This window comes from Schistocerca piceifrons, chromosome 1, assembly GCF_021461385.2.
Source record: "Schistocerca piceifrons isolate TAMUIC-IGC-003096 chromosome 1, iqSchPice1.1, whole genome shotgun sequence".
Taxonomy (NCBI): domain Eukaryota; kingdom Metazoa; phylum Arthropoda; class Insecta; order Orthoptera; family Acrididae; genus Schistocerca; species Schistocerca piceifrons.
Window position 1 is genome coordinate 1,142,135,586 of NC_060138.1, and position 272,607 is coordinate 1,142,408,192.

The 272,607-nt window shown below is 41.0% G+C and overlaps 2 protein-coding genes across 2 annotated transcripts; both read right to left on the reverse strand.

Moving 5' to 3' along the window:
- Positions 1 to 524: 524 nt before the first annotated feature.
- LOC124778548 (trypsin epsilon-like) lies at positions 525 to 7,703 on the reverse strand. The gene is made up of 2 exons (XM_047253651.1): positions 7,368 to 7,703; positions 525 to 686 (listed from the first exon to the last, which is right to left on the reverse strand). Exons 1-2 carry the CDS (start codon positions 7,701 to 7,703, stop codon positions 525 to 527), a joined length of 498 nt encoding a protein of 165 aa, XP_047109607.1.
- A 789-nt stretch (positions 7,704 to 8,492) lies between these two features.
- On the reverse strand, positions 8,493 to 189,766 carry LOC124778564 (trypsin-like). The gene is made up of 10 exons (XM_047253652.1): positions 189,749 to 189,766; positions 187,094 to 187,264; positions 171,860 to 171,976; positions 147,738 to 147,896; positions 139,523 to 139,592; positions 128,928 to 129,145; positions 42,165 to 42,253; positions 29,405 to 29,576; positions 22,624 to 22,740; positions 8,493 to 8,537 (listed from the first exon to the last, which is right to left on the reverse strand). Exons 1-10 carry the CDS (start codon positions 189,764 to 189,766, stop codon positions 8,493 to 8,495), a joined length of 1,176 nt encoding a protein of 391 aa, XP_047109608.1.
- Positions 189,767 to 272,607: the final 82,841 nt, after the last annotated feature.

A 272,607-nucleotide genomic window follows, 5' to 3' on the forward strand; every position in this document is an offset into this window, starting at 1 on the left:
AAGAAGAAGATGAAGAACAACAAGAAGAAAATGGTTAAAAGCAACCTAATGTTCCAGTAACTTGTCATTTGAACGATACTGGTCGAAATCTTTTCAGTAGGTTAAACAGGAACAAAGGAACCACTCCAGATACTGGGACCAACTTTGCAAGATAAGTACTATTTATCTGCAAATATAATGCACTGGATATTTCTGCAAATTTTAACGTTGTTTAAACTATGAAATATTATAGCTTAATATTTATTCTCGGTAATATATGGACAAATAAATGAGGTAGGGCATTATAAGAGTAAGGTGAGCACTGAACGATATATATTACAATATACGGATAAGTTTTACGAGTGTGAATGAGCGTTGACCCAGTGTCACAGACTGAATACAAGATTGCTGCAAACAAAACTTCGGATGAAATTTTATTGTCACCTGCTAACGGACTTATCTTTGATAACATATTGTGATAAAATAACCTGCAACATAATATTTATCAGTATTTAAGAACTGCAACAAGTACAAATCCTACGTCGCTAGTGATACAGCTGTGAGCCATTTGTCCTCTCAGTGATCCAGTCCACATAGCTGGAGACACGTGTGTAGACTGAGGGGTAGGGAGGCTCACCACAGTAGTATCCCCAAGACACCAGCCCCACAACCTTTCCTTCGTAGAGCAGCGGACCCCCTCCATCACCCTGCAAAGATAACCTGATAAAGTTACCTAAGCATGTTCATCACCCTGCAAAGATAACCTGATAAAGTTACCTAAGCATGTTCATCACCCTGCAAAGATAACCTGGTAAAGTTACCTAAGCATGTTTAAAAAATTATGTTTTAAAAAGGTATATTCTGACCATTCTTAACGTAATACACATTTATTTCCAGTCAATGTAAAAATTTTAGTGATTGGGATCAAACGTTATTCACATCCCTAAACATAAATCTCAGTATTTCAGTCAAGATAATGATTACAGTCGAAACATAGAATAGTCCAAAAATTATAAGTATCTAACATTAGTGACTCGAATAAAACTGGTAATCTACACATTCCTGAAAGAAATTTGAGCTTACTTCTGCATAAATTCATTTTTCAAATCAATTGATGATATTTACATCGCCTGATTGTACTTCGATTTCATATGTACTGAAATTTTCGTTTGCCACGTTTGAAAGGAAAGATGAAACTCAAAGTTCCAAGTTATTAGCCTGTTTTAGTTTTTTTATTATGTATTAGTAACGCATACTGAAACGTATTTCTCCAATGGCTATAAAGCGTAAATGTAATTAATTATACAGTTATATAAAGAGCATTCATACATTGTAATATTTCTCATATCTTTACATACACTGCCAGCAAAAATAAAATTAGTACAAACTTTTAGAGGTATACAGTTCACTCAAGATTCATTTTTCGAACAGTGTGTATGGAATAAATGAAACGATTACTTTTACAGATCAATAGCACAAGTGGTTCTGAGGTATCAGGTATTGATCCATGCTGAACCCCCCATATTAGAATATGGTGTAGTCTCCACAGGTGGAAATGCAGATGCTGACTCTAACATCCATTCGGTCATACAGATGGCCAACACTGTCCTGGGATACATCCTGTCACGCATTCTCGACATGTTCACTTTGTTCTGTAGGAGTTGTTGGTTGACGAGTCACACAAGCCACTTCTCGTGTCATCATATCCAATATGAGCTCGATTAGAGACAAATACGGAGATCGTGCTGGGGAAGTAAATTGCTGCTCACCTTGTAGGGTACACTGATTTTCACAGGGAGAGTGTGGGCGAGCATTAACCTCTTGGAAGAACCCATCACCTTCCTTTTGCACGAATCGCAAAAGAACGGGTTTAACAACATTCTGCATTACCGAGCACTGGCTGGCGTCCCCACTAGAAACACCAAAGGTGAACAAGAGGTGCAGCTTATTGCATCCCAGGCCGTAAGACCTAGGGCGGGGCCAGTGTGTCTTAGATGAATGCGCTCTACGAGACAGCTCTCACCACGTCTATGTCATACACACGAACGACCACCAATTGTTTGCAGGCAGTATTTGCTTTCATCACTGAAGATGACAGCGCGCCATATGATATTCTGAGGGTACCAGCTGAACCGAGTACATCGATGATGAGGCGATAGTGGAAGCCAGGTTAGAGGTGTGCATGCCCATAGTCTCTCTGCTAATAACCACTTCGCAACAGTTCGTGCTGACGCTATGGGCTCACAAGCCCTTTTGTCTGTTAAGTGACATCTGTCCTTACATTGCGCCGTTTCTCGTCTGTGCTGCGTGGACATCCAGAACCGCGTCTACAGGTGTGAAAATGTTCACGCGACCATTGATAACAGCATTGTTGCGCTACTGATGCAGCATGTCCAACTGGGTGGCAGTTCTCCGAAGGAACCATCCTGCCACTCGGTAGGCCACAATTTGACCTCTTTCAAACTCACTCAGATGGCTGCAGGAAGCACGAATGTGTCTCCCGAACATGGTTGCCTGCTGGTTTCACACGTTTACACTATAATGAGTCTTCTGTCTGTGAGCATTCCCTATTACAGCGTAGACATACGTGGCCTCTGGTAACTATACCACTTTGTTAGTGGACAACGATGAAACCATTATCAGTACATCTGCTACCCCCCCCCCCCCCCCCCCAGACGGTATATGCTGACATCAGATCAAAATCGTCATCGTGTTTCCAGGTGTAGTAATTTTTGTTCCACCAGTGTATTTACCCACCTAACTGAAAAGTGGAGGAGGATTAAAGATACAAAACAAAACGCGATATTTAAATACTCAATTTCCTCCTATAATGCATCGTTATTATGGAACAGGTGCTCTTTACACCAGCCAGTCATGTGGGTCGTGCCACCAACTCCAGCAATCAGAATGTCACAATGTGAGGATGATCGGACATTGATCGAAACCGATCACATTTCCTTAAAATAAAGTGTTTTATATGGCCTAGACTGTTGCTGTTACATTTTCAATTTTGAACAGTTCTCAGGTATATGGGTGGGTGCTGTCGTCCAAAGGGTGCGATATTTCAGCAAGCTAGTTTCTTGCCATCTTCAGGGGTTCCTAGTAAGTAAGTGATTTTTTTATGTGCTGTTGAATGGGACTATCGGTTTCGCCAGTGCCCCATGTCCTGGTGTCTAAGTTGGTTTTAGATGGGTTATTGGGACACTATTTGTTTTTGGGGGACATGGCTGTGATTGTCTTCGAACATGGAAGTTCGCCAGCCAGCTGTCTCTAGGTAGTGTTCTATACTTGCTTTTTTCTTTCGCTTTTGGGGTATCATGGCGTGCTGGTCAGCCTCCAGAATCGTAGAATCTGCAGATGTTATCCATCTCGCCCTGTATTACTTTTTCTTGATGCTGTGGTTCATCCCAGCCTCTCAGTGTGGTGTGACTGAGGAAGCAGGTGACTTGGATGTGGCATCCTTCACCCTCTCCTGAGGGAAGACCTGCCTGGGGCTGAACATTTATGGGACCCACCGTTTCCCTGTCATAGGCTGCGTTTGAATGGCACATTTTTTTAACACTACCCCTCTGTGTCTGGACGCACATGAGAAGAGTTGTGGCTTTGCGGCATGGGCATCACTGGAAGCGTCTCACAATGACTCTCCTGTTGACCTTTTGGCATGGACTGGTGTAGAGGCGTCCATTGGAGGCTATGTAACAGCCTCATCAGCTCGGTGCAATTTTGCAAGGCCTGACGTTGCTCGCCGCATTCTTCTCATATTTGCAACTTCTCACATCTTGTAATGGTAGCAGGGGGTGGTGAAGCCACAGTGGTGATGGGAGACATCAGATGGAGTGTTTCCTCCATGCTGCCATCAGGGCAGATTTGAGCTGCTCCAACAGCAGTCTTATTGTTTCTGCCGTCCTCTCGCTGAGGGCTGTGTGCTCCATGGTGTCACTGGCTTCGCCTGCTTATGTAGCGAGCACTCATAGTCTTCATAGTGGAGCAGAGACGGAGTTCTGGTGGTGTGGGTCTTCTTTTCACGCCTTCATCTTGGTTTCTTTTCACAGCACTAACAGGTGGGCAGCTGTGAACCATGGACGTTTGTTTGCTGCCACAGTTGACACATACCAGTGCAGCGACGTGTGGGTGGGACCAGATGCATGAGTCATGTGCTTGCGTGTACTTGACACATGCCTCAGCGTGTCGGCTGTACTTCACCAAGTGGCCTAGCTCCTGGCAGTGAAACATTCTACAATTCTTTCCTTGTCTGGGGAACTTCTAGCTTGAATCGCGTCATCCTCCAGACAAGCACTATGTCTTTGTTCTCTCTGTGCCAGATTAGGCCTACAAACAGCTAGCAGTTAGACCAGTGCTGGTTCCTGTCTGTCGCTTTGCGAAAGCCTCCCACTCCATAGAACCCGAGATTGCTCAGCAGCTCAGTAACTTCCCATGTCATCATGAGCAAGGAAAAGTCACATTTAGTCTCCATCACAGTCTCACACCATCTGGGGTCCCTGGGTGCAGTCTCAGCTACGAAGTGTACAGTCAGGAACTTCGTGACCACATCATGCGCTCCTTGGAAGTCAAAGTTCAATGCCTTTGCGCAGTAATCTCCTCATGCGATTTCTGTGACGGCACCTTCTAGTTTTTCCCACGACTTATCCCCTGGATACTTCACCAAGAGGACTGGATGCAGAGTGTTACCGCAGTTGGTGGATTTCTCTGAGGCGAGTACAGGATTGTTGGTCTCACGGGACTTTATCTACATCTCTGGAGATGACCAAGTGGGTTATGATCATATAGGACACATTTATGTGTACCAATTCTTCTTGAACTGTAGTTTGTGTCGGCATTGTCCAGGCCTCTCATTGTCTGGCATAGCGAGCTCCGTTCGTAAAAACACTACAGACTGCTTTCAGCGACAATTTTCTGGATCAGAGTAACTTAATATGCTATAGCACCCACTTCGTGTGCATGTGTCAGCTAGTGCCAAACGCAGTTGCCTATGGTACACAGGGTCGGCACACGCTGCACCGGTGACGACACTGACGGTGACTATGTTGGTGATGACACCACCACTGACAACCCTCTCCACCGGCAAGACAATAATTCCGCTTTTGTTTCTCAAAAAGAGATACAGCCTTAGGCGGCCCTTGCACCGACGATCGAGCGAAGCGAGTGCTACCATTGCCAGTGTGAGACTCTGGGTGATACAGACTTTTTTTCTGGCACATTTCATTCCTTCCTCTTATGGAGGACGCCTTACTAGTGTGTCCAAATCCGCATTTCCACGGCGAATGTCTTAAATAAGGTTGTTCTGTTTCCATCTTTATTTTGTTTGCGGTGACGCCAGTAGGAGTATTTGAGAGGCTCTACGTACATCCATAGTTGAAATGAAGGACCGTGGGACGTCAGCTGGTACAAATTTATATTAAAAATGAAGAAATTCTTCCAGCTGTATTTAAGGTGTCGATTTTATTTTGGCAACTAATTTCAACGTTGTAACAACGTCATCTTCAGGCCCATACATTTTTGACGTCAACTGCGTGCGGCTGATACTAGAAGTCAGTGGTGAGATACGGACGTGCTTCGTGTGGAAGGTTGTTACTAACTTGTTGACGTCAGAAGTTTACTATAAGTCAGTTACTAACCACCTTCCACACGGAGCATGTCCGTATCTCACCACTGACTTCTAGTATCAGCTGCACACAGCTGACGTCAACAAGTGTACGTACCTGAAGATGACGTTGTTACAACGTTGAAACTAATAAAATCTACACCTTAAACACAGCTGGAGGAATTTCTTCATTTTTAATAAATATTTGAGAGGAGGTGGGGTTATACTCACTACTGTCTCCCAATTGAGACTGTAGGAGGAGTTGCAATGGATACTTCTGTCATTCGACTTAAAGCCAAGGGGAAGCCTCCAAAAACCTTGGCTATAACTGTTGGGGTTTCCACCTGTTGGGGTGCTGTGGTGTTTTGACCATGTTTTGTTGGTTTTGTAACGCTCCAGTTTTCAAGGGTCATCAGCTTGCTTCAGCAAAGTCACCTACTTGTTGTGGATTTACGCTGCTGGGCGTTGCCCTCCTCCTTGTAGTGGCAGCCAGCTATGTTGCTATTCATAGACCAGCTCCTCTTACGCTGCCGCTTGTAACCCTGTTCCTCTTCGTTTGGGATTGAATCTTCTGCCATTCTGTGTCTATTAGACAGTTATAGCTGTTGATGAATTAAATAGTTTGCACTACTTGATCAGTTTCTCGGTTTCGGTAACTGAGGTGCTGTCTTTTCTGTTGACTTCCGGCTTTTGTGTTGCACAGTTGGTCACCATCTCTTTCATCCTACCTCATGTCTCAAGCTGATGCTTCTTCACGTCCAGCAGGGGAATCTGCATCTCTTGGTGTTGTAGTGATGGAGGGCTGCAGCGAGGCAAGTTTGTGCACCTGTCTATGCTGCTCATGTCTCCACGTGTGAGTGGCGATGGTAAGCCTCTCTCAACAGGAGGAAGACCGCTTCTATATCCTTGTTGAGCATAATCCTAAAGCCTCGTGTAGGGCGTCGTCGATGTTGTACCGTGGGTCGTCCTTCTTGCAGACTGTTGGTGCGAGGCTACAGCGACTTTGACTTCTCAGGAGTCTGGTCGACTGCCTCCACTCTATTTCGCGCAGTTACCTTCCCCCTTCGCCACTCTCAATGGTAGGAGGGGGGGGGGGGGGGGCGCATCCGACCGCATGAGAAGGGAGTACACTTCCACCTCGCCTCCAGTCTGCTCTTGGGCCGTTTTCACTTCCTATAGCACTTCTTGGTGTGGTCAGTGTCTGCCGAGCTGTCCTGGGATGTCTCCTTCCTCTATTGCATCTCACTGGCGTTGTCTCGGGCTGCACACACTCTGCAGCCGCAAAAGCCTGCGACATGTGTCCCACCGCAGTGGAGGCAAGTTGGCTGGTGTACTTCCTTATGTGGGCAAGCCTGACTGGCGTGCTTGTCTGCGCACTTGACACACATTCGCTGACTACGGCAGTATTTGACCATATCGCCCTCTTCTTGGCACTTATAGCAACGTGGCTTAGTGTCGAGTCCCACCAGGAGAGTCTCAACTTGTTCAGCTCACAGACTTGTTTGGCTCCCTTTTTTTGCTGGTTCTCGGCTAAGTCTACAGCCAAGTCCAAGAGTGGTTGCCTCTTCTTATTGGTCCTGTTATGTAGCCTTATGACCACATCTCCAAACCCAGCAGTTTAGCCGTCTGCAGATTATGTCTTCATTGTACAGCCACAGTAGCCCCCTGAAGAACGCTTTGACTGCTGTCATTCTCTTCTTTGGTCGCGTCTTCTCTGGTGCCAGAAAAATCGTTTTGACAAGAAGAGGCTTGACTGACTCATAGCTAGAGCAGAAATCGTACATACATCTGGTACAGCGTCATTGTCAAGGTATTTGGTGCTGATTTCACCCTTCACAGTGTCTCCGAGGGTGCCGAAGAAGTCCCACCAGTCTCTGTCCTGATACTGGATGAAAATAGATAGAGCCAGAACATAGATGGTATGCTGTGTTGTCATGTGATCGTTGGCCTTCTGTTCGTCCTCTTTGGAGGTGATGGGGGTGTCAATTACGAGCTCGTTGCTATTGGGGATTCCCAATTCGTCTTCCAACATTTTGCCCTTGGTTGGCTCCTCAGGTCGTGTCACCAATGTGCCTTTGCTCACACTTGTCCTCTCATGCTTTCTACGTCTTGCTTCGTTCATGGCGCATGCACACTGACACGACACTTTGCTTTCGTTCTTAAAACAGCAAACATGACAGCTATCTGCTGTTTGTCGCTTGGTATCCTCTCTCCCGCCTCCTTCCGCTGCCACCAACAGGCGCCTCAGAGTGTGGGCCTGGTGCAGTGGTTGGGAAAATGTGACCTCTGGCGTCGATCCCTTTGCAAATATCAAGTTCTGTCGTTGAAGATCTTCTTTTGTTGCAAGATATAAAATGGTTCACAACCGACAAAGTGTGACTTCACATGTTATGTAACTAGCTTTAAAAATGCAAGGAATTTTACCCAACACAGAATTCTGTAACTTAAGAATTAACAATATCCACCAAATAACTTTGATATCCATTAAAGAGCGCTCAAATGTGTGAAACACATAAAATTTACGAAACCTACACAAAACACAACGTCATGTCGCAGAAACAACAAAAATAATAGGAAGCCCCAGAAACTGCTTATGGATGTTTGTAGTACACATTTCTTCAAGTGACTCTAGAATCAGTCGCTACATTGAAACACTAACCAGGAAACATGATGTGTTTCTAGGTACACTATCCTCCAGACACAACACTCTCCCCCACACTACAAAAGTCAGTCATACAGAATAATGGCCCTTCCTCGCCCATACGTACTTTTCACCAACAGCTTGCCGTTTACTTACACTGCAGGCGTCGTAGTACTTCCTGTCCTCGAAAAGAATTGCACAGATCTGTGTAGGGTAGATGCTGTAGTTGATGTCAGCGTACACAGACTCGCACAGCCATTGCGCCCAAGTTCATACATCCACTTTGAGCAGGCCATCTGGATACGGTCCAAAGTACTGTGGAAAAAAACAGACTTCTGTTACACCAGAGACTTGGTAATATGTTCCAGTTTTCAAAACTTAGGATTTATGCACGAAAATCTATTACACGAATTTCATATAACATCCCTTCCATTAGCAAAGCTAAATTTTTAATGCAACATAGAAGTAAATAATAAAGGACATCATGACTTACAGTCCAATTTAAATTAGTTGTCATCTCACATGTTAGTTTCGAAGTTTGAACGTTGTGGCAGTTTTGCGGAGAGCCACCACGTTGCTCCACACTCCACAGCGATACAAAAAAGCTTTAAAACCTCTCAAGAAAAGAAAAGTTCAGATGTGTGTGAAATCTTATGGGACTTAATTCCTAAGGTCATCAGTCCCTAAGCTAACACACTACTTAACCTAAATTATCCTAAGGACAAACACACACACCCATGCCCGAGGGAGGACTCGAATCTCCGCCAGGACCAGCCGCACAGTCCATGACTGCAGCGCCTACACCACTCGGTTAATCCCGCACAGCTTAAAATCTCTATCACCGACAAAAACGACCTAAGATTTCTGAAATTCATGAGTGGAATACATGTTTATAACTTCTTTAAACGTCTCAAGTACCTGTTTCTAATTTTATTTGGATCGGAGTTACGTTAACGTTTTTGAAAAAGAAGGAGATTTTCGCTTCCACACACAATTTGAAACATAGCACATAATCTAGAAAACTATTGAACTCATTGAAATAGCTTTTACTTTCATTGAGTACCAAAATACCTCTCTCGGCGACTGAGTGCTCCAAAATTTCGTATCGCATTCCGTTTGGTACGCAAAACTTCAGATTTTTAAAATCAGTATTTAACGTACTTTTTTATGAAGTTTAAAGTCTTATCTCCTGCTGTAATTACGTAAAAGTTATGAAATTCACATATGGCATAAATTTCTGTGAAATCTACAAACATGTCTGAAGTCTGTCATGAACTTCAGTTACTGCCATAGACACGGGTTCACAGGTAGATGCGTGTTTCTTGACTTCCGCAAGGCGTTCGATACAGTTCCCCACAGTCGTTTAATGAACAAAGTAAGAGCATATGGACTATCAGACCAATTGTGTGATTGGATTGTGGAGTTCCTAGACAACAGAACGCAGCATGTCATTCTCAATGGAGAGAAGTCTTCCGAAGTAAGAGTGATTTCAGGTGTGCCGCAGGGGAGTGTCATAGGACCGTTGCTATTCACAATATACATAAATAACCTGGTGGATGACATCGGAAGTTCACTGAGGCTTTTTGCACTGTACTGAAATGCAGGAGTATCTGCGGCGAATTGACGCATGGTGCAGGGAATGACAATTGAATCTCAATGTAGACAAGTGTAATGTGCTGCGAATACATAGAAAGATAGATCCCTTATCATTTAGCTACAAAATAGCAGGTCAGCAACTGGAAGCAGTTAATTCCATAAATTATCTGGGAGTAGGCATTAGGAGTGATTTAAAATGGAATGATCATATAAAGTTGATCGTCGGTAAAGCAGATGCCAGACTGAGATTCATTGGAAGAATACTAAGGAAATGCAATCCGAAAACAAAGGAAGGAGGTTACAGTATGCTTGTTCGCCCACTGCTTGAATACTGCTGAGCAGTGTGGGATCCGTACCAGATAGGGTTGATAGAAGAGATAGAGAAGATCCAACGGAGAGCAGCGCGCTTCGTTACAGGATCATTTAGTAATCGCGAAAGCGTTACGGAGATGATGGATAAACTCCAGTGGAAGACTCTGCAGGAGAGACGCTCAGTAGCTCGGTACGGGCTTTTGTTAAAGTTTCGAGAACATACCTTCACCGAAGAGTCAAGCAGTATATTGCTCCCTCCTACGTATATCTCGCGAAGAGACCATGAGGATAAAATCTGAGAGATTAGAGCCCACACAGAAGCATGACGACAATCCTTATTTCCACGAACAATACGAGACTGGAATAGAAGGGAGAACCGATAAAGGTACTCAGGGTACCCTCCGCCACACACTGTCAGGTGGCTTGCGGAGTATGGATGTAGATGAAGATGTACACTCCTGGAAATGGAAAAAAGAACACATTGACACCGGTGTGTCAGACCCACCATACTTGCTCCGGACACTGCGAGAGGGCTGTACAAGCAATGATCACACGCACGGCACAGCGGACACACCAGGAACCGCGGTGTTGGCCGTCGAATGGCGCTAGCTGCGCAGCATTTGTGCACCGCCGCCGTCAGTGACAGCCAGTTTGCCGTGGCATACGGAGCTCCATCGCAGTCTTTAACACTGGTAGCATGCCGCGACAGCGTGGACGTGGACCGTATGTGCAGTTGACGGACTTTGAGCGAGGGCGTATAGTGGGCATGCGGGAGGCCGGGGGGACGTACCGCCGAATTGCTCAACACGTGGGGCGTGAGGTCTCCACAGTACATCGATGTTGTCGCCAGTGGTCGGCGGAAGGTGCACGTGCCCGTCGACCTGGGACCGGACCGCAGCGACGCACGGATGCACGCCAAGACCGTAGGATCCTACGCAGTGCCGTAGGGGACCGCACCGCCACTTCCCAGCAAATTAGGGACACTGTTGCTCCTGGGGTATCGGCGAGGACCATTCGCAACCGTCTCCATGAAGCTGGGCTACGGTCCCGCACACCGTTAGGCCGTCTTCCGCTCACGCCCCAACATCGTGCAGCTCGCCTCCAGTGGTGTCGCGACAGGCGTGAATGGAGGGACGAATGGAGACGTGTCGTCTTCAGCGATGAGAGTCGCTTCTGCCTTGGTGCCAATGATGGTCGTATGCGTGTTTGGCGCCGTGCAGGTGAGCGCCACAATCAGGACTGCATACGACCGAGGCACACACGGCCAACACCCGGCATCATGGTGTGGGGAGCGATCTCCTACACTGGCCGTACACCACTGGTGATCGTCGAGGGGACACTGAATAGTGCACGGTACATCCAAACCGTCATCGAACCCATCGTTCTACCATTCCTAGACCGACAAGGGAACTTGCTGTTCCAACAGGACAATGCACGTCCGCATGTATCCCGTGCCACCCAACGTGCTCTAGAAGGTGTAAGTCAACTACCCTGGCCAGCAAGATCTCCGGATCTGTCCCCCATTGAGCATGTTTGGGACTGGATGAAGCGTCGTCTCACGCGGTCTGCACGTCCAGCACGAACGCTGGTCCAACTGAGGCGCCAGGTGGAAATGGCATGGCAAGCCGTTCCACAGGACTACATCCAGCATCTCTACGATCGTCTCCATGGGAGAATAGCAGCCTGCATTGCTGCGAAAGGTGGATATACACCGTACTAGTGCCGACATTGTGCATGCTCTGTTGCCTGTGTCTATGTGCCTGTGGTTCTGTCAGTGTGATCATGTGATGTATCTGACCCCAGGAATGTGTCAATAAAGTTTCCCCTTCCTGGGACAATGAATTTACGGTGTTCTTATTTCAATTTCCAGGAGTGTAGATGTACTGCTCGAGTTAAGCGTTTTTCCTTGCCATAGGCGAAACTTTGCGCGTCAAGAAAGTGTTCTTCTTGAGAACTGCAATGTGCGATGCTTTGAGGAGTGGAAGTGGCAACGGAGTGTGAGCCAACGATGCCTGTAGAGCTCCCATTGGTTTATTGTTGGGATCCCCCTTCGCTGTCAAATGTCAATTAATTTAAGAGGCAATGTAAATTAGTTGACATCAAGAGAGTTGTAATAGTATCGAGGTGTTTCCCTGTGGGAGGATAGAGCGGGTTCACACTCGATACAGCGGGTTCACACTCGATACAGCGGGTTCAAACTTGATTCCGGCCATCCAAATTACATTGCCCTCGTTTTCTAATCTTTCTCAGATTCCTTTCAGAAAATTACGACAAACTAAATCCTTCTTCGGCCTACAAGAACTACATTTATAACGGTATCCGTAGCCTAGATGTCGAGTACTTTAATGGTGTCTTCAATAATAAACCACAGGTCATACGAATCTTCGACGTTGAATACAGGTGTTCCAGGAGGAAACACAGTATTCAGGGGTGTGACAGGAATGATTATTCGAAACAAAATATAACGTTTACAACTACTCTTCCGCCGTTTTGCAATAGACGGTAGTAGTGGAAAGTAGTAGTGCAAGTCGTTCGACTTAAGTGTCATACAGTAAACTTAGACATTTGATAACATAACGCCATCAAAATATCAGTCGATTTTTGATTGCATCATAAAGTTATTCATGACTGAATACGTCAACTTATGAGCCCAATTCTGGTCATCTGCGGGAGGTTTCAATTTTTTGCTTTGGTATGAAGAAATCTGCGGCTGAGGCTCATAAAAATCTGGGTAAGATCTATGATGAGATGCCTGTTAGTGACAGACCTTCGCAGAGAATAGTTTCCATGCTTCAAGAATGGTGGTTTTGACGTTGAAGACCGGCACGGTTGTGAAAGAGAGAAAGCTTTCGATGCTACTGCAAGCGACGGGAACAATCACAGGAGGTCGTTATCGAAAGCAACTGATGTGTTTGAGCCGAGCACTGAAAGACAAACGGCCGCAGTACAGCGATACACATGAAAAAATGATTTTGCAACATGACAGTGCACGATTCCAAGCTGAAGATCCAGTCAAAACATACTTTGAAACGTCGCAATGGAAAGATCTACCCCACCCACTGTATTCTCTAGATATTCCACCCTCTGACTGCCAGCTTTCTCGATCTATGACGCACGTCCAAGCTGACTAGCACTTGCGGTCATATGAACAAGTGCAAAATTGGATCGATTCATTGTTCCCCTGAAAAGATGCAGAGTTTATACACTGCTGGATTCGTATGCTGCCCTAAGGCTAGGAGAAAACAGTGGCCAACCCAGGCCAATACCTTGAATCGTAAATTTTTTGTAAGTTTTTCACAATAAAGTCTCGAACTTCGAGGAAAAAAAAGGCAGAAGCGAAGTTGTAGACCTTGTAGGTAAGTAAACACGAGATCTAAAACACATACCTTCTGAGCCATGAGCAATTCTGTATCTTCGATACCGAAAATCAAATCTCTTCTACTGTAAACTCGTTGCTTTCAGTATTTTGGGAAGCGGTAGTATGGACCAAAACAAAAAAAAAATGTCCAGTAAACATGTGCTCTAAAATATATACCTTAAAAGTTATGAGCACTTGTTCATTTTCGCTACTTTGAAACACAAGTCTTCAAAGGAACAAGTGCTCGTAACTTTTAAGGTATGCATTTTAGAGCACATGTTTACGGGAAATTTTTTCTTGTTTTGGTCCACACTACCACATCCCAAAATATGGAAAGAAAGGGCTTGCAGTAGATGAAGTTTGTTTCACAGTATCGAAGATCAAGAATTACTCGTAGCTCTCAAAGTATTCGTTTTAGAGCCCATGTTTACTACATTTTTTTTGTTTCTAATGTTCATTCCTGTCATCCGTAAACACTGAGCAGTCAATCTTGAACGCCCTGTATATCTGCACCACGTTCTTTCTACAGGACCCATGACACAAACACAAGGAATCATATGTAAGAACCATCTCAAAGGTGTAACTAGAAGCTTGACATATCTAAGCATGCAACGCAAGCTCCTGTTGTACCTGTCAAATTATTAGAATCAAAAATAGTATTTGGGTGCCGCTGAGTTCCATTTTCTGCAGTGCGCGATCACTTACTCACGATTTTACTTCGATATTAGTTGCTTGTGAGATTTCCACCTGCTTTATATTTCACAGTGAGTAAGCTTACGAAGATGAGGTTCTCGAATAAGCTACGAATGTGTAACATTTCATCGTTAGGAGTGGTTACAACGGTATCCGTCTACTTAGGGTAGATGATTTGACAGCAACATCTGAACATCAGAGGCTGGCCGCTTTTTCTGTGGCACTGGTTCCCAACCACAGGGGCATCATGATCCGGTTTTAATCAAAGTATTTTAAATCTACATCCTTTCCTAATTCCTGCACATGGAATGGACCAAATCATTTTTGTACATCTGAGTTACGACTGATACCAATTACAAAGATGCTGCCTATGTGACCTATTCACATGTATTCAAATGACTGAGGGACACTCATAATGATGTGTCTGACGGTAGTAATTACGCTGATGGAAAAATATTGCGATACCAAAAAATAATTAATGTAAAGAAATTTATGGAACATATTTATCTGTTGTTGTTGTGGTTTTCAGTCCAGAGACATATTTAAGTTATGTTACAAGATCTCAGTTTAATGTAAGCTTATCCAGGCAACATATTAAGTGATTTATGTTGCAAGATCGCCCGTTAACGTAAGCTTGAGATGTGCCAATGTGGAATGTTGGTACATCAATAACCAGTGTAACAGTCAGATTGTTGAATGCAAACGTGCGTGCATTGTGCTGTACAGGTAACGTATGCCAGTTTGTGTATTGAAGATTCGTACCTGATGCCCGTGGAGGGTCAATACAAGGACGGTTAATGCTGTTTGTGGATGACGCTCCATCAAAGACAGATCTGGTGATCGAGCAGGCCAATGCAGCATGTCGACAATCTGTAGAGAATGTTGCTTTACAACAGCCCTATGTGGGCGAGTGTTATCCTGCTGGAAAACACCCCCTGGAATGCTGTTTACAAATGGCAGCATAATAACTGGAGTCACCAGAGCGATGTACATATTTGCAGTCTGGGTGCGCGAGATAAACACGAGAGCGCTCTCGCCCCCTTACGAAATCGCACTCCAAACCACAGCTCCGGGTGTAGGCCGGTCTGTCTAGCATGCAGGCAGATTGGTTGCAGGCCCTCAATTGGCCTTCTCCCAATTAACACACGGCCATCATTGCCACCGAGGCAGAACCAGATTTCATAAGAAAATACAACAGACCACCACCACGCCCTCCAATGAGCTCTCAGTTGACACCACTGAAGTCGCAAATGCCCATGCTTTGTGGTCAGTGGAATGCATACTACAAGACGTCTGGCTCAGAGCTATTCTTTACGTAATTGATTTGCAACAGTTCGTTGTGTCACCGTGGTGCCAAATGCTGCTCAAATTATTGCTTCAGGTGCGGTATGATGCGCCAGCGTCATACGCCGAACGAAATGGTCTTCTCACTCGGTAGTACCACGTGACCGTCCGCGATGGGTGTTCTTGAGACCGTACATTCTCGTTACCACCGCTGCCACCAGTCACATACAGTGGGTACATTTCTGCCAAGTCTTTCTGCATTATCACAAAAGGAATATCTACCTTCAAATGGCTCTGAGCACTATGGGACTTAACATCTGTGGCCATCAGTCCCCTAGAAATTAGAACTACCTAAACCTAACTAATCTAAGGACATCACACACATCCATGCCCGAGGCAGGATTCCAACCTGCGACCGCGGCGGTCACGCGGTTCCAGACTGAAGCCCCTAGAACCGCATGGCCACACGGGCCGGCCATCTACCTTCTCGTAGCTCTGTTACACAACCTCGTTCAGACTCAGTGAGGTGTTGACAATGGGGCTCTTTGTCGCCTTAAAGGCATTCTTGACTATCGTCCACTCACCACGCCCAGTCCCAAACTTAACCAACATTCACGACCGTTCCAGCTCGTATGAAAAGCAAACTTCATTTGCATCTTCGTAGTGACACTACGAGCGCCACTCTTACACGACTGGCTCGTAATCTGAATAGACGTTGTCTTTCAGATGCAGAAAAACACCTACCAACTTTCCCTTATGTTGCAGAACTCCTTCTTGCTGTAGCAGCTTTTTTTTCGTCAGTGTGCTTCTTTGTTGTGAAACTTCCTGGCAGACTTTAACCGTATGCAAGACGGTGACCGTTGCGTTAATTGTACGTCATTCTCCAAACAAGCAGGCAGAGAAACAAATGAGCATAATATAACCACAACAACACGTACATACAATGGTAACAAATCTGGTATTTTTCCAATTAAGTGCATGAATTGCATGCGTAAAAGCCAAAAAAAGAAAAAAAACAATATCAAAACAAGTTAGTGTTTCAAAAGATCTAAAATAAGAGTAATAATCAGTAGTTCTACATTCAGGCTAACTGGATCGCAATGGTAAAAGTCAAAGATCGGGTAAGGAATCACTTCATTGCTCACATGATGTGTTTCGGAATTTACCGATCCTTAGATATGCAGGAGCCATTTCTGCACGTAGATACAGTGTCTCCAGTTGTGTGTGAAACAAACATTCGCAGACTACTGATAATTGTAGTAATCTTCGCCTGCCTCATGGATATCTTTATGTCAAATTTATAAAAATAAGAGTATCAAAACAACAGACTCAAAAAACCCAAAGTAAATCACTAAATAATGCAATTTAATACAACAACTTCATGTCTGAAGTAAGTGAAAAACAGAAAAGAAAAAAAAATTGGTTATTTGTAGATGACATGCTGCAGAATAGATGGGAGATATAAAACTGCCAACATGAATAACTAATGTCGTCCTGTGATTTACGTGAATAATGGTATGACAATGCTTTCTCCCAAATTAGTACTCTCGGCGTAGTTTTCAGCTTAACATAGGCGTACAAGCGGCAAACCTTGACATGTCTGTTTACCTGTATTTGTAAATTAACGGAATATATGACGCCTAATCATCTGTCCTTTGTGTATCTAAACGGCTACAAACCGAAATTCATGTAACCTCCACAAGCTGCTAACACGTACTAACAGTTCTCAGAAAAAAAAGTAAATTAAACAGTGAAATGAACACCGCGAGCGCTAAAACGTGTTTGGGTAAAATAAAAAATATTTTATTCACTTATTCCATAGCTTTTGTTGTTGCTCAAAATTTAACATATGTGGAAATACCTGAGTTTCCAATCAGATGGCTCAAATTAGCAACCACACTTTGACAGTGTACGTCTTTATCAATATATATACTTCACGAACCACTGAACCGTGATTGGCAGACAGTACTCTGTACCAATATTAGTGATTTTCTATTAAAAAATAAAACGCCTGTCTACGTGCCTGTGTACGCATCTTGCTCTCTTGCCTCATTCTCAGGGTCCCTGCGTAAGATACACGACTGCGGCAGTAAAATGGTCGCACAGTCTTACTCGAAAGCTGGTTGTCTAAATCATCGCAACACAGATTTGCGAGAACTACGTCATCTTCCTTCCAAAAGACACAGTCAAGTTCCCCGAGCACCTCTGTCACACTTCCACATGGTGTGTACCGAGCTGTTAACAATCCTAGCAGTGCATCTCCGAATTCATTCGATATCTGTTGTCATGCCTGCTTCACAAAGACGACTGACACTGCAACAGTAGCCTAGATTGGGTCTCACTGGCGTTCTCCACGCGTTTTGTTTCACAGCAGCAACGCTCTTTCTCATCATCCTTGCAACAAACCTGTCTCCTACGTGCCATTCCCGTTATTGGTTTCCCTCCTCATCTCATATTGTTTCTTAGTATTAGTCACGAATGTTTAAATGGTGAAATAAACTCCAGACACTTATCACCAATCTTGAAATCGATTATCCTCAGTTTCAGTTCGTTGGTATGTGCATTATCTTATATTTGTATGTATCTGATCAGAACTGCGATTATTTCTACGAAGTGGAGTTTCTGTTTCCATCTATGTATACTTTGTAAATTACTTTCCAAGTAATAAGGAAAGGGACTATGGACATCAGCTGTATCAGGACTTTATGCAACATAAATGGTGACGAGTGGAAAATGTGCCAAACTGGGATTTGAACCCGGGATCGTCTGCTTACGAGGCAGTTACTTTAACCGCTGCGCCACCAAGACTCAAGGTTTATCGCAGCTGCGCGGAGTATATCGACACACCACTCGGCCGACCCACATTCCCTCCTATCACCACCTATCCACAGTCGCCGTCCATGTCATCCATACTCGCTACTGTAAGATTCCCACAGGAGGTTGGACATAATTGTGTATTCACACTGAGTCTGGCGAATCAATTATGAATGCATGTGTTCGTTCTTTTCGACATATCGGAAAGGACAGACACCATTCATTAGTATAATCCAGGTAAATGTTTCATTCATTATTTATGTCCATTTACTCCATGGATGTAATTTCAAAAGTAATGTTCTACAAAAAGATAAATTTTACAACTTTACTTGTAGTATTGGTTCATGCATAGGACATTAAGGCTTGTAATGTGTAAAACTTCGAGGAAGTCCCTGTGCAGTGAAACCGGCTTAGCTGTAATTGGAAAGTGGCAAGAATCAGGTGGTGGTTAGCTGGCAAAGTGTTCCCATCTTGTGAACTGAACGAAGCAATTAGAGCAACAAGATTATATAATATAGCCGTCACTATGGAATTAATTTGGCTTACTATTGAAGAGATACTTTGATTAGCTCTCAACAACGAAAATCAGATTTAAGAAGAGAATTTTCAGAGTTTGTTACACAGTGAGAGGCACGGATACCTTCGCAGCCATTTTTTGGAATAGCCAGCGGAGATGTGCACTGCCGCTAATTTCATTTCAAAGGATCAGTTCAGTACTATACAACTGCATGAACCAGTTAGGCGGTTTTTTTATTCATTAATAAGTTTGTGTACTTTAAACTTCGTGTTGTGCACACGTATTTTAACCTGAGTCATTTATGTAGACTGTGGCCCAATCCAAGTGCTGTGATTTTATTGAACTGAGAAACAACTGTCTTTCACTACGGAATGAAATTTTCACTCTGCACTGTACTCACTCATAAGAAATTTCCCGGCAGATTGAAACTGTGCGCCAGACTGGGACTCAGACTCGGGACCTTTGTCATTCACGGGCAAGTGCTCTACTGATGAGCTGCCCAGCATCATTGACGATCCGTCCCCACAACTTTACTTCAACCAGTATAGCACTTGTCTGGGAAAGATAAAATTTCCGAGTTCGAATCTCAATCTGGCACACAGTTTTAAGCTGCCAGGAAATTTCTTCCACTACAATTAATAAACATTGTGGAATGCCACAGTTCATAATTATGTCTGACGTACCCCAAGTGATGTTCTTGGAAGGATAGTTAAAGTTTCACCAAAGCACCACCAAAAAGAGATTATTTAAAGTATTCTTCCTACTAGAATCTCATTTCAGTATTGCAATAACCTGAAAACACTGTGATGGTTCATAATAGTTACTGGGTAACAGACTTGAAGGCCCAGCAGAAGGATTGAATGTTGTGTTGGTTTAGAAGTAACAGTGTTTATAATTTTATATGTGTATGGTTAATGGTTTTTCTCATAGTGTGTTGTCACTACAACATTCAGCCATGATCTGAGCCTAGTGACTGATTACGTCCTGGTTCCCCAGGCTAATTATTGAAAGTCAAAATGGTTCAAATGGCTCTGAGCACTATGGGACTTAATATCTGAGGTCATCAGTCCCATAGAACTTAGAACTACTGAAACCTAACTAACCTATGGACATCACACAAATCCATGCCCGAGGCAGGATTCGAACCTGCGACCGTAGCGGTAGCGCGGTTCCAGACTGAAGCGCCTGGAACCGCTCGGCCACATCGACCGGCAGCTAACTATTGAGCCTGATTTAAATTTCACATTACAACTACAGTATTAATGAAGTGAACTTGTCAGTCTCTATCATTTTTCTGCTATAAAGAGCAACTGGATTTAAATATTCAAACTGTACTAGATCCCAGTACCAATCTTTCCATTTCAGCTAAAGAGTATGAAGAAGTGAATGATCCTTGGGAATACAAATAAAAATTGGTAAAAATAACGTAATCGTCTGAAAACTATTTAAGTGACAAGGAATACTGATATCAGCTGCATTCGGGCTTTATTTAGAATCAACGAGTGAATATGTCCAAAAGAAACAGACACCACACATTCACGTAATCGACTCGCCTCGATGGACAATGATCCACCACGTCCAGTGCGAATACCCTGAAATTTGGACGTATATAGGCGGATTGGACATTTATCTGCCAACACCTTCACAATGAGTGGAAATTTCATGCTATGAGAGCGAAGCAGTTGCCTGTAACATCTGTGGAATAATCGACTTACGGCAGTGACAGCATTATCTCTGAAATTGTGTGTCTTTGGTTCTGTTGTAGTGCAGAGAGCAGTTCATTGTTGGACATGGAATAAACTGGCAGAAGTTTTGAGTGTAGTGCATATTGGAGGAGGATTTTGCTGAAGAAAATTGTTAGGAATTATTAATCTGATGGAAGAACTTACAACGCATCATTTATGGAACAGAGAAAATTGATTTGCGTTATGGATATGTTCTTAAGGTAATAATTTTTTCTGGCGCTTACTGATGTTGTTAGCGATTCTTGCAACATAAAACTCCACCTCCGCACCTCAATTTAGGTTATTTCAGTTTAATTCATTTCAAATGGTATAATGTTAAAAGCATTGCCTTGCAAGACTTTTGTAAAGAAAGTAAAGTTTCAATGGCTTGTGTGAGTTTAATGTTCTTGTGACATAAGAGATTTAAATACAGAATTGTCATTGTCATGAACGGATTAGTATTTTCGTTTCAAGTATGAGATAATCATCCGAAACTTTCTCCTGATAATTTAGATTTACTTTAGCATATTTTAGCTGGCGCGATTTTTTCATGCTGTGCTGTTGCTCCTGAATATGCCGTAATTTTTAAGGTAAGATTCTTTTCGTATTTTTGCTGGTTCTTTCGTTTCTCATCTCAAGTTTCCATTGCGCTAATTCTAAGCATTTTCTATGTAATTTAGATTTTTAATGGGGCAGTCAACAGTGGGCGTTTCACAGTATTGCTACGTAATTCCAGTGTTTCAATTTTTTTGAGCAGTGCACAGTTTGATTTTGGTAGTTGTCTTTGAGTAACAGTTTTGATTTTATTTCTTGTACAGTGGACGCTAGTTAGTTTTGTCCTTACGTAAATGTGTGCACTGAGACATACTGTTTGTAATAGTAATTTTAGTTCAACCTTTTCATGACATAAGAGGACAGTAAACTCGGTTTTGAGTAAAAGGCGGCCAAAGATTTTAATGCTCATGAACGAACGAGTCAGAGCAAATAACTTTCAGCACAATAACGTCTGACCTCCTGTGGGAATCTCAAAGCAGAGCACGGGGAACACGGACAGGGACTATGAACAGGTGGCGTTAGGTGAGTATGTGGGTCGGCCAGGAGGCGTACCTAGATACTCTGCGCAACTGCGATGTCCACTGTCTATGGGTGAAGCAGTGATTAGCGTAATTGCCTAGTAAGAAGGGAATCCTGGATCCGACTTCCAATGTGGCACCCATTTTCAATCGTCGCCACTGATCCTGCTGCAGCTGATATATCAATGTCAAAAAAAAAAAAAAAAAATAGTAATGAACACTTATTTGCTGCTTTGTTATACAGAGTGTAAGTGTCAATCAGAGGCAGTTGTTGGAAAAACGATTAATGTTCCTGTACTGTTGTTCATGCCCAACTGCTATTGCATTGCTTCCTAAAGTATACTACTGTCTTCTACTTTATTTTCAAAACAGAGTTTCTGTACAAGGTAAAGTCAATCCCAATAGTTAACTTTCTTCGTGAACAGTGTTAGTACTTTGCATAATTAGGCTGGCGAAGGTTCTCTTTTATGTAACTGCAGTTTATTTATAACTAATAGAATCTGGGTTCGAATCATGGGTCAATTTAAAAACCTCTCACAGGAGTACGGTCTGCTGCTAATCTAACTGTAGCCGAAGTGTTATACCTTCTATCTGCATTTTCGTGCTATCGGCCAATGACAACATTTTTCTGTAGACAACGCCACTGTCAGTGAACAGTCTGATATCATTGCTGACCTTGTTTAATAAATAGTTTCCGAATGCTGAGAGCATAACGGTCCTATTACGCCTCCTTGTATCACACCCGTTTCCGTTGAACATTCGGCGCCCAGTACATAGTGCTGGGTTTTATTAGTCAAACGTTTCTAGATCCGAAAACGTATCTAAGAAGACCTCAGACTGATTGAATCTTGGTCATTATTCGGAAATGTGGTACAATGTCGAACGACTTCCTTAAATCTATCTGCTTGTATGCAGATAGAGAATACAGGAGAATACAGCTCAAGCTCGAAGTGCCAGTTTAAGTGTGGAAGGTGTTGGTCTTTATGTGAAACTGATTGCAGAAATTAGAAATTAGGTGGAGGGTTCTTACCCACAGTTTTCCCCACCCGACGACCGTGGCGGTGGCGCTGTCTGGAACCTCCTCTCCCTGCTCCGGGAGCTGAATTGGCGCCACCGTGACGCCATCAATTGGAAAAGCTGGAGATACCTGCGGAGGCATGAACATTACTTAGTTCATAAGGGTTTTTTTTTTAACAAAGGTAACTGAATTTAGTCGAACTAAATTAAACTAGGTAATTTTAAAGGCACATTTACATGCTGAGCTTTTCTTAGCAGAAAACATAATTAAAAGTAATAAAAAAAGAATTAATTTGAGCCATAGATATAGTCGACGGCTGTATAAATATTGTATGCAGCCGCTGGAAACATTTGAAGATTTTTGATCGTCAGATGGTTAAGAGGCACCTTTTGTTTTCTAGGCCTTATCCAGGTCGGGCGTATGTGACACACCGCCATTAATTCTACATTATTTTATTTATATATTCACGAGTTGCAACCAAACGGCACACGTAATTCAAGTCACAATGTAAGTGCAGTAATTTAATTGTGTTTTTATTTCAGGATGTATTAATATTATTATTAACCTATGTAAGTTTTATTTTGTGCCTTTAGTCATTGTAAGATTGTTGGGTGACTTGGCATGGCAAAAGGTTCTGTACTTTTAAACAAAAAGTCGTCCAGCTCGATCCACCGTCATCTTCGGATGCTATTTGATAACGAAGTCCGATTTTAGTGAAAACACAGACAGAAGAAACGCGGTTAAAAATACATGAACGGACCTTTAACGAAAATGTCGTGCTCAAGCGCCGAGAGTCTGTATAAAATATACTTTACCGATCCGTAAACTTAATTGATATATATTCGATATTCATTACTATAATTCATTGTATGGTCTCGATCAAGTTACGAATGAGCCAGAAAAAATTAATCAAATAATGAGATGATGAGGTCACATGCTCCGAGGAGCGTAGGGGACGATGCGACCCCGGGAATCGAACCCGGGCGCGAGAAGCGAGAACGCTACCGCAAGACCATGAGCTGCGAAGTTAAATAATGAGACACTAAAAGTATTAGTTGAGGTTTGCTGTCTTGGCAGCAAAATAACTGAAGTTTGCGAAAGTAAATTGGGTGTAAGATGTAGACTGCCAATGGCAAGAAAAGCGTTTTGAGCAAGAAAAATTTCCTTCCCGAGTGAGGTGGCGCAGTGGTTAGCACACTAGACTCACACTCTGGAGGACGACGGTTCAGACCGGCTTCTGGCCATCATGTTTTAGGTTTTCCATGTTTCCCTACATCGCTTTAGGCAAATGCCGGGCTTGTTCCTTCGAAAGGGCACGGCCGACTTCCTTCCCTATTTTTTCGTAATCCGATGGGACCGATGACCTCGCTGTTTGGTCCCCTCCCCCAAATCAACCAACTAACCAGTTTCCTTACATGTAACATAAATATGTTGTGAAGATAATATGAAACCCAATATCTATATGTTATATTTGGGTATATTCTAATGCATCGCAGTTTGCATATTTTCTGCATCTGTCAGAAACTGAATCGGTTTCCTTTTGCAGTATTTACAGTTTCTCTTTAAAAAATTTTAGTATTGTTTGCTTATTTTGAAATACATTTTCATATGTTTAAAGTGTAAAATGTTTAATAAGATTTAAATGTAACTATATTCTGCGATCTTGGAATGTGTATCGATAAATAGCGACTTTCAACATGACTTCATGTAGGTTGGTTGTCGACTGGTACGTGGGCATGCATAGCGACGTTTATAATAGCAGACACATAGTCTGTTTACCGTTGTATTATTGAGTGCGTAAACAGTGAACAAAGCATATGTAAATGTTACGTGTCTTGGATTAATCTTCCACGCAAAGGTATAAAGAGTGCTACATCGGAATAGTGGGGAGACATGTTCACCATAAGGACAGTTTACGAAGCACAATGCGAACTGCTGAGTTAAAATTCCAATGTGTCGATGAAGCTTTTATCGTGACTGAGGTATCGTGGACAAATATGAAAGCAGTGACTATAGAAAGACTGTTTTACAGAATGAATTAATATCAAAATAGAGCATGTGGCAGCGTAACATCTCTGACTCTGTAGATGACGATCACTGCCCCGCGAGGCAGTGAGAGTTAATATGCTGGGTACACTCGTAACGCTTACACGTGTGCGAGGTGTAAGCTACAGCATCGACTCAGAAATTCCGCAACATCATCATTGTCTAGTGGTTGTGCAATTGTGATGTGAAAGACATGTGATTGCTGGTTCGCGCCTTGCAATTTATGTTTGTATTTTTTTCTCTTTTTCGGAAGATCCTGTGACGTCCTTGTTAACTTAATAGAAGTATGTTCTGTAATATTCGATGTTATGTACAAATATGAGCGCTCACTCAGGAGTGAAAAAAAATGGCTCTGAGCACTATGCGACTTAACATCTGAAGTCATCAGTCCGCTAGAACTTAGAACTACTTAAACCTAACTAACCTAAGGACAGCACACACATCCATGCCCAAGGCAGGATTCGAACCTGTGACCGTAGCAGTCGCGTGGTTCCGGACTGAAGCGCCCAGAACCGCTCGGCCACAGCGACCGGCCTCAGGAGTAAGTTCTCATTGTCAATAATTTGCAAATTAAACATGAAACATGTAAAATGGGAGAAAATATTCAAACCACGTTGGTCATCTTGTAAAACAAGGCATAGAAAATACCCACATATTTGCAACAAATTTAAATAGTAACTTAGTCTCAGCCATTTATATAGCATAAAAGAAAATTAACGAGATAGTTCTCTTAGGACACTTCTCTGTCAGACAAGAATGTCTTCAAAGAAAGAATATCTTTAACCACGAAGATTAGGTTCTTTCTCATTTTATTGCATCGATTTTGTACAAATACCGACGCGTTTGCGAAATATCCTCAGCGTGCTCGTGTTATTGAAACAGTATTCATCCCCCGTAACGATCCGTGACAGAAAGGCCTGTCCGTCGGCCTCTAAACGCTCCAAAAGTTCAGATTAAATGGCCTCTCTTTAAATCTTGTGGTCCACTGTGACCATTCGTCGAACCCATCGTGAGCGCTTCTTTGAATATCCGAGAGTCTCGATCATTTCAGACGAACTTCCAATGCTGACCAATGACTGTAGAGCCAATTGTAGAGTTGTGATGCGCCGGTCGGCACGAATAATGGCATCTGCACGATTTAGCATGTCTGGAGCAGTGCCTGTGACAGGAACTCCCGAGCATGGCTGATCATGGAGCTTTGTTTCTGCATTTCCTGGGTTATCAAGTGCAGCATCGCCATTCACTGCACTCAAACGTTTATGGATGTTCACCACGGTTTCTTTTTCTGCATACAAGAATTCAACAACAGCGCGCTGCTTGTCACGTGAGTCGTGTGTAGACGCCATTTTGACGCTGTACTACGGCTGTGCCATCTGCCAGAACGGTTCGAAACTTCACCGGTGTTGAGTTAATGTTGCGCACTAGAAGCGGAAGCTAAAACTAATAAAGAGACAACCTAACAGGATAACGCACGTCCACCAATCATGGACAAATCAGCCTTCATAATACGCACTATTGGTCCGCTGAAAAACCCCTGCTGGCCGAGAGAATAGTAATAACAAGACTTTTGTCTGGCAACGTGTGGTGCGGGTTTTCAAGAAGCGTATCATTGGTTCGTATTTTGTTGATGGGACTCCAAATAGCCACAAGTCTCTATAATTCCTTCAGTCCATTTTGTTCCTATCTTCATAGTTTAATTCTCTGGACACACTTTCTGTTTGTCAGTTTTTTGTGCATACATGAGTTTCTGACTAAAATATCCAAGAAATTTATCTGTGCTCTTCCTAATTCTTCTGAGTCCAGAACTAAATTTCAGTCGTTCAGTTTATGTTAAAGCTTTAAGTCCTGGCGATGAGAATCATTGGATGTGGCCACCAATTTTAATCTCATTTTTCGAAAATGTTCCATGAGGTTAGACCATTTTTCTGTTGTTCCATTAAGTTTCGGGTGTGCAGCCGCAAGAAATCTCCTTCTTCTTCTTCTAATATTTCGGCTGTATAACGTTCAGCCATCTTCAGAGTGAGCCGCAAGACTGCCGCTCCCTTTATACTGTTGTACCGCGCGACTGCGCATGCGGCCACAGATGCAAATGCGCCAGAGACGTTGGTCTGCAGCAGAAACGTGCATAATGCGCGAGTTGTATCTATGACTCCGCAGTTGATCTTTGTTGGCATATCGATATATCATTGTGAGCTGCACTGTGACGATGTCTTTGCGAGTTTATTACAGCAAGTGCCGGATTCCATGATTTATCAAGATTGAAACCACTATCTCTATTAATTAAGTTCGTCGTCAAGCGAATTTCAATTGCCTCCTTTACTATCGAGTCCCAAAAGGATGATGTAGTTGCCAAAATTTCGACGTTGTCATACAACATACTGTGACCATTATCATTACAGTGCTCTGCCACTGCAGACTTGTTAGGTTGTAAAAGTCGTATGTACCTCTGGTGTTCTGTACATCTTTCTTGGGCTGTACGAGTTGTTTGTCCGATGTAAGAAAGGCCAAATTCACATGGAATTTTGTAAACTCCAGATTTTCGGAGCAGCAAATCATCTTTGACGGAGCCCACGAGTGCAGCTGTCTTAGGTGGAGGACGAAAAATCACTTTTACTTTGTGTCTGCCGAGAATGCGTCCTATTTTTGATGAGAGGCTACCCACATATGCCAGGAAGGCCATCGATTTAAAGGTTTCATCTTCTTCTGCTTTCTTTGTGGCCTCTTTCGGTTTCATTTTCAGTGCCCTCTGTATTTGTTGTGGAGAGTACCCATTGTCTTCAAACACTCTTTGTAAGTGGTAAAGTTCATCTTGCAGACTGCTTTCGTCAGAAATAATACGCGCTCTGTGAGTCAAAGTTCGGAGAACACTCATTGTCTGGGCAGGATGGTGGAGCTATTTGCACGTAAATACAGGTCGGTGTGCGTCGGCTTCCTATACACTTCATGTCCCAAAGTGCCATCCTCTCTGCGCCGAACCAAAACACCCAAGAATGGAAGGCATCCCTCCTTTTCAATTTCCATTGTGAACTTTATTTGATCGTGGAGGGAGTTCAGATGTCTCTGGCGCATTGGCATCTGTGGCCGCATGCGCAGTCGCGCGGTGCAACTGTATAAAGGGACGAAGCGAGCACTGGAGCGGCAGTCTTGCGGCTCACTCTGAAGATGGCTGAACGTTATACAGCCGAAATATTAGAAGAAGAAGGAGATTTCTTGCGGCTGCACACCCGAAACTTAATGGAACAGTCTTTGCGCCGCCAAAACCTGAAGATTCACATTTTTCTGTTGTTTGGGCCGAAAATCTTTCTCGTAATTCTGTGTTCCTTTCTTTAGGATATTTTCGGTGTCGCTTTTTGTCTGAAGCATGGGATTTTTGTTCGCATAGAGATTTTCTTTCGCTTTGAGATCTTCGTTCGCATACAGGTCTCCTCGTCTGATGACAGTATTGCAATACTTGATATCTGTGTGGGTCGAAAGATATTTTTTGTCACAGATACAGTGTGTTCTTCCGTAGCCTCTCTTGAGTTTCTATAGGTGAATTTTCCCTATCAGTAGAGTTGATGATTTCACCTAGGTACTTGCAATACGGAGTCTCTCGATGTGACATTATTTTGTGGATAGTTTTTGGTAAGTTATAGCATAAGACGGGGATGATTCAAATTCTATGTGTAACCAATTAGCAATGGAATACAGAAACTGGGGATTAATTACCAGGAAACAGAATACCTCACTAACGATCCAGATGACTTACGCATAGACGGAAAGAAAATTAAGAAGGACAGTACTTTCTGCTATTTGGGATCAGTTTTAGAGTTGCAGGGAAAATCTCAGGTAGAAATTAGTAAAAGAATCAGCAGTGGAAGAAAGATAATTGGGGTGCGCAACTCAATTTTATGGACCAGGAATATAGTAAACCGAACCAAAAAAATCATATATAAATCGATACTAGAGAGCGTAGTTATTTATGGAGCAGAGACTTGGACTACATATCTGAAACACGTAAAAAAAAACTGCAAGCAGTAGAAGTGGACTTCCGAAAAGATCAGCAAGATTTCTAGAAAAGAGAAAGTAAGAAAAGACGAAATAATAAAGAGAATGGAAGTAAGAGAAAGAATATATGACGTGATGGATTGATGGAATGGTACAGGCATGTAAGAAGGATGGAGGAAGTCAGAATTCAGAAAATGATTCTGGAATGGGAACCAGAGGGAAATAAGAGGATACCCTATGACCACCTGGCTCCAAAATGTACGCTTGACAGTGAGAAGACTTGGCGCAAGAGAAGAAGATATACAAGATCAAAACACCTGGAAGGACATCCTGAGGAGATACATTAAGGTCCTATGTAAAATATGAAATTATTTCCGGGTATTTATGTTGCAGACAAATCTTTGTATAGAGGAAAATTTCAATAAATAAAAACAATAAATTTTGGATATCGATCTCTGAAGACATGAACTCACGTATTTGGAAGCCAAGTTGTAACGATTTTATTATTGTCAGTAACATTACTTTGGTGTGCTTCCAACTCTGTCCGCTGCTGTCTCTCATGTCCTCTTCTCATTAGTTACACCGTCCTTCTGTTGGTTGTCTCTACTGCAAGGCCGCAGTCGCCTTTTAGTTTCCACCCTCCTCCGTCTCATTTGTGCACTGAATGTTTATATCATTGTAGCTTAGCCTTTGTCGAACATTAACGAGCTATGAGCTCCCTCGGCATGAATCCACATTACAAAATACTCGAAATACTAACCTTCAATACGGCAATGTCGTTGACCCAGGAATCACTGGCGTTGTATCCCTCGTGAGAACTGATGTCTGTCACGGTGTGTCTGGTACCCCCTTCGGTGACGCTGTTGGTACCAGCTAGCACCTCGTACGTGTCCTCGTGCGTCACATCTTTGCAGAAGAGAACTAGGTGTAACCTGGTACAGTTAAACAGAGCTATTTTCAGTTGGACAGCGCTTAGTGAGGTACACTACGTGATCAAAAGTATCCCGACAACCCCAAAAACATATCTTTTCATATTTGGTGCATTGTGCTGCCACCTACTGCCAGGTACTCCATATCAGCGACCTCAGTAGTCATTAGATATCGTGAGAAAGCAGAATAGGGCGGACTTCGAACGTGGTCAGGTCATTCGGTGTCACTTGTGTCATACGTTTGTACGCGAGATTTCCACACTCCTAAACATTCCTAGGTCCACTGTTTCCGATGTGATAGGAAGTGGAAACGTGAAGGTACACGTAATGTGATAGGAAGTGGAAACGTGAAGGTACACGTACAGAACAAAAGCGTAAAGGCCGACCTCGCCTGTTGACTGACAGAGACCGCCGACAGTTGAAGAGGGTCGTAATGTGCAATAGGCACACATCTATCCAGACCATCACACAGGAATTCCAAACAACATCAGGATCCACTGCAAGTACTATGACTGTTATGCGCGAGGTGAGAAAACTTGGATTTCATGGTCGAGCGGCTGCTCATAAGCCACACATCACACTGGTAAATGCCAAACGACAACTCGCTTGGTGTAAGGATCGTAAACATTGGACGACTGAACAGTGGAAGAACGTTGTGTGGAGTGACGACTCACAGTACACAACGTGGCAATCCGATGGCAGGGTGTGGGTTTGGCGAATGCCCAGTGAACGTCATCTGCCAGTGAGTGCAGTGCTACCAGTAAAATTCGGAGGCAGTGGTGTTATGGTGTAGACGTGCTTTTCATGGAGAGGCTTTGCACCTCTTATTGCTTTGCGTGGCACTATCACAGCACAGGCCTACATTGATGTTTGAAGCACCTTCTTGCTTCCCACTGTTGAAGAGCAACTCAGGGATGGCGACTGCATCTTTCAACACGATCGAGCACCAGACTGTGGCCGAGTGGTTACACGACAATAACATCTCTGTAGTGGAGTGGCCTGCACAGTCCTGACCTGAATCCTATAGAACACCTTTAGGATGTTTTGGAACGCCGACTTCGTGCCAGGCCTCACCGATCGACGCCAATACCTCTACGCAGTGCAGCACTCCGTGAAGAATGGGGTGCCACTCCCCAAGAATCCTTCCATCATCTGATTGAACATATGCCTGTGAGAGTGGAATCTGTCATCAAGGCAGGTTAATGGTGGGCCAACACCATATTGAATTCCAACATTACCGATGGAGGGTGCCACGAACGTTTTCAGCTAGGTATTCAGGTACCTTTAATCACACAGTGTGTGTTGTATGATTATGTTATGCACAGGATTGCAGGGAAATGTGTTATACAAAAATTACGCAAGACTTTAACTCGATAGTTCGTTAGAACACCACAGACATTTACTAGGCAAGGCCATATTGGAGGTGCTATGCTCTTACCATATAAATTTTCGTTGCCAATTATGAGGGGACCAACAGCTCAACTTGGAAGCAGACCACAAGCAAGATGGCATTTTTCTTTAGTGCAGTTGTGGTTATAAACTGTTAAATCCGAAACAGATCCCTGCGTCCTTCGAACGAAATGTATCTATTTTGTACTGGAACAGTTTCAGACGTGAGATTACGAATAAGTCGCTAGTAAAAATTACAGGGTGTTCCATTTATCTGATAACCGCCTGCACGGGGTATTGCCACTGAAGCCGCGCCTGCCGGTCGAATGGGTCCCAGGGGACCACACTATCCCCCCTCCCTTTTTTGTGGGTTTTTAGCCTGAAGGTCGTACAAAGATACGCGCCATGTCGGTCAGTGTCATTCGAGCAATGAAACAGGCGTGACAATTGAAATAGTCAAGCTTGCGAACGCAACCATGGAAAAAGCGAATTATTCAATTCCACAAGTGTTTATTTACGATTTGTATGTGCGCACAGTCCGCTCGTATTGTTCGAATATTGTTTGAACAGAAGTTTCCAGGTATTCGAGTTCCGAGTCATGATGCAGCTCACAAATTAGTGAATAAATTTCGTGAAACAGGAAGCGTTCAAGAGAAGAAGCATAAATGACGACGTACAGTGCTCACAGAAGCTAGTCTCGATAACATTGCATACCGCCTGGAAAATTCCCCTAAATGTCTCTTACAAGGGGAAGGCCTCAGACACGGCCAACCGATTCGGCTCAAAGTTGGCAGGTCGCTTGTGCACAACCTAAAACGAAGGAATCTAAGATATTTTGGGTCAACACCCCCGCGTTTTTGAGAAAATCACCCCTAAAGGTTATGACGAGCAATCGACTGAAATTGGCGGGATTGATAGATAATTGTAAATAGAGCATTTTTCATCATCAAGTATGGGGTCCGCAAACGCATACTTTTCCAGAAGTCGAGGTAAAAACTTTTACAACTGCCGCTTCTGTAATCACAAGGTCAACGCTATTCGCCGACAACGGATCAACGACGAACCTGAACGGGTGTCATAAGACGTCCGCCCCGAACACATACAACGAACAAAATAGAGCAAAAATGAGATCAACAAAGAATTAAAAAAAAAATAGCGCAACGGCCAAGGTAACTGGCTGGGAATCGGAGATCCCGGGTTCGAATCTGGAAGAAACGTAACGGACGTTATTCTTTTCATTTGTATTTTCCCATATCTCAATTAATAGGGAAAGGAGGGTTAATAATGTAAGTAAATCAATAAGGAATGATAATAAAAAGATAGGCAAATAAATTTCTCAAACCTCTTAGGATAGTAAACAATTAAAATCTTGCCCAATGTCACTTTACAATGGCTCTTCCAGTCACTCTTACGTGTCCTCACTTTTCTTCGAACAACTAGATGGATGGTACTTGGCATATAAACATTCGAAACAAATATACTCACGGCACCAAGAACATCTAATGAATGCAATCTTTCCACAGCTACACTATTCCTTCCGAAGAGTTGGCGGAAAACAAACTTGGCTTACATTTAAAAATATATCTTTTTCGGGAATTAATTTTGATGCGTACCACGCATACGATATCATTGCCTGAAAAATCGGTGCTGAAAGTTGATTATGAATTATGCTGTGAATAGTTATTGTATCCGTGCGGTTGTTCAATTCCCGCTGGGTTTCCAGAAGCACACTGCAATTCTTGAAGCCTGGAAATAAAGTTTTTAACATAGCGATAGAAATAAACATCACACGGCTGGCACTGTATTCATTCACGAAACGTATTTCATTTGACGCATTAACGATGTAAAAATCACTACATGTATTCTCGAGGTTCGCACAGCCTAATGACGGAAAACAACTCTTTCCGATTGACTTCTATAAGGGTCGTGCTGGACACCTTCACTCTTCCAGTTTCACAACTATGACATGACGAAGAGGCAAGCGGGGCAACATAACTCTCCCCTTCGTGCATTCTGTCCCCTGCCTCGCTCTAAACAAGTTGTCGCGCGGTTGGCTATCTGTGACCCCTCGTGAGGAATTCGCAGCACTCTTACTCGGAGCTGTTTTCATGTGACAAGGCTTAAAAGTTTAATACTTTACTAACTCACGGCGTTTCGGAAATTAGTTTGCCTACCTTATTGTTATCATTCCTTATTGATTTACTTACCTTATTAACCCTCATTTTCCTATAAACAGAGATATGGAAAAATACAAACGAAAAGAATAACATCCGCTAGGTTTCGTCCATATTCCAACCCGGGTTTTTCTATTCCCAGCCAGTTACCTTGCCCGTTGCGCTATCGATGCTGTCGGCTGAAAGCGTTCACCTTGTGGATACAGAAGCGGCAATTGTAAAAGTTTCTTTTCTCGATTTCTGGAAAAGTATGCGTTTGCGGACCCCATACTTCATGACGAAAAATGTTCTATATACACTTATCTATCGATTCCTCCAATTATGAGTTGATTGGTCGTCATAACATTTAGGGGTGATTTTCTCAAAATTGCAGGGGTGTTGACCCAAAATATCTTAGATTCTTTCGTTTTAAGTTGTACAAAAGCGACCTGCCAAATTTGAGCCGAATCGGTTGGCCGTGTCTGAGGCCTTCCCCTTGTTAGACTTCTTCAACAGCTAACAGAAATATCGTGCACATCTGTACAAAGAGGTGCTGAGTTGCTTGGGCTAAGGTCCCTAATAAGTGTCAGCAGCACAAGAACTTCGATCTGGTGATTCTATGCAAAGCGCTAAGTTTTGCGAACGGGTTTAAAACCAAGTGCATGTCGGTGAAATGGATCCTTATCTCATTCTTTTTTTTAGGTGAAGCTTGGTTCCATTTTCAAGGGTATGTTAATTCCCAAAACTGTCGACTATGGAGCGCAGAAAGATCTGTTGTGCATCATGAAGAACCCCTCCGTTATCAGAAAATAGGGGTGTGATGCCCAGTTAGTGGTGACTGTATAGTAAGTCCAGTTTTGTTTTTTTAATGATACAGTTATTTAAATAAACTGAGTGAAAGAGAACGAAGTTTCGCATTTTTTCGACAGGATTTGGCAGGGGCTCATATGGCAAATGTTTCTTTGCTCGCCATTCATGATATGTTCTATGAAAGAGTGATTAGTAACAATACCTTGCCCGCTAGAAGTCTTTGTGGGGTGCACAGAAGGGCAAAGTGCACACAACAAATCCTCACACGATACAGGAACTCAAGAATAACATCTGTGAGTCAAATGGTTCAAATGGCTCTGAGAACTGTAGGACTTAACTTCTGAGGTCATCAGTCTCCTAGAACTTAGAACTACTTAAACCTAACTAACCTAAGGACATTACACACATCCATGCCCGAGGCAGGATTCGTACCTGCGACCGTATCGGTTTCGCGGTTCCACAATGTAGCCCCTAGAACCGCTCGGCCATTCCGGCTGGCCGCCTGTGAGTCAATTAATTCAAAATCTCAGTGAGAATTGCATCATGTGATCAATAATTTCTTGGGTAGATGTCAGAAATGCGTGGAAAATAATGGCAGGCAGTTGCAGCATCTCCTTGCGTGACATGGGTAAGTACAAAATTTATTTGCTTATATTTGAAATGTTATCGTGTCGTACCGTAGCAGTAGACGGGCGCCACGGGCTCTGATGGTTCAAAAATGGTTCAAATGGCTCTGAGCTCTATGGGACTTAACAGCTAAGGTCATCAGTCCCCTAGAACTTAGAACTACTTAAACCTAACTAACCTAAGTACATCACACACATCCATGCCCGAGGCAGGATTCGAACCTGCGACCGCAGCGGTCTCGCGGTTCCAGACTGACGCGCCTAGAACCGCACGGCCACACCGGCCAGCCGGGCTCTGATCTCACGGTCAACTTTGCGCTCGCTGCCCGGCATCTACTGCGCCGCAAAGGCGGTGATCAGATAAATGGAACAATCTGTAAAACGATGTTTTGTTCAACTAGAGCCGTGAAACGGTAGTACTACAATATTCGTCTCTTCTTGGCGAGTCTGTTTATCTGCAACAATGTTGTACGGACTGGCAAAGTCCACCTCAGGTAGCTAACAAACGATTCCATGTCTCAGACAGCCTCAGGCAACTCCAGGAATTTACACTTTGCATTCCCTTGACTATCTAAAAGGATCGTAATATTTTTGATACCTTAAGTTCAGAATTGCAAAGGGTTTCGGTTGCTGCATAAGGCTTTTTCGCAAAGTGATTCTAACGAGACAGAAAATTATACAAAACGTGTACATTAAAAAATATTATGAAGGAAACTTGACAATTAAGGTACTCCAAAGATTATAATGAATTATCTTAATCTTCTGCACTAAGAAGAATGTCTCTGTTTGTAACTTTTTTTTTCCTTTTGGCTACTGCCTGAGAGTACTTTCTGCGCGGCATCCAGCAGTAGCCATATGTCATTGCGCCATCCCATCGGCCCTGGAAGATCAGTTCCATTTCTTTAGTATTTTGATGGAACCATTTCCCTGTCTGTCACTCACAGCACACAGACTGTACGGGAAAAGCTTCGGGAGATTCCAGGAATCGCGGTTTCCAGCTCAATGAGGCACCCAATGGTTTGTAATTATCCAGCACGGTTCTTTCTGTTTTCTCACCGAGTGAGGAGGCGCATGGTTACCTCCCTGGACTTGCATTCGGGAGGACGACGGTTCAGACCTGCGTCCGGCCATCTGATAATGGTTTTTAGTTATTTCCCTAAATGCCAGGATGGTTCCTCTGACTGGGTGCAGCCGATTTCGTTGCCCACTCTTGACTCATTCCGAGCTTTTGGTTCGTCTGTAAAGACCTAGATATCGACGATACGTTAAGCCATAACTTTCCCTCCTTTTCTTGCCATATTCTCGTAACTAGAGCCTTTGTACTTGCTGAAACACGTGTTCACAACTTCTTTAAAGGCTATCCAAGCAGACCTTCCCGTGAATTTAATTTTGTCTTCGAATGTTGCGTCTTTCGTTGGTTTCCGAATGTCAGGACCGACGAAAATTCCTATTCGATTAGCTTCTGACAGCTGCGTAAACTTAACTTGTCACAAACTTGACATCATCTTTTGGTAAGGCTTTCATAAATTGTTCCATAATGCCAAGTATTATGTGAAACGAAAGGAAACTACATTGTCAACCAGTGGTATCTAACACCAACTCCCGTACCAGTCTCACAGTAGCGCTCGTACCAAACTGCCTCGGGCATCTGATCTGTAAATTTCAGTCTCGAACCAACGTGCACGGAAGTTAACTGTGACCTTGCTGCAGTATGTATACAATTTGGGCATCCTCCCTTTTACCAAGGAATTCTTTCAGGACTGGGATCGCAGTGACCGAACCCCTTTCGCAGGTGCTACTTTCGATGGAACTCTGCTAGGACTATTAAGAAGGTTGTAAATAGGGTGGAAAGGTTTCCCAAGTTTTCGCAGTAAGAGCAAGCATAGGAAAGCCTAGAAAAAATGTAACTGGTATAGGCCGCGACCAAATATTGTCACATGAATAGGTAGATGGTGACGATAGGGCAGCCATGCATGGGCATATTCTGGCCCTCCACCGCAGGGGCTCTGGTAGGCGTCTTCTGTGTGCCATACTGTAGTGTATGTGACTGTGCACACAGCGACTGTGGCTGTGGGACTACCTATCAAACACTACCTCGATTGACAGGTGCCCTGACATCATCGTTGGCGTGGTTTTCCGTTGACCGTGTTCGTGCAGAATACGATAGTGCGGACATCTGTTGTCAGTTTGTATGATTATAACGTGAATTAGACACAGGATTGCGAAGTAGCGGTTTGTTGCTTTAATTTTGGAAACCAGCGTACACAAACATGTTACGATGTATTGTGAGCTACAGCTTATGAGCCATCGGCATCATCTGCCGATGTAAAACTAGCTGTGCTGTGGAAACGTTGTCGTTATAATCCAGAAGATTTAACGGGAACCTGATTACGACGTTACTTTAGCTGAAATATATGACGGCTCTCTTCCAACAACTGCCCAACTGTAAAAGGAGAAAAAGTAACACGGCATGGTTTGGTGACACTGCATACCAGTTCCATTACCGCATTCAGCTTCAAGAACGGCGACTGAAAATTATTTGGAAGGTAAAACTGACATATATCCCACTAAGTGACAGATTGTATATGCAGTGCATCACAACGTAAACCAACCAACCACACGTTTCGTTCCACTATTACATCTTGTGTATATTATTTATCTGTCTAGCAATTGGATAAGTGTTACTTGATACGACCAAAACTGTGCAGTGTAAGTTAAGTTAGGGAAAATTCGAAATGCACCATCACTACGGGGTGAAAAAACTTCTTTGAGAATACGATTTTGTGGTTACTTTAAAAAATTTAAGCTTACATATGAAGTCTGTGTTTGTGCATTAGTTTCCAAGACTATATCGATTTTAAAAGCAATGGATGCAGAGTGAGTTGAGCAGGGACATGTTTTTCCCCAAATTACATTCATTTCCGACCACATCATCACAAAAATTCTTAAGTTGAAGTACAGAATACCTTCTAGATCATGCCCTAGATTTATGCTTTGTCAATTTTGCAGTTGTTTGATGCAAACCGCATCTATATCCGATGGGTAGTTCAAGAGTCGCTTGAATTTAAAATGAATAGCGCATCAGAATTCATGAGGGAATTGGTAGCCGTGTTGGACCATTGTCACGCAAGGGTTGTGAGGAAGAAGGCATGAGTCGGCTGCATGACTCCCGTAGAAGGGATAAACCGAGGCGTCTGAAACGTTCTGGATACTTGGCATAGGGATACTTCCGTTAAAACTGAAAAGTAAGCCGCAATTTTAGTGAGAAGACACCCTTCTGCTGCAGCTGTAGGGACTTCGCTCTGGGCCTGAAGCAAACTCGTAGAAAAAATATTCCCCGGTGAGTTTAAGTTTTAGTTACTGATGCGGCTTGTTACAGCAGTTAAATTATGGTTATAAGGAAGAGTGATGTTTCTGACGTCACAATCCCCCAAAAAGTTATAAATAGAGGTAGCGTCTCATTATTCTCGGCAGTTCACGAAGCGTGTTGACTGAAGACAGAACTTCAGCTAATAGCAGCTCAGGCTCCGCGACACATTACCCTATTTTGTTAGATCACCAGACGTCTGCAGTGAATAAGTATGAACAGTCTCGTGGGAAATGACTTTAATTGCTGATTTAAAACGATACTTCTCCCTGTGTCAGTCACTACAGTTTTACACCTGGATAGATCAGACGAACATAGTTTATGCCAGGCCATACTTAGCATCTCACATTAGTACTGGTAAGGAGGACTCTGCTAATTATGTCACTGTGCATGTACTCAGTGTTGTAGTAGATAATTCGGTAGTAGTGTTGATGGTAAGCCGTACTAGAACTATCATGGTGCTTCTGCTACAAAGTCCTTCATGAAGCACATTTTATTTGGTATCGGCCCGGGGTCGCTAGATCGTAAAAGCTACGGTGTGAAGCATCGGTAAATTCCCTGGCAAGATGTTTTTCTCTTTGATTTGGAACTGTTACCGATGTACACCTACCGAATTGGAAGAGGCATGACCTTGACAATATAGTTTTGTTTTTACCAGATCCGTTAGATATTTGCTTGCTGGTCAGCCATCCTATTCAGAGGTGCATAATTTCATTCAAAGGCTGTGTATTTAGCACCAGCGGGAGCGCAACGTCAGAGAGAGTGCCGACCAGGCAATGCAGGTAGCTAACTATCCTCATCCGGACCGAACTGTAAAAGCATCAAGTAGGTCCACTTTAGAGTTAGATCCTGTGGGCCTGTTATTCCTGCCAGTTATGGCTGCAGTGACATTGCGTGTTTTCTGTACTTTTCTCCTATCAGTTAAAAATCGATGCATAATCATTAACGGACAAGGTGAAGTAGACTACAAACTGTGTTCCATTATTATGAAATACCTCGAAAAACACCGTCTGTACACCCATGAACAGGACGGATTCAGAAAATATCGTTCTTGTGGAACACAACTGGCTCTTTATTCACTCTTGGTTATGAGTGCTACTGACAATGGATCACAAGTGGGTAACAAATTTCTAGATTTTCAGGAAGAATTTGACACCATTTCTTACAAGCGGCTTCTGTTCAGCTGCACACGTACTGAGTACCGCCTCAGCTGTGTGAATGGAGATGTGATTCTGTCAGCAAGATCACAGATCATAGTAACTGATGGGGAGTCATCTAATTATAACGAAATCATAGCTGTGGCTCTCCAAGGAACATTTTACGCCCTCTGATTTTGTTAATGCATATAAAAAATTTAGAGGCGATGTGAACATCCCTTTTAGATTGTCTATAGAAGATGTCATCGTTTATGATCTAGTGAAGTCATTAGAAGATCAAAACGAGTTACAAATTAGTTCAGATAAGCTAAGTGGATGGTGTGAAAACTGACAGTTAATTCTGACCAATAAAATTTAATAGGTGCTCAATATGTGTACATATGAAAGTCTGTTAAATTTCGGTTACATGATAAATCACGGTTGTCGATTCACTAAATAAATCCCTGGAAATTACAATTACGAACAACTTTAATTGAAATATCATGGTTTATTGGTTGGCTGTCAGGAGGTGCAATAAACCTACTAGACTCCTTACACTACATTTGTCCATTCTCTTTTATAGTACGTACTTCTTCGCAGTATGGGATCCTTACCAGATAAGACAATCGGAGGCATCGAAAAAGTTCAAAGAATGGCAGCTCGTGTCCTATTATTAAGAAATTGGGGAGATACTGTCCCAAATATGATAATTACGATCACCAACTTTCTCCTTCGAATGCTGGAATATTTTGTTTACTCCCACTAAGACGAGTACAAGGTGATAAAATAAGAAAAGCCATAGCTCGCAAAAAATATTTAAGTGCACAATTTTGCATGTTCTTTTCTAGAGTGGAACAGCAGAGATATAATTTGAAATTAGTTTTAGGTACCCTCAGCTAAAACCCAACTGTGAATTGCAGAGTAATTATATATATGTCAATCATTTAGTTATGCTACATAAAACAGTCTTGTAGAATCTACACAATGACCAGTCTGTGGTACTGCAACAGAACGGTGAAGTATTTCTCTGTTATGTAGGTGGAAACACTGATCTGTTTCAGCAATTTGGTAAAATAATAATAATGTTGAGAAATAGACAGTATGGTCTCACATCATCCTGTCTCCAGTGTGCGAAAGTGGTAACATAGCGCATATGCTGGCAGGCTATCAGCCAAGTAAATGTTATCAATTCGTGGTACTTTGCGTGTTGGTTCGGTTGCTGAGACCAATGTGAAGGGATGCCAAGTGGTCTGTGACAGAAAGCCAAGCAACTGCCGGCAGAATGTGACTACTCTGAAATATTTCGAAATTCAGTAATAATTCACAGTTTCATTGTAACACAAAAATAATCACATCAGGATATACATGGGACTGCAATGCATGTATTCATATATAGATATTATGAACATGACAAAAACTATACAAGTACCTGCAGTAAACGAATAATATTAAATTAGAAAATTGCAATTAAAGCAGTTGAACGCTTCATGAGATCTTATGAAACCAGGTATTTGATGATAGCTTAGGACACTAGCTCTCATTACTGAGACACACACATTTTTACGTATTTCATCTATCAGGTTACTAAGGTTTTTATATCCTTTTAATTATATAAATATGTCACATCAACGTATTCTTCAAAGTTACATATCAAATGAATGTAGCATCGCAACCTGTATGCCTCTATCTAGTTAGCCATGTAATAAATGTGTAGAGTTTTACTTAAATTCTAATTTATTTAACTGAATGTTCATTCGGCCTGTATTAAAAACACTCGCATTTTGAAAGTGGTAGTTTGCATATATGATTTGATATCATCACTGACTAGAGCATGAGAAGATATAGCTATTGAGAAGGCCAACTTTATTGTTTTCCATGTTTCAACGACTTCATCTGTTATTTGTCGTAAGCGTGTCTGTGTAAAAATAAGTTTTAACTAATTACGCTTAAACTTTTATGTATATACCTACGTGTGTGGTCTGCAGGGGACTGTCAAAGTAAGACCTTTCGTTTCAACATGTACGACGTATTTCTAACTTATGTCTGTTTTAAATTGTGGTCCATTTTCTATGTTTTAAGCTCGTCGTGAATTTTGGAGGGGGAACCGAAGGTTTGAAAATGCCAGCGAATGGTCACTCGTGGTCATTCTGAGTCGAGTGATCATTCTGGGCAGCATGCGTCTGGCGATCCGTCTGTATTGATCGGTCTTGAGCTAACGTGTTGCGGAGCTGATAGAGTGGTTTGAGACGTGTATAAGCGACAGATTTTAGGCGGAAAGCAACCCCACAGGCACTTTAATATTCGTTCGTATTTGGAAAAAGTCTGAGCCAAGTGGGACTTCATTACCAAGAGCTGAGTCTGACTTTAACATTTCGCGAGCGTTACATGATGTGCAGTACCGACCTTTAACTTATTTCGGTTGTATTTTACAATAATTACTGGATGGAGTGTGGGAATCGACGAATAATTCAGAGAATTTTAGCATGCTGAACAGCATAGAGGATTTTATGTATTTAAGAGGTGGAGAAAGTTTTTTGCGTTTAGTGTAACAGAAGGTGGCTCTGTTTTAGCATACCAGTGATGTTTAGACAGCATTTGGAGAATCTGTTATCGTTATAATTTAGCATTCAAGTAAACGTTACAACATTTGATTATTCTTATAATTTTATTTTCATGTTCAAGTAAATTTTTGTAGGACTACCGTTTTTAAGACTTCATTGCTCTGACTGACTGTGTAAATTCACCGTAATCCATTTAGTGCCTTGTAAAGTACATCAGTTGTTCTGCGAAATACAACACCTGTTTCATCATTGTTATTTCGTTACAACCCGTTTTAATTTACAAAATTCGCATTACATGCGAATGTTTGGATTACCAGACTGAAGGAGCACAGGTTACACAACTATTTCTTGCAGCAATTGCAGCTTCTGCGAGTGAAAGCAGAAGTGTACAGCTCAGTTCCAGTATGACTGTATCGAGCCACAATTTTAAATAGTGCTGTGCATCGCCCAACTGTGTTCAGTGCTGAATCTCGTCTCAGGGAGCGTTAGTACACATTAAGGCGCAAAATTTTCCACTATTTCGTATATTTCACATAGAAAGATACTCACACTTCGACACAGTGAGCTGCAGTGAGTGCCCAGTCTTGGTTCAAGATGGTGGCGCCGCACCAGTGTGTTGCGTTCTTCTGCAGCGACACCTGAAACACAAAGAGCTGTAGTGGCTCCGAACATCGGAAACAGCGTCGAACTGTACAGGCCGTACCGTCACCGTTACCTTCAGCATCTACAGCTACACTCCGCAAGCCACTTTACGGTATGTGGAGGGGGGAAACTTCTTGTATCACTATTGTTGGAGCCATGAACGATAGTGGCGAGTTTAGGCTAGTTCTGCGCATCCGTGATGACGTCATCCTCTGACAACCAATGAACGTTGACTAGTTTTCCCAGTGCTCTGCTGTGAATGTCTTGGCCAGTGCGAGTGCTGTGTTTGTGGCAGTTATTTGGTGATGATTTCTTTTTTTTTTTTTTTTTTTTTTGATCTGGATGCAAGTGAAGAGGTTGATGAATTAGCGTCCAGCATTTATCTAAACATTTAAAAATGCATTTAATGATTTCACCTATCTTCAGTCAGTTTGGCTTCATATTCAGCCAATCTGAACTTTGGTAAAAAGATGAGTTTTAACATATTGTAGCAAAATGATGATAATCTCCTTTTTCTTCTCGTGCCACTCCAGGATCAGGCCTAGGGCTTGTTCCAGTCTCACCATCTCATCCTCACTCTTCCCACTCTTGCCACATGGTTTATAATCCATATCGTTTCGCAATTTCTTTTGATCTTCTGATGACTTTATTAGTCGATTAACGTCAGCGTCATCTGCAAACAGCCCACGACGGCTGCTCAGATTGTCTCCCAAATCGTTAATATACATAAGGGTCAGCAAAGGGCCTACAACACAACCTTGGGGAACGCCAGAAATCACTTCAGTTTTACTCGATGACCTTCCGTCAGTTACTACGTACTGTGACCTCTCTGACAGGAAATCACAAATCCAGTCACGTAACTAAGACGATATTCCATCAGCACGCAATTTCACTACAAGCCACTTGTGTGTTACAGTGTCAAAAGCCTTCCCGAAATCCAGAAATTCGGAATCGATCTGAAATCCCTTTCCAATAGCACTTAACACTTCATGCGAATAAAGAGCTAGTTGTGTTTAACAAGAACGATGTTTTCTAAATCCATGTTGAGTCTGAGTCAACAGACAGTTTTCTTCGAGATAATTCATAGTGTTCTAACACAGTATATGTTCCAAGATCCTGCTGCATATCGACGTTAATGATATGGGCCTGTAATTAAGTGGATTACTCCTACCTTTCTTGAATATTGGTGTGACCTGTGCAACTTCCCAGTTTTTGTGCACGGATCTTTCGTCGAGCGAACGGTTGTATATGATTGTTAAGTATGGAGCTAATGCATCAGCATACTCCGAAAGGAACCTGATTGGTATACAGTCTGGACCAGAAGACTTGCTTTTATTAAGTGATTTAAGTTGCTTCACTACTCTGGGGATATTTAATCCTACGTTACCCATGTTGGCAGCTGTTCTTGGTTTGAATTCTGGAATATTACCTTCGGCTTCTTTTGTGAAGGCATTTCGGAAGGCTGTGTTAAGAAACTGTGCTTTGGCAGCACTGTCTTCGATAGTATCTCCATTGCTATCGTACAGAGAAGGCATTGATTGTTTTTTGCCGCTAACATATTTCACATAAGACCGGAATCTCTTTAGATTTTCTTCCAGGTTTCAAGAAAAAAGTTTCATTGTGGAAACTATTATAATCATCTCGCATTGAAGTCCGCGCTAAATTTCGAGCTTCTGTAAAAGATCGCCAATCTTGGGGATTTTGCGTGTGTTTAAATTTGGCATGTTTGTTTCGTGGTTTCTGCAACACTGTTCTGACCCATTTTGTGTACCAAGGAAGATCAGCTCCGTCCTTTGTTAATTTATTTGGTAGAAATCTCTCAATTGCTGTCGATACTGTTTCTTTGAATTAAAGCCACATCTGGTCTACACTTATATTATTAATTTGTAAGGAGTGGAGATTGTCTCTCAGGAAGGCGTCAAGTGAATTTTTATCTGATTTTTTGAATAGGTATATTTCTTTATTTTTGGAGCATTTGGTGCTTACAATTTTCAATCTCGCTACGACAACCCTGTGTTCACTAATCCCTGTATCCGTTTTGATGCTCCTTGTTAACTCAGGATTGTTTGTAGCTAAGAGGCCAAGTGTGTTTTCACATGCGTTTACTATTCGCGTGGGCTCATGAACTAATCACTGGAAATAATTTTCAGAGAATGCATGTAGCACAATATCGAATGATTTTTTATGCGTACCTCCGGAATTAAACATGAATTTTCGCCAACATATCGAGGGTAAATTAAAGTCACCACCAACTATAATCATATGAGTCGGGTATGTGTTTGAAATCAAACTCTCAAGTTTTCTTTGAACCTTTTAGCAACTGTGTTATCTGAACTGGGAGGCCGGTAAAAGTATCCAATTATTATTTTATTACGGTTGCCAACATTGACATCTGCCCATACTAACTGACAGAAACTATCTACTGTAATTTTGCGACAAGATAAACTGCTTCTAACAGCAACAAATACGCCACCGGCAACCGTGTTTAGCCTATCCTTTCGCAACACCGTTAGGTTCTTCGCAAAAATTTCGGCTGATCTTATATCCGGCTTTAGCCAGCTTTCAGTGCCTATAACGATTTGAGCATCAGTGCTTTATATTAGCGTTTGGAGCTCTGGAACTTTCCCAACACAGCTACGACAATTTACAACTGTTATACCGATGTTTCCTGTATCTACGTTCTTCCTGTTTTTGGCCTGCACCCTTGGTGGCTGAAGCCCTTCTGCGGTTTTCCCGAGACCCTCTAACCTATAAAAACCGCCCAGTCCATGCCACGCAGCCATACAGTGGATACCCGACCTATTCAGCGGAACCGGAAACCCAACCACCCTTTTGTCGCAAGTCGAGAAATCTGCAGCCTTCACGCTCGCAGAACCGCCTGAGCTTCTGATTTAGGCCGTTCAGTCGGCTCTGTACCAGAGGTGCGCAATCGGTCCTTTCCACTATGCTGCAAATGGTCAGCTGTGCTTTCATCTTGGAAGCACGACTGGCAGCCTTTACCACTTCCGTTAGCTGCACCTTCAAAATAGTTGTGGAGAAAAGATTTATAGTGTACAATTTTCTAAAGTGAGGTATATGGAGATAAAGTTTTAATGGAATTCTTACAGTATTTAGAATGTAAAATTGATCAGCAGAGTTGTAGATCTGGTCATCTGAAAACTGATTGAAGACAGATTTAGATCGTAAATTTGAGCAACAAAACAGTAAGTTAAAAAAGTTGTTAATAGGCTGTTGGATATTTAGGCAGACAATCAAAAATTGAGAGACAAATCGAGGAATCACAGGGAAAAAAACTCAGGTCAGAGACGAACATAAAGCTGAAATAGTAGAAATGGTGACCTTGTTTTGAACGAACATGACAATTCAATTGAAAAAATTGAAACTCACAGAGTACCAAGCACTAAAATTTAATTTTGCGTACAAAATGAAAGACCTGAGATGTGAATCTGAAATGTTAAAATGCAAGGTAAGTGTGGATCTTAAAAACTGTAAACTGAATTCCTAGTTAATGACTTAACTGGCATCAGTGTGGACATACCGAAATGGAAACGCAGTGCGAACACCAACATGAAAATAAGTTTAATGCTCTGAGAGATGACTTGGAAGTAATTACTAAGGACAAAACAAAGTGTGTGCATTGCTAAGGGACCAAACTGCTGAGGTCATCGGTCCCTAGACTTACACACTACTTAAACCAACTTAACGCTAAGTACAACACTCACACCCATGCCCGAGGGAGGACTCGAACCTCCGGCGGGAGGGGCCGCACGATTTAGTGACAAGGTGCCTCTAGCCGCGCTGACACTCCGCGCGGCACTCAGGACATTAAAGGTATTTATAGTAATGACAGTAATGCAGATTTGTAAGATTGGTGTCTAGAGGAGGAAAGGTGAAATTAAACTTTAGAACCTCTTACGATAGCAAAGGTAATGGCTGGCAGAATGAAGTGTTTAACAGTGAGATATCAGCCTCCGACTCAACACTTGAATGGTGGATGGGATTCCAAGGTGGTGAGTTTGTAATGGTGCGTGGATAAAATTCCAAGAATAATAAACATTTAAAGAAATACTTTCACAAGTTTAATGAATCAGGAGATCTCGTAGAGTAACCACAAAAAAAAGGTCTGTAGGGTAATTATCAATGAACAGTAGAGATGAAAGGAGTTCATAATGTTGATGAGCTATGAATATATAATGTATATCATGCGAGGAAGAAATCAAAGGAGGCATAACGTGTGTTCCGTGTCTGGAAAAAGAGTACTACTGAATACCTTTTTAATATGTTTCTAAGTACTTTACAGATTCCACGTTTAAAGGAATAAGTTTTGTTTGAAATTTGCGAATGTAACAAGCCGCTTCCGACCTCGCGGCTACCCCACGTGGCTAAGTTTTCTTAGCAGTATTGTTAACCATGTACTAGTTGGGAATGTAATCATTAGTGTATAGTCCAGATGTGATGCATTAATAAGTACAAATTAACTACCTTTGCAGTTGGACTTAGAAAAGCAGTCAGTTACAAGCTGGACGTGGTGTAGTAGAGAAATGTAAGGGCTGGATAAAGAAGTGTTGTGAATTATGGGACTACTTACAGTAATGCCTAGTCCATGTAGTGTGCGTGGTAATTATTATGTGAAGGAAAGCTTATTTTTGCTGCTGTGATTTTTTGAAATGGATATAGAAATTGAACACCGATTTAATGAAAGCTATTGATGACAGACATATTCCAATTTTATAACAGTCACTATCCTTACTCTATGTGTCCTATTATATTTCCCTCCTCATACTGCAGAATACCGAATTTACTAATGAATAGATGGTAGTGTTATTGAGCAATGATGAAGTAACACCACATAAAGTGATCCATAACTATTCTAAAATCTCTTGTGATATTGTTTATGTAGACACAGCAAATGTAATGTTTCAAACTAATGATCACTGTTAATACTCACCTTTCCTTGGGAAAAGTAGCACAAAAACTGTTGGATGACTCTGACGCACTTTCAAGATATGTCAAAAGTTAAAGAGTGTTCAGATTACCTTCACAGCGTTTCCAAAGTGGTGGTTCTATAGAATGCATTATTAAGATCTTTCTTCTTTTTTTCATTAAATTTTACGAATTGCCTGACAAAATGATTCTCAAATTAGAGGAAAATAACTTAACAATTAGTGAGTATTTTAAGGAACAGAATTCTTACTGGTTTTATAATTCTGCAGGCAGCGAAAGAAAACAGAGGAAAAGTATGGGTAATGTTATAAGTTTATGTGAAACTTGTTTGAAATGTACGGAAATATCATTTGATTTTAGTGATGGTAATATTTTCAAGCATTTGATAATAGTGAAACTTAAAATGTTTCATATGATGACTCATTTTTCTCCCAGTTTTTATTCTCTGAACTGCTAATGTAATGTAATAATGCATAATTAGAAAACCAGTTCTTGTTTCTACAGAAGACACGATTGTGATTAATGGAAGATTGCATTTAACATGTCGAAACTTAGAGAAGATGTAAGTGGTCAATGCAAGTCCATTGATAATAAGTTAAGGAGCGCTGCTCTTTTACCTCTTGCTTTTGTTATCGCATTTTGCCGCTTTGAGCTCGAGCTGAGGAGACATAAGTTTCTTAGTTGTCGTCATATTTGATCAGTAAACATTTTGTCGTGTCGGCTCTGTCACTGATTCAGGCCACTATCTTTTGTCTAAATCGTTTATGTTGTAATTTCCACATGTTACAGAATAGCGGAAGCGAGGTTGGCAGCGTAGTGTTCGGACACAAACGATCGGACATAATTTATATCCATTAGTTAATTACTTTTGATTTAAGTGTTCGAAGCCCCCCCCCCCCTGAATATTTGTTACGATCATTTCTAGGCTGTAGACAATGTTTTGCAATTCAATCTGATAGGATCTGATTGGTTTCCGTTTCCGAACATAGACGTCTGGCAGCCTACTCAGTAGGATAATACCACGGCGATCTGCAAGTAAACCACACGATGGTGGGTTTCTTTAAGGTGAACTGTATAACAGCAAGGAGCTTTCCAGTGACGCACCACAATGTGCTCTTCTTTGTAAAATTATCCATCATCAATAGGGGCTGACTCCATTTCGCTGCTGTTCATTGTTTTATATTGTACCATTAGCTAATTGTTGAATTCATTCCACTCCTTTGAGAAACCATTAACTTTAATTAACTCTAATTGTGAGACAAGTAGTACTGCGTCATCTGACGTCCAAAACTTGAAGCTCGAAAAAAAGTCTATAAATTTCTATTATTGTTTGTGACTACATCACATGTCTTTTCTGTTTCATCTTAGAAAATATACGTTGGAGCAATAATTGACAATATCTGAAAGAAGAAACCTGTGTTAGAAAAATAAGAAAAGTACTTAAACAAGTAATTTTGTTCACTACTCTTAGTATCAGGAAGCTGTAATACATCACGAAAGAAAAGAGAAAAATTAGAAGGTAAAGGATACCCTTGCCTACTGCTTGCATTTCGCGCATTGCAATCTTTTCTTTCACTAAATATCTCATTGAGCATTTCATAACCGAAATTCAATGATTCTATGTTCAGTGCAGAAAGACATTAAATTCTATGACTTTAGTGTTGTGGAAGATTGTGACCGAGATGGCAGCCTATTAGCAGCATGCAGACAAAATGGCCCATAGATGACTTTCTGCTGTTTAAAACTGGTATCCATCTTGTTCAACTGCTTTCTTCTTTCTTTCTGTCACTTGTGCCATGTGCTGCAGTTCGCAGGGTCGGCATGGTTACAATCGGATTTGGCAAGCTTAATTTGAAAGGGTGGCCAGATGCCCTTCCTGCCGCCACCCTGTACCCCCCCGGGATAGAATCAGTGTACCCCAGCTGTCTCCGTTTAGTGTAAATCACGAAATAGTGCGAATGTGATTCAAATGTCTGCGAGTCGTGTAACTGAGGCGGGACGTGGGGACCATCCCGGTATTCACCTAATGGGGTGTGGGAAACCGCCTAAAAACCACATCCAGGCTGGCTGGCACACCGGCCCTCCTCGGTAATCCGCCGGGCGGATTCTATCCGGGGCCGGCGCGCCTACGCGAGTCCTGGAAGCAACGCGTTAGCGCTTCTCGGCTAACCTGGCGGGTCCATCTTGTTCAACAGCAATTAGGTATAATTACTGCTGCGTATAATTGCAACATTTGTAATTAGATCAAAACATAATGCAGTTGCAAGCAAATTTGACATTTAATGACCAAAATAGGGAAAGAAGTACCAATGGATCCAGAAAATCAAATGAATATTGAATCTGATGCCCATGCTGGCAGTACTGGCAATCCGGCAGCAATAAGCGAACGCAGGTATTTCCTAAATAGAATCAAACCCACAAGGACTATATAGTGAGGAAATTTCTTAAATAAGTGAAAATGCAGCTCCATTCACAGTGTTATTTAAGAAAATTGTGATAACGATCAATAAGCGTGATTAAGAGTGGGCACGTGAACAGTTTTCTGCGCAAATTCATAGCACTCTTGTCGAACGTGACGAAGAGAGGACTACGCGAATGTCAGCCCAAATGGACAGTTATCCCGGCAGAACTTGACAAAATTTTTTGCGCAAATTAATACGACCTTTGTCGAACACGGTCGGGAGATGGCCACGCGGATTTCCGAGTAAATTAATACTACTATTTCTGAGCGTGACAAGGACAAGTCTTTCGCATTGATATCGGTTTGTCAAGTATTTCTGTCGAAATTTTGGAACTGAGGAAAACTTACGAAGGCATGCCGGAGGCAGTACAGACATTAACAAGCGATATACAGTCACTGCAGATAGCGTAGTGTATCCCAGATGTTTCTGAGAGTTGAGAGTTTAGTACTTGACCGTTAGACCCTCAAGGCGAAGTATTATCCCAGGAATTTACCAAATGGTTGGAAGAAAAATACGAAGACAGTAACGAGAAGTTAACTGCCTAGTTGAGAGATATTGTACAGAGAAAACACTCGAGTGAGACGGGGTCGTAGCCTATCTCCGATGTTATTCAATCTGTATATTGACCAAGCAATAAAGGAAACAAAAGAAAAGTTCGGAGTAGGGATTAAAATCCATGGAGAAGAAATAAAAACTTTGAGGTTCGCCGATGACATTGTAATTCTGTCAGAGACAGCAAAGGATTTGGAAGAGCAGTTGAACGGAATGGATAGTGTCTTGAAAGGAGGATATAAGATGAACATCAACAAAAGCAAAACGAGGATAATGGAATGTAGCCGAATTAAGTCGGGTGATGCTGAGGGTATTAGATTAGGAAATGAGACGCTTAAAGTAGTAAAGGAGTTTAGCTATTTGGGGAGCAAAATAACTGATGTTCGTCGAAGTAGAGAGGATATAAAATGTAGACTGGCAATGGCAGGGAAAGAGTTTCTGAAGAAGAAAAATTTGTTAACATCGAGTATAGATTTAGATGTCAGGAAGTCATTTCTGAAAGTTTTTGTATCGAGCGTAGCCATGTATGGAAGTGAAACGTGGACAGTAAATAGTTTAGACAAGAAGAGAATAGAAGCTTTCGAAATGTGGTGCTACAGAAGAATGCTGAAGATTAAATGGGTAGATCACATAACTAATGAGGAGGTATTGAATAGAATTGGGGAGAAGAGGAGCTTGTGGCACAACTTGACTAGAAGAAGAGATCGGTTGGTAGGACATGTTCTGAGACATCGAGGGATCACCAATTTAGTATTGGAGGGCAGCGTGGAGGGTAAAAATCGTAGAGGGAGACCAAGAGATGAATATACTAAGCAGATTCAGGAGGATGTAAGGTGCTGTAGGTACTGGGAGATGAAGAAGCTTGCACAGGATAGAGTAGGATGGAGAGCTGCATCAAACCAGTCTTAGGACTGAAGACCACAACAACAACAACAACAACAACACTCGAAAGCCATTCCATATGAGCTTGCAGACATAAATCATGTAGTGACATTACATTTCTGAGTGGCGTGATCATGTGTCAGCTCAGGTCACGGACTTGCACCGTGAGGTTATGGTGAATAAGAAACCGCCACATCGCGACGCGCCTGCAGCAGCTTGTATGTGTCGGGTGTTCATTATCCCCGAACATTCTGAAATGATGTAGGGCCCGTAAGTTCCCATCCGGAGTGCAGGGAACACCCACCATAGTGGCGATACTTCTAGAAGAAAGCTTGTTGAAGTATCCCAGTTTCGGGTATACTCGCCTGAAAAGAAATCCACACACCCCATCGTCTTTTTAAAGACACTCAGAGATATCCTGCCTAGACCATGGGACGAAAGGCAGAAAATTTCCGATGGAATGCAGCGCGTTGCAGATGTACCACCACCTGAGAATGTCGAAGATTCGTGCCAACGAAATATTCTGAAATGTATTGTAACAGATGCATTGGGAAAGCCTGAAAATTCACAACAGAAGCTCTGTCTGTATCACTAATAGTGACAAACATCTATAAGCAAGGAAAAATTCCTATCCCCTTGGATTCTATTTTATCATTGTTAGAATGTATTAAACCTTAGTCTCTGCCAATTGTTTCCAGTTATTTTCCTACATACATTAGTTTGTCATCTTCAGAGGATATCTAAAAAAGACTTTGTGTCCTGCCTTACGGCAGGTCTTGTCATGGGGGAAGCCTCGACAGAGTGGTCCACTGCATGAGCGTCTAGGGAAATGATTCAAGCGGTGGTTTCCCGTTGCCTTCCACCGGTGATGATGAAATGATAACGGGGACAACAACACCCAGTTCCTGAACGGAGGAAAATCTCCAACCCAGCCGGGAATCGAACCCGGGCCCCTTGGGGGGACAGATCACCGCGCAGACCACTCAGTTATCGGGTCGGACAGAACATATCGACATAGCGGCCGATATTGAAGTTCCAAACAGATTTTGCTGCGAAAGATGTACAGATGCAGGTACTTCAAATATTTATTACTCCTTTCTGAGTAAAAGAGAGATTCATTATTGGATAGTAGTGTTACTAGGGAGTTGTATTGCAGCAAAGTAATTACCAATAGCAACAATTATCTTCTGCAATCGAAACATGATCGAAATATCCTCGTTTCAGCACTTGCAGTTTACACTGTAAAGCATTTTATGGCTATTTAGGTATCAGTACTCACTTGATAAGGAAACTCCCCAGGTTCCGCTTCGACACCGTTAACTATGCGTCCCTGTAGTACCGACGCCTTCCGCAGTAGTGCGCCACCTGCAACGGATTGTACTTTTACCGTGTGTGCTTCACACAATGAAGATACAGGCATTATTGGCAATCACAGGTGCCAGTGTTCATTACTAATACTGGACGTTTATTCTGTATTCTACTTGTGCATCGATAACTATGCCTTGTTAATGAAACTGCGTTTTAAAAACATTTCTCCGACACTGCTCCACACTATGAGATATATACTACCAATTTACGATCATAATTATACAACTTTTTGCCGATCCTCCTTCCGTACCTATGGTGCAGTCACTAAACCGACAAAAATCACGAGATATGCACATATATAGATGATGGTAGTATATTGCGCACAAGGTGTAAAAGGGCAGTCGTTTGTACTCAGGTCATTCACGTGAAAAGGTTTCCGACGTGATTATGAACTCACGGCGATTATTAACACACTCTGAAAGCGGAATGGTAGTTGGATCTAGATGCATGGGACATTCCAGTCCGGAAACCGTTAAGGAATTCAGCATTCAGTAATCCACGATGTCAAGAGTGTACCAGTTGTCGGTGTTAACAGAGAAGCAACACTGCGTGAAATAACAGCAGAAATCAATATTGGAGGTACGATGAACCTGCAGCGAAATTTGGCTTTAATGGGTTATGGGACCAGCCGACCGAAACGAGTTCCTTTGCCAACAGCGCATTATCGCCTGCAGCGCCCCCCTTGGGTCCGTGACCGTCTGGGTTGGATCCTAGACGACTGCAAAACCGTTGCCTGGTCAGAAGAGTCCCGATTTCCCGATTTAGTAGGACCGGATGGTAGGGTTCAAGCGTGGTGCAGACACCAAGAAGCCATGGACTCAAGTTGCCAACAAGGCATTCTGCAAGCTAGTGGTGGCTCAGTAATGGTGTGGGCTGCGTTCACTTGGAATTAAGTGGGTCCTGTTGAGTGAACCAATCATTGACTGTTACCGGGCCACAGTTGTTAATGATGGTTTTGAAGAACATTCTGGACGGTTTGAGCGGGTGATTAGGCCATCCAGACGGCCCGACAAGAGTCCCATTGAACATTTATGGAACATAATCTAGAGGTCAATTCATTCACAAAATCCTACAAGCGCAACACTTTCGCAGTTGTGGATAGCTGTAGAGGCAACATGGCTCACTATTTCTGCAGGGCGCTTCTGACGAATTGCTGAGTTCATGTCTTGTGGAGTTGCTGTACTCTGCCGGAGAAAAGGAAGTCCGGCATGATACTACGAAGTATCTCATGGATTTTGTCTCCCCTGTGTATATAGTGTGGAAAATGTAGGCCAAACAACTTCGACCATAATGGTTTAGGTGCTATGTAATCCTCGAAGGCATTTAAATGGAATATCTCTCTGTCTTTCCCAGCAAAGATCCATTATTTTTCAAATTCACCTCCTTAAATAAAGTCTGTTTCTAATAAACACGATGAGACTAATGTTTCATGGCATCTGGTAACGTTCGCAATTATTTATGAAATTATAAACGTTATTAATATTATAATGACGTGTCTTCAGCGGTTTATATAAAGCACAGGATTACTTTTAATAACGTCTTCAGTGGTTTATATAAAGCACAGGATTGCTTTTGATAACATCAGATTTAAAGCAGTCTCTTCCATCTGCAGTAAGTTGTTAACTTTCCAATGACTCTTTTGTTTCCATTTTGTATCGTATGTAGTGTATTTTCTTCATTAGAGTAATATGGAAATCTAAATACCTGACTTCATTGCCGACACATTTAAGTTCTTTTGTCTTTCCTTCAGAAATTTATCTCCAGAAATTATTACATTTACCTTCTAAATTTTTCTTCTATTTTGACATAATGTACATCAGTTGGTCACGTTTCTAATGTAAGATTTGTTCTAATTTAAGATATCATTCTGATACTAAAGCAACGCTATAGAAATAAACTATGCCACGTTCACCTTAAGATGTTGGTTTTGTAGCTTTTGATGTTATACTGCATTTTAAAGTTTATAACACGAAATTAATTGTTGGAAGTTAGGGATGGGGGATGCAATATACCCATAATTAAGGACCTAAACTGGTATTTAAGAAAACCGAAGGTTTTCTAATCAAGAAGTCGGCACTAGCATTTAAATTCTTCTTGGTAAGATAAACTGATGAAGTTGTTAGAGGAAAATGTAATTGAACGAGAATTGTGTAGTTTACCGAGGTTAAAAAAACACACACACAAAGATGATTTGCCCCATTCTCCATAGTGGAAATTTTGATTATTTAAGTGACAAGATTGCAAATGTTAATAGGAATCCAACTTCATCCAGAATTACTGATCAAACTACAAAGTAGAGTGGTTTCAGGAGAAGTAGAAGTCTAGCGTCTGTCTGGTTATCATGACTAATCCTTGGCAATTTTTGTTATTCGAATGCCTAACGTTTCTCTTTCGCAATACTGCAGACATCTTCGGAGTGTATAAAGACGCAGACAGTATCATCAAACGTAAACATGCTCAGCGAGCATCTGACCACTGTCGTAGGTTGGTGTCTTGCGCCGACATGTTTTACAGAGCTTGGGTTGCGGAAGCTTTAGTGTCGTTTGCTGTATTTAGCACTACGGCCTAAAACTTGTGTAATTTCAACTCTTCTTCTGTTCCGTTAAAGTAATTTTTGTGTTTCTGAATTTTTTTGGAAGAAATGGGAAGTGCAGGAAGTCAGCTACACGAAAAATGTGAAGAAATTGAAAAAGAAATGTTCGTCGGAAGGGTGGACTCAGCATATAAAAAAGTCACCACAACATTAAAAATGCAGCGGGAATTCCACTATTTAATGCAGAGGAGAGAGTGGATAGGTGGCAATAGTACGTAGGAGTCCTCTATGAGGAGAAACACTTCTCTGCTAACGTGATAGAAGACGAAACAGGAGAGTCAGGAGATCCAGAGTTAGAAGAATAATTTAAAAGAGCTTTGGATGACTTAAGGTCGGTTACGGCAGAAGGGATAAATAACATCCCATCTGAATTTCTGAAATAATTGGGGGACGTGGCAACAAAACGACTATTTTCGTTGCTATGTAGAATGTATGAGACTGGCGTTATACTATCAGGTTTTCGGATAAACATCATCCACCCAATTCCGGATATTTCAGGAGCCGACAAGTGTGAAAATTATTGCACAATAAGCTGAACGGCTCGTGCTTACAAGTTGCTGACATGATTAATATACAGAAGAATGGAAAAGAAGATCGAGGATGTGTTAGATGACGATCAGTTTGGCTTTAAGAAGGGTAAAGGGGATCAGAGAGGCAGTTCTGACTTAGGGATTGATAACGGAAGCAAGACTAAAGAAAAATCAAGACATATTCAAAGGATATGTCGACCTGGAAAGAACGTTCTGCTACATCAAGTGGTATAACGTGTTCGAAATTCTGAGAAAAATTGGGGTAAGCTATAGGTAAAGATGGGTATTATACAATATATAGATGAGCCAACAGGATATAATTAGAGTGGCAGACCCAGAACGAGATGCTCAGATTAAAAATGGCATAAGAAGGGATATAGTCTTTGTACATCGAAGAAGCAATGATGGATAAAAAAGAAAGTTCAGGAGCGGCGTTAAAATACAAGGTAAAAGGATATCAGAGCTAAGATTCGCTGATGACATCGCTGTCCACAGTGACAGTGAAGAAGAGTTACAGAAACTGCTTACTGTAATGAAGATTCTAATGAGTACAAAATGTGGACTGAGAGTGACTCGAAGAAAGACGGAAGTAATGAGCAGTAGCACAAATGAGAACAGCGAGAAACTTATCAGAATTGGGGATCACGAAGTAGACCAATTTAAAGAATTCTGCCACCTAGGCAGCAAAATAACTGACGACGGTCAGCGGAAGGAGAACATTAAAAGCAGACTAACACCGGAAAAAAGGTCATTCCTGGCCGAGAGAAGTCCACTAGTTTCAAATATAGGCCTTAACTGAGGAACAAATTGGAGCGCAGTATTGTAAAAATGGTTAAAATGGCTTTGAACCCTATGGGACTTAACATCTGAGATCATCAGTCCCCTAGACGTAGAACTATTTAAACCTAACTAACCTAAGGACATCACACACATCCATGCCTGAGGCAGGATTCGAACCTGCGACCGTAGAGGTCGCGCGGTTCCAGACTGAAGCGCCTCGAACCGCTCGGCCACAACGACCGGCTGCAGTACTGTATGGTAGTGAGACACGGACTGTGGGAAAACGGAAACAGATGAGAATCAAAGCTTTTGGGGTGTGGTGCTACAGAAGAATTTTAAAAATTAGATGGCCTGCTAAGGCAAGGAATGAGGAGGTTCTACCTAGAATCGGCAAGGGATGGGACATGTGGAAGACAATGAGGATGATAGGACATCTGTTAAGACCTCAGGTAATAACCTCCATGGTACTAGAAGGAACTGTAGAGGGTAAAAACTGTAGAGGAAGACAGAGACAGGAATACAGCCATCAAGTAATTGAGGACGTATTTGCAAGCGCTACTCTGAGATTAAGACACGGGAAAGAGGCGGCCACTGTGGCCCAGCGGTTCTAGGCGCTTCAGTCCGGAACCGCGCTGCTGAACGGTCGCAGGTTCGAATCCTTCACAGACGCAAGTCCGGTGCCAGTTTCTGGCGAGGGTGGAGTGAGGGAGGGGAGGGCGGGGGCCGTGGGTTTCAGATTTTGCTAGGCGTCTGATTTTAATAACAATAACAGTAGAATATATACATTGTTTTGATGTAACAATAATAATAAAAGTCCAGATTTACCGATTCTCTTTGACGTCCTAGGAGAGGAGGGCTTAGACCCAAAGACAGTAAGCCTCATAAACCAAGTACTCGCAGACATAAAGTCGATTATCGGAGCTCTTTGGAATTAAAACCGATTGTCGCCTAGTAGATGCACAGTCACCAATCCTCTTCGATCTCATCCTATATAACGTAGTTAGGGAATCGGAAAAAGAATCAAAAACAAAATCTCTGAAAGCCTACTCAAGTCGGTCGGACTGAAGCTGACATCAAATTCACTTGCTTAACTCTCGCAGGCGATTTAGTAATACTAGGGGACAGTACATTTGCGGCGAAATCACTGTCCTGCAATTTGGTCTGTAGAAACTGAATTCATCTACGTTAAATTTAGCTTTCGGAAGTACTGGCAGGTCAAGAGGGTCAGGTTCTTCAATTGCGTCGGTGAGATCATAGAAGTAACGGGGCTAGAGAAGGAAGTACTGAGACATCTACTGCAGAAACTCACGTGACGTGAGTGAATGGTTATACGTACAAAGGTTAGACACTACAACACGGTGACCAAACCTGAAGTCCTGTATGCAAGCGAAACTTCAATTATTAACAGAAGCAGCGATCTGGAAAACAGCCTAAAGGAATATCGAAGGATTATGAAGCCAATTCCTGGCTCAGGAGGAAATGGAGGCTGGATACAAAGTGCAAACCTGCGAAGTAACAGGCAAGTCAATAAATCTGACAACAGACCTGAAGTTTGTGGCCGTTTTTAAAAACTCACTTCAACAAGGTTTACACAGAATATTTTATCGTATAGAGGAAAATTAAAGAATGTACCATAGATTCAACAAGTTAAAAACTACTTCACAGAGCCGAGATGGATGCAATGCAAGAAGTTGGTGAGAGTAAACTGATCGTTCAGAAGGGCAGTACAGCCAGAGAATAAGGTTGCAAATAAATAAATAAATAAATAAAATAAGGTTGCTAATAAATAAATAAAAAATGAAGAAAGGAGAAACCAAGGGGACAGAAGAAAGGAAACAGTCGACGCACAGAGAATGACAGCCATATACGAGATCTGGGAAACTAATCTAAAAGCACATGTGATTCAACAAGATCCATTTAGATTGGTACTTAGTAATTTACTTTAAATTAAGTACAATTCAGAGAAATGCGTAATATGAAGAAAGGGTTCGTACGAAACATACAATTTCCATGTGTCATGCAGTTAATTTAAGAACTATAATAGCAACAAACCGTCACAACTGCGACAACTTAATTAGCATTCCACTAATCTCTACCATAGTAAACATAGATCTGTAATCTGCAATTAAGCGAGTCGTAAAGGAAGGGAATGCCACTACTTTCAGTATTTTTGGTCTACGTTTGACAAAATCACTGTTTGTTATTTTTTTCACCTCGAAATAAAATGTGTGTGAAATCTTATGGGACTTAACTGCTAAGGTCATCAGTCCCTAAGCTTACACACTACTTAACCTAAATTATCCTAAGGACAAACACACACACCCATGCCCGAGGGAGGACTCGAACCTCCGCCGGGACCAGCCGCACAGTCTATGACGGCAGCGCCCAGACCGCTCGGCTAATCCGGCGCAGCTTTTTTTTTCTCCTCGGAGTCGGATCTCTCCCTTTGTGCCTAGCCTTGCTCAGGTTGCTGAGAGTTGCCGGTTCTGACGGTGGAATCAGGAAGCGTATAGGTTTGGTCGCTGCGAGAAGGCGTGGCCAGGGCAGAATCTGCACCCGTTTGGGATGTTTTCCGCAGTCGTTTTGGCCACCAGCTTACCCGCGTGAGCAGGCTCTCAGGCAGGCGGCTGGACAGTATTCTCTGCTAAATAAAGCCTGCAGCTTCCTTGTATCCTTGCCATTTCTTAGAGACTGAAACACGGAGCCCTAAGAAGCGACTGTATGAAAAGCCGTTTCTTTAACTTTCGTGCTCCCTTGATTTGTCAGAAAGTGTCCTCCCTATCAATTGCTTGGCGAAACTGTGCCACAAATATGTTTTCTTCCCTGTTATATTCAGTGCCTCCACATTAGTTACGTGTCCTACCTTCTAATCTTCAGCGGTCTTCTATTGCATCACATTTCAAAAGCTTCCGTCTTCTTCTTGTTTCTTACCGCCACGTTTCACTCACACGCAATATATATATATATATATATATATATATATATATATATATATATATATATATATATATATATAATGTCCAGAACAAATTTTAAACTTGAAATTGATTACAAGGATGAGACAAATGCGAAGGAAGCCTACAGTATACGTCTTTGTCGACTTTAAAAAGGCATATGATTCAATTCACAGACCCACACTATTTAAAATTCTTGAAGAACAAGGACTGGATAAGAAGACACGGAACATCATAGAGCAGACATTAACAAATACAAAATGCAAAGTGAAATTCATGGGAAAACTTTCAAAATCATTTGTGATAAAAACTGGGGTTAGACAAAGTGATGGATTATCACCTCTGTTATTTAACTTAGTTCTGGATAGAGTCACGGCAGAATGGGAAAAAGAACTCAAAAAAGAAAAGTACTGGAAACCAATATCACTGGGAACCAAAAAAGATGACCTACAAATCCCCTACTTAGCCTACGCAGACGATCTTGCAATAATGGCAGATTCTAGTGAAATGGCAGTCAAACAGATAGAAACCTTAAAAGAGTGTGCAGGAAAAGTTGGCCTACAAATATCTTTTGAGAAAACGGTGTTTACGACAACAAATCTAGAAATTTCTAAGTTACAAACCAAATATGGAGAAATTAAGAGGGTACCATACTTTAAATATTTAGGAGAGATAATTTCTGAAAAATACTCACAACAAGAAAGAATATTAAAAGCTCGTAGGGGTCTAGGGCTGGTCCAAAACATTTACAATAAAAAATGTCTATCTATAAATACAAAAATTAAACATTATAAGTCGGTAATTAAACCAATAATGCTATATGCCAGCGAAACCTTGACACTTAAAAGGAAAACAGATATGGAAAACCTGAAGAAAGAGGAAAGGAAAATCATTAGGAAAATTCTGGGACCAAGATGGACCAAAGAAGGGTATAGATTACAGAAAAATTCTAAAACTGAAGAATATTCTAACATAGAGATAGAGATGAGGAAGAGGCGTCTAAAATTCTATGGCCACATAATGAGACTTCCCGATCACAGACTTACAAAAAAAATAGTAAGATACGTAGCATCCATTGTTAATGGAGGAGAATGGATCAAAAATGTAAAGAAAGATCTGGAATTAGCCAACATTACTACTGAAGACATGAACAAAAGAAACAATTTCAAACTTAAAGTTGACAAATGGGAGGTCAAACCAGAGACAAAAGCGCCGAGAACTGGAACAAAATGGAGCGAAGAAAGAAAAGCTGAATTCTCGCAAAGAATGAAGACCTGGTGGGCAAACAAGAAGAATAAGAAGCCCCAGAAGTGAACCATCTTTACTTAGCGTCTTCCATGTTGGGAGCTTTACGACTAATTCCTGGGGTCAGATACATCACATGATCACACTGACAGAACCACAGGCACATAGACACAGGCGACAGAGCATGCACAATGTCGGCACTAGTACAGTGTATATCCACCTTTCGCAGCAATGCAGGCTGCTATTCTCCCATGGAGACGATCGTAGAGATGCTGGATGTAGTCCTGTGGAACGGCTTGCCATGCCATTTCCACCTGGCGCCTCAGTTGGACCAGCGTTCGTGCTGGACGTGCAGACCGCGTGAGACGACGCTTCATCCAATCCCAAACATACTCAATGGGGGACAGATCCGGAGATCTTGCTGGCCAGGGTAGTTGACTTACACCTTCTAGAGCACGTTGGGTGGCACGGGATACATGCGGACGTGCATTGTCCTGTTGGAACAGCAAGTTCCCTTGCCGGTCTAGGAATGGTAGAACGATGGGTTCGATGACGGTTTGGATGTACCGTGCACTATTCAGTGTCCCCTCGACGATCACCAGTGGTGTACGGCCAGTGTAGGAGATCGCTCCCCACACCATGATGCCGGGTGTTGGCCCTGTGTGCCTCGGTCGTATGCAGTCCTGATTGTGGCGCTCACCTGCACGGCGCCAAACACGCATACGACCATCTTTGGCACCAAGGCAGAAGCGACTCTCATCGCTGAAGACGACACGTCTCCATTCGTCCCTCCATTCACGCCTGTCGCGACACCACTGGAGGCGGGCTGCACGATGTTGGGGCGTGAGCGGAAGACGGCCTAACGGTGTGCGGGACCGTAGCCCAGCTTCATGGAGACGGTTGCGAATGGTCCTCGCCGATACCCCAGGAGCAACAGTGTCCCTAATTTGCTGGGAAGTGGCGGTGCGGTCCCCTACGGCACTGCGTAGGATCCTACGGTCTTGGCGTGCATCCGTGCGTCGCTGCGGTCCGGTCCCAGGTAGACGGGCACGTGCACCTTCCGCCGACCACTGGCGACAACATCGATGTACTGTGGAGACCTCACGCCCCACGTGTTGAGCAATTCGGTGGTACGTCCACCCGGCCTCCCGCATGCCCACTATACGCCCTCGCTCAAAGTCCGTCAACTACACATACGGTTCACGTCCACGCTGTCGCGGCATGCTACCAGTGTTAAAGACTGCGATGGAGCTCCGTATGCCACGGCAAACTGGCTGACACTGACGGCGGCGGTGCACAAATGCTGCGCAGCTAGCGCCATTCGACGGCCAACACCGCGGTTCCTGGTGTGTCCGCTGTGCCGTGCGTGTGATCATTGCTTGTACAGCCCTCTCGCAGTGTCCGGAGCAAGTATGGTGGGTCTGACACACCGGTGTCAGTGTGTTCTTTTTTCCATTTCCAGGAGTGTATATATATAGGGTGATTCAAGAAGAATACCACAATTTTAGGAATTTAAAACTCTGCAACGACAAAAGGCAGAGCTAAGCACTATCTGTCGGCGAATTAAGGGAGCTATAAAGTTTCATTTAGTTGTACATTTGTTCGCCATTTCAGCCAATAAAGTTTTTGGTCCCTTTTTCTTCGAAGGTGCTACTGTAACTGGACTACAGTATCTGGAGATGTTAGAGAATTGGCTGTTCCCTCAGCTCGAACAAGAAGCACAACAATTCATATTTCAGCAGGATGGACCGCCACCACATTGGCACTTATCCGTCCGTAACTACCTGAACGTCAACTACCCGAGGCGATGGATCGGCCGCCAGGCAGCCCGTGACAGAGCACTTCATCACTGGCCTCCAAGAAGCCCTGATCTTACCCCCTGCGATTTTTTCTTATGGGGGTATGTTAAAGATATGGTGTTTCGGCCACCTCTCCCAGCCACCATTGGTGATTTGAAACGAGAAATAACAGCAGCTATCCAAACTGTTACGCCTGATATGCTACAGAGAGTGTGGAACGAGTAGGAGTATCGGGTTGATATTGCTCGTGTGTCTGGAGGGGGCCATATTGAACATCTCTGAACTTGTTTTTGAGTGAAAAAAAACCTTTTTAAATACTCTTTGTAATGATGTATAACAGAAGGTTATATTATGTTTCTTTCATTAAATACACATTTTTAAAGTTGTGGTATTCTTTTTGAATCACCCTGTATATTGCCAAATAGCAAACTCATCTACTGTTTGTTTCCTAATCTAATTCCCCTAGCATTGCCTGCCTTAATCCGACTACATTCCATTACGCTTGTTTTACTTTTATTGATGTTCTTGTTATATGCTGCTTTCGAGACACTGTCCATTCCGTCCAACTGCTCTTCCAAGTCCTTTACTGTCTCTGACAGAACTTCAATGTCATCGCCAAACATCTAAGATTTTATTTCTTCTCCCTGAAGTTTAATTCCATTTCCAAAATTTTCTTTTGTTTTCTTTACTGTTTCCTCAACGTACTTACTGAATAATACCGGGGGTAGGCCACAGTCTTGTCTCTGCCCATTCTCAAGAATAGCTTCCTCTTCATAGCCCGTACCATTGTTAGTGTCATTTCGTTTCTGTACAAACTGTAAATAGCCTTTGGCTTCCTGTATTTTACACCTGCTACCTTCAGAAATTTAAAGAGGGTATTCCAATCTACACTGTCAACAGCTTTCTCTCAGTCTAAAAACGCTACAAACGTGGGTTTGCCTGTCCTAAAAATACTTTCCAAAAGAAGTCGTACGATCAGTATTGCTTCCCATGTTTCTACATTTCTCTGGAATCCAAAAGAGTACCCTGTGTTTAACACAGGCTGTTAGCGTTCGTGTTGTTTCACTCTCCGAAACTTCGTTGAGAAATCTGGAAACTGGCATATATAAAAGAATGAACGCCTTTAGTAAAATTTGTTTTTGGAGGGGGGGTTGGGGGGTTTGAAGGTGAGGGACCTTGTTCTCCATTACACACCCACACACCTCTTGGAACCGATCCTTTCATACCCTATATGTAAATTAAAGAAATCTTAATGTACAGAACAATAAAGAATGAATTCTCTTAAACTCGCATTAAGAGCGAATCGGAGTGTGTGTGTGCATGTAAAAAATGGTTCAAATGGCTCTAAGCACTATGGGACTTAACATCTGAGGTCATCAGTCCCGTAGACTTACAACTACTTAAACCTAACTAACCTAAGGGCATCACACACATCCATGCCCGAGGCAGGATTCGAACCTGCGACCGCAGCAGCAGCGCGGTTCCGGGATGAAGCGCCTAGAACCGCTCGGCCACAGCAGCCGGCTTGTGTGCATTTAAACAGGTACAGATCTCACCTGGGGCACACCGCACGGACGCTGCTAGGAGCAACAGAAGCAACGCTGTCTGCGTCATGGTGTCCTTAATCAGGCCTACAAGACATTCACAGCCTCTTTTATACTGAAAATTCACAGCGTCTTTAATAACGACAGTCGTCGCAGCCAGATATCAGCCGACGACGATGGAGGCCCAGAATTGATCTTATCACTGTTAAGTTATCCTTACAAGAGAGTGAAAAAATTACCGTCGATCAAGTTAAGGTGTACTTATATACTCTAATTATGAATTTTCCCATATATCAGTTACACGTGAGAGTAAAAGTGCGTTTAGTGATTTGTGCTGTTATCAAATCTATCCATCAGTTACGCGTAGGTAGTTTCCATCTTTGGCCAAGACACGTCTTACCATGGCCGCAACGCTCCTCTGAGTTTAAACTGATAGCGACAGACGACGCAGCCCGCGGCTAGTAACAGAGGGTAACGATTTGAGGACGCCGTCCACTGGTGCTGGAGAAATGTCGGATTGCCAAACTGCCATCTGCCGAAGAGCGCGAAACACATGTTCCCACGCAATATGTCAAGAAGCGGGCGCAGAACTCTGAATGTTTATTTAATATGACGCAGTGTCCGTTGAAGGACGAAACTGAAACAGGTAATAAACACACACACACACGTTTTTTCGAACATTCAGTGCTGTTGCAGCTCAAAACACATATATCATTCTGAAACCTCTGAATTGACACACACACAATTACCGCAGTCAGGTTAGAGAGCTTCTTGTTACGCTAACCTCTTCTTCCCACAGAGTAACTTCACGTGGAGATAGCCAGTAGCCAAGACCTGTTTCAAGGATTCAGTTGTTTCTTTCAGTACAGTTTAGTCGTAGAAGACCTTCCATTAAGTGGTAGACTAACAAAGAGAAAATATCTTATACACTGAAGAGCCAAAGAAATTGGTACACCTGCCTAATATCGTGTACGGTCCCATCGAGCACACAGAAGTGCCGGAGCATGGACTCGACTAATGTCTGAAGTAGTGTTGGAGGGAACTGACATCATGAATCCTGCAGGTCTGTCCATATATCAGAAAGCGGGTGGAGACATGGTCAATAATGTTCGTGTCTGGGGAGTTCGGTGGCCACCGGAACTGTTTAAACTCAGAAGAGTGTTCCTGGAGCCACTCTGCAGCAATTCTGGAGGTGTGGGATGTCGCATTGTCCTGCTGGAATTGCCCACGTCCGTCGGAATGCACAATGGACATGAATGGAGGCAGGTGATAAGACAGAATGCTAATGTACGTATCAACTGTGAGAGTAGTATCTAGACGTATCAGGGGTTCTATATCACTCCAACTGCACACGTCCTGCATCATTACAGAGCCTTCACCAGCTTCAACAGTCCCCTGCTGACATGCTGGGTCGATGGATTGATGAAGTTGTCTCCATAACCGCAGACGTCCAACCACTCGATACAATTTGAAACTAGACTCATCCGATGAGGCAATATGTTTCCAGTCGTCAACAGTTCAATGTCGGTGTTGACTGCTCCAGGCGAGGCGTAAAGCTTTATGTCGTGTAGTCATCAAGGGTACACGAGTGGGCCTTCGGCTCCGAAAGCCCGTATCTGTTCCGAAGTATCGAGAAGCGCCGGCGCGAAGATGAAGAACGCCAGAAAGACTGTGAGACGACGCCAGCCGGTAGTATGCTGACGAAGACCGCACCACGGCAGGCGCGGCCTCTATATGAAGAGAATATGAGCGCCGCTCCTGCCTGCCTCGGCCGGACAGTAGGAGGCGGACAATAGCAGACCCGAACTAGAAACCACATTGTGTATAGCGAAAGAACATTTGTTGATTGCATGTCGCCCATCGCTTGCGACACGATCGTAAACCCAAAGTTAAGTATTGTAAATCTACTTTATTGTAATAAAAACCATTAATGTGATTTGCTTGAATTGTATAGCTATCCGAGAAAGCAGCATCGCTTAGGCACCCTATAAGAGATGAGTAGGAGGACTCCATAATATCGATGATGTTTCGCTGAATGGTTCGCGCGCTGACACCTGTTGATGGCCCAGCATTCAAATCTGCAGCAATTTGCGGAGAGGTTGCAGCTCTGTCATGTTGAATTATTCTCTTCAGTCGTCGTTGGTCCCGTTCTTGCAGGATCTTTTTCCAGCGGCAGCGATGTCTGAGATTTGATGTTTTATGGATTTCCTGATATTCACGGTACCCTCGTGAAATGGCCATACGGGAGAACCCGCACTTCATCGCTACCTCGGAGATGCTGTGATTCATCGCTCGTGCACCGTCTATAACGCCACGTTCAAACTCACTTAAATCTTGATAACCTGCCATTGTAGCAACAGTAACTGATCTAACAACTGTACCAGACACGTGTTGTCTTATGTAGGCGTTGCTGACTGCAGCGCCCTATTCTGCCTGTTTACATATCCTTGTATTTGAATCCGCATGCCTATACCAGTTCTTTTGACGCTTTAGTGTGTATAAGCTGAAAGCGCCAATGAAGTTTCCGTGTTTTCTCTAGTTTCTTTTTTTCCAGAGTTGTGTCTTGTGTGTGAAGTTCCCCGTAGCATGTGGTTTCACTGTGATGAACATAGAGAGAAAGATTTAGGGGGAATCTAGCGAGGCCCTCTCTTGCAACTACAGGACATGTAACAGGAATAGACTGACGGTGGAGATGCAGGTTAAGTTAGTGGTTTCTAGACAAGAACTACAGAGGCTATGGAGAAAGACGCTAACAAAATACAAACTCGCAATTCACTGTAAAGCCCTTAGGAAGAGAATGCGTTCCGTTAGTTTCACTTTGACTGTTACGAATAGCTTTAGCGAGCAGCCAGAGTCATGTGCGAAGGTGCATCCAGCATTTGTAGGAGCAGCTAAGATGCAACAGACACCTCACATTATTAGGAAGCCTATGTCAGATAGTAAGGTTAGGAAGAGAGAATGTGGCTACTAGGTAGCAGTCATGGGTGCGGTGTAGGCACACAGTTACAGGACACATAAGCTACGAAGTACCAAGTAGCCAGTATTTTTAAACCAACCGCTAGGCTCAGTAAGATGAGAGAGGACCTTGGGGCTTTGCGTAAGGGTTGTACTGAAGAGTCGGGTAGCCATAGTGTTAGCGGCCGGGAATAGTCTTAGTAGGGACTGGGCTTGCATTACAGGTGGTGACACCGACAGGGTTGCTACTCATACCACTAACGATCGCGTTGTGGAGCTGGTCCGGCGTTACAATCAACTTCATCATGACAGTGCTGTAAGACGACTTGACAGCGGACTTGACAATGCGCTGATGACTACTGAAATTGCACACATTCCGGAGGTGCCACCTGCACTAAACATAGCCGATACATGCGTAGGTTTGGGATGGTTGGTGAAGCTTAGAACTGACGGTAATGTCGGTGGATCTGGGCTCACTCAAGGCCAAGTTCCGGTGACAGTGTGCAGAAGGATTGGCGTTTTTTCAGGCTGAAATCGAGGGGGGAGGTATCGCTGCTAGAGGCGGTTCCTTTAATGTTGGAAGTTAGTTCAATAAATGGAGAACGCAGATCAGAAGACGTAGTATATTTCATCAAAATAATAGGAAAATTAGAGATAAAGCAGACGAATTGTTAACAGGTCCTGATACAGACGTTATTTTTATCTCAGAGCACCACTTACATAGAAAAGAAATACCAAGGCTATCTGCGTATGAATGCAGTTTACCTTACTTCACTGTAAGGAGTTCGTCCTTGGAGGGAGGAGTGGCCATTTGTGTCAGTTATATACCAGAAGGTTGTGAAGGACAGTTAGAATTTTCAAGGAAATTCTTTTCATTTGGAACACTACATAACCTCATGTTTAGACTAAATTATTTTGCTCTGCAGATTTGATGCTGTGCTAGGCTCGGTTCTTAAAAAACACACGAAGCTCATGTGTGGGGATTTCATTGTAAACTACCGCACTGATCCTTTAGAAAAAAAGAATGTTGATGGGTTTACTTGAATCTTACGACATGGTACAGACAGTGCTCTTTCCGACTAGGGTTTAGGGAAACTGCCACATTATCATACAAAATATCTCCACAGATTGTTCACGAGGTCATTGGTACAATGTGAGAGAAATTGGTAATGGAGTGTCATATCACAAGACACAGGTCACAGACAATAATACGGGAAGTCGTACACCAAAGTAGATGTATAGATATAAGTCCACTTGCACTGCAAACATTTAAACCCAGTTTCGATGGGTGGACTTGAAAAGATATCTACACTCATGCTCATAAATTAAGGATAATTGCAGAATGTGGTGCCACAGAACGTGGCACTACACAAAACTGGTGCTAATAGCATAAGCATGTAGGGAATACACACGACTAAGTCCACGGTATTGGTGATAAGTTGCGAAAACCGTCCCGAAACACATGTGCTACAAAACGCCACTGTTTCCTGCGCATGTACCCCGACATCAATATGGGATATGATCAGCATGCACACTTACACAGGCCGCACAACGGGTTGGCATACTCTGGACCACGTTGTCGAGCAGCTGCTGGGGTATAGCCTCCCATTCTTGCACCAGTGCCTGTCGGAGCTCCTGAAGTGTCCTAGTGGTTTGAAGACGTGCAGCTATACGTCGACCGAGAGCATCCTCGACGCGCTCGATGGGGTTTAGGTCTGGAGAACAGGCAGGCCACTACATTCACCTGATATCTTCTGATTCAAGGTACTCCTCCACGATGGCAGCTCGGTAGGACCGTGCGTTATCATCCATCAGGAAGAAGGTGGGACCCACTGAACCCCTGAAAAGGCGGACATACTGGTGGAAATGACGTCCCGATACACCTGACCTGTTACAGTTCCTCTGTCAAAGACATGCAGGAGTGTACGTGCACCAATCACAATTCCACCCGACACCATCAAACCACGACCTCCAGACAGGTCCTTTTCAAGGACGTTAAGGGGTTGGTATCTATTTCCTGGTTCACGCCAGATGAAAACCCGGCGGGAATCACTGTTCAGACTATACCTGGACTCGACGGTGAACATAACCTGGGACCACTGTTCTAATGACCATGCACTGTGTTCTTGACACCAGGCTTTACGGGCCCTCCTGTGACCAGGGGTCAGTGGAACGCACCTTGCAGGTCTCCGGACGAATAAACCAAGTCTGTTCAGTCGTCTGTAGACTGTGTGTCTGAAGACAACTGTTCCACTGGCTGCGGTAAGGTCCCGAGCAAGGCTACCTGCAGTACTCCGTGGTCGTCTGCGGGTACTGATGGTGAGATATCCGTCTCCTTGTGGTGTTGTACACTATGGACGTCCCATACTGCAGCACCTAGACACGTTTCCTGCTTGCTGGAATCGTTGCCATAATCTTGAGATCACACTTTGTGGCACACGGAGGGCTCGTGCTACGACCTGCTTTGTTTAACCAGCCTCCAGTCGCCCTAGTATTCTACCCCTCATAACACCATCAATCTTTGTTGTTCGAGCCATTTTCAACACAGTCACCACTAGCACGTCTGAAAACGACTGCACACTTACTCGCTGCACTGTACTCTGTCATGCACCAACCCACCTCTGCGTGTGTGTACTGCTCCCAGCGCCACCGTGCGACGACCGCATGTTAGATGCACCGCACGGTCACACCCCGAGGTGATTTAAACCCGCAAACCGCCCACCAGAGCGTTGTTTCACCATGTATCAGCATTATCCTTAATTTATGAGAATGTGTGTACATTAGAGATAAGATGAACGACGAATATAACACATTTCTTCAAAGCTTTATCAGTTTGTTTGACAGCTCTTTCTAATTAAAGTAACTGCATGAAGCCGATCTGAGTAACCACTGGAATTAGAGTGTCATGTAAGAAGAAAGGAAGGTGAGCTGCATCATAATACGAAGAACAATCAGAGCACAGTAACAGAATATCACCTTAGACAATGCCGCAAATGAATGAAGAATGTAGTCAGATGGGATAAAACAATGCATTTCCTCATGAGAACAGAAACCTCAAAGAGCAAAATTAAATCGCTGTGGCCAAGTTGTAAAAGATACTTAGTAATCGCCTCTCGACTTCAAGATTAGAGTTCCAAGACAACTGTTTCACTTGCAACTACAAGTTAACGAGCAAAGATGAAACTGAAACAAATATTATGGCATTCAAGAAAAAGACTGCCTTGGATATGATGAAATTTCAAGTAAGACTATGAAGATCAGTTCACCACATGTTATTGTTAGTGTATGACTATTCAGGCCATATCATGATCACGTCATGAATACTGTTTGTTGAAAATTTGATATACTGGCCGATCAAAAAGTCAGTATAAATTTGAAAACTGAATAAATCACGGAATAATGTAGATGGAGAGGTACAAATTGACACACATACTTGGAATGACATGGGGTTTTATTAAAACCAAAAAAATACAAAAGTTCAAAAAATGTCCGACAGATGGCGCTTCATCTGATCAGAATAGCAATAATTAGCATAACAAAGTAAGACAAAGCAAAGATGATGTTCTTTACAGGAAATGCTCAATATGTCCACCATCATTCCTCAACAATAGCGGTTGTTGTTGTTGTTGTGGTCTTCAGTCCTGAGACTGGTTTGATGCAGTTCTCCATTCTACTCTATCCTGTGCAAGCTTCTTCATCTCCCAGTACCTACTGCAACCTACATCCTTCTTAATCTGCTTAGTGTATTCATCTCTTGGTCTCCCTCTACGATTTTTACCCTCCACGCTGCCCTCCAATGCTAAATTTGTGATCCCTTGATGCCTCAAAACATGTCCTACCAACCGATCCCTTCTTCTAGTCAAGTTGTGCCACAAACTTCTCTTCTCCCCAATCCTATTCAATACCTCCTCATTAGTTACGTGATCTACCCACCTTATCTTCAGCATTCTTCTGTAGCACCACATTTCGAAAGCTTCTAGTCTCTTCTTGTCAAAACTAGTTATCGTCCATGTTTTACTTCCATACATGGCTACACTCCATACAAATACTTTCAGAAACGACTTCCTGACACTTAAATCTATACTCGACGTTAACAAATTTCTCTTCTTCAGAAACGATTTCCTTGTCATTGCCAGTCTACATTTTATATCCTCTCTACTTCGACCATCATCAGTTATTTTACTCCCTAAATAGCAAAACTCCTTTACTACTTTAAGTGTCTCATTTCGTAATCTAATTCCCTCAGCATCACCCGATTTAATTTGACTACATTCCATTATCCTCGTTTTGCTTTTGTTGATGTTCATCTTATATCCTCCTTTCAAGACACTGTCCATTCCGTTCAACTGCTCTTCCAAGTCCTTTGCTGTCTCTGACAGAATTACAATGTCATCGGCGAACCTCAAAGTTTTTACTTCTTGTCTATGAATTTTAATACCTACTCCGAATTTTTCTTTTGTTTCCTTTACTGCTTGCTCAACATACAGATTGAATAACATCGGGGAGAGGCTACAACCCTGTCTCACTCCTTTCCCAACCACTGCTTCCCTTTCATGCCCCTCGACTCTTATAACTGCCTTCTGGTTTCTGTACAAATTGTAAATAGCCTTTCGCTCTCTATATTTTACCCCTGCCACCTTCAGAATTTGAAAGAGAGTATGCCAGTTAACATTGTCATAAGCTTTTTCTAAGTCTACAAATGCTAGAAACGTAGGTTTGCCTTTTCTTAATCTTTCTTCTAAGATAAGTCGTAATGTTAGTATTGCCTCACGTGTTCCAACATTTCTACGGAATCCAAACTGATCTTCCCCGAGGTCCGCTTCTACCAGTTTTTCCATTCGTCTGTAAATAATTCGCGTCAGTATTTTGCAGCTGTGACTTATTAAACTGATAGTTCGGTAATTTTCACACCTGTCAACACCTGCTTTCTTTGGGATTGGAATTATTATATTCTTCTTGAAGTTTGAGGGTATTTCGCCTGTCTCATACATCTTGTTCACCAGATGGTAGAGTTTTGTCATGACTGGCTCTCCTGAGGCCGCCAGTAGTTCTAATGGAATGTTGTCTACTCCCGGGGCCTTGTTTCGACTCAGGTCTTTCAGTGCTCTGTCAAACTCTTCACGCAGTATCTTATCTCCCATTTCATCTTCATCTACATCCTCTTCCATTTCCATAATATTGTCCTCAACCACGTCGCCCTTGTATAAACCCTCTATATACTCCTTCCACCTTTCTGCCTTCCCTTCTTTGCTTAGAACTGGGTTGCCATATGAGTTCTTGATATTCATACAAGTGGTTCTCTTCTCTCCAAAGGTCTCTTTAATTTTCCTGTAGGCAGTATCTATCTTACCCCTAGTGAGACAAGCCTCTACATCCTTACATTTGTCCTCTAGCCATCCCTGCTTAGCCATTTTGCACTTCCTGTCGATCTCATTTTTGAGAAGTTTGTATTCCTTTTTGCCTGCTTCATTTACTGCATTTTTATATTTTCTCCTTTCATCAATGGAATTCAATATTTCTTCTGTTACCCAAGGATTTCTATTAGCCCTCGTCTTTTTACCTACTTGATCATCTGCTGCCTTCACTACTTCATCCCTCAGAGCTTCTTCTACTGTATTTCTTTCCCCCATTCCTGTCAATTGTTCCCTTATGCTCTCCCTGAAACTCTTTACAACCTCTGGTTCTTTCAGTTTATCCAGGTCCCATCTCCTTAAATTCCCACCTTTTGCAGTTTCTTCAGTTTCAATCTGCAGTTCATAACCAATAGATTGTGGTCAGAATCCACAATGATGATGCGACTCTGTAACATATCGGCGTACCTCTCTCTCGTCACGGTAGCAGTTTTGCTGTCCAGCGCCAACTGTCAGACATTTTGTGACCTTTTCTTTGCTAATAAAACCCCATGTCATTCCAAGCATGTGTGTCAATTTTTACCTCTCAATCTACATTATTTCGTGGTTTATTAAGTTTTCAAATTTATACTGACTTTTTGATCACCTGGTATTTACCTTAACTTTTTCCATCTGATGATTTTTGGACAGCTTCTATGTTAACATATAACCATTCAGCCTATATCACGGTCATATTTTGGCTACTAATAATTTTTATTTGTTGATAGCGGTAGTCGAGGAATAATGTTGTGAACAGCACTGTAAAGCATGTCTGGAGTTATGGTGAGGCATTGGCGTCTAATGTTGTGCATCCCTAGAGATGTCGGTCGATCACGGTACACTTGCGACCTCAGGTAACCCCAAAGCCAATAATCACACGGACTGAGGTCTGTGGACATGGGAGGCCAAGCATGACGAAAGTGGCAGCTGAGCGCACGATCATCACCAAACGCGCAAGAGATCTTTCACGCGTCTAGCAATATGGGGTGGAGCGCCATCCTGCATAAACATCGTACGTTCCAGCAGGTGTTTATCAGCCAGGCTGGGGATGATGCGACTCTGTAACATATCGGCGTACCTCTCTCTCGTCACGGTAGCAGTTTTGCTGTCCAGCGCCATCTGTCAGACATTTTGTGACCTTTTTGTTCTAATAAAACCCCATGTCATTCCAAGCATGTGTGTCAATTTTTACCTCTCTATCTTCATTATTTCGTGGTTTATTAAGTTTTCAAATTTATACTGACTTTTTGATCACCTGGTATTTACCTTAACTTTTTCCATCTGATGATTTTTGGACAGCTTCTGTGTTAACATATAACCATTCAGCTTATATCACTGTCATATTTTGGCTACTAATAATTTTTATTTGTTGATCGGTAATTAACTTAGTTACATGCTATGACACCTGTGTGATTTTCACTGACTGATGTCAAGGGGTACAGCTATTTTAACGCAGAAAGCGGTTTGCATAAATACACTCACTTCTTACGTAAAACATATTTTGAACGCTTTAGTACTTCAGCTTCATGTGTTAGAAACAAATACACACATCAAAAAAAGTTTTGCATCACCTCGGTTCCGAGAGCTCCAGAAAGTGTACAGAAAATTGGAATAGAGATCAACATAAACATCAATTCCGCCCTTTTTATTGAACATGAAAAGCACACATTGAATGTTGTACAATCAAACAGCGAGACCTTGAGAGGTGGTGGTCCAGATTGCTGTACTCACCAGTATCTCTAATACCCAAGAGTACGTCCTCTTGCATTGATGCATGCATGTATTCGTCGTGGCATACTATCCACAAGTTCATCAAGGCGCTGTTGGTCCAGATTGTCCCACTCCTCAACGGCGATTTGGCGTATATCCCTCAGAGTGGTTGGTGGGTCACGTCGTCCATAAACAGCCCTTTTCAATCTATTCCAGGAATGGTCGATAGCGTTCATGTCTGGAGAACATACTGGCCACTCTAGTCGATCGATGTCGTTATCCTGAAGGAAGTCATTCACAATATGTACATGATGGAGTCGCGAATTGTCGTCCATGGAGACGAATGCATCGCCAATATGCTGCCGATATGGTTGAACTACCGGTCGGAGGATGGCATTCACGTATCGTTCAGCCGTTACGGCGCCTTCCATGACAACCATCGGCGTACGTTGGCCCCACATAATGCCACCCCAAAACAGCAGGGAACCTCCATCTTGCTGCACTCGCTGGTCAGTGTGTCTAAGGCGTTCGGCATGACCAGGTTGCCTCCAAACACGTCTCTGACGATTGTCTGGTTGAAGGCAAATGTGACATTCATCAGCGAAGAGAATGTAATGCCAATCCCGAGTGGTCCATTCGGCATGTTGTTGGGCCCATTTGTACCACGCTGCATGGTGTCGTGGTTGCAAATATGGACCTCGCCATGGGCGTCAGGAGTGAAGTTGCGCATCATGTAGCCTATTGCGCACAGTTTGAATCGTAACACGACGTCCTATTGCTGCACGAAAAGCATCATTCAACATGGTGGCGTTGCTGTCAGGGTGCTTCCTAGCCATAATCCGTGGGTAGCTGTCATCCACTGCAGTAGTAGCCCTTGGGCGGCCTGAGCGAGGCGTGTCATTGACAGTTCCTGTCGCTCTGTATCTCCTCTATGTCCGAACAACACGATTTGGTTCACTGCGAGACGCCTGAACACTTCCCTTGTTGAGAGCCCTTCCTGGCACGAAGTAACACTTCGCACGCGATCGAACCGCGGTATTGACCGGGGAGACGTGGTTGAATTACAGAGAAAAAGAGCCATGTACCTCCTTCCTAGTGGAATGACTGGAATTGACGGGCTGTTGGACCCCCTCCAATAGGCGCTGCTCATGCATGGTTGTTTGCATCTATGGACGGATTTAGTGACATCTTTCAACAGCCAAAGGGTCTAGTTCTGTGATACAATATCCACAGTCAACGTCTATCTTCAGGAGTTCTGGGGAACAGGGTGATGCAAAAAAAAAAAAAAAAAAAAAAAAAAAAAAAAAAAAAAAAAAAAAAAAAATTGTGTCTGTTATTGCTCCCTTTAAAAATGTCCAGGGAACTGATATACGAATACTACAACATTATTGGTTACCAGGACTACTTCTCCTCAAATACATTTCAATACTACGATCATTTATGAGCTATGTTAACTTTCACCATATTTTCGTGATTGAGGACTGCCCTTATCCTTATCAGAATGATTTGAAATGTTATTTTGGAATGTGTTCTGGTTATTACTCTACAGAAGACATTCCAGGTCTGTTGTCCAGTTCCAGAGGATTCTGACAAAAATAAAGTACTCCGTCTTCAGGCCAGAAGTGACCCACCGGGACCATCCGACCTCCGTGTCATCCTCAATGAGGATACAGATCGTCGGAGCGTGTGGTCAGCACACCTCTCTCCCGGTCGTTATGATGGTTTACTTTGACTGGAGCCGCTACTATTCGGTCGAGTAGCTCCTCAATTGGCATCACGAGTCTGAGTGCACTCCGAAAAATGGCAACAGCGCATGGTGGCCTGGATGGTCACCCATCCAAGCGCCGGCCCCGCCCGACAGCCCTTAACTTCGGTGATCTGAGGGGAACCGTTGTATCCACTGCGGCAAGGCCGTTGCCCTGATGGAAATGGTTGATTGTAATTTTTCGAAGTTCCATTAGCTATGTTTTATATGTCTACACTTACGTGCAATTTTTGCTGACGTATCTGCACTCATTGATCGATTTTCTTGTAGTCACTACCGCTTGTTTGTCTTGGCTAAGATCTTCAAGAGGTGAATGCGTTCAGAAAATGAGGACTGAGATCTGTGTTATGGCCCATTTCACCTGAAGCCTGAAATTAAATAAAGCTTTCTTTTTCGTTCGTTTTTGTTCGACTCTGTTCTAGAGTTATGGTATACTTCTGCTTCTGTGTAATATGGTGTGCTAATGAGAGTTGGTGCATTGAATTATGCTGAAAAAGGGAGAGCAATGTATGAAAGCAACATGGGCTTGTATTCATGACGTTATACTCAGAGTTGTCCGCAATGTTTCTCCAAGTGTGTACTCTGGAAGCAAGGTAACGTTTTTCCATGTTTACAAACTTGCTTATCCGTATTGGAAATGAATAGTAGAGTGGTATTCGTGGTCGTGATTAACGTGGGGCAGTTTCATTTCTGTTAACATTGTGTGTTTCATCCGTAAGCGAGTTTATCAAGTCAGGTTTTTTGCGTTTTGTACATTTCACAGCTACTTTTAAGAGACTTTTTTATGATAGTGGCGTGTGTACCACGTGATTCGTGTACTATTTAACTTGTGATTACCATTAAATATTTGTATTCTTTGGTATTTATATGTTTATATACATTTCGATCCCTCATCAATTTAATTAAATGAAATAACCATTTTTCTTGATGAAGCTAGAAGGCAATCATGAGATCTTGTATTAATCCATTGCACAGGAATAACAAAATAAACAATACTTTTGAAACGTCCCCTTAGAACAATTATAGACGACTGTCATCCTGACACACAATATTTTTAGCGCAACGCAATCTGACTTTCAAAAAATCCCTACAAAAGAATGTCCCTGACTAACATTAACCTATACGTTTCACAAATCACTTACCTCACAAAAAATCTTCGTTACTGGAACTACTGCAATACAGCGAGCGCCACTACTGCCAGCTAAATAAAAGATTCAAAGTACTGAAGGCACTAACTACTGGTAGGGATAGTTAGCAAATGAAAGATATTAATAGAGAACAAACAATGTATTTACATTGATAGTCATAATATATATAGCAGTTCATCACAAATTACAAAACTCCGCCATCTCTCTCCCCACATCCACCACTGCTGGCGGCTCACCTCCAACTGCGCAACGCTACGCGCTGTTCACATCCAGCTGCAGCTGCCCAACACTACAATGGCGAGTATTACAACAATGCAAAGCAGCCACAGACTGCACACAGCACAGTCAGTGATTTTCATACAGAGGTGGCGTTACCAATAAAAAAACATAAACAGCCTACTTACATAGCCCCCATGCTCCCCACAAAAAATTTTACTAATTGTTTTGGGCAGTGGCCAATAATGATTTGATACAATTTTTCATAAGTACAATAACAAAGGAATCAAATGCACACACTTATTGATACAATGTTGGTCAAAAGCTAAAATTTTCTAACAGTCCATAAAGACAGTCCTAATCGTTCATCACAGTAAAATAGCAGTGTTTTTCTCAAAGTCTGAGCAGTAAAAGAAAATGCACACGGAAGTAGTGGATTTCCATACAGTCTTGAAGAAGTAGTGTTGTCCTTCCAACGGAAAGACAGTGCTGACTCTTGACATGCAGACTGGTAATGGGCCACAACAGAGCAAACCCACCGCAGAGTCAGTCGAAATTTTGAAGAATATTGGTAGGTAGGTCATCACAGAGTAGACCCACTGTAGTCCTGGTAGAGATTACGGTATTGGTCGGCCACCAGAGGTGCAGACCCACTGCAGTCCTTGTAGAAATAATGGTATTGGTGAGTCAGCAAAGGTGTAGACCCACTGTAGTCCTTGTAGAAATAATGGTATTGGTGAGTCAGTAAAGGTGTAGACCCACTGTAGTCCTTGTAGAAATGATGGTATTGGTGAGTCAGCAAAGGTGTAGACCCACTGTAGTCCTTGTATAGACGGCCAGCAGCCACTTGTTGCGACTGTGCAGGTGCACAATCACCATCGAAGAGTCTTGCGGAGAATATAGCAAGTCCATAAACCACCACTTGTCCACTCACAAAAAGTTTGTTTTAAATGGCCTTAGAACCAGCAATGCTGTTATCCAGTCCCTTGCTGAATTATTAACACACGTGCAAACACTAACAGTCCCTACTTCTCACATATTGTCCATATACTATGACCAACAGAAACGTGTGCAGTGAAATGTAACTTACAAGGTACTTAATTTGATGAACTGGTGTCAATTACAATTTTATAACATGAGAATACAATTACAAAGGTACAAAATACATCTTTAAAGAACATAACAATACAGATAACATTTGTAGTAAAACAGGCTTTACAAAAGAATATAAATAACATATATATCAGTGTTACAGGAAATATGACATAAGTAAATACATAAAAGGTCTGAATAACTTTCGAAACATCAACTTCACATATGAGCAACAGAACAGAACAGATAAATAATGTCTAAACATCTTTACAAAGTAAATAACATATTATTAGAAAAATTCTACAACATAACTCTTATTAGATAAACACATAAAGACAGGAAAAACACAAATATACAGGAGTACACAAACACATAGGTGGATAACACAATGGAAAGGACAGGGTTCGTTTTCAGTGTAACATTTGGTGTTGCAGTCCAGCCCAGAACTTCATTCCGTAGATCGTCCCTCTTATTTCAACATTTGCTCCAGCCAAAAAAAGAATCCTATCCAAGCATGCTTTCTGTATTCTGTTCACATCCTCTTTCAAAAATAGTTTTTCTCCAATGTGCACTACTTTTTTTTTGGCCAAACCATTTTCTTATAGCTTCTCAATGCATATCTTCCAATTCATCATAGTTAGTTTCTTATATAGTCTACCCCCTGTAAAGCTAACTTAAATCTACTGAGCTCAAATATATATACCAAGGGACGAGGCAATGCAGCAGCACATAAAACAATTAATACACACGGCAATGAAAAAGAAATGGAAATTGTCAAAGCAAGCTGCAGTAAATCTAAATTACCACGCAATGCAACATTACAACTGATATCAGCCAATGTGCAGCAACAAGACAAATAAATCAGTAGTAAAACTAGCTTAACAGAGTAATGCAAAGTGAAATTTAGTAGCACTATGCCTGGCAAACAGCAGATATCTAAACATGACATAGCTCAAGCAGAAAATAATATTACACTAAAAATGGCCATGTCTAATACCTATGTCACATCTTAACACTAGAGTGATGCATCACGAGAACTTACACTAGCAGATAAGTTACCAAATCGTAAAGAAATTATTTATGCAATTCCTGTGAAGGGAAATGTCTATTTATGTGCCCTCGTTTTCTTGGAAGTAGATCATAAATTTCTTATTGACTGGATCTGTAGGAATAAAATAACTGTATTAGTACATATATTAAATTTTATTTTAACCAATGCTGCCGTGCAGCTAGAAACTAGATATTAAAGAAAATGAGCAAATATGTACAAAGGAAGGTATGAAACATCGTTCATTAGCCATGTGGCATTTCATAAGGTAGTAAAAAATTCTCTCAATTCTCAAGAAAGACACTTGTCATAATCAGGTGTGCAGATGTAAGTATCTTTCCAAGTAATGAGCGTGTCGTATTTGCAGTGCTTTCTACAAAGGAATGTCAATAGCGAGGATAATGGCCTCTTTTTTTTTTTACACCTAGTGGCTTTCTTTTGTCAGACGACTACCTCTCAGCTGGGCGCCCAAAACGCATTACGCCAAGGTCACTTACCTTTCTTGCTGAAATATTTACGACGGCAGTTTCCGCTACAGTGACAGTCTCATATAAAAAATTTCAGAGGTCGAGAATTTGCGTTGCAAATGTGTAGATACAAAATCTTATGAATATAACAGTGTCCAAAAAAATTTTCGCTGGCATTGTGATACATTCACGCATTTACACACATTTCATAACCCTTAAAGTACGATTCTTGGTTTCCAACATCCTTTTTCACAAACCAGAGTCCCTAACCACTACTCATTATTCCTTACCTTATTCGCCGACACTTCTTCAATATTTCATCATTACAGATATGTAGCATAATCAAATAACTCAAATAGCATCAGCTTACTGATCATAAACATACCGCAACAGCATAATACACATAGTCATCGTAATAATAACATCATAACACCTCAGTCAACTCTCAAAATCGTTGTAGCTTCCTCCAATAATTAAAAAAATTCTCTGCTCATGTCAAATGTGTCATCTGCCTCAAACGCACTTTAAAAATCATGATCCCATACCAAATACATCATTCAAAGCTCTCATAGTATCACAATGGTTCCGAAAAAATATGAACAGTTTACAAAGTACAGAAAAAATACAGTTTCATAAATGTGAAGTTATCCAACTGTGTAATTTGCGTAAACATCTGTCACTGACGTAGTAAAAAGAATGTTTGTTTCTCTGTCAAATAATCAGATAGCTGTGTAATTCTGTGTTAGAGAAATATGGTACCGATGTGTTAAGTTGTCTATGCAAATACCATATTAGCTAGGGCTCCTTGTGTTTGCCAAACACATGGTACACAAAGTAAGCGTGTACCCCCCTGAGGATTAATGAATAATACCCTCAGGTGCTACAGATTACAGCAATGGAATGAAATGTGTCACGGAAAACCTTTGTATCATTGTACTTCAAATATCTTTAAAAATAAATGTTTTAAGTATAAAATTAATCACTCAAATACGTGTCCTGTAGCGCTAAATGTGAGTCTTGTTGTAAGATAATCTCTGTGAAAGTGTCGTAGTTATTGTCCTCTGAAAGCTAAGTACTGCAAAAGCCAATGTACTTACCTCATGATACACCAAATTTCAAGTAAACCAAACTGTTGCATTAAAATCTCATTAGCAGTACTGGTAAATGTTCTAAGTATGTGAGCCTTATAGTCGTTACGTAATCGTGCAACTAACAAGCAAGAATGTACACACACAATAACACTGTGTCGTCTGTTCACAATAACAATGCATTCGTAATTTCTGTTTAAAAATGTTCCCTAGGTTCTAGGGTGGATAGTTAACTTCAAAACATTGTTGCATGTTAACAGTTTCTCAGTGTGACAAATTGTACTAGTAGCGTGAAGTGAAAAGTTTTATGGCAAAGACTAAGTAAAAAAACGGATTATCTTTCAATAAACGGTTTTACGTGTGAAATGTGGTGTAAACCTTTACTCATCCTAGAACTCACAGTTTGATTTGAATGCAATTATCATGTTGTATACGTCGGTAAGGAATGCTAAAATTTTTCTCAAGGTTAGCGTGTATGCTATTTTTCCCTGAGCCAGCCGGCGCAGATGGCTGCCTGCGGTGAGAGTCATTGTCTGTTTCTTTGTTGGCGCGCGCCGTTATTGGGATTAGGAGACTGAACTTCTACAAATTCACGTTGTCGAAAGTGCCCTGCTCTGTTTGAATCCCGCCAGTTCTGATGAAATTCAGGTCTGTCGTTATGATTATCTCGCCTGTCGTCATGTCGGTAGTTCCTGTAGTTTCTTTCTTGTCGGTTAAGTGGTGGAGAATTTCTCCCTGAATCGTAACTGCGCACTGGACCGTTGCATCTGAAGTTATTCTGTCTCCCTTGATAATAATTATATTGGTTCCCATATTGCCTGTTTCTCTGATTGTCTCTGTGATAGTCATTACCGCGGAGAGGTGATCTTTCCCTGTAATTATTACTACTCTGCCAACGGTTGTCATACGGGTGGTGTCTGTTTTGGTCACGATTTACGTTGTAAGAATAGGCTTGTCTTGTCCAGTTATTGCTTTTGTCGTCACGGAATTGTGACGGATGTGACCTGTAGTTATTGTTTTCCTGTTTTCGCATCCTGCGACTGTCAGTGTCAATTTCCAGTTCTTGTAAGAGCCCCTGAAAAGCTTCAATGTCGTCTTTGCAACGTCCTGCTAAAATAATATGCCGTAAATGTTCAGGTAATTTGAATAAGCAAATGCGGATGAGTTCTGAGGGGCTGTATGGGTTTGAAAGATACTGATTCTTATGCAACATGTCTTCAAAATATTTCATAAGACTGGAAAATTCAGATTGTTTGAAACGTTTCATCATTATGATGCTATGTTTTACTCGGTCTTGTGTAGCTTGAGACCAATATGCTGAGAGGAAGGCATGGTAAAATTTTCCTTCACTGTGGCAATCGTGAATGACCGATCGCATTCTTACAGCTGGTTCACTCTCTAAGTAGCCACACATAAATTCTAATCTGTGTTCTAATGACCAGTTGGGAGGAAAACAATGAGAGAATTGATGGAGCCATGCTTGTGGATGAATGTCGTTGGCAGAATTCTTAAACGTTTTGAATTTACGTGTAGTAATGAACAGCTTATAGTCAAAATTATCGTGTCGGCGAGTAGCATATCTGTCATTGTTACATTGTTTCGGTGGTTCCATCTCAAAATTCGGTGTTCCTTGCCAATTTCTTTCATAATTTCCGAAGTGTCCTGTGTTATTATTTTGTGGTTGTTCCGTATTTCTGTGTCCCTCTTCCCGTGTTGGGGCGCGAGTGTCCTCTGAAATACGTAATTCTTGTATTAACTGTGTCAGCTGATCTTGTACTTCCCGGATTCCTCTTTGGTGTTGCGTATTAATCTGATTCTGATTTTGTTTGAATTTCCTATTTGTTTGCACTCTTCTGTGTCATTCAGATTATCATCTACCTTCGTAGATAAATTAGTGACCTGATCCGAAAGTTCGGCTACTTTCTCCGATAGTGTACTTATTTCCTCAGTGTGTTTTTCTGAACCAAGTTCCAGAGTATCTACTGTGCCCTTTAAGTTTTCCTGAGTTTTTGCTAGTTGCGTAACTGAATCAGTAGCTGCAACTGAGTCAAATTTAGCTTGCAAGGTCTCATAATTTTCATGAACAATAGTTTGCAGTTCTTTTATGGCTGCTTCGTGATTCTGTAGTGCATTTTCATGACGCGAAAAAATAGGTTGGAAATGCTCACAAATTTGTGTTTTTACGTCATTACAGACTTTTTGACAATTCGATTCGATGTTATGTAACTCAGTAGTTAAATCTTCACGTGTGTGTTCAAGCGTGGTGTCTAACTTTTGAAGATTTTGTTCCATTGTGTCTAACTTTTTAAGATTTTGTTCTACTGTGTCTAACTTCTGAAGCTTTTGCTGTGTTTGTCTCTGATTTTGTTCCATTGTGTCTAACTGTTGCTGTGTTTGTCTCTGATTTTGTTCCATTGTGTCTAACTTGCTGTGTTTGTCTCTGATTTTGTTCCATTGTGTCTAACTTTTAAAGCCTTTGTCCCATTTGTCTCTAATTTTGTTCCATTTGTTGCATTAATTGCAATAATAATGTATTAGTGTCTGGAATCTGTTTCTCTATGCTTTTTGGCAGTGCATTTTCACCGGCAACATTCACACTTTGACAAGCAGAAAATGTGTGTTGACTCATTTGAGAAAACGGTGAGGGTCCAAAACCTAAGTCTACAGTATTTGCAATATTGTGTTCTGTCATTTCGGATTCCTGAGGCGAGCTGTTGCCGACCGATCGATCGATAATGCTTCCTTGTTCACTACCTGTTTCACTGTCTACACCATTATTTGCCGCCCGCTCCATTTCCCTATGCACAATTACCAAATTACTACTTCGAATATCTGTTAATTCACTACACAGTGGTGCTGATAAGCTACGCTCGTCGTCACTATTATTTCTCAGTTAACTTTGGAGCCTAGTGTTACGTTTTTCACACGCCATTATTGTCACAATATTTCACAAGACAACACAGAAAAACACAATTTGAAGAGCAAAAATAGGGGAACACATTAACATAGCACTGAAAATAATATCTAGATAATTGCAGCTGCGAAATACTTGGTGCAAATCTACATGCATGCCACAACTGTTTTACTGTACAACAATGAAAGACTGCAACTACAAAGAAGATTCTCTCTACAATTACGCGCTAGCAATAAACAATAGCTACACTAATTACACAAACTACAAGAAAAAAATCAGAAGATTCCGGTGAGGTATCCTCGGCTAAGGGTCGACATATGAAACGTCCCCTTAGAACAATTATAGACGACTGTCCTTATCCTGACACACAATATTTTTAGCGCAACGCAATCTGACTTTCAAAAAATCCCTACAAAAGAATGGCCCTGACTAGCATTAACCTATACCTTTCACAAATCACTTACCTCACAAAAATCTTCGTTACTGGAACTACTGGAATACAGCGAGCGCCACTACTGCCAGCTAAATAAAAGATTCAAAGCACTGAAGGCACTAACTACTGATAGGGATAGTTAGCAAATGAAAGATATTAATAGAGAACAAACAATGTATTTACCTTGATAGTCATAATATATATAGCAGTTCATCACAAATTACAAAACTCCGCCATCTCTCTCCCCACATCCACCACTGCTGGCGGCTCACCTCCAACTGCGCAACGCTACGCGCTGTTCACATCCAGCTGCCGCTGCCCAACACTACAATGGCGAGTATTACAACAATGCAAAGCAGCCACAGACTGCACACAGCACAGTCAGTGATTTTCATACAGAGGTGGCGTTACCAATAAGAAAACATAAACAGCCTACTTACACTTTATCTTCACATTCAGCTGAAAGAACTTTTCAGGTCGTACGAGTTGCATAGACAGGCAAGTTTTCTATTACTTTAATAAATTGTTTCTAGGTCTACAAGGTAAATTTGCCTTGAACATTACAGAACAGCAGTTTTTTCAACGTATTGAGACAATGTTTTGTGATAACGTTGTATTATCGGAACCTAGGGGTAAAGTGTTATATATTAAAATTCGATTCACAATTATGGCACTTGTCTTGCCTACTAGATATGATCTAGATTCTGCTTATAGGATCCAATGTTGTATTCAATGATGAGACATTTGTTCAGTTAAACACAGCAAACCAGTTCAGATGGCAAAGAGTATCCTTTGTGCTGAATATGAGTGGCTGTATCGAATCACACATGAAAGGCAGTCACAACACTCATTAACATTATCTCTTGGGTTTTTATCCACTTAGGAACAGTACACCTTTAATGAGAACAATTTTGTGTGGAATTATGACTGGTAGATTAGATTAGTTTAGATTAGATTCAGCTTTCGTTCCATAGTGCAAAAATGAGCTGATTCTCATGAGTTTGAAACATGTCAGAAAGTATAACATTAAAAAAACGTAAAACATTAGAATGTAGTACTCACTACCCACATCATTTGCCAGGACATTGTCAAAATAAGTGAATACATTAAAGTAATCTGGAACTGCTAATATTTCCAGAATTGATACAATGTCAGAATGAAACATAGATATCAACTTTTAATAAATTTATCATACACAAAATACTGAATCTTGACTGTTGTGCCCATGTGCTGTCACAATTGAAATCTAGCAGACATTTTTATTAAGCCGGTCTAAAAATCCCTGTAAAGACATTCATCTATGGAGTAGAACAAGTTGCTCGTCAAAAAGACTTTCAAACGCTCTTTAAAAAGTGCTTTATCTGAAACCAAGTTTTTAATCATTGCTGGCAATTTATTGAAAATGTGTGTTCCTGTATACTGGACCCGTTTTTGGACCAAGGTAAATGATTTTAGGTCTTTGTGTAGAGTATTCTTATTCCTAGTACTGATAGTATAAATTGAGCTATTGGTTGGAAATACATTAATTGCACAAATTTCATTAAGGAATAAATATACTGAGAAGCAGTGGTTAGAATAGAAAGTTCCTTGAAAGGGTTTCTACCTGATTTTCTTGAATTTACACCACAAAAAAGTCTTATTAGTGCTTTTGCACACTAATAACTTTTGGTCAATTTGACAACTTACCCCAGAATGTGATCCCGTATGACATAATAGAATGAAAGTTAGCAAATTTAGCAATTTTTTTATTTTTATATCTCCTTCATCAGACATGATTATTGCTGCAAATGCAGACTTGTTCAAGTGCTTCAGCAATTCTGTAGTATGCCATTCCAAACAGAATTTATAATTGGGGCCAGAAATGTAACACCTTCAACCTCTTTGATCTGCATGTCTACATTCCTAGTACTGATAGTATAAATTGAGCTGTTGGGTGGAAATACATTACTTGCAACAAATTTCATTACAGAATAAATATACTGAGAAGCAGTGGTTAATCAGACATTTTAAATGAATCAATTTCATGTTATTAGTGTATTTCGTATTTTTATACTCTGACGATAGCGTCATATTATGAACGCTGATTGGCAGTTGTGAAGTAGTGTGAGAGGCAGTAGGCGGAGCCTCTGCATATTTAAGCTCATGCTCAGCACTCATAAACATCAGTTGACTTTGTAGCAGCTGAGGAGAGCTCCGCCTACCATCCTCTAAGGAAGCCATGGGTATAATAAGTTTTATTTTATCTTGTTAAAATTTGTCATCATTATACACTTTTCATGTTATTTTAAGATTGGTTTCTAGTATTTTCTAAATTAATTCTGAAGATGGTTACATAAATATAACTGAAACCAGTCACCTATGTTATTGAGACATAAGTATTTTGATCAAGACTGAACTTTAGTTAAAATATAATATGTTATACACATGCTGGAAGAAATATCTTACATGTTCAGAACTGCATATAGTGAGTCTTTTCAAAATTTAATGACAGTGTATTAGCTTTAAACCATTTATTAATGTCAGTGAAAATGTGGTTAGCAGCCCTTACTAAATCTGTACATGACTTGCTACTCATTGCGAGATTTGTATCATCTGCATACAAAACCAGCTTACCTTTAGACGACAGGTCATTAATGTACACAAGACAAAGCAATGGACCAAAGATGGAACCTTGAGGAACACCACATATAATTAGTTCCCAATCAGGTGAGACCGACTGCTTGCTCCACAGGTATTTTGCAATGACCTATTAGTTAAATAAGACTCAAAGCATCTCGCTGCACTGCCAGTGACACCGCAGTTTGCGCAGTCAAAAGTTTTTGACAAGTCACAGCAAATGCCACTAGCCTCTAATTTGTTATCTAATGAATGAAGTGCATCCTCACTGTACATGCATTTAACTTTCTCTACGTTGGAACCTGTGGGGAACTCAACTGTGACTTAGTCAATATATTATTTGTAGTGAGGTGATTGAAGAAATGCTTGAACACAATCTTTTCAAATATTTTTGAAAAAGCCAGCCAAAGTGAAATTAACCAATAGTTTGATGGTATCCCTTTACTTCCCTTCTTTTAAAGAGGCTTAACTTCAGCATATTTTGGTGTCTGGAAATGTTCTGCTGATAAAAGATTGTTTACACAAATAACTTAAGATGGAACTCAATTTGCATGAGCTCTTTTTGATTAACTTTTTTGATAAGTTACCATAATTACTAGAATACCATAAGTATGAGTCATTTTACTGGCACAATACGCATTCGGTACACAGTCACCTTTTAACCTATACAGTCTCCCCTCTCGTATTTTACGAGAATCTGACTTGTTACCTTTTTGTGTCAAACAAAATAAAACACATCGGTATGCTATGTGATAAAATAATGACGTTTCTGACTATAAACAACAGTATACCACATGCGAACTACACATATCAGGCTGCTGTAGTCTAACAGGGTGAGTGAAGTGGATCTTGTACTTAGCACAACTACGTCTTTGTCTGCAAGTCTGAGGTCCAACCGCAGCATTCACACCAGTCGAACTTACCTGACTTGCCCACAGAATGCTAACAGCACATTGCACACAGCATATGAATTCGGAGAATTTAAGTATTACAAAAGTAATACTCTGGGAAGTTCTTACACCCATAAACAAAACATAGACAAATCTAACATAGATGCATTCATTCTTGCTTTGCTGAATGGTAGGACAACAGCCAATAAATATGAATAAAATATCAAGAACACCGTTAGCTGCTAGCTGATCTCCACTTTTTTTTGTAGGCTACCAGTTTCAGCCATATAATACGCCATCAAAAGGTTCTAAATGACAAAATTATCTGCAATATTACCAAGAAGAATTACATAAAGTAAAGGTACAAACTGTAGGTACATAACAGCATGTTTGGTTTTCAATAATGTATCTGAATGAATCTGAGCTGGTAGTGAAATATATGTTCTTAGTATACCACATAAAAGTTAATGTTCTTAGAATACCACACAAAAGCTAATGTTCTTAGTATACCGCACAATAGTTTACATACCAGTAAACAAATAGATTAACGGATATCAGAGAAACATAACCTTTCCATTAATAAACCTACCGACAAATAGGTGTAATATTAAAATAAAATCGTCATATCCCCGCCAGTATGTCATGTGAACTGTTTACTAACGAACTAAAATAGAGACAATCTAAAAAACTGAGAGAATAGAAAACCCTCATGACTGAGTTAAATGTGTTAACAGGAGTTCGGTATCAATGTAGACTGCCAAACCAATCCTACACCATAGGCGTAGGGTACAGTGTAGACAGACATCAATAGAAGATACCGTCCTTAAATACAACAGAGTGAGGTATGTTAATACTATCCCTAAATACATAGTGTACTGTGCGCAGTATTACACGAAGTAAGAGTCCAGAAATATGTACTTTGTCAACTATTCTACACCTGAAGACAAATTCAAAATATAGGATTTATGTAGTCCAAGAAACCATCAATACTCGAATGTGTTGCAAAAATGCATAGTAAGCAGGCTGACTAAGAGGGTAACATCTATAACTGGAAGTAAAACTGATACAGTCAAAGCACACTACACTAAACAACCCATCCTCACATCTGATTAAGTAACAAACTGTATGGATACGAATAAACGTAAACACTATTTTCGTACTTCTGCAGTTTGTTATTAATAGGAGAAACTTTGAAGTAAGTGCCTGAATCTTATGTGCAAGGTACCAAATGCGTAATCAGGTATAATTTTCTTCTGTATCTCCTGTAACAAATTACGAAGGAAACCTAATCTAAGTCTGTGAAACACAATATAATTGCCCCTATGTAAATCATCTAGGAACAGCGTGCATGTTAGAAAGAAAAGCGGTCCAATCACAAATTATGAACCTCGAGTGAGAATAACCATGGGTCCCAAGTTACTCAACTACGAACAACGAACTGGACCTAATATTCCCGATCAGAGACGAAACCAAAGCACTACTGTGGGCTCACAGCGCCTTGGTGTGGCGAGGACAAGAAATCCACGAAGCACTGTTGTCAGTCACGATCAACCAGAACAGACTGAGTAGACGCGTTATAGAACACGCTACTCACATATTAAGTAACCGAAACAACTGAAGAATAAATCAAATCGATGTCTACAGTAGTGTACCGTACAATGTAAAAACTCTTTAACAGACAAATATCCATCATCATACCAATCATTCTACACTAGAAGGGGTGTATAACTTGAGTTCACACTGCATCGTGTGCAGACCTTCCTATGCACCACGGAATTGACTCAAAGCCCTATTACCTAAAGTAAAACAGTATGGTGGAGTGCTACCAGATATATCTAGCACGCATTATGCTGTTTAAGATGCACATTCATAAATGCCTTAGTAGACTAATTTTGGGAACATGTAGACGATTTGCGGGAAAAGTAAGAGCGGTAATGACTTGAAATGAAAGTGCCAACCATAAAAAAAATGTGGTGCCTCATTTACAGGGTGTATCATAATTAATGGCGTAAACCCAAACAGGTGAAAGTACACGATACTAGAAGCAAAAAAGTCTCAGTAAACATAGGGTCTAAACTGTATACCTCAAGAGCAACGAGCAACTTTTCATTTTCGATAATATGAAACAGATCTCTTCTACTGCAAGTTCTTTGCTTTCCATATTTTGGGAAGTGGTAGTATGGAACAGAATAAGAAAAAATGTCCAGCAAACACGTGCTCTAAAACGCATTCCTTAAAAGTTACGAGCACTTGATGATTAGCAGAGTTGTGTTTCGAAGTAACAAAGATGAACAAGTGCTCATAGCTCTTACGGAACGCATTTTAGAGCACACGTTTACTGGACATTTTTTTTTTGTTTTGGTCCATACTACCAGTTCCAAAAATATGGCAAGCAAAGAACATGCAGTAGAAGAGATCTGTTTCACTGTATTGAAGATGAAAAATTGCTCGTAGCTCTTAAGGTATGCATAATCGACCTCATGTTTACTCAGACAGTTCTGCTTCTAGTGTAGACAGACATCAACTGTATACATTACACCATTAATTATGATACACCCTGTATATAAGAACTAATTCCAATTGTAAGCAAAGTGTTCATCATCCAAAGTTTTAAGGAAAGTATCACGACTTCATATTTGTACTACAGAAACGTGAGCAGTGCATTTACGTATTATAAGTAATACAACGAGCAAAAAAAGAGAATAAAAAACTAATACTGTACTAGAATTAACACGGTGAGGTGCACTATGTTGTACAAAACAGACATAACAGGAAACTCAGCTATGTGGTACCATGAAACGACCTATTCAAATTTTAACGATGCCGAAAACCTAACTGGCTTCGTTACAGTCAGGACGTACTGTACTATACGAATGAAGAAATTGGATATAAACAATCAAAATATGTAGTATGTAGTAACGATTGTACGACCACAGAACCACAATATCAGTAGTCGAGTAATGGCATCATGAGGAGATTTCGTTAGTGCAGGTTGTCCACATTCAGGGACAAGTATATATTCAGGGCAAACCTATAGTTGTCTTCTGACTGAAACATCCTTTACCTGTTGTTCAGTTAAGTGGTATTCCATGGCACCCTACCCCTCGCCCCCTCCCCTGCCCCTCTGGGAACTCTCCTCGGTGTTACAAGCACACCTTTCATATCAGTTAATTGACTAATTAATTAACTCGATCAATTAATTAATTCTTCCCCTCTGGCAAACCCCAGTTCTCCCCACCCCCTCTCCCAACTGGAAATTCTTCTTCTTCTTCTTCTTCTTCTGTAGTGGTCAATCCAAGTATTGATTTGCAACAGCTACAATGGCTGCTTGTCTCCATTCTGTGCGTCTTTTAGCTTTTCTCTTCATTTCTTTATAGGTGTTACATCCCACATCTTTCACGATTTGATCCATCTACCTCTGCCGTGGTCTTCCTCTTGGTCTGTTTCTCTCGACATATCCGTCTATGATTGTGTTCAGGAGTCCTTTATGTCTTAATAGATGGCCTGTAAATTGCACTCTTCTTTTAACAATGAAACTCCAGAAGATTCTCTTCTCACCTGCTCTTTCCAGAACCACTTCGTTTGTGACCTTGCCGATACATTTTATTTTGAGCATGCGTCTATAGCACCACATTTCAACAGAATTTAGCTTCTGAGCTTCTGGTCTTCCTCTGTCCCGAGAGTCCATGTTTCACACCCATATCGTGCCACACTCCACACATATGATTTCAAAAATCTTTTCCTGATTTCAAGGCTGATGCTCTTAGATGTTAAGATGTTTTTCCTTGTTAAAAGCAGCCTTTGCTTGAGCAATTCTACTTCTCACTTCTGCCTTGCTCCTTCCATCCCTGGTAATTACTGCCAAGATAAGTAAATTTATCAACTTGTTCAAGCAGTTTATTGCCTACATGAACTTGGACTTTCACTTGATCTTTTTTGTCCCATGCCATTACTTTTTTTTTTGCTTTTTTAATTCTCATATAATATTCTTCCCCCATAACTTTATCCATTCTATTCAGTAGGACTACAAGATCTTCTTCACTTTCAGCTAGGACAGCTATATCATCGGCATATCTTATATCTATTCATTGGCCATGAATTACTACACCTGTCTGTGAATTTTCCCTTATTTTTTCAGCGCCTCTTCAATGTATAAGTTAAAGATAACGGGGATAGTGGACAACCTTGTCGGACACCTTTCCGTATCTGCACCTCTTCTTGTTTTGTCCGTCCAGGGATAACTGTCTCGTTTTTGTACAGCTTCCATATCATTTATCTATCTTTATAGTCTATTCCGACTTTTTTGAGTACCTCAAACATCTTATCCCATTTAACATTATCAAAAGTTTTCTCTACATCAACGAAAGCTATGTATGTTGTCAGGTTCTTATCAAGTCTTTTGTCTATTATTAGTTTCAGAGCAAATATTGTTTCTCTGGTTCCTCTATCTTTCCGGAACCCAAACTGGTATTCGGAGAGTGTAGCTTCGACTTTTTGTTCTATGCGTTTTAGGATAATTGAGGATACTATTTTAGAGGCGTGAGTAACTAGGCTAAGCGTCCTATAATTTTCACATATTGTAGCATTTGCCTTCTTTGGAATGGGGATCATAATGTTTTTCTCAAAGCCTGTAAGAAATTTTTCCCTGCTCGTACATGTTGAAAACAAGATTATACAACTCCTGATTCAGTTTTGCTCCTCCAGATTTCAGAAGTTCAGTTGGGACATTGTCTATACCAGGCGATCTGTTGTTTTTCAATTTTTTCAGAGCTAGTTCAAACTCTTCCTTTAATATAGGTTCACCTACGTTGTGTGCGTCTACTTCTGTTTCTTCTTCCATGATGTTTTCAGACAGTTCTGGTCCGCTGTACAGTTTTCCTATGTAATGTTTCCATCTTCTTGCAATTTCATCATCGTCATCCAACATATTGCCATTTTATCCATCACAGCTCTACACTTGTTTCTTCTGTCTCCAAAGAAATGTCTCACACATTTATAGGCCTTGCCAATATTTCCCTTTCTCATGTTGTCCTCAACTGAAATACAGAGATCATCAAGGTATATTGCTATTGCTTATTTTGCCTCTCTGTTGATTCTGTTTTTCAGACTCTTGTATTTCTCTTGGTCTTCCCTCTTCACAGATTTTTTTAATTTCCTTCTTTCTTCCATCATATTTAGTAGGTCATTAGTAACGCATTCCTTCCTTTTCTCTGTCCTTTCTTTTCCTATTACTTCTTCTGCTGCTTCTAAAATACCAGTTTTTTATTTTTTCGCAGCTGCTTTGGATATCATTGCAGCCCTCTGCATTTGTTTTCTTGTCTGTTTCTAGTTGATAGTGCTTCAGTGTATTTTCATTTTTCAGGTTTGTCAAATCCAATTTACATATACTTCTTTGTTTAATGTTCTTGAATTTTAGTTCAGTCGTCATCATAATGAGTATGTGGTCACTTTACACATCACAGCCTGGATATGATCTGCTTGGGAAAATACTCAATTGGTTGGTCATTTGGTGAGAAATCAAATGCCATGTATGGAATGTTGTTTAAACAATTTAAACCACTCGTGGAATATTGTTTATTTAGCCAATTTAGGTGATACAAGGCGGTATATAGAATACAGTTTATTTATTTATAAGGAGTTTGGCAGGGAACCGATTGCAGTGAACGGAATATCGTTCAAACAATTTAGACGAAGTGTGGAACTCTCTTTATTTAAACAATTTATGGGATACAAGGCAGTGTCTGGAATACAGTTCACTCATTTATTTAAGAAAATGTTGGGTAATGGAGTTCAGTTTATGCAATACAGTTTATTTAAACAATTTATGGGATACAAGGTGGTTTATGGAATATAGTTTATTTAAAGAATTTATCAGGAAATCTGTTGCAGTGTGTGGAATACTTAAGCAATTGCGGCGCTTTTTCATTCCAGTAGCTTAAGGAAACACGTAATTACACAGTCACAGATCGCTTAAATATAACTGAAAAACGCTCTCACGTCTCGCCGTCTGTGCAGGCTGCCCAGAGTTGGGGCGCGCTGGAGGGACTCGGAAACGCCAGAGCGCTTGCTGGACGGCTGTCGGCCACTTCACACGTACGTGAAGTACCGCGTTAATTCCCGAGCAATAGCGTTAGGTGGCAGCAGGCTTTTCCTGTCGATAACTGAGAAATTCCTGGCAAAACGCATGCTCGCTCTCTGTCTCAAGAGGCCACGTCATGCTGTGTGCCACTGCTGGACCTGCACGCACCTGAACCACAAACAAAGCAGCGTATACCTGGTAAACCCCCAGCTGTGGATGTCTTGCAAATATTCCATCACTCCATCAGATTGATTGACTAGTGTATTAAATCGATACCTTTTGTGTCGGAAGTTTTTCATTGCTTTCTATTGGTGAATACTAGAATTGGAATATTTGGCAGGTTTCTATTCCGAAAACACCCAGTTTTCAAACCTCACTGGATTTGTTTTCCTCTGCCTCCTATCTGTGGATACTGACACAGTTAGGTCATTTGTTAGGAAGTTCATTACGTTGCAGTAGAACTATAAGAAACAATAAACTGATCAATCGAGAATCTGACGTCGCGGTTGGGTTTCTAAAGCACAATAGAATTGCTCAACTTGTTCTCTCCACTACATCTGGAAGGAGCAGGAAGGGTCTACCACGTGATGGGATAGTAACAACAAAATACCTCTGCAAGATAGTATCCACTGCAGTTATTGAGAAGCACTAAACACGACACGCTTAAGCCATGATATGAACTTTGTAATAAGTTGTAATGGCTAGATGTCAGAGATAGCTCTCAATCTGGAATTTGACGTCGCGATTGGGTTTTTAAAGCATTATAGAATTACTAAATCGGTTCTGTCCGATGCACTCGGATGGAAGAAGGGAATACTGCATAATGGGATAATAACAACAACAAAAAATATCTCTGTGATGTAATGGGAAGCGCCAGCTGGTGTGGCCGAGCGGTTCTAGGCGCTTCAATCTGGAACCGCGCGACCGTTACGGTCGCAGGTCCGAATCCTGCCTCAGACATAGATCTGTGTGATGTCCTTAGGTTAGCTAGGTTTAAGTAGTTCTAAGTTCTAGGCGACTGATGACCTCAGATGTTAAGCCCCATAGTGCTCAGAGCCATTTGAACCATTTTTGTAATGGGAAGCACTAAACACGACACATTTAAACCACGATCTGGACTGTAGCAGTAGTTGTCATGGCTAGATGTGGGAGATCGCTGAAACACTTGCATATCCCGTGCGTTCATGTCCCGTAGTCCACAAACAGCATCCCAGTCTCCTCATACACCGCCGACCCCAACACTCTGAGGTCGGTGGAAACTACTGTTGTAGGCGTGTGAGTGTGCCAGAGTGCACCACCCCCAGTCATGGAGGGCATTCGGGGATGAATGGAGTGGTAGGAATTAATATGTTATCAATACATTCAATGCAGACACCAGTCACACACGTCTGCTACTATCCCCGCTCACCCAGCACATTGGTTACGTTGCTAGCCCCCTCTGCCTGGCAAGTTCAGAGACACCTTGTTCCATTCTTTGTATCTAACCGCCTATCACAGGCTGAGCTAATCCACAAGTTCTAGTCACTGAAGCCTCGTGACAACTTTTGCCACAGCCGTGGTGCACAGCGAAACAAACGTCAACAGCCATAGTACACTACAAAACAAACAGCTGCGGCTCAAATGTATATGGTAGTTCTAACCAATTTCAGCCCGATGTAGACCCCCTCGATTACAAAATAAACTTTACTCAATCCACGACAGCGATATTGTTGACCACACACTTCGAATTTCTCACATTTAATGCAGATTTCTCTCTCATATACAAGTTATTTCCGAAGACAGAAGAAATCGGGGCATACAAGTGTCTTCACATCGCTATATCGTTACTTGTGAAAATCGTGCAATAGTATGGTGTAGGCTACATTTCCTCTAAGCATTCTCTCATCAGGTAGAAAAAAATCTGTTCTAATCAGTTTAACATCTGATACATCCTACATCACAGGACTAGAATACTTAACTCATTTTTGGCTCATGAAGGAGTGTTATGATATACCTGTCACAAGATGCCTTCTCACTTTCGATCTCTCTTAAATTAACCAAATGCTTCGCCACATATGAAGTCTCTTAAGGCATCAGCACAGAGAAGTCGTAAATATCAGATTTATACTACATATCAGTTTATAAATTCGCTAAATCATCTGATTTTATTACGATGTTCGTCTCTACCATTGTCGTTGAATGACTGAAATTTTCGTTAAAAGATATCGCCACGATGAAAAAATGTCTGGTTACCGCTCCCACTCCCAAATCATATCTGTAGTTCCCTAGCCGTCGCTTACACCCGCTGGACATCATGTTACTGATATCAAACTGATAGGCCAATCAATTAAATTGATCATGAGAGTCACTTTGTATGGCGGGTAATTTTTTTTTCAGCAGTCGGAGGACACTCGCCAGGGAGCTGAAAAGGAATTTCCTGGAGGGAAGACAATGTTCTTTTTGGGGAACACTACTGAGAACCTGCATCTTAAGCTGACTGCAGAAGGATTTTACCGCTGGCAACATACATTTCGCGTAAGGACCGCGATATTAAAAAAAAAAGCGATCACAACGACTATGTTGCTGTCAGCCTACATAAAAAGCTGCCGTGGTTCTACAGTCACGTGCAAAAGTCACTGATAGTGTTACACTTTCTGGTAGAAATGCTGCCGGTGATTTGGAATCAAGTATGTGCATTTACCAAATACTTGTGTTGGATCCTATGGAGAAGTCTTTTAATGATTACAGCCACTGGGGAATCATATTCATCCCACTCTGATATCTCGAAGCGAGTCACCTTTTTCGAACCTATCTGCCAAGGACCCCGCACAGTAATACTGCAGTGTGGTTTTTTAGACAGTCCCTGTCATCTTGTAACTACTCGCCAGTCTCTGCCAAACTACATGTGGGTACTCCAGTCCAAATGATTTCTGCGTCTCTCAGGGGGCTTTCGTCACCCAAACATTCTCCCTAACCTCATTAGTTTGTAATATCCAACACAGAAAAACTACCAACTACAAAAGCTCCACTAACGTCACCAGGTAGAAAATTCTATAAGATTTTACCAGATGTCTCTCTTTCGATATAATGAAAACAAATACCGTCTGTGTGTTGACATTGACCATATGCGGTGATCCCATCAAATACACAAGTACTTGTCCATTGAAGCAAGTGGACAGTGATTGGAGTCGCTTCCACAGATCAGTGAAAAGTTTCATCGCCTATACTGTAGGAGGACCATATCCCACAGACTATCAGTGAGTTGTTGTTTGATACATTGTTTTTTCTACTGTAACACATTCAAGCAGTGTAAGACCGCAGCTTAGTACACTGCCACACATTTTGTTTTTCCACTACGACTTTGAGATCTATGTCAGGTGCTAAACTGACGTTGACATGTCTCGATCCATTGCCTTTCAAAGGAAGCTACACATCGCACAATGTAAATTATGCTGTTGCTGCTGCTCTTACAACACACAGGATGACTGAAATAAAAGACAAGGGCTGTGTTTCTTATTGAGAAAATAGAAGACATCGAGACACGTGGAAACTGGGAGAGTTTTGCGCCACTGTGGAGTGTCTCCAAAAAGCTTCATGAAGGTGATTGATGACCTCTACATTTAAACCCATCTTTCACAGCGATATGGTAGCAAATGTCTGTTCCATTTTAATTGATTCCTCATTTTGCAGTCATGTAAGCGATCACTATTTTGTGCAGGCCATCCACAGAAAGTGATGCACCCACTAAGACTCTCTTAATGTAAAAGGAAGTGGCGTTAGTCAGTCATTATGTGATAATTAACAGCATACCAGTGGACGCATGGGATGGAAAAGAAACCGTCGATATGGGACAATGTATTGGAACAAGCACCTCATCTGTTAGTACGATCAGTTTTAGCAATTTTACCAGATGCTCCATAACTTCAACACCGACCAATGACATGACACCACGCTTCCCAATTTCTGTGTCATCGCTAAACCAACCCTCCACTACTTTTCGAGTAGCATATAGTAGACTGCGAATGTAGATAGAGGACTCTGCAGTACGTCCATTCATGGTTAATTCTCGAGCATATATTCCAAAGTATACCAGGTAGCGTCCTATACCGATCAACATATTTGTAGCACTTCGGTCACACTGCGTAGTATACAAAGACGATTGCCCATCTTGCCCTATATGGATGGAAGTCATAGAGCATTCTTGCATTCAAAGAAACTGATATAGCCATGAGTGTTCAAATACAGATATATGTAAACAGGCAGAATACTGAGCTGCTGTTGGCAACCCCTATATAAGGCGACAAGGGTCTGGCGTAGTTGTTAGATCAGTTACTGCTGCTACAATAGCAGCTTATCAAGATTTAAGTGAAATTGCACACAGCATCTCAGAGGTAGTGATGAAGTGGGGATTTTCCGATACAACCATTTCACGAATGTGCCGTGAATATCAGGAATCTAGTAAAACATCAAATCTATGACATCGCAGCCGCTGGAAAAAGATCCTGAAAGAATGAGACCAGCGACGACTGAAGAGAATCGTTCAACGGGACAGAAGTGGAATGCTTCCACAAATTGCTGCAGATTTCAATGCTGGGCGGTCACTGAGTGTCAGAGTGTGAACCATTCAATGACATATCATCAATGTGGGCTTTCAGAGCCGAAGGCCCACTCGTGTACCCTTGATGAATACATGACACACAGCTTTACGCCTCATCTGGGCCCGTCAACACCAACATTGGACTGTTGATGACTGGAAACGAGGTGTTTGGTCGGAAAGAGTCTCGTTTAAAATTGTATCGAGCGGATGGATGTGTTCGGGTATGGAGATAACCTTATGAATCCATGAAACCTGCATGACAGCAGGTTAGTGGAGGCTCTGTAATGGTGTGGGGCGTGTACAGTTCGAGTGATACGACACTGACAGGTGACACGTATGTAAGCACCCTGTCTGATCACCTATATCCATTCATGTTCATTCTGCATTCTGACAGACTTTGCCAAATCAAACAGGACAATGCGACACTCCACACGTCCAGAATTGCTACAGTCTCCAAGAAAACTCTTCTGAGTTTAAACATCAGAATCCCCAGACATGGACATTATTGAGCATATCTGAGATGCCTTGCAACGCGCTGTTCAGAAGAGATCTCCACTACATCGTACTCTTACAGATTTATGGACGGCCCTGCAGGATTCATGGTGTCAGTCCCCTGCAGCACTACTTCAGAGATTAGTCAAGTCCCTACCACGTTACGTTGCCTCTCTTCTGCGTGCTTATGGGCGCTCTAGACGTTATACAGTCCTATAAAATGATCGTTGCCAGCCGAAAATGCAAACAGAGAAACAGTGCCATCTGATGAGGAAATAAATACCACAATTAGTAGCCAGAGGAGATGTGACAGTCTTATCGCAGATCCCCACCGCCCCTGGTAGCTTCCTCTCCCACAAAGAAGTCATAATTGGATGTTAGGTTGCATTACTCATATGGAGGATAATATCGCCATTTTCCCTTGCCGCCAGGGGGTCATAATCCACTTAGCAGAACAATAGGTTAAGGACCTGTCAATGAAAAGAGAATAATACGTTTTCCCCTGAATATTTGCCCCTGAATGAATGCTTGCTCCTGAATGTAGACAACCTGCACTACCAAAAAGCAGAAGTGACGCCATTGCTCAATGCTTACACGACATAAAAACCAATGTACAAATGGAATCAACACACAAAATGACAAGAAAACAACCAAAAATATATTCCACGGAATCCTGTAAGAGATAACAATGTATTCTCTCTATGGTCAAAATCATGGCAATAATCAGATATAAAAAAATTATTGACAACGAAAATAGGAGATTATTGCCTGACCTATGTAAGAATGCAACAAGAGAGCCAAAAACTGTACACATGTGATAAAATCAGAATGATACACTTCTATACTAATTAGTGGCTGAATTTTCCAGTGACAAACGTATGTACATGAATATGTGTTGTGACTGTTGTTTCAGACAATTCCAAAAGACTAGACATTGTTCTTGATCCCAAAGCCATGGATGTATGTGAGTAAATGAAACAAGTCATGACATTGACCACTATTGGGAACTGTAATGATTTCAATGCCAACCAGAAGAAGTATGTGATAAACGGCCCACACCTTTTTCAAGCCCGTTTAGTTGTACCTTTATCCTGGGGCATCCATTGACATCTTATGTGGCTATTGGTTAGACTGGTTGGAGCAACTATCTAGTGCTAGACTAACAGCGAAAATATCCTCTTCACTTCGAGCAGGTATTCTACTGGGGCACACTTGTATGTGGCACCTGAATACAATAATAATAACTAATGTAATTCAACATGGAACTATGATTTTATAAACGATGTATGCCTCTGATAGGCTTTATAATGCGGATCGCGGACTGTGCACAACCCTAGATTCAAAGATATTGTGTCTGGTCTGAGATGGTAGTGTTGGATTAAAAGAGCACTGGGCACGCAGTTGTAGCTAGCTGTCTGTGAGCGAAAGACGATGGAGTAGGCTGTTTTTGTGGTGTGCTTAGTGAAGCCACCAAGTGTTAAATTAATATAGGAATTACGGGAACATGGAAGCAGAAGTCTTCATGTAGCCAAGGTAAAGCTGTTAAATAATTATGATTCTCGTTTACCCAGTGCGTTAGTGTAGATGAGTTGGCTGGTAATTTGTAATTGTTGAGTAACCCCAGAATGTACATAAACTGATTGATTTCATGGCTAGTTAGATATTTCACGTTTGTAATGTTTCTAAGATTCGTTAACAGAGCTATATGTAATTTCAAGATTTGCGTTTATACTAGTTTAATGAGGTTAGGTAATACTTGCTGTATAAATCTCATTGTTTGTGAATCAATAAGTAAATATGATATTTTTACCAATGTAGCTTCAATTGTCAAATTTTTTAAAAAGACAAACTTAACTTGCAATATAATTTTGCTAAAAAACTCAATATTAGTAATTCACCACAATCGGTACTGCCTCCCTGTCAAGGTCATATGTTTTTCAAAGAAGTTTCATTTTTCTTAAATGTTTTCATTTATGAGCTAAAAGAATTTCATATCCATTTCAAAGTATTATGGCCAGCATTGCACTCTGCTGAGTCAGTAGCTAGTATATTTTTATTTTTTCATGAGAGATCAGATTATACCACATTCCACCATTCCTGCTTTAGAGGTAAGACAATATATAAATTCATCGGCGTTCTTATGCTCCGCCTTGTTTTTCATTAATTTGATAGTTGAATATTTTCGTCTTTGACTAGTACTTTGTATGTGATTTACGATGACATGCATTGTTATTACGAATCGGGTACGCAATTTCACTGTTAACAATACTAACATGAATAATGTACCTGTTAATGGCAACAACATTGAATGTAACAGTGACAAAGATAGTGACAATTCTGCGATGCCTAATTTGCAATGCACCACAGGCACTGTGCATACCGATTCTCAAAATAATGAAAAAACTCCTCACACTATAATTTTAACCACTGATTTGAGTATTACTCAGACGGTAGATTCATATATTGCGGATGCATCTAATCAATGCGTAGCTTACTTGCACAATTCAAAGCTTGACTGTTTACCAAATGAGGTCAATGATTTACCTACTTTTCAGACAAATAATCAGAATGGCGATACTGTGTCAGAGGAAACAGCATTGAAAAGTACTCAGTCTGTTTTTAAAAACCTGCAGATTCCGTAAACGGTAATTACGCAGATAATGCAGCAAACGAGACATCCATGATTTTTAATGCTGTCTCCACATCACAAAGCACAACACAGGTGACATCCGACACATCAGTTTACAGTAATATGGAAGCGATGCTTCAAACTCTCATGCATGCAGTTGATGGTTGAACGAAATACTCTGTTCAATGGATGGTTTAATGAAATGGACGAACAGTCCGCCAGCATACTAGAAACACAAGATGCCTTCACTGCTCAGATCAATGAACGATTTAATAAAAGGGATGAACAGTTCATCAGCATACAACAACAACTACATGACGACACAGCACAGTCCAATGAACAATTTTACCGCATAGGTGACGAGCCTACATCGTACACAGAAACGACTGATAACCGTTTCAAACAAGTAGATACAGGTACCAAGGCTACTGAAAATAATTCCATAGATCGCGTTACAGACGTTGCCACGTCGCAAACGTTACATCCTATTTTAAAAAAAAACCATCGATTACAAAGAACAAAATTTTCCTGAGGAATTAACCATGACCTCTGTTAAGCAGCATTAAATTGTCAGTTTTTCCTCCGACATTACCATCAGCAACAGCAGTTTACTAATCTCGGACAACATTGATGAACCAATTGTGCCTACTAAATCTAATAACAAAGCTAAGTTTTCCACGTCAGAGACCGCAAACAGACAAAGTGTGATACCTGCAACACGTATGTACCACGCCCTCCTTGAAAATAGCAGCGGCGCTGTCAACAATACCTTCGGGGAGCAATGTAGCGCCACGCTGACCAAAATTAACTCTCCTCCATAAACATCAAGCCCACCGAAGTCAAAGTTACTTTCTTTTACTCGCAATGCCCATCTGATTTAACAGCATTGCACAGACCTATGAAATTAATCGTCAAGTCATCAGCAGCAAACCAATCCACAAAGAAATAACCAGTGTTCAATACTACCAGCACCACACTGTCAAGCATATTTATTTGAAAACATCGATTTCCTAAACTAATCACACCTGCATTCATCTCAAAAATATTATGCCAAACCAAACACAGGGATGTGTCAGGGCTGGATTGCGCTATGTAGATACAACATAGCAGATTCTACCATCACATAAATTACAGGGTGTCCCACTTCCTGATTTCAAAGACCAAGGGGAAAAAAACACAGTAGATACGACAGTGTAAAACGCATCACATTGTAGAGCATCTCAAAGAATTTATTTGTTTATCATCAATACACCTCTACATGTGAGCTATTTGTAGCAAGAAGGATATCGAGTCTATATTCAATTTCTTGCCAAGTTATTTGTAACATTTCCTCTGTTATTGTTGCAATCGCATAAGTGATACGATGTCGCAACATAAGAATATCGTCCACTTTGGTCGCATACACGCAGTCCTTCACGAATCTCCACATGATGGAATCAAGCGACGTAATGTCGGGTGAACGTGGTGGTCAGGCAATGGGTCCTCCGCGTCAGATCCAACGATTGGGAAATTTCGTATCCAGGAAGTTGCCAACAGCCGTTGACCAATGCGGTGGAGCTCCATCTTGTTGAAAACTGATGTTGGGTTGCAAGTCTCGTATATGAGGGTACACTAACTGCTCCAACATGTCCAGGTACACTGACCCATTCACTGATTGTTCCTCAAAGAAGAACGGTCCAACAATCCTGTCGCGCATTAGCCTGCACCAGACGTTTAGTTTAGGACTATCACGAACATGTTCAATAACAACGTGCGGATTTTACGAATCCCAGATCCGAACATTACGCCTATAACTCATCCTGATAGATGAAAGGTTGCCTCATCTGAGAATAAACATCTTTCCAGGAAGCTGGAATCGATATCAATACGCTGCAGCATATCCGCAGAAAATTGTTGTCGGCGTGGTTTGTCGCTCTGCGTCAGATGTAGCAGAATTTGCACTTTGTATGCACACATACTACACGATGCAATGTTGATCGAGGTACATCAAGTTGCCAAGATGCTTGACGAATTAACTAAAGCGGACTTCTGAGAAACGTTTGTCTGACATCCTCCACTGTCTTTTCTGAAACTTCGTAAAGTGCACCACCAGAATGTTTCAGGACACTTCCTGTTGCCAGAAACTTCCTATACCATTTCTTAATTGGTTTCACATCAGGTGGATCACGTTAATACACACGACGATAATTTCTTTGCAGATTAATCAACAATTTGGTTTCTGCGAACCACACTACTTATTGCGCGTGCTGCCGTGGAGTCGCCATTTTCACTTTATGCGACCATGCTGCACTCTGGCGGCGATACTTGGCACTTCTGACGTGGGAGTATAAATTCTTTGAGATGCTCTACAATGTGGTGCATTTTTCATTGGCGTATCTACTGTGATTTTTATCTCCTTGGTCCTTAAAATCAGGGAGGTTTGAGTGGGACACCCTGTATTTTAATACGACTTTACTTTCCTGGACTGCGACGATACACACGATTTTGACATTGATACACTGAATTTGCCCAATTTTTACGTCTTTTGTAGCTGTAGAACACCTGAATGATATGTACTGAATTCCAACTTCCATTGTATAGCAATAACAAGAAATTACTGAAATACAAATAAGGTAAGTCTTAGCACCAAGATTACGGCTGCCATTATGAACGAAATTATACACACACTTATTTCAGCAGCAAGAATTTCAGAAGAAAATTTTATGGCATTTAGTCTACGAAATTTCTATTTAACCAGTTACTTTATTTACACTGCTGATATGCACCAATTTTGACGACATACATTATTTCTTCAATTCAACATCTTGAATTCTGACGACATCACACTGCTGCTATACATATTTCTTTAAAACTTTTCAGCTTTGTATAAATGTTTTTTGCTACTTTTCAGGAAATATGATGCATGACATTGGTCTTGCAGATGTCGTTATTTGCATTACCAGCAAATCTCAGCTTATGTTTATTTTGGTTCTACATGCAAGTTCACATCCCTATATACACGGCAGACTTGATACAATCACATCCCTTGGGTGGTCTGACCACTGCAAACTGTAACTCAGACATTTTTTCATATTAAGAATGTGTGTCCTTTTTGTATATAACCTCTGTATGTTATGTTCATTTATATCTGATGGTATTTTGTCTTTACTGATACCATTTAATGTGCTATTGTTTTATGATGCTATACTGATATTTACACTATTGTCTAATGAGTTACTACTACATTTCTGTTAGGTTGGTTATTCTTTGTATTCTATGTCTTTGCCACATTTCCTTTATGTCCAGTCTTGTGCTGTAATTTGTTATATATCTCTTGTACTTGATGATGGCACTAGTTTACTTGCTTTCACCTGTGTATATTTAAGAAATCAATGTGCCCTGTAACTCATGTCCCTCGCATATACTTATTCTTTTTGTATATTTTACAAAACCAATGTACCGAAGTCTCATTGTATCCAAACAAGACATTACGCTGATAAATAGAAGCACATGAAACTCAGAAATGCACCACTGCAAAGGTGTGCAGGAAATGCATTACGTAGAAAGCATGACAAAGCAACTTACACGGAATACTAAACCCCATTGACACTTCTCACACTATTTCCTGCCAGGCCTCTACAAACATTTTCCTGTTAGTGCACTAGGTACATTGGGGAAATGGTCTATAAAGTTTTAGGATTAAAAATATTTTTTCTCTGCATTTTATGTTAAGTATAAGAGTATTATTAGAATATTAAATGAGTGTTCATGCCATGACCTGCACCAGTGTGAGTGTTTATGGCCTGAGCTGCACTCCAGTAATGACGATTATATTGATATATTGATGATTCTCCTACAATGATATTGTATGATGTTAATATGTATTTTGTGTATGTCCTTTTTAGAACAATCTGTCTTCCCTTGTGCCACATGACTGGAGGTGTTTGTGCGAGACTGTCACAGAAACTTTGCACCTAAAACATTTCTCACCATTCCTAATGAGATTGCATATTATACTGCCTTTTTACGTTAGTGTGCATGGCTGCCTTTTTTCCCAGGTTAATAATCACATTTCTAGTTTCCACTATTTCTGCAATTCAGTCGCATCTTTGTATATTTATCTCATGATTTACTGTGATATGTTAAATTTACATAGTGAGTAGATTATGTAGCACTTAGTACTCCTGCCTTTATTCTTGCATATACTATAATCACATTTTTTCTTTGCTTTCGCCATTGCAATTCTTGACTCAAGACAAATGACGATTGACTGTTAATCGTTTTCTTTACAGATAAAGTGCATTGCCCTTATCAGCATTCACATATCCTTCCCTGTAGGTATGCGCATTGTTAGAGATTTAGGTTACTGACTGTACTGAAATTTATGAAGCCCCGAGGATGCGACACAACTTATAAATACTGTGTCTTTGCTCATATGACGCCATACTTCAATTCTATGATTCTGTTTATCTAACATGTTCTCATACAGGCCATACAGACCCGTACTTTTATACAATACTGCTATTTATGCACTTTGCTCTTGTAAAAGCTATGTCGAGTTATGTATTCTCATTATGAATTATGCATAGGCATCTGAGTGCCATAGAAAGTTACAGGTAAATAATATTTTGTGATACTTTCTAAGCTTTGATATTTACGCTGTGTAAAACTAGGCCACCTTTAGCCACAAAGAAGATTTATGTCACATTTTTTAGCTGCTAAGATCAGCATTTATTTTACATTAAACGAGGCCACTTTGAGCCACAAAGATGTTTCCTGTCACATTTTTAGCTCTTAAGGTCAGCATTTATTTCATGTGAAACTAGGCCAATGTGAACCACAAAGGAGATTTTTGTCACTTTTTAGCTTCTAAGATCAGCATTTACTTGATGTAAAACGACGCCATTTTGAGCCACAAAGATGATTTCTGTATCATTTTATAGCTACTAAGATCAGCATTTATGTATGTCTAAAGGCCACTTGGAATCTCTGATTGATATTTTCTATTTAGTTGTTTTAATTATTAAGATTTGCATGTATTCCAAGTACAAGGCCAAATGGAACCATTTAATTCTTGAATTTACTTTTAGGTGTTCTTAAGTAATAATGTCTCAGTATTGCACATACAAGGCCACTGAGAGCCACAGTGTGATGTTATGAACCAATAACGTTCTCTGTCATGTTTAGTTATTCTATGCCTAATTGGCAGCCTGCTGCCACACTTATTGATTTTGTCTTATTCAGAGTTCATTTTCAATTTTGCCTATTTGCTGTGATGTAAAGCACTGTTTCTTCAATTCCAGTAGGATACTGAACTTCTTCTGATCAGACAGATTATTCGATGTTGACGTAGGTAGAAATGGTCATGTTCCATTACCTTACTTTTGCTACCATTTCATACGTTCCATTATTCTCTCCCACCTCTGTTCATGGTACTGGAGCAATTTATTACTAGCATTCGTACTTCAACATAAGTGACTATACGAGCGTCTTTGGATCTAACAAGAATCTACTACGAAGATGAGTGATGACAATGGTCATCACATTACTGACATTTTCGTAATCGCCAACAGTAGTTGTTGGTAATTTGTTGCCAAGTACCTATTGTATCTCTGCACATAACTGAGGCAAATAATATGGAGTTCAGATTCTTGGTACACTGAATGCAATCCACTTTGGTGACTACTAAGTTGTTGAAGCTGCTCACAACAGAAAGAAATGGACTTTATGATGCAGTCACTTCAACATGCTCATAGGCTTAAGCCATGACTCTGCCTTTCCCTTGCCCAATCCTGTAACATTATCTTGACGATTAGGATTGTATACTGATTTTGTTTTATATGCCTTGCTTGTCAAAAATCTTGTTTACGAGACAATTTACTCATAATATAACCATATTATAATTCATACTAGTGCACCTGAGCACTATCAATTATTTCAAGTTTTATGATCTTATGCAGATAGATTTTTTTTTGTACAGTCATGACATGTTACTTTATAGTAGTCCTTAGGCCTACACTGTAATCTCGCTAGACTACTGAAGATTTCTGCTTCTCAGTAATGAGATAAGTTTACCACACACTTATTGTACAAGGTACTTCCAAATATGTGCCAAATTTGTTCAACCCTGCAGGATGGTTGTGAAAGGAGTCTACTAGGGCACACGTGTATGTAGCATCCGAATATGACAATAATAATTAATGAAAACCAAAATGGAACTATGATTTCATAAATGATGTATGTATCTGATAGATTTTATAATGAGACTTGCTGACTTCGCGCGACCACAGAGCCAAAGATACTGTATCTGGTTTGAAATGTTAGTGATGTTGTAAGAGAGCGCTGAGCACACAGTTATAGGTAACTTTCTGTGAGCGAAATGGGGTGTAGTAAGCAGTTTTTGTGGTGTGCTTTGTGAAGCCACCAAGTGTTAGAATAATATAGGAATTATAGGAACATGGAAGCTGGAGTCTTCATGGAAGCAAGGTAAAGTTGTTAAATAATTATGATGTTCATTTTGCCTGCACGTTAGTATAGATGAATTAGCTGATAATTTGTAATTGTTGAGTAACCCCAGAATGTGGATTAACTGATTGATAAAGGGGCTAGTTAGACATTTCACTTTTATAATGTTTCTAAGATTTGTTAACAGAGCTATATGTAATTTTATGATTTGCATTTATGCTGGTGTAGTGAGTTTAGGTAATACCTGCTTTATAAATCTCAGTTTTGTGGATCTATTAGTAAATAAGATTTATGTACCAATGTAATTTAAATTGTCAATTTTTTTGAAAAGATAAACTTAACTTGGAATGTAATTTTGCTAAAAAAAAACTCTGTGTTAGTAATTCACCACAATCAGTACTGCCTCCCTGTCCAGGTCATATGTTTTTCAAAAGCATTCGATATTTCTTAAATGTTTTCATTTATGAGCCAAAAGAATTTCATGTCCATTTCAAAATATTACGGCGAGCATTGCACACTGCTGAGCCTGTAGCTAGAATACTTTTTTTTTCATGAGAGATCAGAATATACTGCTTTCAACCGTAGCTGCTTTAAAGGTAAGGCAATATATATATCTTCATACGCACACACATTCATCCAATGTGTTAAAAAAAAGAAGAAATTTTTAAAAGAACGTTACACCCTGTACTTCAGTGATAGCTTGCTGTCATATTAGCACCACCACCCATCCTTCCCATATAGGGCTATTGTATAGTCTCCCTGGAGCAACTCTCCAGTTCCAGACTAATAGCAAAAACATCCACTCCAGGTCCAGCGGTTATTATTGAAACTGGATGAAGCTGCTGTCTAGTGATCGATCAATGGCAACTCAAATTGTTTAAATATATATTTTCCGAACTGTATACAAAATGATAAAGACTTATGTCTGTGCTATCTAGCAGTCCAGCAGACTGAGTCCTTTAGTCTGCTAATTTCCAGTTGGAGAGTGGTAGGGGGGTGGGTGGGGGTCAGCAGTGCTCCCTGGTAGTTGTGTTGTGGAGGATCAACAGAGTCCTCTGATGGTGGTGTTGTGAACCAGGTCATTTGGTCTCCAAACCTCAAGGTGAAGACACAAAATTTGATATCCCACCAATAAATTTGAATTCCCCACCGTTTCCCCCAGGCCACCATCTTGGATTACATCAGAGGTAGGGAGGGGAGGAGGGAGTTGGGGAGACGCAACGGCATGCTCTGGTAGTGGCGTTGTCAGTTGGTCTCCAGACCTCAGTGAACACACTAGATGGAGCAACTGTCCAGTGCTCGATCAGTGGCAACTCAGATTGTTTAAATAAGCAATATACCACACTGCTTATAAAATAAGGACTAACATCCATCCTACCTGGCAGCTCAGCACAGAATGAGCCCTTTTCCAGCGAATTTCAAGATGGGGGAGGTGAGCAGATTGGAGGAGGTAGGGGAGGGAGGAGTGAGGTTGGTGTATGTAGCCCAATTGATCCATTTTCCCACCAAAATTTGAATTTCCCACTTTGACGTCAGTGCGGCGTTGCCACATCTACAGCCGCCATCTTGAAAATATCTGACAAGAATGCAGAGTGGGGCAATACGAACTTTGTCCCACTACTGATAACCAGCATGGTTCATCCCTGACTTTTGGAAGAAGTGAAATCAAAATGATTGAAATTGACCCACTAAATAATTCAGATACCTTCATCCATGGAGTGCCCACAGCTCAGTCCATACTCACCAGGCTTCAGCAGAACAGTAACAAAAGCTTAAGTGCTTCCATTCTTCTATGGTGGAGGAAACCACCAAAGATGTGACTAGTCTTTACCTGTAGGTTTAGACGTTTATCAGCTATTATACTCGTTCTAATGATCTACAGAAACCTCTCTGCCTTGCTACGTCTGCTACAGCTATTGGCAAAACTGGAGCAACAGACGAACTTACAACAGCAGAGAGACAGCTATTGGCTACTCTCATGACAAATCAATTTTCAGAGATTCTGTCATAGCAAAGCCAGTTAATTTATAGGGCAAGGATATGGGAATAATACAGGTGCTTAATTATTGGTAAGATAATAAAGAAAAGAAATAACATGTTTCGCTCTGAGTAGTTTGTGGCACAGAAAGCAACAGGTACAAGAAAAAAATACAGGCAGAATAAAATCGCAACACCAAAAAAAATTAATGTAGAGTAATGAAATTTCGCGAATACATCTGGCTATGTATCATATTCAAGTGATTTCCGTTGCAAGATCATACATTGATTAAGCCCAAAATAGGGTATTGTAAATGTGAAATGCTGGTACATTAACAACCTCTGTAACAGCCAGAATGTTGAATGTAAACATACAAACATGAGTGCATTCTGTTGTACAGGTGCCAGATGTCCGTTTGTGGGATGGAGTTCCATGCCTGTTGCATTGGGTCAGTCAATACAAGGATGGTTAATACTATTTGTGGATGACGTTGTAGTTGTCGCCTGGTGATGCCCCTTATGTTCTCGACTAGAGCCAGATCTGGTGTTCAAGCAGGCCAAGGCAATGTGTCGACACTCTGTAAAGCATGTTGGATTAACAAGGCGGTATGTGGAGAGCGCTATCTTGATGGAAAACACCTTCTGGGATACTGTTCATGAATGGCAGCACAACAGGTCGAATCATCAGACTAACATGCAGATTTGCAGACAAGGTGTGTCGGATGACAACCAGAGTGCTCCTGCTGTCATATGAAGTTGTACTTCAGACCGTAACTCCAGATGTAGGTCCAGTGTGTCTAGCATGCAGACAGGCTGGCAGCAGGCCCTCAACTAGCCTCCTCCTAACACGGGTATTATTGACACTAGGGCAGAACCAGCTTTCATCAAAAAACATAACAGACCTCCAACCTACTCTCCAATGAGCTATAACTTGATACCACTGAAGTCGCAAAAGACTGTGGTTTGGGGTCAGTGGATTACATGCCACAGGGCATCTTCTTCGGAGATATTCTTGAAGTAACCGATTTGGAACAGATTATTGTGTCACAGTGATGCCAACAGCTGCTAAAATTGCTGCTGCAGATGCAGTACGATGAGCCAGAGCCATACGGCGAAAACGATGGTCTTCCGTCTCGATACTGTACATCCCCGTGACCAGCATTGCCAGCAATCATGTACGGTGGCTACATTACTGCCACGTCTTTCTGCAATATCGCAGAAGGAACGTCCAGCTTGTCATAGCCTTGTTACACGACGTCGTTCAGATTCAGAGAGGTGTTGATAATGGCGTCTCTACCGCATCAAAGGCATTCTTGACTAACATCGACTGACCACTTCCAATTTCAAAGGTAAACTAACGCTCACGACTGTTACACAGTGTATTTAAAGGAATTTGAGTCCTCACAGTGGCGCTACTAACGTCATTCTTATTTGAATGGCGTGAAATTTGAACAGACGTCATCTTTCAGATGTAGAAACATACCAACCAACTTTCGTTAACATCGCACGATTCCTTCTTGATCCAGCGATGTTCTTTCCTTTTTCGTCGGTGTATACACGGAACGTGCCTCCTAAGAGACGTCAGCACATTTTCTCTGATGTTTCGGCAGATAGTGGCAATTTAGATTAAAACTGTGTGCCCGACTGAGATTCGAACTCGGGACCTTTGCCTTTCGCGGGCAAGTGCTCTACCATCTGAGCTACCGAAACACGACTCACGCCCGGTACTCACAGCTTTACTTCGGCCAGTATCTCGTCTCCTACCTTCCAAACTTTACAGAAGCTCTCCTGCGAACCTTGGTAGAGCACTTACCCGCGAAAGGCAAAGGTCCCGAGTTCGAATCTCGGTCGGGCACACAGTTTTAATCTGCCAGGAAGTTTCATATCAGCGCACACTCCGCTGTAGAGTGAAAATCTCATTCTAGTGGCAATTTAGTTTTCACCGTGTGTAGCTGAATCAGCCCAGACAAATATAGCTAAACACATATTTCATACGGCGCCCAGCGCCGATGGATCGAGTTATAAAAATCAGGAAGTATTTAATGAATAACCAACAGCAATGTATTTTTTAAGAAGCTGAATAAATGAAATGTTCAAATGAAACCAAATACTCGCTCAATTTCTTCCGTGTCTGTCATGGTTATCTACGAGAGAATCCCAAAAGTAAGGTCTCCTACTTTTTATAAGTACACACACCTGTTTATTTCTACAATGGTTTGCATCAGTTTACATCTTGAACATTTAGATATTTTCTGACATAATCACCATTTCTGTCGATGCATTTTTGTAGACGCTGTGGCAAGTTTTGCATGCCCATGTCATACCAGCTCGCCGCCATGCTGTTTAGAAAGCTATGAACCTCTTCTTCCACTTCGTCGTCGGAGCTGAATCGCTGGGACCACAATTAACACTGATAGGTACTGTGAGACTCTGAAAAAACTCAAACGGGCAATTCAGAACTGGAGAAGAGGAATGTTGAGCAAGGGCGTACACATTCTCCGTGACAACGCTCGCCCACACATAGACCGGCAAACCGTTGCTGTCCTGCAACAGTTTCAGTGGAACATAATCACCCACCCACCCTATAGTCCTGACTTGGCGCCCAGTGACTATCACCTGTTCCCTAGGTTAAAAGAACATTTGGCCGGAAAGCGATTCAGCTCCGACGACGTGGTGAAAGAAGAGATTCATAACTTTCTGAACACCATGGCGGCGAGCTGGTATGACATGGGCATACAAAAACTTCGCCAGCGTCTACAAAAACGCATCGACAGAAATGGTGATTATGTCGAAAAATAGCTACATGTTCAAGCTACAAACTGATGTAAACGACTGTAGAAATAAGCAGGTCTATGTACTTATAAAAAAATAGGAGATCTTACTTTTGGGATTGCCCTCGTACCAAGACGCAGGGAAAGGAACGTAGCTAACCAACATTTGAGCGAAACCTCTGATATTTTTTGCACAGTGGATTCAAATTAGTGAACTCAGTAACGATTGACTTGCATGCCAATCGTTTAGAGAGATTTAATGCGCTCTGTGAAATGCGTGATAAGAACAAACGTTTTTCCTGCTCAAGAAACATTATGCAGAATAGAGAACGCAAAAATTATTGTACCTCAAATGGCTCTGAGCACTATGGGACTTAACATCTATGGTCATCAGTCCCCTAGAACTTAGAACTACTTAAACCTAACTAACCTAAGGACAGCACACAACACCCAGCCATCACGAAGCAGAGAAAATCCCTGACCCCGCCGGGAATCGAACCCGGGAACCCGGGCGTGGTATTGTACCTCAGTTCGAACTGCAAGAAAATATTCAAATTAGAACAAGTCGCCAAAACTTTCGAGTTTATCTAAGAGCAATTCAGCCACTAAAATCACTTGCACCTGAGAGAGATCCACCAGATACATATTCGTAAACATACTGTATAGACAAGTTGTCTGTCCTAAGAGTGGTCAGGTGCATTTTCTCCAGTGTTCCGACAGATATTTTGCACTTTAGATTTTTCTGGAGTTAGCTCAAACAAAGGTAGTTCATCAAGTCTTTCATACGACGTCAGCTGCTGACGGAAAGAGTCGGTTTGTTTCCCGTTACGAACAAAATGATTTTTAAAGTGCAATCTAATTGCCCATTCGACTGAGCAGTCCCAAATTAGTCTCCTGCGATGTTTGTGTTATTGATTCGTGTTAAGAGGTGACAGTATAACACGAAGAACAAGCCCAGTGCTCCGGCAGCAACTGGGGAGCGCTGCTGCTGCATGGCGGAATCAATCAGCGCGAGTGTCAGTGGTGCTGTGGCTGCTGCAGTAGTGGTTATTCTTCGTGATACACTGTCCCTGTTAATATACAGGGTTATTACAAATGATTGAAGCGATTTCACAGCTCTACAATAACTTTATTATTTGAGATGTTTTCACAATGCTTTGCACACACATACAAAAACTCAAAAAGTTTTTTTAGGCATTCACAAATGTTCGATATGTGCCCCTTTAGTGATTCGGCAGACATCAAGCCGATAATCAAGTTCCTTCCACACTCGGCGCAGCATGTCCCCATCAATGAGTTCGAAAGCATCGTTGATGCGAGCTAGCAGTTCTGGCACGTTTCTTGGTAGAGAAGGTTTAAACACTGAATCTTTCACATAACCCCACAGAAAGAAATCGCATGTTGTTAAGTCGGGAGAGCGTGGAGGCCATGACATGAATTGCTGATCATGATCTCCACCACGACCGATCCATCGGTTTTCCAATCTCCTGTTTAAGAAATGCCGAACATCATGATGGAAGTGCGGTGGAGCACCATCCTCTTGAAAGATGAAGTCGGCGCTGTCGGTCTCCAGTTGTGGCATGAGCCAATTTTCCAGCATGTCCAGATACACGTGTCCTGTAACGTTTTTTTCGCAGAAGAAAAAGGGGCCGTAAATTTTAAACTGTGAGATTGCTCAAAACACGTTAACTTTTGGTGAATTGCGAATTTGCTGCACGAATGCGTGAGGATTCTCTACCGCCCAGATTCGCACATTGTGTCTGTTCACTTCACCATTAAGAAAAAATGTTGCTTCATCACTGAAAACAAATTTCGCACTGAACGCATCCTCTTCCATGAGCTGTTGCAACCGCGCCGAAAATTCAAAGCGTTTGACTTTGTCATCGGGTGTCAGGGCTTGTAGCAATTGTAAACGGTAAGGTTTCTGCTTTAGCCTTTTCCGTAAGATTTTCCGAACCGTCGGCTGTGGTACGTTTAGCTCCCTGCTTGCTTTAATCGTCGACTTCCGCGGGCTACGCGTGAAACTTGCCCGCACGCGTTCAACCGTTTCTTCGCTCACTGCAGGGCGACCCGTTGATTTCCCCTTACAGAGGCATCCAAAAGCTTTAAACTGCGCATACCATCACCGAATGGAGCTAGCAGTTGGTGGATCTTTGTTGAACTTCGTCTTGAAGTGTCGCTGCACTGTTATGACTGACTGATGTGAGTGCATTTCAAGCACGACATACGCTTTCTCGGCTCCTGTCGCCATTTTGTCTCACTGCGCTCTCGAGCGCTCTGGAGGCAGAAACCTGAAGTGCGGCATCAGCCGAACAAAACTTTATGAGTTTTTCTACGTGTCTGTAGTGTGTCGTGACCATATGTCAATGAATGGAGCTACAGTGAATTTATGAAATCGCTTCAATCATTTGTAATAGCCCTGTACATCCATAAAACGAATGTCACACTACATTGCTTTGGAACCGCTCTATCGAAGGAACACGTAAAATTCCACTTCAAAAATCAGTTTTTATAACAAACTGAGTGAGTATTTGGTTTCATTTGAACATTCCATTTATTCACCTCCTTAATAAACATATTACTGTTGGTTATTCATTAAATACATCCCGTTTTTAGCAATATGAGACACAAGTTGTAGGTAACTCGTTATTATCCTGCTCAGGTGAAGTCCGCAGCTCGTGGTCTCGCGGTCGCGTTCTCGCTTTCCGAGCACGGGGGTCCGGGTTCGATTCCTGGCGGGTCAGGGATTTTCACCTGCCGCGAGATGACTGGGTGTTTCTGTTGCCCTTATCATTTCATCATCATTGATGGAAATGGCGAGTTTGGAGTGAGCACAGATTGGGAATTTGTATGGGCGCTGATAACCACGCAGTTGAGCGCCCCACAGACCAGACATCATCATCATCTCAGATGAATATCTTTCGCACAAGGGGAAATGTGGGAGACATCCTTCTCGCTTTTTCTGAATATCCGATATAGTTTTATTAGAATCTTTGAAGAATCTTACAAAAGGAAGTGTCAAATTATTTCTTTCGGTGTATATGTTATCGATGGTATCGAAGTACTGGCGAACAACGTTATTTTTCATTATAATCGCCTAGTAATTACCATGAGGTGCGTGGCTGGTATAGTGTTAGCCACATCAGACTGAAGATAAGCCATTATAAAAAAATATGCTTATATGAGAGCATGGTATATGTTCTTTCAGAAATGTCCAAAAGAAGAGATACCACGCGGAATCCGCAGCTGTGACACACTTGGTGTTTATAATTTAGTTACACAAAAGTAGCCTTAAATTGTGAAAGGGATCAATAACTTACAGAAATGTTTGATACAGCACTGAATGCAAATGCGTGGACTATCTCGACATACTCCATGGCCGACTTACAATTCCACCCAGCGCAGACCCCATCCATGTCCTCCATGCTCGGTGATTTTATATTCCCACTGGAAGTCGAACGTTAATGTGCGTCCAGACTGAAGGTTGTGGATTCATCGCCCATCGAGGTGAATCAATTACATGAATGCGTTATGTCTGTTCTTTTGGACATACCCAAAACAGTAGACACCACGCATTCATATAATTGATTCGCCTCAATGGGCGATGAATCCACAACCTTCAGTCTGGACGCACATTAACGTTGGACTTCCAGTGGGAATCTAAGAAAAACTAGCAATCATAGGCGGGGACTGCGGATAGATGGCGCTGGGTGACAGCATTAATCGGCCATAGTGTGGTATGATTGCCACAGATACAACTACAACGCCGCGCCAACACAAGGTTGGCAGCCCGTCGTCTGCCGAGCACAGCGCACTCTAGAGGGCTGTGCAGCTCGACGGAACTGGAGTGTGCCTCGTTCACTTCTTAGCTAGATTTCAACCTAGGCAGACGCATTTTTATAATCGGCCCTCAGCCAGTTCTATAATGTTCGCATTGATTCTCTGAGGAGGGCCATCAGGCTTAGTCCCTGAGAATATGTTGTATTAGTTCATGGTATTCCATGTTACGAGATTGTCAGTTCATAGCAGCAGCTGCAGTCCTACAAACTACTGAAGATAAGTAATTCCATTGTACTATGTGTTTCTTGAATAATAATCATTCTCTCTAACAGTGTGCCGTACCGCATATTATTGCAACCTGGATTCCTTCAGCTCCTATCAACTCGGCTGAAACACCCACGCGTTTTGTGCCTCTGAACAGTGAGACACAATACATAGGGAGTGCCGAGATAGCCCACGCATCTGCGATAACCACTGAGTGGCGCAGTGGTTAACGCAGCTCCTTAGCAAGCAGGAGATCCTAGGTTCGAGTCGCAATCTGACATGCACTTTCGTTCGTCGCCGCTGATTCCGCATAAAGTACCAAAAATTCAAATGTTTAAATGTATGTGAATCTTATGGGACTTAACTGCTAAGGTCATCAGTCCCTAAGCTTACACACTACTTAACCTAAATTACACACTACTTAACCTAAATTATCCTAAGGACAAACACACACACCCATGCCCGAGGGAGGACTCGAACCTCCGCCGGGACCAGCCGCATAAGGTACCGATGTAGTTAATATCTTTAGTTCCTTTTCTTTCGTTTCCTTTCTCGCCCCTGCGCCTTCAATTAAATAATATGTGCTTAAATAACATGAACACTGCTACTTTTTTGAAGGCAATAAAATAAGCTGATACAGTTAATCGCTGTCATAAATTTAAATGATAGCACGTATTGCAGCGACAATCTACTTATGATATGAGAGACAGCCATAAAAATGTAATTGTCACCTCTAAAAAATAAAGGTACCTAATTAATATTTCTTGGTTTGCAGGCATAGGTCGGCAGTCACTGAAATCCCCACCTTGCTCATTGCTGCAGTACTCCAATGGAAGATGCCAAAGAAAACAACCCATTCTACTGATGAGATGGATTATAGGTCGAGGTCTCGCTTTCTACATTTTGAGGGAAGTGGCGCTGCTGCACTCCATGCTGATCTGGCACAAGTTTACGATGACAATGTACCATTACAAGACACAGTGCTTACATGGCGCAGACGATTTCAATGTGGTCGAACGAGTCGGAATAACTTATGAGGAGAACATGGCAAGTGCCATAATCTAATTTCCCAGAAACGTCGCTCAGTCGAAGAGGGATCAAAATAAGCGAACAGGTGTCTCGGCTTATCTGTAGATATTCTACCTTTTCAGTGTTTTATAGGTGGTTTGTATGCCTTTTATCAATGACTAGTTCAACAAAGAGGTGGCACAGTGGCGGGCGGTCGGCTTTTGGCGGCCGTGGTGAGCAGACGTCCCACACGTGCTGTGTACGGCAATCTCCTGTGCTCTGCTCGGCTAGTCAGAGCGCCTGTTGCAGTAGTTAGCTGCTTTCTTTCAGACTTGAATGGATTCGTATTAGAAACAAAGATGAGTCTGCCTAATAGCCGGCCGCTGTGGCCGAGCGGTACTAGGCGCTTCAGTCGGGAACCGCGCTGCTGCTACGGTCGCAGGTTCGAATCCTGCCTCGGGCATGGATGTGTGTGATGTCGTTAGTCTTAATTAGTTCTAAGTCTAGGGGACTGATGACCTCAGATGTTAAGTCCTATAGTGCTTAGAGCCATTTTTTTCTGCCTAATAGGATAGATATATTGTAGTTTACGTTTGATCAGAACGTTCAGAGACCGAATTCGTTTGAAATCGAGCCATGGCTTGAGGCAACTGTGAAAATTCCTTTTGTAGGTATTATACACTATGTGATCAAAAGTATCCGGTCACCTCCCAAAACATACGATTTTCATATTAGGTGCATTGTGCTGCCACCTGCTGGCAGGTACACCTTATCAGCGACCTCAGTAGTCATTAGACATCGTGAGAGAGCAGAATGGGGCGCTCCGCGGAAGTTACGGACCTTGCAAGTGGTCAGGTGATTGGGTGTCACATGCGTCTTACGTCTGTATGCGAGGTTTTCACACTCCTAAACATCCATAGGTCCACTGTTTCCAATGTCATAGTGAAGTTGAAACGTGAAGGGACAGGTGCAGCTCAAATGCGTACAGGCCGACCTGTTCTGTTGTCTGACAGAGACAGTTGAAGAGGGCCGTAGTGTGTGATAGGTAGACATCTATCCAGACTATTACACAGGAATTCCAAACTGCATCAGGATCCACTGCAAGTTCTATGACAGATGTTGGGAGGTGAGAAAACTTGGATTTCGTTGTCGAGTGGCTGCTCATAAGGCAAACATCATACCGGTGTACGCAAAACGACGCCTCACTTGGTGTAAGGAGCGTAAACATTAGACGATTGAGCACTGGAATATGTTGTGTGGAGTGACGAATCACGGCACAGGATGTCGCGATCCGGTGGCAGGGTGTGGGGTATGGCGAATGGCCTGTGAAAATCATCTGCCAGCGTTTGTAGTGCCAACAGTAAAATTCGGAGGCTGCGGTGTCATGGTGTGATCGTGTTTTTCATGAAGGGAGCTTGCAACCCACGTTGTTTTGCGTGGTACTATCACAGCACAGGCCTACATTGATGTTTTAACTGACTTCTTGCTTCTCACTGTTGAAAGCAGTTCAGAGTTGGCGATTGCATCTTTCATTACAATCGGGCACCTGTTCATAATGCACGGCTTGTGACGGAGTGGTTGCACAACAATAACATACCTGTAATGGACTGACCTGAATCCTACAGAACACTTTTGGGATGTTTTGGAAAGCCGACTTCGTGCCAGGCATCACCGACCGACATCGATACCTCCCCTCAGTGAAGAATGGGCTGCCATTCCCGAAGAAACCTTCCAGCGGCTGACTGAACGTATGCCTGCGAGAGTGGAAGCTGTTATCGAGGCTAAGGGTGGGCCAACACCATACTGAATTCCGGCATAACCGATGGAAGGCGCCACGAATTTGTAAGTCAGTTTCAGCCAGGTGTCTAGATACTTTTGATCACATAGTGTAGGTATTCTCCTTTCTATTGTGAGAAGTACAGTCTATGTGAAGCTTAGAAACACCGGTTTGATGAGAAAATCGTTGAGTCCAGAGGTGGAACGTTTAAATATAAAAACGGGACGGCAACGTGAATGAGGTTTCTGTCACGCAATCAGCATTTGGAATTAGCACTGGTTGTACCTTTGAGCTGCCTTTCGAGGTCACTGTAGAACAAATAAATTCCTTACGGGAGAATAATCAGTAACTCTGCTGAAAAGTGATCGCATGCTCACAAGTTCCCCATCCTCAATGGAACTAGAAATTGTTGGTAGATTTACATAAATACATATCAATGTGTGCCGTTTTCATGCCATCGTGATAAATGACGGGCTGCCAAGAACCTGCGTGTCGTGTGGTACTACAAGGCACGACCGCTCGTAATGCATACAGAGGGGTGACCGAAACCATAGCACAGTCATATGCACATATGCAAATGACGATAGTATCGCGTACACGAGGTATAAAAGGGCGATGCACTGGCAGAACTCTCATTTGTATCTAGGTGATCCATGTGAAAAGGTTTCCGACATGATCACGGCAGCAAGACTGTAATTAACAGATTTTGAACGCGAAATGGTAATTGCAGCTAGACGCATTGCGGCGGAGCGGGTTGGTCTCCCACTACCCTTTAAACAATCAGCCCGCCTACCTGGATAAGTTTCAGGTTGTCCGCCGCATCAGTCTGCGACGGTAGATACTGGTTTAGCACACAAACAAAACACGACGAAATAATAATTTTCCTATGCACTTTTAATTACATCAGAAATCTTTGGTAACGAAACTAAAGAAAATTCCAGAAAATTAGATTTTATGAACCTATCCTCTTGCTTGTAGTTTCAATTGATACTATAGACGAATACATTACAGGCCCTAACTACCTTTCACAGTGCCAGCACGGTTCTTGTGTGTTTTAGGTAAAACTTATATCTTCCATAGTGCTGAAATTATTGATTTTAAATTTTAACAGTACGGTTGTGTTGTTCACAGAATTTGGTAACCGAAGTATGAAAAACATCTATTAATATTTAATAGTACTTCTTCAGATTCATAGAGCGTATGCGTGACGTATAGCACGCAGCATTATTTTGGTACACGATTCGCTAAGCCCACTAGCCAGTGTCAGCCGTGCAAGCGTGAGAACCAAACATCATCTCTCCTCCCATTTACGCGGAAAGTTACGCTTTCGATGCAAGATGACAACTATGCAACAGCGTGGCAGATTTCATTTCGAAAATCGTTAGGTAATTTAGTATTCCGACATCACCAGTGTCAAGAATGTGTCGACAATTCCGTATTTCGGGTACTACCTCTCACCGCAGACAAAACAGTGACCGACGGATTTCACTTAACGATCGAGAGCAGCGGTGATTGGGTAGAGTTGTCAATGCTGACAGACAAACAACACTGCTCGAAATAATCGCAGAAATTGATGTGGGGCGTACGACGAACGTATCCGTTAGGACACCGAGTCAAAATTTGGCGTTAATGGGCTATGGCGGCAGACGACCAAAGCGAGTGCCTTTGCTAACAGCACTACATCGCCTGCAGCGCTTCTCCTGGGCTCGTGACTATTTCCGCTGGAGCCTATATGACTGGGAAACTGTGGCCTGGTCAGGTGAGTCCCGATTTCGGTTGGTAAAAGCTGGTGGTAGGGTTCGAGTGTGGCGCAAACCTCACTATGCCATGGACCCAAGTGGGTACTGAACAAGCAGGTGATGGCTTCTTAACGGCGTGGGCTCTGTTTACATGGAATGGACTTGGTCCTCTGGTCTAACTGAACAGATCATCAAACAGAAATGGTTATGTTCAGCTACTTGCAGACCATTTGCAGCCGTTCTTGGACGTCTTGTACCCAAACAACGATGGAATTTTTATGGATGACTATGCGCCATGTGAACGGGCCATAATTGTTAGCGATGGATTTGAAGAACATTCTGTACAACTCGAGCGAACGATTTGGCTACTCATATCGTCCGAGATGAATGCCATCGAACATCTGTGGGAGATAATCAAGAGGTCAGTTCATGCACAAAATCTTGCACCGGCAACAGTTTCGCCATTATAGTTGCCTATAGAGGCAGCATGGCTCTCTATTTCTGCAGGGGCTTCGAACGACTTCCAACGACTTCCACGCCACGTCGAGATGCTGCAGTACTCCGGGAAAAAGGAGGTCCGACACTATATGAGGAGGTGTCCCACGACTTTTCTCACCTCACTATACAACGCTGAGCGGCCCAGTTACCGCAGGCGAAGCTGTGAGACACCCGCCCATGTGAACACTGCCGTTAACCTACGCAGCGGTAGCCTCTGGACAAAGCCCTGTGCCTCGTGCTTCAGAAGTCAAAAAATGGCTCTGAGCACTATGGGACTTAACTTCTGTGGTCATCAGTCCCCTAGAACTTAGAACTACTTAAACCTAACTAACCTAAGGACATCACACACATCCATGCCCGAGGCAGGATTCGAACCTGCGACCGTAGCAGTCACGCGGTTCCGGATTGAGCGCCTTAACCGCGAGACCACCGCGGCCGGCTTTCAGAAGTCACCAAGAATGAAAATGCTCATGAAAGTGAATTACTGATGGACATTAACGACTCCCTTGTAACAAAGGAATCCGAGCGTCAAGATGAGGAATCTGCTGCAGTGCCGGAAAAGACAGCAGAGCCAACTAAAATATTTCAGACGAAAAAGAGGCCAGAAAACAACAATAATGCTCGAGGCCCCATCTGCCAGAGAATAGGACCGCGCACAAGAAACAAATGTGGCACTGGAAAACACTGATACCTCTCTAAGAAGCAGTCGTTCAAGAAAACATAAAAGAGGAGACTGGTTTGCAAGTGCGCTGAAGAATCGGTACTTGTTCTGAGAGAAAAGACAAAGAAAGTCAGTAACAAACAGAAGTTTGTGTTTGAGCATACATGTATACGATTCAGTTCAAGGCGAGAAGATTACTGCACGCCCTGTGCCACGAAATACTGCAGCTAAGCGCTACTCACGACACAAAGGAAGTGCTTCCTGAGACCAGACGTTCTAACTGCTCCTTCTATTGGAAATGTTCGTTGATGAGGTTCGTGCCCCGACCAGCTAGCGGTAGAATGTCTGTATACTGTCTGATGGGGAACGTTACAAGAGAAGTCTGTCGTGCTGCAACTATGTTCACGCCGAGTGCGTATTAATTGCACCGGGCAGCTCAAATAATCATATGCTCGCCGACGTGTACGATCACCGCTACGCGTAGACGCATACAAACTGCTACTATTGCACTAATCATGGTTACAACCTATACACAGCAATAGTTTCTCCACTAAAGTTTTCAGTTTACGTAAGCTAAATAGTCTGAATCAGTACGATTTTTTTTTTTTTTTTTTTTTTTTTTTTTTTTTTTTTTTGCAGCTGCATATATGCAGCGCTGTGTTATTAATCTGTATCGCTGCACTGATAAAATGTTTCGTAAGCACGTAATATTATTTGGTTTGAAATAAATGTCAAACACGGTGAATTCACGTAAGGCCCGTTTATTATAGTCTAAGCACATCCTATCACTGTTTTAAAGAAGCAACCTTTCCCTAATCTGGGTGGAATTAGTTACGTAAATTCCAGTCAAAGAGTTTGCGATAAGATCCAGATTTCACCAGCTGCTTTTTTTTGCGATAAGATCCAGATTTCACCAGCTGCTTTAACGAAACCTAAGTATTTTCTCACAATATGATACTAGTATTCACTTCCATTTTTGTTAAATAACTAACAGTCTATCACTTCGGGACAAAGTTCAGTCTTCCATCGACAATAATCAATTCAAGCCAATTTGGGTTCTTTTCCTATCTTGGTTTTACGTAATGATATACTCAAAGTTGCTGATCTACCTATTTCAAGCTTAATGATTTCTAGCAGATCGCAAATCTCCAAAATGTAAAAACAATCTCGCATCGCCTACGTACAAGAGAACGCGTTAAGTTACGACACGATCAAGCAAGTGCTAGAAGCACATTTACAATGTATTACTTTATCTTCTGTATTCCGCGGTGTCCTCAAAGAGTACTCACAAGGTGTATTCTTTGAGGTCACTTGTTCTGTTCCGTGATCTATAAGTACACTACTTTGCGATGTACTTTTACTTTAATGTGATACAAAATGGATTCTATTTTACCTTCTTTTGCAAAAATACTAAGTTACTTTATACTGGATTTCTTTTCTATTTCTTTTTACATTGTTTCTCTTCAGTATACTAGCTACTATTCAAGTGATGCTATCACAGTGGGACTTTGTTTTCTTTTTTTATTAAATTTGGATCTTGGATTTGGGGCTTGTATTGGGTTTTGAGTAGTATTTTTTTTATTTTTTTCTTTGCGTCCAAAGGAAGCGGCGTTACAACGTGCAGACAACGACACATCAAACATTATTCAACACAAAAACTGGGTAGATGAATCGGATGAATTGAAAGAAGACTGTTAAATGGCTGAAACTGAAGGTACGGGGTAGATCCTGCCCAACGAGATCAATCTGGAAACTATTCTGCTGGAACAAACATCTGGAATGATATGTTTCCGGGAGCACATCTTATAACAAATATTAGCAGTGATGATAAATAAAACCAGATGAACGCAATACGAGCATTCAAAATCACCTAGCTGAACACTAGTAAGACACGCTCGTCTTTGCACTACAACACTCGTAAGACTTCCTACATACAGGTGAGAAAATCGTGGGACACCAAACTGTACCATCACAGGAAACATAAAGAAATATCCATTTATCACTTAAGCACATTTGTTTGTATTTACACTTGAACATTACGTATTTATATTGTTCCAAAACAAAAAAGAACCTAGCACACCGTACGTAGAGAACAGTAATAATACAACACTGTTCAATGTGGTAGCCACCAAAGTTGTTACAGGCAAGTTCTGGTATATATTTTACAACTAACCTGGTGTCTATTCAATTTCGTGTGTAGAGGCCAGAGTTCGTACCAGCATATCTTCCTCTACAGGAGGAGGAGGAGATTAGTGTTTAACGTCCCGTCGACAACGAGGTCATTAGAGACGGAGCGCAAGCTCGGGTGAGGGAAGGATGGGGAAGGAAATCGGCCGTGCCCTTTCAAAGGAACCATCCCGGCATTTGCCTGAAGCGATTTAGGGAAATGACGGAAAACCTAAATCAGGATGGCCGGAGACGGGATTGAACCGTCATCCTCCCGAATGCGAGTCCAGTGTGCTAAGCACTGCGCCACCTCGCTCGGTCTTCCTCTACAGGAATTGCATCGAACACCCTATAGAAGAGGAACTGCGGCAACTGTTAATAGCGCTCGGATTATCATAGTTTATGTACCATTTGGCAGCAATAACAGGCACGCTTGAGTTGGATTGTTTAAAACTGAGATTGTTCCTCTTTTCAGTAATCATCTAGACCACGTAGTCTTAGCCAGCGACTTTAATTCTGTTCTCAGTCCAAAAGATGAAATACCGAACTCAAGTAAATGCTTAGAACTGGAGATTATAGTCTATCAGTTGCAGCTAACTGATTCGTGACAACATACCCATGGTGCAGCGCCTGGTTTCAGATTATGTGCCAGTCACCTAGCAAGAAAACTGGACAGAATTTATGTATCAATTTATTTAAAGAAGCGCGTCCTCCAGTCCGAAGAGTGGGCCCACTATTTTCTCTAATCATGTTGCATACGAGTACATAGTTATACGTAATTTGTAGAAGCAAAACACTTATCAATCTAGGGACTTAATGGAAAATAAATATTTCACATCTGTAAGATAAGGAATGTGGTGTGGTATTTACCAACATATGGAAAGAATGCGAAAGCAGAATTGTTTTACTCGTATATAACTCTTCCATAGCTTGGTGGATGCAGTGTGTGGAGCTAAAGAAAAGAGAAACTCTGAATACTTATGACAGAAAAGTTTTGGTACAAAAAAGAGACTGAGTTTTATTTTAACTCTCCTAGAAATTTGTACACCATTGACGCACGAATAATTGACAATTATAAAAGGATCCAGAAAATCAAAGCAAACATTTTAGCTTTGAAACGGCAGCAGGCGGAAGCTACAAAATATGGGCGAGAGTGCAGAATATTCGTGAGAATAAGAGAAGAGACAGAAAAATACTGACAGAAATTAAGTGAAATGATGAAACAACATTTATAAAAGAGAATGAAATAAAGGACGCAGTTCACAGACCTATCTCAGACCTAAAGTCCAAAATGACGAAACAACTTCTATAAAAGAGAATGAAATAAAGAATGCAGTTCACAGACATATCTCAGAGCTAAGGTCTAGCAAACATACTGACGACAACGTGTGGCAAGATCTCTTTAGGAGCTTACAAGGCAAAATTAGCACAGAAGAAACGGAAAATCTCTCGGGTAAGATAGAGGAGGACGAGCTGAAATAAGCAACAGCACAGAGTCCCCGTAATGCATATGTGCAGTCCGCTCACGTGTTTAAGCCAAGTATTAGGCATATTTATGCCATCGGGAATGCTCAGTAGGAGCTAGGCTACATGTACATTTGACAATTAAGCGTCAGCAAGGAGTATTAGTGATGAAATCATAGGAGGCAATGTTGTGCAACCTTAGTAGGGATAAGATCCGACTATTCGGGATTGGGATCTTACAATCTGAGACAGTGTTCCGAGACAAACTTCCGTCACAATGTCCACAAACGTGACGTCAAATCCGCCTAACAACAGCGATCTGAAAGCCCATTGGCTGAAAGTTTGGATATATATATATATGTAGGAAACGAGAGAAGTGTCCTTATTAGCTGAGGGAGGAAGAGGGGGGGGGGTGTCTCTCTTGTCCTTTGGGAAGACAGGGCGTGTTAAGCCGGTATTACACGACGGTCCGCCGCGAACGGTACTGGTCTGTCGCGACAGCCATCTAGCGGTAGAACGGGTGAAACTACGAAAATTAGCAGACACATTATCCGCGCGCCGGAATAGAGAGCAGTTCTAAATTCCAGTCAACCCGCGCATGCGCACTAGGCTGCGAAACTTGCGCATGCGCAGAAGCGGGTACCGCAGTGCTTTCTGCTTGTTGTTTGTTTATGGTTGGGTGTGTAGAGGTAAATTACAGTTTTTCGTGTTGGAGATTTTTCCATATTTTTTTCAGTAAGTAGGTTTTCATAAATGCAGTTAAAAATAGTATTTTTTTGCCAGTTGACTTTCTTTTACACTAGCTGTTTGTGAACGCTTATTGTTCTATTTATTGCTTCATATTCTAGAAATGGAATGGAACAAACAGGCTTTAAGCATCCTTATTCAGGCGTACAGCGAAGAAAAGTGTATGTACAACCCGCTGGACCCGCTATATCATAATAAGGTACGTCGGCATCGTTTATTTCTGAGTAATATGCATATTATGTTACACGATGATTTTCGATTCGTATATCAATGCCTTAGCTTACGAAAGTTCATGTTTGATTTCATTGCATCTCTTGCTTTATTTCAGAATGCCAGGAAAGAGAAACTGGCAGTGATAGGCAGTAAAGTTCGCGCACTTTTGCCCAACGCAACAGATGAGGACTGCAAAACTCGATTCATGTCCCTGCGGTCGCACTTTTGTGGGGAGCTTAAAAAAATTAGAGCCAGTGAGCATAGTGGTGCAGGGGCAAGCGAAGTTTACGAGCCTGCTGTGTGGTGGTTCAATGCTTTGAAGTTTTTGAAGGACTACGTGACACCGAGGAAAACAGTGACAAATATCCCAAGCCGTATCGTAAGTACAAACATTTTGTTACCTTCCTTTGTAGGAATTCTGCTTTCTGTAAGACAGCTTATTCTGATTTCAGGTTGTAGATGGATATTCCAGCTCAAGTAGTATATATGCTTATATTAGTGAATGATATTTTGGAAAACAAATGAAGCTTTAATACTACCATGTGTATTCGTATTTTTCAGTGTTATGAGAGATTCACAATCTGCTTTAGACTAACATGGGCCTTTAATATTTCAGATACCACAGTCACTCTCATCAAATCCATGTAGCACGACCACTGTCAATGACCCTTGTGTAAGTATTTACCTACATTTAAATAAAAGTTGTAAATAGTAATTGCAACAAGTGAATAACACATCAACTATTTCAGAATACTGAGGTGACCACAGTTACTGAAGAGACCATAGTAAATGAGGGATATATTGAAGATGACAACAGCAATGTAAGTGCATAAACGGTATTCTCATGTATGTCAATGACAGTTCATTAGCCATGAAGCTCTCTTGGCCAAAAGAATGTAACACTTTGATTGTATTGTATATATTTGCTCCAACAAAATAGTACTTCACTTTCATACAGGTTACTTACACTACTTATATTTTACACAGAGAACTATAAACAGACCACTGTAGTTTACATAACCACTTTAATGTTAGATATTGTAATATGCATGTAGCACAATACTGTATCAGTTTTCTATTTCCAGTACTCTCAAGACATATTTACTGTGGAATTGTCAGAGGGAAGTACACCTGCGTCAACACCATCACCTCTAAGTGAGCAGCCTTATGCTTCAGCCAGAAAGAGACGTAGGAAGGACACTGAGGATGAATTAGCCACCTCAACATTGTCAGTCTTAAGAGACATTAGAGTTTCAATTAGTGGCAGTAATGAAGATGACAAGTTTGGTCAGTATGTTGCTGCTGAATTGAAGAAATTAAAAAATCCAGCAATTAAGGCTGATGTGAAATTAAATGTCATGAAATGTATCATGGATGGCATACATAAAGAAATCTGTAACTGATTTTAAAGTTAAGGCATTGTATTACATTGATGAGACATTTTTAAATAAAAGATTGCCTTCTGTACATTATTACTGCTAAAAGTTGTACTTCTTAACGGCTTCCCACTGCCATGAAACATAACCTGTTGTACTAAAGAATTCACAAAATTTTTCGCGCACTTCCCTGGCACACAGTGACGTGCGATTTCCACTCTGCTGGGGTATGCTAGAGAGAGATTTCTCTCCTCGCCAGGAACCGTTGTTTATGGTGCACAAGTCTGTGTTTTCTGTATCAGCAGCTGTCACATATGTGGTGTCTGCCTCTTCAATCAAGTAGTTGTGCAGTATGCATAAAGTCTGAACAATTAATTCCACTTTCTCAACAGGTAGTCGCATTGTACTGAGAAGAACTCTGAAGCGGTTGGCCAGAATTCCGAAAGTGTTTTCCACTACTCGCCTTCCTCTTGACAATCTGTAGTTAAAAATCTGTTTGGAGTTCTGGTTCTGGCAGTCTCTATAAGGTTTCATGATATATGGCTCCAGGTGAAAGGCATCATCAGCAAGAATCACATATGGCTCTTCAATGTTTGTGCCAGGAAGTGATTTTTGCTGTGGTACCTTCAACCAGTTTTCCCGAAGTGCACTGCTGATCAGGCTATTTGCATACACCCCACCATCACTCACTCTTCCATTACACCCAATGTCAATCAAAGAGAATCGACACCTAGCGTCCACAATAGCTAGTAAAACAACACTGTGGAACTTTTTATAATTGAAGTATGTTGAGCCAGCAGTTCGTGGTGGGGCAAATGCTATGTGTTTCCCATCCATTGCACCTGAAAATAATAGTAAGTAGTTTTATATAGCAGTACATAGACTTGCAGTGTGGGAGATAAAAAACTGCCTAAAGCTGAGTCTGATATACTTCATTAAAAGCATTTTTAATACATTTCATTATTATCAGATTTTCTCCATATTATGTAACTTAATTCTGTGGCTTACCAATGCAGTTTGGGAACTGCCAAAGTTCATCAAATTCTTTGGCAATTTTATTCCACTCTTATTCTGTTGATGGTGCCTGTAATGTTATATACTTAATTACTGTCTGAATGGCACATATAAATACACACATATGTATCTTCCAAACTCGAAAAAATTACACAAATGTACCTTTAAGTATTGGTCCTTCAAAGTTTCGCAAATTGCAGTGCATACATCCACAATAACGTTTGAAATGGTAGGCTGTGCAATTCTGTGCCTGAAAGCCAGACTCTTAAAAGATTCCCCAGTCGCCAGGAACCGTAATGTTACAGCCAGCCTGCAACGTAACAGGGCATGTAACGAAATTGTATGAGACATCTTGGTTGGTATGATCACAAAACGTATAAACATACAATTCTTACCTTCGAGAAGGTGAGATAGCCTCCCTCATGACTGTGTCACACTTTTTGATTCTATCTTCTATTATAGACAGCAGCTTCTCGAAACAGACCATGTCCATCCTAACGAAGTTCCGAAATTCTTGCGGATCTTCGGGCCTCAGTTCTTTCATTAAAAGTGAATATATTCCCCTGCCTTCGTCCCTTCTTTTCAGCCAGGGTCGAACCCAACAACGCCTGGCTTTTCGTTTTCGTCGCCGTTCTGCCCTAATCTGAAGATTTACTGCCACTGCCAGGGCAATAGCTTCAAAAACAAGTGGATCTTCCATGTGTAATATGCTGTATAAATGTAAATTTCGATATACATATACCAGTGTAATCAAGTGTCGTAACATAAAAATAGTGAGTCTGTAATTCAGAGCAGTTGTAACCTACATAAGAGAAAACAATTACTTAGTAAATAACGGTAAAGAAAACAATTTCTTATTAAATACGAACCTTGAGCTCACAGAAATAATTTGAAAGTATCCAGTGTATCATACACTCGTTCCTGAGTTGCTCGCGGTAGATCGGACGACTTTACAAGACAGCACACACTTATGTTTTCTTTCCGCGCGCGTATCGTCTGCTGCTCGCGAATATCATCGTCTGCTGCTGCGCATGCGCACTAGGTATATCCCGCGTGGACGGTGTAATAGGTCGGACGTGATCCAGTATGTGGTTACAGGTATGCACGCTAGGGGCGCTGGTGCATAGGCGTACGCTTTCGCGCATCGTGTAATACGGGCTTTAGTCGCGAGGAGCCACTCAAAACGCACGGTCGAGTAACCGGGGCGGTTCTAAACGAGCGGTCGCTAGCGCATATTTCAGATGTTAAACAAGATATAAAGTGAAGTTATTAGTTATCAGAACGTCACGTGTCATGGGCAGTGTCTATCATTATGTAAAGTGAGAAAACGGTGTTAATGTGTGTAAAGGGTCAGATATAACGGCGTAGTCCAGAGCCGGCAAATTCTGATTCTGTGACGTGTGTGACAAAGTAATTTCTATATTAAAACAAGTATAGTACAAACGTTGTTGACAACAACTGGCATCCCTAAACACTCCACTTCAGCAGGATCACGACCTACATGGAACCTGGCGACTGAGCACCACTACTGTGCTACGAGGGACTTACCAAAGCAGTAAGACACGAGATTAGTGATACCGCCCAGAGAAGCACTTCCTTCTCGCTACAATGTCACTGACGGCGTTGTATCCTAAAGCTATATCTCCAGGACCTGATGTCATTCGAGTAGAATTCTGCCACGTTTTCTGGCCACAAATGAAAAGCAAATGGCTATCCAAGTTCAACGAGCTCATAAACGGAGATTCCGACATCCCCAAAGACTTTTTTGAAGGACTATTAGTTCTAAATTCTAGAAATTCAGTAAGCAAAGGAGCTGAGAATCTGCACCCAATCACATTGCTCAACGGCGACTGCAAGAACATGGTCCGCCTTTTAGGTAGCATAACGAATAGGGTAATGAACTCCATCAGCGGTACTTACCAGACAAATGGCTCTGAGCACTATGCGACTTAACTTCTGAGGTCATCAGTCGCCTAGAACTTAGAACTAATTAAACCTAACTAACCTAAGGAAATCACACACATCCATGCGCGAGGCAGGATTCGAACCTGCGACCGTAGCGGTCGCTCGACTCCAGACTGTAGCACCTAGAACCGCACGGCCACTCCGGCCGGCCTTACCAGACATGTGCAGGTAAATACAATAACATCCATTAGGAACATGGGACTATAGGGATCTAATACCAACCTCAGAAGTCGGCCGCATAAAATGTGCATTAGTGTCATTAGACATCGAGAAGGAGTTTGACAGAATTGATCATCAACGGGAGCAATGGGATTCTTATCATGAATCAATCGGATTACTCAACAGGTTTTCAAAACCAGCACAGGATGAATAATCATTAATGTACAGCTAAGTAAGGAGATTGAGATGCCCATTACCATAAGACACGGGTGCCTCATGCCAATAGTCCTATTCGCAATTGCAATAGAAGCTCTTCTCTCGACAATCGTACAACAGCTCCAGAACGGCATATTAATGGCAAGAAAATAGTGTGCAACGCCTATGCAGACAATGTGGGCGTCCTGGCCACGAATGAAGGTGAAGTAGCGCAAGCACTTCAGATTGTACTCACGTACGAACTTACATCTGGTGCCCAGCTGAACAAAAAGAAGTGAGGCATCATGTACGTAGGCAGAGGATATGCTTGCAATATCTAGGAGAACTGACGAAAGCACCCAAATTAAAATCCGTGGGTACTGAATTTAGAAGCAACATCCGTCATACGATTTCGGTTAGTTAGAAAAAGCTTTTTGTAAGCATAGGAGTGTCTGTACCAGCAAACAGTCTGAGGCAACTTGAAGAGATATAGAAAACCAAACTGAGATATATATATATATATATATATATATATATATATATATATATATATATATATATACCTTGCCGATACCCACAGAAATAACCAAAAGAATTTTGTCGGACCTCGGAAACATTGTGAGTCAAGGCAATATCATTAAAGTGAAGTTCGACACACTAACACTGCGCGTAGGGAATGGAGAATTAAAATTCACCAACGTCAACTACAATTTACTTGTTTCTCTATGTCCGCCCTTGTGATTGGAGGTCTGAGGGACGTTGGCCGTTCACTCATGTAATGACATGGAATACCTACAGCCGTCATTACGATGTAAACGTACACTGGCCAATATCAGTAACTGTTTTTTTTTCACACTACCTGTAACAACGATGTTGTCTCTCCAACCACAAACTATTGATGTTGGTCACTGTTGAATCGTGTATACGGATGGTGTTAACCCCCTCAATGTCAGATAAGGTCTGAAAATGGTGCACTGAAGCACCGAAACTGGTAGCCATATAGCAAATGACATCGTAAGGATGGCTGTGGGCGTTTTATCACACAAATTACGAGGTTATATGTGTGCGAACATACAAGATGTGGAAAAAGTCTCCAAACAACTTGACAGCCCATTTGCTGAATGGAATTGCTCTTTCCAGCCTTCAACCACCTATAGATATACACCAGCGTTCTTTATCATTTGAAATACTTCCTCGTTGAATTCAGTTACATCTCGCCGAGGCTCTCAGAACAGGAGGTGATGAAAGTAAAGAACGTGTATATATGTCTGATGGACACGAAAGAAGGCAATTTTCATTGAAAAGAAATATCCCAGCAACGACTGGCCTGCTATTTGGAGAAACATCCATGATAGGAACTTACCCTTCAAGGCGAAGGCGACATGGTATAAAGCTGTCAACAGGAAAGTATCAGCTAATTCCAAACTGCATACAGTCCATCTCGCAAAGTCGCCTATGTGCGCGGCGTGCAACCTTCATGACACCGACGAAGACTGGTTTGAGTGTGAAAGACATTTGGCGTACAGTTAAGTAGAAGTTAGTTATCGTCAACACAACCTCTCCTAACATGTTCACCGCTGCAGATTTTCGAACTCCAGACACAGTGCCATATCCAACAACGGAATGGAATGCTGTTAACTGGATAAGAGGGCACGCAGTGTATTACATCTTAAAGGAAGAAAAGATGAGTAATGAAGATTACTGAGTATACCTAACGACTCAGCGTCAACTCCTCACAAGAACGAATAACAACAACAAAAATGTGCATAATGTGAACTGTTTTAGAACCTTGAAACAGAAAAACCCAGTACGGACATCATACACTCCTGGAAATTGAAATAAGAACACCGTGAATTCATTGTCCCAGGAAGGGGAAACTTTATTGACACATTCTTGGGGTCAGATACATCACATGATCACACTGACAGAACCACAGGCACATAGACACAGGCAACAGAGCATGCACAATGTCGGCACTAGTACAGTGTATATCCACCTTTCGCAGCAATGCAGGCTGCTATTCTCCCATGGAGACGATCGTAGAGATGCTGGATGTAGTCCTGTGGAACGGCTTGCCATGCCATTTCCACCTGGCGCCTCAGTTGGACCAGCGTTCGTGCTGGACGTGCAGACCGCGTGAGACGACGCTTCATCCAGTCCCAAACATGCTCAATGGGGGACAGATCCGGAGATCTTGCTGGCCAGGGTAGTTGACTTACACCTTCTAGAGCACGTTGGGTGGCACGGGATACATGCGGACGTGCATTGTCCTGTTGGAACAGCAAGTTCCCTTGCCGGTCTAGGAATGATAGAACGATGGGTTCGATGACGGTTTGGATGTACCGTGCACTATTCAGTGTCCCCTCGACGATCACCAGTGGTGTACGGCCAGTGTAGGAGATCGCTCCCCACACTATGATGCCGGGTATTGGCCCTGTGTGCCTCGGTCGTATGCAGTCCTGATTGTGGCGCTCACCTGCACGGCGCCAAACACGCATACGACCATCATTGGCACCAAGGCAGATGCGAGTCTCATCGCTGAAGACGACACGTCTCCATTCGTCCCTCCATTCACGCCTGTCGCGACACCACTGGAGGCGGGCTGCACGATGTTGGGGCGTGAGCGGAAGACGGCCTAACGGTGTGAGGGACCGTAGCCCAGCTTCATGGAGACGGTTGTGAATGGTCCTCGCCGATACCCCAGGAGCAACAGTGTCCCTAATTTGCTGGGAAGTGGCGGTGCGGTCCCCTACGGCATTGCGTACGATCCTACGGTCTTGGCGTGCATCCGTGCGTCGCTGCGGTCCGGTCCCAGGTCGACGGGCACGTGCACCTTCCGCCGACCACTGGCGACCACATCGATGTACTGTGGAGACCTCACGCCCCACGTGTTGAGCAATTCGGCGGTACGTCCACCCGGCCTCCCGCATGCCCACTATACGCCCTCGCTCAAAGTCTGTCAACTGCACATACGGTTCACGTCCACGCTGTCGCGGCATGCTACCAGTGTTAAAGACTGCGATGGAGCTCCGTATGCCACGGCAAACTGGCTGACACTGACGGCGGCGGTGCACAAATGCTGCGCAGCTAGCGCCATTCGACGGCCAACACCGCGGTTCCTGGTGTGTCCGCTGTGCCGTGCGTGTGATAATTGCTTGTACAGCCCTCTCGCAGTGTCCGGAGCAAGTATGGTGGGTCTGACACACCGGTGTCAATGTGTTCTTTTTTCCATTTCCAGGAGTGTAGATATTAGCCATTAATGATTACGCATGAAGAGCAAAAGACACACTTTTTTCTTTTAACTTGTACTTCATTTTAGAAGAAAAAAGTTTTATGTTCAATGTTAAATTTTAAATTGTTAGTGGAAGAAGGATTTTTCGATCTCCTCAAATGAAGATGAAAGCCTTCAGGCACAGTTTATTTTAGCATCATTAAATTTTTCACTATTGAGTGGAAGTTATACTTTTCTATTCCTCTCATCGATAAGAAGGATTTATTTCATGTATTTAACCACAATAAATCATAAATTTAAAAAAATGTGTCTCGCTTCATAGTTTCACGCTTTCGTGTCCGTGTTCGAAAACCGACTATTATTTTCATTATTGTTTCTCATTTAGCCGCTCACATGCATGGAAGATTACTACTACATGAATGTTTTAGGACTTATATTGAAATAACGTTACGCTTATTCATCTATTAATCGTTTCTTTGGTGAATGAATTAAAAAAATGAATGGAAAATTATATGAAATTATTTTCGGTGAAACTCTTATCGTGTATCTTGAATCATTACCAAATGGAAGCACCAGTTTTGGGAAAAGTAATTCGTTATATGTGATTTGCTGCGACGTTATTGCCAACGTGTGATATCTTCAGCAATCTTAACGACGTTTGTTTCCAGAACGAGATTCACAAGAAGAAATGCTGCTGTGACAAACCTGCCTTCGCTCGATGCTCATGGCGTTCGGAATTTTTGTTTAGAATGCTTCTACGGTTGGTATCGTCCAAGAGAATGCATCAAATCTTCCTGGTGAATAAGCATAAGAATAAAATGCAAGAATGAAGAACTGACATTAGTAAGAATATGACAATTTAAAAAGATTGCAGCTCCAAAAAATTCCATACAAATAAACAATAAATGTATGACCCTTTTGAGAAACCCACTTGTAATTTTGAAATTCGTATGACGCCCTTGTATCTCCTTACTTGATAAAAAGCATTCTCTCGTACGGAAATGGGTCATAAATGAAAAAAAAAGAAAATAAAAATAATAATTTGGTTTCGAACAGGGGACGCAAAAGTTAGAAGCGGTGTGGTAGCCTCTATGCCCCCACTTACGCTGAAGTTATCGCCCGCTAAAAGAGGTCTAATTTATATCGGAAACTTGGACGGCCAGTTTCTCAGAAACGGTCGCTTGTCTACGGTACGGATAAGACGAGACGTGTGTTCGCTTATTTTTTGCATTTATTCTACTGAGTTTCCGGGAAATCGCGTTATGGCACTTGCTGTGTTCGTTAGCAGAAAGCGACGGACCATCTCTCTCTGAAGAACCGGTAGTCGCTTCAGAAATGGAGGCCCCTACTGCTCGAAGGCCGGCCTGTCACAAGCGAGGAGAAAGCTGAATCATCCCTGGATCAGTTATAAACAGGTCGTCACCGCTCGGAGCTTCCAACGACTGCTCACACCCATTCAGTATAACATTATGCCCGTAAACAGTCACAGGAGCATTCTTCTGAAATATCTATACAGAGTTGCTGGACACTGACGATACGAAGCGGCGAGGCACACTAAGGTAGTGTTATCGATGGACGACAACACCCGAGCTCATGCTACGCAAGACTCACTCACGCACTCTGGTTCTTTGTGCTGTCACATGTTGCCCTTCTCACTGTATTCTCCTAACGTGGTACGCAATGATTTGTCCCTCTCTCCACAGTCGAGGAAAGAATTGCGCGGCAGATGTAGCCACAATGAGAGTATACTCGATTTTCGAAACGTCTCCTGTAGAGCTCAAACGCATACATCTACAACCAAGGCCCCCACCACGTCATCCATTGTCGTGAAAAATGTCTCGTATTGAAGGGTGAATGTTCATCTTGAATTATTCGATGTGGTAATTATAACTTGATGACTAACCCACTTAATTGCATTTTTTCACCTTGCACTGTGTAACGAACCTACCCTCCTCGGAATTTTCACACATTAACACCTGGGTTAATTTTCTTACTTAAATGACATATTTCTTAATTTAGATATTTCTGAATATATCTGATTACCAAATAATAATTTTTTACTATATTTTTATTCAGAATGAGATTTTCACTCTGCAGCGGAGTGTGCGCTGATATGAAACTTCCTGGCAGATTAAAACTGTGTGCCCGACCGAGACTCGAACTCGGGACCTTTGCCTTTCGCGGGAAAGTGCTCTACCGTCTGAGCTACCGAAGCACGACTCACGCCCGGTCTCACAGCTTTACTTCTGCCAGTCTCTCGTCTCCTACCTTCCAAACTTTACAGAAGCTCTCCTGCGAACCTTGCAGAACTAGCGCTCCTGAAAGAAAGGATACTGTGGAGACATGGCTTAGCCACAGCCTGGGGGATGTTTCCAGAATGAGATTTTCACTCTGCAGCGGAGTGTGCGCTGATATGAAACTTCCTGGCAGATTAAAACTGTGTGCCCGACCGAGACTCGAACTCGGGACCTATGCCTTTCGCGGGCAAGTGCTCTACCGTCTGAGCTACCGAAGCACGACTCATGCCCGGTCTCACAGCTTTACTTCTGCCAGTATCTCGTCTCCTACCATCCAAACTTTACAGAAGCTCTCCTGCGAACCTTGCAGAACTAGCACTCCTGAAAGAAAGGATACTGCGGAGACATGGCTTAGCCACAGCTTGGGGGATGTTTCCAGAATGAGATTTTCACTCTGCAGCGGAGTGTGCGCTGATATGAAACTTATACTCCGCAGTATCCTTTCTTTCAGGAGTGCTAGTTCTGCAAGGTTCGCAGGAGAGCTTCTGTAAAGTTTGGAAGGTAGGAGACGAGATACTGGCAGAAGTAAAGCTGTGAGAGCGGGCGTGAGTCGTGTTTCGGTAGCTCAGACGGTAGAGCACTTGCCCGCGAAAGGCATAGGTCCCGAGTTCGAGTCTCGGTCGGGCACACAGTTTTAATCGGCCAGGAAGTTTCATATCAGCGCACACTCCGCTGCAGAGTGAAAATCTCATTCTGGAAACATCCCCCAGGCTGTGGCTAAGCCATGTCTCCGCAGTATCCTTTCTTTCAGGAGTGCTAGTTCTGCAAGGTTCGCAGGAGAGCTTCTGTAAAGTTTGGAAGGTAGGAGACGAGATACTGGCAGAAGTAAAGCTGTGAGACCGGGCGTAAGTCGTGCTTCGGTGGCTCAGACGGTAGAGCACTTGCCCGCGAAAGGCAAAGGTCCCGAGTTCGATTCTCGGTCGGGCACACAGTTTTAATCTGCCAGGAAGTTTTATATTTTTATTATTTATATCGACATATTTTCTAATATCAATCTTCTTCCATGAAAATAAGTAATGACAATTATCAACTTAACCGATCCAAAACAAATACACAGTAAATACAATATTGTTACTCTTCAATTTTCTTGTAAACAAAATTTCTGTTTTCATTCATAATTTTTCTTATTTTGCCATCGAAAATGAAATACATTTTATAAAATAACAGGAAGATCCTATTTTTCATATCGTCAAAATCTGTAACATTTGTTATTGGTAATAGAGCCTAGGCCTACAATTCATTACTTAAATAATTGTTTTTCAGAAAAGAATGTATAAATGAAATTTCAGAAACAGTTCCACTTAAGACAGTACCGTTAATACAAAATTTTACTATATCCTATTCTAGAACGTACATGAAGCTGGACGTGCAGTGTGTAACGCATTTTTGGTGCCAAGTGCGTCAGAGATGCGTCAGATAGCGTTACAAAATGGTTCAAATGGCTCTGAGCACTATGGGACTTAACTTCTGAGGTCATCAGTCCCCTAGAACTTAGAACTACTTAAACCTAAGTAACCTAAGGACATGACACACATCCATGCCGGAGGCAAGATTCGAACCTGCGACCGTAGCGGTCGCGCGGTTCCAGACTGTAGCGCTGAGAACCGATCGGCCACTCAGGCCGGCGATAGCCTTACAGTTGGATAAAATAGAATAGAGTGGGTTTAGCATTTGCTTAATTTGGTAAATGTTGTGCTCTGATGAATTGTGTTCTTTCTATGGCTCAAGAAAATTGCACAAGCTATGTGATGGTAAGTTTGAGTTTAAGAACATCCAAATAAAAGAACAATATGGTTGAAAGCAACATAATATTCCAGCTGCTTGTCATTTAAACGATCGTGGACGAAATTTTTTTAATAGGTTACACAGGAACAAAGGATCAAACCCTGACACTGAGACCAACTTTGCAAGATAAGCATTATGTATCCGCAAATGTAATGCATTAGCTCTTACTACATATTTTAACATTGTTTAAACTACAAGATAATATTTGTTTTTTGTAAAATATGGAAAAGTAGAAAAGTGATTTATAAGTGTAAGATGAGCTCTGAATTACATTTATTATAATTTATTAATAAGTTTAAGAATGAGAGTGAGCTTGACCCAGTGTCACAGATTGAGTACAAGATTGCCACCAAATAATGTTTTGGCCGGAATTTTATTGTCACTTCTAGACAGAGGTTAATATCGATAACATATTCTTATAACCCACAATATTAATTTTATAGGTATTTAAGGCCTGTAGCAAATACAAAGTCACCATCTGTAGTACTACACCCGTGATCCACTTGTCTTCTCAGCGATCCAGTCCAGATAACTGGAGACACGTGTGTAGACTGAGGGGTAGGGGGGCTCACCACAAAAGTGTCCCCACGACACCAGCCCCACAACCTTCCCCTCGTAGAGCAGCGGACCCCCTTCATCACCCTGCAAAGTGATAAAGTTGCTTGTAGTACGTGTAGAACATCATATTTTAGAAAGATAAATTCTGATCATTCTTAACGTTATACACGTTTCTTTTCACTCAACTTAAAAATATTAATTATCAAGATAAACTGTTATTCACATCTCTAAACATAAATCTCAGTATTTTAATTAAGATATTGATTGCAATCGAAATTTACACCATGTTATTTATCGAAACATATTATAAAACATTACAAGCAACTAATATTAGGGGTTCGAATAAAACTGCTAATCTTTACCTTTCTGAATGAAATGTGAACTTAACTCTACAAAAATTCATTTCTTAAATAAATTCATGATATTTACTTCGTTTACTTCGACTGATGATAATTCTGTTTTACACATATTGAAATTTTCGTTTACCACGTTTGAAAGGAAACTTGATACTCTAGCTTTCGAATTATTAACCTGTATCTATATACTAGTAAGGCCTACTTAAACACACTGCTCCAGTGAATACATGTTGTTTATAAATGAATATCGTGGTTTTAATGCTTTATAATATTTATCACATTAGACTTACAATTACAAATTATATGTCAAATGAGAGAGCAACTCAAACAGTTTTACCAAGAACCTTATAAATGTTCACTGGCATAGCGAAGTATGTGGTTGGTTGAACTTCACTGTACCCAAGCGCCGGATAGGCCACAAGGGGCCCAATGGCAGGGCTTGCTTTGCATGGTCTCCACGTGCACCCGACCTAACGCCATGCGATTTTTTCCTTTGGGGCTTCATCAAGGATCGTGTGTACACGCCTCCGCTACCAGCAGACCTCCCTGAATTAAGAAACCGGACTGAAGCAGTTGTTTCTGCAATCACTGAAGACACACTTGTCAACATTTGGGAAGAACTCAGCTATAGACTTGATGTGTGCTGTGTGACAAATGGTGCTCACACTGAACATTTATAAGGTTCTTGGTAAAACTGTTTGAGTTGCTCTTTGATTTGGCATAACATTTATAACTGTAAGTTTAATATGCTAAATATTATAATGCGTTAAAACCCCAATATTCATTTATAAACAGCCTATATATATATATATATATATATATATATATATATATATATATGGGGTGATAGTAGATAGCATATTGGCATAGCTACAGAGAGCAATCTGTGTCTGCCCTGCCAGATATATATAAGGAGCATTTATACATTTTAATGGTTTCCATATCTTCAACATATGTACAAACATAACTGAGAAATAGAGATGAACTAAAGACATCAAATGAAATATGCTAGTTAAATAATCAGTTTCTTCCTATACTCCAATGTGATTATGAAACATTTGCTCTTCACTCCAGCCTAGAACAGTTAGTGCTCAATGCCACCAGCTCCAGCAGTCAGCACATAATGGTCTGCAGATTATGAGACATTAATCGAAATCAATTGCAGTTTTTTTAAAAATGAAATACACTGCCATAAAAAAATTAGTACACTTGGAAAGACTATGTCGATTTTGATCCAGTGATAGCATATGCCAGCTGGGGGGATAGTTGATAGCATATTGGCATAGCTACAGAGAGCCATCTATGTCTGCCCTTCAATAGGGAATGCTCACAGCCTGATGTCCCACAGTAGTGCAAATGTGTAAAGCAAGGAGGAAACCATGCCACAGAGAAGCACTCATGCTTTCTACACCCAACTGAGCGAGTTTGAAATAGATCAAATTGTGCCTCTCAGAGTGGTGGCATGGTCCTTTCGGAGAATTGCCACACAAGTTGGACATGCTGCGTCGATTGTGCAACGATGCTCGTATCAGTAGCCACGTGAACATTCTCACTACTGTAGGCAGACGAGATTCTGGACGTCCCCACAGCCCAGATGCCCACCAGGATCGTCGTATTATGAGAGCAGCAATGGCAGATTCTACAGCTGCCATAGCACAGATAAGAGGGCTTGTGAGCCCCGAAATATCAACACGAAATGTTGAGAACTGGTTGTTATCAGTGTGACTACAGACATACACACGAAACTGTGGCAAACAAGTTGTTACCAGTGGGACTGCAGCCACACACACTTCCAGCCCGTCTTCTACTCATGCCACAGCATCGACGTGCATGGTTCGACTGGTGGCGCCAGAGGGTCACTTGGACGATGGAATGGCGCACCGCAATCTTTAACAATAAAATCAGGTTCTGCCTGTATGCAGGTCATGGTCATAGACCTGGTGAGCACTTCCTGGAGAGTGCATTCGTCCAAGATACACTGGCCCCACCCAATGCATTATGAAGGTGCAATAAGCTACAATTCTTCTTCGTCTTTAGTGTTTCTGAGGGGGGGGCGCTAAAGAGTTGTTCCAACAAGATAGTGAGCGCGCACACACACACACACACACACACACACACACACACACACACACACACACAGTTTCCCTGGGCTGCACGATTTCTGGACTTGTCTCCAATCGAGCACATGTGGGATGTGACGAGATAAGAAGTGACTCATGCGACTCTTCAACGAACAACTCTTACAGAACTATCTGAAGAGGTCGATCAGGCGTGGTATTACATAAACCAGGAATGTATTCATCATTTGTACGATCGACTCGATGCTAGAGTCAGTGGTTGTCCTGGTGGCTGTGGAGGCTGCACCATGTACTAATATGCGTGTTTCAGCATGGGTCTATACTCTGTACCTCAGAACCGCTTGTGCTAGTGACATGTAAATGTAATCATTTCGGATACTCCAATATGCACTGCTGCACCAATAAATCTTAAGTGAACTGGAAGTGTCTAAAAGGACGTATTAATATTCTTTTCTGGCAGTGTATTTTATGTGGTGGAGACTGTTTTTATTATATTTTTAATTCTGAATAGTTCTCGGTTATTCAGTCGGGTGGTGTTGACTAAAAGGCCAGATATTACGGCAAGTCGACTTCTTGCCATCTTCAGGCGTTCCTGGTGACTGAATGATAACTTTTTTTTACATACATTGCTGAACAGGGCCAATCACCTTAGCTGATTTTCAATGTATTGGTGTGTATGTTGGTGCTGAACACAGGTTATTTCGCATTTGAAGAAATGTCCGTGATTTTATTCGAACTTGGAAGTTCCCCAGCCAGCCACCACGAGGCTCTGAGCACTATGGGACTTAACATCTGAGGTCATCAGTCACCTAGAACTTAAACTACTTAAAACTAACTAACCTAAGGACATCACACACATCCATGCCTGAGGCAGCATTCGAACCTGCGACCGTAGCGGTCGCGCGGTTCCAGACTGAAGCGCCTAGAATCGCTCAGCCACAGCGGCCAGCCCGCCTCTACGTGGGGCTCTGAGCCAGTATGGGGTTGCTTTACACCGGCAAGTATGGGCATATTTCGGAAGCGATTGTTGGACCCATCCACAGATGCTGCCCATCTGGCCCTGTATGCTTTCTTGATTCTGTCGTTCATCCCAGCAGCCTAGTGCGGTATGGCTGAGGAAACAGGTGTCTCTGGTGTGGCAGCCCCTACCATTGCATGAGGGGAGACCTGGCTGGTATTGAATGTGTACAGGACTCCATCTGTACGCTGTTCTACAGGTATCGTGGGCTCTATCTGAATGACTTGTCTTTCTAGCACTGCCTTCCTGGGTATCGCGTCGCGTGAGGCGAGTTGTAGCTCTGTGGTGCGGTCGTCTCGCGGCGGATGACCTGTTGGCTTTTGGGGCGGGCAGGTGCAGCCGCATCCGTCGGCTCCATTGCAGTATCCCTGTCAGTTCGTTGCGATTTAGCAGTGTCTGAGGTTGCTGGCTGCATTCTTCTACTATCCCCAGGTTCTGTCTTCCTTCAAATGACAACGGTGTGTGGTGCTATCACGATGGTTGTGGGAGGGATCAGTTGGAGGGTTTCCTCAACGGCTGCCGTCAGGACAGCTAAGTACTGCTTCGACAGTAGTCAGATTCTTTCCGCCATCCTCTCGCAGATTGCTGCGTACTCTGTCGACTTGTTGGCGTCCCCTGGTTGGGTAGCAGGTGCTCATTGTCTTCTTGGTGGAGCAGGGATGGGAGGTTCAGTCGTGTGGGCCTTCTTTCCGCGCCTGCGTTTTGGCTTCTTTTCGTGGCGACAACCCATTATGTGAGGGCAGCCCCGAAAGCTAGCCACATGGTTGCCGCCGCAGTGACATTTGGACAGGACCATGTGGTCCTTACATGAGTTTGTGAACATTTTGCACGCACCTCAGCGTTTCAGCAATATTTGCCACATGACCCAGCTGCTGGCAGCAGAAGCCTTGCTCACTCCTTTCCAGCAACGATGGTGCGACTTCGACCTCTAATCACGTCAGCCTCCAGACATGAATGATGTCTTTGTTCTTCTTGTGTCAGGCTGAGCCGAAAAACTGGCTGACCAGCGGCCATTCCCTGTTTATCACCTGATGCAGGTCTATGACTCAGTAGAAGCCGTGTCGTCACAAGCCAGGGGTAGGCCATGCAAAGTCGCCTTCACAGTCACGAGCCTTCTGGGATCCCTGGGTACAGTCTCTGTGACAAGGTGTTCAGTCAGAAGCTCCTTGGCGTCGTCATGTACTTATCGAGATGCAAGGGACAACGTCAGTAAACTCCCATTGTTCCTCGCCTTGCACATTAATCTCCTCGTATGACTTTGGCGACGGCGGCGTCTAGTTCTTCCTACGACTTATACCCTGCGCATTTTCCAAGAGTGCCGGAGGCAGGGCAATAACACAGTTTTTGGATTCGTCTGAGGTGAGTTCACGAGTGGTGGAGGCACTTGTCTCTCCTTCTTGCAACTGGATTTTCTCTAAGTATATGGAGATGATCATGCTGGCTGTGGCCATATGGGACACATTTTCCTGGCCTGTAATCATCTTGACCTGTCATTTGCATTGGCGTAGCCTATGCCTCTTATTGTCTGACATAGGCACTAGTAGAAACATGATATTTTGCTTTTAAAGACAGTTTTCTCGATCAGAGTAACTCGAAATACGAGAGCTATACCAGTCCACCTAGTTCAGCATACATGCGACAGATGGCGCTGAATGCAGGGGTCGACGACATGGTCGGCAAGCGCTACACCTGTGGTAATGCTGACGGCGGTGGTGACTATGTCAGTGAAGACACTGTCATCGACAGCCCTGCCTGGCCATGATATGACCATTCTGCTTTCTCATCTCAAAAGAGACACATAGCCTCAGGTGTCTTCAGCACCGACGATCGGGTGAAGCCAGTGATACTGCTGCCAGTGCGAAACTCGGAGTGATATTTTTTTCTCCAACGCATTTCATTCTTTTCTCTTACAGAGGAAGGCTGTCTTAACTAGTGATACATAGTCGCACTTTCCCAGCCAATGTCTTAAACTAAGATCGTTCTGTTCCCATCTTTATTTTGTTTGTGATTATACCAAGAGGAATTATTTTTGGGAGGGGGTAGGGAATATTTGGTAGCGTCTCGCAATTGGAGCGCTTGCCGACCCTGTCGTTGACCCCTGCATTGTAGTAGGAGTCTCAAGGGGTAGTTCAGTCATTCAACTTGAAGCTGCAGGGAAAATTCCAAAACCCTTGGCCAGAACTGTTGGTGGCTTCACCTTGTTTTGTAGTGCTTTTTTTTCCAAGGGTCATCGCCTTGGGTCAGTGAAGTCTTCTTCTTGGTGGTGGGTTTTGGACACTGGGCGTTGACCTTCTCCACATAGTGGCGGTAGAACAGCCAGTTACGTTGCCATTTGTAGTCCTGTTCGTCTTCGTTTGGGATAGACCTTTCCTACCATTCTGTGTTTATTATTTAATTACAGATGTTGAAGAATTCGATGGTTTGCACTATTTGGTCAGTTCTTTCTGTTCAGATGACTGAGATGCTGTCTTTTCTGTTGATCTCTGGCATTTGTGTTGTGCATTTGCTCATCATCGGCTTCTTGCTCTGTGATCTAACAGGGCAGGTCTGCATCTCTCAGTGTTGCAGCATGAGGCCACCATGCGCCCATCTGCACCACTTCTGAATCTAATTATGGCCGACAATACTAGATATCTCTCAGTAGGAGGCAGGCCGCTTCCATTCCTGTATGGAGCGTCATACTAAAGTGAGAGCCAGCCTCTTACAGAGCGGCGTCGATGTCGGCACGTGTATCGTCCTTCTCACAGCCTGTTAGTGTGCCATTTTCTGCCACTGCAGCGCCTTAGACTTCACGGCGATCTGGTGCTCACTGCCTTCATTCTAGTGTCCTGCTGGTTACTCCCTCCACCATCCTCACCGACGTTGAGGGCAGCTGACCGTGCAGGAAGGGGACCACTTCCGTCTCGCCTCTGGTCTGATCTACGGGTGAAGCTGCGTCCTTGCTGCGTCTTCACCTCCTTCGACGCCTCTTTTTGACGTGATCGGTGCGTGCCGAACTCGCCTTGAACGTCTTCTTCGTCGCTTGGAACGTCATCCACTGTTGCATTTCGCTGGCGTGGTTTCGGCCAGCAAAGACTCTGCAGCCACACCATCTTGCGACATGTGAACCACCACAGTAGGCGCATGCCAGTTGGTCTTATTTCCTCTCGGAAAGCTGGACTGTCGTGCTTGGCAGACCACTCGGCACACACTGGCTGATTGCAGCAGTATTTTGCTACATACTCCTCTTCTTGGTACTTATAGCACTGCGACTAAGTGACGAGTCCCACCGGGAGAGGATCCACTTTCACGCCAAAGCTCATGAACTTGTTCAGTTCATAGACCAGTTTGGCTTCCTTTCTTCTTTTCTAGATCTCAGCTATGTCTACAGCCAAGACAAGAACAAGCGTGGCAGCTTCTTCTTTTGGCGGTCCTGCTGTAGGTTTTTTTCATCCAGACTTGCTTTTCTTCTTATTTGTTCTGTTATGTAGACTGACAGCCACATCTCTGAACCCAGCAGGTAGCGTACCTCCGCAGACTGTGTATCTATTTCAAAGCCATGGTATTCCTCTGAAGAGCACCTTGATTGCTGCCATTTTCTTCTTTGGTTGCACCTTCTCTCGTCCTAGAACAATGTATTGGCTGCAGAGAGGCTTGAAAGCCTCATAGTCAGCGCAGAGTCCATTCGAACCTCTAGTAGAGCGTCATTGTCAAGGCATTTGATGATGATGTTTTATTTCACAGTGTCTTTGAGTGCGCAAAGGAAGCCCAACTAGTCTTCAGCCTGATACCGGACAAATATAGGTAGTGTCAAAGCATCTCAGTTACACATGGTCTGCTCTCTGACTGTGTCCATCTTATCACAGCTGGCAGAGTTAACGATTATGAGGTGGTTGCTGTCAGTGCTACCCAGTTCTTGTTGCAAGATTTTTATCCTCAGCCAGCTCCTCGGGCCACATCCCTGCTGTGCCTCCAGTCACAGTTGCCCTCTTCAGGTTCCCACATCCCTGTTTTCTCATAGAGTGTGCACACTGACACAACAGTTTGCTTCCACTGTTAAAACAACAAACACAATGGGTTTTCCAGGTGCATGCAACCCACGAGCTACCTGCTGGGTGCTGCCTTTATTTCCTCTCTCCCCTTCCCCTTCCAGCATCACCACTCGGCGCCCCCGGATACAGACCTAGTGCGATGATGAGGGAAGTGCAGTGTTGGGCGTCGACCCGTTTGCAAATAACACGTGTTCCATGTTTGAAGACCTTCTTATTTTTCAGGAAACAAGACGGAGCACAACTGACAAAGTGTGGCTTAACGATCCACACGCCATGCAACTAGTATTAAATAAGTAAGGAATTTTACTCTCCATGAAACTCTGTAACAGAAGAATTTACAGTATCCTCCAGATAGATTTAATATACTAAAGAACACTTAAATATGCACAACTCGTATAATTTACAAAAGCTACACAAAACAGAACCTTACGTCTCTCAACAATAAAACAGTAGCCAGTCCCACAAACTGCTTATGGCAGTTTCTAGAGCCCGTTCCTTCACGTGATTCTAAAATCAGTCGCGAGATTGAAACACTGACCAGGAAACATCAAGTGTTCCTAGATACACTATCCTCCTTCATGTGATTCTAAAATCAGTCGCTAGATTGAAACACTGATTAGGAAACATCGTATGTTCCTAGGCACACTATCCTCCAGGTACAACAACTCCCCCACTCTGTAAGAGGCAGAAAAAAGGCCCTTCCTCGCACCGGCATACTTTTCACCACCAGCTCGTCGTTTACTTACAGTGCAGGCGTCGTAGTGCTTGTTATTCTTGAAACGAATTGCACAGATCTGTGTAGGGTGGACGTTGTAATTGATGTCATGCCACACGGACTCACACAGCCACTGCTGCCATATGTGTATGTCCACTTTGCGCAGGCCATCTTGAATCTCTCCAAAGTACTGTGAAAAAAGAACAGTCTTTTCTTACACTAGAGTTACGCTAGTATGTTCCAGTTTTCAAAACCCAGTATTTAAGCACAAAAATATATGATGTGAATGTCTATAATAGGCCCACCATCAGAAGAGCTCAATATTTTAACACAACACAGAAATAAATAATAAGAACATCATGAATTACTATCTAATTTAAATTAGGACTCATCTCACATTTAAGGTCTGAAGCTGCAACATTGTTGTATCTCTGCAGAGAGTGCTCCACTCTCCACAGTGACAGAAAATAGCTTTAAAGTCTATCACTGACACTTCACGTATGTAATACTTGTATATAATTTCTCCAAGTATTGGAAGGTAGCTGTTTCTAATTTTTATTAGAATCAGATTAGGTGAATGTTTTCGAAACAGAACGAAAGTTTTGCATCCAGAAACAATTTGAAACACAGGAAGTAATTTCGAAAGTTATTGAACTCATTGAAATAGTTTTTATTTTCGTTGAGTACCAAAATATCTTCCTCGGCGACTGGGTGCTCTTAAATTTCATACCGCATTTTCGTTTACTATGCAAAGCTCCAGATTTTTTTGGTCAGTATTTAACCCACATTTGTATGAAGTTTAAAGTCTTACCTCCTACAGTAACCACGTACAAATTATGAAATTCAAACGCGGCATAGATTTTTTCTGTAAAGTCTGCAGACATGTCTAAAGTCTGTCCTTAATTTCAATTAGCGCCTGAGTTACGCTTTTTCCTTGACAAATTTTCTCATTGAAGGGCAGGGTAGAGAAATTAGAGAAATTTTCGCTCCCAGAAAGTATCCTATTTGAGAAATACCAGGCGCAGTGCTTTGAGCAGAGGAAGTAACGACACAGAATGAGATAACGATGTGATTGGCATAATGTTAACGGAAGTAGTCCAGTGAGTTCGCTGTAAAATGCCAGCAAATTTAAAGAATACCGCAAAGTAGTCGATTACAAGGGAGTTGCAATAGTATCGCAATTTCACCATTGGTTGGGAATGTTGCATCTACATGTGCAAGCTGGCCGGAGTGCCGACCGGTGTGGCCGACCGGTTCTAGGCGCGTCAGTCTGGAACCGCGCGACCGCTACAGTCGCAGGTTCTAATCCTGCCTCGGGCATGGATGAGTGTGATGTCCTTAGGTTAGTTAGGTTTAAGTAGTTCTAAGTTCTAGTGGACTGATGACCTCAGATGTTAAGTCCCATAGTGCTCAGAGCCATTTTTTGAACCGGCCGGAGTGGACGAGCGGTTCTAGGCGCTACAGTCTGGAACCGCGCGACCGCTACGGTCGCAGGTTCGAATCCTGCCTCGGGCACGGATATGTGGGATGTCCTTAGGTTAGTTAGGTTTAAGTAGTTCTAAGTTCTAGGGGAATGATGACCTCAGAAGTTAAGTCCCATAGTGCTCAGAGCCATTTGAATCATTTTGAATCTACATGCGTAATGGGGGGTTCAAGCTTAGTTCTGGCCATCGACTTTTACATTTTCATCTTTTCTAATCTTTCTCAAGTTGCTCTCAGAAAATTACGGGTAACTCCTTCTCCACCATGTACTAACTACACGGTAATGGTCGCCGTAGCCCAGCCGTTCAGTGCTTTAATGATGTCTTTAGTAGTAATCATAGGCCGTATAACTGCTCATCGATGTATATATCTACACTACTTTCTTTCTACAGGACAAGAAAGCTTCTGTTCGACTCTTCTGAATTATGTAAGAAGTAGCTTGGCTAATGTAACTATGCTTCTCAAACTTCAGTTGTACCCACCAACCTTTTCTAATCGAAAATAGTATTAGCTGCCACTGAGTTCCGTTTTCTGTAATGCACTATAACTTGTCCACGATGTCACTTCGATATCATTCGTGGGGAGCGAATATTTTTCTTAAATTATGGCCAATTTTGAGCTTGATGTCCTACAATATATGTTAATGAAATAAACTCAGTCACTTGAAAATGGCATACAAGACAGAAACATGGGGCGTAATTAGATAATGAACAATGCAGCCAACTGGCGGTGTGTTCATTTCTTTAAACAAAAGTTGCTTATGAAATATAGACCTGCTCTATTTTGGTGGCAAGCACGGTTGAAGTTCAGCTTCTCGAATAAGCTATGTTTCTATAATACCTCATTGTTAACAGTGGTTACAATGGTATTCGTCTACTTAGGATAGATGCTTTGTTCTTTGACAGCAAAATTTCAACATCCAACGCTCTACACTTTTTCTGTGGAACTGATTCCCAGTCATTCAGCTGGCATCATCAGTCTTTTACCAAAGTATTTTAAATCTGCATTCTTTGCAGATACCTGCACATAGAGTGGACAAAATCATTTTTGTATATTTCAGACATCACTGACAAACCTATTACACACATCCCGTCTATGTGACAAAGACGTATTCACATGACTGAGGGATACTCGTAATGATCGAACTGAAGGAGGTAAACGCGCTGGCGAAAAAAATCGCAACACCAAAATATAATTAATGTAGAGAAATAATATTTCTGGATTACATTTCTCTAGGTAACATACTTAAGTGATTTACATTGCAAGATCACAGGTTAACATAAGTGCGAGATAAACCATTGCAAATGTGAAATGCCGGTACATTAGTAATTGGTTTAAACGCCAGAATGTTGAATGCAAGCGTGCAAAGGTTCATGCATTGTGTTTTACAGGATGTCAGTATATGGGACGTATTTCCATGACTGTTGCACTTCGTCAGTCAATACAAGGACGGTTAAAGCTGTTTATGGATGAGGCTGGAGGTGTCATCCAATGATGTCCCTTATGTGCTCGATCGTAGAAAGATCAGGTGATCGAGCAGGACAAGGCAACACGTCGACACTGTGGAGCATGCTGGGTTACAACAGCTGTCTGTGGACGAGCGTTATCCTGTTGTAAAACACCCCCTGGAATGTTCTTCATAAATGGCAACACAACTACATGAATGACCAGACTGACGTAAGTGCAATAAGTGTGCGTGGGATAACCACGAAAATGCTCCTGCTGTCATGCGAAATTGCACTCCAGACCATAACTCCAGGTGTAGATCCAGTATATCCAGCATGCAGATAGGTTGGTTGGAGGCCCTCAATTGCCTTTCTTTTAACCAACATACTATCACCACTGGCACTAAGATAGAACCAGCTTTCATCAGAAAGCACAACTGAGCTCCACCCTGCCCTTCAATGAGATCTCACTTGACATCATTCTAGTCGCAAATGGAGGTGCTCAGGGGCCAGTGGAATGCCCGATACAGATTATCTGGCTCGGAACTGCTCTTGAAGTAATAGATTTGTAACAGTTCGTTGTATCACTGTGGTACCAAATTCTGCACAAATTGCTGCAGCATATGCACTACGATGCGTAAGAAACATACGCTGAACATGATAGTCTTCCCACGTGGCCGCTGAAGCCTGGTCGTCTTGCGACCAAACATTCTCGTGACCATCGCTACCAACAACCATGTACAATGGCCACATTCCTGCCAAGTCTTTCTGCAATTTCGAGTGCGGCTGGTCGCGGCGGAGGTTCGAGTCCTCCCTCGGGCATAGGTGTGTGTGTTCGTCCTTCGGATAATTTAGGTTAAGTAGTGTGTAAGCTTAGGGACTGATGACCTTAGCAGTTAAGTCCCATAAGATTTCACACACATTTGAACATTTGCAATATCAAAGAAGAAACATTCAGCTTCTCATAGCCCTATTACGCGGCCTCTCTCAGGCTCAGTGAGATGTTGATAATGGCTTCTTTGTCGTCTTGAAGGCACTCTTTCCTAACATCATCTCACCATGTCCAGTCTCAAAGGTAACTAACGCTCACGACCGTTACAGCATGTGTTTAGAGCAAACTTGATTTGCATCCTCATAGTGGTACTACTAGCGCCTTCTTACGCGACTGAGGCGAAATTTGAATAGACACTATCTTTCAGATGTAGAAACACACCTGCCAACTTTCGTTTATTTTGCACAACTCCTTGCTACTTCAGATTTTTTCCGTCGGTATAGCTCTCTGTAGTGAAACTTCCTGGCAGATTAAAGATCTGTGTTGGACTGTGATCGTTGCGTCGAACTGCGCGCCAGTCTAAACAAGTAGGCAACGAAATAAATAATGTAGCGACAACAACACGTACATACAATGGGGAGAGAAATCTGGAGTTTGTCTGATAAAGTACATTAAATACGCCCATAACAGCAAAACCGCAATAGCAAAAGAAATTAGAGTTTGAAAAGAGCGAAAATAAGAGTAATAATTAATAGTTCTGGATTCAGACTAACTGGGTCGCGATGGTGAAAGTCAAACATCAGATATTCCTCATATGACGCGTTTTGGAATTTGTCCATCATCAGATATGCAGGAGCTATTATTACGCGTAGATACAGTATGAAATGAAATGAGTGTATGGAATTGTTGGCCGGGAGGCCCCATCCTGGGAACTTCAGCCGCTAAGTGCAAGTCTTATTGCAGTCGACGCCACATTGGGCGACGTGTGCCAGTGATGAGGATGAAATGATGATGAGGAGAACAGAACACCCAGTCCACGAGCGGAGAAAATCTCCAACCAGGCCGGGAATCGAACCCGGGACCGATTGCAGGGAAGGCAAGCATGTTACCACCCAGCTAAGTATACAGACAAGTAGATACAATGTTCCAGTAGTACTTGAAACAAACATTAGCGGACTACTGATAATTGTAACAATGGTCGCCTGCCTCCTGTATTACTTTACGTCACATTTGTAAAAATAAGAGTGTCAAGACAATAGCCTCTAAAAAAACCGAAAGTAAAACGCTAAATAATGGAAGGCTTCAGGTCTAAAGTGGGTGAAAAATAGAAAAGAATAACAAAAAAAATGGCTCTGAGCACTATGGGACTCAACTTCTGAGGTCATTAGTCCTCTAGAACTTAGAACTAGTTAAACCTAACTAACCTAAGAACAGCACAAACATCCATGCCCGAGGCAGGATTCGAACCTGCGACCGTAGCGGTCCTGCGGTTCCAGACTGCAGCGCCTTTAACCGCATTGAAGCAATGAGACCTTGGTAAGTGGCTGGGGGGAGTTGCACCTCATTAGCACAGCCAGTCACCTAATTCCCGTAATTCCGAGGACGTGCACGATGACCTCTGACGCCACTTTCAATCACATCCCAAATGTGCTCGATCAGGTTAAGATCTGGTGATTTGGGGAAGGGGGCACATCAATTGGAACTCGCCATAGTGTTGCTCGAACGACTGCGTTACATTCCTTGCTTTGTGACAAGGCTCATTTTCTTACTGAAAAATGCCATTGCCCTCGAGAAACATGATCGTCATGAAGGGTTGTACGTGGTCTGCAACCAGTGTACGATACTGCTTGGCCGTCATGGGGTCTTGCACGAGCTCCACTGGACCCATGGATGCACACATGAATATTCGCCGGAGCATAATAGAGCCACCGGCAGATTATGTCTGTCCTGCAGTCTGAGCGTCAAGAAGCTGTTCCCCTGGAAGACGACGGACTCACCCTCTCCTATCGACACGATGAAGAAGATATCGGGTTTCGTCAGACCATGCAACACTCTGCCACTGCGCCAACGTCCAGAGCCGATAGTCATGTTCTCATTTCAGTCGCAGGTGCGATGTTGTGGTGTTAACATTGGCACATGCATGGGTCATCGGCTGCAGAGACCCGTCGTTTGGAGTGTTTGGCGCATTGTGTGTTCAGACAAACTTGTATTCTGCCCAGCATTAAAGTCTGATGTCACTTCTGTCACAGCTCCCAGCTGTCCTGTTTTTCCAGGAAACTGAGAATGTTGGTAACACTTAGAAAAATAAATGAAACTCTGTATTAAAAAGATGGCAGTTACAGTGATGTGTAACCTAAAGAGTGAACTGAAAGTGAACTGTAAGATGTCCACCTGGTTGCCAGATGAGAAAAAGCAGTTTGCTTGGATAGAATGAACTAGAAGTTACCTGTAAGTACCTTTCCATTTTATAAAAAACGCGAAGGAACTGTTTTTAAATCTATAACCTAGATGTGAAAAATAATCTACGTGTAAAAATGGACAAATCATGTAATATTTCAGGACACCCACTGAAGATGCCTTATAAAAAAGGCGAAACGCGTCTGGGTGCACAATTAAAAATAAAAATTTCGATGTGCAGCATGCAAAAAAGGCATTTTCTTTGAAACAACTGCAATTTATATACAGCTGCTTCGAAAATGACCATTACAAGAAACGTCTTATACAAGCCTTGCGAGGCATTTCCAGTTGGTCTCTACCACAGATTCAGAAGACTACATCTCAACATCCATAAAACCATGGAACACATAAAGTTCAACAATACCTGTAAATCCAGTAACCTTCTACCTAACTATATCCATGTAAATATTAAAAACAGTTCGTCTAGTTCTATAAAAACGAATGAAACAGCTCAGAAAGTTTGGCTAAAATACGAAATCAAAGCTCTACACTCGAAAAAACAAACTTTATCTCTAAAACTATATAATACAGATGTACAACTTCCAGATAACATTAACACTCCTGCTGTTTCTTCTGATCTGGTCAGAAAGGTTGAAAGTTACACTGGCACTGTTTTGAAAGAAAATGAAGAAAAACATAAGAAAAAGATAACACAGCTGATGAGACAACAAACACAACAAAGAAACTTAACAATAAACAACTAAAACACACACACACAAATTTTATCCACGTTTGATGAATCTCACAGACACACAACTCAACAATGAAGGAAAAGAGCTCTTAGAAAAAGGACTGAAATATAACATGAATACAAAAGTAGATGAAGAATATACAGAAAACCTCATAATACAATAAGAAGCCATTCTAAAGCGTGAGGAGAAAAGTCAAAACAGCAATGTAAACACTGGGCTAACAAGGGAATTGATAAGAAAAGAAATACTTAAAAATATTACAGATACAAAAACGCAAACTGACATAAAAAGTAAAAACACAGAATCTGAAACACTCATAAAACTCAGAAACAAACTCCAAAATGAAAACATCATTATTACTAAAGCATACAAAGGAAATATAGTAGTTCTTATGCCCAAACAGCAATACATTGACAATGCACAAGAGCTCATTTCACAAAATAATATTAAAAAATTGAAATCAGACACAACAAACAGATTTCAGGCCAAGGTAAAGAATATGTTAAAAATATAGACTACACACTGGATGACAGAGAAAAAGGTAAATTAATACAGAACGATCCTACAGCACCCACTCTCTAATGCCAACCAAAAATCCATAAACCAAATATCCGAGTATGACATATTTTAAACTTAAAAGAAGCTACTTAAAAGAAGCTCCCACTTACAAACTTAAAGGGATCATGTTGATATTACTAACAGAAACTTATAAAATAGAAGATGACAGTACTACAAGCAACAACTCACAATTAATAAACTTATAAATGATATAAAAATCCCAGACACAGCTACTCTACTCTCTTTTGACATAGAAAACATGTACTCTAATATTCCAATAGCAGAAACAATAAAAATCATAGAACAAAATCTGAAGGACAACAGCCAGCTACCTGATGAACACATCAAAGAAATACACAAGTTTCTGGAACTGATAACTGAACAAAACTAATTTAATTTCAATAATGAATACAATTTTTTTTTATTTCTTGCAAAATTCACATGTAGTTTACTATGTTTTCCATTAAAATATTTATCAATTATATGTTCTTTGATTCCAAAGCTGTCTTACCAACCACCACAATCTTCTTTTAAAACCATAAAACTAAAAAAAATTGGAAAATTGTTTATCATGATTCTCAACATCAAATGTGTATGTAATAATTCACTTTCTCATAGATTTATTAAATAACACATTTGATGTTTGTTTTAAAATATTTTTATGTCTGAATTTTCTAACTCTTCCAAAACTTTAAACATAGCCATATACATAGAATAAATCCTTCAACAGAATTAAGAAATGCTAGAATTTTCTTATTTTTGATATATTCTAGAACAAATTTTTTTCATTTATTTCAATAGTTACTTTAGATGATGGAGACTTATAAAACAATTTCAATCTAGAATATCTTGAAAATTTATCCATTTTTTGAATTCATCTTTTCATCATTATTTTTTAATGTACTCAACATTTTTAAATGCCAATAACGTTTTTGAATATTCTTTATTCCAAATTCAATTTAAAAATTGCTTATAATAATATTTGAAATTTAGGGCTGTGTTTTCCAGAAAAAGAGAATTCCATTTTTATTGTATTTATTTGAATGATATTAATTTAATCAAGCTATAAACATTGTTCTGTAACAATCTTTTGAATATTTCTGTGAAGTAAAAATATTAATCGATTTATTAATCCTACATTTTTTTCGATTTGACAACTTCCACTTACATAGATAAGTATTTCCTAGAAGAAGCAATAGTTAAAAAATGAAAATAATTTTTTTTAGTAATTGGAGTCAATCAACAACTTAAAAATTATGCCAAATGAAATTTAATAATAACTGTTAATAACATTTTAATTGTATATTATAACATTATTCTTCGATTCAAAACTATTATGATAATTATCAAAACCAATCCATTTTACGAAAGCTGTATCATCTTTTGTTTATTTAATTTTTGTGTAAGATAATATCTGAAAACTTTGTCTTTTACAATTCTTAAATATAAAAAATTTCTTTCTCTATCTAAACTATTTTCTTTTTATATGTTTGGATTAGAACGAATGACTTTTCCATTGTCGAAAATTTCTGTTGACCAATTAACTACATAGCCTCTTTAAAAAATGCCTATTAATGTCCTGATTCTTACTTTATCGCCTACAAAGCTTAGACTCTTCAAAATTTGTAACATAAACAGTTTGTGATAATCGTTCTTGATTTTCTTTGTTTACATGTTTGGTTTAATTTTCATTGTTGAATATTTCATGTTATAATATTCATCAACTTGCTTTTTAACTATATCCATCCATTTATAATTACTGTGTAAGTCAAATTAATATCTTTTCTTTTCTTAAATCCTATTAAATCTATCAAATACAATGCTTTTATTTCTGTATAAGTTGAATAATGAATAATTTTGTATTTTTTCATAAGTTCTCGAAAACCTTTAATATAAAATTCTTTTCCATTACGTCTTTGTAAAAGATATCTTTCCTTTAAATTTTTTCAAAACTATGAGCTGTATTTTTATATGTTTTATCCTTAACTGGAATTGCCTAAGGAATTTTTAAAATCCATTTATTATGGTTGATAAATATTTTATACCTTATTTATTTTTGAAATTCCTTTTAAATTTCTTTGATACATTTCTACAAAATCCAGTGGCCACAAATGATCTACACCAAAAAAAATAATTTATCGTCTTGTAAAATTTTTACTCACCCATTTATGTAATACATTAATTATTTCTTCTCGAATATTATTATCAGACTTCTCCAGCACCTACAATACTTTTTAATTAACCTAGTTTTCTTAGTTGTACAGACTGAACAAACACTTTCAAATGTTTGTTACAAGTTTGCTGTTATTCGATTTGGATGTATTACATCACTAAATTTTTTACATTTTACATACTAAATATGACTATTTGAAGAATGGTTGTATTTAGAAAAAATATTTATAAAATTTTAACTAAATAATGAACATCCAGAAAAGTATTATATTTTCTAAAATGTAGCTCATATTATCTTGAAAATGTAGATACTTTTTACTGACTTCAACTAAATTGACTTCATGTTTCTCTTTTTGCATTAAATTTATAGTTCTCGATTGTTCATTATTATTAAAAAAGCAATCTTGGTAATATATTTTATTTTTGGCAACAATCTTATAATGTATTTTGTTTTTATAAACAATATTACTGATATTTTAATTCTAACATGACATTTTGTTTCCACTTTTGATTTATTCTCCTCTGCTCATCAACTATACAAGCATACATTTGTGCTCTTGAATCACAAAGTTCTACCAATATTTTTCCTTCACATTCATCTTTCAGTTTTCTAATACTTTTTATTTACTCGAGGTATATTATAAATAGAACATTCTGAATAATCAAAAGTATCAACAAAATCATTAATTGGTATTATATCTTTATAAAATATTTAAGTTTTTGTACAATGTCACTATCAGTATATTGATAAAAAAGTTCGTCTTTTGTCCAAATTTAAGTTTCATAACATTATAATAAAAATCATACCTTATTTCTTTGGATTAGAACTATAGTCACTGCAATATAAATAGGTTTATTAAAGAAAATTTTAGTTTCTGTCACTCCAAGAGCAACTAATATTCGTTACTTTTTTCAAAATTTGCTTTGCTATCAATATCTCGCATTTTTTTGCATTTTCAACTAATTTTTGTCTTCTCCGTTTCCTATATCTTGCAATGTTTTTCTGAGTACCAAATTAACCAGAATTTATAAGACTCTTCTAGAAATTCATCTTTTGCTTATCAGTTTTCGTTATCTTCATTCCTAAGAGAGCTACTATTTAATATTTATATAATGAATTACATAATAATATTTATTATCTGAAGTAGTTAATTTTTTGCATTAGTTCTTGGTACAATTTGAGTTTCAGATGCTAAAGGTAAATTATTTCATAAATCACATAATTCTTTTTGATATCGTAAATCGACTTTGTAAATATAACTTATGTTTAGAAGGATCTAAAATTGCACTTCGGTTTTTAGAACCATAATTTTTTGGTCCAGTTCAATCAAATTCGCCATAAGGTATATATCGACTCATAGTATACCTATATAGATTATTTTCATCTAAATAAACTAAAAAATGCAAGATATTGTTTTTTTCAAAATTATTCATTTGCTTAGTATTTGATTCACCATGTCATTTACAACACGACCTTCTACTCCTTTTCCAACTACTAGAATCATATCGCATTTGTCTAATAATTTAAGTGGTTAGTCAGTTATAATATTGCACCCAATAGAAAACAGGTAATGTAAAATACCAAGATGGATCTAAACCATATACATCTTCAAAAAAGTTTCTAAAATTTCTAAAACACCAGCCTAAGACGAAACATCAATTTTGAGTTATATAAGACAGTATTCTAGTTTATTTTTTATCCAACAATGTTTACCAAAATGATTCTACACATTTATAACCTACATTACTTACTTTATAGTCTTTAATTTATTATAAAATATCTGTTTTGCTGGAATATGTGTTTCTTCAAATTGTTCCCAATTATTCATATAATCATAAGGATAAACTCCTTTTTTGTTTCTACATTTTTTAGGTATCCATGTGAAAAAATCACCCTAATATTTTCCATTTGATTGGTTTTTAAACTTGAAGCAAGCTTCTCAAGACTTCAAGCTTAAATTTTAAATCTATCAATAAATATCATTTTCAGATTTTTGAAAACTAATATATCTATGTTCATTATTTAGTGTTAAATCAATACATTTTCCATTGTTACCAAGGACATTTGCAAATAAATGAGAATCATCACCTGACAAAGTAATACAAATAAATCAATATTAAATCACAATGTGTTAGTTTTAGCATTATCACATAACTGATGTTCATCATAATAATTTGCAGAATAAGAATATTTTATCGATTTATCTTGCCTAGATTCTTCTTCATTTGTCAGTTGTTTCATTTCCTCAATTAACAATAAATGGCACCAATTTTTAAACTTATTTTTCATGGATACTACAAACTTTTATTACATTTAGACCCTCCTTATATAATTCGATTCTTATAGTATTCACTGATATATTTAATCAACAATTGAAACCACATGGTTAATGTGTTCGACATTTCATAGTAGACAATCTTTTTGGATTTGGATGACAGATATCCATTTAATAATAAACATTCAACATCTGCAAAAATAACAAAAGGAACTTTAGGATAAACTTAAAATTTTTAAGGTTATGTACTGACCTTTTTCATTTAGTTCTCTTTTGACCAACTCAATAATTACACAATTTTGAGTAAGTATCTAAATATTCTATATTATTAAAGTATAAATACGTATGACAATTTTTGATCCAATATATTTCAAGAGCTGTGTTACAATCTGTCGATTAAAAACTTTTATCCAAGAGTTGTAAGAATTAATTCCATTTTTAAAATATAATAAATAAATATTAGTTTCTTTTATTGTGTATGTTGTTTATAATGATATAATTGATATTTTATGCCAAATGAATATATGCTAATAGGTGAATTAATTTTTGTCACAAATCTTCGAATATCATCACTTATGTGTGGTAACCCAAAATCTTTAATTTTTCACCAATAACGAATCTACTGTTTTATATTCAGTATCCTTTTGTGGATTTTCATTATTTTTATTTTCGAAATGAAGTACTGGCAATTTGTAGACTACTGAAAATGTTTTTGATCATAATTTTTACATTATTACAAGCTAATTTGTTCTTTTATTTTTCTTGTTAATTAATATAAGATGACTATCTTTATTCTATTTAATGTCTATCCAGAATCATAAATTTGAAAAATGGCCTTTTTTAATATCTTGTTCCCTTTTTCTGATTTTTTTAACTTAGTGTTTTTCTGTAGGAAGTATATATTTTTCAGTTTGATGACAAAATTCATTAGTTGTCTGCGGTTTATATATACAACATAAATTAAAATTTATTTTCGAACTGTTACATAATTTAAAATTTTGTCACACAGTTTTCATAATTATTGGCTTTCCAGCATTCTAGAAATTGTTAGTCTCAAAAGACAGTAAAAAAATTTTGAAATTTTCGGTTTGTTATCTTTTTTTGTTTCCACAAAACAAAATTGGTATAGAAAGTAAATATTCACATAATGGTTTAGTTCATCATTTTTAAAAACTCCATTATCGTTTTCAATTTTAGAATAAGGCAATCATTACCAAATTAGCGTTTGATTCGTTTTTCTTATTAAGCATTTAACTGAACATACAATTAAATTATGTTTATTTTTAATATATGATGTCCATAAAATTTTTCTAATTTACAATATCGCAAAGTACATTTACAGTTAAGTTACTTTTAAGAAATATACCAACTTTTTGAGTCATTTATATTTTAGTATAGAAATCCCTTCCTCAAGAAACTGAAACAGATACTCATTTTTGGTTTTTTTCCAATTATTCTTTTTGCTAATGTACTGGCAGCAGCTAAATGTGCTAATGCAGCTAATAATAATAGCAAAAATCCACCATCACGTTCTACTCATCCAGAACATGTCGGAATACCAAATGTTATAAGTCAATTTCCAGCAATATTTTGATCTTTCTTTCTTTCTTTTTTGAGTATCAGTTGCAATATTATCAATATTATTTAATTCTTCCGTATTTAATTTAATTTTCATTGCTTTAGGTTTAGTTTTAGCATTTCAAAATAAAGTACAAGCAATCGATTAACTGTTCCATAAAATATGGAAGGTGCAGCCACATAAATTCGACTTCTTCTAATATTTCGGCTCAACATCATCCAGCCATGTTCAGGGTGAGCCTAGGTGACTGACGGTCCAGCACTTGCTCCATCCTTTAAATCCCACAGACCACTCAACTGTGCATGTGGCCCAGATACACAAGGCGCCAGAGACGCTGATTGGAGAGGTGTGACATATGCATCGAATTAGATCTATGGCTGCACACTTGATCCACATGGTGATATCAATGTATTGCAAAGGGCTGCACTGTCACGACATCTTTGTGAGATTATTACAGGAATTGCCGGATTCCATCATCTTTCCAAGCTGAAGCCACCATCCCTATTAAATAAACTGGTCGCCAACCGTATTTCAATTGCTTCTTTCACTACTGAGTCACAGAAAGATGGAGTTGAGGCTAAAATTTCAACGTTATCATACACTATAGAGTGCCCATTGTCTATACAGTGCTCTGCCACTGCAAATTTATTAGCCTGTAAGAGCTGAGTGCTTTGTGCATCTCTCCTGGATTGTACATGTCGTCTGTTCAACATATGAACGCCCACACTTGAAATCCTAGGCTTCTGAAGCACCAAATCGTCTTTAACGGAACCCAGGAGTGCTGCTGTCTTCGGTGAAGGGCGAAAAATGACTTTCGCTTTGTGTTCACTGAGGATCCGTCCTATTTTTGACGATAGGTTTCCCAAGTATGACAGAAAAGCCTTGCATTTTAACTTTCTAAAACCTACTGTTGGTTTCTTTTGTAGTGCCTTACATATCTGCTGTGGAGAGTACCTGTTGGCCTCAGAAACATTTCTCATGTGTAGAAGTGCATCCACCAGACTGATCTCTACAGCAATGACGTCTGCTCTGAGTACCAGGGTTCTAAGTACACTCATCATCTGCAAAGGATGGTGGGAGCTATTTGCATGTAAATATAAATGGATATGGATCTGTTTTCGATACACTGCAAGTCTCAATGTGTCATCATCTAGCCACAGATCTAATTCCATGCACATATCTTATCTCTTTGCCATAGATCAACGTCTCTGGCGCTTTGTGCATCTATGGCACAAGTGCTGGAGCGTCAGTCACCTTGCCTAACTCTGAAGATGGCTGGACGATATTCAGCCCAAATATTAGAAGAAAAAGTCGAATTTATGTGGCTAAACGCCCCAAATTTTATTGAACAGCTTAACGATTGGTTATACTTAAATTTAAAGTGCTAAAACTAAACCTAAAGCAAAGAAAATTACGCATAATAACGAGATTAAAATTTATAAATACATTTCTAAAATATCTGTGAGTAGCAGCATTGAAATCATTCAAATTATCAGTTCCATCATTTATAGTTATTTCTTAGAATAGAAATTGGTTAAGAATAGGAACAAATAAAAGAAAAGACGTTTCATAAATAATTGCAGCGCCAAATATTAGTTCTGGTTTAAAAGGAGCAGAAAAACCTTTTTCACAATGAGAAAAATTGTTTTATTTTCTAAAGATTCGATGAGATGAATTAACATTAATATTAATTAATTCAAAAGGAATTATATTTTGGCTAATTGTTAGAACAGTGTTTCGTTATTTGGCATAATTTGATTATTAAAACCTAAAAATCTTCCAATTTAACCTTTTATATCTGCATACAATTTAACATCATTTTCAACAATAAATTTATTTTAAATTTTATCTTCTATAATATGTATATTAGTCTTTTAGTCTTACTAATTTTTCTTTATTTTTAAACTATATCGACCAATGGTACTATCTATTCTTTCACCTTCACAATATAATTTATAATGTGTTGGTACAATAGTTTGAGGTAATAATGTTGTTTGGAAAGCTATCAAAGCAACTTTAATATAATTATAAATTAATGGAATTATGTGACTCATCAATTATTATTAAATTAATATTATAATAAATGAAATGCAGTCAAAACTGCTGTAGCTATCACAATAATCAAGAAATTGGTTGGGTGCCACAAATGAGTATTCGTGAGAAATCGTTTTAAAAGACACGGTTAGCTTTTACCACAACCAAATCAGTGTGCTGTAATTGTACCAAGTGAATGTGAAAAAATTACATGAACTACTGACAATCATATTTTAGTGCCAGGATAGTTAAACTGAGATAAAGTATATGATTATTTATTCATTCTAAAAGTTAGATCAGTCAAAAAATTCATAATTTATTATAAAGTGTAAAATACTTTTTAAAAATATTTTACTGTAATAAGAAAAATGAAGATATTATAGCATTAGATAATGTGAAGATAATTCAGTTGTTTTATTTTATACTTGAAAAACAAGATAATGTTAGAGAATATTTTACTACAGAAAGATATAAAGGAATCCATAGTGTTATTTAGCTGAAACAAATTCATAAAAACAGAAATAATTAGTAAGAAATGTTTTGCATTTTTAAACATTTTTGGACAGGATGATAAAAAACTATAACATATTTATCATGGGTTTGCTGAGGGCAGTATTAAATTTTTTGTCTTTAAAGAAATGTGCAGTAAATGATGCAATGATGATAAATTAGGAGTTTTTACAAAAGATACAACAGATATGACAATTTAGTTGATAATGAAAAATACAGAAATAATGTTCAAATTTATAAAAATGTAGAAAGCTTAGCAAAATATTTAAAAACATTAAAAACATAAAAACATAGAAAATTGAGGAGCATAACAAAATGAATTAAAATGTTAAAACATATAAAAACGTTCAAATATATAAAAACGTTAAAAACTTATAAAAATACATCAATAGCTATAAAATGTGTAAAATGTGCTAAAGGATCTAAAAACATTAAGAAAGTATAAAGATACATAAAAATAAAAATGTATTAAGCAACATTACAAATATGTAAAAACATGTGAAACATAAGAAGCTTTTATAAAAGATATAAACAAAAATGAAACATAACAATTCATTAGAAACCAATATGCAATTTAAAAACTAAAATATTAATTTTGTTATGCTTATTACATGTTTGCAAAATGTGATCACCTTAAAGGACTTACTATGTATTTTGTGTATGATTGAGAAGTTGTTATAAGAGCTAGATGAAACAGATGGATAAGGGAACAATTAAAAGTAGAATTTTAAACTGTAGAAAACCACCTAGAAAGGAACATGAGAAATAAGATCAACCCCTCATTGATACAATAGAAGATACAACAGGTAAAACTTAAAACCAACTGAAGATACAATATCATAGTGTACCATGAATTAAAGAATACGAAATTCCCCAGCATGATATAAATTAAGAGAAACAGAAATACGGGATTTATTAAATAAGTGTGAAGTAGAGGTTAAAGATAGAAAAAAGTGAGAACAACCCTCAAATGTGAAAAAAGTAGATGTAGGTGAAAAATGCTAGAATATGTCAACAATAGCGAATATACGATTTTTGGATCGGCACATTTAAATTTGTTGGTAAAATACCAGTTGCACTCGATTCTAATAAATTAGCAGTTGGTGACAAACATATAACGTAACAGATGGATTAATGAAACTTTTAATTCAAAAACAGATTACTCTCTATGATATGAATACAGAATTTGATACTGTTGATATATCAAATTAGATATATTATATCACTCAGGTGAATTATATTCTGATTATAACAGAAATAAAATAAAATCAAGTATAGGTAAGGAATATAAATATTTGATGAAAGAAATTCTCTATGTATATATTTAAAAAAAAAATTTCCAGTAATTTTAAATTCAAGTGAAGATGAAATAATAGGTAAGAATATATGGAAAAACCAATTAAATACATTTGGATGAATGATGTTGGAGATTTGATAGATATATAAGCAATTATTCATGGTGAAATATTAGCTGGAAATAAAAATTATTGCAAAGAAAAAGTTGGAATAACAAAAATGTTAACATTTAATTTAGTGATTTTGTTATTAATAATCCAAAAGTTATACCTTATGTAATGAGATGTTTTAATACCAACTTATTTAATCAGATTCATGAATAATTTACCTCCCACATTTTGGAAATGACTAAAATATGGAAAAGTACTCATTAATACTTTAATTAATAAAATACTTTTGAAATGTGTCTTCCTGGTTATAATTTTTGTGGTCCAAGAATCAGATTAGACATAATGTTATCTAGAACTGATTGAGGAATCATTCATTTTGGTGAAGCTTGTAAAAAATATAATATTGCATATAGAGACAATAAAGATTTAGATAAGAAACATGAAGTAGGTATAGAACTTCAGTTAACTGCAAAAGAAAGAATGCATGCTGAATATGCCTCATTTGGTGAAAAATTAGCAGCAACAGCAGTAAGAGGAATAATGTCTGAAAAACTAAAATTAGGATGGGCCTAGATGATAATGGTTGGAGATTAGCCCTTAACTCACAAGGTGAGTTTCCTGTAATGTATACTACCAGGTGAGGTCTCTGATTTAAGCTCTAATTCGTTGGAAAATTCAATATATCTTGTACAACATTTATGGTTACAACTATTTAAGTGTTGTTTAAACATTCCTTGATGCTTTTATTGCACGAAATGAAGCCAACAGGATCTTTTTTGTTAGAAGCAAAAATACTTTGTGTTGCTTTTTCAATAGTGCACAAAACGAACTGCTAGCGAACTGAATTTTACGTTCTGAAAAATTATGGTATCTCTGTGGAAAGCAAATTTTCGCACAAACCTAATTTCTAGGATTTAAACTTGCATATAAAACCTGAATTCTATAGCCAGAGAAAGAAAGGTTGCAAAATTAATATTCAGTACTGACATCTACATCTTTCTTTAGCACCACTCAGAACACATTTAATTTTAACTAATGCTAATGATTTTGTTGGAGAAACAGAAAGGTCTTTATCAACATTGTCCTGAAGTTCTTCCTCAGAATGGTGCTCTTGCTTGGTAGCAGAAGCATGATCACTGGCTACTGAAAAATCGTTGTCTTCTTTGTCTACTTCTGGTTCTATATCATTGACATCATTCTCCATTCACTGACTAAAATTTTCATTGTACATAGAGTGTGTAAAATTGTCATATTCGTGCTAACATGTTTTGTTCTGAACTGTCGAAAGCAGGTGCAGTTCACGAGGTGCGGTCCAGGAGACCCCATCACATGTCAACTACATATATCAACAAAAATCAAATAAAGTGATAATGCAACTGACAATAATAATTTTTAGGGTTGGTGATTAAAAGAAGGTAGGTGGTGTATAAAAACGATCTGCCATAATTGAACTACATGAGTGACTTGGATAATTCTGGTGCAGTCTGAGAGACCATACCTTGTGAGTTAAGGGTTATAGTTTTTTTAATTAAAATCGATAAGATGTTTTTTATCAAATTTTTATCAATATTTAATGTTTATACATTGGAATCTATTGATTTTATTCTCTTTGTGTCAATGAAAAAAGTAAAGATAGTTCAAATATTTCTTATAGAGAAATAGAAATTAATATATATATTGGATGCAGCTGAGTTCATGGAAATCATGCTCTATTGTACATGAGGTTTTTAATTTTCACACTGATGTCTTAGGTGACCCTCCATAGGATGGAAAATTAAATAAATAATTAATTGACAATTATGTTGCAAATTATTTGATTTTGTAACTGCTAAAAGGAAATAATATTTTATCAAGAAAATAACTTGCTTTTATTTCTTTGTCAGTTTTATTGAATTGACCCTCATCCCTTTCTGGCAAATTTGATATGAAACCATATATGTTTAGTAATGGTAAAATAAAAAAATAAGAAAATGATGTACTTTATCCATCTGAAGTATCTGGCGGTTTTTAAAGATATTATGTGGAAAGGAGATTTAACTGTCAATTTTCAGCCAGCCATGGTGGATGAGTGTATCAAAGTGCTTCAGTCCGAAACTGGGCTACTGCTATGGCCACAGGTTCGAAACCTGCATTGGGCATGGCTGTGTGTGATGTCTTTAGATTAGTTAGGTTTAAGTAGTTCTAAGTTCTAGGGGACTGGTGACCTCAGATGTTAAGTCCCATAGTGCTCAGAGGCATTTGAACCATTTGTCAATTTTCGTTAAGCTCTAGTGCTGGAAAAAATTTGAGATGGGCCAATAAAAATGATACTGGAGCTGAATTAAAAGTTTCATTACCAAAAAAGGAAACACTGAAAATATGGAAAATAGAATCTCTATCATCAAATATGAACATGATTATCAACTAGAATTAATATAAGAAAGATTAAAAACTCCGAAATACCAATATCTTTCTTTGAATTACAAACTTCATAAATTGCTAGATTGAATAATAAAAGTAACTTCGAGTTAGATGTAACAAATCATTATAATTGAACAACATTTGATAGATCTTATTTTCTTTTTTTTCAAATAAAAAGAAAAAATAATCAATTGGTTAAATTTCTTCAGTAATTAGATCAAGTTAAACTATGAGATATTTATTTTAAAAATGGAAGAAATGTAATTTTTCCACAAGAAATGTGGAATTTAGATCCACGAAACAATTCTTCAAAAGCTTATATAGCATTCTATGATTTTAAATTTCTAACACAACTAAAAGGGGATACTCATATAAATCCATATAATTTCATTATGAATTATGATATTTGTGTTGTAATACAGAATGTTTGAAAGAGAACTCCATAGTTTTAATGTGTACTAGAATATGTACAAAGTGGCATACACTATTCTAGTTGGTGGTGTTTGATTCATCACCTCTCTAAGTTTGGCTCCCCTGCAGTTGGCAGATCTGCTTAACCTTGAGACAGTACCACTGCTGGTTTTCTCCTCTGTTCCCTCAGTACAGCCAAGGTGGGTGTGCAGTGTAGTGCAGGGCAACTCAGCAACAATGTGTACTCCGAAACAGAAAGTGCAGTATGTTATTTGGCTCATGAAAACTGTGTCGGTTTCAAAAGAGCAATGTAATTTTAGATACCAGCATGTTGGTGAACCACTAACAGGAAAACTGTCCACCATTGGCGAAATGCTTTCAAGGAAACCAGTAGTGTTTTAAAAGCAAAAATCACCAGGTAGACCAAGAACTTTTGAAATGTTGTTGAACAGATCCGTTTTCGTGTTTTGGAGCCCAAGGAAGTCATTGGCCAGGCATAGTCTACAATTTGGAGTGCCTAAACGTACTGTGTATGATGTGTGTAAAAGACATAAGTTTGGTGTGAGAAGTGGAATAATGTCTCAACATGTGCAGGGCAACAAATGGATCCCACATTAGTGTATACTAACATTAAATAAAACTTGAAGGAATTTCCTTTCGTTAAGTGTACTCTTTGATGTAATTTTTCATTAATTTCCCCTATTAAATTTATATTTAAAACTAAGGAGTTCTTTTTCAAACAACCCGTATTACTCAAAGGACAAATATTGGTACAAATCGAGAAACAAAAGTGAAATTAACTGCTTTTTTAATGATAAAATTCCTTAAGCTTCTTGAAATTACACACTGTAATTTTTTATGGAAAAAGGAATTTAACTTACACTATTCGACAGAAAATGTTAATTCAGAATTATTAAAATATTTATATTTTTTTATTGAATTACGGATGTTTAAAAATAATATTAAAACAGAAATATAATCTTTTAATATTCTTGGTTCATTGTAAACTCTTTGAATGTATCATCGTAAATACAATAAATTGTGTGTTCAATACCTATTTTTATATGATATTTCATAAATTCTTTTAATGTTGTAGAAAAGAGAAATTTAACTTTCCTATTTCTTCCCACATTTCTGACACATCTTTATTGTAACCATACAATTCGAATTCATATATATTTTCACCATCAGTTCCTTTGATATTAACGATAACATTATTATGTTCTACAGTGCTCAAATGCTCTATAATTAAAGATGCCTTAAAACAATGTTTGCAGATATATCATTTTACTTGTTCCTCTCTTGGCTTATTATTTCTTGTAACTAAAATATTTTTCTGAAATTTAAATTCATCAAAAGCATAGGTCAGATTTCTAAATTAGATATCTTGAAACTGCAAAAATTATTTTGTTAGAATTTATAAGGAAAAATCTTATTTGATTTTAAAAATGAAAAAGGATTAGATTTTAAAAATAAAAATGTATTAGAATTTTAAAAACGAAAAATGAAAACTATTAGATTTTAAAAGTTAAAAATTATAGATTTGTTGTCACCATAGAAAATTTTAATTTTTATTCATGCTTTTGTGACCATAATAAGAGTCCAGGCTCCATAGGCAAACAGCCAGCCAACATTAAGAAATAGTCCACCAGGATGTAGGGACAAGATAAGCAGTGGAGGCTGCCAAGTAGGGCTTGTTGTTCAAATAACTTAGTGTTTGACTTCCTGCCAGAGGAAGCAGCATGACTCAAACTTGGGGAATCGAAGACACAAACACCAGGGCAATAATACAGCAAGAGAGAGTGTCAGTCACGTGCAGAAAGGACTCATGTGCAGCTAGAAATGAAAGTGCCATGTGGAACCGAATTCATTCTTGCACAATCCATCCAATTAGAGATGAGAGTGTCATGTGGAACCCTAGGCATTCTTGTGCAATCCAATCACTTAGAAATGAAAGGGTTGTGTGAAACAAATTAACTCGTGTGCACCCAAGTACATAAGAAACGAAATAAAAGGCCGGTCAGTGGAATAGCTAGAAGCAGAGATTCAGATGCAGATTCAGAGCCGCCAGTTTGGAGATACTGCAGCGAGACGCCAGTGGGGCAGAGTAGGCCCATAGTAACCGATACAGCTGATAAAGACTTCAACTACGAGGCGACGGTGATACACTCTGGTGGACACTCAGGAACTGCAGGTCAAGTAGGGTTTTTAGAGTTTCATTGGAATAGTGTTGAACAGAGGCTGTCAGCCTTTGTATCAATTACTTAGAGCGATTTCAGTGCTAACCAAGAACAAGTGATTGCTCTGTACTTGTTTCTTATATGTACCGGCAATTAGCTTTGAAGTAGCAAGTCCGAATAAATAGACTGAATCTTGCTAGGGGGTTTATGGTCCAACACCTCACATAAGTATTTGTGAGAATAAACTTGATAGAAACCAAGCAATCTTTTCTGTCTATTGCAATCTCTAATCTATTTTCAGGGAACTGATTTGCTTCAAATCAAGGAGATTCTCTCCCTCTCATCTCTGATATAAAGGTTGATAGCTATTTATAACTAACCCATTGTCATTAACGTCCCGATTGCGCTATGCAGTTCGCACTTACTTCATTCTGGTATAGTGAGGCTGTGCCGGGATGTGACAGATTTAAAAAATAAAAAAATTGTTAGTTTTTAAAAACTAAAAAAGCTATTAGGTTTTTAAAAATGAATAATAAAAAATTTATTAGATTTAAAAAAACGAGTTTGCATATTTAATATTTAGTCTCAAAAAAAGGTTTTTTTGTTTGGGAGTGTTTTTAATGTTTTATGTTCTGTTAAAATTATCAGTTTTAATTGACATATTTATTGATGTAATGAATAAAATAGATTAATATTAGCACATTTTTGAATAAAAAAGTTTATCAGTTGGAGCGAGCTAAAATGAGAGCAACACACATATAGTGTGCTGAAGATCTCATTCCATTTCTGCTTTCACTCATCGCTGCTGATTCTATGTAAAAAACAGATGCATCTGATATCAATTGTCCTTGCATTCACATTAGCTTTCTGCCCCTTTCAGCTTCAACTTACATAATATTCAACCTCAATTTACATAATATATATCTGTGGTGTTTGTTCTTTCATACATGTTGTAACAAAAACATTTAATATTCCACTTGTGTTGTTCTTGCCAAACTACTGTATCATTGGTTGCTGAAGTGTGCTACTGTCCTCTATCCTATCTGCAAAATGAGAATTTGATAATCAAGTAATGTCAGTCTGAATAGTTAAATTTCTTCATGAACAGTGCTAGTGCTTGATATAACTTTGCGTAATTAGGCTGCTGACCATTGTCTTTTATGTAATTGCAGTTTACATATAAATAATAGAATCTTGGTTCAAATTCATTTAATACTGCTACTGCTTCCTTTCAACAGCAAGGTTTCGAGAAACAAAAACATTCTGATACCTTTCCATCAAGCACGAGTACAGTCAAATTAAAATCCTTTCACAGGAGTAACATTATCAGTCTATTGCTAACAACATAGTAGTTGAAGTATTGTACCTTCTCTCTGCGTTTTCCTGCTATCGCCCAATGACAATATTTTCCTGAAGACAACACCATTGTCAGTGGATAATCTGATATCAGTGCTGGCTCTAATAAATTGCTTCCAAAACACCGAGATTACTAATGGTCGTATTACGCCTCTTTGCACTGCACACTTTTCTGCTGAACATTCGGCACCCAGTATATTAGTGAAATATTTCTAGAACAAAAATCTTATCTAAGAAGATCTGAGACTGATTGTATCTTGGTAGTTAGTTGGAATGTGGCTCAACGTTGAAAGACTTTCGTAATCCAAGCTGCTAGTATGCATACACCGTTTGCATCCTCAAAGTGACAGTTTAAGCATGGAAAGTATTTGTCTCTATAGGAAGTTGATTTCAGAAATTACAATATAGAAAGAGGGGTCTTACCCAATGTTTTCCCCAGCCGATGGTCGTGACGTTGGCATTGTCTGGAACCTCCTCATCCTTTTCCGGCAGCTGTATTGGCGCCACTGTGACGCTGTCAATTGGGAAAGCTGGGGATACCTGCAGAGGCATGAACATTTCTTATTTCGTAATATAGATTTTTTTGTATAAAAGGGTAATTGTATTTAGTGGAATCAAATTAGACTAGGTAATGAGACACAAAATGTAATCAATAAGTTTTGCTGTCTGGGCAGCAAAATAACTGACAGCTGTGGAAGTAGCATAGATATAAAATTAAGGCTTGTAATGGCAAGGAAAGCCCTCTGAAAAAGAAAAATATTCTGACATGTGACATAAATTTATGTTGTGAAGATAAGACCGTGGAAATAAATATCTGTATGCTATACTTGAGTATAGCGATATACTATAATATACAACAGACTATTTGTATACACTGTAATGCATCACAGGTCATGTATCTTTTATAATTGTCAGAAACTTAATGGGTTTTGAAGTATTTACTCTTCTTTTATTTAATGCTGTTCGTTTATCTTTAAAATCATTTGTATCTATCTCAGTTCTAAAATGTTTAACAAAATTTAACTGTGGTATTCAGCGAGAGCGAAAATCTAGACTGTGTATCGATAGGTAGCGGTTTTCGATACAACAAATAGTGGACGGCAGTTATGTGTGGGTTGGTTGTCGACGCGTACGCCGGTATGGATAGCGAGTTTATAACAACAACATGCAGCTTTTTTACCCTTCACTATGGACTGGATAAATAGTGGATAAACTGTATTCAAATGTTACTTCTCTTAGACTGATCCTGATTTAGGTTTTGTGTGATTTCCCCAAATCGCTTAAGGGAAAGGCCGGAATGGTTCCTTCGAAACGACATGGCCGCTTTCCTTCTCCATCCTTCCCTAATCCGAGCTTCTGCTCCGTCTTTAACAGCTTCGGTGTCGACGGACGTTTAACACTAATCTCCTCCTCTTCCCTGTATTGATCTTCCACGCAATGGTATAGAGAATGCGATGCAGGAGTAGTGCAGAGACACGTTTATTGTCAGGATGATTTTCGAAACACATCACGAACTGCCGGGACAAAATTCCGAAGTGTCGGTGTGGCTTTTATCGTGATCTGAGATATTGTGGAGAAGTGTGAAAGCAACGACTTTAGAAAGACAGTTTTACAGAATGATCTAATATCAGCATTGAACACATACAGTATTACGAGCTGTGTACCAGTGACAACATGATTCTTATTGGGTAACACTCAGTTCACAAGTTCCCTGCGAACTCGACATCATTATGAGCTAATTCTCTTAGGACACTTCTTGTCGAAGAAGATTCTCTTAAATTAAATTATATTAGCCATCAATCTGAGGTTCTACTTCGTTTTACTGCAGCAAAATGTACCAACACCGACGCGCTTTCGAAAGATACTCAAGGCACCCACGTTTTGAAAACGCATTTATTCACAGAATAATTTGTCTACTAGAGTGCCTACCCACCCATTTTAATTGCAGTCCAACTCGTGAAACTAGTTTTCAGAATTAGTTTTCAAGAGTTCCAAAAATTAACTTACGTTGATTTTTCACAAATACTTTAAACGGATTCAATGCTGGCTGGCTCCAGCTTGTGTTTTGCTACTCGTTTCATATTCAAGGTTGAACACGTATCAGAAGAAGTATTTAGTACAGCTTTTCAGTAAGTTTCGGAATCAATTCTTGCAAACACTTTACTCTCTCCCTTATCCCCAGTGTAGTCCACGTGAATGCAGATCTTAACAAGTTTATAAACAATGTAACTTCGGTGTTAACGTACTCTGCAGTAACCTCTCTAATCGAGGCAAATGTTACTGTTTTGAACGTCACATCATGTGTTGTGAACTGAGCGATTCCGAAAATCCATTGACAGCCTTTCTCGTCTTCGTTATTTAAATAATTTTCCCATAATTTCAAGCAATGAACTAAAACTAAAGTCGCTGTACAGTGCTTTACCACAGAAATACGTCAATGCAAATGGTATCTGTTTTCGTTACATTCCTTTATCAATTGCATGCGTTACACTTTGTTGACTTCCTACACTATTACGAAATGTTCTGAAACTTCCTGTCTCTGCCGGTCTCGGGACATTGGTCTTTCGCGAGCAAGTGCTTTACTCACTGAGTTTCATATCATGACGTCAGGTTTTCACGAAGTCTTGTGAGATGAGGGTTACTCGTTCTTATCATGAACCAATGTATCAGGTAGAAGAATAAAAGCAGTGGCTGTAAAAGGACAGATTAATTCAATGAAATGATTTCAATATTGAGTACATATTCCGAACTGTATACAGTATACAAAAGCTACTACTTTCGAACAGTGGTTACAACTGCTGTTACACCCTGCGCCGGCGCAAAAATTTCATTTTTCAGTACAGTTTCGAATCAGCTCGGCACATAGCCCAGAGGAAGGTCACTTGCAATAGTGGCCAAAACGTCGGACAGTTTTATATATTGGCAACGCGGTAAACAGCTCAGAAGAATTTTATTAACGGATTACATTTGTTTCGCATCGTTAACCACTAATCCTTCCACAAAAAAGAAGACGATATATATCTTTTACTGTACCTTCATACTACCGTCTTCAAGAGCAAACTCGTAGCGACGTTCCAGCACATATAAGCACCGTTTCTCTCACAGCTAAGTTTCTTTCTCTGAACATTGTAATGATTAGACAAATCTCCTCTCACAATTATGTTGTTTAATGATTTATTAGATGAACCTTAACTTGGCTTTGATGAGTTCGTATGCTGATTTTCTTGGTTTTCATATTGTTGTCGTCCGTCTCACATTGCATTGTGACACATTTATTTAAATAATTTTCTCATAATTTCAAGCACTGAACTAAAACTAAAGTCGCTGTACAGTGCTTTAACACAGAAATATGTCAATGCAAATGGTATCTGTTTTCGTTAAATTCCTTTATCAATTGCATGCGTTACACTTTGTTAACTTCCTACACTATTACGAAATGTTCAGAAAATTCCTGTCTCTGCCGGTCTCGGGACATTGGTCTTTTGCGAGCAAGTGCTTTACTCACGGAGTTTCATATCTGCGCACACTGCACTGCAGAGTGAAAATTTCGTTCTGGAAACATCCCGCCGGCTCTTACTAAGCCGTTTCCTCGCAGTATCCTTGCTAGTCTCGAAAGATTCGCAAGTGAGCTTCTCTGAAGTTGGGATGGCAGGAGATGAACTACTGGCGGAAGTACAGCTGTTCTGAAGCGTGGTGAGTCGTTCTTGGGTGCTCAGTCGGTAGAGTACCTGCCCGCGAAAGGCATAGGTCCCGAGTTCGAGTCTTGGTCCATCACACGATTTTAATCTCCCAGGAAGTTTCATATCAGCACACATTCCACTGAAGCGTGAAAAACTTATTCTAGAAGATGTGTTCTATTAATTTTTTCGTTTTTTGTCTTCTTATATATAAGCTGGTATTGGCAGTGCATCCGTGGTCTAGGGTTAGCGTCTTTGATTCATAATCAAAACGATTTCGGTCCCGGGTTCGATCCCCACCACTGCATAAATTTTGATAAATAATCAGCATTGGCGGCCGAAGACTTCCGGCATAAGAAGTCAACCTCATTCTGCCAACGGCCTTGTCAAAGAGGGTGGAGGAGCGGATAGAGGTTCAGGGCACTCTCTTGTCCTAGGGGTGGGCAATTGCCCCTAAAAGCGGAAGAATCAGCAATGATCAACGACATGAGGATGCAGAGGGTAATGGAAACCACTGCATTAAAGACACGTAACGTGTATCCACAGGACATGTGGCCTGTAATTGAAGAAGTGTCATGTTGATCACTCCATTGGCAAAAGATTCCGGAATAGTCCCCCATTCGGATCTCCGGGAGGGGACTGCCAAGGGGGAGGTTACCATGAGAAAAGATTGAATAATCTACGAAAGGATAACGTTCTACGAGTCGGGGCGTGGAATGTCAGAAGCTTGAACGTGGTAGGGAAACTAGAAAATCTAAAAAGGGAAATGCAAACGCTCAATCTAGATATAGTAGGGGTCAGTGAAGTGAAGTGGAAGGAAGACAAGGATTTCTGGTCAGATGAGTATCAGGTAATATCAACAGCAGCAGAAAATGGCATAACAGGTGTAGGATTCGTTATGAATAGGAAGGTAGGGCAGAGGGTGTGTTACTGTGAACAGTTCAGTGACCGGGTTGTTCTAATCAGAATCGACAGCAGACCATCACCGACAACGATAGTTCAGGTATACATGTCGACGTCGCAGGTTGAAGATGAACAGATAGAGAAAGTGTATGAGGACATTGAAAGGGTAATGCAGTATGTAAAGGGGGACGAAAATTTAGTAGTCATGGGCGACTGGAATGCAGTTGTAGGGGAAGGAGTAGAAGAAAAGGTTACAGGAGAATATGGGATTGGGACAAGGAATGAAAGAGGTGAAAGACTAATTGAGTTCTGTAACAAGTTTCAGCTAGTAATAGCGAATACCCTGTTCAATAATCACAAGAGGAGGAGGTATACTTGGAAAAGGCCGGGAGATACGGGAAGATTTCAATTAGATTACATCATGGTCAGACAGAGATTCCGAAATCAGATACTGGATTGTAAGGCGTACCCAGGAGCAGATATAGACTCAGATCACAATATAGTAGTGATGAAGAGTAGGCTGAAGTTCAAGACATTAGTCAGGAAGAATCAATACGCAAAGAAGTGGGATACGGAAGTACTAAGGAATGACGAGATACGTTTGAAGTTCTCTAACGCTATAGATACAGCAATAAGGAATAGCGCAGTAGGCAGAACAGTTGAAGAGGAATGGACATCTCTAAAAAGGGCCATCACAAAAGTTGGGAAGGAAAACATAGGTACAAAGAAGGTAGCTGCGAAGAAACCATGGGTAACAGAAGAAATACTTCAGTTGATTGATGAAAGGAGGAAGTACAAACATGTTCCGGGAAAATCAGGAATACAGAAATAAAAGTCACTGAGGAATGAAATAAATAGGAAGTGCAGGGAAGCTAAGACGACATGGCTGCAGGAAAAATGTGAAGACATCGAAAAAGATATGATTGTCGGAAGGACAGACTCAGCATACAGGAAAGTCAAAACAACTTTTGGTGACATTAAAAGCAACGGTGGTAACATTAAGAGCGCAACGGGAATTCCACTGTTAAATGCAGAGGAGAGAGCAGATAGGTGGAAAGAATACAGTGAAAGCCTCTATGACGGTGAATATTTGTCTGATGTGATAGAAGAAGAAACAGGAGTCGATTCAGAAGAGATAGGGGATCCAGTATTAGAATCGGAATTTAAAAGAGCTTTGGAGGACTTACGGTCAAATAAGGCAGAAGGGATAGATAACATTCCATCAGAATTTCTAAAATCATTGGGGGAAGTGGTAACAAAACGACTATTCACGTTGGTGTGTAGAAAATATGAGTCTGGCGACGTACCATCTGACTTTCGGAAAAGCATCATCCACACAATTCCGAAGACCGCAAGAGCTGACAAGTGCGAGAATTATCGCACAATCAGCTTAACAGCTCATGCATCGAAGCTGCTTACAAGAATAATATACAGAAGAATGGAAAAGAAAAATGAAAATGCGCTAGGTGACGATCAGTTTGTCTTTAGGAAAAGTAAAGGGACGAGAAAGGCAATTCTGACGTTATGGCTAATAATGGAAGCAAGGCTAAAGAAAAGTCAAGACACTTTCATAGGATTTGTCGACCTGGAAAAAGCGTTCGAGAATATAAAATGGTGCAACCTGTTCGAGATTCTGAAAAAAGTAGGGGTAAGCTATAGGGAGAGACGGGTCATATACAATATGTACAACAACCAAGAGGGAATGATAAGAGTGGACGATCAAGAACGAAGTGCTTGTATTAAGAAGGGTGTAAGACAAGGCTGTAGCCTTTCGCCCCTACTCTTCAATCTGTACATCGAGGAAGCAATGATGGAAATAAAAGAAAGGTTCAGGAGTGGAATTAAAATACAAGGTGAAAGGATATAAATGATACGATTCGCTGATGACATTGCTATCCTGAGTGAAAGTGAAGAAGAATGAAATGATATGCTGAACGGAATGAACAGTCTAATGAGTACACAGTATGGTCTGAGAGTAAATCGGAGAAAGATGAAGGTAATGAGAAGTAGTAGAAATAAGAACAGCGAGAAACTTAACATCAGGATAAATGGTCACGAAGTCAATGAAGTTAAGGAATTCTGCTACCTAGGCAGTAAAATAACCAATGACGGACGGAGCAAGGAGGACATCAAAAGCAGACTCGCTATGGAAAAAAAGGCATTTCTGCCCAAGAGAAGTCATGGTAGTGAAACATGGACTGTGGGAAAACCGGAACAGAAGAGAATCGAAGCATTTGAAATGTGGTGCTATAGACGACTGTTGAAAATTAGGTAGACTGATAAGGTAAGGAAGGAGGAGGTTCTACGCAGAATCGGAGAGGAAAGGAATATGTGGAAAACACTGATAAGGAGAAGGGACAGGATGATAGGACATCTGCTAAGACATGAGGGAATGACTTCCATGGTACTAGAGGGAGCTGTAGAGGGCAAAAACTGTAGAGGAAGACAGAGATTGGAATACGTCAAGCAAATAATTGAGGACGCAGGTTGCAAGTGCTACTCTGAGATGAAGAGGTTAGCACAGGAAAAGAATTCGTGGTGGGCCGCATCAAACCAGTCAGTAGACTGACGACCAAAAAAAAAAAAAAATAAATTGGCAGTGTCTATATGTGTTGCACTCTCTTGGGTATGTTTAGTGAGATTTTGCAATGGATTACACAATATTTGAAGTGCTACTGACATGTTCTCGTCGTAAAGTGGGCGCCATTAGGCCAGTTAATGTGGACCAAATACACCAAAGTACCTATATTTTCTTTGGTAGAATGTTCAGACAGCGGATAGTTTTCTGCTGAATCAAGTTTGTTTGCGTCTAACAACTCACCAAACTGCAATATTACAGAGCCATTTTGGGCACTTGTCAGCTATGTACATGGCTGCTATACCTATTCCATTACAATTGAGGGCACCAGTGGATAAATTCTTAACACAATCAAATATTGTAATTCTTTCCCATTCTTTAATGTTAACAATCAGATTTGAATTTTACTTAACAGATCAATTAAAATGGTGTTAGATTTTTAGCATGAACATGGACATTACTGATAGGAAGATTAATTATGAGCAGGATCTGGTTTCACTATACGTGGTGCTGAGTATGACAGAACTTCAGAACTTTGTTTTTGAGGGTCCTGTGCCCGTAGTTAGTGACGAGATGTCAAATATTCTGTAGTGGATATTTCTGTTAGATTTTACATTGATTTTTCAAAACTACTTTGAGTGAAGAAGAGAGCTGACACAGATTTAAAGTGGTAGGAGATAAAGCAGCAGGGTATCACAAAGCAAGTAGCAAGAAGGAAAGAGAAATGGGATCAGATAACAACAATAATTTTGATGAGAAAAACAATACAGATGATATGATGAAAACACTGCTAATGTGATTCAGAGCGTTGAATCTGAATCAGGAGGTTAAATTTAAAGTTGCAGGTGAAGTAAGGATGTTGAATCTATAACAGAGTCGAAAGTTATCAAGGTATTGTAGGCGGAAAATAAATCTATGAAGACATTATGTGAGCAATTGATAGGAATCGAAAATAAAGGGGCAAAGCTTAGGTTATAGACAAAGAAAGAGGTTGAAAGGTTCAAGAAACCTTGAAATACTTAAAGTGGAAGTCTTAACTTTCAAAAAGATGTGAGGGACATAGTTTCGGAGGATATAGGTTATATCGAGGACAAACAAGTTCATTAGAATTGAGAGCTGATGCACAGATGCAAGACTTGGATAAAATTGTTGAAGACCAAGTCAGTTAATCTAGGAAAGGCAGGTATGAGGTTAAAATTTATTGTGGTCAGATTTTTCAAGCGTTCAAGAAAGAAGCTGGAGAGAAGATGAAAAAATAGGACAGAATGGAGTTACCTGAAAAGAAAGTTTGGGAAGGAAATATTGCAATTCTGTCTATGATAATACATAAAAGACAGAAACAGTTTCAGTAACATCAGTTTTGAGCTAAATGTGTCATTTCATCCAATATCTTTGACAAATAGTTTACAAAAGCAATTCAATGCAGGCTGGTCAGAGGAGGCTAAGTTTAGGCAAACAAGTATATTACTTAAAAGGGAAAGTTTAGACTGGGGTGCAGATATTCCAGAAAGGATTGTACATCTTAAAACTTTTGCAAAAATTTTTTTGGTAGGTGCTGTTCCAAAGTCAAGTAAGAAGAAGGAAAAGCCCTAAAGGAAAATTGTGAAGAACAGACCAGAAAACTAACACTCTTGTACCGTTCTTGGACAGGAAAGGATAGCATAAATTTATTTATAGAAAAATCACCCTATAACAAGAGAGCAAGTCTGATAGATAGTAACCATAATCTAGGAGAATTTTTGGAAGGAGTAGGAGAAATGGATGAGTGGCAAAGAGATTTTAATTCCAGATTTAATTAAGTTTCACAGGAGGATAGAATATCTGTGAATCATATGAGTTCATGAAGACTGAGATGAAAGAGAGGTTGTGGTAATTTTATGAATATTACTACAACCACAGGAGATCAGGTACTCAAATAGGAAACAACATGCCACAACAGTGATGGTATGCCTTGTCACATTTGATTGGGAATTACAAGTTTGCTGTCAGGATTATCATCATACTGAGTCTTCACATAATTACATAATTCCATCTGTAAAAGGCAAGGTATGTAATAAAGAGGGTCTAACTTGAATAACTGTGAATGATTTGGGAACAAAAGGTTTGATTGCCTAATTTCAAATTATAATAAGAATGATGAAAGAAAATTTGGAGTTGAAAAATGCCTGTGAGTTTGTTTACTCAATAACCAAAATATAAGGTGCTGGTCAGGGCTGTTACGCAAAATGGGATAGAGATGAGAAAGCAATATGTTGATGTAGTGTATCTGAAACACAAGAGGCTGCAAGATTATGAAGGTGCCCAGCAGAAAATATTGAATAATGTTAAGTGAGGGAGACAGAAATGAAATGAGCAGTGGGGAATATAGTGAGTGCTATAGCAGTTACGATAATAGCACTGGGAGCGAATCTGATAGAGTGGAATCTGAGATACATGTATTTAAGGGAGAAGATTTAGGTGAAAGTGCCTTGTGAGACAAGGAGTTGATTGTCATTAACAATATGTATCCATTATAGAGTGTGGAAAATGGTAATGAAGAACTAGATAAGGAATAAAGAATTAAGCTGTCCCTTTTACAAGTTGATGAAAAGATTATAGAAAACAATGATGAGCCTGAGATGAAACTACATGAAGTTGGTGCTGAAGGGGTGGAGGAAAATTTAGGAAAGTAGACTCAGGACAGGAGGGAAATGAAGACGATCTTTAGAAGAGGAATCGCAGTGGTGATGGTAATGATGGTAGACAACAACCTTTAGTGCTTGTAAAGGTATATGGGATCGGAGAATGAGCTTTACTAGACATGGGAAAGCAGATCTGTGCTATTTCAGAGTCATTTTGTGAGATGATAAAGCAAGAAGAACAAGTAATGGCTATGTCAGTACTAGGGTTGAAATTTGTGGGGAAAATTATTAAGAGCCAACTGATAATCAAGCTGCAGATAGATGATGTTTGAGCAATAGATATATTTTTGTAATCCTTGACCTATATGTACACGTAATTATTGGAATGGACTTGTTCAAAGAATATAGAACTTATATAGAGTGTGAACTACAGTATATATCCTGATCATGAAAGCAGAATACAGGTGGGCCAACAAACAATTTGTCGTAATGTTACTGGCTTGAAACAATACTATAGGTATATGAAAAGTGTCGGCCATGTCTGTAGAAGGAGAAGTAGGGAAAGAAGATAAGAATGGCCCAGGGATTCAGGAAAAATAGGTCAAGTGATACATGAAGTGTTGGAATGAATAGTTAAGTGCAAGATATAAGTCAGTGTCAGAGGCAAGAGTTGAGAGAAGTGCTATTGGTGAATACAGAAATATTTTCAAAGAAAGCGGGAAGAGTTAAGAGTTTTGAGCGCATGTTTGATGTAATACCACATGAACCATTTGCTGGAAAACAGTGTCCTACATTGTTCAAAGGAAGGGGGTCAGTAGAAAAGGGAATTAAGAGATTTTTGAGTTGGAGTGTAATAGAGAGAGGTACTAATGAATATGTAATTCATTGGTGGTTACAAAACAGGATCACGCAGTATTGCATAATGAAAAATGCAAGGAAATTGAACACAATTATAGCAAAACAAAGAGTGGAACTGAGAACATGGAAGAGATTCTTCAGAAATATGAATTTGTAAAATGTTTAACAAACCTGGATTTGACTGCTGTTCATTGGAAAACTGGTGAAGCATATAGAAGGTACACCACATTTTTCTTTGGGACAAGACCTAACAAATCAATGTATTGCCATTTGGGTTACCCAATGGTGCATTACCCAGAGTACTTGGGCCTAAGTTGGGTAGAGAAATTACTGTGTATGTTGATGACTTACTAACTGCCACATCTAACTGGAGGAAGCATTGTGGAGGTATTTCAACCATTAAGGATGGAAGGTGTGACACTGAGACTGCAAGAAATCGGAATTTATGAACGGGGAATTTAAGTTTTCAGGTGAGTGTGGAACATGTTAAATCCTCTCATGATAGAAAATAATTGGTCTTATCTCCTTTCAGTACTAATCTGAACAAAATACATTGGCTTACATCAAAAAGAAGTAAAGGTTCAACCCTAACCAAAATGTGTTACTGAGTTGTAGTACAGGCCTAACTCTTGGTACTGTGTCCTCGAAGCCGGCCGATGTGGCCGAGCGGTTCTGGTCGCTTCAGTCCAGAACTGCGTGACTGATACGATCGCAGGTTCGAATCCTGCCTCGGGCATGGGTCTGTGTGATATCCTTGGGTTAGTTAGGTTTAAGTAGTTCTAAGTCTAGGGGACTGATGACATCAGTTGTTAAGTCCCATAGAGCTTAGAGCCACTTGAACCACTTGTGTCCCCGACGTCGATTTCCTCAGTCTGTTAACCTCACTGCCATTACTTTTATAGCAGTTATTCACTCTCTGTACTCCAACGTATGTACTCGAGTGATGAATTATTCTAACACGACAATGCAGGACTTACAGCCACTCTCCCAGGATAGTTTGGGATCTGCTGACAATAAGTAACACAATATTTTCAAAGACACAAAATCGTGTAAACGCGCCATTGACACCAGGAAGTATAAGTGCCAAAATAGTCACAAGACTGAGGCAGAAAACAACTGGGTAGTCGTCACACTTACTGCCATGAGTTGGAGTGATGGTTTATTGTATGGCAAATGCTTTGCTCATTATCTGTCGTCACCTAAGTCTCAATCAAAATATCATCAATCAAAGTGTGAATATTTCTCATAATATAATGAGTTAATTCAATTACTCAGTTGAGGCACTCTCAGAATATTACATGAAGTAATTACCCTTACCTTTCAACTCGAACAATAAATTATTTTATGTTAGACTATTTTTTCTATGGTGCATGCTTTGGACTGTTTCACCTGGTTGTAGCTGAAGGAAAGTCTGTCCCTGTAAACTATGGTTTTTTTTATATTTTTTCCCTTGTTGGTATTCTTCGTCAGTCCTCCAAAGTTGCCGCGCAGGATTAGCCGAGCGGTCTGGGGTGCTGCAGTCATGGACTGTGCGGCTGGTCCCGGCAGAGCTTTGAGTCCTCCCTCAGGCATGGGTGTGTGTGTTTGTCCTTAGGATAATTTAGGTTAAATAGTGTGTAATCTTAAGGACTGATGACCTTAGCAGTTAAGTCCCATAAGATTTCACACACATTTGAACTTTTTCCTACAAAGTTCTCGGCAGTGCACTTAGAACACCAGCCATGATGTCTCACTTTTTTGTACATATCTTCTCACTACTGTGCAATCATGGCTCCTCGTTGTCCCTGCCAGCTACTATCAGTTCTGATTATTACACTCAATCAAAATTTAAATATCTTGTGATTGCAAGCCCAGCTCACAGTATGGCTTTCACCAATCTCACGTACGACTACTGTGATAATGGCAAACTTAGTAACTCTGAAATGAATGTTTACAGTGAGATGACATGCTACTGGCAAATTTCAAGTTCTGGTAACTGAAGGTATCATACCTGCCAAAATAATGTAGGCCATGAAAGGCTGTTCCAAACCAAGGAATAGAAAACAGCTGAAGTCATTTTAGAGATCTGTAGGTTTTATAGAAATTTCGTGCCAGAGCAACTATTCCATGATCCAAATATGAACCTATTACTGAGTCCAAACGGAACACATGAATGGAATGAAAAATTTCAGGGAGAATTCAATAATCTGAAGGAAGCATTTAGTGAAGATGGAATATTATATCACCCAAGGTGGAGCAGGCCATTCTGTATGAGTCAGACATGATTGGACACAGTTTGGGAGTGAGGCTTTTTGGTGTTGAGAATATTCAGTCAATTGCATTCGCAAATCACACTTTGACTTGGAATGCAAATAATTAAAGTGTATCAGAGTGCGAGGCCTTAGCTTTGTGCTTCCAAAATCTGAGAATATATCTGTAAGGGCATATGACATATGTGAACACTGACCACTGAGCATTACTGTTCCTGAAGAAATTCAGATTAGCTCATGGGAGACTAACACAGTGGTCACTGTACCCACAACAGTTTCAATTTCAGATCAAATATATTAAAGGAACGCATAACTAATGCAGTGGACACTGTACCTGCAATGGTTTAAACCTGAGATCAAATGTATTTAAGGCATTCATAATAAGGGATTAGATACATTGCCCAGATTACTAGTCAGAGAGGATGGGGACGATATGGAAGAATATCCTCTCGTATAAATTTTGAAAGGAATCCTTGATGGAAAGAAAATTATAGTTGCATACAAGAACAGGAAGAAGTAGCAAAATATGGTTGACATATGTAAATCAGTAACGTAAAATTTGAGCGTAAAGATGAACAATTAATTTTCAAAATTTTATAAAATACGTGATGAAATTCTGTTCTGGAGGACCCCTGAAAAAACAGCATATTTCACATTCTAAGAGCAAAATAACTTTCATGTAAACATTAGTAACAACCTCTACAAAAAATAGCGTGAAATCAGCGGAAGGAATAACCAGTGAGTTCCAAAGTCCTACCAGCAGTCCGGCTAGCTCAATGACGATGCATAGAAAGTTAAAATGAATGAGTTTCAATAGCCGAGTAGCTCCTCACAAGCCATGTGTTTCTATAGCCAGTGCTAAGTGGAACTTCAGGTAGCGTAACGAGGGACTCCACTACTGAGTGGAAGACTGAAAATGAGCGAGTTGTAGTGATGAACCACCTGTACCCTGTGTCAATCTGATCGATGGGTTTGTATTTAGTGAATACCGAGAGGCCTTTATCTGTCACCGTGTACGGTGCCAACAGTGAAGTGTAAAGGACTTGGTGCATGGTGCAGGAGTATTTTTCGTTGTTAGTATATGGTCTACTTATTGAATTTAAGAAGAAACTAAATGCAGGGCGATATGAACACATGTTGCAGCATTGTTGAGTGCAGAGGAACATCTCAGGGATGATGATTGTTTATTTCAGCATGACAATGCACGGACAGGCCTGCCCATAGGCCCTACATGAAGTAATGGAACACGGGTATTCTCAGCGTACAGCTTCACTACTTGAGGAAATATGGGCTGCCATCGCTTCATAGACATTAAGACATCTCATTGAAAAGGTCTACCGCAAAATTCAAGCCGTCATAACGGTGAATAGTGAATATTTTTGAATACACCGTACATTAGTGTACATTAATAGTTGTCCTGGTAGTTTTGATCAGATAGTGCATATTGACGATTAAGGAGAAAACTGGCCATCAATCCTTAACGTTAATAAAAATAAAGGTCTCCTGATTTGTGCCTTTAGCATATCAAACATATTTACACCAGCAGGGATTTGTACCTATTGTCTAACATTCACTGACCAAGTACACCCACAAAGCTTATACCCAGTTGGATTGCTGAGTTAAAGTTGCGCACTAAAAGCTAAAAATTTTAAAGAGAGAACCGAACAGGATGAAGCATCGTTTACCAACCATAGACAAATCAGTCTTCGTAATACTCACAATTGGTCAGCTGAGAAACCCACGCTCGCCGAGAGAAGTGGAAAAACAACGCTTTTTGTCCGGCAACGTGTGGAACGTGCTTTTCAAGAGGCGTATTAATGGTCACTATTTTGTTGATGGGACTCCAAATAGGGGCAAATATCTGTAATTTCTTCAGTCCATTCTGTTCCCATTTTTTCACAGTTTCGTTCTACGACAGAACTTTCCACTTGTCTGTTTTTTTTCTTTCTTTTTTTTTCTATACGAGTTTCTGACTACAATAACAAAAGAAAATTGAATCCAGAAAGAAAATTACAGTCGTTTCGGCCATGTTAAAATTGTACATCTTGCAGATGAGATGTCCACTACTTTTTAATCTTATTTTTCGAACATGTACCACAAAGTTGGGTAATTTTTCTGTTGTTCACTGGGAATTTAGACTGTAGCTATCTTCCTTTCCGTTCGTACAGAGAACTTTTCTCGTAATCTTGAGTTCCTCTTTTAGGATGTTTTGCACGTCTCCTTTTATCTGAAGTATGGGATTTTCGCTTGCACACAGGGCTCCTGGTTTTATGACAGTGTTGTAGTGTCTGATGTTTGTTTGCGTCAGAAGATATTTTTGTTCGTAAATACAGGGAGTTCTTCCGTAAGCTCTCTTGAATTTCTGTAGGTGAATTTTCCCTGTCAGTAGATTCGATAATCTCACATAGGTACTTGAAATACGGATTCTCTCGCTTTGACCTACTTTGCGGACAGTTTCTGGATATCGAGTTCGGAAAACGTGAATTCATATTTTTGGAAGGAGAATTGTATCGATGTTATTGAAAGTAACATTATTTTGGTATGCTCTCAACCCTGTTCGCGGCTGTCTCCTACTACATTAAAACTTCTGGAGTCTTTTCAGTAGTTTCACCGTTCTTCTTTCTGTTGTCTCCATCGGCGGGCCACAGTCATTTTCTTAGATTTCACCGTTTTGCTTCTCATTTCAAAGATTCAGTGCAGTTGAAATATTATCGATTATTATTGGATTCTCTCGACATGAATCCACATTAGGAAATACTAGCAATACTGACCTTGAGCACGGCGATGTCATTGATCCAGGAATCACTGGCGTCATAACCCTCATGAGAGCTTATGAATGTCACCGTGTGTCGGGTGCCGCCTTCACTGAGGGTGTTGGTACCAGCTAGCACCTCGTACGTGTCGTCGCTGCTGACAAAAGAAATGAAGAGTGCGTCATATCTCTGCAGAAGAGAACTACGTGTAACTTGTTACAGTTAGACAGAGATATTTTCACTTAGACTGCGCTTAGTGAGATGTGTTATCGGATTATAAAACGTACAGGATTTAATGAAAATGTATTACACAAAAAGTCAGTAAAACTAAAGTAATCCGTAACTCGACACTTCATTTGAACGACATAAACATTTACTAGGCAAGGTTCTATTCGAGGTACTACGCCTTTACATTCCTGCGACTATTGATATTGACCTTGTCAGTTATAATGGATCAACTGTTCAACCTGCAAACAAATGAAGAACTGTATGACAGTTTTCATTATTGCGGTTGGATTTATAAACTGCTAAATCTGAAGCAAACCCCTCCATTCTTGGAAGGAGGTGTTTCTGTTTTCTATTCTCCATAGGTTCACATACGAGAAAATAAACTATTAGTAACAAGCACAACGATATTTTGGAAACTAGAGAAGTGAAACCGTAGTAGCACAACGTCTTTATCTTTGAGCTTTCTTGACGACTCTGATCATCTGCAAGGGCACCGCAAGGACTAGCAAAAATCCAGCTCATTCACCTCACAAACCACTCCCTGTCTCAGACAGCCTTTGACAAATTTACAGATATATACTTAGCAATCCTTTAATTCTTTTAATTAATCGTAATATTTTTCATATGCTAAGTTCAGAAACCCCCCCATGAACCATAGACCTTGCCGTTGGTGGGAAGGCTTGCATGCCTCAGCGATACAGATAGCCGTACCGTAGGTGCAACCACAACGGAGGGGTATCTGTTGAGAGGCCAGACAAACGTATTGTTCCTGAAGAGGGGCAGCAGCCTTTTCAGTAGTTGCGGGGGCAACAGTCTGGATGATTGACTGATCTGGCCTTGCAACGCTAACCAAAACGGCCTTGCTGTGCTGGTACTGCGAACGGCTGAAAGCAAGGGGAAACTACAGCCGTAATTTTTCCGAGGGCATGCAGCTTTACTGTACGGTTAAATGATGATGGCATCCTCTTTGGTAAAATATTCCGGAGGTAAAATAGTCCCCCATTCGGATCTCCGGGCGGGGACTACTCAGGAGGACGTCGCTATCAGGAGAAAGAAAACTGGCGTTCTACGGATGGGAGCGTGGAATGTCAGATCCTTTAATCGGGCAGGTAGGTCAACAACATAAGATTCTTCTTTTTTACTAAGTGATGTTGAAGAACCACAGAATTTATACAAAAAACGCGTACATCAAAAAAGATATTTAAAAACCGTTATAATGTAAGGTACTCCTAAGATTATAAAGAAGTATCATTCTTCAGTTCTAAGAAGAATGTCTCTATTTCGAACTTTTCCTTTCTTTCTGCCTGAGGATGAATAGTTCAAATAGCTCTGAGAACTATGGGACTTAACATCTTAGGGCATTAGTCCCCTAGAACTTAAAACTACGTAAACCTAATTAACCTAAGGACACCACACACATCCGTGCCCGGGGCAGGATTCGAACCTGCGACCGTAGCAGTCGCGCGGTTCCGGACTGAAGTGCCTAGAATCGCTCGGCCACCACGGCCGGCGCCTGAGGATACTGTCTGTGTAGCAGTCTTCAATAGTCATATGTCATGCCGTCTTCCCAACGGGCCTGGAAGATCTGTTTCATTTCTTTAGTGTTTTCATGGAACCATTCGCTCTGTCTCTCACTCACAGTCCATAGACTGTATTGGAAAAGCTGAGAGTCCAGGAAACGCAGCTCTTTGAGGCACCCAGCACTTTGCAGTTATCCAGCAGGTTTTTTTACTACATTCTCACCGAGGAAGGTGGCGCACTGGCTACCACCCTGGACAGCCTTTCAGCAGGACGACGGTTCAAACCCGCGTCCGGGAATCCTTATGTAGATTTTCCGCGATTACCTTAAATGCCGGAATAGTTCCTTTGACAGGACGTGGTCGATTTTGTTCCCCATTCTTCACTCGTCTCTAATGACCTCGCTGTCAATGTAACCTTAAATCATAATCTTTCCTCCTCTTCTTACTATGTCCTCGTAATTAGGGCCATTTTAGTTGCTGAAAAACTTGTTGACTGCTTTAAAGGACCTCCAAGCAGACATTCTCATGTCTTTTATTCTGTCTTCAAATGTTTCGTCTTTCATCAGTTTCCAAATGTCGAAGCCGACGAAAAGTCCCTTTCGCTTAGCTCCTAATATCTGCGGAAACTTAATTGTCTAATATTTGACACCATCTTTGGTAGGGCTTTCATGAACTGTATCATAATGGCAAATTTTAGGTGAAGATACAAAAAATTTCATTTTTAACCAGTATTTTCCATCAGCAACTCCTGTGTCAATCTCTCCATCTAACTGCAACGGCTGCACCAATTGGTCTCAGTTTTCTGATCTACAGGTTGCCAATTATTGCCCTACATGAAATAATATCGTCATAACGTCTGAACGGTTTGCGTTAGGGTGTTAAAAAGTGCATGGTTGGCCGCGGAGCATGATGCAAGCCCACGCACCTTCTTGTTGTCGGCCATTTCAGAGTGAAAATGTAAAGGTATAGCGTAGGTGAGAGTTTTGCGTTTGTGAAGGCTTGTTATGCAAGCAATAACAGCCCAACTGCGGCCCAAAGTAAGTTTGCGACTGAATTCAAGCTGAAGACAACCGGTCCAAGTGTGCTAACAATCAAGAATTTGATTCGCAGGTTTGAGAGAATGGGTAGTGTTCGTGATGAGAGTGTTTGCGATGTAGGTCGTCTAAAAAAAGGTGAAAACGCCTGAAAACATAGAGAAGACATGCTCTGTATTTCAAACCAGCCCCAGGAATCGATCAGACGAGTTGCACAACAGATAGGAATCAACCGGCAGGCACTGAGACACATTGTTCTTGAATACCTACATCTCTTGCCATAGAAGTGACAAACAGGACTTTGATGTTAATATGGTTTGGTTTAGCGACGAAGTCCACTTTCATTTCGATGAGTTTGTTAAAAAGCAAAATTGGCGCATATGGGGGACTGAGAACCCTCATTTCGTGATCGAGAAGTCTCTTCACCCTCAACAAGTGACTGTGTAGTGTGCAATGTCCAGTCACGGAGTGACTGTGCGATATTCCTTGATGGTGCGGTGACCACAGAACGGTATGCGATGATGAAATCATCTCCATTGTACAAAGTGACCCTGATTTCGACAACACGTGGTCCATGCAAGATGGATCTCGACCCCATCGAAACAGGAGAATGCCTGATGTCCTGGAGGAGCACTTTAGGAACCGCATTCTGGCTCTGGGGTATCCAGAGGCCACTGGCGTAGGCCTCGATTGGTCGCCATTTTCTCCGGATCTGAACACATTCGACTCTTTTTGTGGGGCTATATTAAAGAAAAAGTGTAGAGCAATAAGCCCAAAACCATTGCGGAGCTGAAAACAGCCAATGAGGAGTTCATCGGGAGCATCGATGTTCCGTCACTTCAGCGGGTCACGTAGAATTTCGCTATTTGTCTGCGCCACATCGTGGCCAATGATGGCAGGCACATCGAACATGTCATAACCTAAATCTGAATACCTGTAGTGACGTTTACACGTTGAATGAAGTGTGTGTACGCCGTAGTTTGTAAGTAATTTTTTCGTATAGTTCAATAATTGTCACCCTGTATACAGGCTGGTCCATTGGTAGTGACCGGGCTAAATATCTCACGAAATAAGCATCAAACGAAAAAACTACAAACAACGAAACTCGTCTAGCTTGAAGGGGGAAACTAGATGACTCTATGGTTGGCCCGCTAGATGGCGCTGCCATAGGTCAAACGGATATCAACTGCGTTTTTTTTTAAATAGGAACCCCCATTTTTTATTACATGGTCGTGTAGTACCTAAAGAAATATGAATCTTTTAGTTGGACCACTTTTTCGCTTTGTGATAGATGATGTTCTAATAGTCACAAACATATACGTATCACGTAACATTCCCAGTGCGGACGGTATTTGCTTAGCGATACATTATCCGTGTTAAAATGGTAAACGTACCCATTGCGGAAAAGGTCGATATCGTGTTGATGTATGGCTATTGCGATCAAAATGCCCAACGGGCTTGTGCTATGTATGCTGCTCGGTATCCTGGATCATCTAAGTGTCCGAACCGTTCGCCGAATAGTAACATTATTTAAGGAAACAGGAAGTGTGCAGCCACATGCGAAATGTCAACGACGACCTGCAACAAATGATGATAATCAAGTAGGTGTTTTAGCCGCTGTCGCGGCTAATACGCACATCAGTAGCAGACAAATTGCGCGAGAATTGGGAATCTCAAAAACGTCGGTGTTGAGAATACTACATTAACATCGATTCCAACCGTACCATATTTCTATGCTCCAGGAATTGCATGACGACGACTTTGAACGTTGTATACAGTTCTTTCACTGGGCACAAGAGAAATTACGGGACGATGACGGATTTTTTGCACGCGTTCTATTTAGCGACGAAGCGTCATTCACCAACAGCGGTAACGTAAACCGGCATAATATGCACTATTGGGCAACGGAAAATCCACGATGGCTGCAACAAGTGGAACATCAGAGACCTTGGCGGGTTAGTTTATGGTGAGGCATTAAGGAAGGAAGGATAATTGGCCCCCATTTTATCGGTGGCAATCTAAATGCTGCAATGTATGCTGATTTCCTACGTAATGTTCTACCGATGTTACTACAAGATGTTTAACTGCATGACAGAACGGCGGTGTACTTCCAACATGATGGATGTCCTGCAAATAGCTCGCGTGCGGTTGTAGCGGTACTGAATAGCATATTTCATGACAGGTGGCTTGGTCGTCGAAGCATGGTCCGCACGTTCACCGGATCTGACGTCCCCGGATTTCTTTCTGTGGGGAGAGTTAAAGGATATTTGCTATCGTGATCCACCGACAACTCCTGACAACATGCGTCAGCGCATTGTCAATGCATGTGCGAACATTACGGAAGGCGAACTACTCGCTGTTGAGAGAAATGTCGTTACACGCATTACCAAATGCATTGAGGTTGACGGGCATCATTTTGAGGATTTATTGCATTAATGTGGTGTTTACAGATAATCACGCTGTAACAGTATGCGTTCTCAGAAATGATAAGTTCACAAAGGTACATGTATCACACTCGAACAACCGAAATAAAATGTTCAAACGTACCTGCGCCCTGTATTTTAATTTTAAAAAACCTACCTGTTACCAAATGTTCGTCTAAAATTGTAAGCCATATGTTTGTGACTATTACAGCGCCATCTATCACAAAGCGAAAAAAGTGATCCAACTAAAACATTCATATTTCTTTATTTCTTTACGTACTACACGAATATGTAATAAAAAAGGGGGTTCATATTTTAAAAGAACGCAGTTGATATCCGTTTGACCTATGGCAGCGCCATCTAGCGGGCCAAACATAGCGCCATCTGGTTTCCCCCTTCAAGCTAGACAAGTTTCGTTCTTTGTAGTTTTTTCGTTTGACGCTTATTTCGTGAGATATTTGGCCCGGTCACTATCAATGGACCATCCTTTATATTTCAGTCTCGAACAAACGTGCATATAAGTTCCCATGACGTTATCACAGTATGTATGCAATTTGTGCATCCTTTCTGTTGGCAGGGGATTCCTCCAAACCTGGATCGTAATGACCTAAGCCGTTTCACAGGACCTACTTTCGTCTGCCCTCGGATAGTATACTGAAGTTCATAGAAATCGGTGACTCATAGCGTCTGATCTATTCTTGTTAAGTTAACTGATGACTATAACAGTGAAGAAGAATATCCAACCACAAAGATAATATTAAACGGTTGTCAATTAACGAAGGTATTTCAAAGAGATTACACAACTCATGCGAATGAGACATTGTGAAGCCAAGGACAGCTTATCAAACAAGTACTTAGGTTTTTCGTAATCTGGATAAGACAGAGGAATGGTTTTTTTTTTCAGATCTTCAGTACGATTACGTCAAATCACAGTACTGATTAACACAGCTCACAATCAGATTTCGAGGACCTCGCGCTGCTCATTTGAAATTTTTTCTATAAGAGCCAACTGATTGGCAGCCAAGAGAGGGTAGCGGGTGAGGTCGGAGGGATAACACGCAGACGCCCGCGTCGCTTGTACTACACTGAAGAGCCAAAGAAACTGGTACACCTGCAAAATATCGTGTAGGGACCACGCGAGCACGCAGAAGTGCCGCATCACGACATGGCATGGACCCGACTAACGTCTGAAGTAGTGTTAGAGGGAAATGACACCATGAATCCTGCAGGGCTGTCCATAAACCCTTAAGAGTACGAGTAGGTCTAGAACTCTTCTGTTACAAGGCATCGTAGGTATGCTCAATAATGTTCATATCTGACGAGTTTGGTGGGCAGAGGAAGTGTTTAAGCTCAAAGAGTGTTCGTGGAGCCACTCGATAACAATTCTGGACGTGTGGGGTGTCGCATTGTCCTGCTGGAATTGCCCAAGTCCGTCGGCATGCACAGTGGACATGAATGGATGCAGGTGATCAAACAGAATGCTTAAGTATGTGTCACCAGTCATAGTCGTATCTAGACGTATCAGGGGTCTCAGTCACTCCAACTGCAGATGCCCCACGCCATTACAGACCTTCCACAAGCCTGAACAGTCCCCTCCTTCCACACCCGCCAGTTATTACCCTGGTAGAGTGGGAGAATCATTTTAAAGGCCAGCTGACAAAATAAAGGACAGAGTGCAAGGAAATAAAACAGGATATATGGGTGAACCAGGATGGTATAAAAGCACCGGAACAACCATGAAAGAGCTACAGAATGCGGCTACATAAAACAAATTTTGATAATCATCAAGATCTGAAAATCTACCAGCAGAGTTAGTAAGGTATGACCCCAGGCAGTCTCTATGAAAATCTAAGCATGTTATTTAATAAATGTATGTGGTATGGGTAGGAAACTCCAGCAGAATGAAACGCTGCGTATCTAAGCCCCATACATAAAAATGAAAGAAACAAAGGAAGTGTATAGCAATGATCTGAACATACGTTTTCCCACTAGGGTGCAGAGGAACAGTAGCACAGCCATAGACCATATTTTTATTCATTCTTCGTTACTGGGTTGGCATTCTGTTAGTAAAAGGGTGAATGGCTTTTCAGACCATGATGCACAAAATTTAACACTAAAAGGCTTTTGCACTCAAACAAATGTCACATATAATTACAAACTATGTAGGAAAGCTAATCCAACAGCAATAGAGAGTTTTTTAAACCTCGTTAAGGAACAAGAGTGGCACAATGTTTATAATGCCGATAACGTAGATGGCTAATATAATTCTTTCCTTAATACATTTCTCATCTTCTTTGAGAGTTGCTTTCCATTAGAACGTTCCCTAACGGGGTACTAGCAATAAAAGGCAGCCTGTGTGGCTTATTAGTGGGATAAGGATATCATGTAGAGAAAAGCGGGAATTATATCAAAATGTTAGAACTAGTCACAATCAACAACCTACAGTAGCCCATTACAAACAATATTGTAAGGTGCTTAAAAATTTTATTAGGAAGGTAAATAGTATGTGTTACGCAAGTAGAATAGCTAATACACAGGATAAAATTAAAACCATGTGGCCAGTTGTGAAGGAAGTGCCTGGTCAGCAGCACAAGATCGACGATATAAAGTCAGTTAGTAGTAAAAATATTTCTGTTACTGATAAGTCAGATAGATGTACAGTATTTAACAATCATTTTCTGAACATTGATCGTGAATTAAATAAAAATTTATTTTCTAGAGGGAATCATTTAACTCTTTTGAAAAATCCCTTTCTGAGGCTGATGTCTGAAATACTCCTCTGTGATAGTGACAAGGGGGAGACTGAGTTAATAATTAAATCACTCAAGACTAAGGACTCATTGATATGATGGACTGCCTAGCAGAATATTAAAGTCATTTGCTGCACCTGTTAGCCTGTACTTAGCCATATTTGTAATTTTTCCTTTGAGAATGATCAGTTTCCTGAACGATTAAAGTACTCAGTAGTAAAGCCACTTTATCAAAAGGGAAAATGGGATAATGTGGACGGTTTTAGACCTATTTCTGTGCCAACAGTGATTGCTACAGTTACTGAAAAGGCTGTGAATGTAAGGATAATCGATCATTTTACATCACATAATTTGCTATCAAATGTACAGTTCGGCTTTGGAATTCGTTTAACAACTGAAAATGCTATATTCTCTTTTCTCTGTGAGGTACTGGATGGATAAAAAGAAGTTTAGAGTGCTAGGCCTATTTTTTTTATTTAACTAAGGCGTTTGATTGTGTTGATCACAAAAAATTGCTCCAGCAGTTGGACCATTACAGAATACAGGGAGTAACTCACAATTGGTTCACCTCTTACGTTAACAACAAACAGCAAAAGGTCATTATTCACAGTGTTGAGAATGGCTGTGATGAAGGGTCTGGCTGGTGTACAGTCAAATGGGGATGGGGGGGGGGGGGTTGCCCCAGGGATCATTGTTGGAGCTACTCCTGTTCCTTATTTACGTAAATGATATGCCCTCTAATATTAAGGGTAATTCTAAAACATTTCTGTTTGCTGATGAGACTAAGTTGGTACTAAAGGATGTTATGTGCAACATTGGCTCTGTTTCAAACAGTGCAGAACATACCTGTAGAAAATAAACTAAAGCCGAATCACAGTTTCTAATACGGAATTCAACAAAACCCGACGTTTTAATTGCACAGGGTGGGCATATGATTAGTGAAACTGAAGAGTTCAAACTTCTAGGTGTCCACGTTCAGGATCTTGTTCAAAGATTTTATGCTGGCATTTTAACTATTCGAACGATATCTGAAGTAAGTGATCGTTCGACACGAAAATTAGTCTAATTCACTTATTTTCATTCTCTTATGTCATATGGTGTTATATTTTGGGGTGACTGTTCCTGTTTAAAGGGATATTTTTGGCTCAGAAACGGGTAGTTCGGGAAATAAGTGGTGTAAAAGTTCTCGAACCTTTTGTCGACCCCTGTTCACTAGATGGTATTTTGACATTGCCCTCTCAATATATATATAGTTTACTGTCGTTTCTTGTTGACAATATCAGCTTATTCCCAAGAATTAGCAGCTTTCACTCAGTTAATACTCGGCAGAAATCCGATCTGCATTTGCATCACACGTCCACACAGAAAGGTGTGCAGTATACTGCTGCATCCATTTTCAATAAGCTACCAAAAGAATTCAAAAACCTTAGCAGCAATCCAAGCGCTTTCAAATCAAAACTGAAGAGTTTCCTCAGGGGTCACTCCTTCTATTCTGTTGAGGAGTTCCTTGAAAAATTAAGCTGATTCTTATGTTACATTGTTGACTGCGTTTACTTAAACTTATGACATGACTTTTTTTGGGTCATAAACATTTTATTTTACGTGTTATTACTTTTATGTAGTAATTTCGTATACTGACACGTTCCATGACCTCGGAGATTTCTTCCTCAATTTGGTCCTACGGAACTAGACGTGTAAACAAAATAAAGTAAAATAAAGTGTCACAAGTACAATTAGCAGGCTGTAAGGAAGGATATTACAAACAGGAATGAAGAAAAATGTTCAAATGTGTGTGAATTCCTAAGGGACCAAACTGATGAGTTCATCGGCCCCTAGACTTACACACTACCGGTACTTAAACTAACTTATACTAAGAACAACACACACACCCATGCCTGAGGGGGGTTCGAACCCCCGGCGGGAGGGAGGAATGGAGTAGATTGTCAATCAAGTGCAAGAACAAAGTGACTTCGGAAGACACAGGTCATGTGTAGGTAACAACTTTACCCTGAGACAGATCCTGGAGAAGATATAGGAAAGGAATACAAGCAGTTATTTGGTTTTCATATATCTTGAGAAAACGCAATGTCTCTAAAGCTATTCTTCGAGGTGCTGTGATTCAGGGAACTGCCAAAAAATTGTGTAAGAAATATCATAAACGTCTACAAGTTGGCAGAATGTGTCCTTAAAGTGGGGACGGAAATTTCTAGGGAGGTTTTCAGAATAACTTAAGGACTGTAACAAGAGTGCTGTCTGTCCCCACATTCTTTAAGACATATGTGAAGAAGGCGCTGATCTATGGTATAGAAAGTGCATGGACGTGGACACTGAAGTAGGAAACCACCATATGTACACACTTTTCTATGCTGACCAGTTTGTTGTAGCAAATGATAAAGATGATATAGTAATCTTATATGCATAGGAAGTTGTTGGAAGAGTATAAAAAGTAGGGTTTAAAAATTAATTTAAGAGTTTGAATACCTGAGTAGTAGATATATCTAACAATGGATCAGGCAGGGAAGGACAGCTATCCACAAATTAAATACCGTAGTTTGGTCTTCAAAAATTAGTTTAAATATTAAAATGGTTTCACAGAAATCCATTGTGGAACCAATAACAAGGTATGGGACTGAGTTCCGCAAATTCACAGAAAGAAGTAAAAGAAGACTTAGAGCTTCAGTAATGGACCTCTTGAGAAGAGCAAGTAGAATTTTCCGACTTCACCACATAAGAAATGAGGAATAAGATAAAGGCTGTAAGTCATTACAGTATTGTGGATAGAATAAAAGAAAGACAGCAAGGATGGTTAGGGCATGACAAAACAATGGAATAAGGCAGGTGCACGACGAAAGTACTTTCATGGCAACCTCCTGGAAGGGAAAGAAGGTGAAGACCACAGAAAGGGTGACTAAGCGGTATCCAAGAAGCTATGGAGAGAAGAAAAACATAGAGGAGGATGAATGGTGAGATCGAGGTATTTGGCGGAGCGATGCAGGATGAGCGGATAGCTGTAATACCCCTGCAATAAGAAGAAGTACAAGTGTGTTAGTGGTATGCAAGGAAAATTATCAGTGAAGTGAGGAAAAGAGAGTCTTAGAGGTAAAGAATTATCTTGTATTTCGAGTTTGTGTATTTGATTGGTTTTTGTTTGGTGCTAGTAGTGTGGTGTAAAGTGGAATTTCTATGGTATTTTATCCTTTTAAGCCAATGAAAAATGCTTGTGAAATTTCAAAACGTCGTTAAGGTAGTTTTTAAGATTGGAGCATCCCATTGGGCATGTTTTGGCTTAACATAAGTGCAGATGGGGTGCGGAAGCTGCCACGACAGCAAGAGCAAGTCCCAATCGCTGGGGAGGCTTGATTAAGCTTTGTCGTCATGGCCAGGCAGTGCCTTGGTAGGCTCAGAGAAAAGGAGTCGGCTGCGAGAATGTAAACGATCACACAGCTGAAGATTATACCAGAGAACTCTCATGAAATTTAAAATATGGTAAAACATCAAATATGACATCAATATGAGGTGAAAGAAGTTCTTGGAGAATAAAACTTATGGACACTTTAAAAGATTTCAGTATGAACAATTAGTTTGTACTTGTGTTTTCATTTCCAAGACTATCTCTATTTTAAAAGCAATGGATGTAGGGTGAGTTGTGTCACTGACATGTTTTTTTGTGGACGACTTTCATTTCTGAACACAGCATTATGAAAACACTTAACGTGAAGAACAGAACACTTTGTGAATCATAGCGCAGACATATGTTCTGTAGATTTTTGATTTGACTGATGCAAACTGCATCTATATCTGGTGGGTTATGTGAATTTCAATCAAGTAGTGCATCAAAATTCAGGGAGGCAAGGGGCAGCAATGTTCGACCACAATCGGGCAAGGGTGCCGAGGCACTGCTTGAGTCCCATAGAGGGTCGAAGCTGAGGCGTCTGAACATTCTGGATGCTTCGTGAAGGAATATTTCCGCCAAAACTTAAAAGTAAGACGCAGTGTTAGTGGAAGACACCCGTCAGCATCAGTTGGAGGACCTTGGCCCTGGCCCTGAAGAAACTGATCAAGAAGGGTTCCCGAGTGAGTTGATGCCTAAGTTACTGCTGTGGCTCATCAAAGTAATTAAACTATGGATATTAGGAAAAGTGACGTTTCTGACATCACATTCTGTTAAAAAGGTACAAATAGGGGTAGCGTCCCCCTGTACCCAGAAGGTCATGACACGTGTTGACTCAAGACAGACCTGTAGCTGTGAGTTGATGCCTAAGTTACTGTTGTGGCTCATCAAAGTAATAAAAGTATGGATTTTAGGAAAAGTGACGTTTCTTCACATCACATTCTGTTAAAAGGGTACAAATATGGGTAGCGTCCCTTGTACTCAGCAGGTCATGACACGTGTTGACTGAGGACAGAACTGTAGCTGATAGCTTCTCAAATTTAGCGACGCATTAAGCTTTTTGTTAGATCATATGACCTTTGCAATGAAGAACTGGAGACAGTCACATGGGAAGTGACTGTAATGGGACTCAAAAGTGGTATTTTTCACTGTGACAGTCGCTACAGTTTTAGACATGGATAAATCAGATGAACAAAAGTTACGTCAGGCTGATACATAGCATCTCAGATTGGAACTAATAAGTACGACTCTGCTTTTTATCTTAGTGTCGTGGTAGATACTTTATTAGTAGTGGAGAATCTTCTACATCGACATGCTAAGCAGTATTATAACTATCATGGCGCTTCTATTATAAAGTTCTTCATGAAACATATTTTGTTTTGTGTCGGACTGTGGTCACTAAATCCCCAAAGCTACGTTTTGAAGATTATCTGGCACTCGTGGCATCCATGCAGCCTCCATGAATTTCCTTTCAAGGCGCTTTTGTCTTTGGTTTAGAATTGCTATTGATGTACACCAACTGAATTGCATGACACATGGCCTCGACAGAGTAGTCTGTTTTTAGCAGACGAATTGTATATTTACAGTGATGAGCCAAAACATTATGACCACTGACAATGGCGACGTTGGATGCCGCCTAGTGGTACTGCTGGAACGTGACGTAGTCACAAAAGTATGTAAGCAGGACATACACGGACGGGGGATCATCATTGCAAAGACATCGGCAGCAAATGGGGAAAGACATTGAGATAAGTGACTTTATAAAGGGCAAATTATTATCACGCAGAGACTGCGAACGAGTATATCGAAAACGGCGAAGCCGGTCGAATGTTCATGTGCTACTGTCATGGGCATCATCTAGGGAGAGAGGTAGAAGGACAGTAAAACTACCACTAGACGCTAAATGTTTGGACGTCCATAACTCTTCAGAGAACGCAGGGTTAAAGGGCTTGTCTGCTCTGTAAAGTAGGATAAATGGTGATCTGTGGCAGCTCTGCCGAAAGAGCACAATGTTGGTGCCCGCACAAATGTTTTGGAGCACACCGTTCATCACACATTGTTGAACATGGAGCTCCACGGCAGACCACACCTACTTATTCACGTCTTGACCCAAAGACATCGTCAGTTATGATTGCAGTGGGCACGGGGCCATCGGAATGCGATCTTCGATCAATAGAAACGTGTCCTCTTGTAACGCCGGAAAAGCATATCCTCCTATTTCCATCTATTGTACTATAAGTTTTTTCCTTGTTTTGTTACCTGAAGATATGACATTTCTGTGTCTTTATATATTGTAATTGTTTTACTTTTTGTATATATATATTTACACATTTATGTCGATGTATAATTGGTTTGTTTTGTAAATCTTATTTGTATTTTTACGCTGGGTCTGGCCTAGGGAAAACTATGCTATCGAACGATTACATCGATAGGTCGTGTGGAGAACCAAAGTGTTTAGGATCTTTGGTAGTGTTTCCTCTGCTGCGTGGAGCGCGGGCAGAGCAGAGTCTGGCGGGAGTAGGGCGGTAGAGCATGTGTGTTGCGTGACGCTCCCGCGAGTTGCCGCGCTTTCGGGGTTTGGCAGAATGTAATTACGTTCAACTTGCTGTGATAGTTTCTGAAACGGTGTCGCGGACGGGAAGCATTAGCTGGTGCACATGAAGAGCCCGTTCCGGCTGGTGACAGTGTCGAGAAGAAGGCGCGCCAACATCCAGCTTCTGCAACAGCGACGGCCGACAATGAGTGACTGTCGCCACCTTCTCGACCGACGACTTCAAACCTTCAATCACCAACAACGAAGACTGGAAGCACATAAAGTTTTAGAACTGTATGGCAGACCTCAGGTTTTAAAATTGTCCCATTTGCCTCACAAAATTACGGCAACTTAGCATGAACCTTTGTTGTTCATTGTCCCAATTGCATTACCAAGCAGGAGCCCTTCCTTTTCTGGAATGAACCAGAGTGTCGAAATTCAAACGCCAGCATTAAAGTAATATCATTCCATTTCACTGCTTTAATTTCAAAGTTCAGTTAAAGTATTCATAGCTGGCTACAATAATTAGATTACACAAGCACAAATTAAGAGTGTGAGTTTTGTTACCATATTTTAACTTACCTGGTAAGTACGTACTAAATTTTACTATTGTTAATTGTTCAGAATCATTTATTTCAAGTTCAAAGTTAAATCTCTTATTTCTAAATTGCATAGATTCATGTAGCTTTTGAAATGATTGTCGAGGTAGCCCAAGAGTAACCTTATTTTATTGGATTTCGTAGTGCTTCAGAAACAAAGTTCACTATTAATTTCAGTCAATAAATTAACTTTCAGTTTTCCGATTTTATTAATTCGTTTGCTAAATTAAGTCAGAGTTTAGCGAAATTTATTACTTCTGACAAACATTCAGTTTTCACACAACATGTGTCAACCTTCAGTTGCCACCCTTTTAATGCTAAATATATGTGCATTAATCTTTCATTTTCAGTTATTATAGTAGTTGTCCATGGGACTGGCGACCGTAATTTTCCCCAAATCTCAAATATCTAATTAACGCCAATTAATTGTAAACGTAACGACCGCACATTTACTTTCTTTATTAATTTTACCCCTTTTCAAAATTAATTTCCACCAATTTCATTTGCATTTTTCCTTTCATTTAGATATAACCCTTTCCTCCCTCTTTACCGACAGTATGCAGCAAGCTGCAGGTTGTGCCACATGTCGACACTAATGACGTGTGTCGTTTTCGATCTGAGGAAATTCTCTCTGGATTCCAGCGGCTATCTGATTTGGTGAAGGCTGCCGGTCTTGCTTACCAGATGAAGGCAGAGCTCACCATCTGCAGCATCGTTGACAGAACCGACTGCGGACCTTTGGTGCAGAGCCGGGTGGAGGATCTGAATCAGAGGCTCAGACGGTTTTGCGACCGTGTTGGCTGCAGATTCCTTGACTTGCGCCATAGGGTTGTGGGGTTTCGGGTTCTGCTGAATAGGTCAGGAGTTCACTACACTCAGCTGGTGGCTACACGGGTAGCGGAGGGTGTGTGGCGTGGACTGGGCGGTTTTTTAGGTTAGAAGGCCTCGGGAAAGTACGGGGTGGGCTGCAATCTCAAAGGGTGCATGGCAAATACAGAACGTGCTTGGATCAAGGAACAGTCGGAATTGTAGTTGTAAATTGTTGTAGTTGTGCTGGGAAAGTCCCTGAGCTACAAGCGGTAATAGAAAGCACAGAAGCTGAAAACGATATAGGTACAGAAAGCTGACTAAAGCCTGAGATACGTTCTGCAGAAATTTTTACGAAGTCTCAGACGGTGTTCAGGAAAGATAGATTAGGCAGAATTGGTGGTGGAGTGTTTGTGTCTGTCAGTAGTGGTTTATCTTGTAGTGAAGTCGAAGTAGATACTCAGTGCGAATTGGTATGGGTGGAGGTTATACTTAACAGCCGAACTAAGTTAATAATTGGCTCCTTCTACCGACCCCCAGACTCCGATGAAATAGTTGCTGAACAGTTCAGAGAAAATTTGAGTCTCGTAACAAATAAATACCCCACTCATACGGTTATAGTTGGTGGGGACTTCCGCCTTCCCTCGATATGTTGGCAAAAATACTTGTTCAAAACCGGTGGTAGGCAGAAAACATCTTTCGAGATTGTCCTAAATGCTTTCTCCGAAAATTATTTCGAGCAGTTAGTCCACGAACCCACGCGAATTGTAAATGGTTGCGAAAACACGCTTGACCTCTTAGCCACAAACAATCCAAAGCTAATAGAGAGCATCATGACTGATACAGGGATTAGTGATCACAAGGTCGTTGTAGCTAGGCTCAATACCGTTTCTTCCAAATCCACCAGAAACAAACGCAAAGTAATTTTATTTAAAAAAGCGGATAAAGTGTCACTAGAAGCCTTCCTAAGAGACAATCTCCATTCCTTCGAACTGACCATGCAAATGTAGACGAGATGTGGCTCAAAGTCAAAGATATAGTAGCAACATCAATTGAGAGATTCATACCTCATGAATTGATAAGAGATGGAACTGATCCCCCCATGGTACACAAAACAGGTCCGAACGCTGTTGCAGAGGCAACGGAAAAAGCATGCGAAGTTCAGAAGAACGCGAAATCCCGAAGATTGGCTAAAATTTACAGACGCACGAAATCTGGCACGGACTTCAATGCGAGATGCCTTTAATAGGTTCCACAACGAAACATTGTCTCGAAATTTGGTAGAAAATCCGAAGAAATTCTGGTCGTATGTAAAATACACAAGCGGCAAGACGCAGTCAATACCTTCGCTGCGCACTGCCGATGATACTGTTACCGACGACTGTGCCGCTAAAGCGGAGTTATTGAACGCAGTTTTCCGAAATTCCTTCACCAGGGAAGACGAATCGAATATTCCAGACTTTGAAACACGAACAGCTGCTAGCATGAGTTTCTTAGAAATAGATACCTTAGGGGTTGCGAAGCAACTCAAATCGCTTCATACGGGCATGTCTTCAGGTCCAGATTGTATACCGATTAGGTTCCTTTCAGATTACGCTGATGTAATAGCTCCCTACTTAGCAATCATATACAACCGCTCGCTCACCGATAGATCTGAACCTACAGATTGGAAAATTGCGCAGGTCGCACCAGTGTTTAAGAAGGGTAGTAGGAGTAATCCATCTAAGTACAGACCTATATCATTGACGTCGGTTTGCAGTAGGGTTTTGGAGCATATACTGTATTCAAACATTATGAATCACCTCAAAGGGAACGATCTATTGATACGTAATCAGCATGGTTTCAGAAAACATCGTTCTTGTGCAACGCAGCTAGCTCTTTATTCGCCGCTATCGACAGGGGATCTCAGGTTGATTCCGTATTTCTGGATTTCCGGAAAGCTTTTGACACCGTTCCTCACAAGCGACTTCTAATCAAGCTGCGGGCCTATGGGGTATCGTCTCAGTTGTGCGACTGGATTCATGGTTTCCTGTCAGGAAGGTCGCAGTTCGTAGTAGTAGACGGCAAATCATCGAGTAAAACTGAAGTGATATCAGGTGTTCCCCAGGGAAGCGTCCTGGGACCTCTGCTGTTCCTGATCTATATAAATGACCTGGGTGACAATCTGAGCAGTTCTCTTAGGTTGTTCGCAGATGATACTGTAATTTACTTTCTAGTAAGGTCATCCGAAGACCAGTATCAGTTGCAAAGCGATTTAGAAAAGATTGCTATATGGTGTGGCAGGTGGCAGTTGACGCTAAATAACGAAAAGTGTGAGGTGATCCACATCAGTTCCAAAAGAAATCCGTTGGAATTCGATTACTCGATAAATAGTACAATTCTAAGGCTGTCAATTCAACAAAGTACCTGGGTGTTAAAATCACGAACAACTTCAGTTGGAAACACCACATAGATAATATTGTGGGGAAGGCGAGCCAAAGGTTGCTTTTGATTGGCAGGACACTTAGAAGATGCAACAAGTCCACTAAAGAGACAGCTTACACTACACTCGTTCGTCCTCTGTTAGAATATTGCTGCGTGGTGTGGGATCCTTACCAGGTGGGATTGACGGAGGACATCGAAAGGGTGCAAAAAGGGGCAGCTCGTTTTGTATTATCACGTAATAGGGGAGAGAGTGTGGTAGATATGATACGCGAGTTGGCATGGAAGTCATTAAAGCAAAGACGTTTTTCATCGCGGCGAGATTTATTTACGAAATTTCAGTCACCAACTTTCTCTTCCGAATGCGAAAATATTTTGTTGAGCCCAACCTACATAGTAGGAATGATCATCAAAATAAAGTAAGAGAAATCAGAGCTCGAACAGAAAGGTTTAGGTGTTCGTTTTTCCCGCGCGCTGTTCGGGAGTGGAATGGTAGAGGGATAGTATGATTGTGGTTCGATGAACCCTCTGCCAACCACTTAAATGTGAATTGCAGAGTAGTCATGTCGATGTAGATGTAGATTAACTTCGGTGACGATTGCTTTTCCCAAATTTCCATTAGGTGCACGCGGTTTAATTTTTCACTGTCATTAAGGCCGTAAAGTGAGGACAATCTTCGGATTTGAGGTTGTTCTGGACACGAATTTTGCGTCGTGCAAATCTCGTAACAAAGTACTGGTTACGAACAGGTCGTTACGTCAGCGAGAATAAGTAGTGGGAGGAATCCTAATTAGATTTGAGATATGGCATTTATATTGAAAATTATTAAAATGAGTGAAGACAACAATTACCAAAATTTGGTAGACTTGGATACGAAACATCCAGCTTCTGCAACAGCGACGGCCGACAATGAGTGACTGTCGCCACCTTCTCGACCGACGACTTCAAACCTTCAATCACCAACAACGAAGACTGGAAGCACATAAAGTTTTAGAACTGTATGGCAGACCTCAGGTTTTAAAATTGTCCCATTTGCCTCACAAAATTACAACAACTTAGCATGAACCTTTGTTGTTCATTGTCCCAATTGCATTACCAAGCAGGAGCCCTTCCTTTTCTGGAATGAACCAGAGTGTCGAAATTCAAACGCCAGCATTAAAGTAATATCATTCCATTTCACTGCTTTAATTTCAAAGTTCAGTTAAAGTATTCATAGCTGGCTACAATAATTAGATTACACAAGCACAAATTAAGAGTGTGAGTTTTGTTACCATATTTTAACTTACCTGTGACTGCAGCTCAGCTTGGTACGTACTAAATTTTACTATTGTTAATTGTTCAGAATCATTTATTTCAAGTTCAAAGTTAAATCTCTTATTTCTAAATTGCATAGATTCATGTAGCTTTTGAAATGATTGTCGAGGTAGCCCAAGAGTAACCTTATTTTATTGGATTTCGTAGTGCTTCAGAAACAAAGTTCACTATTAATTTCAGTCAATAAATTAACTTTCAGTTTTCCGATTTTATTAATTCGTTTGCTAAATTAAGTCAGAGTTTAGCGAAATTTATTACTTCTGACAAACATTCAGTTTTCACACAACATGTGTCAACCTTCAGTTGCCACCCTTTTAATGCTAAATATATGTGCATTAATCTTTCATTTTCAGTTATTATAGTAGTTGTCCATGGGACTGGCGACCGTAATTTTCCCCAAATCTCAAATATCTAATTAACGCCAATTAATTGTAAACGTAACGACCGCACATTTACTTTCTTTATTAATTTTACCCCTTTTCAAAATTAATTTCCACCAATTTCATTTGCATTTTTCCTTTCATTTAGATATAACCCTTTCCTCCCTCTTTACCGACAGTATGCAGCAAGCTGCAGGTTGTGCCACATGTCGACACTAATGACGTGTGTCGTTTTCGATCTGAGGAAATTCTCTCTGGATTCCAGCGGCTATCTGATTTGGTGAAGGCTGCCGGTCTTGCTTACCAGATGAAGGCAGAGCTCACCATCTGCAGCATCGTTGACAGAACCGACTGCGGACCTTTGGTGCAGAGCCGGGTGGAGGATCTGAATCAGAGGCTCAGACGGTTTTGCGACCGTGTTGGCTGCAGATTCCTTGACTTGCGCCATAGGGTTGTGGGGTTTCGGGTTCTGCTGAATAGGTCAGGAGTTCACTACACTCAGCTGGTGGCTACACGGGTAGCGGAGGGTGTGTGGCGTGGACTGGGCGGTTTTTTAGGTTAGAAGGCCTCGGGAAAGTACGGGGTGGGCTGCAATCTCAAAGGGTGCATGGCAAATACAGAACGTGCTTGGATCAAGGAACAGTCGGAATTGTAGTTGTAAATTGTTGTAGTTGTGCTGGGAAAGTCCCTGAGCTACAAGCGGTAATAGAAAGCACAGAAGCTGAAAACGATATAGGTACAGAAAGCTGACTAAAGCCTGAGATACGTTCTGCAGAAATTTTTACGAAGTCTCAGACGGTGTTCAGGAAAGATAGATTAGGCAGAATTGGTGGTGGAGTGTTTGTGTCTGTCAGTAGTGGTTTATCTTGTAGTGAAGTCGAAGTAGATACTCAGTGCGAATTGGTATGGGTGGAGGTTATACTTAACAGCCGAACTAAGTTAATAATTGGCTCCTTCTACCGACCCCCAGACTCCGATGAAATAGTTGCTGAACAGTTCAGAGAAAATTTGAGTCTCGTAACAAATAAATACCCCACTCATACGGTTATAGTTGGTGGGGACTTCCGCCTTCCCTCGATATGTTGGCAAAAATACTTGTTCAAAACCGGTGGTAGGCAGAAAACATCTTTCGAGATTGTCCTAAATGCTTTCTCCGAAAATTATTTCGAGCAGTTAGTCCACGAACCCACGCGAATTGTAAATGGTTGCGAAAACACGCTTGACCTCTTAGCCACAAACAATCCAAAGCTAATAGAGAGCATCATGACTGATACAGGGATTAGTGATCACAAGGTCGTTGTAGCTAGGCTCAATACCGTTTCTTCCAAATCCACCAGAAACAAACGCAAAGTAATTTTATTTAAAAAAGCGGATAAAGTGTCACTAGAAGCCTTCCTAAGAGACAATCTCCATTCCTTCGAACTGACCATGCAAATGTAGACGAGATGTGGCTCAAATTCAAAGATATAGTAGCAACATCAATTGAGAGATTCATACCTCATGAATTGATAAGAGATGGAACTGATCCCCCCATGGTACACAAAACAGGTCCGAACGCTGTTGCAGAGGCAACGGAAAAAGCATGCGAAGTTCAGAAGAACGCGAAATCCCGAAGATTGGCTAAAATTTACAGACGCACGAAGTCTGGCACGGACTTCAATGCGAGATGCCTTTAATAGGTTCCACAACGAAACATTGTCTCGAAATTTGGTAGAAAATCCGAAGAAATTCTGGTCGTATGTAAAATACACAAGCGGCAAGACGCAGTCAATACCTTCGCTGCGCACTGCCGATGATACTGTTACCGACGACTGTGCCGCTAAAGCGGAGTTATTGAACGCAGTTTTCCGAAATTCCTTCACCAGGGAAGACGAATCGAATATTCCAGACTTTGAAACACGAACAGCTGCTAGCATGAGTTTCTTAGAAATAGATACCTTAGGGGTTGCGAAGCAACTCAAATCGCTTCATACGGGCATGTCTTCAGGTCCAGATTGTATACCGATTAGGTTCCTTTCAGATTACGCTGATGTAATAGCTCCCTACTTAGCAATCATATACAACCGCTCGCTCACCGATAGATCTGAACCTACAGATTGGAAAATTGCGCAGGTCGCACCAGTGTTTAAGAAGGGTAGTAGGAGTAATCCATCTAAGTACAGACCTATATCATTGACGTCGGTTTGCAGTAGGGTTTTGGAGCATATACTGTATTCAAACATTATGAATCACCTCAAAGGGAACGATCTATTGATACGTAATCAGCATGGTTTCAGAAAACATCGTTCTTGTGCAACGCAGCTAGCTCTTTATTCGCCGCTATCGACAGGGGATCTCAGGTTGATTCCGTATTTCTGGATTTCCGGAAAGCTTTTGACACCGTTCCTCACAAGCGACTTCTAATCAAGCTGCGGGCCTATGGGGTATCGTCTCAGTTGTGCGACTGGATTCATGGTTTCCTGTCAGGAAGGTCGCAGTTCGTAGTAGTAGACGGCAAATCATCGAGTAAAACTGAAGTGATATCAGGTGTTCCCCAGGGAAGCGTCCTGGGACCTCTGCTGTTCCTGATCTATATAAATGACCTGGGTGACAATCTGAGCAGTTCTCTTAGGTTGTTCGCAGATGATACTGTAATTTACTTTCTAGTAAGGTCATCCGAAGACCAGTATCAGTTGCAAAGCGATTTAGAAAAGATTGCTATATGGTGTGGCAGGTGGCAGTTGACGCTAAATAACGAAAAGTGTGAGGTGATCCACATCAGTTCCAAAAGAAATCCGTTGGAATTCGATTACTCGATAAATAGTACAATTCTAAGGCTGTCAATTCAACAAAGTACCTGGGTGTTAAAATCACGAACAACTTCAGTTGGAAACACCACATAGATAATATTGTGGGGAAGGCGAGCCAAAGGTTGCTTTTGATTGGCAGGACACTTAGAAGATGCAACAAGTCCACTAAAGAGACAGCTTACACTACACTCGTTCGTCCTCTGTTAGAATATTGCTGCGTGGTGTGGGATCCTTACCAGGTGGGATTGACGGAGGACATCGAAAGGGTGCAAAAAGGGGCAGCTCGTTTTGTATTATCACGTAATAGGGGAGAGAGTGTGGTAGATATGATACGCGAGTTGGCATGGAAGTCATTAAAGCAAAGACGTTTTTCATCGCGGCGAGATTTATTTACGAAATTTCAGTCACCAACTTTCTCTTCCGAATGCGAAAATATTTTGTTGAGCCCAACCTACATAGTAGGAATGATCATCAAAATAAAGTAAGAGAAATCAGAGCTCGAACAGAAAGGTTTAGGTGTTCGTTTTTCCCGCGCGCTGTTCGGGAGTGGAATGGTAGAGGGATAGTATGATTGTGGTTCGATGAACCCTCTGCCAACCACTTAAATGTGAATTGCAGAGTAGTCATGTCGATGTAGATGTAGATTAACTTCGGTGACGATTGCTTTTCCCAAATTTCCATTAGGTGCACGCGGTTTAATTTTTCACTGTCATTAAGGCCGTAAAGTGAGGACAATCTTCGGATTTGAGGTTGTTCTGGACACGAATTTTGCGTCGTGCAAATCTCGTAACAAAGTACTGGTTACGAACAGGTCGTTACGTCAGCGAGAATAAGTAGTGGGAGGAATCCTAATTAGATTTGAGATATGGCATTTATATTGAAAATTATTAAAATGAGTGAAGACAACAATTACCAAAATTTGGTAGACTTGGATACGAAACAATCGGTCAACAGTGGGAAAAGCGCACCGCGGAACCCATTGTTCAGGGGCAGGCGGCTAGCATGAGAGACGCAACCGCCGAAACACAACAAAGAGCAGAAATGGAATTCCAAACTTTAGGAAATGTATCGGGATCGGAAGTGAAAATCAAATCTGAATCCCTTGATGACGAATACGGGGGGACAATTAAAGAGGCACCCGCTACGGAAGTATAACCGCTGGTTTCCGCGAATTTAACTGATTTAATGAATGTTTTGATTAACGAAATCAAGGCTCAGTCTAGCAAGATAGAAACTCAATCGGCAGAAATTAAAGCTCAGTCTTCCAAGCAAGAAGCTCAGTCTGAAAAAATTGACAGGAAGCTAGACAATCAGAACAAAGCTATTAATGTTGTTAACAACAATGTTGGAGTTGTTAACACAAAAACTGATAAAATCAAAGAAGATATTGTTGTGATTAATACCGAAATCAGTAATCTTAAACAGGAAATGATAGGCGTTCAGGCAGAAATTGCGAGCATAAATACTCGTTTTGATTCCGAAATTAGCAGATTCGAGAAAGGTGTAGGAGAAGCAGTTGCTCCGATCATCGAGAATAAGGTCACGGAACAAATTCTATTAGTGAAAAAAGAGGATCAACAGAAGGTGGAAACTTTAAAGGCTTTAGTATCCGAAATAGATACTAAAGTGAGGAAGCAGGCTAATGCCTGCGAAGAGAAAAAGAGTGAAGTGGAAACACTTGCGACAACCATTTGCCAAGTAATTGCGAGAGTTTCGGAATTAGAAAAGAAAACTGACGAAAAACAGAGCTATGTGCCAATCTGTGCACATAGTTCGGAATTGTTGACGAAAGAGGAGCGGTTCGACCCCTTGAAAAAAGGCGGTATACACGCGACGGATTTCATTAAAAATTGTGAAAGAGTTTTATCCAGATCATGGACTAATGAGAGAAAAATTAATGCGGTTATTGACGTGTTGGCTGGTGATGCCAAGCGTTGGGGCTTAAACCTCAACATTACGAACCTGACTTTTGACGAGTTTAAAAATTTGTTTCTGGCTGAATACTGGTCAGAGCAAAAACAACAAAGTGTCTGGCGCGAATTTGTCGTATCGAGGCCTTTCGATGCGAATTCGCGCGGCTCGATAAGGAGTTTTGTGAGGGCTGGATCAGCAAGTTGGAATATTTGCGTGATCGCCGCACGGAATCCGAAATAGTCTGGGACCTCTACAAGAAGCTTCCAGATGATACAAAACGCTACGTAGGAAGCAATTACAAGACAATCAATGACTTCCTGGAAAGAGCTGAGGACGAGGACAATTGGCGCAGTAATCTCGACAGTGGTAGAGGCCGTGGTAACAACAACGGGTACCACAACAACCACAACAACGATAACCATGGGAATAATGCATACCGCAACCATGGCAGCAATAACAATAATGGTTCGGACCGTAATGACAATCGGTACAATGCAAATAATAGGAGGAATGACGGAAACCAGTATCATACTAACGTGATACGGTCTTCACAGAATAGTAATAACGCCAGAGGATGTGATAAGCCGCCTCAGCAGCATTCGGGGAGCAGATCTGCTGGGATGTGACAGGGAAACCATTAGCCGCGCCGGTGAGGTGCCAACCGGGCGTGGAGAAATTTTGGCGGCCCAATAACCGGAGAAAACCCAGGTGTCGTCGTTATGAAAGTTCCGTATGGAATAATCAACGGCGGGAGTGTGTGCCAGTGTTCAGAGAAAGGAGTGCGCTCACAAGTAGTAGATCAGCTGTAGACACGGCAGTAGAAAATACATTCGCTCTCAGTGAGAACAATTTAAGTAGTGTTCCGGAAATCGATTATAAAGTGACTGCTGTAACACCCACAGCGGAACTGGAGCTTGAGTTTAAGAATGATTCGCAAGTGTTTAGAGAAGATCAGATGTCGGATAACACGTCCGTCATCGAACGAGGGGATGCAGAAAGGGATGAGGTCTGGCTAAGTCAGTTCGGTCGCTTATACGACGATCTAAGAGATTATAGGGGCCTGTACGGGAGAAGGGTTTATGGGGAGCGCGTGGAGGATTTGCCGCGTCTCGTCCCGCAGGAAGAAGGTGTTTGTGAAGTGATAGGAAGTTCTGGCCCTAACCGGCAGACTTTACCAGAAATAGTTGATTTTAATGGGGAGCACTAGCAAGGTACGTCGTGTTTCGTCCCGCAGGAGTTGGATGTTGAAGTAGTAACGGAAAGTTCTGGGCCTAACCGGCAGACCTTACCGAAAGTTATAGTGGTAGAAGTAGCCGACCCATCCGACGCAAAACTCCAGTTTAAAAATTTCGAGAGTATTAATGAAAAAGATTACGAAAATTTTAGTGATAGCCGGACACGATTGGTAGAAAAGCACGTAGATTACAGCGTGTATGAGGTTAGAGCTGACGTTATACGGTCGGACGGTAGCAGTGTGGGTTGCGCAAATCCAGAGGAAGTAATTTCGGATACTACTGGGCACATTCCTCCAGGTAGATTGGCTGATGAGATCAATCTGAGCAAAGAGGAATCAACGAAGGTGACAACTAGTGAATTGGTAGCAAAGTAACACTCACTAGTTGACGAGTTACAGGAAAAGGTTTCGGTATTGGAGGCGAAGCTACAGACTAAGCCTCAGGACAAACGTGTTGAAATTAAAACTGTATGTGATCAGAAGCTGAGAAAGCCGCCAGATAAGCCGGATTTAGGATCAAAGCCGGATGTTTTTTTCTGGAATGACCTGGATATAGACGAGGATTTATTGTGGGAAAATAAAGAAACAATCGAGGATAAGTGTAAACAGATAGTAGTGTCTGTTAATATGCACGGCCTACAACTAAACGTGTTGATTGACACCGGTGCAGAATTGAGTGCTGAGTCTGGGAAAATATTTGAGTTACTGAAAGACAGACCTGATATCGTAGTTATGCCAGTAACAGGAGTGAAAATTATCGGTGCTACTGGGAAGGCCAGTAAACCGGTCACAAAACAGATTTTTGTCAACTTCGAGATATGTGGGGCACGATTTGAACAAGAGTGTGTCGTCGTGCCAGACTTAACTACGGAAGTAATTATCGGGTTAGATTGGCTATTAAAGTACCGTGCAGTGATTAATTGCGAAAGCAAAACTTTGACATGTACGTCACAAGATAAAACAATAGTAGTTAGTTTTGACGAGGCAGGAGACGGTGTGCATAGGCAATACCAGCCTATACACATTGTTAACTGGCCGGATGCCATTGACGTAGGCATGAATTTGAACTACTAAAACGTGAGGAATCCACAGATTGACAGCCGGCCGCGGTGGCCATGCGGTTCTAGGCGCTCCAGTCCGGAGCCGCGCTGCTGCTACGGTCGCAGGTTCGAATCCTGCCTCGGGCATGGATGTGTGTGATGTCCTTAGGTTAGTTAGGTTTAAGTAGTTCTAAGTTCTAGGGGACTGATGACCACAGCAGTTGAGTCCCATAGTGCTCAGAGGCATTTGAACCATTTCAACCACAGATTGACATTAGTATTGTTGTGAAAAAGGATTGTTTGCGAGGAATAATGAAGCTGAAAGCCGATGCTCGCATACGTCGTCATTACGCTAAAGCGCGTTTTACTAAGTTTGCAATCGGAGACTTAGTACTTGTAAAAGCTCATGAGAAATCGATCGAGATAGACAATGAAATCTCTAAATTTAAGTTTGTTTATAATGGACCATATGAAGTCATTGGTATACCTTACACAAATGCTTATTGCTTAGAGTATCCAAGCTATGGAAAACTATTAGGTATACGGAACATTGTAGACTTGAAATTGTACCAACCTAGGATTTATTGATACCACAGAATGGGTAATTTTTACAGTATGTAAATATAGAGTGTAAGATTTAACGATTTGCTAGATTGCCATGCTTTTGCCTGACCAAGAGGACATGAAATAAGTTATAATTAATAAGTAATTAATTTTGACTAAATGATTTAAGAGTAGCTGATTATTAATCAATTGAAAAATCCAAGCTGCTATTTTAAGTTTTCAGCTGAGTCACAGTAGATTAAGGAATGTAAATATGATTTTGTAAATAGCTGTAAGATTTCATAAATATGTGATTTACTAGCCATTGCCGATGTACTTAGACGCTGTTTTAAGTTTCAGGCTAGTAGATGCGTGTGATGATGGACAGTGTTGAGTTATCCACTGTGATAGTGTTAATGGACTCCTTGAGATTACTGGGGAGTGAGTCTTTCCGAAAGAATTCAGTGAAACGGGCGTTCTGGAGATGCCGTTACACGAGCGAGTGAGATCAAGCGTGCCGCACAGGCGGGCGCAACAGTACTGGCGAGGCGGAGCCGCTGTCGGCTCTTGTGCTGCTGTCGGCATTCTTTTACTTGCGAGTACGGAAGGCGGAGTTGTGTTTTTCTTCCCGGACAGCTGATGTGAAAGAATTCTGCTGTCAATATGTATGTTTTTTTTTCGATCTGCTTTATATTATTTTCTTGTTCAGTGTTAAGTGGACTCTCATGACAAGAATATTAATTATGAAAAGGTTATATAAAAATGTGTTTTCTATGTAATTAATTATTAATTTGCGTATTTTGATCTACCTGTTTTTATGACCACGTACTCTGATTAATTTCGTAAATAGTATTCCATTTCTTGATACTGTTCGGAATTTTGCTGATTTTAGAATAGCTAAACCATTTTCTGTGTTTTCTACGAATTTTAATATATTGTCAACCTGTTTTCTTTTGTGTAAGATGACAGAGTGGAATAAGGTTAGGAGTGTCTCCACTCAATTACTATGGTCTAAAAATTGATTTATGGTTAGTCAGCCTAATGCTAAATTAACTTGACGTTTTGAGCATATGCATTTCCGTTGTTTTTTTTCCTTTTTGGGACATTTTCTGAGTCTGTTTAGGTTACATAAACATCCTCAGACAATGTGGGGCACGAGTAACGCCGGTAATGCATATCCCCCTATTTCCATCTATTGTACTATAATTTTTTTCCTTATTTTGTTACCTGAAGATATGACATTTCTGTGTCTTTATATATTGTAATTAACTTACTATCTGTATATATACATATTTATGCATTTATGTCGATGTATAATTGGTTTGTTTTGTAAACATTATTTGTATTTTTACGCTGGGTCTGGCCAAGGGAAAACTATGCTATCGAACGATTACATCGATAGGTCGTGTGGAGAACCAAAGTGTTTAGGATCTTTGGTAGTGTTAACTCTGCCGCGTGGAGCGCGGGCAGAGCAGAGACTGGCGGGCGTAGGGCGGTGGAGCAGGTGTGTTGTGTGACGATCCCACGAGTTGCCGCGCTTTCGGGGTTTGGCAGCATGTAATTGCGTTCGACTTGCTATGATAGTTTCTGACACGGTGTCGCGGATGGGAAGCATTAGCTCGCGCACATCAAGAGCCCGTTCCGCCTGGTGACAATGTCGAGAAGAAGGCGCGCCAACATCCAGCTTCTGCAACGGCGACGGCCAACAATGAGCGACTGTCGCCACCTCCTCGACCGACGACTTCAAACCTTCAATCAACTAACAAGGAAGACTGGAAGCACGTAACGTTTTAGAACTGTATGGGAGACCTCAGGTTTGAAAATTGTCCCATTTGCCTCACAAAATTACAACAACTTAGCATGAACCTTTGTTGCTCATTGACCCAATTGCATTACCAAGCAGGGTCCCTTCCTTTTCCGGAATGAACCAGAGTGTCGTTGAAATTCAAACGCCAGCATTAAAGTAATATCATTCCATTTCATTGCTTTAATTTCAAAGTTCAGTTAGAGTATTCATAGCTGGCTACAATATTTAGATAACACAAGCACAAATTAAGAGTGCGAGTTTTGTTACCATATTTTAACTTACCTGTGACTGCAGCTCAGCTTGGTACGTACTAAATTTTACTATTCTTAATTGTTCAGAATCATTTAATTCAAGTTCAAAGTTAAAACTCTTATTTCTAAATTGTGTAGATTCAAGTAGCTTTTGAAATGATTGTCGAGGTAGCCCAAGACTAACCTTATTTTATTGGATTTCGTAGTGCTTCAGAAACAAAGTTCACTATTAATTTCAGTCACTAAATTAACTTTCAATTTTCTGATTTTATTCATTCTTTTGCTAAATTAAGTCATAGTTTAGCGAAATTTATTACTTCTGACAAACATTCAGTTTTCACACAACACGTGTCAACCTTCAGTTGCCACCCTTTTAGTGCTAAATATATGTGCATTAATCTTTCATTTTCAGTTATTATAGTAGTTGTCCATGGGACTGGCGACCGTAATTTTCCTCAATCTCAAATATCTAATTAACGTCAGTTAAGTGTTAACGTAACGACCGCACATTTACTTTCTTTATTAACTTTACCCCTTTTCAAAATTAATTTCCACCAATTACATTTGCGTTTTTCCTTTCATTTAGATGTAACCCTTTCCTCCCTCTTTACCGACAGATTAACGTCGGTGACGATTGCTTTTCCCAAATTACCATTAGGTGCACGCGGTTTAATTTTTCGCTGTCATTAAGGTCGAAAAGTGAGGGGGAGGTTACAGGCTCTTCAAGTGAATCACATTTTTGCTACTCTAGGTCGATGGTTCTCCACAAACGCCATCACCGAGGTAAAAGGCTGCTCGAAACGTGCAGCGCTCCATGGACGCAGACTGGTGGGAGCAGTATTACGCTATGGGAGACATTCTTCTGTACTTGCATCGGATTTGTGATAGTAATCAACTGGTGCGAACGACCTGCATCCCTTCATGTTTGATGCCTTTCCCGATGGCGATGTCATCTTCCAGCAGTATAATTGTCCGTGCCTCAGAGCCAGATCAGTGTTACAGTGGTTTGAGGAGGATTATTGTGAACTCACGTTGATTTCTCGGAGACATATTCCCCTTATGTAAATACCATGGAACCCATCTCAGTCACTATCGGGCGCCATCACCACGTACGCATATTAGCATCGCATTACTTACGCGAATTATATGACCTGTGCGTAGACATCTAATTCCACATACCTCCACAAACCTACCAATAAAATTTCGGATCCCTGATAAACATGATCAGTGTTGTACTTCGTTCTAAAGAAGGACAAATAAGCTCTTCATCAGGTGGTCATAATGTTTTGGCTCTTTATTGTATTTGCTGCTCAGTCAGCCTCTGCCCAAGCACATAATTTCATTCAAGGGCTGTGCATATGTGACCAGCCAGCTGGAAAGCAACGTTACATACGAGTGCCGTCCGATAAGTGCTGGTAGGTAGTGATGCTCATTCGGACCGAACTGTAAAAGTATCAGATAGCTCCAGTTTAGCGTTAGATTGTGTGGGCCTGTTATATCTCCCAGTTACTGCTGCAGAGTCGTATGATTTTTTTCCTTCTCTTCTGTCTGTTAAAAATCGATGCACAAGCAATAATGGACAAGGTGAAACTGGTTACAAACTGTGTTCCACCAATATGAAATACTTCGAAAAAAACTATCTGTATACACATAATGGCACTAATTCAGAAAATATCTTTGTTGTGGAGTAGAACTGGCTCTTTATTCGCACTGAGTAACGAGTGCTATCGACAGTGGATCTCAAGTGGATAACACATTACTAGATATCCAGGAAGAATATGACACAATTCCTCACAAGAAGCTTTTGTTCAAGTTGCATACCTATTGAGTACCGTCCCATCTGCGTGAATGGATATGTGGTTCTCTGTCAGAAAGATCTCAGATCACAGAAATTGATGAGGAGTGATCTAATTATGAGAAAATCATAACTGTGGTTCCTCAAGAAACATTGTAGGCTCTCTGATGGTCTTAATTTATATAAACAATTTAGGAGACAATGTGAGCATACCTAGTAGATTGTTTGTAGAAAATGTCAACCTTTTACAGAGTAATGGAGTCACCAGAAGATGAAACCGAGCTAGAAATTAATTTAGACAAGCTATCTGTCTGATGTGAAAAGCGACAACTAATCTTGACCAATAAATTGTCATAGGTGCTCCACATGAGTATTACAAAAATTCCGATAAATTTCGGTTACACGGTAAATCACACAAATTTAAAGGCTGTCAGTTCAACTAAATAAATCTCTGGGAATTACATCATGGTTTATTGTCAGAAAATCTACTAAAGGGACTCTCTGCATTATACTTGTCCATCCTCTTTTATAGAGTTTCTGCACAGTATATGATCCTCACCACACAGGACTGAAGGAGGACACCGAAAAAGTTCAAAGAAAGGTAGCTTGTTTTGTATTGTTCAAAAATAGGGGGAAACTGTCATGGATATGAGAATCGTGTTGGCACGGTAGTCATTAAAAAGAAGACTTTTTCGCTGTGGTGTGATATGTTTACGATATTACAATCACCAGCTCCCCCCCCCCCCCTCCCCCCAAGTCGCAGAATATTTGTTTATGCACATTAATGAGGGTGTAAGGATGGATGACTATCATGATAAAGTAAAAGAAATAGTAGCTCGCACAGATATATTTAAGTGCTAATTTTTGCATGTTCTTTTCCAGACTGAAGAGAGAGAGACAGTCTGAAACTGGTTTTATGCACCCTTTGCCAAACACTGAACTATGAATTGCAGAGTAGTCATGTGTATATAAATCATTTAGTTGTTCAACAAAAATAGCCTTGTAGAAAGTACACTAGGATGAGTTGTGGAACTGCAAGAGAAAGATGAAGTATTTGTCAGTTATGTAGGTGAGCACACTAATCTGCTTCAGCAGTTTGGTGAAATAATGACAATGTTGAGGAATAGAGAATGTGGTTCCACAGCAACTTGTCTTCAGTGGGCGATACCTAACGAAAATTGTAACGTAACACATAAGCTGGTGAGCAATTAGCCAAGCAAAAGTTATCGAGTCGTGGTACTGTGAATGTTGGTTCGGCTGCTCAGACCAATGCAAATGGAGACAGCTGGTGTGTGACCAAAATCCATGCAGCTAGGGGCAAGCGAGCGTCCAGCAACAGGTAATCGGCAGTTTTCTCCAGGCCGCAGACGATGGGGAATGACGTTTAGCTATCTGGCTACCGTGGTCTGAGAGTAATTGGCTCCAAAGATGGCGGCGTTCGCAACATGGCAGAATATGATTATTCTGAAATACTTCGAAACTCAATCATAGCTCGCTGTTTCATCGTAGAACAAAAACAGTCACGTCACATATACATGGGGCTGAAATGCATATGTAGAGATATAAATACCATGAATATCACGAAAACCATAGACCCTACATACTCACAGTAAATGAATAATCTTACAGTAGAACATTACAATCAATAGCTGTTAAATACTTCATGAGAACTGGACAAATCAGATATTGAATGATAGCTTAGAGCACTTGCTGTCATTCCTGATAGCCACACATTTGTACATTTTTTATTATTGTGTTACTACTGTTTTTATGTCCTTTTAATTATGTAAATGTGCCAGCTCATCGTTTTCTCCACAGTAACACAGCAAATGATCACAACATGATAACTTGAATACCTCTCCGTACTTAATCATGTAATGAAGTCTACGTTATTACTTAATTTCTAATTTATTTAAATCAATTATATTAAAAACACTCGTCATTTGAAAGCGATAGTTTGCATATAAGATCTTTTAGCGTCACTGAATAGACCGTGAAAAGACGCGGCTATTGGACAGTCCAACTTTAGTGCTTTCCATGCTTTAACAACTTTCTTTCCGTTATTTCTCGTAACCATGCATGCGTAAAAGTCATGTTTTAATTAATAATGCCTAAACTGTTACGTCCAGAACAATGTATATGGTCTTAGGGGACTGAAAAAGAGAGACCTTTCGTTTAACAAGTATGACACATTTCTAAGTTATGTATATTTTAAATTATGATCCATTTTCTATGTTTTAAGTACGTCGTGAATTTTGGAGGGGGAAAGCTTAAAAGCGCGAGCGAGACTTCACTTCTAGTCTTTGTGAGTCGAGCGGTCATTGTAAACAGGATGCATCTGGCAGTCTGTCTGTATGGATCGGTCTTGAGGTAACTTGTTGGGGGCGTGGATGGTCTGGCTTTTGACTTGCATCAGTGATACATTCTGGGCGAAGAGTGGTCGAAAAAAACACTAATATTCGTTTGTTGGCTGGAATTTTAACATTCGCGAGCATTAGATGTGGTTCAGTACTGAACTTTTTCAGATGAAATTTTGAATTAATACTGTATGCAGCGTGTGAACCGACAAATGATTTAGAGAATATGTTGATCACCCTAATAGATATCATGTATTTAAGAGATGGAGAATATTTTGTATTTAGTTGAAAAGCAGGGGGCTCTGTTCTCTGTGTACTAGTATTGTTTGAATAGTATTTGAGGAATCTGCTATCATTCTAATCACGCATTCAAGCAAACTTTATAGAATTTGAGTATTTCCATGTTTAAGTTTATTGCTATGGGACCACCATTTTTAAGATTTCATAGTTTTGACTGAATGAATGAATTATTAGTTCATTCCACTCGAACTCCCTCTAACCACCTACATCAGTTACTCAGTTATTATTGTAATTATTATTCTGTTTCGTTTGAACTTGTTTTAGGTTACAAAATTCGCATTAAACGTGAATCATTGGGTTAGTAGACTAAAGGAGCAGCGATTTTAGCTACTGGGTGTGAAAGCAATCGAGTACAATCCGACCCTATTAGCATATCGAGCCACAGTTCTGAATAGAGGACTGCATCGCCCATCTGTGTTCAGTGCTAAAATCGTCTCAGGGATTTTACTTAGTAAAAAGCATTGGCACCCAGTGAGACGCAAAGTGTGCCACTATTTCATGTACTTTTCTTAGGGAGATACTCACTCTTCGACACACTGAGCTGCAGTGAGTGCCCAGTCTTCGTTCAAGATGACGGCGCCACACCAGTGTTCTGCGTTCTTCTGCAGCGACAGCTGAAACACAAAGTACTGAAGTTACTCCGAATTCAGAAACAGCGTAGAACAAATAAGGAAGTCCCATAATCCAAATGTAATATAGAACAAGATTCCCTGTGCAGGGGGTTTATCATTGCCTTCAACATCTACACCTATACTGCGTGATGTTAGGTGGGATGGGGAGAGGTGAGTTCATAACAATTTTGTCATGTCGTGACGTCTCGAATGTTATCTTCACGAGATCGTTCTCTATCCGCTCGAAAAAAATTTCGAAAATCACTGCCTCTGGCATCAGCATTAATGCCATGACTCTCCCTTTTTATAATTGGAAAATGTAAGTCACCTCGTATTACGATAGTTTGATCAGGAAATTTACTCGTTTTGTGCTCCAAGTTTTCTAACAGGCATACTGCCACCTCAATTCCTGAGGTAGGCCTTCCACCAAACTGTTCTCCAGCGTGAAATGTGCTTCTGTGTCGTTTCTATGGCTCTGAACACTATGGTCATCACTCCCGTAGAACTTAGAACTACATAAACCTAACTAACCTAAGGACATCACACAACACCCAGTCATCACGAGGCAGAGAAAATCCCTGACCCCGCCGGGAATCGAACCCGGGAACCCGGGCGCGGGAAGCGAGAACGCTTCCGCACGACCACGAGCTGCGGACTCGTGTCGTTTCTAAGACTGTGGTAGACGTTTGGTTTGTGTTCATATGAAGACTTAGGGAGTGCAAGAATGGGGAGACGTAAATTTGGTGCAAGGTCATAGCCTACTCATCTCTACAACACCAAAGGTGTTCATGAACTTAACATCTGCACCCCATAGATGGGTCACTTTCAATAGTTCCAAACACTACGATTACCTGAGATTCTACCTAGTCGATGGTATACTCTCATCAGTCTAACAATGTATCATTGTACACTATTTCTTAATTTCTCACACATTTCTTCCATATTTCTTCGTTTCATAACTCTCCCCATGAGACGTGTGGCCACTCGACTTATGGAAATAAAATCCATTGTAAGTAATAGAGGATCTGCAAATATACTTCTCAGGCCTGCCGATGGATAATATTGTGCAAATACCGCAACGAGGAAGTCACTGATGACAGTGCCACTAAAGCAGAGTTAATAAACACGGTTTTCCGAAACTCCTTCACCAAAGAAAACGAAGTAAATGTTCCTGAAATCCAATCAAGAACAACTGCGAAGATGAGGAACATAGGAGTAGATATCCTCGGTGTAACAAAGCAGCTTAAAGCACTTAATAAAGACAAGACCTCCGGTCCAGATTTTATACCAGTCATGTTTCTCTCAGAGTATGCTGATACAATAGCTTCATATTTAGCAGTTATATACAACCACTCGCTTACAGAAAGATCCGTACATAAAGAATGGAAAATTGCTCAAGTCACACCAATACCCAAAACGGGAAGTAGGAATAATCCGCTGAATTACAGGCCTATATCACTAACGTCGATTTTCAGTAGGGTTTTGGAACATATACTGTATTTGAACATTATGAAGTACCTCGAAGAAAAGGATTTATTGACACATAGTCAGCACGTTTTCAGAAAATATCGTTCTTGTGAAACACAAATACCTCTTTATACTCATGAAGTAATAAGTGCTATCGACAGAGGATGTCAAATTGATTCCATTGTTTTAGATTTCCAGAAGGCTTTCGACACCGTTCCTCACAAGCGTCCTCTAACCAAACTGCGTGCCTACAGAGTATCGCCTCAGTTGTGCGACTGGATTCGTGATTTCCTGGCAGAAAGATCACAGTTCGTAGTAATAGACAGAAAGTCATCGAGTAAAACAGAAGTAATATCTGGCGTTCCCCAAGCAAGTGTTACAGGCCCTCTATTGTTCCTGATCTATATTAAAGACATAGGAGACAATCTCAGTTGCCGTCTTAGATTGTTTGCAGATGATGCTGTCATTTACCATCTTGTAAAGTCATCAGATGATCAAAACTACTTTCAAAATGATTTAGATATGATATCTGTATGGTGCGAAAAGGGGCAATTGATCCTGAATAACGAAAAGTGTGAAGTTATTCACATGAGTACTAAAAGAAATCAGCTAAATTTCGATTACGCGATAAGTCACATAAATCTGAAGGCTGTACATTCAGCTAAATACTTAGGGATTACAATTACAAATAACCTAAACTGGAACGATTACATAGATAATATAGTGGGTAGAGCAAACCAAAGACTGCGACTCATTGGCGGAACACTTAAGAAGGTGCAACAGGTCTACTAATGAGACTGCTTACACCACGCTTGTGGCGTGGGATCCGCATCAGGTGGGACTGACGGATGACATCGAAAAGTACAAAGAGGGGCAGCTCGTTTTGTATTATCGCGAAATAGTGGAGATAGTGTCACAGACATGATACATGAATTGAAGTGGCAATAATTAAAACAAAGGCGTTTCTCGTTGCGATGAGATCTTCTCATGAAATTTCAATCACCCGTTTTCTCCTCCGATTGCGAAAACATTCCATTGCCACCCACCTACACAGGGAGAAATGATCATCACGATAAAATAAGATAAATCAGGGCTCACACTGAAAAATTTAAGTATTCGTTTTTCCCGCATCCCGTTCGAGAGCGGAACGGTAGAGAGACAGCTTGAAGGTGGTTCATTGAACCCTCTCTCAGGCACTTTATTGTGAAATAAAGAGTCTCACGTAGATGTAGATGTAGATCTAATGGTGACAGTTACAGTTGACACTTCTGCAAAACGCGATTGATAAAAATCGTTGTTGCGGTGTTGAATTTCTCACGCCAGGAGAACGAAATATATATGTGCGAGAGGGTGCTCACAGTTGGATGATAGTAGCGTTCACAGTGCCCTCTGCCGGGAGCTGCAGAGAGGCACTCTGAGCGTTCACTGTGGAGAATGACTCAGCCAGGGGGATGCAGTTAGCAACGTGCAGAAAGTAACGTGTTTTCTCAGTTGCGAGTCAAACAGTAAACTCTTTCATCTTGTTTGTGATAGATTTTGCTCTGTTTGGTGGAGTACTTTGATCATATTCTAATAAGTACACAATCAACCGTGTCAACTCCAACGAATTCGAGACTGTTACACTTTTTCCTGTAATTGCACAGAGATTTGATTTGAAACTGAAATAGCCAGCGAACAGTTAACAGTGGAATCAGTATTGCTTTCGCCAGCTTTATGGTTTATGGTTTGCTCTGTGAAATACTCAGTGCGGAATATACAGGGTGGGCCAAATATCTCACGAAATAAGCGTCAAACGGAAAAACTACGAAGAACGAAACTCGTCTAGCATTAAGGCGGAAACCAGATGGCGCTATGGTGGGCCCTCTAGATGGCGCTGCCATAGGTTAAACGGATATCAACTGCCTTTTTTTTAAATAGGAACCCCCATTTTTATTATATATTCGTGAAGTACGTAAAGAAATACGAATGTTTTAGTTGGACCACTTTTTTCGCTTTGTGATAAATGGCACTGTGATAGTCACAAACATATGGCCCACAATTTTAGACGAACTATTGGTAACAGGTACGTTTTTTAAATTAAAATACAGAACGTAGGAACGTCTGAACATTTTATTTCGGTCGTTCCAATGTGATACATGTACCTTTGTGAACTTATCATTTCTGAGAACGCATGCTGTTACAGCGTGATTACCTGTAAATACCACATTAATGTAATAAATGCTCAAAATGATGTCCGTCAACCTCAATGCTTGGACGACCAATCCACCTGTCATGAAATATGCTATTCAATACCGCTTCAACCGCACGCGAGCTATGTACCGGACATCCATCATGTTCGAATTACATCGCCATTCTGTCATGCAGTGAAACATCTTGTAGTAACATCGGTAGAACATTACGTAGGAAATCAGCATACATTGCACCATTTAGATTGCCATCGATAAAATGGGGACCAATTATCCTTCCTCCCATAATGCCGCACTATGCATTAACCCGTCAAGATCGCTGATGTTCCACTAGTCGCAGCCATCGTGGATTTTCCGTTGCCCAATAGTGCATATTATGCCGGTTTACGTTACCGCTGTTGGTGAATGACACTTCGTCGCTAAATAGAATGCGTGCAAAAAATCTGTCATCGTCCCGTAATTTCTCTTGTGCTTTGTGGCAGAACTGTACACAACGTTCAAAGTCGTCGCCATGCAATTCCTGTCCATAGAAATATGGTACGGGTGCAATCGATGTTGATGTAGCATTCTCAACACCGACGTTTTTGAGGTTCCCGATTCTCGCGTAATTTGTCTGCTACTGATGTGCGGGTTAGCCGCGACAGCAGCTAAAACACCTACTTGGTCATCTCATTTGTTGCAGGTCGTGGTTAACGTTTCACATGTGGCTGTACACTTCCTGTTTCCTTAAATAACGTAACTATCCGGCGAAGGGATCGGACACTTGGTTGATGTCGTCCAGGATACCGAGCAGCGTACATAGCACACGCCCGTTCGACATTTTGATCACAATAGCCATACATCAACACGATATCGACCTTTTCCGCTATTGGTAAACGGTCCATTTTAACGCAGATAATGTATCACGAAGAAAATACCGTCTTCACTGGGAATGTTACGTGATACCAGTTACTTATACGATTGTGATTATTACAGCATCATCTATCACAAAGCGAAAAAAGTGGTCAAACTAAAACATTCATAATTCTTTACGTACTACACGAATATGTAATAAAAAATGGGGGTTCTTATTTAGAAAAATGCAGTTGATATCCGTTTGACCTATGGCAGCGCCATCTAGCGGGCCAACCATAGCGCCATCTGGTTTCCCCCTTCAAGCTAGACGAGTTTCGTTCTTTGTAGTTTTTTCGTTTGATGCTTATTTCGTGAGATATTTGGCCCAGTCACTATCAATGGACCACCCTGTATATATTTGAGTCATCAGTCTTCTAACTGGTCTGATGCAGCCCGCCACCGATTCCTGTCTAGTGCCAACCTCTTCACACTGAATAGCACCTGTAACCTACGTCCTCAGTTATCAGTTATTTGCTGGATTTATTCCAGTCTCTGTCCTCCTCTACAGTTCTCACCCTCTACAGCTTCCTCTAGTACCATGGAATTTATTCTCTCATGTATTAACTGATGTCCTATCGTCCTCTCCCGTCTCCTTGTCATGGTTTTGCAAATATTCCTTTCCTCTCCGACTCAGCGTAGAACCTACTCATCCCTTACCATATCAGTCTGCCTAATTTTCAACATTCGTCTGTAGCACCACATCTATTATCCTTCGATTGTCTTCTGTTCCGGTTTTCCCACAGTCCAAGTTTCAATAGCATACAATGCTGTACTCCAAGTGTACATTCTCAGAAATTCTTCTTCAAACTAAGGCCAGTGTTAGATACTAGTGGGCTTCTGTAGGCCAGGACTGCCCTTTTTGATAGTGTTAGTCTTTTTTGACGACCTCCATGCTCTGTTCGTCATTGGCTATTTGACTGCCTAGGTAGCATAATTCCTTAACTTCATCTACTTCCTGACCACTGCTGTAGCCGCACACTTCGGTCATCGTAGCGCCTAATGCATTGGCATCCCACTTTACGTCAACCATCACGGGTTGCCTGCATCACAGAGTGTCTGTGTTGTCGAAACAAAGTGTTACCGGTGTCCACAACACAACAGACCATCAGGTCTCCACCAACGACCGCCAGGGACTTCTGCCTGTTCGTTTACTGTAATTTTCATACCTGTACAGATACATAGGTAGGCTGGCAGCAGCATCGTACGCTGCTCTTCAGCCTTCGATTTTCCAATGAGAAAAAACATTAAGAAGATACATAATAAGTAGAGTGACGGGTAAAAAACAATAGACACACAAAAATACAAAACACGGAGCCATTCACACTCGACGAAAATTACACTGAACCACGTTGGCACGGCGCACAAACACTGATGAGTCGACGGCACAGGTGAACATAGGAGTGTGACGGTGAACACTAACGCAAACACGACGGCACACACACGAGAAACTGATGGCGATGATCTCCGGCGCTCGAAAGTCCACGTAACGTGTGCGAGTCCGGGGACCTGCCAAGAGGGGAAGAGGGGTGAGGGGGAGGGAGAGGCGAGAGCAAAGATGCCAATGGCAGAGAAGATGGGAGGAAGAGTAGAGGGACGGGGGTAGGGGAAGCCCGGGGGAGGAGTGGGGAGAAAGGGTGGAGGGAGTGAAGGGGAGAGAAGGGAGAGAGGGTGCCCAAAGGAAACAAACACAGGAGGAGGGAGGATCAAAGTTGGTAGGAGGGTTAGATGGAGGGGAGGAGGGCATCATCAGGGAGGGAGAGCTGGCGGAAGCCACCTTGGGAGAGGGTGTGGAGAGATGGAGAGCAGGTGGGACATGGAAGTACAGGCGCGGCAGCGGACGGGGGCGGGAGAGGATGGGAGAGACCAGCGGGTGTGGAGGATAGAGCTTGTGGGAGGTGTAGAGGATCTGTATCTGTTCGAGGAAAAGGAGGAGGTGGGGGAAGGGAATTAGGTCGTACAGGATCCGCGTGGGGAGGGGAGACGGATGCGATAGGCGAGGCAAAGAGCATGGCGTTCCAGTATCTGAAGGGATTTGTAAAAGGTAGGGGGAGCGGAGGTCCAGGCAGTGTGGGCGTAGCAAAAGATAGGGCGAATGAGGGATTTATAGGTATGGAGGATGGTAGAGGGGTCCAGACCCCAAGTTCGGCTGGAGAGGAGTTTTAGGAGACAGAGGCGGGAGCGTGCCTTGGCTTGGATTGTCCGGAGGTGGGTGGTCCAGGAGAGGCGACGGTCAAGGGTGATACAAAGGTACTTAAAGGTGGGGGTGAGGGCAATAGGACGGCCATAGATGGTGATGTAGAAATCGAGGAGGCGGAAGGAAGGAATGGTTTTGCCTACTATGATCGCCTGGGATTTGGCAGGATTGACCTTAAGCAACCACTGGTTGCACCAAGCGGTGAACCGGTCAAGATGGGATTGGAGAAGGTGTTGGGTTCGAAGAGCCTGCAGAACAGCTTTACCAGAGGTCGCAGATAGCCTAGGGACTACTTCGCTACGGTAGGCACGTGATTGTAAATAGTTCCGGCAGATACATCCTCCAGCTGGCTTTATAAGGCGGCTCACTGCCGGAGAAAGACAGTTAGACGCACCGCTCGGAAGGATGCAGAGCTGCAGCCCCGACCAGACGCCTCTTCTAGCTGGCCGATCTCTTTGGTATAGTCGACGAACCTCTGGACGTTGTAGAACTGTTTACGTTCGCTCCCTGTGAAAAGACGGGTCTTTTTCTATTAATATTGTTATTTATTATTTTGCGTTTGTGTCGATAAGCAGTCGGGATCGAGTCGGTTGTTCTTTTGGATACTGTATTATTGTTTCGTTTTGGTGAGTTCAATAAATTGTTTTCGGACGTTGTCTTTCGCATTTCTATTCTGCTAGCGCAAATAATTCAACCACCAACCCTGATATTAAATTTCTCGCTGTTCCCATTACTTTCGTCTTTCTTCGATTTACTCTCAATACATATTAAGCACTCATTAGACCGTCCATTCCATTCAGCAGATCATGTAAGGATAGCAATGTCATCACCGAATTGTATCATTGGTATATTTTCACCTTGAATTTTAATTCCATCTTGCTTTCTTTTATTTCCATCATTGCTTCTTCCATGTATAATATGAACAGTAGGGGCGAAAGATTACATTCCTGCCTTACGCCCTTTTCAATCTGAGAGCTTCGTTCTTGGTCGTCCACTCTTACTATTCCCTCGTGGCTCTTGTACACATTGTATATCACACGTCTGTCCCTATGGCTTATGCCTAGTTTCCTCAAGATTTCGAACATCTTGCATCATTTGACACTGTCAAACGCTTCTTCGGGGTCAATAGATCCTATCAACGTGTCCTTTTTTTGTTTCAGACTTACTTCCATCATCAACCGCAACGTTAGAATTGCCTCTCCAGTGCCTTTGCCTTTCGTAAAGCCAAACCGATCGCCATCTAACACAGCCTTAATTTTCTTTCCCATTCTTCTGTATATTATTGTTGTCAGCAACTTGGATGCTTGAGCTGTTAAGTTGATTGTGCGATTGTGCGACAATTATCCTATTTGTCAGCTCTTACAGTCCTCGGAATTGTGTGGATGATATTTTTCCGGAAGTCAGATGGTATATCGCCGGACTCAGACATTCTACATACCAACGTGAATAATCGTTTCATTGCCACTTCCCCCAGTGATTTTGGAAATTCTGAGGGAATGTTATCTATCTCTTCTGCCTTATTTAATCTTAAGTCTTCCAAAGATCTTTTAAATTCTAATTCTAATATGGATCGCCTGCCTGTTCTAAATGGACTCCTGTTTCTTCTTCTATCTTCTACATCATCAGACAAATCTTCTCCCTCATGGAAGGTTTACATGTACTTTTTCCACCTATCCGCTCTGTCCTCTGCATTTAACAGTGAAATTCCCATTGAACTCTTAATGCTACAACCCTTGCTTTTAGTTTCACCGAGGGTTGTTTTGACTTTCCTGTATGCTGAGTTAGTCCTACTGACAATCATTTGCCGGTCGGGGTGGCCGAGCGGTTCTAGGTGCTACAGTCTGCAGCCGCGGTACCGCTACGGTTGCAGGTTCGAATCCTGCCTCGGGCATGTATGTGTGTGATGTCCTTAGGTTAGTTAGGTTTAAGTAGTTCTAAGTTCTAGGGGACTGATGACCTCAGAAGCTAAGTCCCATAGTGCTCAGAGCCATTTGAACCATTTTGACAATCATTTCTTTTTCGATTTCTTCACATTTTTCAAGCAGCCATTTTATCTTAGCTTTACTGCGCTTCCTATTTATTTCATTCTTCGCCCACTTATATTTCTGTATTCCTGAATTTCCCTGAAGATTTTTGTACTTCCTTCTTTCATCGAGCAGCTGAAGTATTTCTTCTGTTACCCATGTTTCATCTTTGCACCTATGTTTTCCTTGCCAACCTCTGTGATTGCCCTTTTCTGATATGTCCATTCTTCTTCAACTGCACTGACTACTGTGTTATTACTTATTGCTGTATCTATAACTTTTTTTTTTATTTTTTTTTTTTAGTCATCAGTCTTCTGACTGGTCTGATGCGGCCCGCCACGAATCCCTCTCCTGTGCCGACCACTTCATCTCAGCAGAGCCTACATCCTCAGTTATTTGCTAGATGTCTTCCAATCTGTGTCTTCCTCTACAGTTTTTGCCCTCTACAGCTCCCTCTAGTACCATGGAAGTCATTGCCTCATGTCTTAACAGGTGTTCTGTCATCCTGTCCCTTCTCGTTATCAGTGTTTTCCACATATTTCTTTCCTTTCTGATTCTGCACAGAATCTCTTCATTCCTTACCTCATCAAACCACTTAATTTTCAACATTCGTCTGTAGCACCACATCACAAATGCTCTGATTCGCTTCTGTTCCGGTTTTCCCGCAGTCCAAGTTTCACTACCATACAGTGGTAGACGTACATCCTCAGACATTTTTAATCCTCGAATTAAGGCGATATTTGATATTAGCAGACTTCTCTTGGCCATCACTGCACTTTTTGCCATTTCTAGTCTACTTCTGATGTCCTCTTTGCTCCGTCCGTCATTGATTATTTTACCGCCTAGGTAGCAGAATTCCTTAACTTCATCTACTTCATGACCATGAATCCTGATGTTAAGCTTATCGCTGTTCTCATTTCTACTACTTCTCATTAGACTGTTCATTCAGTTAAGCAGATGATATAATTATTCTTCACTTCCACTCAGGATAGCAATGTCATCAGCGAATCGTATCATTGATATCCTTTCACCTTGAATTTAATTCCACTCCTGAACCTTTCTTTTATTTTCATCATTGCTTCCTCGATGTACTGATCGAACAGTAGGGGCGAAAGGCTACATCATTGTCTTATACCCACTCATGCGTATTTCCTGCTCCTGGCTTCTGGCAGAGCGATTATCATTAGTCACGTCTTGCAGCAGTGATAACAGCAGCCACCACCACCCGAACGTGTCGAACAGTCTTATCGACGAAGTTTTGTGCGATTTGCACTACATTATCCGGTGGCAATTTCTGGAAGTGCATTTGCAACAAATCCAGAAAAGTGACAACAGGAGCTCTCTCTCTGAATCTATTTATGTGACAAACATCTGTCAGCAAGGAAAAATACCTGGTCCCTTGAATTCTTTTTTCTCTTCAATGTTTGAATGTATTGGACCTAAGTCTTTGCCAATGGTTTCCATTTATTTTGCTAAGTACTTATGTTTTTTCATCATCTGAGCGTACAAACATGGCACCCAATCTTGAAGTTCCAAAGAGATCTTGCTGTAAAAGATATACAGGGTGGATATTAATAAAATCGAAAAATCCAGGGACTGGAAATGGAGGAGAAACTGTCCTAAGGATACGTGTCTGAAAATGGACGGTGTGCGCGCAACAACAACAAATCGACCCGGAACACGATACAGAGCTGCATCGCATCCGCGTCACAACAGCTGTTCAAAGTGGTCTACATGGGATGCACTGCACGCTTTCATACATAGCTGTCATGCAGGATAGACATAATCGTACTTTGGTTTACACCAAGTTGTTGGGCCTCTTGCTTGAGGCTTGCACCAGGGTTCGTCTCAGTATCCTGTAGAACACGGTCCTCCCTGCGCGTCCGTCTGTCTGAAAGGTCCCATAATCACACAAACGCCCAAAACTGGCTTAAAATGTTGTATGACGTAGTTGGTGTGTGTGGGGGTACTTGTATTGGTATTGCCGTGCTACCTCTCGACCGTTTCAATCTCGGCTTGCTCCCGACGCGAATACAGAAACATTCTGCCGCTTACACTACGCTGGGTCAGTCACACAGCCTGCAAGATACAAGGAACACACGGCACGTGGTCGGAACATCTTTCGTTCGTCAGCGTCATCTACCGGAACAACGATACATTTCCGGACACGTTTCCAGTTGGAAATCCGTCCCTGCAGTTTGTCGGTTTTATTTATGTTCCCCCTGTATAGCTGCAGATACCTCAGTCATTTCTTATTCCTTTCTGAGTAAATAAGAGATTCAATAATGAGTAATAGTGTTACTAGGTAGTCATATTGCAACAAAATGACTAGCAGTAGCGTCCATTTCTGTTGGCAATGGAAACATAACGGGCTACATATGAATTACACACACATTCTACACTGTAAAGCAATTTTCTGGCTGTTTGGTTACCAGTACTCACTTGATAAGGGAACTCCCCTGGTTCCGCTTCGACGCCGTTGACTATACGTCCCTTTAGTACCGAAGGCTTCCGCAGTAGTGCGTCACCTGCAACAGGTTGTACTTTTACAATTTGCGCTTCATTCAGTGAACGTGCAGGCGTTATTGACAGCCACAGGGGCAAACTTACATTGCTCAGAATGGGTATTTTTTCTGTATTATAGTAATGTCCATCTGTGGACCGATAACTGTGTCACGTTAACACACTCCTTTTTAAACAAATTCCCCGAGACTTTTGCCAGTTCTCCACTCTATGAGATATCTGGTACCAGTCCACAGGTCATTTTAATGAAACATTTTCCAAACCGTTGTTCAGTGCCTATAGTGCGCTCATTACAATGAGGTGACGAAAGTCATGGGGTAGGCGTGTGCACTTATATAGGTGTCGATAGTATCACGTACACAGGGTACAAAGGGCAGTGCAGTGACGGATCTATCATTTGCACTCAGGTGATTCATTTGAACAGGTTCCCGACGTGATTATGTCTTCACGAGGATAATTAGCAGACTCTGAATGCAGTATGGTACTTGGAGCAGACACATCGTACCTTCCATTTCGAAAATGTTTAGGGAATTCAATATTCCGCGATGCACAGTGTCAAGAGCGTGCCAAGAGTACCAAATTTGAGACATTACTTCTCGTCATGGATAACGCAGTTTCACGTTAATAACCGCATGGGAGCATGAAGTTAGTTTATACTACATCATACATGGTGTGTAACTCATACACGCACAAAAAACGACCAAGGACAGCCGCATTTGCATATAGTTGTCGGTGCTAACAGACAAGCAACCCTGAGTGAAATAACCGCGAAAATCAGTGTGGGGCGTAGGACGAACGGCGCGGCGATGTTTGTCGTTAATGGGCTACGGCAGCAGACGACCGACGCGAGTGCCTTTGCTAACAGCACGAAATCGCCTATAGCGCCTCTCCTGGGCTCGTGACTATATTAACTGGACCGTAGACAGCTGGAAAACCGCGGGTCAGTCACATGAGTCCGGATTTCAGTTGGTAAGAGCTAATGATAGGATTCGAGTGTGGCACAGACCCCTCTAAACCATGAACCCAAGATGTCAACAACGCACAGTGCAAGCTGGTGATCCTCCTAATGGTGTGGACTATGTTTACAAAGAATGGCCTGGTTCCTCTAGTTGAACTGAAACGGTCATTGATAGGAAATGCTTATGTTCGGCTACCTGGAGACCATTTTCAGTCATTCACGGACATTATGTTCCCAAACAATGCTGTAATTTTTATGGATGTCAATGCGGCGTGTCACTGTGCCACAGCTGTTCACGATTTGTTTGAAGAACATTCTGGACAATTCGAGCGAATGATCTGCTCACCCAGACCACCCGCCATGAATCCCATCTAACCTATATTCAGGACAGTGGAAATTACAGTGTCCTGTGCTGCCTCTCCTGCTCCCAGTCGGCCGTTTTGACATCCTACCCCCCTTTTGAAAAACACACAATTAATACTGCTTGGGATTATTGTAACCGGGAAGAATAAGAGATCTTGAGAAAAGTTGCACTCTTCATTGCCTATTAGTTAATAATTTCCTCTTTTGTGTAACATACAATTAAATATAGGAAACATAAAACCAGTAAAGACAACAAACAAGCAAGACAGAACAAATTTCTTCCATCCTTAGGTCCCAGCGGTTTTTTCTCTCTTATCTTGCTACAGCTTTCCGCGAAAGAATCTATTACCTCATTAAAGTTGGTCAAACGTTTTGCTACGTGGAAAATCAAAATGTCATCTAATAGTGAAAAAGCTGTTAATACGAATAGTACCTAAGAGTGGTGTGGTTTCTCGATTTATGTCTATTTTGTCACTGTCTGCTACATAAAACGAAATTGGTCTTTCCATTATTGGAGCAATTGTTACACGCGCAAAATAAGCGAGACTGTTTTGGCGCAAATGGTTATTTTATTCTACCTCATTTACATAGACAACACGACGGAATAAAATTCACGAAATACCAATATTAAATGCCTATTAAGTCAACTACAAACAAAACGTTTTATGTTAGGGAAGACTCTGAAGAGTCAAAGGAACTGGTACACCAGCTTAATATCGGTTAGGGCACCCGCGAGCACGCGGAAGTGACGCAACGCGACGTGGCATGGACTCGACTAATGTCTGAAGTAGTGCTGGAGATAACTGACACCATAAATACAGCAGAGCTGTCCATAAATCAGAAAGAGTACGATGGGTGGAGATCTCTTCTGAACAGCTCGGTGCAAGGCATCCCAGTTATGTTCAATAACATTCATAACTGGGGAGTTTGGTGGCCAGTGGAAGTGTTTAAACTCAGAAGAGTGTTCGTGAAGCCACTCTGTAGCAATTCTGGACGTGTGGGGTGTCGCAGTCTCTTCCTGGAATTGCCTAAGTCCGTCGGAATGCACAATGGACATGAATGGATACAGGCGATCAGACAGGATGCTTACGTGTCCTCACACCATTGCACAGCTTCCACCGGCTTGAACAGTCCCCTGCTGGCATGCAGGGTCCATGGATTCTCTCGACACCCGTAACGTTTCCAGGCAACATGTTTCGAGTCATTAACAGTCCAATGTCGATGTTGGCGGGCCCAGGTGAGGCGTAAAGCTTTGGGTCATATCAAAGGTACACGAGTGGGCCTTGTGCTGCGAAAGCCCATATCGACGATGTTTCATAGAAAGGTCCACATGTTGACACTTACTGATGGCCCAGCAATGAAATCTGCAGCAATGTGCGGAAGGGTTGCACTTATGTCTTCAGTCCGATTCTTGCAGAATCTTTTTCCGGGCGCAGCAATGTCGGAGATTTGATTTTTTACCGTATACCTGATATTCACGGTACACTTGTGAAATGGTCGTACAGGAAAATCCCCACTTCATTGCTACCTCAGAGCTATTGTATCCCATCGCTCGTGTGCTGACTGTAACGCCACGTTCAAACTAACATAAATCTTGATAAGTACCATTGTGGCAGCAGTAACCGATCTAACAACTGCGCTAGACACTTGTTGTCTTATATAGGCGTTGCCGACCGCAGCGCCGTATTCTGCCTTTTTACATATATCTGTATTTGAATACGCATGCCTAAACCAGTTTCTTCTGCGCATCAGCGTATATGACTGTTATGAGTGTGGGTTTTTTTTTCAGCTCAAAGAGTCTCCATGAAATTCACGAACTGGGGATTGTTTGAATCGTGTGTGTACTGACGGGCCAGGAGCTTACCCACGACTTCGCCTGGTAAGCTAGGGCTTATTGCCCAAAACACATTCAGTATTTATGGAGAGTATCGTGTTAACCTCCAGCTGTAAGAATACCGGATAGTGCATATTTCACAATATCTCTGTTCATCCTTTTATTTTAATGTAAACAAATGGTGCTGCTGCCCTGGCTAGGTCGCCAGTTGGTTTTTCTGTGTTAAATGTAAGCACTTTTGGGTTAAAATATGCACAAAAATACCCTAAATATACATTAAAACAACGAAAATGCACCAAAAATATACTAATCAGCATTTAAAATGAACGAGCCTGCAATTAAAACGAATACCAAATACAAATGGAAAAACATGAATCTAAAAATTTATTCGGCGTTTCTGACAGTAAGAAAAAAAAAGTAAATATACCGTTTTCTTTAACTCGAAAATTTAGCAGCAAGTAAGTATATGAAGATTCTTAAATGTACTAAGAAACTTACTTATAGTATTTCATATAAATTGAGGGAATCACAGATTACCGCAGATATTACAGCGGCTGTAACAACTGGGCGTTTCGTCGTAATTTTTAACTTTTTACGAAGCAATAGCGGCTGTTTCAACATTGGGTTTCCAGATTGCATGAAACATTGTTCTGTTTTTGCATTCAAGAGAAGGAGCCAGTGAGAGTTGTCATAAAGTTAAATTGTATTTTTATTTATTCTTAATTTATCTTTTCCTGGTGCTTTATCACTGATGACCATAACTACTAACAGTTCACAATAGTTGCGAGCGAAGCCCGGCTGACTTGGTAGGAATAATTTTTACATGAACCGCTATAACCATGCAAAATTAGGCATAAAATTTAATAGATTCTGTGTAACGATAAGTAAAACGGGGAAAAGTCTATTAAATTGTAAAGATATTGTTTTAAAAATTATTCATCTAAATCATGTCCGCGGCTCGTGGTCTTGCGGTAGCGTTCTCGCTTCCCGCGCGCGGCGTCCCGGGTTCTGTTCCCGGCGGGTCAGGGATTTTCTCTGCCTCGAGATGAATGGGTGTTGTGTGTCTTTCATCATCATTTCATCCTCATTCACTCGCAAGTCGCCGTAGTGGCGTTAAAGAACTTGTGGAGCGGCGGCCGAACCGCCCCGCGAGGGGTCTCCCGGCCACCAATGCCATACGCTCATTATTATTATTATCTAAATCTTCACTATTCTTGCTGTTTCATCAGCACAGATCTTCACCAGTTTCTTCATGTATTTCCACTGCTGTTATGGTAAGACCTCTTAGCCGCTAGCTGCTCATTGAAGACTTGAGTTTTTAATTATTTTTAATTTGTAACGGCTACATTCTGCAGAAGCTACAGACACATGCGTGCACAAAAATATTCTTAACGCAGTTATTATGTTTAGGAAAACGTATCCTGAATTCATTTCCAAGACGCACTGAAGAACTTCTAAACATGTTGTGGAAGCCTTTCTTTTTCTTTCTTTTTTTTTAGATCCTGCGAGTTTGTCTCCTGAATGCATTTTACGGTATCTCAGAGCGTCTAAAAGACTTCTGCACCCTCTGTTGAGACTGAATTTTTGTGTTGCTAAGTTCGTAATGTCAAAAATAACACTTAACACGACACAGCAGTTACTGAGCTGCTGAAAACTTTCCCTCAAAGACATAACAGCGGTGTCTGCCACAACATAGAACTAGTTTACCCTTCTCTTCCCCCGTAATGAGTTCATCTCTACTTTGGTAAGAAAATTGCATTTTAATAGTTGCAGATGTGTATTCTGTTAACTCAGCAACATTTCTTAAAGATGTAAGCAGTTCCTCTGCTTCTTTTTTAGCCTTTTCAAAACTGTTGGATATATATTCTTCAGTAACACTAAGAGTTGATTCTATTAATTTTATTGTAGACTGTTATTGTATACCTTCTTGCTGACCTGCTCTGTTGACGTGGAAAAGAATATTATTGCATATCACAGCACACAAAGAAAACTTGAATTCCGATATTTCTTTCAAGGCACAAGATACTTCAGTGAAACACATTGGATCATTTTTCGCATGTGCTCTTTAACTCTGTTAATACAAGTCTTATGTTATTTAAGGTCAGATCTTACAACCCGAACGCTTTCACTCCTGGCCTCACATCTTGTGTAACACAGTGGTTTCAGAGTCAGGCTAAGTGGTTTTTGAGTGCTTCCCAGCGCTTTACACAGGCAGAAAATAATGTGAACAATCTTTGAACTACACCAAAAAATGTAGTGCAATTATAAATGATTTAACTGCGTCACTAACAACCAAGTTCAAGCTATGAACACAGCAAAGGATACAATGAGGTCTTGGATTTTCTTCGATTATATGAGCGTGAGTACCACTCTTCTTGGTCTTCATGTTGTTCCCATTGTCATAAGATTGTCCTAGACTCCGCAAACGATATGCCGTGGCTATGTAGTATCTGAAGTAACATTACTGTAAGACCTTTTCCAGCGGTATCACTCACTTCAAAAAATCAAAAAATATGCTTCAGTTGCAACTGGTTTGGAAGACACGTCTACCACTCTTAAAACCACGCTTAATTGTTCCTTGTGACTTAAATCTGTCCAATATTATTGAATAATACTTATTTTTGAGTATAGTATCCTTAGTGACATACACAATCTCATCAGGAATTATGGTAATGATTTCATTTTGTGTGCCCTTAAGTAAGTAAGCAACCTTCCAGGCTTAGCCACACAATTAATATGATCATTTAATACAGGATCAAACTTGGACATTAATTCTACTTGCCCTAAAAACTTTCCATTACCTGGATTTCCCAGTACTTCATGGTCGCCTCTTAATGGTAGATTTATTTCGACAAGGAAACATACTATGGAAACTAATGTTAAAAAAAACCGATCTCCACTTCCTTCATTCGTGATTGATTTTATTATAGCTTGCCTGACCAATTACTGTTGAGACTTTAATTCTCTGCAAAAACTGTTTTCACTTGGACATTTCAGTAAGATGAGTGAGGGGCAGTTCATGGTTAGAGAGAACTTTTGATAAGCTTTCCCATTCTCTTAAACTATTTCTTGTGATAGCGGCAGCTCTCGGACTGAACAAACTGCAATAAAAGCAATACACATCTTTTGCTCCAGAACATACAAGTCAAGTTCACCTAACTTTCTCATCATTTAAAAACGACAGAATCAATGAAAAACAGCAAAAATATCTTCTTATCTCACTATCCACAGTAAATATTACTTTTTTGTCTAATGTCTTGGGGACATTCCTTAACTGCTCTTAGACTAAAATTATCATTTGGAAGATTCAAGCAGGTTCCAACAGGTTAAATAAATTGTGCCAACAAAGCATGGCAGACTGCAACCCACTGTTCCATTCGCCTTGTGGCTGCACTGCATCGGTGGAACTGAAAATCTGTGCTACCCATATAAATACGTGAAAATGAACTGGAAAGTTACAGAATAAAAGGTAGCTACAAAGTTCAAAGTGAATTCGAAGAAAAACGATATAGTGTTGAAGATATCTGACGAAAGCCCGAAACACGTATTGTCAGAAACAAAGGTATATAAAAGTGTCTCGTAGTTGAATTTTGTCATTTAATATTATAAAAACGCTGAAGACTCCTTTATCAACGAACATAGGCAAAAAGTTGCTGTATATTTTGCTGCAATAGTTTTAAAGTAAGGAAGAACTGCTTTTCGTGACACAATCTATAGCATGCTGTCCCACGCACCACCCCTCCCACCTCCCACCTCCCACCCCCACACACGTACGCAAGCGCGTGCGCCCCTATGCGTCGCACACAGCATCGATTTCGTAGAGATTGTGAAGATGAATTACGCTATTATGATCTCTGAGAGAAACATAGAAGAATTCATCTTCACAGATGCGGTTCCAGTGTCCGTTTATGGCGAGGGACGAAGAGGGGGAGCGGGAGAAGATAGTGGGCTTCAGTTCAGATTTTGCGGCTGGTTTTTGCCACATCCCGCCCCTCTGCGCAATATAACATTCCGTCAGTCCGCTATTTAACGTGGCACAAGGCCTCTGATTCTAATTACAATAACAGTATAATGCATAAATTTTTTGAGGTAATAATAACTGTAACAATACAGGTTCACTGTCTCTTTTAGACATCCTAAAGGGGCAAGGACCAGACTCAAAGTAAGCACTCACAGATACCAAGTCCAATATCCTTTGCAATTAAAACCGATTTTCGCCAACCAGTTGGACTGTCTCCATTGCTCATCCAAAACAAAGTTCTTAGGGGAAGCGAAAAAGAATCCAAAAGCAAGATTTCTCGATGACTGATCAAGGCGGACGGACTAATGGTGAAGATCGCCTGCTTAGCTTTCGCAGGTGATTTAGTAATTCTAGCGCACAGTAAATTCACGGAATTCAAACAGTGCGGTGAAAGGCTGACCTGCAGATCTGAGTTCATTTGCGCCAAATTTACTGTTCAGAAATTAAACACGAAGTACGGGAAGATGAAGACGTTCAGACACTTCAACTATTTCGGTGAGATCGTAGAACCAATGGGACTAGAGAAGGAAGCACGGAATGATCGGCTGCAGAAACTCAAGAGAGCGTATGGGGGAAAATGTGAAGCCTACAAGAAGTGTATGTTTATACATACTAAGGTTAGACACTACAACACGGCGACCAAACTTGAAGTTCTGTATGTAAGCGGAACTTCAATTCTCAACAGGAACAGCGATCTGGAAAACAACCTGAAGGAAGGTCGAAGGATTAAGAGGACAACTCTTGGGCCAGGAGGAAACGGAGGGTAGATGCAGACTGAAATCTTAGCAGTAACAGGCAAATTACTAAACCTGCATTCAGACGTTAGAACATAAAAGACTGAAACTTTGTGGCCGTTTTGAAATAGTGACCAGAACAATGTTTACACACATTATATCACATGTAGGAAAATTGAAGAATATGTCATGGTTCTTGAGAGTATTTTTGTTCTGTCGTTGCAACTACAAAAATGCGTGATGTTTTTCACCAGACGCGTTTCGCTTTAATGAAGGAAAGCAACATCAGTGGTGGTAATTTTCGCTTGATTTCACTCTTACATCGGGAAATGCCGTCTGCTAGCACATCGTTGCTGTTTTTATGATTTAGGCACTGATAATTTTGGTCTAACTTTTAGTTGTTCTGCAGCACTACGCATTTCTAATGTTTTTCACAGCACACTTTTACACACACCAGTTTTCCGAAGAATATACCATGGATTCAACAAGTTAAAAAGACCAAGATAGAAGGAGTGGAAGTAGTAGACAGTAAACTGTCCAGTCAGAAGGTAAATTGTTGGGCAGTATAGTCAGACAACAAGGTTGCAAAAAAATAAATAAAATAAAAAATAAAATAATAAACAGGAACAAGGTGGACTGAAGGAAGCATGCAGCAAACGGATAGAGAATGACACCCATATTGAAGGTGAGGAAAACTAATCTAAAAGCACTGTTGATTCAAAGTGGTCCATACGTAAACAGTAATGCATAGAGAATGACAGCGATACAGATCAGGAAAACTGATCTGAAAATACTGTGTGAGCCAACATGGTCCATACATAAATAATAATTCATTTAGATCAGGGATTAGTACTTTCCTTTAATATGACTTCTGAGAAACTGCAATTCGGAGACATACGGAATTTCAAGAAAGTATTCGTCCAAAACATGAATTCCCATGTGTCGTGCAATTAATTTAAGAACTATAATAGCTACAAACTCTCACAACTGCGACAGCGCCAAGACCTAAATTTTACTTCAGTATCAGTGTTTCACTAAGCTCTTCTATAGTGAACATTGATCAGCAGTCTACAATTTAGCGAGTGTCTACATTTGAGAAAATCGGTCTCCGTTATTTTCCTCCTCAGTGTGGGGTCTCTCCCATTCTGCCTGACATTCAGCCTGCTCTGACCTATTGGTCCTACCTGCGGACTCAATAAGCAGGTGGGGCCAGGTCAACGTCTCCTCACGCCAGGGAGGTTTCCTGCAGTCGGTGACGCCGCAGGACTACCCAGTTCACTTGCAGGCCTCTGGTCTTGCACTGGTGCGTTTAAGTTTGGAGTGTGTAGTACAAGAGAACTCATTGCCCCCCCCCCCCCCCTCCCACTCCCCAGTTATTTCCACTCCAAAATGATGAGACGAAAACAACCATTACATGAAAATACTTTATTAATTATTACCTTAAAAGTGCACAGGGTAATGATATTGATGTCGGGCTCCAGCCGTAACGTAACGTCAGTATTATTTCGGCGGTCCGCCTGGCTGACATCTCGCCAGAACTGAAATCAAACACGCCGCGGCAGCTCCTGCATACACCGCCCGTAGGTCCACCGCGCGTGCGCGAACATATCTGTCCTGTAGCGCAAGACACAACAACGCTCCTGTGGTGAAAACTCGCGGAAACGATAAATCGGTAACGAACACTATTGACTGCTTTTGAAGACCGAAACAAAGACCATTGTCTTTTAATGTCAAACAAAACAGGTTTCCAACTCTTAATTAAAGGATACCCCGTACCTCTGTTATGATATCGTCAGACAGCCGGACTTCAATAGCTTCTTTCACTACACAGTTCCAATAACGCTATGCAAGGGAAACTACTTGTGTGTCGTCGTACAACATTTTATGTCCTTCACTAAGACCAGATTTCTCTGGCTGAAACAAACGCATGCGGCGATTGTGCTCCGCCCATCGATCCTGGACCTTACGAACCGTTTGTCCAATATAGGCTTTCCTGCAAACGCAGGGAATTCTGTAGACACCTGGCTTCCTCAAACCCAAACCATCCTTCACAGATCCCAGCAGACTTCTAGTCTTAACTGGTGGATGGAATACACTTTTAATATCAAATATCTTTAAAATTCTTCCTGTTCCCCGCGAAAGGTAGAAATGCCACCGATTTGCTTGTGTCTTCTGTTGGTTCCCGCGAAGGTCCAATCTGGAGAACGACGAATCTGATTGTCGGTATAGCCATTCTGCTTGAACACAGCTTTCAGTTGATCCAGTTCTTATCTTAAACAATCTGCGTCTGATGTAAACGTAGGCTTGCGCGGCCGCTGTCACAGTCAATAAAATTCTTCTGGGTTTGGGGCAGCATTGTCAACTATAAAATTCCGTTTCGGCGACTGTTGCAACACGTCTTTTTATGAAGGCATTCGAAGAAACAGCACTCCAGTCCGCACCATTACGCCCAGAATGCTGGCTATGATACGTTGACGACACCTTCCTCACCTGGCCACACGGAGAAGAAGAGCTTCTGAATTTCCACCATTGTCTCAATCAGCAGCACAGCAAAATTCACTTTACCATGGAGATGGAAAAGAACGGGGTATTGCCTTTTCTCTATGTGGAAGCGTGGAAGTTTACCGTAAGCCTTGGACACAAACTTTATAGAAAGCCCACGAACACGGATACGTACCTGCATGCATCCTCCCACCATCATCCTACGCAAATGAAATCGGCCCTGCAAACTTTAACTAAGAGAGCCTACAGGATCAGCGATGGCTACAATCTTAATGCCGAACTACAGAACCTCAGGTCCATTTTTGGAGCCAATGGCTAAGACATGAGGATGATACATAAAACTATGGCGTCAAGGGAGGAGGGCAACAGGGAAATGCAGAACGAAGCACGGAACACCGGCCTGGTACTATACATACAAGGGGTTACTGAACGTCTGGGCAAAATTCTCCGTAGAGCAGGTATTAAGCCGATCTTTCGTAGCAACAACAAAATTAAAGACGTTCTGCGCTCGACGAAAGATACAATTGACAAGTTTCATGCCGGCGGAGTTTATGGCATCAGGTACAAATGTGGATTGGTGTATTTAGGCGTCCAATAACTACAAGGTTATCTGAGCAGGAGAGATATATCCGTCTCAAATAATTCAACAAATCAGCGGTGGCAGAACACCAGGAACAGTGCAGGATGAAGATCGAATTTCGAGAGGCCCGCGTACTGGTGAAAAAGCCGTTTAGTTTGAAGAGGAGTATTAGAGAGGCTATAGAAATAACCAAGCGACCCGACAATATGAATAGAGAAGACGGGTACCGACTTTCAGCGTCTTGGCTGCCAGCAGTGACAGCTTTGCGGAAGGGCAGCCCTCGCAAAACAACAGGCGCGCGGTGGGTACACAGAGTGCTGAGGCGCCCTAGTCGATACTAGGCAGTCAGTAAACAGCGCTACGCTGCAGTAACCACTCAGATTCCTATTCGCCGATTTCCGCCAATGCTAAGCAATAAAGGAAACTCCAATTGAAATCGCCTGTTTCCGTCAACGACAACACGCACTGCAAAGACCAATAAAAGAACACCTGATACCCTTCCTCCTCACCCCCATATCCAATGACAGAACTCCTGCACAGTATATAATTAACGAAGCAAGTGATCACTCAGCTGTTAGCAGTAGACCCTGAGGAAGGCGTCTTGCAACAGTGGCCGAAACGTCGGAATTTCATAGTTGACAATGCGGCCTCAAACCCAGAAGAATTTTATTGACTGAATCTGCATCTGAGATGGCATAATCTATTTTTACCAATCCACGTAGGACCCCATTGCGTTGTTACGATGAATGACAACTTGATGCGTGAAGACATCGGTCCATATGCGTGGGCTTACCATAAACGCTGTGTCCTAATATCCCATCATCCCTCCTGTAGACATCTAAAAGATCGCCTACTGACGGCGTTTGCATAAACCCAATCTGATATTGCCCAGGACGAAATGTCAACCAAATCTCAGGATGCAGCAGACAGCAACGCCGAAACTTCCAGAGGCCAATAAAATAAATCCATGGCTATGAAATCCAGGTGTCTTCGTGTAAAACGAACGCGCTCCCTCACTAAGGCAAAACCAGCACGCTTCTTATTGTTGTTGGCCATTTTTGTCCCGAGGTAATGAACAGTTTTAGCCAATTTAGGTAATATACCTTCATTCCCGCATCTCAGCAGAAAAGCGAGGGCGCTCAACAACTTCCCCCAGCCGCATGGTCTTGGGCGCCTTGTCACTGTCCGCGCGGCTTCCCCCGTCGGAGGTTCGAGCCCTTCTTCGGGCATGGGTGTGGGGGTAGTCCTTAGCGTAAGTTAGTTAGACTAAATAGTTTGTAAGCTTACGGACCGATGACCTCAGCAGTTTGGTCCCATAAGACCTTACCAGAAATTTCCAATTTCCAAGTTCTCCTTCTTATTATAAAGTTTATCCAACTTCCCTACAAGTTCAAACATCTCCTCCCCATAGAGGCTCTTGATGTAGCTCCGTAAACTTTTGTGGCGTAGTGATTAATGATTTTCGTGTTGGAGTCTCCAGCCGGAACACAACGTCGTCTTGACACTACTTGCTGCAGTGTCTCCAGGCTGCCTGAAGCATCTGTTCTCATCGGATGCTCGGCAGTACCTGCGAGCGCGTCAACAAAGGACCTGGAAAGTCCAGCTTTCCACACACAAAGTTTCAGCATTTCCAGACAGGGAGCAGATTATACTGGAGAGACTGACCTGCCCGGTTTGCAAAATGCCGCTAGATGGCACATGGAGTGGCACGTGAGTTAAGGAACTTAACATACGCCCACTCTGAAATGAGTCTTCTCATTTTACAAGTTAAACATGAATTTAACAAGCAACAAATGGAAGCATAAGTTCCAAACAGGGAAAACAATAAAAATAGAACTGAACACAATATTTAGGCATATTAAAATTAAATATACTAACAATTAGGATACACAAGACCGACAAAATGTTATCGATACACTGCGTATGAAACATGGAGGGTACTAACATAAATGTTAGTGCATAAAAACAAAAATATTACTGTCATACTGCATATGAAACTTAGGAAATCAATACAAAAACATATACAAGTTCTGAAGCTGCGATTAAGAGCTGAGATTTTTTTCCTGCAAAAAGCAAGCTGGCGATAGGCGTTCAACGTGTACCACCACGCAGTTGAGAAGGGACCCATCACTTGTTATCTGTTGGGCAGGGCACACACCTTCACTAACAGGCCTTTCTAATCTGCCAATCGCAGTTTTCTATGACACCCTACGCACTCACTAGTCGAGGCTGGGAAACAGCTGATCGATGACACCCAGCCCCCACACCGACTTAGGTAAGTTATCCCCCTTGAAGGGAACACGATCACCGATCTGGGGCTACCATGTACGCTGTTCACTTGTAAGCCTCTGGTCCTACACTGGTAACTTACTTCTGGAGGACTCACTGCCCTCGCCTTATCTCCATTCCACAATAATGAGACGAACACAATCTTCATGTGAAAGTACTTTACTCCATATTACCTTACAAAGTGCACGAGGTGATATTCGCCTGTTATTTTTCAAGATGCGCCCGGGCCGCGACCATTGGCTGCTCACCACGGTATCTCCAGGCTACCTTAGGCATCTACTCTTAACGAATGCCCGCCAGTATCTGCCTGAACAAAGAATCTGGAAAGTCGAGACCCACACAGACAAAATTACAACATTTCCCGACAGGGAGCAGATTATACTGGCCAGACTGATCTGTCCGGTTTGCAAAATGCCTTCAGATGGCACTTGGAGTTGCAGGCAACTGCATTACGGAACTCAGCAGTCTTCGAACGTGAGCTACCTATCGATCCCTTAGACAAGTTGTGCCACAAATTTGTCTTCGTTCCAATTCTGTTCAGTACTTCCACATTAGTTGCAAGATCTACCTTAGTAATCTTCATCGTTCTTCAGTAGCAGCACATTTCAGATGCTTCCATTGTCTTCTTATTGCTTATCGCTCACATTTCACTTCCGTGCAAGGCTATATTCCAGACAAACACCTTCACAAAAGACTTCCTAGCCCTTAAATCTGCATTCGATGTCAAGAAATTTCTGTTCTTCAGAAACACTTTTCTTTTCTACATTTTATATTCTCTCTATTTCGGCCATCATCAGTTATTTTGTTTCCCAAATAGCAAACTCGCCTACTACTCGTTACCTAGTCCAATTCCATCATCACTAACTGATTTATTTCGTCTACATTCCATTTCCTTTGTTTTCCTTTTGTGATGTTCATCTTTTATGCGGCTTTCAAGCCACTGTCCATTCCGTTCAACTGCACTTCCAACTCCTTTGCTGTCTCTGACACAATTACAACCTTATCGGTAAACCTCAAAGATTTTATTCTTCTACGTGAACTTTAATTTCAGCTTCAGATTTTTCTTTTGCATCCTTTACTGCTTACTCAATATACAGACTGAATAACATCAGCGATAGGCTACAACCCTGTCCCACTACCCTCTCAACCACTGCTTCCCTTTCATGCCCCTCGACTCTTAGAACTGACGTCAGGTTTCTGTACAAGTGGTAAATAGCGTTTCGCTCCCTGTATTTTACGCCTGCTACCTTCAGAAATTTAAAGAGTGTATTCCGGTGAGTATTATCAACAACTTTCTCTAAATCTACAAATGCTGTAAACGTAGGTTTGCCTGTCCTCAGCCTGCTTTCTAAGAGAAGTCGTACGGTCAGTATTGCCTCTCATGTTTGTATAGAATACAAACAGAGTACCCTGGGTTAAACACCGAGCGTTAGTGTGATTCTATAGTTTCTCCCGGCGTATTTCTTGCTCGAACAGTCCACGGGTCTACTGCCAGTCCATAGTGTCCAACGGGCACAATATTTCGGGAGCTCAGTTTGTCAGCGCATCTGACGATGGAGACACGTCTGATCGCCGAAATATTGTGCCCATTGGAGACTATGGACCGGCAGCATACCCGTGGACTGTTCGAACAGACTGTTAGTGCTCATGTTATTTTACTCCCCGAAACTTGCCTGAGAAATTTGCAAACGGTTATACTTAAAAGCATGAATGCCTTTAGTGAACTTTCTTTTTGTGGGGAGGGATGGAGGGGTGTGGTTTGGAGGTGAGGGCCCTTGTTCCCAACCACACACACCCACACTTCTTGGGTCCGCACCTGATTGTTCGTACCCCATACGTAAATCGAAGAAATCTTAATACATAGAACAATAAAGAAAGGATTTTCCTCTACTCACATTAAGAGTGAGTCACAGGGACTACATACGAAAGTAAATAAATGCAGATCTCACCTGGAGCACACGCCACGGACGCTGCTAGGAGCAACAGTAGCAACGCTGTCTGCGGCATGGTGTTCTTAACGTGGCTACAACCAGACACCAACAGCGTCTTTTATAACGACAACCACCACAGCCAGATATGAACCGTAGATGAAATTGTCTTATTAGGGGTCTTATCACTGTTAAGTTATCCTTAAAAGAGCCTAAGAAAGTTCTCATCGATCAAGCAAACATGTAATTTTATTCTTGAATAAAAGTGCTTGTATCACCAGTGTAAAACTACATTTAGCGATTTGTTCTGTTATCGGATCCATCCATCAGTAGAGTAAGTAGCTAATCCATCTTTTCCTGACATGTATCATTGCATCCCTGTAAAGCTTCTCGGTGTTTAAGCTGATAACGACAGACGACGCAGTCCACGAGTAGTGACAGAGGATAATGCTTTGAGAACGCCATCCATTGGTGCTAAAGAAACATCAGGTTGCCAAACGGCCGCTTGCTGCGAAACATATCTCCCAGGGGATATGTCAAGAAGCGGCCGCAGAACTCCGAATGCTTATTTGATAGGGTGCAGTGTCTGTTGCAGCACAAAACTTAAAAAAATAAGTAACGCACGCGCGCGCACACACACACACACACACACACACACACACGCGCGCGCGTTTCTTGGGTCATCCAGTAGTGCTGCCGCTCAAAATACATACTCACTCTGAGATCACTGAATTGTTACATGCACAATTACTTCAGTCAGGTTGGAGGGCTTTTCATTTCGCTACTCTCTTCATCTCACGGAGCAACTGCACGTGCAGATCGCCAGCAGCCAAGTACTTGGTTCAAATGGCTCTGAGCACTATGGGACTTAACGTCTGATGTCATCAGTCCCCTAGAACTTAGAACTACTTAAACCTAACTAACCTAAGGACATCACACACATCCATACCAGAGGCAGAGGATTCGAACCTGCGACCGTAGCGGTCGCGCGGTTCCAGACTGCAATGCCTAGAACCGCTCGGCCACCCCGGTCGGCGGCCAAGTACTGCTTCAAGGGTTTAGTACATTCTTTCAGCACAGTTCAGTCACAGAAGACCTTTAATTTGCATTTTGCTGAGTGGTTGACTAGTGTAGAGAAAATATATATAAGTTGCATGCTCTAATAAAGATTTCGTGCTTCGAGTGTTTCTTTCATGGTGTTTTCATCGCGGTATTTTGTTTTTGAGGTACCGGCCGCTGTGGCCGAGCGACTCTAGGCCCTTCAGTCCGGAACCGCGCTGCTGCTGCGGTCGTAGGTTTGAATCCAGCCTCGGGCATGGCTGTGTGTGATGTCCTTAGATTAGTTAGGGGACTGGTGACCTCAGATGTTAAGTCCCATAGTGCTTGGAGCCATTTGATTTTTAATAAACATTTTTGTAGCAGCGATCAAAAAATTTTTTATAGAATTTTCTTTTTAAAATTCAGTCTTGATCGGACCATGTATGCTACAAGAACATAGGTGATCGGTTTCGGTAATATCACATGACCATCATCAGACCCATGGCATCCTTCGAAGAGTGCTCCACCTACCATCTTTGAAGGATGCCATGGGTGTGATGACCAATCAATTCTTAAAAACAGTTGGTTGTCCCGACACTAGTTCCAGCTCTTCCACGCGCTGTCAGCGAACACTTATCTTCCGCTCACGATTATTGACATTACTGAGGTGTGTGAATGATTAGTGTCATTTTTTTCTGAAATAATACTGTATTATTGATTGGAGAGAGTGATTAAAGACTTTTCTGCAACGAATCGCAAGCTAACGGATTATTTTGGAAACCCTGAGAGTAGGGCCAAAAACCCTCGTAAGGAATCTGATATTGCTTGCGCTACAGAATTGGAACCGTCACAGCCTTTGAAACATCCCCTTAGAAAAATTAGTGAATTACTGTGCTGATAAACCTCTTACGTTATTTGATCATCACTAAACTGACATACAATATTTTTAGCGCAACGCAATCTGACTTTCTAAAATCCCTACAAAAGAATGGCCCTGACTAACAGTAACCTATACCTTTCATGAATCACTTACCTCACAAAAACCTTCGTTACTCAAACTACTGCAATACAGCGTGCGCCAATACTGCCAGCTGAATAAAAGATTCTAACTACTGAAGTCACTAACTACCGATAGGCATAGTTAGAAAATGAAAGATTTTGATAGAGAACATACAATGTATTTACCTTAATAGTGTTCAAAAGTGATAATATATATATATATAGCAGTTCATGACATACAGTCTTACAAATTTACTGTCTCTGATGGACACACGTCCAGATCATCCGCTCTCAAAACTCCGCCATCTCTCTCCCCACATCCACCACTGCTGGCGGCTCATCTCCAACTGCGCAACGCTACGCGCTGTTCACACCCAACAGCGCAACACTACAATAGTAAATATTCCAACAATGCAAACCAGCCACAGACTGCACACATTACAGTCAGTGATTTTCATACAGAGCGCTACGTGGCGTTACCAACATAAAAACTTGAACAGCCTACTTACACCCATTGCATCTACAGTCTACAATTTCTAGAACACAAAACAATTGGTAGGGGCCACATATTCTTAATTTTAAATAATACTACCTTCATGTTATCGGGATTTTTTTTCAGAAGAAACGGCTCTAAGCACTATAGGACTTAACATCTGAGGTCATCACTCCCCTAGACTTAGAACTGCTTAAACGTAACTAACCTAAGGACAGCACGCACACCCATGACCGAGGCAGGATTCGAACCTGCGACCGTAGCAGCAGCGCGGTTCCGGACTGAGGCACCTAGAACCGTTCGGTCACGGGATTTTTTCAGTAGTTATTAGTTTAATTAAGTGATATTAGCGATATTATGTTTAATCGATAACTAATGGTAAGAATATGACTGGTTGAAAACATTACAAATGATGTTTTTTAAAGACGCCATTCACCTTTAATGAGGTAGAATATTTTTTGCACAAACCAGCATTGTTTAATTAATTTGTAATGAAAAATAACACTTTATTGTTGTATTTATGTACTAAAACTGCCCATACGTATTTTTGGTATCAATAATATCGACAAAATTATTCAAAACTTCCTTTCTAAACAAAATCTACTAACTTTCAATAATAGTCTACAAACATGTGAAAGCATTTCAGACGTTTCTAAAAGCTTTTCAGACTACTAGAAGAAAGCTTATAAGCCTGTAGTAAGTAATGTGATGCGCAATCATTCCTGGTTTTGCTGTTATTAATCTGATTGCGACCGATTGACGGCACTGAGCGGAACCAACCAACAATCTTCATCGACATAGATCGCTAATGTCATGTTAAATTTTGAAGCCTTACTGTAGGAACATTTGTAAATAAAACTTCCAGGCAAGGGCCACTAAATTGAGAGATACTTAGAAGTTACGTATCTTTGGATTCACGGATCAGTTTCACAAACAAATAGATTTACAATGTGTAAACTGTATCTTGACAGTCCTATTCCCTAGTCCTGAATTGGTAGAAGTCGGGGGACTTCGGCCAGTAGTCACTTTTTTCAGGCTGCCGGTAACATTAGGTAACTGAAACACTGTCTGAAGTAGCCATTGTTGTCTGCTTCTTATTCTTTACTGCTTCACTGTTCTGAGTCTTTTTTCCTTGTCATTACTGTACGGAACTGCTGCAGTTAGAACCTTCCTGAAGCATGTCAATACATAAGACCATTTCAGTACTGTTTACCATGGGCGCCTATACGAATGTGTGTTGGGGGAAGGGGCAACACCGAGGAATATGGGGTAGTGTTAATGTTTTGGAAGACAAATGGTGACATTTTAATGAACATAAAAATTATTTATATGTGTAAATAATGCTATATACTTTTATGTTAAGCCACTTGTACATAATACTGACATTTGATTCACAGGGAGAAAGACCAGAAAGGACTGAAACATGATATGACCCATATGCTGTAGAAGGAGCTGTTAAAAGCGCCTCATATGACGATGAGAAGCTTAAGTCTTTAAAGAATACTTGAAAGCCTCCTGCAAACTTTTCTTTTCCCACTCAATTACAAGGGAAGCAATGGATCAGCCAGAACAACTAGCTTTCACACAGTAAAATGTTACCTGGTGGATTTTGTACAGCATGTGTTCTGTTTTCTCCTCCAGGTGCCGGAATCGGCTCCAATGTGCTTATTACAGCTTTCCAGTATTCTAAATAATTGATACTTTTACCTGGCTTGTTAAAAACCATAAATAACTTGGAGGTGTCATTTTTAATGGGAATCACTACAGATATAAAAACATAATTATTCAAATTGTTTTCAGGCTTGGTTTCCAGCAAAAATTTCTATGTTGCTAACATTTGGAGAGCTTACAAGGTTTGGTGTTTGCACTATTTTTTTCTTTACTTTATTATTTACCGAAGACATTATAATTTATTTTTATAGGCTTTAAAAACACTGGTAAAAGAACCATTGGTCAAATACAAAAGGGCTACGGAAGATCTTCGTCATCATGAAAACACAAATTACTATAAGTTTTCCATGGACAAGCTATAGACTTCACCAAGTCTATGGAATCAAGTAAAAAAAGTGTTGCTGTTGTTCTCGATACTAAGAAATCTTCACCGGAAACGTTTGAGGCCTATTATAAAGACTATATTCCTAGGTGCTAGAAATAAACTACCTTTACTAGGACATCAAGATCACGGTTTAATTGCTCGGCTAAAAGAGGAAAAAACTGATGATCTTCTAGCGGGAAAACATGGAGTATTTCAGAGTCTTTTGGCTTTTCCTGTGGATGCTGGAGTTGAAGATTTAAAACCATTTCAGTACATGTGGTCGAAACAGTTCTGTAATAAGTAATACAGTCCAAAATGAAGTCATACATTGTATTGGTGACAGTATTCGCTCCTCAATATCGAGGGATGTGAAAAGGGCTCAAATTTTAGCATTATGTGTGATAAAACAACTGATGTCACCACTAAGGAACAGATGACATTTTGTATTAGGTACACTTTCTGGGGTTTACTGAGCTTAAGTCAACTACTGGCACTTAGATTAGAGAAGCGATCGATAAAGAACTCAAGATACTGGGGTTGAGCTATCAATATCTTTGTGGACAGGACTACGATGGCGGCTCAAACATGGCTGGGAAATTCAAAGGAGTTCAAGTAAACAACCGTTGGCTATTTCTACCCACTGTTTTACCCACTCTTTGAACTTGTGCTTTTCTAAGACTTGCGATACACCAACAGTTAGAAATACGATGGGAATTGTGGGGTCAGTTTCAGCATTCTTGTCTGCCTCTGAAAACAGAAAAAATTCCTTAGAGGAAGCTATACCACGACTACCGTTCACAGGGTCGAAGAAAACAAAGTTTAAGGCAATGTGTCCAACAAGATGGGTGGAAAGATACGATATCCTTATTACTTTGGTTCAAAATGGCTCTGAGTACTATGCGACTTAACTTCTGAGGTCATCAGTCGCCCAGAACTAATTAAACCTAACTAACCTAAGGACATCACACACATCCCTGCCCGAGGCAGGATTCGAACCTGCGACCGTAGCGGTCTCTCGGTTCCAGACTGTAGCGCCTAGAACCGCACGGCCACTCCGGCCGGCCTTATTACTTTCAAGGAGCTACTTGTCCCGGTCGTGACCTTGCTTGACGAACTTTCAAGTAGTCGTGAAACCAACGCAGAAATAGCTGGTAAAGCTTGTATGTTTAGTTCTGCTGTCCGAAGAACGACTTCGTAGTAGCTTTAGCAAATACAGCATATTGCTTCTCTTTAACTCTAAGACTAAGCGAACAGCTGCAAACTCCTAAAATGGATTTAACAACTGCCTTAAATCATGTGAATGATGTGCTCTAGGTGTTCAACAATCTAAGGATGGATGCGGAAATATAATTCGGAAGTATTTTTGAAGACGCTATTAAACTGGCAGAAGATATTGGAAGTGTAATAGCAATGTAAAGAACTATTTCAACACAAACCAAAAGAGACAAAGTTCCTGCTTAAAACGCCGAGGAAAACTTCAGGCGAACAGTATTTTTACCCGTTATGGATCGTTTCATTGCCGAGCTAGAAACAAGATTTCCCCAACATTTTTGCACCATGTTATCACTTGAAGCCCTCATTCCTGCATACTGTTTAAAATGCAGTGAGGATGAAGTGATACAGGTATCCGAGAAATATGAACAGTTTTTCGAGAGCTCTTCGCTTTAACGACAGGAAAATCTGAAACTGTGGAAGAAAAAGTGGATTAATGAAAGTAAAAGATCTGAAACAGCAACTGAACCTCTAAAGAACTGTGACAAGCAATTTTTCCCAAATGTATATGTTTTACTTCAAATATTTGGGACTATTCCCGTCACCACAAGCACTCACTAACGAAGCTTCTCTACTTTGATATGAAAAAGACTTATTTACGTAACATAATGGGGCAGTTGAAATGGATTGGATTTTGCAAATATCCATAAAGAAAATATCATTGACATATTCAGATACAAGAAACAGAGACGAATGAGCATGACAAATTGGACAGAAGACGGAAATATCCAGTGAAGTTTGTTACTGAAGTTTTTTTTATATTCATCTCAAGTTCAAGTTTTTACATTCATGTCATCTTGTGTGTCCAGAAAATTAATGAAAACTTATTTGTTGGAAGTTGACCTGTAGTATGGTTTATGTAATTTAAAAATCTACCATGTTAAAATAGGTTTTTTTTTGCCCTGAACTCCAAAACAGTTACCAAAAACTACTTTAAGCCACACCAAATTTTACCAATTTGTCGGGGGGGGGGGGGGGGGGGGGACCCCAAATCTCCATTTGATCAGTGCTATTCCATTCGCCCAAACACCCTACCTCCCCCCCCCCACTTTAGCCCCCCCTCCCCGCTCTTAACCGACTTCTAGAAGCGCCCCTGAAAGCACATCGAAATGCAGTAGAAGCATAAACAGAACGAGGCCGAAAAAAAGCAATTATAAGATTTAAGCCTCTTGCAGAATCAAATTAGGTTCTCAAGAACGACTTCAGAAAATTTAAAATTTAACATAGAACAGAGCAACCACGCCAACATCTAAATATCAAAGGATAATGGCCGAGCTCGCCTAGTATCGTCGCTAAACAATAACAGGATAACTGCTGGATTTACATTTGAAACCAACACGGCCGTAGCTGTAGGCAATGATTTAAGGGACAGATTAATATGCCAAAATTTTCAACAGACTTTTTTTATTAGCAACTTGTTGTTGTTGTTGTGGTCTTCAGTCCTGAGACTGGTTTGATGCAGCTCTCCATGCTACTCTATCCTGTGCAAGCTTCTTCATCTCCCAGTACCTACTGCAACCTACGTCCTTCTGAATCTGCTTGGTGTATTCATCTCTTGGTCTCCCTCTACGATTTTTACCCTCTACGCTGCCCTCCAATACTAAACTGGAGATCCATTGATGCCTCAGAACATGTCCTACCAACCGATCCCTTCTTCTAGTCAAGTTGTGCCACAAACTTCTCTTCTCCCCAATCCTATTCAACACCTCCTCATTAGTTATGCGATCTACCCATCTAATCATCAGCATTCTTCTGTAGCACCACATTTCGAAAGCTTCTATTCTCTTCTTGTCTAAACTATTTATCGTCCATGTTTCACTTCCATACATGGCTACACTCCATACAAATACTTCCAGAAACGACTTCCTGACACTTAAATCTATACTCGATGTTAACAAATTTCTCTTCTTCAGAAACGCTTTCCTTCCCATTGCCAGTCTACATTTTATATCCTCTCTACTTCGACCATCATCAGTTATTTTGCTCCCCAAATAGCAAAACTCCTTTACTACTTTAAGTGTCTCATTTCCTAATCTAATTCCCTCAGCATCAGTCGACTTAATTCGACTACATTCCATTATCCTCGTTTTGCTTTTGTTGATGTTCATCTTATATCCTCCTTTCAAGACACTGTCCATTCCGTTCAACTGCTCTTCCAAGTGCTTTGCTGTTTCTGACAGAATTAAAATGTCATCTGCGAACCTTAAAGTTTTTATTTCTTCTCCGAATTTTTCTTTTGTTTCCTTCACTGCTTGCTCAATATACAGATTGAATAACATCGGGGAGAGACTACAACCCTGTCTCACTCCCTTCCCAACCACAGCTTCCCTTTCATGCCCCTCGACTCGTATAACTGCCATCTGGTTTCTGTACAAATTGTAAATAGCCTTTCGCTCCCTGTATTTTACCCCTGCCACCTTTAGAATTTGAAAGAGAGTATTCCAGTCAACATTGTCAAAAGCTTTCTCTAAGTTTACAAATGCTAGAAACATAGATTTGCCTTTCCTTAATCTAGCTTCTAAGATAAGTCGTAGGGTCAGTATTGCCTCACGTGTTCCAATATTTCTACGGAATCCAAACTGATCTTCCCCTAGGTCGGCATCTACTAGTTTTTCCATTCGTCTGTAAAGAATTCGCGTTAGTATTTTGCAGCCGTGAGTTATTAAACTAATAGTTCGGTAATTTTCACACCTGTCAACATCTGCTTTCTTTGGGATTGGAATTATTATATTCTTCTTGAAGTCTGAGGGTATTTCGCCTGTCTCATACATCTTGCTCACCAGATAGTAGAGTTTTGTCAGGACTGGCTCTCCCAATGCCGTCAGTAGTTCTAATGGAATGTTGTCTACTCCCGGGGCCTTGTTTCGACTCAGGTCTCTCAGTGCTCTGTCAAACTCTTCACGCAGTATCATATCTCCCATTTCATCTTCATCTACATCCTCTTCCATTTCCATAATATTGCCCTCAAGTACATCGCCCTTGTATAGACCCTCTATACACTCCTTCCACCTTTCTGCTTTCCCTTCTTTGCTTAGAACTGGGTTTCCATGATACCTCTTAATATTCATACAAGTGGTTCTCTTTTCTCCAAAGGTCTCTTTAATTTTCCTGTAGGCAGTATCTATCTTACCCTTAGTGAGATAAGCCTCTACATCCTTACATTTATCCTCTAGCCATGCCTGCTTAGCCATTTTGCACTTCCTGTCGATCTCATTTTTTAGACGTTTGTATTCCTTTTTGCCTGCTTCATTTACTGCGTTTTTATATTTTTTCCTTTCATCAATGAAATTCAATATTTCTTCTGTTACCCAAGGATTTCTACTAGCCCTCGTCTTTTTACCTACTTGATCCTCTGCTTCCTTCACTACTTCATCCCTCAAAGCTACCCATTCTTCTTCTACTGTATTTCTTTCCCCCATTCCTGCCATTTGTTCCCTTACGCTCTCCCTGAAACTCTGTACAACCTCTGGTTTACTCAGTTTAGCCAGGTCTCATCTCCTTAAATTCCCACCTTTTTGCAGTTTCTTCAGTTTTAATCTACAGTTCATAACCAATAGATTGTGGTCAGAGTCCACATCTGCCCCTGGAAATGTCTTACAACTTAAAACCTGGTTCCTAAATCTCTGTCTTACCATTATATAATCTATCTGAAATCTGTCAGTATCTCCAGGCTTCTTCCATGTATACAACCTTCTTTTATGATTCTTGAATCAAGTGTTAGCTATGATTAAGTTGTGCTCTGTGCAAAATTCTACCAGGCGGTTTCCTCTTTCATTTCTTAGCCCCAATCCATATTCACCTACTACGTTTCCTTCTCTCCCTTTTCCTACTACCGAATTCCAGTTAACCATGACTGTTAAATTTTCGTCTCCCTTCACTATCTGAATAATTTCTTTTATTTCGTCATACAGTTTTTCAATTTCTTCGTCATCTGCAGAGCTACTTTGCATATAAACTTGTACTACTGTAGTAGGCGTGGGTTTCGTGTCTATCTTGGCGTGTCTATCTTGCGTTCACTATGCTGTTTGTAGTAGCTTACCCGCATTTCTATTTTTTTATTCATTATTAAACCTACTCCTGCATTACCCCTATCTGACTTTGTATTTATAATCCTGTATTCGCCTGACCAAAAGTCTTGTTCCTCCTGCCACCGAACTTCACTAATTCCCACTATATCTATCTTTAACCTATCCATTTCCCTTTTTAAATTTTCTAACCTACCTGCCCGATTAAGGGATCTGACGTTCCACGCTCCGATCCGTAGAACGCCAGTTTTCTTTCTCCTGATAACGACGTCCTCTTGAGTAGTCCCCGCCCGGAGATCCGAATGGGTGACTATTTTACCTCCGGAATATTTTATCCAAGAGGAAGCCATCATTATTAACCATACAGTAGAGCTGCATGCCCTCGGGAAAAATTACGGCTGTAGTTTCCCCTTGCTTTCAACCGTTCGCAGTACCAGCGCAGCGAGGCTGTTTTCGTTAATGTTACAAGGCCAGATCAGTCAATCATCCAGACTGTTGCCCCTGCAACTAGTGAAAAGGCTGCTGCCCCGCTTCAGGAACCACATGTTTGTCTGGCCTCTCAACAGATACCCCTCCGTTGTGGTTGCACCTTCGGTACGGCTATCTCTATCGCTGAGGCACTCAAGCCTCCCCACCAACGGCAAGGTCCATGGTTCATGGGGGGAGGATTAGCAACTTAATCACATTAGATATTAGTTACTTGCCTAGCAGTTAAGCGGCCCGCCTTAGAAGAAAAGTTGTTCAAAGAAGAAGGTTACAAGAACACTAATTCCACTACTTAATAACGAGGTAGAATGGCCTGCGTGATCGGCAACACTCAAGATTAATCAGAATGCTAAATCACATTAAACCATTAAACACAATATAGTCACCGAATGCTGTCGTTCTGACACAGTACTAGCGGACAATTCTTTGCCTGCCTATTCCACAGACAGGAACAGCAGTGGCCCCATGCTCACCACTTCTCCAGCAAGCAATTTAGTCATTGTCATATTTTTCTAGTTTTAAAGTTCTTTGAAAGTAAACCCCACATGCAAACCACCTCTCAAATTGCCCATCAATCCGCCAAGCCCTTCCACGCAAACAAACAAGTTCCTGCCAGTCCATGCTGACGGCTCCGCGCTCATAATAAAGATTCAACCTTGTTACAGCTTTAAATACTCATAAACTCAAAACAAATTAGGAAATGGAAATGCTTAAAATCAACAATTTATGTATTAAGACTATAGGAAGACAGGGATAAGTTTTGATTTATAGAATGCCATGCCCGATGGATGGAGAACGACAGAAAGACATTGAGCCCCCTCCCTCCTGGGCAGCCATCACATTATCTTCTCCTACTCGCTATCCAAGGCCGAGGACCTCAGCAATACTGTTAGCCTCTCGCCCTCAGATGGCGCGATCCTACATCTAGGTTAGTTACCTTTTATAGTTACTATCTTAAAATAATGTGAACTTATTTCTGTGTATGTTTCTACTATCTTTTAACTGTTACTAAAACTAACTGTACCTTTGTTTCTTATTCTGTGCAAGAGTTATGCAGATGGTAGCTATACGAATCAGTAATGATAGTTCTAAATCTATAATTGTTAATATTATCTTATGTATTGATATGTATTTCCTTTTTTCTATCGGCACCGGCGTCTGAGTCTGTGACTTTGGTTGTCATTCCATGGGTTCTGTCATCAAGTTTCTTGTGTGTCTACTCAGATGACTGTGTATGGTCGTCTTTCTACATGCCCCGTATAAGGTTTGTGACACATCGTCAAGTATATTGTTCAGTTCATACCATTTATCCGGTTGTCGCATTATTTGTCCGTTGTCGTCATACTCAGACCTTGGTCTTAGGCCTCTGATTGTAACTGTGTTGCAGTACTCCTTAACTCACGAGGTGACTTTGCTTTCACACATGCCATGAGGTATGGTCTCTGGGACCCACACGTTTAAGCCGAGATGTAAGGAGAAAAATCACTTGAAATTTTTCACTCAATTTATTTAAAATTTATTTTCACAATTATTTAAGTGTTGCTCAAATACGTCTTGTTGGTCATATTGCGCTTAATAAAGTCTCCTGTACTTTACTTTTTATCACACAAACTAATACTTTTGTCTGGTTTTTTAAGTAGTGCTCATAAAGGTACTGTTATAGAACCGAATTTCACATTCATAAAAATTGTAGTATCTCTGTAGCAAGTTAATATTCACATAAAATTAAATTACAGTGTTTAAAATTACACTTACAAGCTGTCCTCGACAGGTGCGAAAACAAAGTCTGTGATGGAATCTACGATTCTCTTTATCACCACTCACAACACATTTTATTTTAATTAACACTTTATATATTTTATTAGAGTAGCAGTAAGATCCCAACCAGAATTGTCCTGAAAATCGTCCTGTTGTGATCATTGGTTTTTGTAAAATCGTCGTCTTTTTCGTCTATTTCTTGATTTTTATGCCTGACATCTTCCTCCAGCCGTCGACTAACAATTCACCAAAACTTTGGATCGTTAATACTGACACGTTCCAGCGAACACATTTTGTACTGTACTGGAGGAAACTGGTACGAAGTTCACGAGGCGCGGTCTAGGAAACCACGTGGGTCAATAAGAGTCAAGAACAAAAAAAGACGGCGATAATGCAACCGACAACAAAACATTTTGAAGACGGCGATTTAAAAAGAGAAAGGTATAGAATCTTTCCCCCTGAAATGACCTTGGGTAAAAACTGGACTGTGTAAAAATTGGGGCTTCGTACGGGCGCTGTTTATATTAAAGAAATGGTGAACGAGAAGGGTTGGGAAGTATGGTGGATTTATATTAATGGTTCAAAACACCTTGAGGGACAACATTTTTTTTCTTTTATATATTGTTATTTATTCGAATTACGTGGCCTTATTAGTGAACCTATATTCCTTTTGTGTGCATGGAACTTAGCAGGATGGGTATATTATCCATAGTAACGAAATGTGGCAATCCCAGTAGCGTATCTGTTGTTTCTGCAGTTTGTTCCCGCCTCCAGTTCCGTTCGTGTTGGTTCTTGTCTGATGCTATGGCGTTAAGAAGCCCGGTGTGGGATTATTTTATGAAGATGAATTCTGAGAACATTAAATGTAATTTGTGCTCAGCAGTGTTGTCGTTTAAAAGCAGTTCAACTTCTTGCTTAAACAGACACTTGGGACACAAGCATCCAACAGTTACTTTAAGTGGAACTCGTTCGAAACCAGTTTTTTGAATCTGGGCAGTGACGAAGCCAGTTCAGTTTCCACAGCAACTGTTTAGGAATCTGCCATTTCAGTGCCTGTGCGCCAAGATGAACAATCTGTGCAAGCCAGCACTTCCACCGGTTCAATTCTGGGTAGGTGCGTTAGACAAACAAAGATTAGTGGATTTGCATCGAGACCAGTGCCTTCATCCAAATCAGCCAAAATAGAAGAACAGATTTTGTGACTTGTTGTTAAAGAATATCTTCCACTTAATCTAGCTGAGAGTGTAGGGTTTAGAAAAATGACTTATTTATTAAATGAAAACTATGTACCCCCCCCCCCCCCCCAGTAGAAGAACACTCTCCAACATTTTACTCTCTCAAGTGTTCGACAACACACTAGTGTGAGTAAGATCTGCTTTGCAATCTGCATCCTACATCTGCATTACGACTGATGGATGGACATCTGTCAAAAATGAGAATTAAATTGCAGTGACTGCTCACTTCATTGATGAAAACTACAATCTGAAGTCATATCTGTTATTTAGTTTTATATTCTATGACAAGCATACAGCAGGAAACATTTCCTGTGAATTAAAAAATGTGAATTCAACTTGGGGTATTTCCAATAAAACTGTAGCTTGCACTACAGAAATACACCTAATATGGTGAAGGCAGTGATGATGTGGAAATGGTGGCATGTACCTTGTTTTTCACATACACTGAATTTAATTGTCCAAACACACCTTGAACCATTTACAGACACAAGGGCAAAAGTGAAGTCAATAGTGGACTTTTTCAAAAGAAGTCCTCAAGCACTTGACAAATTACACAATATTCAGAAACAAATGGACTTCCCTATTTTTAACACCGAAATAAGATTGCCCTACGAGATGGAATTCCGCGTATGAAATGTTTGACAGGCTTTTGAAAATCAAAGAGCCTTTCCAAAGCACCCTCACCATCCTCAGTGTGAATTCACAAACAAAACTGTCCAATGAAGACTGTTCAGTTACTGAAAAATCTTGTGAAATACTATCTCCTTTTGAGAAAGTCACAACAGAAATTAGCATAGAAAGAAATGTAACCTTGTCAAAAGTTGTCTTATTAAGCAAAAATTTACAAAGTCATTGTCTGAGACTGAAAAACTCAGATTACAGCAATCAAGCCACTAATACAGTTGTTGCTAAACTTGAGTATGGAATCTGTACCCATCTCGTTCAAAAGTTTGCAGATAAAGCAATTGCTTGTGAAGCAACATTATTGGATCCTCGATTCAGGTAGCATGGATTTCCAAAAACTGTACATCAATTAAAAGAAACAAAATACGCCATAATTAACAAGTGCTGTGCAATACGACAGGAAACCTCTCAGTGTTCTACAAACAATCCACCACCAGCCAAACCAGTTGTTGTGAGCACATTCAACTCTAGCAGTGGCAATATTTGGCAAGATTTTGACCAAGCTGTATGAGGCTTGATCCAAAGTGTAGACAATCCAAGTGCTGCAAATATAGTCGAGCTTGATAAATATATGAAGATGCCACTGATACACGAATCACAAGATCCATTGCTGTTGTGGAAAGAAAATCATGTATTGTTTTCTACGCTGTTTGAAATAATGAAATGACGTCTTTGTATTATGGTCACCTCTGTCCCATGTGAGCGCATATTTTCAAAGCAGGGTCAAACAATAACTGACAGACGATCCCATCTTTCAAGTGAAAAAGCATGAAAAATGATATTTCTAAACTAAAACTTAGAATAGGTACAGTATATCTGCTCAGAAATGAAACAGTAAAATTTCATTTGATTTTGTTCTTTTCTGGACAGTGTGCAAGTGTGGACTGAATTTGTATTTGACTGTACTTTGTTTAGTCCACTAAATCTTACAAGTAGCTTCCTTACAAGAACATTTTTCTCAAATTTGTTGCACACACAAGACACTTACGTTTTTCCTCACCATTCAGTGAGTTTAATCTTTTTGAATATGTTATATATTTACGTGTTTGAGAATAATTAACTGATTTATGCTTGTGTGTTTATTTTTCTAAATGTGCTATGTTTGGTTGTTACACTATAGGCATCTTAATACTTGTGTACCATGAGTAATTCTCAGGCAAATTAACAATGGTACTTCGATACTTTTGTTTTTGGCGTTCAGATACTGTGATAAAAATTGCATTTCAACAGCATCTTAACTTCATCTCTAATTTCCTGGGGAACTTTATAGTAAAATGGTAATATATCATTTATTGCCATTTATTACTAGGTCTTCGTCGCTCACCAGCCATGGCTGGACAGACTGCGTCAAAGTTACAATCTGCTTGCTGTGAGTACTTAAGAGAACACCATATACCCGTATCTCAATCAAACTTCTTTTGCAAGAAGTGTAAGCGGTGCAGAGCAAAATCTGCCATGGTACAGGTACTACAAAGGCATTACACTGTATGAATTGTTTTAAATTTTAGTCTGGATTTTATACTTCATGGAAACATACCGATCTCTGCATTTCAGTTACCTTGAAATGTTTTAACATGTTTTTCAGTTCTATGATGTGTAATATTATGAGCTGTATCCAGCTAACTTCTGAATTTTTGATGAAAAACTGTCACACTTAACCATTGTGCTACATGCTCCAGTTTATTATGGTAACTTTTTGATCTGTGTGCATCCTGCTCTGTGTGACAAACAACGGAAAATTTAACTGTGAGTAAGAAAAGTGTGAGTGGCACACTCATAAAGGTTAGTTCAGTGCCTCGCTTCCCACAATGCTATCTCAATAAATTATACCTCATGATTTGCCTTTTCAAAAGCACATACAGATTATCAGTCATAAAACCTTTCAAAATTAGGCAGTAGAATACAGGGAAACGAGTTTGGCAAAATCTGTTATGTCAAACATATGAAGTCTGTCCTCAGCCAATTGGAAAGTGCGAAAGTCACGTGACACGAAAACAGTGCATTTGCTACAGGAAATACGGAACTGGCAAGACGCTAAGCAAAAGTTTAATACTTTTGCGACATGGCTGAAGCTCTCGAGCAGCATTTGTGTTCTTATAATATTTAAACATTACAGATTCAAGATTATATAATATGAAGGCCTTTAAGATTATACAACACAAACTGTTTCGAAACATTACACTGTACTGTTTCATTTGTTTCCAAAGATTTATGTATTTCAGTTTCACCAACCATTTAAGTTACGCTTCTTTGCCACATGTCCTCCCAACAACCCTTTAAATTACGCTTGTCTGCAATAATTTCTTACGCCAATCCTTTGAACTTGTAGTCCGGGGTGATATGTTGCAATACAGCATCACCGGTCTATTGCGGTCTAGCTGTGTTGGTGAGTCAGTAAGTTTCCACAGGGCAGTGACTGCGTCACTGCAATTCACTTTGGAGGTGTGGCGGTGGGACTTGTGGTCCCGTACCACCCTCTTGTTTTTTGAAAAATGGACTTGTAGTCCGGGGTGATATGTTACAATACAGCATCACCGGTCTATTGCGGTCTAACTGTGTTGGTGAGGCAGTAAATTTCCACAGGGCATTGACTCCGTCATTGCAATACACTTTGGAAGTGTAGTGGTGGGACTTGTAGTCCCGCCCGTGCCACCCTCTGACGGTGATGGTGCTGCATGCGTCGGGCGGAGGAATTTTGCCTAGCATGGGCGGGTGTGGGTGTGGCGGTGGGACGGGGCTTGTAGTCCCGTACGCCAGGGCAGGGGTAACCACCCTCTTGAAATGTTCCTACGTAATGTAATACGATTGTAATATTCCGGCTGCGAGTACTAGCGACGATTCGCTCCGGAATTTGATACAACGCTCTTTGCTCTGACGATAAGGATCTTTGCTGAAAAAAAAAAAAAAAAGAGGAGCATCTATGTTTTCTTGTAATTGTTGGAAATAAGTAATGCCGATTGGACATTGTGTTTTTGTTGGAGATAAGTTCGCATATAGAATTAATGTGAAGTGCAGAGGTCAACATGTAATCGCGATTATCAAGAATAAAAATTGAATTTGTGAAAAAGGTAAACATCGTTTTATTCGATGTTGGATCCCCGGACCTTCAAAAAAACTGTTAGTGTGTTTTGAAATGCAGTGCACAGTGATTTCTTTGCGAATTAGCAATACTGGGAGAATCTGCTACTATCACGGTCTGAGCGACGCGCAATTTTCGCTGTCAGCTTGTGTGTTCAACATGACCAGTTTGTCAGTCAGAAGATACCACACTGCCACCGTTTGTTCAACCTTCTTAACTTGAAAGCGTTTTCCAGAAAATCTTAACGGCGACTGTGAGTACCTTTGTGGCCAAGAGAGAGACGGAGTCTTCATTAGGAGTTGTAGCAGTTTTCTCTAACCCTGCCTGGCGTTCTCTGAGAACTGGAGATGCGGAAACCTCAGACCGCCAACTCGTCCTGTACCTAACCCGTTCTCTTCTTACAGCAGCCACAACGAGAACATATTTATCCATAGTCAATTTTTTGCACAGATTTCTTTCATTTTAGACGGGTAAAAAATTTATAATGTATGCATTTAGGCAAAAAATTCAAAAGAGAGCTTTTTGAATCCAGTACCTGTCTCATCTGTGTCAAAGACAAAAAAGTCAAAAAGCAAGTTAATTAATTAATTAATTTTTCTTTTATGAGTAGCAGTTTCGTTTCACCCTTTGCAGTCAGTATGCTGCCACTCTTTGACAGATGGTGACGTCAGTGGGACACGATGGCAACAGCACGTATAGTGCATGAACCGACCGTGTGCCAAACGCCTCCGATATCCTAAGTGGTATGCTTCTTTGCCCGCGCCTCACAAGACTGTAGTATGTCGTCAGGCACAGTCGATGCCCCCAGGCACTCGCCGCGAAACACGATAGACTAGAACAGGGCATTGTGATATGTGCATAATATCTTTAGCAGTAGTCCGCATTGTGTAGCATTCAGTCTTGCTAATTTATGCACCAGTTTCGTTCCGTTGTGTATAATAAGCCTTGTGCGCTCATTAAACGTCAGTTTTTCATCGATATGTATACCCACGTATCTTGTTAGTCTGTTTTTTTTGTATTTTTGTTTAAGTAATAAGTTACTGTTTTATATGCTGCGATCGTGAGTTCGTGGTCACTCACTCTCTCGAGAAGTTATGTGGTTTTATTCTTTAATTGTGCTATGGAGTTCACAGATACCATGACCAGTAGCTTGTCAGCATATGCTACTACCCCATTTACTCTTTCATCTCCGTCAAAGTTGTTTAAGAGCGTCTCGATGGCAGTATCCCAGAATATGGGCCCATATATCGATCCCTGCGGGTAGCCTTTGGTGATATTGTGTATAGCCTTTGGGTGGCTGCTCACAACCCTATGTTTACAACAACCAATCAAGTAGGCTGATACATAGCGAATAGCGCAGACCACCAATTATTGTCGAAAGCGCCAGTGATATCAGGTAACACTGCAACGGCATATATGTCTTGCATGTTTTGAATTATCTCTAATACTCGATTGTCTGCTTCGTTTATTGATTTCCGTGGCTTGAAATCATACTGGAGTGACCTGGGGCCATGGGGCCGCCTGTGTGTTTATAGTCTGACACACAGCAGCCTCTCTTGAAACTTAGTCAGCATGTTTAGAAGGCAGATGGGTCTGTACGTCGTGGGGTCAGTTGGGTCTCTATCCTCGGAGTTTTTAAAGATCACTGCATTTTCTGACTTCCACTGGTGCATATTCTTCCTTGTTACAATGCATCGTTAAGTGAGCCCGTCAAAAAAAAAAGGGATAATGTGTGGTGCGGCATGTTTTATGTTTTCAGAGTGTGCACCATTTGACCTCGGAGCTTTCCTGCCTTTAAGTTTCACGACTGCCAGCGCAACCTGCTTCGGAGCGAACGGGGTGGTGACTCCATCGTTTTATTTAATATTATTCATTTGTCTACGAATGTCCGCGTGATGTTGTGGTAGTACGTATGGTCGTCGTCCGGAAAGAGCTTGCTCAATACGAGTAGATGTTCAGTCGCTCACCACCAGTATCGTATCGTTGCATCGCCAGGCCACTTTCGTGTTGACGTTACCATTGGTCTCATTTTGTAGATTCGTTCCGACAAAATTGTCCCAGTGGTTTTCCATGTCTTCCTTGTCTTCATTTTTGTATCGTTGTTTGGCTTCGCGGTACAGTTGCAGTCTGAGATCTTTGTCTTGCCCTGTATTCTGTCTTTGATAGTATTGTCTATTTTTACGTAAGACCTTTTTAGTCTCACAAGCGATGGAAACCCCAGTAGTTTCTATTTTCTTCTATCGTTATTTTGTGGGACTGCAGCAGTTTGAGCCCTTGTACTACGTTAGTTCCTACGTGTACACCATGGGTAGTACACTGAAATGCCAGAGAGACTGGTACACCTCCCTAACATCATTTACGGCCCCCGAGACCACGCAGAAATGTCGCAAAACGCCGTGGCATGGACTCGACTAATGTCTGAAGTAGTGCTGGAGAGAACTGACCCCATGAATCCTCCAGGGCTGTCCATAAATCCGTAAGAGTACGAAGGGATGGAGATCTCTTCTGAGCAGCACGTTAAGAGGCATCTGAGATATGCTGAATAATGTTCATGTCTGAGGAGTTTGGTGACCAGCGGAAGTGTTTAAACTCAGAAGAGTGTTGCTGGAACCACTCTGTAGCAATTCTGGACGTATGGGGTGTCGAATTGTCCTGCTGAAATTGCCCAAGTCCGTCGGAATGCACAATAGACATGAACGGGTGCAGGTGTTCAGACAGGACGCTTACGTACGTGCCACGTGTCAGAGTCGTACCTATCCACTCCAACTGCACACGCTCCACACCATTACAGAGCCTCTACCAGCTTCGACAGTCCCGTGCTGACTTGCAGGGCCCATGGATTCATCAGGTTGTCTCCATACCCATACAATTCCATCCGCTCGATCGAATTTGAAACGACACTCGTCCGACCAGGCAACACGTTTCCAGTCATCAACAGTCGAATGTCGGTGTTGACGGGTCCAGGCAAGGTATAAAGCTCTGTGCCGTGCAGTCATCAAGGGTCACGAATGAAAGGGCCAATATCGATGATGTTTCTGTGGTGTCACCGCCAGACACCACACTTGCTAGGTGGTAGCCTTTAAATCGGCCGCGGTCCGTTAGTATACGTCGGACCCGCGTGTCGCCACTGTCAGTGATTGCAGACCGAGCGCCGCCACACGGAAGGTCTAGAGAGACTTCCTAGCACTCGCTCCAGTTGTACAGCCGACTTTGCTAGCGATGGTTCACTGACAAATTACGCTCTCATTTGCCGAGACGATAGTTAGCATAGCTTTCAGCTACGTCATTTGCTACGAACTTGCAAGGCGCCATTATCATTTGTTATTTATCTTGGGATGCATGTACAGTCAGACCGATGTTCACCAATTATGGATTAAAGTTAAGTATTCCAGCAGCTACGTACTTTTATTGATAGTATAATTACTTTAGCTGTTCCAGACCTCACGCCAGCCTGCGTGAGCTTAAACGCGTGCCTTTCGGCTCCCTCCAAACCCCGTGAATTGGTTCCTGCCAATTCACAACAGTTTCGATGAATGATTCGCACGTTGACACTTACCGATGGCCCAGCATTCCATTTTCTAGCGTCCACAGCTACAGTCACTGTCTGCAGATTACAAAATGACAATATATAAACTGAAATAGCAAGAGAGAACTAAAATTAAAAAATGTCAGTCGATAGACAAACCTATGGCAATTTGAATATCAAAAAGCAAAACAAAAGCGCTACGAACTTGTCCACCAATAAAACGAAACACCTGTTTCCGTCCTTTCGATGTTATTTTATTACACAGAAGACACTTTCGGTGATCAGCACACATCTTCAGGCCTTAACTAATACTGAGGGGCTGAAGGCCTGAAGGTAAATAACATCGAAAGGACGGCTGCAGGTGTTTTATTTTGTTACAAAATGAACGGCCGAAGTCTCACAAACCTTCCATCAGTAGGATAGACATACAAAATCCTAACATATATTCCAGTATAGTGCACATGCCACACACTGCGTTAGCGTTATGTTCGGATGCATTGAAGAGAACTCGTGCCGACAACCATTTCTCATGTGTGTGTATGGCGAGTTTTACGGTGACGCCTGTCGTTCCAACGAATTAATTTTGTACATGTTCAAACACCAAGCTCCCAATTATTTACAGAGATGTATTCCCATGTATGAAGCAGCTTCAAACGTCTGATTACAAATGAGAAGATGTGATAAATATTTGCTTTTGAGCATGTAAGCGAGAAAAGGTTTAGGAAATATTTAAAATTATGCTTGAAGTTTTTTGGAAGTCACTAAGTGCTCTCATTATGCAACACTGAACGAATATGAACAGCGTGTTTTGTGCTCCATTTTCGGTATAAGCTAGTTCATCACTCATCAGGGTTTATAACGTCATATGTCCCGAGGTATGTATCGCACAATGATATAGATTGCAGGTACATTCTGTGATATGTGTAGATACTATGTTGCGAATAGAGTTAGTAGTAACGATGCAATAAACTGAAACGTTATGTGTGATGCTGTGATTTTACTGTCATTTCGAGCAAAAGCTAGTTTTGCACAAATCTAAACGTTTATCACATTATATCCCCTGAACTATGTCTCGTACAACGATAAAATTACGCACGTACAGTCAGTGGTGTATGTGGGAACTGTATACAAACTGTGTGGCGAATAGAATTAAGTTAGTAGTAAAGAAGTAAAAAATTAAAACGTCTGAAGAAGCACTGGAATACTCAAAAGAAGTCTCTTCGAAAATAAGTCTACAGATATCGTATGAGAAGACGCAATACATGGAGAGAAAGACCAACAACCACCAAGCCATGTACACAAAATATGGAAAGTTTAACAGAGTGGAAAAATTCAAATACCTTGGGGAATATGTACAAATAGGAGGATCAAACAAGGCATCCAATATAAAAAAACAACAGAAAAACTTAAGAAACCGTAAAAGCGCACATGGCCACACCACAACAAAATAAATATTTCAAGAGAGTCTAAACTCAGGCACCACATTACAGTTATACTACCAGAAGCACTCAACGCATCAGAAACGGCCAGAAACTGAGCACCAGGCATCACAGAGACAAAAAAAAGTAGAACGAAAAATTTTCCAAAAAATTGTTGAAGCAGTACACAGAGATGATGTGGATGAAGAGACCAACCAAAGAATTATATGAATACGGAGAAACGGTAAGAAAACATGGAGTAACATTCTATGGACACATATGTACGATGAACAGCAACAGACTTACATAGAGGTTTTTTGATGTAGTAAACAGTTCAATCAAATAAACCAATTGCTTTCAAGAAATAGAAGAAGACCTAAATCAAGCAGAGGTCAACATTGATATTATACATGAAAGAGACAAATTCAAAAATGGTTCAAATGGCTCTGAGCACTGTGGGATTTAATATCTGAGGTCATCAGTCCCCCAGAACTAAGAAATGCTTAAACGTGACTAACCTAAGGACATCACACACGTTCATGCCCGGGGCAGGATTCGAACCTGCGACCGTAGCAGTCGCGCGGTTCCGGGCTGAAGCGCCTGGAACCACTCGGCCACACGGCCGGCAGAGACAAATTCAGGAAAAAAAAATGATGAACACGAAATCTCAAGTAAAGGAAAGGAAGGAAACCGGCAAAATATGGACAGAGCAAAGGAAACAGGAAGACAGTGAAAGAATTAAGAGGTTTTAGGAAGAGAAAAAGAAGAAACCAGAAAAAATGGATAATCATGTAACAAAATTTTTTCCGTTCGTCTTTCTTTCAAATTTTGTTTAACTCCATCCACTGTAGCTACTCGTTTCTCGGACAATAAAGTTGTAAACAGTCCTCTTAACAATGGTCTCATCAAAAGTATCAATGTCCATAATTCTTTTGCATTTGCGTTTTTTATCTGAAGTTACAATTCTCCGTCTTCCGCCAGATTCCGATAACCTCGCTTCCCTTTTAATTTTCTGGAGACTGCTACACGAAACACCTGTGGGCACTTTGTCTCTCAGTTGAACTTCCCTGAGTGCGCTCACCTTCCATAATCAATAAAATTTTATGTACAATCTTCCGAACCGACTAGTAAGTTTCCGGCCTTTCAATTTTGTTGAAGTATGTACTAACAGATGGAATAATTTCGTAACACAAACACGGAAAAACACACAACGGACAGACGTGGCGACCTGAACGCAGCCATATACATTAGCGGTGAACAGTACCTCTCCGCGCATGCCCTCCGGCAGTTACATTCTTATGGTCGCCACACCTTCAGATACCTGGCGCGGAGTGTAGGAACACTCCTTAAGGCATCTACACACGCACAAATTTAGGGTCCACTAACCGACCGACCGATCAGTTTCGCGGCAGCCTCCACTAGTCCACACCGATGTTGCTCGGCGATTACAGCGTCGCAGTGGCAAAAGACGACCGTCTGTCGGGTGGTTGGTAGGACAGCGCTAAACACGGCAAAATTTGTTGGCGTTAACATTTTAGGTTGGGCTTTACCATGACCGTTACTGACATCGAATTAAACAAAGAGTTTACTGTTACCAGTCACTGTTTATTTATGTTAACAAAACGTTTCGAAGGTTTTTAAACCTCCGTCATCAGGAGGGAATACATTTCTTAGTATGACATATCGGTGTCTTTTGTTACGATCCTGGAGTAACTTGTTTCACTGTCTCCAGTGGTCACAGGTTACTTTCACTGTCATAAAACATCACATGTAAACGGTCATATTCTGTAAACAAAGATGGCGTCTTGAACTACTACTACTACTAGTTCATGCCATATTTGTTTACAAAATATGACAGTTCATATGTGATGTTTACGACAGGAACCTGTGACCGCTGAAGACAGTGCCACAGGTTCCTCCAAAATCGTAACAAGAGACACACATATGCCATAGTAAGAAGTGTGTTCCCACCTGATGATGGGGGTTTAAAAAGCTTCGAAACGCGTCATAGAAATAAATAAACAATGACTGGTAAGAGTAAACTTGTTTCATTCGAAAATTTGTTGGGTGGAGTGGTTGTTTGAGCTGGCTGGAGTGGTGGATGCCGGCTGTCGAGTGGTCGTTCCCGACCGACATCCCGACAAGAAAAGTGGATCGGTTGGTTGGCCAAAGCGTCTGCACACTCCGGTTTGTCGGCCGGTCAGTTGGTGCGTGTGTTGGTGCCTTTAGCAGTGAGCTGCCTCTAACTTGGGTCAGTCATAAAGGCCGTACAGTTAACGCAGTGCACTATTGCGCTGGCAGTCGTCTGATCTCAAGGTGGGTGTTTTTTTGTGGCGGCTTGTGAAAGACACTTCTCTGTGCCTCCCCTTCCATCAACTAAGAGTGAACTGCAATGCCACATAGTAACAGCACCCCAGATATCTCTTGTTGTTGGTCGTTATGCTGATGGAGGGCACATTCAACATTTGTGAATGGCAAATGAAAACTGATTCTAAACGTCATTGTAAAAAATTCCCTAAGGTTCTATACGCATGCATGTGAAAGATGTACCCTTGTAAAAGCCGATGGTTCTTTTGAAAATAAAAAGCTTTGTAGAAAGTTGCAAATTACCTCAAGTTTCTGCCTTCGTTCATGTAGCAGATGCAGTCTTGTGAGATTCGATTAATGTGTTTTGGAACATCCCGTTAGTCACATAAATTATTAAGATTGCGAAGACAAACAAGCGGTGTAAGATAAGTTAATAGAGACAATGAAGTACATTCAATCCGACACCGATAAACAAATAGTAGTGTCCAAAATAAACAATATCAGAAGAAATCGTCGCCGGCCGCGGTGGTCTAGCGGTTCTAGCCGCTCAGTCAGGAACCGCGCGACTGCTACGGTCGCAGGTTCGAATCCTGCCTCGGGCATGGATGTGTGTGATGTCCTTAGGTTAGTTAGGTTTAA

Coding starts and splice junctions, on each gene's coding strand:
- LOC124778548 (XM_047253651.1), bottom strand. CDS start 7,703: ATGAACGAAGCAAGACGTAGAAAGCATGAGAGGACAAGTGTGAGCAAA. Junction 687..7,367: donor ACAATGACGCTGTACCAGAT/GTATGTACGATT, acceptor TTATCTTTGCAG/GGTGATGGAGGGGGTCCGCT.
- LOC124778564 (XM_047253652.1), bottom strand. Junction 147,897..171,859: donor TCGGCTGGGGAAAACATTGG/GTAAGACCCCTC, acceptor CTTTTTTCACAG/TACTTTGGAGAGATTCAAGA. Junction 22,741..29,404: donor ACGACATTGCCGTATTGAAG/GTTAGTATTTCG, acceptor ATGCCTCCGCAG/GTATCTCCAGCTTTTCCAAT.